The sequence below is a fragment of the Gouania willdenowi genome, chromosome 7 (genome assembly GCF_900634775.1).
Source record: "Gouania willdenowi chromosome 7, fGouWil2.1, whole genome shotgun sequence".
Taxonomy (NCBI): Eukaryota; Metazoa; Chordata; class Actinopteri; order Blenniiformes; family Gobiesocidae; genus Gouania; species Gouania willdenowi.
The window spans coordinates 37,999,268-38,287,625 of NC_041050.1; the positions used below are offsets into that span (position 1 = coordinate 37,999,268).

General features: G+C 36.3%; 7 protein-coding genes and 1 long non-coding RNA gene across 15 annotated transcripts in view; 6 read left to right on the forward strand and 2 right to left on the reverse strand.

Moving 5' to 3' along the window:
- Nucleotides 1-28,652: 28,652 nt before the first annotated feature.
- Nucleotides 28,653-74,108, forward strand: LOC114466586 (helicase ARIP4-like). 2 transcript variants are annotated; one of them, XM_028452127.1, is made up of 22 exons: nucleotides 28,653-28,873; nucleotides 44,895-45,141; nucleotides 47,684-47,799; nucleotides 49,182-49,316; nucleotides 53,284-53,489; nucleotides 54,448-54,630; nucleotides 55,834-55,967; nucleotides 57,934-58,127; nucleotides 59,349-59,552; nucleotides 60,450-60,588; nucleotides 60,663-60,840; nucleotides 62,097-62,315; nucleotides 62,396-62,514; nucleotides 64,257-64,381; nucleotides 66,249-66,348; nucleotides 66,435-66,640; nucleotides 67,443-67,618; nucleotides 69,141-69,337; nucleotides 69,419-69,615; nucleotides 69,691-69,777; nucleotides 70,851-70,943; nucleotides 72,225-74,108. In XM_028452127.1, exons 1-22 carry the CDS (start codon nucleotides 28,840-28,842, stop codon nucleotides 73,169-73,171), a joined length of 4,236 nt encoding a protein of 1,411 aa, XP_028307928.1. In that variant the 5' UTR covers nucleotides 28,653-28,839; the 3' UTR covers nucleotides 73,172-74,108. The 2 variants fall into 2 exon arrangements, with proteins under 2 accessions (XP_028307928.1, XP_028307929.1); XM_028452128.1 differs by lacking the exon at nucleotides 28,653-28,873 and adding an exon at nucleotides 32,654-32,805.
- A 4,495-nt stretch (nucleotides 74,109-78,603) lies between these two features.
- On the forward strand, nucleotides 78,604-91,476 carry tmem115 (transmembrane protein 115). Of its 2 annotated transcripts, none has more exons than XM_028452188.1 (4): nucleotides 78,604-79,099; nucleotides 82,016-82,627; nucleotides 83,158-83,522; nucleotides 88,269-91,476. In XM_028452188.1, the coding sequence occupies exons 2-4, from the start codon at nucleotides 82,136-82,138 to the stop codon at nucleotides 88,558-88,560; spliced, it is 1,149 nt and encodes a 382-aa protein (XP_028307989.1). In that variant the 5' UTR covers nucleotides 78,604-79,099; nucleotides 82,016-82,135; the 3' UTR covers nucleotides 88,561-91,476. The 2 variants fall into 2 exon arrangements, with proteins under 2 accessions (XP_028307989.1, XP_028307990.1); XM_028452189.1 differs by having other exon boundaries at nucleotides 78,604-78,903.
- Nucleotides 85,199-97,941, reverse strand: LOC114466622 (uncharacterized). The gene is made up of 3 exons (XM_028452210.1): nucleotides 97,752-97,941; nucleotides 97,104-97,605; nucleotides 85,199-86,361 (listed from the first exon to the last, which is right to left on the reverse strand). Exons 1-3 carry the CDS (start codon nucleotides 97,841-97,843, stop codon nucleotides 86,254-86,256), a joined length of 702 nt encoding a protein of 233 aa, XP_028308011.1. The 5' UTR covers nucleotides 97,844-97,941; the 3' UTR covers nucleotides 85,199-86,253.
- On the forward strand, nucleotides 96,704-115,647 carry rhoab (ras homolog gene family, member Ab). Its single transcript, XM_028452212.1, has 5 exons — nucleotides 96,704-96,839; nucleotides 106,007-106,162; nucleotides 108,446-108,566; nucleotides 110,634-110,764; nucleotides 112,796-115,647. The coding sequence occupies exons 2-5, from the start codon at nucleotides 106,007-106,009 to the stop codon at nucleotides 112,967-112,969; spliced, it is 582 nt and encodes a 193-aa protein (XP_028308013.1). The 5' UTR covers nucleotides 96,704-96,839; the 3' UTR covers nucleotides 112,970-115,647.
- Nucleotides 115,648-128,681: 13,034 nt separating this feature from the next.
- sema3h (sema domain, immunoglobulin domain (Ig), short basic domain, secreted, (semaphorin) 3H) lies at nucleotides 128,682-212,199 on the forward strand. Of its 4 annotated transcripts, none has more exons than XM_028452154.1 (18): nucleotides 128,682-129,099; nucleotides 161,407-161,561; nucleotides 170,193-170,255; nucleotides 171,487-171,606; nucleotides 174,311-174,404; nucleotides 175,331-175,450; nucleotides 176,469-176,614; nucleotides 177,816-177,930; nucleotides 198,416-198,485; nucleotides 202,919-203,063; nucleotides 203,951-204,040; nucleotides 204,257-204,386; nucleotides 205,846-205,934; nucleotides 207,834-207,881; nucleotides 208,285-208,442; nucleotides 209,306-209,367; nucleotides 209,575-209,717; nucleotides 211,176-212,199. In XM_028452154.1, the coding sequence occupies exons 1-18, from the start codon at nucleotides 128,976-128,978 to the stop codon at nucleotides 211,638-211,640; spliced, it is 2,337 nt and encodes a 778-aa protein (XP_028307955.1). In that variant the 5' UTR covers nucleotides 128,682-128,975; the 3' UTR covers nucleotides 211,641-212,199. The 4 variants fall into 4 exon arrangements, with proteins under 4 accessions (XP_028307955.1, XP_028307956.1, XP_028307957.1 ...); XM_028452155.1 differs by having other exon boundaries at nucleotides 208,288-208,442; XM_028452156.1 differs by having other exon boundaries at nucleotides 207,834-207,875; nucleotides 211,176-211,640.
- A 15,670-nt stretch (nucleotides 212,200-227,869) lies between these two features.
- On the forward strand, nucleotides 227,870-245,456 carry borcs6 (BLOC-1 related complex subunit 6). 3 transcript variants are annotated; one of them, XM_028452184.1, is made up of 7 exons: nucleotides 227,870-227,929; nucleotides 229,816-230,345; nucleotides 234,686-234,875; nucleotides 234,928-235,137; nucleotides 240,666-240,829; nucleotides 241,914-241,997; nucleotides 242,718-245,456. In XM_028452184.1, exons 2-7 carry the CDS (start codon nucleotides 229,824-229,826, stop codon nucleotides 242,841-242,843), a joined length of 1,296 nt encoding a protein of 431 aa, XP_028307985.1. In that variant the 5' UTR covers nucleotides 227,870-227,929; nucleotides 229,816-229,823; the 3' UTR covers nucleotides 242,844-245,456. The 3 variants fall into 3 exon arrangements, with proteins under 3 accessions (XP_028307985.1, XP_028307984.1, XP_028307987.1); XM_028452183.1 differs by having other exon boundaries at nucleotides 227,884-227,929; nucleotides 229,813-230,345; XM_028452186.1 differs by having other exon boundaries at nucleotides 227,884-227,929; nucleotides 229,813-230,345; nucleotides 234,955-235,137.
- Nucleotides 245,457-250,751: 5,295 nt separating this feature from the next.
- On the reverse strand, nucleotides 250,752-260,290 carry LOC114466944 (hyaluronidase-1). Its single transcript, XM_028452819.1, has 6 exons — nucleotides 259,736-260,290; nucleotides 256,626-256,874; nucleotides 255,646-255,792; nucleotides 255,470-255,556; nucleotides 253,782-253,964; nucleotides 250,752-251,117 (listed from the first exon to the last, which is right to left on the reverse strand). The coding sequence occupies exons 1-6, from the start codon at nucleotides 260,288-260,290 to the stop codon at nucleotides 250,752-250,754; spliced, it is 1,587 nt and encodes a 528-aa protein (XP_028308620.1).
- Nucleotides 260,291-279,304: 19,014 nt separating this feature from the next.
- Nucleotides 279,305-288,358, forward strand: part of LOC114466628 (uncharacterized) — a 12,273-nt gene continuing 3,219 nt past the window's right edge. The window contains exons 1-2 of the long non-coding RNA XR_003674456.1: nucleotides 279,305-279,476; nucleotides 281,982-281,990. This is a non-coding gene — a long non-coding RNA (uncharacterized LOC114466628). The remainder of the gene's footprint in view (nucleotides 279,477-281,981; nucleotides 281,991-288,358) is intronic.

A 288,358-nucleotide genomic window follows, 5' to 3' on the forward strand; every position in this document is an offset into this window, starting at 1 on the left:
CTTAATGTTTATGATGTGCTAACTTGTAGCACGACACATGACGTTTCATTTCTTTTGTATTTTCTGTTATTTGGTGATTGACTAAAGTACAGATCGATATGAAACGTAGCCCTTGGGACAATAGTCTCAAACACAGAGGAATGTAAATGTCTACGTCTGCATCTGTTCTAGTCTGTTAAAAACAAACACTAAATGACTTTATAAAGACACTGTTATATATCAATGTTATGATCTGCCACAATAATGTCATTTAAATGAAAATAGCTCAAGGTGAGGGCGTTTCTCAGCATATTTTTAGGTGTGATTTTAAAAAAGAGATGAATCAGTAACAGAGCATGATTAAATACTCGCACAATTTTTTAAATCTCTTGACAGCACTAATGGTAACCACTTAATCTGTTGGGTTATCAAATCATTTTACTATAAAAATCTGATGATCCTGTAAAAAACTGTTGGATTTTCCTTTTTCTTTTTATTGTAGTAATTTAAGTTTTATACTTGACTTGAGTTTTATTTTTTTTTAAATCATAACTTTAATTTCTACTCTACTACATTTAAAAGTAAAAAAAAAAACATACTTTTACTCCTTCACTTTTATTTTTGCCACCTTGTTACTCGCTACAAATTACAAATATGTTAATTTAAAAGAGCGTAATTCTGCTAATGTTTGCTTAATCTGAGAAATTCCACCAGTTTCTGAAAGCTAACGAGTTTCTATTTATAGCCAATATCAATCAATATCTGAGGCAGACACTTGATTTATTAACATGATAATTGTGTTTGTTATATTATACCACATATTTTTTTATTTACCCTAAAGTGAAATAAAGAGAACAAAGGGAGAACATTTATGGCTGTTTTGCTTTTTTTATACGTACTTTACTTTTGATACTTACAGTAAGTACATTAAATGTGAGCTTTTATAAGACTTATACTAAAGTCATTTTCTAATGAGGAACTTTGACTTTTATCAAAGTTATTTTGAGTTATTGTATTTGTACTTTTACTTAATTTTGGTAACACTTTATTTGAAGTTTATACATAAGCTGACATTACGATGTCATTATCTGTCATTAGCATTAATAAGGTGTCATGAAGGCCGCCATCAAGTGTCGTTCACTAAATTATGACACCTTTGGAGCTATGTTGGCATTTTTTGGGTTAGGTGGATGAATCTAGTGGGGTTAGATGGGGTTAGGGTAACGAAGCACAGCGTAATGTCACCCTTATTTATAAAACTTCAAGAAAAATGTTGCCGTTAGTTATTTTTTTCAGGTCATTTATACACCTATGTTGGAAACTAATGCTTGGTACAAGAAAACGTCACTAAAATAACAAGAAAACCAGCACTTTAGTTTTTTATTCATCAAAAGCTGCATTTCCACTACCCTCGGAAATGCACTAAATCTAAATAGCACGATAAAAACTGGTAATGGAATTTTTAAAAAGGACTCATGAGAAGGAATTTCAGACGTTTCGATATTGAAATGTGTCGCAAAAGCGCGATGGAAACACTTTTTCCGCAAACACACGTCACAGATGGTGACGTAGCTGGTCACATGACCACTGCTCTGAGAAAACATGACGCGGTACGTGTGGACAGAAGAGGAGACCCAGACATTTCTTAGACTTAAAAAATGTATTAAATTAAAGGAATGCAGAGTGTTCTAAGGAGGTTCTGAGCGTCCGTCTTCTTGCAGCGAAGGCTCGCGTGATGAGATTTAACAGGAGTTGCGAGACTCCAAAACAACCGTCAATGGAAACATGTTCAAAGCGCAATTATACTTAGTCGACATTTAGAAATATCGCTTTTATTTTGCCAAAATCTGTAATGAAACACAGCTAATTACAGACTAAAAATTGGAAAGCAAGGGCTGTGATATTTTTTTTACGGTCTCCAAAAAAACAAACAACTGTGGTCCTCCTCCTCCTCCTCCTCCTCCTCCTCCTCTTCTTCTTCTTCTTCTTCCTCCTCCTCCTCTTCTTCATCCTCCTCCTCCTCCTCCTCCTCTTCTTCTTCTTCTTCTTCTTCCTCCTCCTCCTCTTCTTCATCCTCCTCCTCCTCTTCCTCCTCCTCCTCCTCCTCCTCCTCCTCTTCTTCTTCTTCTTCCTCCTCCTCCTCTTCTTCATCCTCCTCCTCCTCCTCCTCCTCCTCCTCCTCCTCCTCCTCTTCTTCTTCCTCTTCCTCCTCCTCCTCCTCCTCCTCCTCCTCCTCTTCTTCTTCTTCTTCCTCCTCCTCCTCTTCTTCTTCCTCTTCCTCCTCCTCCTCCTCCTCCTCCTCTTCTTCTTCTTCATCCTCCTCCTCCTCTTCCTCCTCCTCCTCTTCTTCCTCCTCCTCCTCCTCCTCCTCCTCCTCCTCTTCCTCTTCCTCTTCCTCTTCCTCCTCCTCCTCCTCCTCTTCTTCTTCTTCTTCCTCCTCCTCCTCTTCTACATCCTCCTCCTCCTCCTCGGTTATTCCTCCTCTCATCACTTAAAGCTCCCACAGCTTTTATAATAAGGCCGTGCTGGTACACAGTGTTCAACGTTGCTGGCGTAAGAATCAGAAGTAGCAGAGCATTGTGTCAGCGTGTGGAACACTCAAGTAGAGATCATTAGCCTTGGCTTCATCTCTTGTGTGTGTTCTTCAGGAAGTGTGTAGAGCTCAGCTTAGGTCTAGATTAAGATGAGAGACATTATATCAGCAGCTCAAGTGTTTTGCAAATGGATCTTCATCATAAAATGTGATTTTTCACGATGTTGGAAGAAGTGGAGGAAGCAGAACTGAGCCAATGGTTATTATACATTATGTACACACGGTGTCCTTATATCTCTGCATACGTCTTGTATAACTTTTATTTCGCGGAACAGTTGCAATATTAGCCAGACATTATATAAGGCCACTTATGCAAGCTGCTGTCTTTATTATTCTCTCTCTCTGTCGAGGAGGCATTCAGAGGTAATTACATGGTTTCGTTGGGTTTATGTGTGATGTGTGAAAGAGCTCTCCATTTTCTCCTAAAGCCCCAGTGTAGATGGAATATGTAAGAATCAGGGATGCACCCAAATGAAAAGTATTGTCCGAAACCAGATATCAAGAAATGTAAAAGAAAATACAAAGAAAATATCTTTACGTTGTATGATTTTATTACCAGCAGCAATGGATGGAAAACAGGATGCGGAAAATTTATTATTTGTTACTGTAATGTAGGAAAAGGGGCGGGACTAATACCTTTATACTTCCACCCACTCCCTTTCGAACACAAACGTGCAGGAATGTATGTACTGGTAATTGTTTTGTTGTTTTTTTCCTGGAGGAAAGCCATCTGCGTCAAATCTTTGGTTTATTGGAATATTGTTTTTTGTATTATTGCATATGTTAGAAATAAAACGATATATCAATATAAAACCGAAAATGAGAAAACCTAAATAAATTATTGTGCAAAATATTTGTCCCATTTCATTTATTTATTTATTTATTTATTTGTTTGCACTTAAAAACACATTTATAATGTAACTGAGCTGGAGTCTTATAATGCAATTTACATACAGTATATAAAGCAACAGATGAATACAAAAATGTAACTTTTACAATAATGAACAACATCTGCAAATGTTTTTTAAAGGAGGTCAAAGTGGATGTAGGTTTCAGTCTGAGGTAAACGCTTCCAAAGCGATGGGCTTTCTCTATATTTCATTATTTTGGTTAATTAAAGTTCTGCAAATATGGCAGATGAAAATCTCTGCAATGCCTTGTTGAAATTGAAATTGTGAAAATCGGAAGAATATTTAAAGAAATTACAGAATACATTGGGTATCTCAGTGGTCAAGTGCACATAGTTATACATGAATAAACAATTTCTGTAAATGTTAGCATTGAAAATGGACAAAATTTAGTATTTTCTCACCAGGTGAAGACAATTTATCTGAGGAATCCAACATTCTTACAAATGTCTTTTTTATTAGCAAAACATTGTTTAAATAAGTTTGACATGCATTGCCCCAAGCCATATTACAATAGATAGGATATGGGAAAATTATTATATAGTCATTATCATACAAGAAGGATTCACAAACTCAGAATACTCAGGTACTCAGAATACCTATTGATTAATTATTATCCTACAAACATGCTCACAGTGAGGTTTACAAGTGAGTTTTTGGTCAACAATGACCCCTAAACATTTAGTTTTATCTCCTAGGTTCATTTTGACTCCATCAATTAGCAAATTAACATCATTTTGACTGAGGCTAATGTTTTTTGTGCTTAAAATCATGACATTGTGTCTATTATGGCTCTGAATGTGTACTAACCACTAAAAATGAAACATTGCACTTGTATAAATTAATATTAATCAAAGAATAAATATGAAAATATTTATTTAGCACTGAAATTCCAACAATGCACAGTATAAAATAAATACAAAAAAGTTTAACTTGATCCCACTCATACATTAAATAATATTTGACAGACATATAACTGACTGAGCTGCTGGAAGAGAGTGAAATTAAATATGTTCTGTCATTAAAACACAAAAAGTGCATTTAAGTCACAGAGACGCACACGCTCTGCGTGTTTTGATTGCGCCGTGCTTCATTTTTAAAGTGTTTTACGCCGAAAGTGCATTTTTTGGACAAAAACTGTCGGTGGCCAGAATGTCAGTGCGTCACGAGTAAAAATGTATAACATGGAGAGGATTAAAGCTTATCTATGTTTATCATTTAGGAATGAAAAAAACAAATACAAAATGACAAATTAAATGTCAGACATAAACATCTTTCCTGGGTTTTTGATGTTTGGAAGTAAAAACTTGGAAAAGAAGTCAATGTTAGAAGATCTTTGGCACTGACCAGTGAATAAGAGAAGTTTGAGATGCTGTCATTTAAAGATGGATGTACGGATGGATGGATGGATGGATTCTGCATTTCCTCAAACCAGTGCCAGTCGTGACTTCGGCTGTTTAAATGTAATGGTCCGTGATCTGTATTTAAAATACATTAGAACAATATTTGTACACCTCGGATTATATATGACAATTATTGATGAAGTCTGGAGCTGAATTCAATGATAATTTATCAATTTTCCTCATTTTATATTTATTTTCCATTATGAGGATTTCTTAAGACTCCTCCACATGTTCCTTTTGCTTCGTGTCTGTGTTTTATACTTTAGTCATTTTTTCTTCATATTTCAGTGTTAACTCATCCTTTTAATGACTCATTGCCATCGTTGCCGACTCATCAAGTTCTCATGGTATTTTCTTTCCTAAACCACTGCCTTTATCTCTCGTCTAACAGTGAGAAGTCAATTATGCAGCGCTTTATTGTACCACTGTATTTAAACTGCTAATACACCCTTTTTGATGAGTCAATTCGTCATTTTGGAACTTCTTCTGTGGTAACGTCTTGTTAGTTCAGGGCAGGCTTTGTGTTGGCCTCCTTTTACTCAAGGACCCCCTCCCCCATGTGGTCCTGGAGTGTTTTAAAGGACATAAGACAGACAGGCAGTTGTCCTCCCCTCCCCCCCACCCTCACCTCTCCAAACCAGCCTTTGTCCATTTCCCTCTTCATTATTCATCTTCTTTCCTATTGATGGACTGCCCCCATATCCGCCTGTTTTTTCACCCATACTCACTAAATGGACAGTTTTTTCTACACTTCCTGCCCTCTGCATGACAAAACGCTTGCTGTACAACACTGAGCAGTATTGGCTAGTTCAACGTAAGGTGAGGCTGAACAGGAAGAGATGAGTGATAAATGCGTAAGTGTAAAAACTTCACAAAATGTAGATGTCATTTTGTTTTCCAGTTCAGCTTTCAGTGAGTGACTGAGTATTCAAGAAGACTTTTTATTATTTAAGTTCCCTTTTCAGACCTTGGTTAGGAGATAGTTTCATATTCAGTCATTTAGTAATATTGATGCTTTAAAATATGTAAACTGCAGCATTATGCTCGATGAAATGACCACAATCAGTGTGTTTAACCCGTTTTCTATGGAAGCCCAAAAGAGTCATAGTTAAATAAATAAAAACAACATTTTGAAATAGATACCATTTAAAGAAAATAACGGACAAACATATAATATGGCATTTAAATTGTTAAATAAGGTATTATTATTATGAAATACGTTTTATTATTCTTAAATATCTAAAGAGATGTTTTCATTAGTCAGGTGATTTATTTAAATGCTTTGAAGTGTCGTGGCACTTTTTTGTAATAGTTTATTAATTGTGTAAAAGCTCCATTCCTTCCTGACACGACAATGCAATATTCAGTTACTATTTCATATCCTTGTATTCAACTTGTGCTGCATCAAGTCGGGCCCCTGACTTACATTCTGCAGATGTTTTTGAAGTTTCAAATTTCTATGAAATGCAACAGAGAACCCACTTTAGGTGGAGACAAATAAATTACTCTGTGCTCCGTTTTAAAGAAAACAGTTTTTAACAGTTTATGACTGTTATCCAGAATGTCGATGCATCTTCTGGAGCGTTTTTGATTTAAAAAGTGTGAAATAATCTCACCATCCTGTTAAAAGGAAAGGAAAAGGTTGAGGTTAAATGCCATATTGTGAATAGCTCGTAGATAGCGTGTTGTGTTTGCGCTAGTGTTTTCTCCTTCAGTTTGCTAAATGGAGGTCACGTCAGGTGAAGAAGAAAACAGAGTCAAACCCACACAAAGCAGCTAAAGGGGAAACATATACTTATGTAAGGGTGATTTTACAACCCAAAGCCCTTCACGAGCTCAACAGTTTGATTCAATGTCTCCTGGTATATGAAGTTACATAAAGATCGATGGCGGAGATTCAAGTGTCGTTGTTTTTGGCTGAGTTTGATTTCCAGCTCCTATTGGGTCATAACAAGCTGTACAGTTCAGTGGGACCTACTTTAAGAAAGAGCAAGTCAACTAAGGTTAAATTCATAGAGTCAAACTTGACATATTTTTCTTCTTCTTCTTCTTCTTCTTCTTCTTCTTCTTCTTCTTCTTCTTCTTCTTCTTTTTCTTCTTCTTCTTCTTCTTCTTCTTCTTCTTCTTCTTCTTCCTCTTCTTCTTCTTCTTCTTCTTCTTCTTCTTCTTCCTCTTCTTCCTCTTCTTCCTCTTCCTCTTCCTCTTCCTCTTCCTCTTCCTCTTCCTGCTCTTCCTTCTTCTTCCTCTTCCTTCCTCTTCCTCTTCACTACTTCTCTGTTATTCATGAACGGATCAGGCTGACATGTGGTAGCGATAATCTATGGATGTGTAGCTCAGCCCAATTTTATATTTGGGGCCCCAAAAGAAAAGAAAAAAACGAAAGTCGATCTCTCATTTATTTGCGAGTCAAATATTACGACGGTTGGTGGTACTGAATCATTGGCACATACCAATATATAAATGGGGCCCATTACCCTGTGCATGTCACGGGGGCGCCAGGGGCCCCAGTTTTCAAATGACTATTGATCCTTAGTTCTCATTAGATGGGAATGCAGTTTGGTATGAATGAATATGATGAGACGCCCTGAGCTCTTTTTTTGAAATCGGGCCCGGGGGCCCACCCCTCATTTCTGGTAATTTCGTGTGATATATCATTTCAAAGGTATTTCAACCTAGATTATGATTATGATTATGTCTCACACAATTTGATTAGGGGCCCGAGGGGCCCAAAGGCTTTACAGACCTTATGTTGACAGTGTTAACTCACTCAGTGCCATTGTCGAGAAAACTCGTCAATTGTGTTTTATCACAAAGATTACTAGAATACACCCTGGCGGAGGTTCCCTCATCAATATTTATGATGTAATGTGATGTAGTAACCTACTGGTGCCCTGAAGGTGGCAGCAGTGCACCTTTAGATGTGAGATTAGCCACTGATGCTACCATTAGCTAAATTGGAAGAAGCAGGGACGAGGGGGATTATGGCGCTATGAAGTGATATTGTGACGTATCCAGCAGTTCACAGCACCACATACTCACACAGAACATGTGTGGATCTGAGTGGATTATTGATTATGGTGGCGATCGTGAGATAAACCATCAACTAACCGAGCCAAAACGGTCATCGCTGCGTGTCGGGAGGAAGAGAAAGTTACGTCTTTGTGATCAGTCAGCAAAACATTCAGCTGCGAGCCAGATAGCAAAATAATAGGTGACATGTAGGTGGCAGCATCGTACCTTTGAATGAGAGATCACCAGTGATGGGCAGAGCTCAGAGGGAGAGGAAAGGAGTTTATGAGACAGAAAATGGCATTATGAGAGTTGATGTTAAAGTTCTCACCAGCTCACAGCAGCTCACACTCGACCAGAGCATATGTGGAACTAAGTGGACTATTGAGAGTGTCGTGATGGTGAGAGAAAACGATCAAAAAACAGTGCAAGCGATGAGACTAGGCATGTCCGGGAGGAAGAAGTAGTTGCGTGTCTGGAGAATGACGGGGGGGAGACTTGGAGGAACGCTAAAATACAGTATTAAAACCATTCAACTCTGACCCAGATAGCAAAATAATAATAATTGAGTGTTGTTTTTGTAGTTTTATAGAAGGAAACTAATGTTGAGGTGTCACTAAAGTAAAAAAAAAATTGCTTCAAAGTCACTCATAGATTTTTTTCAGAAAAAGCCGTTTTTCAGTCTTTCAGAATCTGGTGTCAGAATTCAGATTGTCATAGTACAAAATGTTCTGTGGGTCTTTAAAAATCAGTTAAAAAGCTCAAAAACGGCTGACACTGAGGGGGGTAGAAAATCTGACAATGGCTGGCGCTGAATGAGTTAATAGTCAAAGTTCCTTATTTTTATTCATTGTTTGATTCTGTTTGCTTTAATAATGACTGAATTCAAAGGTTAATACAGCAGTAGTCATGGTTACTAAACAATTCTGACTCTTGCTGTCATCTTATCTGTGATCTAGAAAGAGAACATAGAAGATTGTAGAAAAAACATAGATTTTTCCACTGTAAATAATTGTGGTTTATAGCGCTAAGCTAAACAAAGAAAGGTTTAATATAAAATAAGTGTTCTTAAGGAAACATACTCTATGAATGTAAATAAACATCAATGAAATGAAATGTAAATTCACTAATATGGTTTGTTTTTGATAAATGATTGTATGACTGTAAGAATTTGAGTTTCTGCTTTTCCGATCAGCTTTATGTCACTGTGAGAATGTTGCTGTGTTTTAATGCAGTTACATGTAATGTAACATTTTAGATTAGGTCAGATTTAGTTTTTTAGTCACTCTTTAGGTACGGTGACCATATTTTCATACTTGGGTCCACCTCTTCATACTCATAGTACTCAACGTTTTCTTGAATCTACCTTGTAACGGCAAAATACAACATAGTTGATAAATAAGTTGTTATTGTTCATAAGGTATAAAAACGTAAACTCATTTTAGTTCAGAGCCCTAATATGGAGCAGTTTGATCTCAAGTGGGCCATAGATTTTAAACGGGAAAACGATTCATTTCAACATTAATGTGCCCTAGTTTCCACTTCTAAATTTACATAAGATACAAAATATGTAAGAAACAGACAGTATTTAAGCAGTAAGTGAAAGATATATTTCCCAACAGGATCTCCTCTTTAAATTTCCTAAATTCTGTGATTAAGAGTAATATTGTCATAATTTGTCCCTGCAAATATTGTTGAGTTTCATTTACTCAATGATTCACATTTTCTCTGTCATTTTCACTTTCTCCTGAGGGCCGAATTGGATGCTCCAAAGGGCCAGATTTAGCCCCCCGGGCCATGAGTTTGACAAAGGGATTTCTTAGATTCAGAGTCAAACAGGTTTAAGAACCACTGATATAGATAATTACAGTTAAATTATTCACGTGTATGAAGTTCTATTTATGAAAATGGGGGCGAAGGCCTTTAGAATAGGGGTCAAAGCAGATGTGAGTGTTTTAACCTCATGTTGTAACCGTACGTTTCCTTTTTGTTCCAGGTGTGTGTATTACAGCCATGCTGAGGTAGCAGCAGCCAATGACAGGTCAGGATGTCTGAGGACTGGGAACAGCTGGATGGAAGGAAGAGGGAGCCCTGCTACAGTAGTGACGAAGACAACGATGAGGATGACGAGGATGAGGGGATTTTTGGCGAGTCAACGTGCTCAGGCCATGGTCACAGTGACCCTATGCTACGATCAGGTCCCTGAACACAACACATCACAATGATTACAGATAAAACAACGGTGTTTTCAGTATCGACTTTCAGCTTTATTTACATCTATTGTCTGAGTTTAACTGTGTCTGTGGACCTAGTATCTATTGTTTCCATTAGTTTTTGGTTCACAAAATTTAACAAAACCATCAAAAATAATTGATGGTTTTGTTTATATTGCACTCTTTACTGTGGATTCCTTTAAAAAATGCAGCATTCTGAAGTTATAGGGTTAGGGTTCGAATTGACAAATTAAATCATTAAAAATATGGGGTTTTATAATGTGTCATTAAAAATGATATTCGTACAAAATTTTACCAGCAACTCACAAAAACGACAACAAAATTACACCAAAAACACACAAGATCACCTCGAAATACACACAAAAAAAACCCCAGAGAAACAAATAAAACAACATAAGAAACAACCAAAAGACACCATAAACACAAACTGAGACAATAAGTTAAATAATACAAACAACACGCAACAACGACAAAAAAAAAAAAAAACACAAAATAAGAGGAAAATATACTGAATAATAATAATAATAATAATAATTAAAAAAAACACAGACACAACCACAAAATACACAAAATTACACCAAAAACACACAAGATCACCTCGAAATACACACAAAAAAAACCCCAGAGAAACAAATAAAACAACATAAGAAACAACCAAAAGACACCATAAACACAAACTGAAACAATAAGTTAAATAATACAAACAACACGCAACAACGACAAAAAAAAAAAACACAAAATAAGAGGAAAATATACTGAATAATAATAATAATAATAATAATTAAAAAAAACACAGACACAACCACAAAATACACAAAATTACACCAAAAACACACAAGATCACCTCGAAATACACACAAAAAAAACCCAGAGAAACAAATAAAACAACATAAGAAACAACCAAAAGACACCATAAACACAAACTGAGACAATAATTTAAATAATACAAACAACACGCAACAACGACAAAAAAAAAAAACACAAAATAAGAGGAAAATATACTGAATAATAATAATAATAATAATAATAATAATAATAATAATAATAATAATAATAATAATAATAAAAACACACAGACACAACCACAAAATACACAAAATGACACCAAAAACACACAAAATGATGCTGGAAATGATCTTGTTCTAATCTGTCAAAAATGATACTTGATTCAGAAAAAAGGGTACTTGAGCCAAAAAAGTTTGAGAACCACTGGTTTAGATGCAAAAACCATTTATGAAGTATTTTGTATTGACCATCTATGGTAAATGTGTGCAAACCTTAGGGTGGGCAGGGGTTCTATAAAGAGAAAAAAATCATGCTTGCAGGTGTGCGTACACATTGTTTTATAAATCTGAATATTTTCGGTAATGGATTCTACATATTGTTTTATTATATATGCTGCAAACTGGAATAAAAGCTCAGGTGTAACCTTGGATTCAGGATTCCACAGCAAAAACAACTGGATTGTTCCAGAAAATTGAGATGAGATCCCATTTCTCAGTTGTTACCACATCTTTCCAATGAATAAGTGTTTTGTATGGGTACTGTTCTGCCAAATTATTTAATAATCTGTCGATGGAAACGTCAGCATGTTAAGAAAGAGTTTTATAACCTTATAATGTCGAGGCAGCGAATACAGACATATCTAGGTCATACATGTCCTAATAACAGCAGTAATTTCAGTGCAATGTGCCTGTGTGTGTGTGTGTGTGTGTGTGTGTGTGTGTGTGTGTGTGTGTGTGTGTGTGTGTGTGTGTGTGTGTGTGTGTGTGTGTGTGTGTGTGTGTGTGTGTGTGTGTGTGTGTGTGTGTGTGTGTGTGTGTGTGTGTGTGTGTGTGTGTGTAGTACTGAGTCGTTTACACACTTGTTTTCGGGAATGACAATTTCATGAAAATGCGCAATTTTCCTGCTTTTGGATGTAATTTTCAGGCAAAGAGAAATAAAGGGAGCGATGTAAGTCTACGTGAGACAGAAATATGGGAATTGTTGACGTGAACAACTCCCTCTGGACCCACAGCATTGATGCGTTTATCTGACCTGAGCTGGTTATGAACTAAAGTCTGATGCTGTGCCTACACGTTTTTGATCTCATGTTGACGTGTGTCCAGTCTCATCCTGCGCTCTCACGTCTCTATTGGGAACGTTTTACAGCTGATAAGGTTCTGCACCGTAGCGTTAAATGAATGGGGGCTGAGGCTGATGTCACCACCCAGGTAGCGTTGTGATGCAAACTACTGCAAGTGAAAATAGTTTTTGCAATTTTATACAAACTAAGATTTGTTAAGTGATTTTCACATGGTTTTTATTTCGATGGTACAAATATTGACAATATAGGACATAAATGTCTTATTAGCCGGAGTTCCTAAACAAACAGACAAAATTGACCATTGCTTTAGTTCAGGCAGGCACGGAATTTAATATAGCCCCACAGTAGGTGTTAACAACTGACAGCATCCATCCCGTAATTCAGTTAATCATCCAGCTGATCATGTTCTATGCTTCCCATTGGTTAGAGTTAGTCTCAGTGCTGCATTGAAACCCTCTACTACCGCTATCTAATTAAACAGTAACTCCTGTTGCCGTTTAAACATCTGTGCTTCTGTTCTAGGGGGTCCTACTGACCGCTCTCTCTGCTTATGCCTCTCTATGGAGCTCATGGAAGAGTGGGTGGAGCTCCCTTCACATTGGGCTTTCCACGTAGCTGCGTGGAAGGGCAGAGAGGTTCCAGAACACAGCCTTATCGCCATAATCTAAACTGCATTCTAATTTAAACAATTTGACTAAAGTGATTCTGACTTTTTTGTTTAACAGAAAGTCATTTAACAATTCAAATTTTGGTCTTAAATACAGAAATGATCCAACAAAGTGAAGCAGATAGAAAAACAAAAAGATATCGGTACATCCACTCTTTGTTATATTTCCCTGCCAACATCCCTTAGATAAATAAAATAAAATAAAACAAAACCAAAAACCTGAATTAACACAAAGTAAAGAACCTAAATACTTAATAACCAATATCAAACTTTCCTCACCCAAAATCCCAAACTTTGGTTTCTTGAGAACGTACCCTAAGCTTTGCCGTCCAGGACACGTTTACCAGACCAATAGTCACAGTTGTATGGTGTTTATCATCCTGACTTTGCGAGTCTATTTTGCTCTTGTGACGTCATCACCCCCTGCCGACTGCTGCGTCTGTCCCCTGGTTGCTATGGTTACTGTCACCAAGGCACCAGCCCCCTCAGAGATGACAGTTTCCTCCTCTTCGTGCACCCTGTCGTCTAATTTTTATGTTATTTGTGTCTGTTTTATGTTTATGTAATCATGCCGCCTCCTTTTTATTATCCACATACTGTACATCCACTGTTCTTTTTCTAGGGCAGCCTTTCTCAAAGAGCGGTCCGCGGACCACTGGTGGTCCTCGAGCGACCCAGAGTGGTCCATAGTGGTTAATTTAATTACAATTTAATTAAAATTGTTTCTCAGTTTGTTTGCAATCCACTCCAAAGCTATGTACAGTAAATAGTGATTGTTTTACTTTCTAGCTGTTTTGCCACACTGCCTCATAGCTACGCAGGTGTGCGTTTTAGCCGCAGTGTCTAGAGATTCACTGCGCGCAGAGTTCCAAAAGAGCCGTGGCATTATGAATAATACAACACAAGGGCAAAAGTGAAAAAAAATACCGTAGTAACTACATTATATTGTCCATAACAGTCCCAATATTACTGCAGGTCCCACGTAATACCTCATTTAAATTTGATAAGCGCGTCTTGGAATCAGTCTTTTGAAAAAAAAATATATTTCTAGTTTATACTGTGTCTGTGAGTATTTATTAGTGAAGGATCTTTACCAAGTCTCTTTCTAACTACAGTCATCATCACTTTCACCAGCATATAACTTTTGGTTTTAAAATAAGGCTGGAACAAAGATTAAAACACAAAAAAAACTTTACAAAATTTGACCATCAAAAAGTTATAAATTTCAAAATTAGCTTGCGATCCCCCTACGCTGTGAAGAATTCCTGGTGAGAACCGTGTATAATTCTAAATTTGTATAAATAATAATGTTATTAGTTTGTATTATATTTTAGTAGGCAGTACATAAGTAGTTCTTGGTCTGAAAAAGTTTGATTGTTTAGCTCAGTCACTTTTATCCATAAATACATTTAGTTTCTTCTTATTAAGTTTTTCTATTACGTAACATCAAAGTAATTCATATGATGTGTTTTATTAATTTATGTTTTATTTGACACTGTTGCCCAGTGCTTCATTTGTAAATCAAAAATTGTCACGGAATGCATTTTTAAAGCTCCTTTTACTAACTAAATGAACCAATTATATCATGTGAACACAAACAACCAAATAAAGTAAATGTTTAATAAAATATTGATGAATCAGCGCCTGTTACGGAGCATCCATCGCTCACTCTGAGTGACAGCTGTCACATCTGCGAGCTTAGACTTATTTACCTCAGGCTTAGCTTCACTTATCAGCTTAAAAAAACTCTTTTTTAGCCATTTTCTACCAAGATGACAGAAACATTTTTTGCACAGTCACCCTTTAGACATGACGTGGGGCGTGGCCTATTTTTTCCCTTTCTTCCTCACTCGCACAAAGTGTTTACATTCAATTTTGTGTTTACAGGGAAATTTCCAGTGATTTCAACAAAATAAAAGACAAAGCTGTCCAAATATAATACTTCAAAATTTAATTAAAACACTAACTAAACCCAAAAAAGGTGTTGGAATTATTGTTATTTTTTCTGTCCTGAATTAAATCAAATAAGTGCCGGTCAAAATCTGGGAGGTGTCGGATCTTACGCTGGCCCACATTAAGCTCTGGTGTTGCCTTTTTATTTGTCCGTCTTCGCTCAGGGTGATCAGCTGTTCTATATGTTGTTTATTGAGACGGGTTACCGAACTTTAAACGTTGTGTACACTAGTTAAAATCACTACTCCTCTGTTATTCATTAACGGATCTGGCTAAATTGTGGTAGCTATAATCTATGGATGTGTACGCATTGACGCTCGGAGCCCAATTTTAGATTTGGGGCCCCACAAAAAACTAAACGGAAGTCGATTTTGTATTTATTTTGCGAGTCAAATATTACGACGGTTGGTGGTACCGACTCATTGGCACATACCATTTTTCACTACTCCTCTGTTAGCTCTCATGAGATCGGAATGCAGTTTGGTATGAATACTCTATGAATGAATATGATGAGACGCTTGGAGCCCACCCCCAAAATGTATGAGAACATAGTCGTGTGATATATCATTTCAAAGGTAATTCGGCGTAGATTACGATTATGCCTCGCACAATTTGACTAGGGGCCCGCTTTCCATTAAAGTTGTTTTCTCATTTATTTGTGAGTCAAATATTGCGACAGTTGGTGGTAATGAATCATTGACACATATCAATATATGAATGGGGTCCCCATTTTTCCAATGACTACTCCCCCATTAATGCTACTTGATTCGGGCTGTAATTTGACATGGATATTCTATGAGCAGATGTCTAGAGCCTCTCTGAGACCTTTTTTTACTCAGGTGAACCGAGTCATTTGACTGAATTCTTGGGAACGTGGTACGTGCTGTTCAGGGTGGAGACGATCCGCGGCCATAGTTCATCAGATCTTGTTTTGATTAAGTGTTCCAATGTGGTTGGTGGGAAAACTGTGTGACTGTCAGGGCAAAGGCAACATAAAGTCTATGTGTTTAGTCTTTTTGGAGGCGTCAGTGTTTGTGGCGCTGCAGACTCTCAGTCGGCGGAGCTTTTTGTGTTTTGTTTTTTTCCTCCAGCAGAAGGTCAGAGAAGTGTCTAAGTTAAGCACTTTCTCTGCTTTCGAGATATATTTTGAGTTGTCATGGTGATCCCTGGCAACACATCCATACCTATATTTACTAGCACTCATTTCCTGTCATTTACCTACAGGGAAGAGGCATTATGTAAGTATTTCTAACTATTTGGGCTTTGTGAATCACCTGTGTTTTTATGTCACTATGTTTATTTCCTCCCTGATTTATGGGGGATATTGCACACAAAAGATCATTTCTGAGAAGTGTGGTTAGTCACACAATTTTAATGAGCTTTTAATGTACAGTTATTCTGGTACAAAGTTGCATTTTTGTTCTGTCGTTCTACTTCTTTTCCAGTCAATGTCAAGTGTAAAAGTAAATATTAGTTAAACTGGGTCACTCTGTGGTGTGCTGGTGAATATTGCTGCCTCTCATCGTGGGGATCATGGGTTCAAATCCCAATCTTTCTCTGTCAAGTTCTGCTGTAGAGTTAAAAATAAACTCAAAATTAAAATACAATGAAATATACTTAAATTAAAAAGGATAAGGTTGAAAAAAATAAATGAACTGCCCAAGTGTAGTAGTGTTAGCCTGTTAGCTAACACTACAAACAGCATCAGTTAATGTTTATGCACACGTTGAGTTTACAGCTTATTATTATTTTTCTGCAGTTATTCATAAGTGTTTTCAATAGGAATCAAATGCATAACAACATTAATAATCTATAATGACCTTTTATATTTCTTTTTTCAAATAAAAAGTACCATAAACAATAGGCAATAATTCTTATCAAAGTGTCTTGAATACAAATCAAACAAATTATTTTTTTTTTTATATATATATGTATATTATTTTTATATAATGATAATATTTGAATGTATTATTATTGTTAATATGTTGGGGAGGGGCTCACAGCAGCATATTTACAGACAATAATTAATTATTTTAAAAACTACATTTTTTTAGAGCAATTAGGTGAAATTAAATAAGTTAATGTACTGTATACACAAGGAAAGCCCTTAAGGAATAAACACTAAGGATCATGTAGGGATTGTGTAAAATGCACCTTTATGTAGCAGTGGTGGTGGTAATTTATCAAAAAGTGACAGTGAGGAATAAACCTGTGTGGTCCTGTGGGAACCAATGTTCTAAATAAAGCTCCTGCCTTCAGTGCTTGTAGCTGTTCTGGGTCGTGTGTCTATCTGCTCAGGTTCCTGTGTGTGGTGTTGTCATACGCAGACAAAAATACAATTTTTAATATACTGTACATAATATACACATAGTTTAAGTGCCATAAAACACAGTGACTGTACAAAATATTTATGAATAAATCAGGGTGGAGCTGCTTTTGTCTTGTAAATAGGACAATTTTACTGTGTTTTCGACTAAATTATGGTATTTGTTGGATTTTTTAATGTCTGAGAAAGATTTTGAGACCACTTTTGATGAAATATATGGATTCAGTCACACATGGTATCACTTTAAATGTGCTTTAAATGTGCTTTAAATGAGTGCTGGCTTTGTTTATTTTTTCCACCAAATTTGACAAAATAATTGTGTGTGTTTTCTGTGATGCTTGTGTCTTAGAATAGTTTATATGGTTCAAAATGTAAGATTCTAAGCTTTCAAACGGTATATGATACTAGTGATATGCTGCTGTATTTGAGAAGCATTTAATCCCTTAACCCTCGGGTTAACTTTTAGGGATTAAACGTGAATCTTCTGCTTATTCACTTTTTTTTAAATTTCTCAATATCTCATTCAGTTTAAAAACTAATTGTGTGATTCTTTCAATATCATGTTCATAATTCCATGATCACTTTTTTTGCAAGAAGACGTATAGAACAGTTGATATAAAATTTACCGGCACTCTTTGTGTTTGGGATGATTTGGTCCCATTAACTCCCATTATAACCACATATTTTGGATATACTCTTATCCTGACATATAACAGTGTTTTTTGCATAAAAACCTCATAAATCTAAGCCTTTACCTTCAAAATACAAAATGCACCTTATTTTTGTAAAGCAAAATGTATCATTTCCATTTTTGCCTTTGGAAAAATTTGTGTTTTTATAACAAAAAAAGTATAAAAACATTATGAAAAACTTTATATTTATGGTTAGGTCTGAAGTTGTTGAAAAGATCTGATGTGAAAAAATATCAATTATTGACCTAGTCAATGCTGTAATAACTTCATACCAAATATTCCACTTTGCACCTTGTCTTTGTAAAAAAAATAAATGCATATTTAGTATTTTTTTGTGTTTTTCTTATTTAAAGAAAATTGTTTTTATGATAGAAAGGTTGTACAATCAGTTAGGTCTGAAGTTGTTGAAAAAACAGGGGATAACAATAATATACGACAGTTTTTTGAAGGGTACCGTTTTGGTACTTAAGCTCAAAAAGTGTAATTTTTGAATGAGTGAGAACATGCGTTTTGACGGTGAACGTTACGACGCGTCGACACAAATTTTTGTCGTCAGCATTATCAATTATGTTATGAATAATTTTTGTATTATTGTATTTGTGAGACACATGGTGGTTGGCGCAAATCTGGCAAGAATCTCAAACTCCGCTTATGGCTGACTTTTGTATTCAGTAATTGTGTGTAAATGTGAGCACATTGAGCCGCGTGTACTGTATGTTACTGTCTCTGTAGAGTTCAGAACAAGAGTTTAGTCACATCTTTCATAATAGCAGTCACCCTGGCACCCAGCCTTCAGAGAGCAGGCAGGGTAATAGTCTGCTAATTAGCCTGTTGCTCCCAGGCCTGTGTGTAGGCGTCGGTACGCAGAGTCACTCACACTGTCACTCGCTTGAAGTGAAGAAAAACAAGAAGACGCGTCCTTCCACAAATGTTGCAAACACCCGGTGCTTAATTCGGAATCAAATTCATTAACGGAACTAAACTAAACACCAGTTCCGCTCAGAAGAATAGTTGGTTTGTGCTGTATTTTTCCCAGAAATGACAAAAAAAAAAGCTTGGAACAAAGTCTAGAGCCTGTGCTGACAGTGAGGAATAAAAACGTGAAAATTCACCCAGTTAATAGTCTTTCATTTGTCTCTTTGCACATTTTATTTGATGACATTAAAGTGATCCTCCATTGTTTTTACAAATGTGACCTAAAACCTTTGAAATGTCCTTATTAGTAGATCTATTACAAACAAAACACATTATTATGCACCATATTTGTTTTATTGACTTTTAAAAATGGGACTACTTTAGAGTTTTAAAACCTGTGTTCCTCCATCTTGAAATCACATGATTGATGTGAGTTGTACAAGTTGTACGTTAGTATGAATAGTACGTTAGTATGAGTAGTACGTTAGTATGAGTAGTACGTTAGTATGAATAGTACGTTAGTATGAGTTGTACAAGTTGTACGTTAGTATGAATAGTACGTTAGTATGAATAGTACGTTAGTATGAATAGTACGTTAGTATGAGTAGTACGTTAGTATGAATAGTACGTTAGTATGAATAGTACGTTAGTATGAGTTGTACAAGTTGTACGTTAGTATGAATAGTACGTTAGTATGAATAGTACGTTAGTATGAGTAGTACGTTAGTATGAATAGTACGTTAGTGTGAGTTGTACAAGTTGTACGTTAGTATGAATAGTACGTTAGTATGAGTAGTACGTTAGTATGAATAGTACGTTAGTGTGAGTTGTACAAGTTGTACGTTAGTATGAATAGTACGTTAGTATGAGTAGTACGTTAGTATGAATAGTACGTTAGTATGAATAGTACGTTAGTATGAGTTGTACAAGTTGTACGTTAGTATGAATAGTACGTTAGTATGAGTAGTACGTTAGTATGAATAGTACGTTAGTATGAATAGTACGTTAGTGTGAGTTGTACAAGTTGTACATTAGTATGAATAGTACGTTAGTATGAGTAGTACGTTAGTATGAGTTGTACGTTAGTATGAATAGTACGTTAGTATGAGTTGTACAAGTTGTACGTTAGTATGAATAGTACGTTAGTATGAGTAGTACGTTAGTATGAATAGTACGTTAGTATGAGTTGTACAAGTTGTACGTTAGTATGAATAGTACGTTAGTATGAATAGTACGTTAGTATGAATAGTACGTTAGTATGAGTTGTACAAGTTGTACGTTAGTATGAATAGTACGTTAGTATGAGTAGTACGTTAGTATGAATAGTACGTTAGTGTGAGTTGTACAAGTTGTACGTTAGTATGAATAGTACGTTAGTATGAGTAGTACGTTAGTATGAATAGTACGTTAGTGTGAGTTGTACAAGTTGTACGTTAGTATGAATAGTACGTTAGTATGAGTAGTACGTTAGTATGAATAGTACGTTAGTATGAATAGTACGTTAGTATGAGTTGTACAAGTTGTACGTTAGTATGAATAGTACGTTAGTATGAGTAGTACGTTAGTATGAATAGTACGTTAGTATGAGTAGTACGTTAGTATGAATAGTACGTTAGTGTGAGTTGTACAAGTTGTACATTAGTATGAATAGTACGTTAGTATGAGTAGTACGATAGTATGAGTTGTACGTTAGTATGAATAGTACGTTAGTATGAGTTGTACAAGTTGTACGTTAGTATGAATAGTACGTTAGTATGAGTAGTACGTTAGTATGAATAGTACGTTAGTATGAGTTGTACAAGTTGTACGTTAGTATGAATAGTACGTTAGTATGAGTAGTACGTTAGTATGAATAGTACGTTAGTGTGAGTTGTACAAGTTGTACGTTAGTATGAATAGTACGTTAGTATGAATAGTACGTTAGTATGAATAGTACGTTAGTATGAATAGTACGTTAGTGTGAGTTGTACAAGTTGTACGTTATAGTATGAATAGTACGTTAGTATGAGTAGTATGTTGTTATGCAATTTTGTCCACAGTCTTAGTGTTACATTGCTTGATATCAGTATTTATTGTATTATTCTGAGTATTGTACAAAGTAAATTTATTATAAACCTTGGTAACAACGCATTTTTGTGTTGTTCAAATAACTTTTAAAAACCCAAATGTCTTTTGCGTGTATGATACGTGTGAAAGTGTACATGTATGTGTGGGAGTGACCTGGTTAAAGTGTGCACAGAGGGAAGTGTAGGAGGTGTTACATTAACACCAGCTGCTCTACATACTGACACACCAGACTGTGTGTGTGTGTGTGTGTGTGTGTGGGTTTTATAGAGAGGAACATACGTGTGTGTGAGCACATTTAGTCCCAGGACCAGGATGTAAAACTAATCACAAGTTACAAAAGTTTCAAGTAATTCAACTTAAAATCAGTGTTTTTTTGCATGTTGATTCAGATTTTGTAAATGCTAGAATAATTATGCTCTTTCTACTTTTTTTGTGGTTTGTTTGTGTATTTCTCTTAATTATTAATTTACACTAAAATCACAACATTTAACCAATCCCTATCCCATTGCAGCATATTGTGGAAGCACCAAGAACTCTCACAATTATTTACATCAAAAAAGACTTGATCACCTCTAATTGTCACCCAAAAAATGAATAAAAATTTACATGGATGAGAAAATATTGACTGCCCGTTAGGGTGCATCAAACCCCACAGTGTTTTAAAATCATTGTGTTCTTAGTGTAATTATGTTCCAATGACCAAACTAATAAACATTAATATATTTGTTAAATCAATTTATATTTAGTGGGTCCATCACAAGGTTGACATTTTTACATACTGTATGCCCCATTATGAGTTATTTAATATAGCATTTGGGGGTTTTTTTGCTGGTATAAATGATATATTTTGCTCTGGATAATAAATCCTAATCAGGAACAATTTACACATTTACACAATTAACATGATAAATGATCTTTCAGGAAAACAACAAAATAATGCATATTTTCTGTTATTATTGGTGTTTGTTTTCTTTTTTTCACTGGCTTGGTGGACACGATAAACAACGATAGAATTGGCTCATATTTAGCCTGGTTATCTTAATTTGGTACTGGAACAAATTTAGATTGGGGACAGAAATATATTTAAAATTATATTATATTATTATATTTTTACACATTTCAAGGATGTGAGCTCCACAAATAGAAAGTTAGATAATATTAATGGAAGACCCTCAAATTTCATGCCAAAGCTTAATTTCATATTTTACCTTGCCGTGTCACAAAGTAGTTTTTTAATTGTGTCTACAGTTTTTGGCACGGAAAATAAAGTTATACACTAAATATTAATTTAACGTATAAATATCATATCAACCACGGGCCGGATGTGATGTAGAATGTCGCCGTAACTATGGCACTCCAGCTTTAATCTAATCCTGACTTAGTTCACACCTACTTTACTTTTTAATTTTCTATCTGATTTCATTCCTTTTGTGTGAATAGTTTTAGCATTTAAAGAATCATTTAAACTTAATATTACAATTGTTTTTGTTTTACTTCTGATGTGTGTTGCTACAGTGTGAGACAGTTTTCCTGTGCTACTTAAAATAAGTCATTTTTCCTTCATGATCTACACGCTGTCCTAAATGTTTCCAAAGACTTTTTTTATAATGCATGTGAAAAACAAAAATGCTCAAATTGTTTTGTATTTTTATCTGATTTAATTCCTCTTGCATCATCTGTGTAAATATTTTCAGCAGTTAAGCGTCATTTAAACTTCATATATGAGGCAATTGCAAACATTTACAATTGTTTTATTTCTAATGTGTGGTGCTACAGTGTGAGGAGACACTTTGGTCATTTTTCCTTCATGAAATCCACGCTGTCCTAAAGCGATCCACTCTTTTCTAATCATCACAATCATAAGTACTCAGAGGGAAATTGCTTTGTCAGATGAACACTAACAAAGAAAGAAATAAAACGTACATAATGCATGTAGAAGAAAAATGCTTTTTATTTTTTACATAATCTTCAAACTACTGTAATTGTAAGTGCCTGTAGTGGAACCCAATGCACATATTTTAAATGGTCAGAACATTAACACTAGGGATGGGCGATATTGACAAAAAAAAAAAAAAAACCCGATAATTTCTGGTATTTATCATGACAACGATAAAAATCACAATAATTAAAAACTATAAATATAAAATAATAATAAAAAAATCACAACTTGGTGTAAACAGGTTCTTTACACACACAAATAAGTGTGAATACATCAACATTAGACACATTTAAAAAGACTACAATAACTCAAAGAGTTCATGAGCTGATAGTTTATGGAATATATTTGTGCATGTGAGTCACTCTATTAGTGTTACAGTAAATAATTCATTCATTTCCTCATTTGAAATAAAATTATTTTCTAAAAAAAAAGCACATGAAAAGCACAAATAACTCCATCAGTGTTTTTACTGTGTTTTATCTGATAATGAGTTACATAAAGTTATGGTTAATAAATAACTATAATTAAACCAGATCAAGCTTTATTCACTCAGTATATTTAGGTGTAATAATCTCAATAGTTACATTAGTCTAATGGGACCAGCTTTGTCTGTGAAATATAATTAAAAAACATTGCGTTTCACAAATTTGGACGGATATGAATAGTGAGATTATTATTTATGTTAATATTTAATTTACACAACATGTGACATGTTTAGCTTTCATCCTTCCATGCAAGGGTTAAATCTGACCATAAATGAATTCATGGCTAATTTATCGTTTATATCGTTAATGATAAATTCTTACTGGTGAGCATGTTTTTGACGTTAAATCAACAATAAAATATGGCACATTCCTAATTATCACAAACCGTATACCTTTGGCAGTCATATAATCACTTTCCTAATCCTGTTTAAGGACAAAAAGCTGTCCCTTTATTATAGTTTATACACTAATATCTAATGTTGGTAAAAGATTTCCAAAGTTTCAGGAAGTTTTTCCATTTCGTTGCTTCAGTCGAGACAAAATACAGATCAAAGCAAAACATTGAAAATGACCTCAAACATTTTTTTCTTTGCCAAAAGTGTTTCTGTCATGGATCGGTGAGTAGATACTGACCTCAAACACCTGTAGTGACTTCATCACGTTGCATTAGTGAAAATCTGAGAAATCAGGTGGTAGCCAGTGAATGTAAACACTACACCTGAATCAGCGACTGAACATGGCGGCTTCCAGTGGTTTGTATCTTAAAGGGATCCTCCACTGTTTTTACAAACGTGGCCTAAAACCTTTGAAATGTCCTTATTAGGAGATATATGCCTAATAAAATAATAATCATGCCAGAAAATACCACAGACCTAGTGTTTGTGGTGGAGTTATTGCACCGACAACTCTTTTTCCTGTGCTACAAGAGTCAACGAAGATCTACTTGTTCTTCACTGCAATGTCAAAGTCTCTGTGACTTTGGACCATTTCAGGGACATCGTACCAGGTGTTGGTCACTGGGTCGTAAGCCTCAGCAGACCTCAGCTGTTCGTAGCCATCGACCCCAGGTCCATACCGAGGTGTTCCCATGGGAGCGATCAGTGTCCACTGGTTGGTGTCTGGGTTGTAATACTCAGCAGTGTTCAGGTCTCCATAGTTACTCCATCCTCCACATATGTAAATCATGTTGTTCAGTGTGGTGCAGCTGGTGTTGCTCCTCTCTTCATTCATTCATGCAATGAACGTCCACTGGTTGATGTAGCGTTCAGCACTTCTGAGTGAGGTGTCATCGTCCCTACAGCCTCCCTTTAGCACGCTAACACTTGTGAAGGTCCATGACTCATGCCATGGTGACATCTCCTGCCAAGTGTGTGTGACTAGGTGAAACCTCCACACTCTGCTAGAGGTGACCAACCATCTTAAAGCACCACCCACAAGGTAGACGTATCCACCAATGAAGACAGTGCTGTGGAAGCCTGAGTGAGTCATGGGATCCTCCAGACCAGGGGTGGCCAATCCTGGTCCTTAAGGGCCCCTATCCAACATGTTTTAGATGTTTCCTTCTTCCAACACACCTGATTCAAATGATGAACTCATCATCAAGCGCTGCAGAAGCCTGATAACGATCCTGGCCATTTCAATCAGGTGTGTTGGAAGAGGGAAACATCTAAAACATGCTGGATGGTGGCCCTTGAGGGCCACCCCTGCTCCAGACTGTGATCCAGCTGTTAGTGCTGTAGTCAAAGGCCTCTATAGTCTTAGAACATCCAACCATCAGCAAGATGGTGTTGATGATCCCAGGCTCATTGCAGAGTAACAAAGGTCTAGACATGACTTGAAGGGTATGAAGGACCAAGAGGTGGGACTCAGGGTTTGTTTTTACCACATGATGTCACTTTTTTCCATCAGTCCCAGTCGTACCTTTGGTAACAGAGTAGCAATGGCTCCCTGTCGCTCTTCTGGCATGTGGTTTATCCACAGTAAGGTCATCCTGACCCAGAATATCATCCATCTCCTGCATCGCAAGCTGTAGAAGTTCTTCACGCAGTGAAACCTCCTCAAAGTTCTCACTGATAAAGGCCTCGTTCTGCTGTTTGAGAATAATGGGAAAAGTCCAGGATTTTGTAAACTGTCACAACCTGATGCAGTTTTTTGGTCAGAGACGATTCATTAGGACTTCAAAGCGTATTTGCATTGAATTCTCCCGTCATTAGAAAAACTGTATTGTTGTTGTCAGAGTGACAGAAATAGAGTAAAGTCAGCAGATTACGTGTGCTCATCATATTTAACGTTATATACACGTTCCCTACAGGTACACTATACAGTTAAACCAGCTATAATACACATCTTGACCTGTTACCTAAAGCAGCTTCCACAGAGGAGGCGTGGCTTCATGACATCACACTCCTGTGTCAGTTGACTGGTAGAGAGAAAAAGAGAGAGAGAGAGAGAGAGCGAGGGGAGGAGATAGAGTGTGTGGGGGGAGGTTGCAGAAATATGCAGCGCTGATGGGGGTGTGGGGGGGGGGGGGTTCCTACGTAAGACAGACAGAGGCTTCTTTCAACGACTCATTGTTTTGTAATTGTCCTGACGGCCTCTGCTGTTCCTGGGTTAGTAAAGCTGTGAGATGAGGGTGGAAGTGAAGTGCCTCACACACACACACACACACACACACACACACACGGTAACTAACACTGAAGGAGTTATATGTTCACATCCATAATGGGACATGATCATGGGTGAGTATTTAACATTTATTTTACTATTAACTCTCTTTCTACACATTCTCTGAATACGTCACTTATTTGCTTTTAATCAGTCGTTTAATATTCTAATATCTCTCTTTTGGCTTTTATAAAATAATGTGTACTTGTGGGTGGTGCAGTGGGGGATTTGATCATACTGACCTACATGTGGTGCAGTGCAGTGTCTTTAGTCTCAGCTCACAGGTTTCATAAGCTGTTATGAAATAGACACTGAAGTTGTCCTTGTTCAAAAAACCATCCTTGGAGTTTTAATCAAATCTGATGAATTTCTGAGCTTTCTCTCATTTTCATTCTGGTATTTGCCAAAAACTGATAGAAATACCAAGTATTCATATTAGCATCAGACTTTATGATTTTAGCACCATGAACTCTTGAGTAATAAGGATGAAAGTTATATAAATAAGTAAAAAGCAAATGAACATGACAGTGTTTATGTTCTTTTGAGTGATTTCAGATGGGACAATAGTTTGAGTGATTTGTAATGTTTAGGTCAAGGATGAGCAACTCTATCACAGCAGGGGCCACAAAAATGCGATTGGATTTAATCACATGATCAATATTTATTTAGAGTAAAGACCAATCAGAGCGTTAACATATGGAGGGGAAAAGGTTTTAAGTTTTTAGTCATTTTGTGTGTTTTTGTTGTAATTTTGTTTGTTTTTCTGTCATTTTCTACATTTTAGTTGTCGATTTGTGCAATTTTGGTTTCCCTTTCTGTATTTTTGTTGTTGTTTTCTGTATTTTCCTGTCAATTAGTTCCATTTTGTTGACAGTTTGTATGTTTTTAGAGTTATTCTGTAATGTGTTGTTGTTTTGTGTGTTTTTGTAGTCATTTTGTTTTTTTAAGTGGTGTCTGTTGTGTCTGTCCTTGTCTTGTTACAGTATGTTTTATGAGTCATTTTGTGCATTTATGTTATCAATTTTTGCATACTTGGTCTGACGTTCTGTATTTTTGTTTTTTTGTATTTTCCTGTCATTTAGTTACATTTTGTTGACAGTTTGTATGTTTTTAGAGCTATTTTGTGTGTTTTTTTACTCATTTAGTTAAAGTGGTTTTTTTGTCTGTCTGTCATGTTAGGTTTTATCAGTCATTTTGCGTATTTTTTAAATGTATTGTGTACTTTGTGCATTTCGCTGATATTTTGTGTATTATGTTGGGCTTTATGTTCCTTTCAACATCTTGAAATACTATTTTTCAGGATTTGCTTTGAGGGGCCTTGAAAAACTAGACTGAGGGCCACATGTGGCCCCCGGGCCGTCAGTTGCCCATGTCTTGTGTAGATGGTTCATGTAGAATGAATTGTATTCATATGGGGATTTGGATAAGGATTTGTGTGGCTGTGTGTTGCTACTATTATGATTTTTAACAGATGTTTCCTGTTTGTCAATCATAATAAGTGTAAAACTTCAGTATTCACTAAACAGTCATACCTCATGTGTTGTAGGTCATGTGAGGCTTTTTAAATTCATATGTAGGTCACGGTCTCTGAGACCTTTGACACAGATCTGGTCATCCTCACAGTACTCAACGTTTTCTTCAATTCACCTTGTAACGACAAAATAGTAGATACATAAGTTGTTATTGTCCAGAGGGTTTAAAAATTCATTTTGCTCTTTGTGACAAAGAGAAGTCAATCGCCTTTTTACGCATTATAACAATCTGTCCTCGAAAAATTTCATGTAAATCTTAAAATCTCTCAATCATTGAAACAATGAGAAACATCTCCTAAAAATTAAAAGAAATTGAAAAAGATCATCCCACTACACCATGTAGAAGCTGTTATGAAGTCAGTGATGCTCAACATTTAGTCTTAATTTTAATTATTATTCCCCCAGAAACTTTTTAACCCCTTTTTACCTTTTTCCTTTTTGCCAATTTTTAAAACGTTTTTCAGACTTTAACTACCGTTTGCCAATAAATATCCCCTATTCCTTATTTTTTGTCCATTTTTGCAAGTTCTTTTTGACAATTTTAACCAATTTTTGCCCTTCCTTTAGTTTTTTGTTCCACTTTTCATTCCAATAAGCGTCCTTTTGCCCAATAAATACAACTTGTTTTCTTTGTTACTTACATTTTGTCTCTTTTTCTTCCACATTTTTTCCCTGTTTCACTATTGTTTGCCACATTTTACCCATTTAAGCTACCCTTTGCCATTACATACCACTCAATTCCTCTTTATTTGTCATTTTTTGGCCACTCTTGACTGCTTTTGGCCCATTTTAGTCACTTTTCACTCTTTTTTTGCAACTTTTGGACCATTTTTGACCACCTGTTACCATGTCTGCCTCCACATGGTCATTTAAAGAGGACATGTCTGGGTAAATTCAGATGTATGGTCACCCTATTATAAAAGCATCTTTTTCAGACAAACCCTTTTACCCTGTCGTGGGGTTGTACCTTCGATTAATTTGTGCCTTATTGTTAAACTGTTTCTTTTCTTTTTTCCACAATAAATGTCTAAATTGACCAAAAAACCACATGAGTGTGTGGATCTCTGTGTATCAGGGAGTACGTAATAGAGGAGTGGTTTTGGTGGAGGGCCATGCGTATGTAGGAGACCCCCCTCAGCAGGGCCCCAGCTCCAGTGTAAAGGGTTATGTAAGTTTTCAGCTGCCTCTGCTTCACATTCACAGTGTTATTGAGCAGAGACACATTCAGTCACTGAGGCAGGAGAATAAACCCAGTGTTAGACAGGAGGAAAAGATCCATCTCTTCTCTACTTCTTTTTTTTGTTTTACCTTAAAGAGGAAGTGCTTGTGAGAGGCGAACAGGAAGCAGAGGAGACCAGATCTTCTCTTTGACTCTATAACCATAACCATGCTGCTCTTGGATGAATCTGAGTCATTTACAGGTATGTGTGTGTGTGGATCCATCTCCTCCACCAGTGGATTATGGGGGCGAGTCTGAAAACCTTTGAAAAGTAACGGTTTTGTCAGGAAATGGGAAATAAATCCACTGCATGGTTTGTTCAGATCAGCTGTTCAGAAATTAGGCTGAATTTGGAAATTGTGGAAATCTTTTCCGATGCTTTTTTGTGATGTTTGTATGAGATAATGGATGATGCAAAAGGAAAAAAATGAAGATTTAAAGCTAAAACCCATTTGCATGCATTAGTCTTTCATTTCAAACATCCCCATTATGTCCATCTAGTGTTTGCCGCACTTGTAAAGTTACTTAACGCTGTTGTGTAACACTGGATCTATATTGTTTATCTTTATAAACATGCAAAAACCAAATCCTGTTTTTTTTTTTTAATTTTTTTTTTTACTTTGCACACACATGCATTTAGCTTATATTATTTATATATTTTACTGTGTTAGTGTAGCTTTGCTTCATTTTCCCATCTATCCTCTGTCCCATAGCCGGTGTGTCTAACGCTCTGTAGCCTCCCATTGGCTGTTTCTACGGTTACCTAAAGCAATGCCTGCACTGGATTGGTGGAGCCAGGTTGGATGAGGCCATGCTTGAAAACATATGGTTCAGCAGAACAGTGGGTTAGGGGGGTAGTAATGTGCTGGCGCCGCCACCGCAGTCTGAGGCCTGTCTGGATAAAAGAATAATGAATAATGAACAAGGGGAAAAAGCATTTTCACCTTAAAATCAGCTTTTGATGAGAAAAATCCAACAACAAATCATTTTTTAACACTTAAAACCCTCAATACATTTGGTTGTTTAAGTATTTTGTTTTATGTTCCTTTGAAAATATCTGATTCAAGGCTAAAATGAACATTGAAGTTATTCATCAGAGCTCAGCCCCTCCTACCAAACGTAGAGGAAACTAATGGCATAAAAAAAATGATGTTAGTTTGTGTATTTTAGCCTTTTTTCAGTGCATGTTTTAACCCTACATATACTGAAGATTAGATTAGATAGACTTTAAGGGCTTGGGAAGGAAGGCTCTGTCAGGTAAAAGAAAAACAGCAAACCAATACAAAATATAGAGAAGATACAAAAAAAAGCAGAATGTACAGTAATAAATGATAAATAAACAGGTTGGTGCTACAGTTACAGTATGTACATATATACTGTATTACCCTTATTATACTTTACTTTGTTTTTAATCTTTGTGGTATCCAGTGTTGGCAGCGAAGTAAGAATTTAATTGTCCAGGGAAACAGTTAGTTTTTGTACTGTACACATGATGATAAACACTTCAATCTTTTTAGTTTAGGTCATTATTTCTATATTTTTGCCTTTTTTTTTTTAATTTTTAGATGCAGTTTTTTTTATATTTTTGTACAGCAAACATCAAATATGTTACGCGACACCATCATAGTAGATAATGGGTGTTACGGTTTTAGTTACACATGGTTACAAAAGCACAGACAGCTATTGTTGATCAGTTCGTCAGATTTGTGCTATTATTGTGTCTTTCTCTGCTGTTCATTTCATCTAAAGGTTACCTGGGGTTTTCCATGATGTGAAAACGAGACACTTTGTTGAGTTTAGTAATGAAGACTGAAAGAACACACTGTTCCTCCTCAAATCTTTTGTGTGTGTGTGTGTGTGTGTGTGTGTGTGTGTGTGCACACACTCCCCCTGGTAGTACAGGCTGTCCAATGTTAAAACCACATATTGGTAAAATAAAAAGCAATGAATCCACAGCGTTACAGTAAAACAGGAAGGAGCTTGTCTCTAATAACTATCCCATCGAGTTATAACGTTTTTTTTTTCCTGTATGCTGAGCGGCACACGCTGTTCCGTTGTAATTGGTGCGGCACGTCAGGCAGGAACAACCTGTCCTTTTCAGGCCAGCCGGATCGGGCCAAACCCCGGGAGCGTGCGTGTGTGCGTCTGCGTGTGCGTGTGTGTGTCGTCTGGATGCTTTTGTAACTTTTCAGGATTTGGGCTTTGCTGGATCAACCACATGGCTCTCATTCCCATTTCCATGATCATTTTCTTTGTTTGGATTTGAAGGTCTTTGATCTTTCTTTCTTTCTTTCTTTCTTTCTTTCTTTCTTTCTTTCTTTCTTTCTTTCTTTCTTGAGCTCGCGGAGTGGCTTTGTTTTCTTTCTTTCTTTACTCTTAACCACTGAGTGACTCCTTAAAGTGCAGATTTTAGCCCCAAACATAACTTTCTTCCTCCTTCCTGTCAGGTTCACCTCGTTTAACCCCATCCCTCGCTGCTTTCCACTGTCATTAAATAGCTGCAGTGCTGTATAGCATTACATTACAGAGAGGGTGGTGTTTAAATACTGAACATTATGTGAGGAGAGCGTGTGCCGAGCAGAGAGCAGTCGTTTTATATCGTGTTGCAACACGGCGTTCCTAGAAAACATGGTGTTACATTGTTTCTTTGTATCAGATTCTCCTGTGATCTTAGTTTTGTGGCCAGTATTACTTCTGAATGATAAGATCAGTGCTGGCCTATTTATAATGCTTTTTTTCCACTAAGTTGTACCACCATGACTTTCCTTGACTCTCCCAGGGTTTTTAAAGCACTTGATTGGCTGTCGTTTCATTCAAGGCCAAGAAATATGTCTGGATTTACTCCAACATGTCCTCTTTTCACCGTCCAGCCAGATTTTACAAAATATCCAGGTTTCCCAGGGACCCTGAACGCATCTGGGGGAACACATTAATTTAAATGACTGTAACTCTGCTAATATTTGCTCTATTGGAGGAATTCTAGAAGTTTCTAAAAGCTAATGAGTTCCTCTTTACAGCCAGTATTCATACATGATAGACTCATTTAAGATGTCACACACGAGGAAAAGAGACTAAAGTGGATTACTGCTGGATTTAATGACTACATATCATGATGAAGATCTTTCTGGATGATCAAACCTCCATGGAGGTTCAGAGAAGGATTAGAAAACCAAGTTACCACTGGGAGAAACTTAGAATATAGGAAGTTAAGTTTCTATCATCTGGTCTAGACTCTCATCACCTCCCGTCTCCATGGCAACAGACAGAATAAAGTCAGCATGGGACCATGAGATGGAAACGTTCAGTTATTTATTGAAGTGTATATTTAATGATTATTTAATGTTGTCTAAGCTTTGATTGAGATATTTTAAGAAGGTTTACATAAGGTTTTTCAAAGACAGAATGTAATAATGCATAATAAAGGTGATTGACATCAGTCATTTTTTCAAGTCTTTGTTATAAAAAGATAAATTAATGTTTAAACCTTATTGACAATAACAACTTATTTATCTACTATATCGTATTCTGCCGTTACAAGGTAGATTCAAGACAACTTTGAGTATGAAGAGGTCAGCACGTGTGTCCTCTTTACTGGAAATCAAAATATGGTCACGGTATGTTAGAGTTGTTGAACTCATGAAATGATGATGCAGATGAATCCGTCTGTGTTAGTCTCATAAGACGTGTCATGAAGGTTGTTCTATCAAAGGAACACGCTGTCCTAAATGCTGCCAAGGAGGGTTTATGTAATAGGGTAATGTGACCGGTACACAGCGATAATGGGTAGCAACATCAAGTGTGTGTGTGTGTGTGTGTGTGTGTGTGTGTCTATCTATCCTCCTCCTCCTCAGCAGTGACACACTGGCCTACAAACAGCCTGTTCTACCTTACCTCCCCCCCCCCCCCATCACTGCTTCTCCTTCTTTCTACCAATCTGACTGACAAATTCTCTCCAGTGTCATGTTGCTCTGCACCGCCTCTCTGACACACGCACACACACACACACACACACACACACACACACACACACACACACACACGTACGCTGCCAGCAGGTTTCATAACTCACCTGCCCTGCTCTAATAAAGCAGCCTTAATAACTCATTCAGCGAATTCAGGGTCTGACTTTATTATGTAAGTAGTGTGTGTGTGTGTGTGTGTGTGTGTGTGTGTGTGTGTGTGTGTGTGTGTGTGTGTGTGTGTGTGTGTGTGTGTGTGTGTGTGTGCGTGCGTGCGTGCGTGCGTGCGTGCGTGCGTGCGTGCGTGCGTGCGTGCGTGCGTGCGTGCGTGCGTGCGTGCGTGCGTGCGTGCGTGCGTGCGTGCGTGCGTGCGTGCGTGCGTGTGTGTGTTGTGAGCTTTCAAAATGTACAATGGATTGGTTTTACATAATTTTTTTTCTCTGTCAAGGCCAATTGCATAACTTTAATAATAAACTGCGTTGAGTTTTTTCGACGCTTTGCACTTTTAGAAAATAAAACTTGACGTCAAACTGGAAAGTTTTGCATCGTTCTCACTAAAATGACAGTTTTATCAAAGATTCCTGTGAACTAAAGACAGTGGCTGTGTTTGAAATCACTTACTACTAATACTACTCATACTACTCATACTACTAATACTACTCATACTACTCATACTACTAATACTACTCATACTACTAATACTACTCATACTACTAATACTACTCATACTACTAATACTACTCATACTACTAATACTACTCATACTACTAATACTACTCATACTACTAATACTACTCATACTACCAATACTACTCATACTACCAATACTACTCATACTACTAATACTACTCATACTACTAATACTACTCATACTACCAATACTACTCATACTACCAATACTACTCATACTACTAATACTACTCATACTACTAATACTACTCATACTACTAATACTACTAATACTACTAATACTACTCATACTACTAATACTACTCATACTACTAATACTACTAATACTACTCATACTACTAATACTACTCATACTACTAATACTACTCATACTACTAATACTACTCATACTACTCATACTACTAATACTACTCATACTACTAATACTACTCATACTACTAATACTACTAATACTACTCATACTACTAATACTACTCATACTACTCATACTACTCATACTAATTCTGTACTGTAGTGCGTTCACATTAGATAGTATGGAAAGATTGAGTATGTGAGAAATACCAGGATGTATACTATATGGGGACATTGTTTAATGTCCCCATATAGTATGACTAATTATTGTAAATTTTCTTCAAATTATTCCACAAAATTTCCCCAAATTCCCAAAATCAGGTAAATTTAAGTGAAGCTCCTGTAGGGACTAATGTACTCACATACTTTATCATTTGTATATCATTTATTTGTGGAAGTTCAAACCAGGACACATTAATGTTGAATTTCTTTCTCTTTTTCTTGCCTAAAATCTGTGGCTCACTTAATCTCAAACTGGTTCATATTTGGCCCGTGAAACTAAAATGAGTTTGACACCCCTGTAGTAGACGTTATATACTCATTAAGTGTGTAGAGTAATGTTATATTATGGTATGACGTCATCTCTGCCTTCCAAGAACGCTGTGAACATGAAGTGTTTTTTTTATTCCATTCGTCAGGTGTTGTTTATGAGACACGTATAAATGTTCTGACCAAGCTATTGGTCGATATGTTTTAGTCACAGATACAGTAACACTGGCTTTGTACATACTATAAATAGAGTATTGTACATGATGAAACCATCATTTGACAAATGTCCGAGTAAACAATTATTATTGTTCAGTTCAAGTTGACAGATTATGAGCTTTTAACTTCTTGTTTTATGAATGTGGTCAAACTGAACAAACAATGGTTCAGTTATGAATTTGCCAGATGACGAAAAAGTCATTTCCTTGAATAAATTGTTGTTCTTTTGTTCCCCAAAAAATGTATCTACTCATGTTGCAGTCGCTCTCTCCTCCTGTGTCAGTCTTTTAGTTCCACCCACTCAGGAGTTTTTGGAGGCTTTTCTCTGTTGTGGAAATTTAAGTAGCATTTATGAAAAGTTAAATAATCACATGAATCTGTTTAAACACAGACGCTCTCATCACTCTGTGTGTGTGTGTGTGTGTGTGCGTGTGACCTCTCTTGTTCACTTTACAGTGTACTGTATTTGTGTTTCAGTTCTGGGTTTTTGTGACGTGATGCATCTTTGTGTGCGTGTGCGCGTGTGTGTGCGTGTGCGCGTGCGCGTACAGGACGTGGGGTTCTTGTGAACATGCTGGTTGTGTAAGAGCCAGAGGCAGCAGTTACATAAGCCGACCAGCCTCAGCCGTCTGATAGGTGACCACTTAATGCTTGAAATGCGACTCAGTGTGTGTGTGTGTGTGTGTGTGTGTGTGTGCGTCATCGAAGAAGTTAATAGCGTTGTTATGTGTAGCAACTTGTTGCCACTGTTTACCACTTTTTTTGTCACTTCTGACACTTCTTAATCACATTTCAATACACATTTCTTCCACTTTAAAGACATTTTGGGCACTTATAAACCCTTTCCACCACTTTCTCACCTATTGTTTACCCATTATTGTCACTTTTAACCTCTTTTCATGCTTTTTTAGCCAATTCAACCACATTCATGATTTGTCATGAATGTGGTTTGGACGATAAACGAGGTGAACCAATATTAACACTTGAAACCCTTTTTGCCACTTTTTCTGTCTGTTTTTTCTGTGGTTTTAAAATCCTATTTCACCACTCTTTCCACAATTTTAACACTTTTAACCCATTTTATTTGTGATTAAACCAAAGATTTCCATCTTTAAGATGACTATATACTGTACTATGGACCAAATATTAGTAAAGTTCCTGGATATTATTCAGATGAATAAATAAATGTGGTTATCACAGATTCATAGAACAATAGACCATCATTTTACTGACTTTATGGATGGATCCCAAAAATCTCTCCCCTTTATTCCCCCTTATAGATGGCCCTGTCTCCACATGACTGTTCTTCAATGTTCATGTCTGTGTTCAACCACCTTCAGCTATAGTGGGGGTCCCCGCTCTCTGGAACCTTTATTTTGAAGGGTTGCGAGGCTGAAAAGGTTGAGAACCATTCCCGTATTGACCCACATAAAGAAAAATGCCTTGAATTTAAGTCTTAATTTCGTCTCATTTAGTTTTTAATCTTCTTTTTCTGAACAGTTAAAACTCAATGACCAAAACAGACCAAGGGACAAGTTTGGTTACCATGACCTTTGACTGCAAATTTTCACACATGCTTAAGTTGAAATGCCAATTTCTTCTATGACAGACGTTACTAACATTTCTACTGAGCGCTCATAATCATTTATCCCTTCCTTGGTTTGAGGCCAAAACACAAATGTGATTCATTGACGTGGCAAAGCCTCTTTAACTCGTTACTAAAGAACGTAATGTCCTTTTTAAGTTGTCATAAGTGTCAGCTGTCATCCTTTAATCCGATGCAACTGTGACACTGTGATAAGTCCAATAAGAATGAAAGATACAATGATAAATGAAAGTACCAGTTAAGGGTAGTTAGGTAACCAACTACTTGGCTAAAGGTACACGTGGCAGAGATACAGACAGTCCTTAATTCACTATAAGGTCAGGGAAGGTAAATAAAGACACAAGAGATGTTGTTACAGACAAGAAAGGAAGAGAGAGAGAATGAAATATCATACAAAATGTTTTCCTCAACATTTTCTTTGTCTAATACAGTGGTTCCCAAACTTTTCACAGTCCTGTACCCCTTCAGATATTTAACCTGAACCCATGTACCCCCTACTCCTGTATACTTAAAAAGCATAATAATGTAATCTTGTACAATGTAGGCCTACAGTAAAAATGTTTCTGAATTTGTTGAGGAATAATATATACCTAGAATATTTGCATTTCCTGAAGGAAATACAAGTGAGGATGTAGGTGCTGTCCTGCGTCATTGAACACGGCATTAGCATTAGCCTAGCATTACCGTTAGCCTTAGCTAGCATTAGCCTATCATTAACATTAGTTAGCATTAACATTAGCCTAACATTGACATTAGTATGTGCTAGCATTAGCATTAGCTAGCATTAACATTTGCATTAGCCTAACATTAACATAACATTAACTTAGCATTAGCTAGCATTATTTAAGATTAGCATTAGCATTAACATAGCATTAGCATCAACATAGCATTAGATTAGCCTAGCATTACATCAACATAGCATTAGCCTAGCATTAACATAACATTAGTCTAGCATTAGCATCAACATAGCATTAGCCTAGCATTAACATTAACATAACATTAGCCTAGCATTAGCATCAACATAGCATTAGCCTAACCTTTGGCCTAGCAATAGCATCAACATAGCATTAGCCTAGCATTACCATCAACATAGCATTAGCCTAGCATTAGCATCAACAAAGCATTAGCCTAGCATTAATATTAGCTAGCATTAGTCTAGCATTAGCATCAACATAGCCTAGCATTAGCATCAACATAGCATTAGCCTAGCATTACATCAATATAGCATTAGCCTAGCATTAACATTAGCTTAGCATTAGCCTAGCATTACATCAACATAGCATTAGCCTAGCATCAACATAGCATTAGCTTAGCATTAACATTAGCTTACCATTAGCCTAGCATTACATCAACATAGCATTAGCCTAGCATCAACATAGCATTAGCTTAGCATTAACATTAGCTTAGCATTAGCCTAGCATTAATACTAGTACCCCCTATGACAATCTGTTTTTAAACAATAATCATGTGTTGAGTGTAGGGTGGGCGATATGGAACAAAACTCATCTCTCAATATTTTTTCTAGAACAGCTGCACAATACGTTCCACTTTTGGCTTTTTCTCCTCTAAGGGACAGCACGTGTGAGTGAGTTGTGTAGTGTGGCTTGTTAAGTGGTCGATCTGGGTTAGAACGCACTCAGAAATCATCGAACTTTGCTTCTCATGCTATTCTGAGAAATAGCAAAAGCAGCAACTCCTAAAACGAGTATTTAAATACAAAATAAGCCATATTAAAAAAACTCAATAAAGGTGATATTGTCATTTTCTGTATCGCCAAAACACAAAACTCGATATATCTTGAATCTCGATATATTGCCCAGCCCTAGTTGAGTATTTCTTATTTGCTATTAATTCATGTGAATTATTTCTTCCTTTCTTTTGTCTCACTTCCGTATTTTTATAACCAGACTTCCTCTTTACCAAAGAGTTAAAGAACCAACATTTATGAGTGGAAACAGGAGCAGATTTCTAGATTTTTTTTAAAAGAAACATCTGCAATAGGTGACATTGTCCTGATAATATTGATTACATTTCAAACCGTGTTGAATAACTAACTCAATTGTTGAATAAGTATTAAAGAGTATTTACAGTTCTTAGACAAGAGGGAAAAAACATTGATTTGTTCTGTTCTGACGCCTTTAGGGAGGAATCGTTGTTAATGGTTTACTGGTAAAAATCTGTTACAGTAATGTGTATTCTTCCATTTCCTGGAATTCCCTGTCTTGTGTTGTATAATCAGTCTGTGTCCTTTGGGTCGTGTTGAATCATGTGACGTAGCAGCAGATCTTTGTCATAAAGTGTAATATGTCTACGTAAAGAGCAGACAGGGTGAAAGGGTGCGACACAGAGAGACTGTCCACATAACGTCAACTTCTGACATTAATAAAAAGGTATAATTATGCGTAATGTAAAAACATCCACTTTAACCTTCAGTTTTTATTTTATAGCCTTTATTACTTTGTCTAACATTTGTGTTCATCCACAATTAACAGTTCACAAACACACATTTACTCCTTCATATAGAAAACTTGGCTTGATAAACATCTCGACTATAACTATAGAGAAAGTGTAACAGCTTAATGGTTACTCTTAGTAAATGTAACAGTTCTTCCGTTCATGTCCCCCCATGTTATACTGTATGTGACAAATGGTGTCTAACCTTTGTGGTTTCTTATCAAAAGTTGCTCCAATTTGCATAAGACTCCATATTTTGATAAATCCATATTGTGTCGTCAGACAAATACCGCCATTACTAACATCCGGGCATTTTTCAGTCGACAAATCCATCCAATGAGCACACAGCTCTGATTGGCCAGGGCTAAAGCCCACTCCCATAGTGTTGTATGTAATTGATTTGTATCAAGCATTCTGATTATCATCAAATATAAGACTAATAATGATTTGAATCAGTTTGACTGACATATTACAGTTACACACTTGTTCCCAAACTTGTGGACAAATTTGGCACAGTTGTGGCAAAATGTGCCTCTTTTTTTTTTTTTTTTTACAAAAATGTGTATCTATGGCCTATTGTTTATTATTATCACCAAAATTGCTTCAGTTAATATCCATACATTAGTTCAAATATTTCTGCTTTTATAGCCTTCAATAATGAGAATTGGCTTTATATTTGATGTAAATCTCTACTTTTTTTTAGGTGCACTACAGATTTCTGTATTTGAAATATGATTAATGTCACTCAGTATCATATATTTCCAAAATTTCACATCAACTGTAACCATGCAGGTCATGTAGAAGCTTTGAAAAATGTTATTTGTTATGGATATGTGATTTTTGGATAAAAATTGGCTGGGGGTTGACAGGTTTTATGACTGATAATTTCCACTTTTAAAAAGAGTGTTTTTTTTCTAATGTTCTGACTTTTCAGTATGTAAAGTTATCTCACTACCAGTTCATCAGGTTGTGCTTGTGTGAAGCGGCAAGTTGCAAATTGAAAGACTTTGAGTTATTGAATCTTTTTGAGAGAAGATATACAGTATATTCCATGTTGGGGAAAATTGCTGCTTTTTTGATTGAAACTCATTTAGGTTTAGGAAGGTTTGTTGACATTCTTTCTTTGTTAACAAGGCAGTATAAAAAAAACACAGCTTTTCTCCACTCAATCTGCTGGTCTTTGAGATTAGGTAGAAGACACTCACCCATCTGCTGCACTGACAATTTAATTGTTCGTACTCACAAGGAGCTGCAGAAACGTTGTTCTTATCGTTATTACGGCTTGTCAGGTTTTTGCAGAGCCAAGAATATAAAAATGCCAAAATATGGATTTGTATTCATACAGTGACTCAAAGGTTTTTCCTGCCTCTTAGAAACACAAACACAAGTGATAAAGACACATCCTGAGGTCTGTTTTCACACATGGCTCATCTTTAATCACAGGTTCTTAATGGCACTGATACATGTACATAGAGGACGTGTGTAAACATTCAACATACAGTAAATGTAGATACAGTTTCACAGTAGAAGGTGTTCTCTCTATGGCTTGTGCTTTTGGATGTACTGGGAGTGTCACACCAAACAGATTATCGGCTTAAGGAAAATGGTTTGTTCTGTGGCGATGACTCCTGATGATGCAGCGCATGACGTACAAACACCTTATTACACACTTTCTCAGTGTCAATTTATTAGTTGAGAACAAGTTCTCACCTGTAGTAACACCTTTACTCATGACGTGGAAAGACACAGATGTCTATGGTTCAAAGTCAGTATTTGACAAAACCACAATAGCTGACAATAATTACACATTTAAGGCAGGTTTATTGTTGTAGTAGTGGTTTAGAGTGTGCCACATTTTTCACATAAAAGTTGAACAAAAATAACGACAGTTGAAACCTGAAGTATACTTCCAAGTTTCCTAAGATGCATTTTAAACCTACAGCGTTAAAAACCTGAGGCTAAATATCTCTGTTGATTCTCCACCTTTACTTTGAAAGTTCTTAAAACATTTGAAGTGAGAAAGTGACCAAGTAGAATATCAACATGTGCTCATTTGATCCATAAAACTCACATAGACGCATTTTATGCCGACATTTTGGAAATTTTCGGAGACCCTCCATTGTGCTACAGAATAAACTTCCTGTTAACTTCAAAACAAGAGCCCTATTTCCAAGTGTAAGAAAAAAAGACTAGAAGAGATGCTTTTATTTTGAATGGGGGATGTTTGATTTTTAGCTGATAAATCTGATAAGTGCCAGTGTTGTGTTGTGATGTGTTGCGTTGTGTTGTGTTGCGTTGTGATGTGTTGCGTTGTGTTGTGTTGTGTTGTGTTGTGTTGTGTTGTGTTGTGTTGTGTTGCGTTGCGTTGTGTTGTGTTGTGTTGTGTTGCGTTGTGTTGCGTTGCGTTGCGTTGCGTTGCGTTGTGTTGTGTTGTGTTGTGTTGCGTTGTGTTGCGTTGCGTTGCGTTGTGTTGTGTTGCGTTGCGTTGCGTTGTGTTGTGAGGTCTGCCGTCATGATAGATGAACGTAGGGAATGTAAACCTTTTGCCAGCAGCTTCTTCTGTAGGTGATGAATGACACGTGGAGGTTTTTAATGATGCTTCTTAAACCATTGCCATCCGTCTGACAAACTGTTTAAATTGGATTTCTGCCCATTTCATGTTATTTGATCTATATTAGCCCAGCATTGAGACGTGTGAGCTTGTATTTGTTCAGTGAGATTTAAGAGATTGTTTTTTCTTTCTTTCAGTTTCACAATTCGTTATATAACTTATTTTGTTTAAGTGTGTTGTGTAATCTGATGGGTCATAAGGCAGTTAGCTTGTGTATTTTATTACATATTAGGGCGGTGGTTCCAAACTTTTTTTAGGTCATGACCCCATTTTTATATCACACATTTCTGGTGACCCCAGAAATCATATTTGTTATCCTGTGTGTATCAAATACAGAGTTAAGCCAGTATCAGTGGACAAAGTAACATGATTCACCTGAAGGTGAAAGTAAAAGTATAGAATACAGTTGTTTGAGATTGTGTGTGGTGTTTTCATTTGGGGGGAAAGCATCTATTTCTGTGATAGTTTGTTGTTTTTTTAATTGTGCAAAATAAATAAATGAATACGGTGAAATAAAATTAAAAATATATTTTTAATCAGTAATTATTACTGAATATTTCAGGTGACTCCTAGGTTAAAAAAACATGCATTGCTGGTTAGATTTATTTCAAATTGTATACATTAAGATGCAGAAGGGTCTTTTTATTAAACAGTGTGCGCTGTACAATGAAAATATGTCAAGCTTTACATTTTCTTTCATTTTACCCCATACACATTAAACAAAACAACAACAAACAATAAATAAATAAATAAAAATAAATAAATAAAATGGGGGGGGCTACTCAGATGCTGTAGTTGTAGGTCTCTCAAAGTAATCCAGAAAAGGGAGTCATAATTTATAACATTTGTTTTCAGATCCGCGAACTGTGTATCTCATTTTTTCCAAATCCATACAGGACATTACATCTTTTAATGTTTAATGTCTTGCAAGTTTTTAATTTGTAATTTTTCTTCCTACAAACCACAGATTATACAATCTATGTAACATTTTCTATATATATATATATTTATTTATTTATTTTCAAGCATATACACTTTGTTAGGAAAGAACCAAAAACAACAACTGTGACTATAATAAATGTCCTGATTTTTTTTCTTAATTAATCTTAAATCCAACTCATGTGAGTATCAATATTTTTACTCATGCATGACAACAAGAATTCCAGCGTTAGTGTTCTAAATGTATTTCTTTGTGTGCGTGTGTGTGTGCGTACTTCTCAGTGCTTGTATTGACCCTTTTCTCACGCTGATGTTGATCTTGTTTTCTGTGAATCATGACCTCTCTTTCATTTCTCTCTCCCTTCTCTTCCTTCTCTTGGCCATCGTTCATTCCCAGAGTGGTGTTGTTGTGTGTGTGTGTGTGTGTGTGTGTGTGTGTGTGTGTGTGTGTGTGTGTGTGTGTGTGTTGTTGTGTGTATATCTTGTGGGAATATTGAAGCTCTGTGTATTTTAGGAACTGTTATATAACGTTTTAGTATGGGATGAGAAAGAAAAGTGGTAAACATCTATAGATCTGTGTAGATTTGTGCCTCTAATATTCAGTCAAAAAGAATTTTTTTTTTTTTACGTCAATCAGAAACAAATATTTTCAATCGAAGAAAAAAAAGTGTTAAAATGCATTTGAACACTTTTTTTTCTTTGATTGAAAATGTATTTTTTGATTGAAGTCATCTTTGTTGTATTTGGTCCATATTATGGTTCGTACATTTTTGTCTTTATGATTCATTCATAAAAATAAAACATGAGCCTCAAGAAATTGCACTTGAAAACTTTTTTTCTTTGATTTAATCATTTTGACACAAACGTTCCACGGTGGGCGGAGCTTCCCCATCGGTCAATAATGTTTGAGTGACCAGCCTCTTCACTAATGGCAGTTTACATCGACAACAAGCAAGTTGGCACAATGTTCCTCTCTGCTGGTTGGAACGCAGCGTAGCGGGAAACATCACAGCAACAGGGGATCAAAATCGTAGCGGGGGAGGGGGTGGGGGCTACGCTCAACAGCGTAGGTGTTGGAATTAATTTGACAGGTCATGGTTTTATTTGAAGAAATTAGATAAAGTTTTTAATAGATGTGCCCCGATCTGATATTGATATTGGATATCGGTCAGAAAACAAATATTGGATTTTATCGGACTGCATCTAAAATCACTGATATAAGCTCTTTGATAAAATGTTCCAGCACTTCTATCCATAGGTGACTGTGGTTCACACTCCAATAAAGTGACTACTGTCGCTGACTATTGTTCTCTGTTTGAGTGACATCACTTATTAAGTCTTTTCTAACATTCCACACTATAAAATAAGTCATAAAAGTATGTATGATTCGTGCTGATATCGTATCGGATCGGTATCGGCCAGTACACAAGGCTGCAATATCGGTATCATATCGGAAGTGAAAAAGTTGTATTGGGACATCCCTAGTTTTTAATGAGCTCACTTACTGCCGTGGTGCAGATTTCTAAGCCATATTTGTTTCAGTTTTAGCAACAATAATAATATCAAAAGTTATGATAAAAACCTGCTGTCATGTTTGGATCTCGTCCCCCGTGTTTCTCGCGGTGTTTTAAATGAGGTCCCTGTGTGTGTGCGTGCGTGCGTGCGTGCGTGCGTGCGTGTCAGTATTTGAGTTCTGCCGTGCGTTTCATGAGACGTCCATATTTCTGACCTTATCACTTACATAAGCCTCAGATCTGGTTGAGTGTGTTTCACAGGAGGAAGAGGAGGAGGATGAAATGGTGAAAGAGAAAAAGAGACAGATTGAAGTTAGAAGAAAAAAAACACTAAAAATAAAGATTGACAAATGAAATCAAGCAAACCATGTGGCAGCTTTGTCTGTGTTGTAAATAAATCTGTATTAGGAATGTTTTCTCTTTAAAGGATCCTCCACTGTTTTTACAAATATGGCCTAAAACCTTTTAAATGTCCTTATTAGTAGATCTGTGTCTAACTAAACACATTATTTTGCTCCATATTTGTTTTATTAACTATTAAAAAGGGACTACTTTACAGTTTTAAAATCTGTGTTCCGCCATTTTGGAAATCACATGATTGATGATGTCACACGGCCCACTGTCTGTAAAAACCCCATTGATTTCTATTGGAGTGAAACATTCAGCCTGATTTTTAGATCATTTAGCAGTTTTTATTAGTGAAAATTACCATTTTTGTTGCTTTTGGTTGTTCTAAATCTGACATAGGCAACTGGTGGTCCGGGGGCCACATGTGGCCCTTGGTCTAATTTTTATGCAGCCCCCAAAGCAAATTGTATTTCAAGAAGTTGGAAGGAATATAAAACATAATACACAATACAACTGCCAAAACACACAAATTGACAGCAAAATGCACAATGTACACAAAAACACAGAAAATTCCAAGAATACCCAAAATGACAACAAAGATAAACACAACAACCACTTAAACAGACAAAATGACAGGTGAATAGAGAAAACGACAACAAAAATACAGAAAGTGACCCCAAAAACGCACAAAACGACAACATAAATGCAGATAATGACAGACAAATACACACAATTACAACAATAACACAAAAAATAACACAGATACACATAATGACTCAAAATGACGCTGAAAACACACAAAATTATTACAAAAACTGACAAAAAAAACAAAACCTCAGATGAAGACAAAATAAGACTCCTTTTCCTAGTCAGTCTAAATGTTTTCCTCGTTAGTCAAAATTAGTTTTTGTCTTGTAGTTTTACTGACCTTTGCTGTGCATTTTCTTCTAATTTATTTTCCATTAAACAGACTTTCTCCACACAAACACCTATACAGTACATACACAATATAATAATCCATGCTTGTCGTTGTGTTCCCTCTGCAGACCAGTCCCACAGCGCCCCCTTCAGCTCTGAGAATGAGGCTCAGGGTGGGGACCCGGCTGTGTGGCAGTGCACCCCTCCCCCGTCCTCCTCTTCTTCAGCAGAGACGCCGTCCCACCTTCCTTCATCACAGCCGGCGTCTTCAACCCAGCTGAGACCAGCGAGCCAAACCCCCTCCCCCTCCTCCACCACCATGGCAGAAACCAAGAAGAGAAGCTCCAAACCTGCACACATGAGGCGCAACATCCGGTACCTCCATCACTCCACTAACTAACCTTAACATCCAACCAGGGGGTGGACTGGCCATCCGTCATACCCGGCATCATCCCGGTCCACCACCTTTTTTTTTTTTTTTTGATGAAAGTGTGGAAGCAGACATGGTGACAAAAGAGTGAAAAGTGACTAAAATGGGCCAAAAGCAGTCAAGAGTGGCTAAAAAATGGGCAAATAAAGAGGAACCAGGTGGTATGTAATGGAAAAGGATAGCTAGATAGTAATAATGAAAAAGGGCAAAAATGTTGAACAAAATGTAGGGTAAAAAGGAAACGGGGGGTATTTATCAGGAAAAAGTTAATGAAAGAAATGAAAGAAAGGACAAAAATTTGATTAGTGTCAAAAAGAACTTGCAAAAATGGACAAGAAATATGGAAAAAAATTGATATTTATTGGCAAAAGGTAGTTAAAGTCTGAACTTTTTGAAAAGGGGCATAAATGGGACGAAGTTGCCAAAGGAAAATAGGTAAAAATGGGTTCAAAAGTTTCCCCTTTTAAGGTTTTGGGGGAACAATAATTAAAATTAAGACGTAAAGAGCCACATGTTGAGAATCACTGATTTAATAACAGCGTCTACATGGTGTCGCTGATCATGTAGTGAGCTGGTATAGATAGAAAATGAATTTTGTCCCAGTTCACCACTGCATCCAACCATTGGGTTTCTCCTGAGAATTTACTTTATACACTTTAGAATACCAAGATATACTGTATGACAAACCTGCTTTAACTACGTCATAATTACACGTCTGGTTCTTCACTTGTTGAGCATAAACCAATCTTGAGATTAAGGGATTACAGCACAATTACTAGATTATGTTGCTCTTTAAAGTACAATAACTTGCCTATTGTGACAAATGCCATCAAAAGTTTATCAGTTAATCCTATTATCTGACTTCTGTTGAAGTAGTTTTTTCCAAATGTATTAAATCCAAATTTGCTCTTTCCCTTACATTACATACTGTACCATGTGTTGAAATATCATAAACCAAATATCTGGATAACAGGGTGTAACAATTCATTTTAGCAATGATTCGAGTCGAATCAGGATTCGTTGTTTCGTTGTTGCCGATTCGATTCAAAGACGATATTGGTTAATTTAGAACAATTTCATCTGGAATGATTATTTTTTAGTCAAAATAATTATTCAACCAGAGTGAGTGAAATAAATACCTGAATACTGGACAGTACAGGTGAGCTTTTATAGATTCCTGATGTTTCTAGAAAGAGAATCATCTAGTAATTAATTATGGACTTAAACAAGTAAACAACATTTAATGTCAAATATATTCACATTTTATTTGAATAAAGTCCAACTTCAGTTTAAATTAACAGAATGTTAACTTTTCTGCTTTCATTTTCAATACTCAATCAGTTGTTATATCTAAATAAATACATAATTTAGTGAATACATCAATCGATAGATCAAATAAAGAGATAGAACGTTTTAAAAGTTGTAATGTATGATAGAAAGAATAAAATCAAAGTTAAAACCACAGCAATAAATAAAAAGGTCTTGCCACACTAGAATTGTAAAAAAGAAATGCCATATTTGTATAGCGTATTTCATACACGATGCAAATCAATGCGCTTTACATCATTAAAAAGCACAAAAGAAAACATTTAACAATTTTTAAAATCAATAAGAGCATTAAATTCAGCTGTAAAAACTTTAAATTAACAATATTATGAAATATTATCAGAAAGAAGGTACAGATACAGATACAGTACGTCCATTCGTCATACATTTTCCGACTCGCTTTCTCCATGAGCTAAAATAGTAGAATAACGATACAGATGACTTCTAAAACTAAACACAATTAAATATTTTTTAATTTGGAGGTAAAATTTTAAAAAAAATGGTTAGGTTTTTAAAAAAATTTGTTCCAAAAAATTTAATTTTTTGCACCTACAGTATATATTTTTGCTTCATTGTGTCTCCATAAACCAGTGTTTCTTAAACAGGGGTACGCAATGGCACTACTTGAGACAGAGAGAGAGAGAGTGGAAAATGAACAAATGAAAGCATTAAAAATGTGGGGTTCTGAATTGTTTATTTTTAGTTAAAAATTATAATTAAAATGACCTTTAATAGAACATGGTGGGAAATGATAAAAAACTATAGAAATACATTTGTAATGGAAGCACTAAATACTGATTTACAAAGGTAAATTCTTTAAAATGTGTTATGAGTCATTCATTCCATCATTGTGCTCTATAGATGTATTTTTATAGTATTCTGTGCAAAATGTAGTTCGTGGTTACTTGGATTCAGAAATAAGAGAAAGGGGGGTACATGAGCCTCTGTCCAAGTTGTTGGTATCTTTGTTATCATTAAAAAATAGTTTGAAACTTATTCGGGTTTTAATTCATGGCTTTTACATTCTACAAATAGGCCTTAAAAGGCTAACATTTCATTTATTCCAGATTCCCAATTGGTGAGGTGGGATTTTATTGCTTATTTGTGGCCACTGTGCTAGTAAACAAAGCATAAACTCATCCTGTGTGTGTGTCATCATAGGAAGTTACTGAGGGAGCATCAGTTGGAGGCAGTGACCAAAGCTGCTCAGCAGGAAGAGCTGGAAAGAAGGCGACGCCTGGATTTCCCTGTACCACTGCTGCCTGAATATACAAATGGTGAGAGTGTAAACCTACATTAATATGACCATCCATGAAGTGGAGAGATTACACTCCCAAATAAACCAAACTACTGGCCTAAATATGTACACTCACAGGGTTCTCACCAGGGGCCGACATCACAGTGTAGGGGCCGACATCACAGCGTAAGCGTAGGGGCCGACGTCATAGTGTAGGGGCCGACGTCACAGCATAGGGGCCGACATCACAGGGTAAGGGTCGACTTCAGCGTAGGGGCCGACATTACATCGTAAGGGGCCGACATTACAGTGTAGGGGCCGACATCACAGCGTAAGCGTAGGGGCCGACGTCACAGCGTAGGGGCCGACATCACAGGGTAAGGGTCGACGTCACAGCGTACGGGCCGACATTACATCGTAAGGGGCCAACATCACAGGGTAAGGGCCGACATCACAGCGTACGGGCCGACATTACAGTGTAGGGGCCGATGTCACAGCGTAGGGGCCGACGTCACAGCGTAGGGGCCGACATCACAGGGTAAGGGCCGACATCACAGCGTAGGGGCTGACATCATAGCGTAGGGGCCGACGTCACAGCATAGGAGCCAACGTCACAGCATAGGGGCTGACGTAGGGGCGAACGTCACAGCGTAGGGGCCGACGTCACAGCGTAGGGGCCGACGTCACAGCGTAGGGGCTGACGTCATAGCGTTGGGGCCGACGTCACAGCGTAGGGGCCATCATCACAGGGTAAGGGCCGACATCACAGCGTACGGGCCGACATTACATTGTAGGGGCGGACGTCACAGCGTAGGGGCTGACGTAGGGGCCGACGTCACAGCGTAGGGGCTGACGTAGGGGCCGACGTCACAGCGTAGGGGCTGACGTAGGGGCCGACTTCACAGCGTAATTACTAAAAACTGACAAAAACAAACCCCACCCCCGTATTAATGCTCAGATCAATTATTATTCTAATGCTGGCAAATGTTGATATGTTATAGTTTTATGGCTAACGACACATACTGTACGTAGTTAATGATTATTAAAATACGTTTCATATCAAGTTTACCCACTACCATTCAGACAAGATACATTTAAATCGAGAACTAAACTGAAAAAATGCTCCGACGCCTACACCAATAATATTAAAAACAATATTTTTATTGATTAGGAAGTCTAACAATGTAACCAAGAGATGAGAAACAAATTAGATAATAGACAATATTTTTTACTGTATTTTACAGCTGATTTAAGACACGGGTCAAAACTGAACTGTTTAATGGGGTCATTTATTAAAGGCTCAGTAATTGTGATTATTTATAATTGATTTTCAGAGGGAAAGTCATAATTGTATATTTAATTGTAATTTGAAAAATCACTTGTGACACTTTTTTTTATTCAATCTTTCCATCTTGTTTGCAGAGAACGTAGCAAAACAAGTGTCATCATCATCATCATCATCACAGCCTGAACCTATCTGTGTGGACTACAGCAGCTCAGCCACCTGTGAGGAAGACAGGAAGGCCAACGTGCACTCAGAGCGCACACACGAAACAGGTCAGAAACACACACACACACACACACTATTTGTTGTTCCTTTCTGGACACAGTTACTGGAATTGTGAGGCTGATAAACTACTTATTATCCAACTCTTTAAATAGACCAAATGTTTCATACTTAAGATCTTAGAACAGCTCAGTGTGAAGAATACATGGTTTTTATTTCACTTTTACAGGCCTTTTTTCAGAGTAATACGAGTGTTGTTGGCATAAATTATGAATTTTCACACGTTTGGTTTCATTTCCAGGTTTCAGATTAGAAGCACAATGAATAGAGCTGCACTGCTAAAGTGTGATATTTAGCATCTGCTACTGATAAGGTGTCACCTTAAGCTGTGTGTGAGGGGTTTCTAAGGGGTTTTGAGATATGAAATAATCCAATGTTTTTGTTCTTATGAACACAGACAGATGGGGATCTTTCTCACACACTCGCTGTGGCTACTGTTAGAAGTTAATGCCAATCCCCACTTTGAGAAAGAGTATGCTAAATGTAAAGTATGTGAGCTGGTCTAATACTCAACCAGGTCAAACATTGACTATCTGCACCTCTAGTACAGAACTAGGACATGTGGTGTTGAATGTAAAACTCATTCACTGTTTCATAGCCGACATATTTTAAATATTTAGCTAATTTTTATTTTATTTGAGACAAATTAATGTAAAACAACATGTTCCATATCATTTAAAAAAAATGTGTACACATGAAATATAAATGTAAATATTAAATTTAAATGTTAAATCAGCTGCCAATTGTAAAGCTAAATGTTTAGAAATTATACAAAGTGGGCAGGCCTGCGCCTGTCGATCACGAGGCCCAACATTTAGACATTTAGATTTTGATATAAATTTAACATTTAGAATTAACATTTAGATTTAATATTTAGATTTAGATTTAATATTTTCATTTAGATATACATTGAACATTTAGATTTTGATATACAAATTTAACATTTAGATTTAGATATTAATTTAACATTTAGATTTAGATATTAATTTAACATTTAGATTTAATATTTAGATTTTGATATAATTTAACATTTAGATTTAGATATAAATTTAACATTTAGATTTAATATTTAGATTTATTATTTAGATTTAGATTTAATATTTAGATTTATATATACATTTAACATTTAGATTTAATATTTAGATTTATTATTTAGATTTAATATTTAGATTTATATATACATTTAACATTTAGATTTAGATTTAACATTTAACATTTAGATTTATTTTTCATGTGTACACATTTTTAACAGTGATATAGAACATGCTGTTTTACATGAAATTCTGTTGCAAATGAAATAAAAATGAGCTAAATGTTCAAAATATGTCGAGTATAACTTGTGATTTATTTCTCTTCACACACTTTCCCTATTATTAAAAGAAAAGATCATTTCCAAAGCAATTTCTAAGAAAAGGTGGATTTTTTTAAACTATACTCACTGGAAAGTAATGGTGCTGCAGTTTTTTATAACACTACTAATGTCAGTGTGACCCTGGAGTAAGTCTTTATCATGTCAGCTCCTCCTTTCTGTCTTCAAAAGCCTGAAACCTTTAAAATGTCTTTATTAGAAGATCTAAGCTGAACAAACCACATTTGTTTTCACCATATTGGTTTTATTAACTTTTAAAAATGGGACTTTACAGTTTTAGAACCTGGAGTGAAGCATTCAGCCTTATTTTTAGATCATTTAGCAGCTTTTTCAGAAAAAAAATCAACTTGTGCTGCTTTTGGTTGATCTAAAGAATCAGGAAAAGTTAAACATGTCAATTTAAACCTCTTTTGTTTACCTAATAAGAACAAAAACTGAAAATAATCTGTGACCACAGGGGGCGACAGTTCCAACTCTGTGGTTTGGTAGTAGACAATGAAACAGAGAAGAAGAGCTCTCCTAAAGGACCCTTACTCTCACTTAAACAGTATTAAGTTTCTCCCATGTTCCAACCAACAGTTTGTTTTTGTTTTTTTAATATTTAATGGGGTCACACAAAACATATGTAATTTAATGTTAATTCATTCCTCAGGATGACTTTTAGCTGTAGCCTCGTTTTAGAGGAATTAAACTCACACAGAAATGTACACAGTTTCTTTTGGTTAATGGCAATAAAAACACATTATTTTTAGCATTAGCATTAGCATGCTCATGCGCACCCTTTCACATTGTGCTATTTTTCCTCTGAAAACAGTGTTTTTCTAGTTTTTGTGAGGTGGAAAAAGAGCAAAACAGTTTTCTAACAATAGTAAGAATAGATGTCAGTTTAACAGATGTGTTCCTACTTCCTGTGTGTGCGTGTGTGTATGTGTGTGTGTTAGATTAACTGCCATGTGAATCAGAATATATTCTAAACCACACAGGGTACAGCTTGTACTGTTCCTTTACTGGCCAAGTGTGCCAACCACACACACACACACACACACACACACACACACACACACACACACACACACGCACACGCACACACACACACAGGATGACTCTGTTATCAAATCAAAAGAATAGACAGAAACGTACTTGTTTGTGAGTTATGTATTAACATTTTGGTTTTTTAAAATTCCAAAAAAGAGCACACACACACACACACACACACTACACACCTGTAGCACAAATGAATAAAGGGATGAATGGGAGAACACACACAGTCAGGTAAATTAGATGAATAAATTCTCAGTGGAAAGAACAAAAAAGAGCTTTAAAATGAATGTAAATAAAAAGATAGAGTCTGTGGAGCAGAGTCTGTGGAGCAGTAAAACTCACTAATCCCTGGTTATTAGACAGAACACACACACACACACATATATACACATACATACTGTATACATGTAATGAAGACTCAAACCACACTTACACAGTGACATTTCTAGTTGGGGTTGCATAACTCCACTCTAATCCTACTTGTATAACCAGCCATTCACTGCTGTTATATAAGCTCTCTCTCTCTTTTTCCCTCACACAGTAACATACTGACATGGACACACACACACACTCATAAACTCACTCACACACACACATCAATCACCTCTTCCTGTTGTGCCCTCCCTGTTTGTCGGCTTGTGTAACTTTCACGATTTGATACTTTGTCGTTTACACAACCACACACATCTTTTTTTTTTACTCAACACTGGATTATTAGTTTAGTTAATCATTATGTTAAAATGTAGAGCTCGTACAACTTTTTTTATAATTAAATCATATTCGAGAATTAAGTTGTAATTTTATGAGAATAAAGTTGTAAATTTATGAGATTGAAATTGTAATATTTCATAGATAAAGTCATAAAAGTTATTAAAATACGACTGTATTCTTTTAAATTTGCAACTGTATTCTCAAAATATTACGACTTCAATCTCAAAATATTACAACTTTTTTCTTGAAATATTGTTACTTTATTCTCTAAATATTGAAACTTTAATTTTGAAATATTAAGACTTTAATTTTGAAGTATAATGACTTTAATCTCGAAATATTCCGACTTTAATCTAAAAATATTCCGACTTTAAACTAGAAATATTTAAGACTTTAATCTTGAAATATTATTAATTTATTCTCTAAATATTACAACTTTAATTTTGAAATATTACGACTTTAATCTAGAAATATTATGACTTTAATATTGAAATATTATGACTTTAATCTAGAAATATTATGACTTTAATCTAGAAATATTATGACTTTAATCTAGAAATATTATGACTTTAATCTTGAAATATTATGACTTGAATCTTGAAATATTACGACTTTATTCTAGAAATATTACGACTTTAATCTAGAAATATTATGACTTCAATCTAGAAATATTACGATTATAATCTCGTAGTGGCCAGTTTTTTTTTAATCATCCAAATAGGCAAAAATAATGATATTTAGCATTATTATAAAGTCAGCATTCTTTTGATTTTTTTTTTTATTTATTTAAAATTGATGCTAGTATTTAGTCTTAATTTCTTCTGTCGTTTATTCAGATATCATTAATATTAGCTCAGGTGAAGATGACGCTATCAGCGAATCCACCACTGAAGTAGAAAGTGAGCCGAGGGGCACGCACGTGGACGACGCCCTCAACCATCCAGACCAACAGGGCCGAGTGTTGGTCAACGTTAACCATCCAACGGTGGAGGACGACATTTTCCTCTCACCTCAACTGGCACGAGCAGTGAAACCTCATCAGGTAAAAAACAACAAAAATGCCTTAGTTTAAATGTTTGTCTTTAATAAAGTGTCATTCATGGATTCATCCTGACAAAATAACAGATAACAGGTAACATCATATTTCATAATAAATCAAAAATCAAAAACTAAATTAAACTTAATACCTGCATAAAAACAAAGTGGTGCAGAAAACAAAAAAATGAAATTGAGTTTAAGATGGTCATTATGTTTCATAATGCAAGTAACATTTCATAATAAAACAAAAACTAAGCTAAACTAATTATCTGTAGAAAAAACAAAACCCTTTAATTATATTAGTTAACTCACTTAATTGACTTGAGCTTAAAAACCATTTCATGATTAATAGATTTTTGTTTTACAAAGACAACTCATAATTTATTTAATTTTTTAACTAATGTAAAAGTACAGTAGTGAAAAATACAGGAAATAATGAAACATTGTTTGCAATCTTTCACCTTACATTTTGTTTCTGATCACATATCTAATGCATTATAATAATTTAATGTTTTTTTTTATGCTACACTTTAGGGCTTTCTTTGTGTGTAGGTGATTTTTAGTTATTTTTTTATTTTTTTATATAGTGTTAATGTTTTTTATTGTCAATTAGGAAACGTTTTTCAAAAGATTGGCATGAAATTGAAAAAGTCCTCCTGTCATATATATATATATATATATATATATATATATATATATATATACTGTATATATATATATATATATATATATATATATATAAAGGTCAAGTACAAACAAATTCGAAAATAAGTACAATTGCAATGTTAGCATGAACAGACTCCTTCAACAATACACACATATTATACAACATAAAACATGGAAATGAAAATAAAACACATTTAAATAACACTAAGGGAAAAAAAATCACCTGGATTAAATCACTCACATTTTCCTGTATTTTACAGTTTATTTCCTACACTATGTTGTGTTTTTTTTCTCAGATTGGTGGAATCCGTTTCCTGTATGATAACCTGGTGGAGACAGTGGAGCGCTTTAGCAGCAGCAGTGGCTTTGGATGTATCCTGGCTCACAGTATGGGTCTGGGTAAAACCCTACAGGTCATCTCCTTCATCGACGTCCTCTTCAGACACACCAAGGCTCACACTGTGCTCGCCATCGTACCGGTATGACGCCTTAGCCGCAGAAAAAACACACTTTAAAGCCAATAAATGCACATGTTATGGCTCTGTTTGTCTCAAAATGATCAATAGTAATAATAATATTATTATTTAAGAGCACTTTTCAAGAAATCCAAAGACATTTTACGGGTTTAAACAACAACAGCAAATACAGTGATGAAAACAAAGAAATATAAATCAGAAAAATAAAAAATAAATAAATAAATAAATAAATAAATACCCCTGTTGTTAAAGCAAAGAACAGATGAAAGATCATTTATCATGTGTTTTGCTTTGTTTCTAAAAGAAATGATCAAATATTGCTAATAGGGTTGTGGTCAATTATAATTGTAGATAATTGATAATTAATTACAAATATGGTGTATTTATAATTGTGATTTCAAAAATCTGCTGCTGTCATAATCGTGATTAAATTGTAATTGAGTTTAGATAATTGACTTTGAAAATTCAATAGAAATTGTCAATTGTAATTTAACACAAAACTCTGCACTTTGTACAGTTCTACACATACTGTATGTAGTTAACAATTATTAAAATATGTATATTATAAAGCTTTCCCACATTTTGTCCTTTCAAAATATTGAAATCGACACAAAAAAAAAAAGGCTCAGACGCCCACACCAAAAATATTAAAACCTATATTTTCATTGATTAGGAAGCCTAGCAAGGTAATCAATAGATTGGAAATAAAATGAGATGATAGATATTTGTTTTTAGTGTATTTTACAGCTGATTTAGGACCCGTTAGCATTAGAGATGCTAACAGGAAGCTAACACAAGAGAAAGGTGAAGTTTTATTAGGGCTCAGTAATTGTGATTAATTGTAATTGAACTTTAGGATTGACTTTCTGAGGATAAAAAAAATAATTGGAATTTAATTGTAATTGGAAAAAATGCTGGCTATTGTAATCATAGTGAAATTATAATTCAATAGAATTTTATATTTTAATAAGCGCTTTGAGATGACCATTATTGTAATTTACGCTATATAGATAAAGTTGAATTGAATTAATTGAACATGAATAATTGAAGACGTGATTGTAATTGAAAAATGTAATTGACTCCTACCCTGATCGCTAACAGTAGCTATTTTACCAAAACACCATTTTTTCACTTTTAAATTTTACTTAAAAAAAATCAAAAAGAAGCAAAATAAGTGTTTTTAATGTTATTATTTTGTATCATCAGGTCAATACGTTGCAGAACTGGTTGTCGGAGTTCAACATGTGGGTACCGTCCCCTGAGGCAGTACCTGCAGATAGTGACCCGGGGCTGGTGACACCTCGCTCATTTAAAGTCCACATCCTCAACGATGAACACAAGTGAGTGATGGAATATATTTTTCACCTGTTTATCTCACAGTGAAATAAAATACACAGAAAAAATGGTTCTATGCCTTTTCCTCTGGAATGTAATGTTTAAACTCCATGTTTAATTCTATATTATATTTGGCATAGCTTTAACATTCTGTTAGACTGCATTTGTAAAGCTGCTTTAGTTTATTCTGATCTCTTAGTTTGTTTTTTTATTTGATTTCTTATGTAATTCATCTACACATTGTTACGGCAAGATTTGCGGTTGACCTCATTTGGAGACATGATTTATTGCTCTGGTTGAATGATGGAGTCCAGTCGGAGCATTGATGATTTTATAAAAAAGTTTATTCTAAAACTAAGTAAAAAAAAGGACAACGATGGAACAAAGCTAGTGACCGTCCCGGCGGACGTCCGAAGGCAGTGTGACACACAGTTCTATTCCAACACGTATATTCCCCTCAGTCCCCCTCCCTCCTCCCCCCAGGAGATAGAGATAGAGGGAGAGGGAGGAGGTGAGGACAGAGGGTGAAAAAGAAAGACAGTTTCTTCTTTGAGTCAAAACAGTCTGTTCCCCCGGTATCTGATTGTCATGGAGACGGAGGTGTGTGCGTTTTATGTGTTCGTGTGTGTGAATGGATGTGTATGGGGTGTGCATGTGACTATGTGAGTGTGTGTAGCCATGTGAGTGCGTACACATAGAGTGCTTACGCATCTGTCCTTGGGGTTGTTTTGGGAACTTTGGACAAGGCGTTCTGACCCGGCAAAGTTGAAGACATGAAAAATCACACAATGGAAAGTTACACCCCAAGGCTTAAGGATTAAAATATATGAGTAAATATATTATTAAGCATAACTAATAATTTCGCCCCAACAACATGCTTTCACATTGAGCACTGTTTTGGATTTAAGAGTAATCTAAATTGTCCGATCACTACGTAAGTGTGTGAGAGGCTCCATAGATAAGCCAAGATGTAAACACACATATTCAGTAAAAAACATTCTATTTTTACCCTTTTATTGAAATATAGTTACTGTAGTTACCATTTACTTGTTCTCGTAAGTTTAAAAAACATGAAATAAATTGTATTTCATACAATTTTGTACTTGTAAAGCTGAAATGTATAATTATTGATATCACAATATATTGTGATGTATATTGTATTGTTTAGTATTGGGATTTATTGGAATATATCTTATCGTGACGTGCATATCGTGAATCGTATGGCAATGCACACCCCTACCTATGGGTACTTGTTAGAGATGTAACGATTAATCGTAAGGCGGTTCACATCGATATTCTGAAAATTGAATCGCAGTACTTTTTTTAAACAGCAGGGTTAGGGTTAGGGCTATATATTTATCCTTCTCATCCAAAAGTGTAGGCGGCGGGCGGAATCTGCTACTACTCTCTATCTGGCCGCCTTCTACTCTTAAACATGTTCATAAATGATTCCTTACCCCTTTAGCACCGAAAGAATATCAGTAATATTACGTGAATATCTGTAAAAGTCACATTTTTCTATTAGCTCTGTCTGCTAGCATAGCATCTCTTCTTCACTGCTAGAATATCTGCATGCCAACCGACCACTGGGTTACCAGCGCCCTCTGCTGGTCCGACAAATATTTGACGTAAACAGTGCATTTTCTTTTAAAAAGAAAAATAACTATTATGTAGTTTTGCATTGTTTACTATAGAACCAGAATTTAAATTAATAGGCTTCTTCTTCATTTGTATTATTCCTTTATTTATTTCATTCAAGATTTGTTTTTAGTTAAGTTGAATTGTTTTGAATAGTTTATCAAGGGATTCTTTTGACAATGAAAAATAAAATAAAAATAGTACAGTATTTTCTAGTTCTTTTCCCCAAAAAAATAAAGAAATATTTTTCAGTCATCATTTATGTACAGTCCCATCTTGTAAAATAAATTGTGAGAGAATCGTATTGTGAACGTATGTGTGTGTGTGTCACAGGAACACAGCTAGCAGAGCCAGAGTGGTGGAGGACTGGGCCCGGGTTGGTGGTGTTCTGCTCATGGGTTATGAGATGTATCGACTGCTGTCGCTGAAGAAGAGCTTTGTAGCAGGAAGAAAAAAGAAGAACAAGAAAACAGGACCAGTCGTTATTGACCTGGATGAAGAGGACCGACAGCAGGAGCTGCTCAAAGGTGACACTGAGTTTAAACTAGAGGTAACTGGACTCCACTGGGGAGTAGGGTTGGTTCTCGTCATTAGGGAGGGGTACCAAATAGGGATGGGTACCAAATAGGGATGGGTACCGAATAGGGATGGGTACCAAATAGGGATGTGTACCAAATAGGGATGGGTACCAAATAGGGATGGGTACCAAATAGGGATGGGTACCAAATAGGGATGGGTACCAAATAGGGATGGGTACCGAATAGGGATGGGTACCGAATAGGGATGGGTACCGAATTCACTACTTTTTTAGCTACCGACAGAATTCCTTCAGCACTACGTGCTACTGATTCATGTATCATGTTTCGGTTCCTAAACTCATTCTTGTGACTGTGAGGGAGTAGAAAATGATGCAATATCACGTGTAGTCCTTGAACACAACATTGCACAGACATGAAGGCAGTACCTAAAGTATGAAAAATTAAGGAAAAAAACACAAAAATAACCCAAAAATATATAAAATGTAAACAGAAATACACAAAACTAACCAAGACGACTAGAAATACAGAAGAATAACAAAGAAATGTATGAATTGACAACAAAAAAATACTGAATGATGTAAAGAAACATACTAAATTAAGGAAAAAAAACACAAAAGATAAGAAAAATAATGCAAAAATATATAAAATGTGGCAATGACATTAATTACCAAGCTAAAATCTTACTATTTTTCATTATCTTATAAGAACAAAAAACAAGCTACCACAGGCATTCTCATCATTCTAGAAATTTAACTCTTAATTGAAGGTTCTCCTGTGTTCCAACCAACACTTTATTTTATTTGTGAAATACTGTCAATATAGAGCCTTGTTACATAGAGCTGCTTTTTAATTAGTGCAGTGTAGGTACAGTAGGTAGTTGTAGTTCAGGATGAAGACATTTGTGAAACAAATTTTGCTAAAATACAAACAGTTAAATGTTGGTTTGAAATATTTGTTAGTTGTTATTATTATTATTATTATTATTATTATTATTATTATTATTATTATTATTATTATGCAAAATAAATATGTATTAAAATAAATAATTTGAGATTTTATTATTTACCATTTATCACCACAGAAAAGTACAGAAAACTGGTACGGTTGAGTACAGATACCGATTCACAGGTACCGAGTATCGGTTCAAATGTGAATTGAATCCATCCTTAATCGTGACGCCATTCATTCTAAATGTATTATTATTTGTAGGTATTGAGAAAGCCTTGGCCACGCCCGGTCCAGATGTGGTGATCTGTGATGAAGGTCATCGCATTAAGAACTGCCACGCTAGCACATCCCAGGCTCTGAAGAACATCAGAACCCAACGCCGTGTGGTCCTCACGGGTTACCCTCTGCAGAACAACCTGATAGAATACTGGTGCATGGTGGACTTCGTCAGACCAGACTTCCTTGGTACGCAGCGTTTCACTCAATCACTGGCCACGGTTACAGGATGTTTTTGAACTTATTCAGAATTAAAGTGTTCTGCTTTGTGTTTACATGGAAATAGTAATTCTGGATTGAGGTTTAAATGGAAAACAAGTTTATTCTGCTTTATTTAATTCCACTTTAGGTCAGTGGGTTAATGAAGCGGCTGCTCTACCACCATCTACAGCACGAGTTAAACGTAAGGCCCGGGGGCCAAATCTAGCTCTTTAGAACCTTACATTCGTCCCGCTCGACAACTTAAAAATGATAGAAAAAACATGAAACATTTTGTAAATTACCAACCAATTTAGTTGTTGATATTTCAGCCCCTTTACATACAAAAATGCTCAGTTTTCCAGTCATTTTTAATTTGAAATTGTTGAAAGAACTCGAGCAAATTGTTTTTTAATTATTCTATGAAATTTTCCCAAAATCAGGGAAATTAAAGTGAAGATCCTTCAAAGAATGATATACTTTATGATTTATACAGAGAAGTGCAAACCAGGGCACATTAATGTAGAATTTGCTCTTTTTTTTTGTTTTTTTTTTTTTAAATCTGTGGCTCACTTAAACTCAAACTGCGACAGGTCGAGCAGAATTAATTTAAGCAAAATGAAATGTTTACAAAATTGAGGAATTATTACATTTGGAACTAAAATCAGAATAAACCAGCCACTTCATTTAGATTTAAGTTTAATTCAGAATTAAATGTTTACATGGTCAGTTTAAGTAGGATTTAATTTTTATTCTGAATTAACGGAGAATTAAAGCTCTCATGTAAACGTGGCCATTGATGATTTTTGTAACTCAATGTTATCGGGTATTTTTAATACGTTCTTTGTTATTTTTTTTAACAGATTGTTAATCTGCTGTGTTTTCCAGGTACACGTCAGGAGTTCAGTAACATGTTTGAACGACCCATTCTGAACGGGCAGTGTGTGGACAGCACTCCTCAGGATATCCAGTTGATGAGGTACAGGAGCCACGTGTTGCACAGTCTGCTGGAGGGCTTCGTCCAGAGGTGAGACTATAGATCCACTTATTTTATCTCTCACAGTCGTAGCGAACATTGATTGTAACTTGTGTGTCTTAAAGACGAGGCCACGACGTCCTGAAGCACCAGCTGCCGTCCAAGGAGGAGCATGTGATTCTAGTGCGTCAGTCTCCCCTGCAGAGGGCGCTCTACACCGAGTTCATGAATCGCTTCAGGGAGGCAGGAAACACTGGTTGGCTCAGCCTCAACCCACTCAAGGCTTTTTGTGTCTGTTGCAAGGTGAGGACGACGAGTAGTGTTTTACCTGAAAAGTTAGAAAGAAATGGCTTTAATAAGAATCCTCCACTATTTATACAAATGAATCCTAAAACCTTTGAAATGTCCTTATTAGTAGATTTGTGTCTTACAAAACACATTATTTTGCACCATATTTGTTTTATTAACTTAAGTTTTTAAACCTGTGTTCCGCCATCTTGAAATCACATGATTGATGATGTCACACGGCCCCACTGCCTGTAAACATCTCATTGTTTTCTATTGGAGTGAAACATTCAGCCTGATTTTTCGATCGTTTAGAAGATTATTTAATTTAGCAGCTTTTTCAGTCAAATTAACAACTTGTGCTGCTTTTGGTTGATCTCAATAATCGGGAAAAGTTATAGATGTTGATGTAAACCCCTTTTGTTCTCCGAAAGAGGATAAAAACAGTTCCAACTCTGCAGTTCGGTTTGGTAGTAGACAATGAAGCAGAGAAGAAGAGCTCTCCTAAGGGACCTTTACTCTTCCTTAAACAGTGCACTGACACGCTCTGGTATCTAAAGTTAGAGAGTAAATCATAGACTATTGAAGGACTCACAAACTCTGAGGACAGAAGTCCTTTAAGGTAAACAAAAGAGGGTTACATTGACATCTTTAACTTTTCCTGATTATTTAGAGAAGTGTTTCTCAAATGGGGGTACGTGTACCCCTCGGGGTACGCGATGGCACTACAGGGGAGACTTGAGAGAGAGGAAAATTAACCAATAAAGTGTCAGTCTTGGTCCCACCCCAGGCGTGATATGACCGGAAATGATGAAAACTATAGAAATAAATCTATTCGGGAGCCACTAAATCAGTGATTTTCAACCTTGGGGTTGGGACCCCATGTGGGGTCGACTGGAATTTAATTAAAATATATTTTTAGAAATGTGAATTTTTTAATCATTATTCTTTTGTTTTTTAATCAAAACAACACAATTTGTATTTTTATACTTTCACTTTGTGAAATATAAATCTAGTTTAACTAAAATGGAGTAAAAAAGAAAAAAAAAAATCTGTGCTCAAACAAAAAAAAGTTAATAAAACAAATATGGTGCAAAATAATGCGTTTTGTTAGGCATAAATCTACTAATACGGACAGAAAGTTTTAGGCCACATTTGTAAAAAAAAATTAAATAAAAAAATAAAACTGCATGATTCGTTTAAAGCTGCATGAGGTAAAGTATAAGCTTCAATTTAAGAGAAGAAACAAATCCTACATGGTTGTTTTTTTTCAGATCTGGAACCATCCTGATGTTCTTTACGAGGCTTTGCAAAAAGAAAACCTGGCCAGTGAACAAGACTTTGACCTCGACGACATCAGCTCCGCAGGACAAACCAGATGTCACACGGCACCCAATCAAAAGTCTAAGACCGTGGACAATCCAAACCCAATCGGAGGCCTGAGCCTTAACCAGCTGCAGGAGAAAGCCAATCAGGTCATCACCTATGAATGGGTGCGTGTTTTCTCCTGTTTTATTTGCTCGACAGATGTTCATATCTTTATTTAGACAGTTTGATTTTCTCACTCAACCAGGCCAAGGACATCATGTGCGACTACAAACCTGGTGTCCTGGAGAACTCTGCAAAGATGGTTCTGCTGTTCCACCTGATAGAGGAGAGTGTGAAGAAAGGAGACAAAATCCTGGTCTTTAGGTAAATGATTAAAAAAAAATCACCACATGTAAAGTCCCAATGTCTCCATTTTTCATGGCAATGCAAAATGCAACAACAAACCCTAAAGCAGTGTTTTTCAACCTTGGGATTGTGGAATTAAAATGGGGTTGCCTGAAATGTTGAGTAATTGATAAAAAGAATTACTGATTAAAATTAGATTTTAGTTTTTTTTTACATAATTTTTTTAATCAATTTCCTGACCTGCTTGCTTATTGTTAAATATTTTTTTTACATTATTATTCTGGTATTCTTTTTTATTATTATTATTCATTATTAGTATTAACAAATTATTATTATTGTTATTTAAATATTTTATTTGTATCCATTTTCTGACCCACTTTCTCCGTTTTTCAGGGTCATGGGGTATAGGGATGTAACGATTAATCGTAAGGCAGTTAAAAATCGATTCATAGGTACCACGGTTCACATCGATGCTCTGAAAATTGAATCGCAGTACTTTTTTTTAACCAGCAGAGGGCGCTATATATTAATCCTTCCAGAAGCGGACGTGACGGGCGGAATCTGCTACTATTTTCTTTCTGGTCGCCATTTACTGTTAAACATGCTCATAAATGATTCTTTACTTCTTTAGCACTGAAAGAATATCTGTAATATTACGTGAATATCTGTAAAAGTCAGGTTTTCCTATTAACTCTGTCTGCTAGCATAGCGTCTCTTCTTCACTGGTGGAATAACTGCATGCCAACCGACCACTGGGTTACCAGCGCCCTCTGCTGGTCTAAACAAATATCTGACGTAAATACAGTAAAATGACTGTTTTTTTTTTTTAAAAGTCCAATTGTTAAGGCACAAAATACATTTTCAGTTGCACTTTTAAAAAGAATAAGAACTATTACTCAGTTTTGAATTGTTTATTATAGAACAGAATTTAAATTAATAGGTTTCTTCATTTGTATCATTCCTTTATTTATTTCATTCAAGATTTATTTTTAGTTAAATTGCATCATTTTGAATAGTTTATCAAGGGATTCTTTTGACAATGAAAAATAAAAGGAAAATAGTATAGTATTTTCCCCAAAAAAATAAAGGAATATTTTTCAGTCATTTGTCAACATTCCCATTTTGTAAAATAAATCGTGAGAAAATCGTATCGTGAACCCAGTATCGTGAATCGAATCGTATCGGGAGTTGAGTGAATCGTTACATCCCTAGGTATTATTATTATTATTATTATTATTATTATTATTATTATTGTTATTATTATTATTATTATTATTATTATTATTATTGTTATTGTTATTGTTATTGTTATTATTATTATTGTTATTGTTATTATTATTATTATTATTGTTGTTATTATTATTAACAACATTATTATTATTATTGTTATTGTTGTTGTTGTTGTTGTTATTATTATTATTTACCACACACAATCTCAAACAAAAGTATTATATACTTTCTCAAACTTAACTAATCATGTGCACTAATCCTAGCTACTCTCTATTTGTAAAACATTATAACAAACATGATCTAAAACTAATGCTAGAGGAACAAATATCTTTGGGGTCACTAGAAATTTGTGATATAAAAATGGGGTCACGACCTGAAAAAGGTTGGGAACCTCTGCCCTAAAGAGTGCTTCTTTAAAACATTTTAAATGATGTCTTTTAACGTAACATTTCACATTTTAACATCGCTGCTCTGCTGTCTGATAATCTAATGTCTGAAGTTGTTTAAATAAATAATATTTGTGTGTGCAGTCAGAGTTTGTCCACACTGACCATCATCGAGAACTTCCTGGCGAAGCGACCAATGCCACCATCACCCAACGCACCCAACAAAGACAGACCCAACCAGAGCTGGGTGCGAAATCGCAACTACTTCAGTGAGTTTCATCATTTATCCTCATTATTCATAATTCATCTACAAATAAAAGATGTGGAGAAAATCCACTGTAAAGATAAATATTACTGTATATACAAAGCAAATTTGTCAAAATAATCTAAAGGGCTTTTAGTATGAAAATGTCTTATTAAATACTAAAATGTTCTGGTTTCACTTTAATTAGAGGCTAAGATTAGACTAGCAGTAACTCTAATAAAGTAGGAAATGTAATATTTAACACTTTATTTCTCCTGCATTGCTTTCAAATGAATTACCTTTAATAAAAAATAATCATATTCCTATTTTACTAGCCAACAAACGAACTAATTAACCTCTTTTAACTAATCGGAAAACATGTTACATTTGTGCAATTTAAATATTTTAGGAAAATACACTTTGCCTTTATTAAAAAAAAAAACAAAAAAAAAACAACAACAACATATCTTATCAAAACACATACAGCAAAACTGCAATAACATATTTGTCACAATGTTTCAGTAAAAATAAATGTTTAAAAATGGTTCATTTAAAACAAAAAAATTTTGTTTTTTTTATTTACATTTTTAACATATTATTCAAAAAGAAGACAAAAAGAACTTGATGGAATTATTATGCTGAAGTCAAGGACACATGAAAACGATCAGCAGACTACTCTGAGGAAGACTGGCAGTTGAAAGTGGAAACATCTCATGAGATCAAAGTAAATTTCCTGAAAAAAAGTTGTCTGAATAAATGAAACTTTAACATATTATTTGAAAAAAACAAGACACAAACAACTTGCTGGAATTATTTCCACATCAAAGCGATCAGCAGACTCCTCTGAGGAATACTGGCAGTTGAAAGTCCAAACATCTCATAAGATCAAAGCAAATTTTCCAAAAAAAATTGTCTGCATAAATGAAACTTTAACATATTATTCAGAAAGAAGACAAAATAAACCTGCTGGAATTACTATGCTGAAGTCAAGAACAGGTCAAAGCCATCAGCAGACGTCTCTGAAGAAGACTGGCAGTTGAAAGTCGAATTATCTCATGAGATCAAAGTAAATTTCCTGAAAAAAGTTGTCTGAATAAATGAAATTTTAACATATTATTTAAAAAAAAAGAAGACAAAAACTACTTTGCTCGAATTTTTTCCATGTCAAAGCGATAAGCAGATGCCTCTGAAGAAGACTGGCAGTTGAAAGTCAAAACATGTCAAACTTGTCTTAATTAATGAAACCTTAACATAATATTCAAAAAGAAGACAAAAACAACCCACTGGAATTATTACCCTGAAGTCAAAGGAACATCAAAACAATCTGCAGACACCTCTGAGGAAGACTGGCAGTTGAAAGTCAAACCATCTCATGAGATCAAAGCTAATTTCCCGAAAAAAAATTGTCTAAATAAATGAAACTTTAATATATTATTCAGAAAGTAGACAAAATAAACTTGCTGGAATTACTACGCTGAAGTCAAGAACAGGTAAAAGTGATCAGCAGATGCCTCTGAAGAAGACAGGCAGTTGACAGTCGAAACATGTCAGGAGATCAAAGTAAATGTCTTAACAAATGAAACCTTAACATATTATTAGAGAAAAAAGAAGACAAAAAAACTTGCTGAAATTAAAAGGAGTGTTGCCACCTGCTGGTGGGTTTGTGAATTGAGATTCAGGCCAAATTTTATTTAAAAAAAATGTTTCTTTATGCAGCAAAACTATTGTAATTTTCACTTTATGGAAAAAGCAAAAGCCTGTTTTAGTTTCTGATCATATGTATGAGCTTAAACAAGTCATGTAAACCATTCAGATATGTGACATTTTGGTAAAAATGTACAAAAGTATGAGTGATTATGAATTTAAATCTGTATTGTTTGTATTTGTCTAAGGATTGGATGGAAGCACTGCAGCGTCAGAGAGAGAGAGACTCATAAACCAGTTCAATGACCCTTCAAACACCTCAGCATGGCTCTTCCTGCTCTCTACCAGGTAACAAATGACTAAACTTATCATTATGTCTTCAATAAAACCAAAAAAGCAGAGTTTGTATGTATGTTCATATCTGGTGTTTTTAGGGCCGGGTGTCTGGGGGTGAATCTGATTGGTGCAAACCGTGTGGTGGTGTTTGACGCGTCCTGGAACCCGTGCCACGACGCTCAGGCCGTTTGTAGAGTTTATCGCTACGGGCAGAAGAAGCCGTGTCACATCTATAGACTAGTGTGTGACCTCACTCTAGAGAGAAAGATCTACGACCGTCAGATCTCCAAACAGGGAATGTCAGGTGAGTTAATGAACGAGTTTGATTTATACTATTAAATTATTATTTATTTAATTCAATGACTTTTAGTGTACACATTAAATACAGAAAATGCCAGTTAATCATAGATCAGTGTATGGAATATTTTCCCTATTCAGAAATTCTAAATGAATCATTAGAAACATTTTACTAGATAAAAACTGAAACACACAGATAAAAAAAATAAGTGCCTCTACTCTAATCCTTCAAAATAAAAGCACATGTATTGGTCTCAATCGTTTTCTCACATAAAGAACCCACTAAAAATAGGTCAAAGACCCACTTTTGCGTCCCCACCCACCAGTTGAGAAGCCCTGGTTTTATGTTAAAAAGAACAATTAAAAACAAACCACATATTCGGACTCAGGGGAATAAAACGCGTCCGCTGGTGCCACATTTTTCATGAAATTAGCTTTTTTTTTTGCACCTTGACTGTGTGTTTCACCTCTAGCGGGCGCAGTTCTGACTCTACCCGAGAGATATACACATATTCAGACGAGGGCGGAGCAGACCTTTCTGCTGACACCTCGTTTGTCCCAATCTGAGCACTTTTGGAAAAGCAATGGGAGAAGCACTATCTCTCCCATTGACACAGTACACGGAGGCGGAGCCCTTCCCGTGCGTGGGCGTGGTCCCAGCGCCTCTAACTGAGCCAACAAATGTGGCTCAGTGGTCAATGACACGTGTTTCTATGGTCTGACAAACTATAACACACATTTATTTCTGCTTTACTCGGACTTTAACCCTTATCATAATGATGTAATGTTTATGCCCTCATTTCCTCCAGACCGTGTGGTAGATGACCTCAACCCCATGCTGACGTTCACCAGGCGGGAGGTGGAGTCTCTTCTTCATTTTGTGGATGAAGAACCAGAGCCTTCACAGATGAAACTACAGCCCCAGGAAGGATTGGAGGGCGTCCTCAGGAAGGCCCTGCACCGCTACTCACACCTCATCACTAAGGTAAACGTGAGAGAGGGAACTTACTCATTTTAAAATCAATATGTGGGATGTAACATGTATTCTTAATAGTAGTGTATATTGGATTTTCTTAATTGATCATATCTGGCCCAAAAATAGATGAATCATCTGTATGTAGGGTGAGGGGTGTAAGTTTTCTTGAATCTACCCTGTAACGACAAAATACAATATAGTAGATACATAAGTGGTTATTGTCCATAAAGTTTAACAATAATTTATCTCATTATAGCAAAGAGAAATAAAAATATTATTTTTTTAAATGGAAAAAAAAACTCATAAATAATGATTAAATATACACTTCAATAAATAACTGTTAAAGTTTCCATCTCATGGACCCATGCTGACTCTGAGCTTTATTCTGTCTGTTGTCATGGAGACGGGAGGTGATGAGGGTCTAGACCAGATGATGGAAACTACATTCTAAGTTTCTAATCCCTCTCTGAACCTCCATGGAGGTTTGATCATCCAGGAGGATCTTCATCATGATATTTATTCATTAAATCCACCAGTATTTGGTTTCTTTTAATCCATGTTGGACTTTAGTCTCTTCTCTTTTCCTCGTGTGTGACGATTTGGTCAAAACAAAGTGGCGTCTTTAATGATTCTGTCATGTATAAGTACATTTACAGTGATAACATACTGATACTGACTGTGAAAAGCAACTTTCAGAAACTGCTAGAATTTCTCTGATAGAGCAAATATTATCAGAATTATGGTCATTTTATTTAACATGTTCCCCGAGATGCGTTCAGGGTCCCTGGGAATCCCGGACATTTTTGATGAGTTTGTAAAATCTTGGCGTGAAAAGAAGACATGTACGTGTAAATCTGGATGTAGTAGTCTGTGATTTACTGGTCGTGACCACATTTTGATATCACAAATATCCGGTAATCCCAGATAAATCTTTGTTTGTTTGTTTTTCTTCTAGAATTAGTTTTTTATCATGTTTATTAAACTGTTACTAGTCAGGATTAGTGCATAAAGTACAGAAGTGGATTAGTATATACTGTATGTATTGTTTTTTTAATTGTTCACAATAGATGTAATAGGATGAAAATAAATAAATACAATTTAGAAAATATGTATTCATTTTATTTAGTAATTTATTTTGTTTTATTATTACTAGACATTTCAGGCGACCCCATTTTATTTCCAAGCGACCCCACATGGGGTCACAACCCCAAGGTTGAAAAGCACTGTTATAGAGGGTTATTTTACTTCATGTGTGTTTTATTTATATTTTTAAATAAGACCAGTGGTTCTCAACTGGTGGTTGGGGATCCAAAGTATAGAGTAGTTATTTGATATTTATTGTGTGTGATGGGTATTTTATAAGTGAAATAGAATTTTAACCCATTTTTACCCACGTGTTTTTTTTTTTTTAACCAATTACTAGACATTTCAGGCGACCCCACATGGTGTCCCGACCCCAAGCTTGAGAAACACTGGTTTAGGCTGACAAAAACAGAATGTTCTCACAGTCCGTCTCCGTTCATGCCTCCAGCATCCATTCCCTCATGAGTCGCTGCTGCTGGACCGCAGAGAGCAGAAACTGAGCAACGCTGAGAAGAAAGAAGCAAAGAAGGGATACGAGGAGGAGAAGAGGGCGTCTGTGCCCTACACCCGCCCCTCCTACGCCCACTACTACCCCGCCAGTGACCAGAGCCTCACCAACATCCCCGCCTTCAGCCAGAGGAACTGGTCAGTACACCCCGCCCCCTTTCCCCACTCATCCCAGTGTGCCTATTATGTATGGAAAGATAACTGTTTAACACCATCCAGGCGTCCCCCCACCTGCACTGAGGAAAAACCCGTAGCCAGTGTCCAACCAGTCCAGTCCACTCCAGTTCCCATGATTCCACGTCCGACTTCTGCTGGATCTGCCTGCGAGGATTCTTCCGCCTCCAGCCTGGGAGGTTTTCCTGTCAACTGTCTGCAGAAAGCTGGTGTTTTTGTGCAGAAAATAGTCACACCTAATGGTGAGTAAAGCCCTCCATATGAGATCTGTTTGTTAAAGAAAACTTTAAAATGAGCTCTGGTTTGTTTTTGTTCAGACATGGTGATCCCAGGAGCAAACAACACAAACGTACAGGCCAGGATCAAAGCAGGAGAGAGCATCCACATCATCAGAGGCACCAAAGGTACAACTCACAGCTGACTGAGCTCACTATTCATTCACACACAAAGTACCAACTCAAAATGTTTTGGATCAGTGTTTTGTCCATTTTTGGAGTAAATTTGTGCATTTTTACTGTAGTTTTATGTATATTTTTCTCATTTAGTGTGTTTTTAGAGTATTTTTTGTGTACTTCTCTGGTAATGTTTTGTGTTTATGATGTAATTTTGCAAATTTTTCTTAAATTTTGTGTTTAATCATTATTTTGTGCATTTTTGAAGTTGTTTTGTAAATATTTCACTAATTTTGTGTTTTTGGAGTCAATTTGTGATTTCTGAGCCATTTAAGTGTATTTTTAGTGTCGTGTTGTATAATTTTCAGTTATTTTGTTTAATATTTTGTAGTAGTCTTGTGTATTTTTGGAGTACATTTTTGTGTTTTTGCTGTAGTTTTGTGTGCATTTTTCTCATTTTGTGTGTTTATGATGTCATTTCGTCATCATTATTTAGTGTGTTTTTTAAGTTTTTTTTATAAATATTTCTTTGTGTTTTGGGAGTCAATTTGTGTTTTTGTGTTGTCATTTTGTGATTTTTGAGCCATTTAGGTGTAATTTTAGTGTCGTTTTGTGTACTTTTCAGTAAATTTGTTAGGTTTTGGTGTAGTTTTGTGGATATCTTTCTCATTTTGTGTGTTTGATGTCATTTTCTAAATATTTCTTAAATTTTGTGTGTTTGTTATTTTGTGTGTCAGTTATATTTGTTCAATATTTTGTAGTGGCCTTGTGTGATTTTTGAGTAAATTTGTGCGTTTTTGCTGTCGTTTTGTACATATTTTTCTCAATTTGTGTTTTTTTGGTTGTCATTTTATGATTGGAGTCATTTATGTGTTTTAATAATTTTCAGTTATTTCATTCAATATTATTCAATAGTCTTGTGTGTTTTTGCTGTAGTTTTATGCATATTTTCCTCATTTTGTGTGTTATAGAGTCATATTTCATGACTACTGAGGTCAAAATAAATCAATCATGACAAATAATACTTTAATTGAACCAATAATGTCCTGAAGCACATAAATGGAAACTATCTTTGTCTCTTTAAGGGACCTACATCAGAACCTCTGATGGGCGGATCTTTGCCATCAGAGCTGCAAACAAGCCCAGAACAATAGATGATACAACAGCGCCCTCCAAAGGTAGGAAGACTGATGTACCCCAACCAACTGTTAACAGATGCAGTATGTTAAAGTTTCATTTATTCAGGAAATTTGATCTCCTGACATGTTTCAGCTGCCAACTGTCAGTCTTCCTCAGAGGCATCTGCTGATTGCTCTGATGTATCGTTACCAGTTATTTTTCTGTGTTCTTATGAGTTCTTTCTGGGCGATGCCACCCTGAGAGTACCCAGTTCAATGATCTGCTTTTTGATCTTGATGGTTTCTTTGGTCGAGAACTTGTGGGGATACATCAAAGCAATCAGTGGATGCCTCTGAGGAAGACTGACAGTTGGCGTATTATTTAAAAAAAGAAGACAAAATGAACTTGCTGGAATTATTAGCAGATACGGTAGCGTTGGCATTGAAAATGTATTTATAGTTTATAGTTAAATGATATTTATACATGGCTCATTTATATGTGTAGATGAATAAACTATTGTTTTATTTATTGATTTTTGTACGAGGGAGTAATTTGCTACTTTTTCTTCCTGGTACAATGTTTACTAGTACCTCCTCTACTCAAGTTCCTAAGCAGTTACTAAAGTACTCAACTGTGACTCCATTGTTAAAGGAATCCACCAATGTTTTTAGAAATGTGGCCAAAAGACCTTAGAAATGTCCTTATTAGTAGATCTATGTCTAACAAAACACATTATTATGCACCATATTTGTTTTATTAACTTTTAAAAATAGGACTACTTTACAGATTTAAAGCCTGTGTTCCTCCATCTTGAATCACATGATTGATGATGTCACACGGCCCCACTGCCTGTAAACATCTCTGATTTTTAGATCATTTAGTAGGTTTTTAGATCATTTAACAGCTTTTTCAGTCAAAATGCCAACTTGTGCTGCATTTAGTTGCTCTAAATAATCAGGAAGGAGGCGACAGTTCCAACTCTGTGGTTTGGTAGTAGACAATATAGCAGAGAAGAAGAGCTCAGCGAGCTGACACGCTCTGGTGGCTGAAGTGAGCGAGTAAATCACAGACTGTTGAAGACACACAAACCCTGAGGATAGACGTCCTTTTGGGTATAAATCTAATATGGTGCAAAATAATGTGTTTTGTTAGAAATACATCTTTTAATAAGTACATTTCAAAGATTTTAGGCCACATTTGTAAAAACAGTGGCGGATCCATTAAAAAGGCAGAACAAAGTCAGATGAAAATATAACAGTTTAAAAACAAAAAACTAATTAAAGTTGGTGAAATCTTTTATCTTCGCCTGACTTTAACTTCCAACCTTTGTTTCTTTGTAGACTCTCAAGCTCCGCCTCCAGAGGTTTCAACCAATGGCAGCGTTGCTAGTCTCTCACCTGAAAGAAAAGAAATGACATCATCAAAAATAGCCCCTCGCCCCATCTCACCCGACGGCCCAGAAATCATCAACGAGCTACAGCGCTACACTGCAGGGGCTGGTGTGCAGCCAGCGGGGGCAGCAGAGACCCCCGCTAACACCAGCAGATGTGGTGGGGGCCACATGTCTGAGGACACCCAGGACAACATGGAGGTCGTGGCTCAGGACCTGAGAACAGGAAGTAAGCGTAGAGCCACCAGCCCGTCCAGAGAGGAGCGACCTAGTAAGAAACAGAGCCCACCCGGTTTCCCCTTCCCTGGGGGGTACGGCCTCCCCCCTATGAGGCTCACCCCTTCTATGCTGGGCGGCTCCCGAAGGCACCCCCTCCTCCTGGGGGCAGGGCCACCATACTTCCAGGGTGAGCCCAGCTACATCTACCCAGATCTGTTTGGTCTGAGTGGAGACGGCTCTACTCCGAGCTCCTCATCCTCAGCCCCCACCATGTCCTCTTCCAGTGAAGCCACCAGTTCCCTCCCAGCAGCCCTGCCCCCCTTCATGCTGAGTCCCAGTATGGCCGGTATGTCCACCATGTTCCCCCCAGGCTTCCCTCTCCCCTACAACCCCTCCCTGTACGCTGGGTCCAGCCTCTACCCTGGGTCCATGCTGCCCAGTGGGTTGCCAGGCCCGGCTGCCACCCCCGGTCCCACTGGAGCCAGTTACCTGTCCCAGTACCCTCTGACCGCTGCCCCCTCCTCATCCTCATCCTCGCCTTCATCCTTCTCCTCCTCGGCCCGGTCAGAAAGCCACCGTGGGGCGGTGCTGGTGAACGGTGGGGGGGTGAGCGGCACCAGCAGTTCAGATGAAAACGATGACGACAATGATGACGTCATCGAGGTGGGGGGGCAGTGACGGGATCATCGGATGCAGGTTACAACGAGTAAACGTTCCAGCCCGTTAGGAAGAGAAGACGATCAGTTTCCTCTGAGACGTTGAAATCCTTCAGGAAATGAAAAGCAGACGAGTGGGCTTCCATGTGTGACGAGGTTTGACTGAAAATGTGAACCACTGGACTGAAACTGCTGAATGTGCGCCTGCAGTGGCCCCTAGGGGACCCTAGTGGACTTTAGAGATTACAGTTCTGCAGCTTTGTTAACGTGGAGGTTATTTAATAAAAAGATGATGTTATTATGATGTAGGGCTGGGCAATATTTCAAGATATGGCGTGTTTTCCATTATGGCGATATACAAAATTACAATATCACCTTTAGTTATGTCTTTTTTTATTTTATAGCCTATTTAGTATTAAAATACTTTAGTTAGATCAGGGGTGTCAAACTCATTTTAGTTCAGGGGCCAAATACGGATCAGGTGGACCTTAAGTGGGCCACAGATTTTAGGAAAAAGAGCAAACTCAACATTAAAGTGCCCTGGTTTGCACTTCCACATATAAAAGTATTATAAATGATACAGTATGTGAGTATATATATCAGTCCCTGCAGGAACTAAACTTAAATTTCCCTGATTTTTGAAATTTGGGGAAATTTTGTGGAATAATTTGAGGAAAAATTTGCCAGATTTTGGAAAATTTTTAAGTTCTTTCAACAATTTGAGATTAAAAATGAGGGGCTAAGAAATCTACAACTGAATTAGTAGGTCATTTACAAATGTTTCATGTTTTAAAATATATATATATTCACGGGCCAGATTTGATGCTTTAGAGTGCTGGATTTGGCCCCCGGGCCTTGAGTTGGACACATGTGATTTAGATGGATTTCTGAGTGCATCCTGACCCAAACCTGCACCTAAACAAGCCACACTACAGAACTCACTCACACGTGCTGTCCCCTGTGGCAGAAAAAGCTAAAAGTGGCACATGTTGTGCAGCTGTTTGTAAATAAATGAGCTTGTCTGACATTTTGCATCAGCAAATTTAACCAAAAAATGTTTTTCTGGTGGAACTTTGTTTGAATTAAAAATATTGAGATTATTATCGTATATCGCCATTTTGAGAAAAAAATATCGAGTTTTGGTCCATATCGCCCAGCTCTAGTACAGTGAACATTTTAGGACATCAGGTATCAGTAAAACCTCTGTCATTTATCAGACCAAACAGACTCATGACTCAGCAAAACTTCCGTCAGATGAAAAGGCTTCAGGTTTTCAAAACACGACATGGCGTTTTATTTTGAAGTCCACATGACAAAGTTAGTTGAAAAGCCGTTCTTTCCTTCTGTTTAAAAAAAAAAGTTCAGATCTATCAAAGTATTGTTTGATAAATAATAAATACATAGTTAAATGAAATGTTGCTATATATTAACCTTTAAAAATAACAGCTTTTAACTTTACTCTCATATCCAAAGCAGCACATATTGATGATGTCGTGTGTTTCCAGTTTCTTCAAAATACAATGTCACATCATAAGGCTGCTTGATTATAGAAAAAATAATAATCACCATTATTTTAGTCATAATTGAAATCATGATTATTTATCAACCAAAAAGTTATTTTTTTTTTTTGTACAAAACAAAGTAAAATATATTCTTTAAACATAAATGAAATCCTTCAAACACTAAAATCAAGTATGTTCACTTGTCCTAAATTGCGGAGCTCTGTTTTATTTAGCAATTAAAACATGTATAGTTGGAATATATATATATATATATATATATATTTTTTTTTTAATAATATTTTTTTCTCAATTGTTATTTTTGTAATTGTTGAGTGTAATAATGGTGATTGTAATCAAAGTTTGATTCATTGCACAGCCTTACATGTCGTGTTTTACGCCCTGAGGCCGTTGAGGCTGATGACCTTTATTTTGAAGCCTGAGGCCGTGATATTTGACAGAAGTTTTGCTGAGTCATGAGTCAGTTTGGCCTGATAAATGACAGAGGTTTTCCTGATACCTAATGTCCTAAATTGTTCACCGCACATTAAAACAAGTTTGTTCTTGGGGTTAAAAAAAAAAAGGTTTTAAAAACATAGACATGGTATTTGTTTTTCTCACAGTGAATATTACTACTGAATATTTGTTTTTGATACAAAAAAAAAGAAAAAAATCAAAGAGAAGCTTTGAAACATTCTGATTGGATTGATTATGAATTCACTGCCAGGTATAGGGAATTTTACTTTGAGTTAAAGAAAAGTATTTCAAGCCTGTTGAGAACGACAGATTGACCTAAACTTTAAAACTACAACGAACGAATGTAAAACCCAATCAAATGCCTTTTTACCAGGGCCTTTACTGGAAAAGACTCCATCACATGTAAGAAGATTAGATTTGTGGTTTTGTCTCTCTGTGTGTACTTTTATATTTGTAACTTACTTTTTAAAGAAAAGCCATTGCCTAAAAGCAGCCAGGTGAAAGAAATAAGAAAAAAACCAGTGAGGTGCCCTCGTAGCAGAGAAACCCAAACAGAAAATGCCTTTTTTCTGCCTCCATCTTTCTGAATGTTACCTGTGAGAAAGAGAGAGAGTCTCACCCACAGTCTTACTGTAGCCTAGTGAAAAACAATGCAAAACACTCACTCAAGCCTATAAATGTGTTCGCAGAGGAGTCGAGCTCGCCTGGAGTCTCGCCGCCGCCGCCGTCGTCGTCATTACTCATGTGTTCGTGTACGCGTGTCGTGTTTTACGAGGGTTACAAAAGGAAAAAATATGTAAAGATAAACCTGTTGGACTTTTGATGCAGATTTCACTTCTGCTCCGCTTTGCTTTTTTGTTTTGGTCTCATTCTTTTAAAAGCTAAGAAACCAGAAACGTCTTTATAAGTTGGAATGATTTAGCTTTGCCGAAAGAAAGAAAGAAAGAAAGAGAATAAAAAAAAGCACATCATAAATGCCTCCCTGACAGAGGGGTTTTTAAGTCTTCAAATGACCAAAACATGATTACCGTACTTAAAGTGGCCAATCTCTACCCTCCCTGTTGTTTGAGAATTACACATCCATCCCCAGTGTGACCAACTATCATTTCCTCGCCCTGAAACTTCCTGTTCATGTAGAGCAGGGGTGTCAGACTCATTTGAGTTCGGGGGGCCAAATACAGACCAGTTGGACCTTAAGTGGGCCACAGATTTTAGGTTGGAAAAAGAGCAAATTCAACATTAATTTGCCCTGGTTTGCACTAAATGATGAAGTATGAGGACATATATATCATTCCCTGCAGGAACTTTGCTTTAATTTCCCTGGTTTTGGGGAAATTTTATGGAATAATTTAAAGAAAATTGGCCAGATTTTGGAAAAATTGAGATAAAAAATGACTGCCGTCTTGTAATATAATAACTGGAAAAAATTGAGCTTTGCAAATATTGAGGAATTTCACTGAATTTTTGTATTTGGAGGGGCTGAGATATTGACAACAAAATTACTTTTTTTTTACAAATGTTTCTTGTTTTTTTTTCTATCATTTTAAGATTGTCGAGCGGGGCTGAAGGGCCGGATTTGGCCCCCGGGCCTTGAGTTTGACACATGTGATGTAGAGCGATCAGTGTGCACAGAGGAACTTCCAAACAGCATTTAACAAGAGCTTTAAAAACAACTCACTGTCCCTTTAAGACGCCATAAAGCTGACCTCAGCTTTTCTTGCCCGTTTCTCTTCCACCTCCATTTCTGAAACTCTTTGTTTACGTGTTTTTCTTTCTTTTTTTTGCTCTACTCTTTTTGCAATGTTTGAATTTTACCAAATGTATTTATTTATGACTGTGCATATTTATTCATTTGTATCTTTATTATTTTTGTACAATGTCTTTTTTTGGGGGGCGGATTTTTCTTTATCTTGTTTCTATCATTTTTATGCTTGTATTTAGCATTGTTGTTACTTCAGATCTGTTTTTTTTTGTTTTTGTTTTTTACTTTTAAAGATGATCAGCCAGTCTGACCCAACACATGTGATCTGAGCACATTAATAATAATGTTCAGGATTAAAAATATGCTATAAAAGGATTAGCTCCTACACAATAACTTTTATTTATGAGCTAAAAAAGGTTCGGTACCAATATTTAACATTTTATCCAAACCATTCGAGCCATTTTTGTGCACATGTAATAATCACAAGTAATGGGTCAGGAACTAAACTGGTTTCATGATATCAAGTGCTTTTCCCCTCTTTGTGTGTGTGTGGGGTTTTTTTTTTAATTTTTATTATTATTTTTAATGTTCTTTTACCATTTCACTAAAATGTACACCAATGAGCAACATTCAGCCTGTGTATTCCCACGGCTCTTTTACTGCTCTCTACTTGAATTTACATATTTATTTATACGTGCGGTGGAAAGAGCCGGAACGAGCGTCTGAAATGTATCTGAAGAGGAGAACAATCTGCTGTCTGAGGATCGGTCACGGTCAAAAGCATCGTGTGTAGATAATTCATGGATAAATGTACCTTGGATTTCTTGTTTTTGAAGTTTGTAAATAAAGAGGATATGCTCTAAATCAGAGTTTATCTTATTTTGCCTTTATTTCCATCACAATAGGAAGTAGTAAAGTCGACCTAAAATGCATTACAGCTTGATAAAGATTACATGTTTGTGTTTAAGCTTCTATTTTTCTTTATTAATAAATGCATTTATTATTATTGAAATTTGAATGCGTTATATATATTTTATATTCATTTTATTATAGTTTTGTCAGCAGTTTAACTTGGTAGTCCAGTCTTAATGGAGTCTTAGATTAATTTAAAAACAATAATTTTTAAAACAAAAGAAAAAAGCTTTAAAATAAAATAAATAAGTGTTCAAAAAATAAACTTTTAATTGTATCTACTTTTTTTAGATTTTTAAAATTGTATTTATTTGTATTTAACTATTTTGCGCAATTAAAAAACAACACAGAAATAGATATACAGTGCAAAAAGAGGCCGAAAGCTTAAATTAATATGGTAATTTTTCAAAAATAAAACACCACACATAATCTCAAACAACTGTATTCTATACTTTCACTTTTTCAAATGTAAATCGAGTTAAATAAATATATATTTTATTAATCCAGAGGAAAATTAAAAGTATTCAGCAGCTACACAGATGCCAAAAGGCAGGTTTAGTAATGCATGCAAATAAAAACAAATAAAATACAGTATGAAAATGTCTGCTCTGGCTGCTCTGTATTTGTGAAACAAACAGGATTAAAAAAAAAAAAGTTAAAAAATATCTGGGTTCGCCTGAAATGTGTCATATAAGTGACAAAAACTGGGGTCACGACCATACAAATGTTGTTAACCACTTGTGTAACAAGCTGTTTGTGTTACATCACATGTGACTGACTGACTGTATGAAGCCTAACCAGGGCGTGTACCGTGTTAATGGTAAAACTCCATCTCCCAGCGTGCTTTGCGGTGGTGATGTACGTTACGTTACGTGACGTTGACGTCTCCACAGATGACGGTGGCAGACGGCGCAGGTCAGGGAACTGCGGTGAAAACATTGTTTTTTTCTGTCTCTCTGCTCTCTAAACTTCACCCAACAATGAGGAGAGGATCCGGACCGGGTCTTCCGTAGAAACTGGACCGTTTACACCGACTGAGGACCGGGTCCAGGCCACTTCTGGTGCTTGTTCTGCGGCCCTGTTGCTAGCTAAGAGGGGAACTCCTCCTCGGGTTAGCTCTATACACCACCGGGAACTGGAGTGACGTCCTCCGCAGAGGAACGGGTTTTTATTCCGTAATTTTAGCTGTACTTTAGCTACTTTATATTCAAGTGACACGGAACTACAGGAGCTGGTTGTGGTTGGTCGCAGAGCCTGGCCCTCCCCGTGTTTACACGGTAAAGCCAGGATGTGAGCACTAGGTCTGGGCACATTACCACCTGGGATCCTTCCGCCTGTCTGAAGCTACTCAACAACTCAGGTTATTATCACATACTTCTGAGGTCATCTGGTGGAGTTTGTCCCTCACTCTGTGTTACTGTAGTTTACTCATGTCAAACTCAAGGCCCGGGGGCCAAATCCGGCCCTTTAGACCAGAGGTCACCAACACTGTGACCGCGGACCCCAGATTGCCCGCCTGGACCATGTAAGGGGCCCAAAGAAAAAACAGATGTAGTTAAATACTGCTGCACCTGAGTTTTAGTATTAAATTAACACCTTTAAATGTTTATTTTCATTGAAACATTGTTAGAAATGTTTTTATGTCCTGCAGATTTGGTGTATGGTCAGTGTTATATATATATATATATATATATATATATATATATATATATATATATTTTCATTTCAAGGTAGGGCTGCACAATTAATCAAATTTTAATCTGTTGCCTCGATTAAATTAACCTGATCCTCGGCAATATTTACATTGAAATACGAGCTCTGCACTCTGTAATAGTGTATTCATTGAGTTAGCCTTGGGTACATTTTAAATTATTCGTTTATTTTTTAATTATAAATATTATTTAAAGTGTAATTTTGCACTGTAATATGTTATAATAGTGATTACAAAATTGATCAAAAACAATCAGGATTATCATTTTAGTCATAATTGTGCAGCCCTAATGCAAGGTGGATTTTTGTAAAATACGACATAATTTTCACATTTTACAAATGTTACATGTTATACGATTGGTTAAAAGTTGTTTGTTAGTATCTATTAAAACAGGAAGATGATCATTTTCAATGAAATGGTTAATGAAAATGATACATTTGCATAAATTCTGAGAAATAAAGTATTTCATGTTGAAACCTCAGCATTTCCTGCCATTGTTAAGTTGCTGCTAGCCTCCCTTATTATCTTAGCCTCTAATTAAAGTGAACCCGTGAACAATTAGAATTTAAAAAGTGCTTTTCAAACTAGTAGCCCTTTGAATTATTCAGTACCTATATGAAGTAGCTCACAGTTTCACAAAGGTGACCATCCAATTTGTCCCATAGGACAAAGTTAATAAAATACAGAGAAAACATGAATCATTGTGTAAATGAAACTCAACAATATTTGCAGGTGTTCACAGTTTTCCTGGTGCTTTTATCGCATGATTGCAGTCATTTATAATGTGAAATTGTTGCAACTTCCTTAAATTTTCCTCTAATTATTACATTATATCTCCCTTAGGGTTAGAGATAAGTATGATATGTCACATGTTGGTATGATATGTCTCTTATTGCTTAGGTGTGGTCAGTTTCTTACATATTTAATATTTTATGTATATGTAGAAGAGCAAACTATGGCACAATAATGTTGAAATTACTTGTTTTTTCAGCATAAAATCTGTGGACCACTTGAAATCAAACTGCTTCATTTTTGGCCCCTGAACTAAAATGAATTTGAAACCACTGCTGTAGTCCAATAGTTGGTTATATCCAGATTAGGGCTGGGCGATATGGACCTAAACTCATAACTCAGTATTTTTTTTTTTTTCAAAATGGTGATATTGATATACGATATAAATCGTGATAATTTTAATTCAATTCCTGATCAGAAAGACAATTCTAGGTAGGGATGTCCTGATAGAACTTTTTCACTTCCGATACGATACCGATATTGCATCTTTGAGTATTGGCCAATATCGGTCCAATACAATATCAGCACGAATTATACATACTTTTATGACTTATTTTGTATTGTGGAATGTTAGTAAAGGTTTGATCAAGTGATGTCACTTAAACAGAACAATAGTCAGCAACATTAGGGATGATACAAACTGACCCATATATTATTAACCAATTGGTTACATACATTTTAACCTTCAACATAATATATACAGTATTTTACAATTGAATAAATATAATGTATATCGGAGATTTTACATGCAGTCCGATAAAATCTGATATTCGTTTTCTGGCTGACATCGGACCGATATCCGATATTCTGGGACTGGGTTATATAAATTTGCTGATGGAAAATGCCACACAGTCTCATTTATTAACAAACAGCTGCACAGTATGTGCAACTTTAGTCTTGTTCTTCTATAATGCAGTGGTTCTTAAACTTTTTTTGGCTCATATACAGTATCCCCTTTCTCTACGTTTTGAATCTAAAGAATCTCACTTTGTAAATAAGTGAATGAAACTGTATTTAGTTTCTCCTGAATGCATTTATTTTTATAGTTTTGATCATTTCTGGTCATCTCCCTCCTGATGTGGGACCGAGGCTCACTCTTATATTTTTAGTCCATGTTCTAATCAAGATTAATTCTATCATCATTTAGTTGTTGTTTGTCTGTTTTTCTTTTTTTTTCTTTTTTTTAAGTATATTTTTCTCGTATTTTTTGTGTTTTTGTTGTTATTTAAATTATTCTCTGTGTGTGTTTGTGGTGTCATTTTGTGTATTCTGTTGTTGTTTGTTTGTTCTTTATATTATGAATTATTACATATCATCTTATATTGTGTGTTTTTGTTGTCTTATCTATTCTATTGTTGTTAGTCTGTTTTTTGTTATTTTTATTATTCACTATTATATTATCCTTTTTTGTTTTTGTGAGTTGCTGGTAATATTTAGTATGATTATAATTTTTAACTAAAAATAAACATTATGAATTCATATTTTTAATGCTTTGTAATGCCATCGTGTACCCCCATTTGAGAAACAATGCTCTAAAGGACAGTACGTGTGAGTGAGTTATGTAGTGTGGCTTCTTTAGGGGAAGGTCTGGGTTAGAACGCACTCAATGATCATCTGACTGGGCTTTTTTTGCTAAAACAAGTGTTTTAAAACTAAATAATTTATGAAAAATGTGTATATTGATAATGTAATTTTCTATATCGCCAAAGTAGAAAACTTAAAAAAATATATTGTAAATCTCAATGAATAATCTGTGACTGTTTTTGTGTTCAGGTTCACAACAGGACTCATGGATCAGGAGGCGTTCTTCACCCTGGCCTAATTAGTCTCTAACATCTGCTCACATCTGCCAACCAATCAGCTGAAGTGTGAGGACCAGGACCCCCCCCCACCATGAATCGCTACCTGCCAGTAGCCCGCCAGCACTTCCTGTCGGCTCTGGCCAGCACCAGTGTGGTGGTGAAAACCATCAGTGTTGTGGTGGTCCTGCTTTACCTGCTGTCCTGGGCCATTAACACTCCGTACGTGCTGGGGGTCACCCCTGGGTACCTGTTTCCACCCAACTTCTGGGTGTGGACCCTGGTGACCCATGGGGTGGTGGAGCAGCACGTGTGGGGCGTGGCGGCCAGTGTGGGGACAGTGATGGCGTGCGGGCGCCTGCTGGAGCCTCTGTGGGGTGCCCTGGAGCTGCTGATATTCTTTACGGTGGTGAATGTGTCTGCGGGGCTGTTTGCAGGCCTGTCCTACCTCTTCACCTACATGGCCACCTTTGACCTGGACTATCTGTTTGCTGTGCAAGTTAACGGAGTGGCCGGGTTCCTGGGAGGGGTGCTGGTGGCCCTGAAGCAGACCATGGGGGACACCACTGTCCTCAGAGTGCCACAGGTTAGTTACACACACTAGAATTAATTATTTATTTATTTTTGCAGTTACTTTAGGAACATCAGCAACCAGGAACATTTAAAAAAAACATATTTTTTTACTTGTGACCAATTTTTTGTAAATAATTCAAACAAAAATGCAGGATTTTGGACAAATTCAGTGTTCTTTTAACAATTTGAGATGAAAAATGGCTTCCCTGTGATAGAAGCCAAAATGTGAGCCCTGCTAATATTGTGGAGTTTCATCGAATCTGTGTAACAGTTTGGAGATATCTAGCTGAGATATTTATAACTGAATTTTATTAGTTTAATTTGAACAAAAACTCGTGGTTTTTCTGACTTTTCTTACTTTCTGCTGCATGCCGAATTGGATTTTCAAAAAGGCCAGATTTGGCCCCCGGGCCTTGAGTTTGACATGTGAGCTTTAAATGTTCACATTTTGGTAGAGTTTATTATTTATCCTTTATTGAAAAGCCAGTGGAGGGATTTTTTTTAAATCACTAAATAAACTATTTCTTCTTTTCTTCTGTCCAGGTGAGACTTAAAGCGGCCCCTGCTCTGGTGCTGCTCCTGCTGGCCCTGCTGCGTCTGTCCGGGCTCCTGGACTCCTCCGCCCCTCTGGCTGCCTACAGCTATGGGGCCCTCTCTGGATGGGTCTATCTACGCTTCTACCAGAGGCACAGCCGGGGCCGCGGGGACATGTCCGACCACTTTGCCTTTGCCAGTTTCTTCCCTGAGGCGCTGCAGCCCGCCGTGGGTCTGCTAGCGGGTCTGATCCACTCCGTCCTGGTGAAGATCAAAGTGTGCAGGAAGATGGTGAAGAGGTACGATGTCGGAGCTCCTTCCTCCATTACCATCAGCCTGCCAGGAACTGACCCCCAGGATGCAGAGAGGAGAAGGTGAGACACTGTTACGACCCTGCTGTTGGCCCAGCTCCTGTGTAACGTTGGAATTTAACCGTGAAAACACAAGCTGTAGTCTAACCAATAGCTGTTCTACAACATTCACATGTCTTACATTAACTGACATATGGTTGTATTTGAAATGTGAGATGAAATGTACACACTGTCAGAGATGTTACACACACATAATGTTCCTTTTGTTTGCTTAGTTTCCATTCCATCTCCGCTTTAAACGGCTTATTTCACACGTGAACAAACATCTGCTGTCAGGCTTTTAGCGCTTGTTCTGCATCTCTTTGTCTGACACCTTCACTTCTTCACTGTCACAAAGGTCCAAATGTTGAACATGTTGGTTGTGTGTCAGATGTTCAGCATGTGAAACAGGTTATTCAGGCCTATTGCAAAGCATTGGTAGGATGGCTTTTTTATTGTTTTATTTATATTTAATTTTCTATTGCCCAATTGATTGTTGTTCAGTGCTTTAAACTTAAGAAATGCTTAGAAATGCCACACATTGGTGGTGTGTAGCTCAGTGGGTTGAGCGCCCGCCCCATGTACAGAGGCTATAGTTCCTCACCTGCAGCGGGTCCAGGTTCGATTCCCGGCCTGGGACCCCTTCCTGCGTGTCATTCCCTGCTCTCTCTAACCCCCCTCCTGTCAACAACTGTCATATAAAGGCCACTAGAGCCCAAAAAATCCTTTTTTAAAAAAAAAAAAAAAAAAAAAAAGAAATGCCACACATTGATTCCAATAGTAATTGGTTTCTGTCAGTTTGATTAGTCACTTTCTCACTGTGCACATCTCAGAAGTATTTTTAATACTTTGGTTTGTAGACAGAGGATATTTTTGGACCCCTAACTGTGTCTCAAACATTGGTTCCTTAAGGCTTAATCTACAAATTCAAAACAATGGCCCTCATTTATCAACCGTTGTGTGAAAACTGGTGCTAATCTGAGTTCACCCTGTGTCATACGACAGGACCAACGTGAGACTTATGAAACATTCATATCTGACTAATCCCAGCATACAAATGATTGCAGCTGAATGCGATCGTCATTAACATGTTACGCCCTTAAATATTCCAGGTTCGGAGGCCCCGCCCACTGAGGTCAAACAAACACTGGCAAAGAAATAAACGTTTCAGCGACGAAAACTTCACTAGGGATGTAACGATTCACTCAACTCCCGATACGATTCGATTCACGATACTGGGTTTGCGATACGATTCTCTCACGATTTATTTTACAAAATGGGACTGTAGACAAATGATGACTGAAAAATATTCCTTTATTTTTTTCGGGAAAAAACTAGAAAATATTATGATATTTTTCTTTTATTTTTCATTGCCAAAAGAATCCCTTGATAAACTATTCAAAGCAATGCAATTTAACTAAAAATAAATCTTGAATGAAATAAATAAAGGAATAATACAAATGAAGAAGAAGCCTATTAATTTGAATTCTGGTTCTATAGTAAACAATGCAAAACTGCATAATAATTCTTTTTCTTTTTAAAAGTGCAACTGAAAATGTATTTTGTGCCTTAACAATTCATTGCACTGTATTTACAGCAGATATTTGTTTTGACCAGCAGAGGGCACTGGTAACTCAGTGGTCAGAAAAACGTGACTTTTACAGATATTCACGTAATATTACAGATATTCTTTTGGTGCTGAAGGGGTAAGGAATCATTTATGAACATGTTTAAGAGTAGAAGGCGGCCAGAAAAATAGTAGGAGATTCCGCCCGGTGCCTATGCTTCTGGACAAGAGAAGGATATATATATATAGCGCCATCTGCTGTTTAAAAAAGGTACTGCAATTTTCAGAGTACCGATATGAACCGTGATACCTGTTAATCAATTTTTTAACTGCCTTACGATTAATTGTTACATCACTAATCCTCACAGCTGAGGTGAAGAAAAACAAAGATGTGAAAACTGGAATTAAAAGAGCTCATTTAAACGCTCTGTGGAAGAGAATAACGGAGGAAGTGAACGGCGTTTCTGTGTTGGAGCGGACTCGGGCTGCGATCTGAATTAAATGATCAGTAAATTACTTAACCAATGCCTGATGATGGTTCAAAGGTATAGTAGTGGCTATCCGTACGGTTGCCATATCAGTATACCAACATTCTATCTGTACGCAGCGCTCCTATTCGGCCAGTTTAGGTCAGTCATTGGTCAGTTTTTGGTCACATGACTAAGACTAAACCTTACCCTAACCCTAAAAATTGTTGCGATATTAGGTTATAACCTAAACCTAAAACGCTAAGTATGTGTACTTCAGTAACCGTACCAGTAGCACCGCGGGTTGTCCGTACGGCAACCGTACAAATAGACACTTTCTAAAGGTATTGTGGTGTTTAACTTCTGGGTGGATCATCAAGACTATTGGTCCTCCTAATTGTCAGTCATGTTTACGTAAGGCCGTCGTACGTGCTCGTGCCCAATACGCACCAGGTCCTTTGAAAATTGATTTTTACTTATTGGTGGTGAATCTGACATAGTGGGAAAAGTGCAAATCTGCTTTTGGTAAGTAAGCTTGTAGAGCCAATGTCCACATCGACATGTACACAGAGCTGTGCACGAGGAAGACTGGGCTCGTGCACGCTCTTCGTACACATAGGCGTGATTCCTTTCTAAACATTGTCCACAATACTTTGAAATGAAATGTTACTCATCCACAGCCTAAATGCGTTAATCCCTGCTTTTTGATCAAGACACTCCTTTACATTTTAGTGAAAAAAAAAGTATATGAGTCAGGGTTGCGAGTCCTCTCTCTCTCCCCCAGTGTGTGCTGCACAGTGATCAAACTGATCATATCAGGGCAGAGAACCTGGAGAGACACAGAAATATGTTGTTTATTGGCCTCAGTCGTCCACACATTGGAAGCAATAAAATACACATTAAAATAAATGAAGGAATTCCTTTAAAAAGACTCAGTGGAGGCTGAGCTGGTTCTGGTTCAGCCTTAGATCCTCACACAGCGCTGTTAATGAGACATCGCTACTTTAAAGTTAGCACTATTTTTAAATTGCTGAAGGTCATGATAAATGTAGTTAGAGATACTCATGCTTGGAAAATGTCCTCTACAAATACCAGTAAATACTCAGACACTGTGTAGACAAAAATATCATTTTATTCCAAACTTTTACTTTTATACAGACTAATTTGAAGACGTGCTTTTCAAATTTAAATGAGGTATTTTGTGGGACCTTCAGTAATATTAGGGCTGTTGTTTTTAATATGCCGGTGTATTTGATTACACAACTTTCGGAATGCTGCGCAGCGTTTCAGACCGGCCTCTTTTCAACGTTGCACTTCTAAATATGAAGGTAAACAGTAGCGCTCTGGTGTTAGTTATGGTGTAAATCATACGTGTAAATGGATCAGAAAGACACAATTAAAAGCTCTGAAACTGCTTGTGAACATGTGTCTGCGTGCGCATGCCTCTGCTACAGGAGAGCAACACTCACGGACACGGAGGCACGGTTAGCTTAGCATGTCGGCAGTAATACACAAAAAAAGAGAGCAAAGGATCACAATTTGTAATTCCTATAACACAGAAATAAGTTGTGGTGGAGCTGCAAACAAAACACTACCTTATTCACCATAAGAAACCACCACACAACTGAGTATGCAACGTTTAAAGGTAGAAATCAAGCTAATGCTAAAGCTAAGCTAGCATTGCAAAGAGCCATTGGGCTGCTGTAGCAAGCTTGTATTACTACTAGTGTGGAATTATTCTACAATAATGATCATCATGACAGTAAAATAGATCATCCTAAGTCAATCTACTGCAGTACTTCCTCTCTCAACCAGTAGAAAATGCTGTGAACACCTGATTATACATGAAAAAAATACCGTCATATACCATGAAATCGTTAAAATTTTGAAAAATATTGTGATATGCATTTTTGGTCATACTGCCATGTTAGAATCACAGCGTAGGACAGTGCTTCCCAACCTTTCTTATCTTGTGTACCCCTTGAGCCTTTTTGTCATACCGTGAGTACCCCCTCCCTCATACGTGTTATTGATTCTCCAAAAGTACAACATAACACAACTGAATATTCAACGCAAGTAATTTTATTTCATCTTCATAACTTTAACAATTCGTATTCAGGCATTATCTTCTTATTTAACTCAAATTAAACATAAAATGATGTTGCCTTCAAGGCAATAAAAATGATAAATATAATAAATATTATAGTAAATGTTTTTATTATTAATATTGTATAATCAATACTAATATATTATGATTATATTGTTATTAAAGAAAAATAATTGTTGAAATTAGAAAAAAATAAGAAGTAATCAAAATAAGTAATATAAATAAATAAACACAAAACAAATAATTAACCCGCCTGTGTTATATATAGTGTTTATGACATTTACTACAAAAGGAGCTTCTTTATAATAATATGTCCCCTTTAAACAGTCATAGCGCACACGTAATATTTTATTGACGGATTTATGAAATGAGAATATTTTTTATTATCTTGGAAATAAATTCTTCATTTTTCCACGTACCCCCTGTAATGTGTTCACGTACCCCTGGTTGGGAAACACTGGCGTAAGGGATCAAAATCACAGCGTGGGGGGTGTTTGCATCTGTACGTGCACCTGGATTATGTACATGTTTGTGTTGGTGCTTCCAGATTAATGTTATTACTAATATCAGTTTATGTTGGGACTATCAGAGCCTTGTTGAGTCGTATTACTTCTCTTTCTCGCTCACAGACAACTGGCCCTGAAGGCTCTCAATGAGCGTCTGAAGAAAGTGGAGGACCAATCAGCTTGGCCCAGCATGGACGATGAGGAAGACGATGATGAGGATGAAGTCAGGACTGACCTGCAGCCGCTCCTCTCAGCTGGTCGGGAGCCCACCTCCTCTACACCTAGAATAGGCGGAGGATCCGTCCCTGCTTCCTCCTCGTCAGCGTCACTAAGTGGTGGAGCTGCGTCATCGGGCCCCGTGCAGCACTCAGAGTCCAGCATCATCAGCTTTGAGGACGCGCCCTCCAGATCATAGCGGACGCTAACGTTTACACACGGTTGGGTGTCACGGGCAAGTATACGGCTGTGACCAGTTTATGAGTATCTTCAGTCATACTTTAAGCAGTACCAGCACACAGCAGGTGAGTTTCCACATGCTTCGTCACGGAGACGCAGAAAATGACTGGACAGATCAGACCTGTTGGTTATTAACGCTCCGTGGATCCTCTTTTATTCTTCTCTTCCCTCCTAGAGACGAACTTCTCTGCTCACAGCTTTTCTTTGTCTGTCTTTCCAAAAAATAAAGAACCTAAATGGATCACAATATTCTTTTAGAGTCTGTGTCAGAGCAGCCTTATTAGCGTACTTCTTTTCTAGGAGCTTGACAGAGTGACTGGGTGACAGGGCGAGTGCACGTGACCGAGTCTGTGATGTAACCAGAGGAGTGATGGAGGGACTTTGCACCAGCAGACGCAGCTTATTTTTGTCGTGCTACGAAACTTTAAGATTAACTACAAGACATAGTTTAGTGTGAGAGGAAAGTGTCTTCACTCTGGTGTCCATGTGGCTGCACTGAGTCCCAATCAGAAAATACATCATCTACAGAAGTTCAACAGTCTCTGTCCATATACCGGTACATAATTTATTAGTGATGCACTGAAATTCCAACCACCAAAAATCCTGGGCTGAAAAAAGCCAAACAAAACAGGATGTTGTAAATACGCAAACAGCGCGCTCGCTTGTCTGGAAACGGGCCGACTTGTGCACAGACTCACGGAGCAGATGTATTGAGCTGAACACTAAAGCGTCTGCTGAGCAGAGTAGACGGAGTACGTAACGGCGGGCATACACTGTACGATTTTTCACTCCTGCGTCTATTTTTGGGATTGAACCGAGTCTCAGCTTAGTCGTGTGTCGTACATCGTGGAGTAGGGCTGCACGATTATTGCCAAAATGTGATAATCATGATCATTCTTTATTAATATTGTAATCACGATTAAAACCACAATTATTAAATCTGAATTACTTTTGCATTACTTTGAGAAAAAAAATAATATATGAACAGTTTATGGTGCAAAATGAAGCTTAAAATAAAAAACGATTCCAAAAAACACAGAAATTGACCCAATAATGTAAAATGTACCAAGGTTTAACTGAATAGATACACTATTACAGAGAAACGTGTGGTGTATGGACGTACGGTGTGAGCAGTCAAGAGTGTCGCTCCGTACAGCGTGAGAACATGAACCGTGAGCTGTGAATATTCTGACTCGCACAATTTGAGCTTGAGTTGAGGACAACGATTGAAAAAATGTCACAGTGTCTGCTCGCCTGAAGTGTGATTATGTTTCTGTGTCACTTAGACTCTGTAGTTACTGTACGTGTAACCAGCCCTCTGTCAACACCGACCACCATATCTTTAATTCATTTATTCTTTGAAGTATTAATATTAATTCAAACAAATGTAATGTTTTCATTTTAATGAGGTTAGTACCAGGGGTGGACTGGGACAAAAATTCAGCCCTGGCAGACACCACGTAGAAGCCATTATTAAGTCATTAATGCTCAACACGAGGCTTTTTGTGTCTTCATTTTTATTTATTTCTTCAGGAAACCCATTTTACAACTTCCTTTGTCCCATTTTTGCCAATAAATATCCCTTTTTCCCCTACATTTTGCCTCTTTTTGTTCCACATTTTTTGCACTTTTTCACTATTGTTTGCCACATTTGACCCATTTAATCTACCCTTTGCCTTTACATACCACTTTTTGCCCTATTTTGGCCACTCTTGACCGCTTTTTGCCAATTCTGATCACTTTTCACTCTTTTCTTGCCAGTTTTGGACCGTTTTTTTTTTTTCCCCCCTTATTCATTTTTTGTCACTACTCATCATGTCTACCTCCACTCGATCATAACAAACGGGACCGGCCCACTTTGCATCGAGGCCAGTCCACCCCTGGTTAGTACACATTCAAAGTCATAAATGCAATGTGAGTAAAAATTACCTAATTTATTTCCGTGTGTGGTTTTCTCATTTTGGGTTTTGGCCAATAATTTTGCTTTCGGTGCATCCCTATAATCTACTGTTAATCTGGAAAGATTTCTTTGAATGTTACCCACATTCAGTGTTCAGAATGAAACTAAAGCTATGATTAAGAAAGTCTCAAAGTTGACCAATCACGTGTTTGATTCTGATTTTACCAGCTATATTTATTGCTTTGAAAATGTAGTATAAAAATTCATCCATCTTGTCAATAATGCTTTACTTTGGGAACGTCTTTATGACAAAAACATAAATTTCATGTTGTAGTCATATTTAAAGCTTAGTGAAAAGGCTGAAGTTGTAATTAAATTATTCATACAAGCCTCATTAAAATGTGTTAAAAACTTACAGAAACATTTTTGACAGATTGTAAAACAGCCCATTATTAAAGGTACATTCACATGGTTGCATCTCATCTGTTGAAAAATCTAAAGTAAAAAGCCATATTATTAGTGATCATCCACTGTGTATTTATTTTTTTTTGATAGACAGGTTTTTATAGTGTACCATCATTCATCTTGGATTAAACATCTGTTCCTAAATGATCATTTTTACCTTTTTCACCGTTTCTATGACTTTCTACTAGCGTTGGTTCAGCATAACTCCTAGTACCTGTACTCCTAGTACCTGTACTCCTAGTACCTGTACTCCTAGTACCTGTACTCCTAGTACCTGAACTCCCAGTACCTGTACTCCTAGTACCTGTACTCCCAGTATCTGTACTACGAAGCTGGATTTCCTCTTATTGCGCTAACTTCCTGGATTTATTCGATGTGTTCTGTACTACGATGCTGGCTAACGTCTTACCTGGGCTAAATCTCCATGGTAACTTAGGCTGAACACTGAACTCCAAAACACACAAAACGGAACAGAAAAATGCACTAAACAACTGCAAAAATACACAAAATGACGACAAAACCTTGCAGAGTTACTCCAAAAACTCATAAGATAACAACAAAAATACAGGAATTGACAGAAAAATATATAAAACCACAACAAAAACAAACTGAATGACTCCAAAAAATGCAATAAAACAACAATAAGAAATCACAACATTAATCCAAAAACAAGTATGCACAAAATGAGAACATAAATAAATTAAAAAAAACACTAAGGGCACTCTGAAACTGGATTTCCTCTTATCTCGCTAACTTCTAGGTTTTATTTGATGTGTGCTGTACTACGACGCTGGCGTCTTAACGGGCTAAATCACCATGGTAACTTAGGCTGAACACCGAGCTCCAAAACACACAAAAACAACAGAAGAATACACAAAACAACTGCAAAAATACACAAAATAACTGCAAAAATACACAAAATAACAACAAAATGACACAAAAATACTTCAAAAACACATGACGACAACAAATCTACACAAATGTATAAAACCACACCAAAAACAAACTGAATGACTCAAAAAAAAATGCAAAAAAAAACCAAACTGACACAAAACAATAAGAAATCACAAAATGAATCGAAAAACTCTAAAACAAATGCACACAAAGTGAGAAAAAAACCTAAACTTTTACACATTAACAGTGTCGTATGCTTCCTGTCTGTGTTCTTTTCTTCCTGCTTTTTCTGTAGAAACAGTTTTGTTTTTCGTCTGAATAATGGATTTTTATTTCTTCATATTTTTAAAGAATTATTTTTCAATTGTGACACAAGTTGCTCTACGCCATATATGTCAAACTCAAGGCCCGGGGACCAAATTTGGCCCTTTAGACCATCTGATTTGGCCCGCAGCAGAAAGTTAAAAAGACAGAAAAACATGAAAATTGTTGTCTAAATTACCAAGTAATGTAGATATTAGATTTTTCATATATATAAATACACAAATTTGATAAAACTACGCATAATTTTAAATCTCAAATTGTTTGAAGAACTGAATTTTCCTGAAATTATTTGTCAATTTCCCAAAATTGAATTGAAAAAAATTGGTAACGAGGCACCTTACTGTACAGACTTTATGTATCATTTTATACATCATGTAAAGTAAAAACTTGGGGACGTTAATGTTGAAATTGCTTATTTTCCAGCCTGAAATCTGCTGCCCACTTAAAATCAAACTACTTTGTATTTGGCCCCTGAAATAAAATGAGTTTGAAACCCCTGTTTTACACAGATTGTCCATGATTGTGATTGGTCGGATGCTGCAAGCTCCGCCCCTGTTACAGAAGCGCGCACTGAAATCACCTATTTATATCCTGCTTCATAGTACAGGGGCTTTCTGACAGAGAATGTTTGGCTAGGTGAAGCTAACGGACATATACAGTACGTATCCAGTTTCATAGTACAGGCCCTTAATGTAGTTTCCTTTGTTTACTCCTGCACTATAAGCATCACACATGTGGAAAACAATGCTAGAGATTAGGCAGGAAAGACAGATCTGGTCATCTGCAGGTGCTGAACACAATTCTGACATCATTTTTGACTTCGTCTTTATGACATTTTCACACAAAGGAAAAACTCTGTCAAATGTCCTTTGATGACAGAAAATTGCTGTAAAACCAAAACCATCAGAATGAAATGCTTTTTTAAGTCTTTTTCTGCATTGATACATTGTTGTTGTTTAATGTTTGACTTATTTATTAGATTCAATGATTAATGAGTCACTCACAAAGCCTTTCGTTCCCTTTGTTTTCTCATAACCTTTCACTGCAGGTGTCACTTTAAGGTCGACTTTGGTGTAAAGATACTTTCCATGCACTCTTTACTTTGATTTATTAACGTTTTTTTTTTTTTTTGCCAAACAAAGAAATAACTTCTAAAGATGTCCATGTTTAGGACGTATTGATGAGCTACTTTGCTCTGTGCCATTATTGATGAACACTGACTACTTTAGGTTCAGCAGATCCTGTTCACTCTGACAGTTTGCTTTCTTTGTTCAGTGGTTTTCAGTTTGTTCCTTTCTGTATGAAATAATAATAATAAAAAAAAGATTTTAAAAAGTCTGGTATTGCATGTTTTTGTAGATCTAAACTCTAGGGTTGGAACACAAACTATAAATACTAAGCTTTGTAAAGAGGAGAAATATTTATATTTTGCTGAGCTGTAGATAAATTAAATCTCTAATCCTTAGAGATGTTAGTTCTAGATATTTTTAATTTTAAATAAAGTCAGACACATTTATTAAACAGCTGCACAATATGTGCCACTTTTGGTTTTTTCTCCTCTAAAGCAGTGTTTCTCAACCTGGGGTACGTGGAAAAATGAAGAATTTATTTCCAAAATATTCTCAGTCATTTCACAAGTCCGTCAATAAAACGTTACATGTGACTTGTTTTTAAAATGTAAAGGAGACGTATTCAAAAAAGCTCCTTTTAAAACTTATTCATAACACAGACAGGTTAATTATTTGTTTTGTATTTATTTATATTACTTATTTTCATTTTTAGTTTCAACTTTATTTTTTTTCTTTCATAACAATATAATCATAATATATTAGTATTAATAATACAAACATTTCCTATAATATTATTTCTTATATTTATAATTTCTATTGCCTTGAAGGCAACATGTTTTTATGTATAATTTGAGTTAAATAAGTCTGAATATTAATTGTTCATTTTAAGAAGATGAAATAAAATGACCTGTGTTGACTATTCAGCTGTGTTATGTTCTACTTTTGGAGAATCATGAACACGTATGAGTGAGGGGGTTCTCATGGTATGACAAAAAGGGGTACACAAGACAAGAAAGGTTGGGAAGCACTGCTCTAAGGGACAGCACGTGTGAGTGAGTTCTGTAGTGTGGCTTGTTTAGATGAAGGTCTGGATTAGAACACTGTTTATGCTGTTCTGAGAAGTAGCAAAAGCTATAGAATGAGTATTTTAATACAAAATAAGGCATAAAATATATATATATATATAAATATAAATAGAAAACCTGATACATCTTGAATCTCGATATATCGCCCAGCCCTATTTCATGTCCAGATATCTAACCTGAATGTTGTATATACACCTTGGTAAAGTCTAATATCGCAGTGTACAGGTGACAAAGTTAAAACTAGAGCCCGTAACTACATGAGATTAAACTGTGGCTACAGATTTACATTGTTTTCAAACTTTTTTTTAGGTGTTTCCCACTTTCAACGTAGGGTAACTTTTAAGCCCCACCTGCATTCATTACCCCCCAAATCATCCTGACAAAAAAACACATTTTCAAATGTATTGAACTGACAGGGAACAAGTAATGTCATATTTCATAATAAGTCAAAAACTAAATTAAATTAATCACATATTGTAAAAGTGCAGCGGTTCCAAAAATACGAGAAATAAAGAAAAATTGTTTGAAATCTGTGACAGAAAAAGCTTCAGAAAAAGCTTTATAAAACACAAAAATACAATACATTTGTTAAGTTAATGTTACATTTTAGTTCCTACAGTTACATTTTACTTCTTCCTACCCCTTTTCAGGCATGCTAATAATCAGATATGAAATATGTATGTTGATAAGTATGTGTAGGTCTAATTAAACATAGGTTACATATTTTTTCATACGATATAATTTATTTTATTTATTAACATCAAATAGTGTATATATTTTTGAATGTATGAAGGTATAGGAATATTTGATAGGTATGTGATTGCACAAAATAAATAATAATAATAATAATAATAATAATAATAATAATAATAATAATAATAAAGAAAGGCATTTAAGAAGATTGGCATAAAATTATAATTTCATCCTGTTTTGTCACTCCCCACCTGTCATACCTTCATTCCCCACCAGGAGGCCGCGCCCCACACTTTGAGAAGTAATGTTGAATTGAAGCGGGACCCTGTGATACTCCTAATGTCCACCAGATGTCGCAGTAAGACCAGACTTTATTATTAACAGAGACCTGCGATGATTTTAAGTTATTACAGAAATATTCAAACAGACTTAAGGGTCCTTTAGTATTTAAATAGTAATTTAATAGTATTTAAATAGTAATTAAATAGTATTTAAATAGTAATTAAATAGTATTTAAATAGTAATTAAATAGTATTTAAATAGTAATTAAATAGTATTTAAATAGTCATTGAATATTATTTAAATAATAATTAAATAGTATTTAAATAGTCATTGAATAGTATTTAAATAGTAATTAAATAGTATTTAAATAGTAATTGAATAGTATTTAAATAGTAATTAAATAGTATTTAAATAGTAATTAAATAGTATTTAAATAGTCATTGAATATTATTTAAATAGTAATTAAATAGTATTTAAATAGTCATTGAATAGTATTTAAATAGTAATTAAATAGTATTTAAATAGTAATTAAATAGTATTTAAATAGTCATTGAATATTATTTAAATAGTAATTAAATAGTATTTAAATAGTCATTGAATAGTATTTAAATAGTAATTGAATAGTATTTAAATAGTAATTAAATAGTATTTAAATAGTCATTGAATAGTATTTAAATAGTAATTGAATAGTATTTAAATAGTAATTAAATAGTATTTAAATAGTCATTGAATAGTATTTAAATAGTAATTGAATAGTATTTAAATAGTAATTAAATAGTATTTAAATAGTAATTGAATAGTATTTAAATAGTAATTAAATAGTATTTAAATAGTCATTGAATAGTATTTAAATAGTAATTGAATAGTATTTAAATAGTAATTAAATAGTATTTAAATAGTCATTGAATAGTATTTAAATAGTAATTGAATAGTATTTAAATAGTAATTAAATAGTATTTAAATAGTAATTAAATAGTATTTAAATAGTCATTGAATATTATTTAAATAGTAATTAAATAGTATTTAAATAGTCATTGAATAGTATTTAAATAGTAATTGAATAGTATTTAAATAGTAATTAAATAGTATTTAAATAGTAATTAAATAGTATTTAAATAGTCATTGAATAGTATTTAAATAGTAATTGAATAGTATTTAAATAGTAATTAAATAGTATTTATATAGTAATTAAATAGTATTTAAAGGGAAACTTATTGTTATTATTTCAGTCACAATGAACAGATAAATCCGTCTGTTAATATGTGTCTGTATATATGAGTTGTCTGTTATTTAACAATGAACACGTTAAGCTGAGTAATGACGCGCACCACGCGCACCGTGCTCGCGCAGGCGTGGCTCTCCGTGCTCGTGCCCGCTCCCCCTCCCCCTCAGAAAGAAGCGCAGGTCCCGGCGATGCGCGCTCCCGTCAACTGATTCATTGTCAGGTTGAAACCAGAGGAAGCGGTGAGCCACTTTAACCGGAGAAAACACCTGAAAAACACCCGTTTGGTGCTTTTAATTCAAGGTAAACTACTTTTCTGTTCTCTTTACGGTCTGGTCGCGCTGCTTTGCTGCTGTTGTACCAGGTTTTCAGACCGAGAGAAGTGTTTTTCTTCCAAAGTTTCGAGGCCGGGCTAGCAGAGTTAGCTTAGTGCTGTCTGTCCTCCGTCTGTCCTGTAGATGTAGAACAGACGGAGAACAGGTAAACCTCCCCAGGGGTCCTGGAAGTGGACTATGTTGGTTAGACCTGTTGGTAAAGTGTGTCAAAGCTAACTCTAGTACATACTACCTGGTCTGGATTGGTGAGCTGGAACCAAACAATGAGGCGATTTTCCTGGACCTGTAGGATCAGGATCAGGTTTGTCTGTAGGATCAGATCTGACTGTAGGATCAGGATCAGGTTTGTCTGTAGGATCAGATCTGACTGTAGGATCAGGATCAGGTTTGTCTGTAGGATCAGATCTGTCTGTAGGATCAGATCTGTCTGTAGGATCAGATCTGACTGTAGGATCAGGATCAGATCTGACTGTAGGATCAGGATCAGGTCTGTCTGTAGGATCAGGATCAGGTCTGTCTGTAGGATCAGGATCAGGTTTGTCTGTAGGATCAGATCTGTCTGTAGGATCAGATCTGACTGTAGGATCAGGATCAGGTCTGTCTGTAGGATCAGGATCAGGTCTGTCTGTAGGATCAGGATCAGGTCTGTCTGTAGGATCAGGATCAGGTCTGTCTGTAGGATCAGGATCAGGTCTGTCTGTAGGATCAGGATCAGGTCTGTCTGTAGGATCAGGTCTGACTGTAGGATCAGGATCAGGTCTGTAGGATCAGGATCAGGTTTGTCTGTAGGATCAGGATCAGATCTGTCTGTAGGATCAGGATCAGGTTTGTCTGTTGGATCAGGTCTGTTTGTAGGATCAGGATCAGATCTGTCTGTAGGATCAGGTCTGTAACACAGCTGTTAGTCAGTCTAACATCAGCTTCAGTATCTTCAGGTTTTATTTCCATATCTTCATCCTGACTCAGCTTCATCACTAACAGGTCTGCTGTGTTGTGGGATTTAATTGTGGATGTGGACCACCCACACCCACCCAGTTCTACACCCACCCAGTTCTCCCACTGCGGACACACTGTCCATCTGTTGTGATGACTCCATGTTCCCACCCAGTGATTTAAAACAACATTGTGAGCCTCACACTGGAGGGGACACACACACACACACACACACACACACACACACACACACACACACACACACACACACACACACACACACACACACACACACACACACACACACACACACACACCAAAACTCATATCTCAATATGTTTTCTCAAAATGGCGATATTTTATTTATTTATATATTTGTCATAAAGAACGATGCACAGACTAGTTTCCATTTCTCGTCCCTGGCAGGTTGATGTTTTTCAAGGCAGAAAGTACATTTAAAAACAACAGAATCTCGATATATCGCCCAGCTCTACTACTCCCTAGTCTATGAAAAAGCTTTTAAAAACAGACGATGATGTAAACAAGCTATTTAATCTCACTGTTTTTAGCATTGTTGTGTGTTTGTTGTTTACTTTCTTACTTATTAGGTGATAAATAACAATATAACATCATTTCAAACAACAGTTTTCTCTTGTATTAAATATATTTATTTAATTTATTGCAAGTTATTTCTAATTTTTAATGTTATTTTTTATCATCTAAAATTTGCTCTACTGTTATCAACCAAATATGTATTTATTCATTTTATTAGTGTGTTTTTTTTTTTTTTTTTTAAATGATGCATCTTCTTATTACATTCTTTCAATTAAATATGTCACAACCTGGAGGATTAGCATATTTTAAATGTATGTAAAAAAGTGAAATTCTTTTCTTCATAATGATTAAACTCCTGCTGTTTATCAGGATAACGTTACGTATTCCTCTGCAGTGACTCCAGGTGTGCGTGCGTGTCCTTTCATTGCAGCCTTTTCATTCTGTCGGCGTTAAAGCGGTTATTAACTACAACCACAAAAATGTGGACGACCATTCTCTGATTTATGTTCAAGTTAAATGAACTGCACTAGTTAACGGGTTTGTTTAGTGAAATGTTCACATATTGGCCACGGTTACATGATGTTTTTTCATTTGGAATGAGTTATTCTGGATTAAATCCTTCTGAATTAAAGTGTACTGCTTCGTGTTTACCTGGAAACTAACTACAAATTAAGATTTACATGGAAATTTTATTTAATTCCGCTTTCAGTGTAGGGGTTGGGAAGGGTTCTGATTGGACAGGAGGAGAACGTGTATCACATCTATCAGGAAAAAAAAAACACATTGATTGATCACTATTAATTTTCAGCTAAAACATAGAAGACCACACATGAGAAGTGTTTTCACCTTTATTTTGAAGCAGCAGCTCGACAATAACGCAGAGTTTCAGTTTGCTCTGAGTAGCAGAAGAGAGATGGGAATGAATCACCAGTAAATAAATCCTGGTAAACCTCCAGAAAACAATAACCAGGAATAAATATTTGCTTTCTGGTAAAGATAGTAGCTCTAACAACAACAGGTACAATGATCAACTTGGTGATATTACAGCCTGTGAATGTAGTAGAAGGTTTTAGTATCACCGTACGATAAAGCCAGATATGTTTACCGATGTCTGTGTGGGTAATAAGTCCGTGTGAATGTCCGCATGTTTATGTTTCAGTTCATCCACTCTTTCCATATATCCATGTCTTTTAAGATAAATAGTTTTGCTTCCAGTTCGGGCGGCCATCTTGGATTGTGTCGTCACCAGCGCGTCATCATGGCAATTCGTACATGCGCAGGATGACTGGAATTATTTTAAAGCAGAATTAAGTGTTTACATGATAAAGGAATTATTCATTTGGAATTGAAATCGGAATAAACCAGCCATCTAATTCTGATTTAAGATGAATTCAGAATTAAATTTGCGTTAGGAATGAAGTGTTTACAAGGTCAGTTTAAAGATAATTTAACTTTTATTCTGAATTAAAGAGGAATTAATGCTCCCAGTGTGTATTACACTGTAATAGAACAAAGACAATGGGTTTAACTTACAATATGGAGAAAAGAACAAGAGTTGCTAGAATTGAGTTATTGGATTCAATGGTTTCAGTTCAGGGGAAATTACCAGCTGTGTGGTGAAATATAATTCAATAATATAATTATTGAATTATATTTCAATAATTGTGAATTGAAATATTTTACTATATCTTCACTAGGGATCTAATGATTCGTTTTTGCAATGACTCGATTCAAATCACGATTTGTTGTTGCTTTTTTGATTCATGGAAGATATTGGTTTATTTAGAACCATTCAGTGACTTTAAAGCCAAAATAAGACAGTACAGATGAGGTTTCATAGATTCCTAATGTATCTTTTAAGGCACAAGTGTCAAACTCAAGACCCGGGGGCCAAATCTGGCCGTTTAGAGTATCAAATTTGGCCCGCTTGCATTTTGTAACTGACCAACTAATTCAGTTGTAGATTCTCAGCCTCTCTAAAAATAAATCAATTAAAATCCACAACATTAGCAGATCTCCGTTTTCCAGTTCTTATATCACATGATGGAAGTCATTTTTAATCTCAAATTGTTGAAGAACTCTTAAGTTTTCCTAAAATCTGGCAAATTTTCCTCAAATTCTTCAACGAAATTTAAGTAAAGTTTCTGCAGGGACTGATATACTCACATACTTTATCATGTATATATCAGTTATATGTGGGAGAGCAATATAAATGCTCTTTTTTCCACCTAAAATCTGTGGCCCACTTAGGGTCAAACTGGTCCTTATTTGGCCCCTGAAGTAAAATAAGTTTGACACCCCTGATAAAAGTTCAACCAACACTTCAGTGTAAATTAACTGGATGTTAACTGTTCTCTCATTTTCAATAAAAACACATTTTTAGGTTTGTTTTTTCAACATTAAAATAATACAATATTAATATCAAAAGATTAAGTGCAACCAACATATTTTAATGTTAAATGAGCAGCGATTAAACCTGATACTTTTCTTTTTAACATGATGGTTATCATGAGCTTCTGTAGAGCTAACGCTAACAAGCTAACGCTGTATGTGCTGCTGCTGCTGCTGCAGTGAACGCTGGTAAAAGTTCTGTAATAACAGTTGTAAAGTCATCTCATTAAAAACAACACGATATTCAAAAGCTTGTTTTTGTAAAAGTTTCCTGTAATTTCAACGTCAACGTAACCACACCTCCTATCAGCTGTTAGTCCAACCAATCAGATAAAACTGAAAGGAATAGTTTTTAACACACCTAAAACGTTTCTATATGCACTTTGGGCATCTTGCTGCTGTATATGGATGTTTTGTTGCAGCTGTTTGAAAGAGGGTATGAAACACATTTTTTGAAGTTCACTTGCAAGACTGAGCAAGAATAATAATAACAGCCCTGGCCCTGCACTGTGTGCACACATGAGAGCAGTGTTTGGATCTGTTATGCTTTAAAATGTTCCATTATTCACAATGTGTGTAAAATGACTTTCCCTGGATAGATTCACATACACAGAGGCACAGAGACCTGATATTACAGTATATATATATATATATATGCTAAGCTTGTTGGTGATGTCTACTTGACTGCAGAGCATGATATAATAATAATAATATTGCAGTATTTAGTGTGCCTAATATTTGAACAACTGTTGAAATGAATACAATAAAAATGACTATATCCAAGTTTTTAATAAAACGCCTTAAGTCTTACCTCTACGTTTACAGCCGTTGTGAGTCTATTTACAGATAGTTACAGTAAATATGTATCTCTCTGTGTGTGTGTAAACATCAGTGTGGAGTTATTAATAATCGGCCTTTATTGTCATATATATGTGCAGGTACATACACAACATTAGTTCTCAAACTGTTTTAAGTCTTTCTCACTTTGAACAAAGGTGAATTTTAAATCCCACCCACTCCCATTGCTCCTCACACATTCCTGACAAATGTTACATTTTCAAATGTAATGAACTAATGGGGAACAAGTAACAACATATTTCATAACCAATCAACATATTTCCAATCTGTGTCAAAAAGCTACAGAAAACAAAAAAGGAAAGTGTTTTTCAGAAAAGTTTTATTGCCAAGTAGAGTTTTTAACAATACAATGAATGTGACTTGGTGGATGAAAAAAAAAAAAAAAAAAACAGAATCAGTAAGAAAATAATAATAATATAGAGAATGGCTATGAATATGAACTGTGCATTGTTATGACTTGCTCAACATCCCACAGTGATGGTCGAGGTTGGATTTGAACTGGCTACCCCTTGATTACAAACCTGCCTCCTTAACCATTAGGCCACACCGCCATATGGTGGCCCAACGGTTATATTAGTGGTAGATTTATAAGACCTTGAGCCGCACGTATAAAGACTTATGTAGAAAATTACAAAAGTGCTTTTTCTGTTTTCGGACGAAAATTTTTGGTGGCCGGAATTTCGTTGCATCTTTAACTTATTCCTCAATTACCATCTCACCCCACACAAAAAAGCCAGTTGGTCGCAATGACCCATCCATGAAGAACTTAGCTAGCCAGCAGCTAATGATGTGTCAGAAAGCAAAATAATTGAGCTAAATTTAATTGGTTTATTAGATAGAGACAATGCAAGTTACCATAGTTCAATTGTTACCATATTTACCATAGTTTCATATTTACCATAGTTTTTTCCTAGTTCTACACGGTGCTCCCCAAAGGGAAGTCAGTGTAGGACCTGCCTTTTTCCCCCTCGCCTTTCCTCCTGTTTTCCCACTTTTCATCTAAACATAATGGCGCCGCAGTTTTGATTCTGATTGTGCCCTAGTTACCTTAGTTACCGTAGTTCCATAGTTACCATAGTTACCATAGTTCAATAGTTTCATAGTTACTAGTTACCGCAGTTCCGTAGTTTTTATAGTTACATAGTTACCATTGTTCTGTGGTTTTCATAGTTATCATAGTTCTGTAGTTTTCATAGTTCTGTAGTTTTCATAGTTCTGTAGTTTTCATAGTTTCGTAGTTACCATAGTTCTGTAGTTTCGTAGCTACCATAGTTCTGTAGTTTCGTAGCTACCATAGTTCTGTAGTTTCGTAGTTACCATAGTTCTGTAGTTTTGTAGTTACCATAGTTCCAGTCCAATCTTCATATTTGCATCTATTTCTCATGCTGCCCTTTGTACATTATATTTTTGTTTTGTCTATTTTTGCCATTGTGACTCTGCGGTTTGCAAATATTTCCTTTATCGCCACCTCTGCTGCGTGTTAAGTAGATTTCATTATTTTGCAGATGGAAACCATTGTGTTATTTGTTTAAAGGAGAACACATGTACCAGTTTTTCCTCAATGGTCAAATAATTCTAGCATTGACCTCCTGACGTCCCAGCTCCAGGCTAGCGCTGACCCCCTTTTTTCCTTTCTTTTTCCTGGTGATAAAAGAATAGTGTCTGGACACTGCTGTCCTACTTTACGTGTTTAAAGGACCCTTGCATTATCTCACATTGCTTTATTCCATTTACAGCAGAACTGAATAAGGAACGACACAAGAAAATAAATAATTTATTGAGAATGAGAGTGAGAAGGCTATTGTTACCCTTTCAGGTGTAAACGCAGCAAGTTGACAGGCAATAATGGAGATATAATGACCAATAGTACAAGGTTTTAAAACCACTTCTAAGCAGACAATCCAAGCATCGTTAATTTAATTCTTAGATTATGCAGATACCCTTTTTTTGAGACATTAAGCTGTTAGCAAGTAGCTTCATTCATTCAGTGGTACATCATCAGGGTTTGGGTCAATTACATTTTTCAGTTACAAATACATCTTCAATTATCCATGTTCAATTACGATTACATTTACCAGCATTTTTTCCAATTACAATTAAAATTCCAATTATTCTTTTCCCCTGAAAGTTGCTTACAATTACTTAAGTTCAATTACTACAACTACTGAGCCTTTATTAAATACACCCATAAAACTTAATTTTCCTCTTGTGTTAACATTTTGTTTCCATTTCTAATGATAATGGGTCAGTTTTGACATGGTATGCCTTGATTTAAATCAGCTGTAAAATACAGTAAATCATATTTTCTATCACATAATTTGTTTCTTGTCCATTGGTTACCTTGTTCGACTTCCTAATCAATGAAAGTAATGTTATTAATATTTTTGGTGTGGGCGTCTGAGCTTTTTTCTCTCTGCATACCCCTAGATTTATATATATATATATATATATATATATATATATATATATATATATATTTAAATAGTAAAATGATCCTCAAGAGAACTAACAGGTAGTCGGTAAACTTCATATGAAACATATTTTAATAATTATTAACTACATATGTGTAACTATCGGATATCGATCTGATATCAGCCAGAAAACGAATATCTGATTTTATTGGACTGCATCTAAAATCTTCGATATAAGCGCTCAGATAAGTTTTTGTTGTTTTTGTCCCCGCCCTTAGTTGTTCCCACCATATACTGACAGTAAAAAATAACTGAAGTAAACTTGAATTGTTGACTATTGTTCTCTGTTTGAGTAACATCACTTGATCAAGCCTTTTCTAACATTCCACACCACAACATAAGTCATAAAAGTATGTATGATTTGTGCCGATATCGTATCGACATCAGTATCGGCCAATACTCGAGGCTGCAATATTGGCATCGTATCGGAAGTGACAAAGTTGTATCGGGACATCCCTCTGAGAAACACATAGAACTGTAACATGGTTCCCCAGTTTTGTGTTTAATTAAATTGTAATCAACATTTTTTATAGAATTTTCAAGCCAATTACAATTTAAAAGTCAATTATCTGAACTCAGTTGAAAATAAATTATGATTACAACAGCAACAGTTTTTTCAGTTACGATTATAAATATAATTATGTCATAATTGACTTATTTTATCATCTTATTGAATGTATGGCATAATTATTTTTTCTTCCATCTGAAATGACTAACACTGCTGCTTAGGTCATGGAGGAAGGAAGTAGAGGTTCATGGTCCTGCTACTGTCCTTGTCTCTAGGCTGTAGGTAGTGGTACAGAGTCAGTGCATGTGGTGTCTCGCACTGAAAGCCCTGGAAAATGGCGTGTGTGTGAGATCTGAGATGAATAACGTATTTGTTCCATATATTCAGTCCACACACCCAACAACTCAAGCTTTCTGAGCACATTTCCTGTTAATGTATGGAAGGAAATTGCTACATTGTGTTTGAACTACAAGGTGGTGGTTGTTGTTGGTAAATGAAGGAAATGCACTTTATTTGGGTTTTTGACGCCATGCCATATTACATAATTATTTAATGTAATTTTCTACAAGTAGAAGTGATTCAAGCAGCTCTATAAATATGGTCCAACAATGCTTCATTCTCATGGAATGGGTACATTTCACATTTGAACCGATACTCGGCACCTGTGAATCGGTATCGGTACTCAACGGTACTAATTTTCGGTACTTTTGTGTGATAATAAATTGTAAATATTAAAATCTCAAAATGTTCCAATTTACCACATTTATTTGTCATATTAATAACAAATAACGTTAACAAATATATCAACCTAACATCTGTTTGTTTTGTAGCAACATTTGTTTCATAAATTTCATTACGAAAGATTTTCTATATCTCTATGAATATTTATCGTATCATATTTAAGGTCAAGACCTCCTCAGAAAAGTGAACAAAGTGAGACCTCAACGTTCTCAGCACGACAAATTTTTTCTCCAACTTTGTCACAAATTGAGATACAGTGCTCAGACTGGTACCATTTTCTTTCATTGTGTGACCTTGACCTTCACTCAAGGTCATATTTAAGGTCAAGGTCAGTCTTCTGTTTTTCAAAGAGTTTCATATCATATTCTTGTGACTGTAACTGCAATTTGTATTGTATTGTATGCACTGTATGTATTGTGAAGCACTTTGTGACTTCTGTCTGTAAAAGGTGCTATATAAATAAATATTACTTACTTACTTACTCTTCTCTGATGGCGACAGGAACTTCCTGTTACAATGTGCACGTGGTGATATCATAGGCAACACTATTTTTTTTTACTGACATATGTATGTTTACCTTTGAGCCAGGATGGTTTTATCTAATAATCTGCCTCTGGGTTTGTAGTTTCTGCCTCTTTATCCATTGTTTTTGTTCTGTCTCCTTGTTTCCCACCAAAGATGGCTGCCCTACGTAAAAAGCTGGTGATTGTGGGAGACGGAGCTTGTGGAAAGACGTGTCTTCTGATCGTCTTCAGTAAGGACCAGTTTCCTGAGGTCTACGTCCCCACCGTGTTTGAGAACTACGTGGCAGACATCGAGGTCGACAGTAAACAGGTGAGACGCTGATTTACTCACATTTCCACATAGTAACGCTGGAGTGACACCCAAACAAAATTTAGAACCAGGGTTGGGGTCAATTACATTTTTCAATGACAATTACATTTTCAATTGTCCATGTTCAATTACAACTCATTTATCAATACAGTGGCCGGCATTTACGACAATTACATTCTCAAATGCTAAAATTCAAATTAAATGAATCACAATTGCTGAGGCTTTAATAAATAAGCCCATAAAACGTATCCTTTCTCTTGTGTTAGCTTTCTGTTTGCATCTCTTATGACGACGGGTGTCTTAAATCAGCCGTAAAATACACTAATAAATATTATCTATCATCTCATGTGTTTTTCATCTCTTGGTTATCTTGTTAGACTTCCTAATCGATGAAAATATTGGTATTAATATTTTTGGTGTGGGTTTTTTTCTGTCACTACATATCATTTTTAAATGGTAAAATGATCCTGAAGAGAATTGTCCGGTAGTGGGAAAAGTTAATTTGAAACATATTCTAATAATTGTTAACTATGTATGTGTCTAAATTTCATATTTTCCTTCACGTCTCAGCACTAGAAGCTTTTTTTTTATCCGTGTGCTGAAAACCTCTCTATGCTCTGCCCTTAATTCTGCCTTAAGGCCCTTGTGAACAAGTGTTGCTAAAACTGTCACTCAGTCTACATACGCTGCCCTTTTTCTCCTGAGCTTTCTCATTTAGAAGTATTACTCAAGGTCAATTGGTTTCAAAGGTCACTTCCATCTGTACAGACTTTATATGGATTCTCATTTCTCTGCTTCTAAAACAACCAGAACATCTGACCTTATTTTAGTTTGAAAGATAGTCTGAGACGTTGAGTCTTCCTTAGCTGGTAAATGTCCATGTTGTATCTAGTGTATCTTGATCAATAGTGACACAAACTGTAAGTGATTCAATTAAAGCAGTGGTTCACACCTTAAACCTGAAACCATGTATCCCCTACCCCTGCACACTTAAAAAACATAATATTGTATTGTCATGTACAATGAAAATGATCTCTGAATTTTACCTATCCTGTTGAGGAATCATATATAACTAAATTATTTACATTTCCTGAAGAAAATGCAAGTGAGGATGCAGGTGCTGGCCTGCATCGTTGAACACTGCATTAGCATTAGCCTAGCATTACCGTTTGTATTAGCCTATCCTTAGCATTAGCTTATCATGAGTATTAGCCTAGCATTGCAGTTAACATTAGCTAGCATTAGCCTAACATTAATGTTAGCATTAGCCTAGCATTAGCCTATCATTAGCATTAGCCTACCATTATCATCATCTGACAAAACACATTATTTTGCACCATATTCATTTTATTAACATTTAAAAACTAGACTACTTTACAGTTTTAGAGCCTGTGTTCCTCCATCTTGAAATCACGTGATTGATGATGTCACACGGCCCCACTGCCTGTAAACATCCCATTGTTTTATATTGTAGTGAAGCATTCAGCCTGATTTATAGATCATTTAACAGCTTTTTCAGAAAATTACAACTTGTGCTTCTTTTAGTTGCTCTAAATAATCAGGAAAAGTTAAAGAGCTCAGTGCGCTGACACGCTGTGGTGGCTGAAGTTAGCAAGTAATCAATGACTGTTGAAGTAGCACAAACCATGATGATAAAAGTCTTTTTGGGTTTGGGTGGGAGTCTTTATTTTCTATTAAAATTATCTTTTTTTCATTAACAATAAAGATTATTAACACTAAACAAAACGCCTACACACAAAGAAAGTAATAACGAGAACCTAAAAATGTAATAGAAATTAAAAAAGCATTAAATATGCAACCGGGAACAAAATTCAAAAATGAAACAGACAAATTTTCAATAGTTGACTGAAAAATTAATACGCTTTTTGTCACGGATTCCTGTATTTTTTACTTCTGGACTTTTACATTTATTTTTTATTTCAGGTAATTAGTTAAATTTAGTTTTTGATTTATTATGAAACATGATGTTACTGGTTCCCTGTTAGTTCAACACATTTGAAAGTGTTATTTGTCAGGGCAGTGGGCTTAGGTGGGGCTTAAAAGTTCACCTTTGTTCAAAGCACCCAGAAAAGTTTGAGAACCACTGTATTATATGATCATATCAATGACAATGATGGTAATAATAAAATCAATATTTATTAAATAAACAGTTGCTTTGCTTCTGATGATCAGCATTCATTCAGTCTGTTGCTGCCCCAGTGTGTATGTGATAATAAATGATAAAGTCTGACTTCCTGACCTCCATGGTTCTGCTTCCTGTAGGTGGAGCTGGCTCTGTGGGACACAGCAGGTCAGGAGGACTACGACAGGCTGAGGCCTCTGTCCTATCCAGACACTGACGTCATCCTCATGTGCTTCTCCATAGACAGCCCTGACAGCCTGGGTAAGACACACACACACACACACACACACACACAGCACCACCTTCTCTTCACACTTACTTTATCTTTCCGTTTGCTTCACCACTTATTTCTGGGTCCTGAAGGTCATGTATGGTTCTGTTTTAATAACTCTAGGAACTGATAACTCTTGTCGTGACCTCATTTCTTAGGCCATGCTACCAGACTCAAAATGCCCTCACCTTCTTCTTCTTCTTTTTCTTCTTCTTCTTTTTGTTGATTTCTTATTTTTTTGCGAGTCAAATATTACGACGGTTGGTGGGACTGAATCATTGACACATACCATTATATAAATGGGGTCTATCACCCTGTACATGGGGGTGCCAGGGACTCCTCTGTTAATGCTTGTTGAATCGGTCTGTAATTTGACATGGCTATTCTATGAGTGGATGTCTAGAGCCTCTCTGAGACCTTTATTTACTCGGTGGAACCAAGTCATTTGACTGAATTGTCGGGAACGTGGTACGTGCTATTCGGCACGGAGACGTTCTGCGGCCCTGGCCGTAGTTCATCAGAACTTGTTATATCACAAACCCAGAGACTTTTTTCTGTTTTGTTTCAAATTAGTTTTTTGATCATGTTTGTTATCGTGTGTTGCAAATTGAGAGTAAACAGTCATAGCACAAAGTAACAATAAGCGCTGCCTCAGATTGTTTTATACTGCATTTTTTATTCCCCGCCACAAAGTGTGGAAGAGGGTTATAGGTTTGAGCTCCATCCATCCGAGTTAAAGGAGACAGCTTTTATCAGAAACTGTTTAACATAGGAGAACCACATTCAGTGTGTGGCTGCACGGTTTCAAAATGAGAAGTGTGCAAGTATTTTTATATTCTAATGTGATAATATTTTCATCTGTATACATCTAAGTTCTTAGATTTATGACATTTAGGAAAAGGTTGTGAGTTATAATGACGACCAATCTGGTGGGGGATGTTGATGACTGTGTTTTTGTTTTACCTAGATTTATATTTGAGAAAGTGAGAGTATATAGTAGAGTAGATTTATTGATGCAATGGGGAAATGTAATAATATTATAGCTCAGATAAAGTGCAAGAACCAAAGACAACAGAAGGAAACACACAGAATACCCCAAAAACACCTGGAAAATAGTGCAATGAAGGAGATCAAATAAACAATACGACAATAGAGGATAAATATATATAAAAATAGTAAAAAATAATATAAAGAATACAGATATATACATATTTACCATATATACAGTTGTTTGAGATTGTGTGTGTTGTTTTCATATGAAAATAATAATAATATTTAAGCTTTTTTAATCTTTTTGCCTCTTCCTGTATGTCTATTTTTGTGATATTAAGTCATTATGATAGTATTGAGTTTTTTTAATTGTGTAAAATATTTAAAAATAAACAAAATAAAATGTAATATGTATTTATTTTTATTTTTATAATGTTTTTTTATTAACTATTATTATTATTGTTATAATTATTACTAGACATTTAAGGTGACCCCACAATTGAAAACCCCTGCACTAAATTAAAAAGTGTCATGCTTGTGCTATAAATATATAATGGTGGTTATGGTTTCCTGGTCGTGTTGAAATGGTTTCTCATAATTTAAAATGATAAAAGTAGCAGAAAATAAAACTATCAGGAGTGAGTTAAATGGGATAAAATAAAAGTCTGAATTGTAATAAAACCAAAGGGTCATTTGGGGATTTTATAAAGACTCCTTTGTGTCGTCGTTATTCACGGTAAAAATCCTTTAGGGAGCGTTGGATTCTACATTATGATAAGAGCAGGTTATTTTTGGAATAATCATCCTAGCTGTTTGTGTTAGTTTGAATAAATATTTACTGAAAAATGTACCCAGAGGCACACATGCAGTGTAGCCGTTTAAAATGAGCTGTAATAATTGTGCAGGTGTGAAGTTGTGCTGGAGGAATATTAATGTTGTGAAGGCTTTCTACAATAATGGGATCAGAATATTAAATCTGATCATAAATAAAGCAGCAGACATGGAGCTAAATCTAAGGATGTGATCACTGAGGGTTTTCTTTTTTCTCTGATCTTTGATTATAACAGAAAATATTCCAGAAAAGTGGACGCCTGAGGTCAAACACTTCTGTCCCAACGTTCCCATCATCCTGGTAGGAAATAAGAAAGATCTGCGTAACGATGAGCACACGCGCCGGGAGCTGGCCAAGATGAAGCAGGTACTGTGAGAGTCATAAATGATTAATAAAGACTTTAATAAATCTGAGATTAATGCTCAGTTTGAACTGCATAAACAAACTAAAGTCTGCTTGTCGTTACTTTTAAAAACTAGATTCATAGAAATGAATGTGAATTAAATCAGTGGTTCCCAAACCTTTCACTGTCCCGTACCCCTTCAGACCTTTAGCCATGTACCCCCCACCCCACCCCACTCCTGCAAACACTATGATGTAATGTCATGTACAATGTAGCCCTACAGTAAAATTATCCCTGAATTTGACCTATCCTGTTGAGTTACTAGAATATTAGCATTACCTGAAGAAAATGCAAGTGTGTTGAACATTGCATTAGCCTAGCATTACCATTAGCATTAGCCTATCTTTAGCATTTGCCTAGTATTACCGTTAACATTGGCCTATCATTAATATTAGCTTAGCATTACCATTAACATTAGCCTAGCATTACCGTTAACATTGGCCTATCATTAATATTAGCTTAGCATTAGCCTATCCTTAGCATTAGTCTAGCATCACCGTTAGCATTAGCCTATCCTTAGCATTAGTCTAGCATTACCGTTAACATTAGCCTATCATTAGTATTAGCCTTGCATTACCATTAGCATTAGCTTATCCTTAGCATTAGCCTAGCATTACCGTTAACATTGGCCTATCATTAATATTACTTAGCATTAGCCTATCCTTAGCATTAGCCTAGCATTACCATTAACATTGGCCTATCATTAATATTAGTTTAGCATTACAGTTAGCATTAGTCTATCCTTAGCATGAGTGTAGCATTACCGTTAACATTAGCCTATCATTAGTATTAGCCGAGCATTACCCTTTAACATTAGCTTGCGTTAGCCTAGCATTGACATTAGCATTTGCCATCATTAGCATTAGCCTAGCATTACCACTAGCATTAGCCTATCTTGAGCATTAACCCAGCATTTCCATTAACATTAGATCGTATTAGCTATCATTAGCATTAGCCTAGCATTAGCATTTGCCATCATTAGCATTGGCCTAGGATTACCATTAGCTAGCATGAGCTTAGCATTACCATTAGCCTAGCATTAATATTAGCATTAGCCAGATCATTAGCATTAATTTAATAATTAGCATTAGTCTAGCATTAAGATTAGTACCCCCTATGACAATTTGCGTACCTCTGGGGGTACTTGTACCCCACTTTTGGAACCTAAGGATTAGACAGAATGTGTGTGAAATATATCTCAGGTTATCAGTTCCAGTCTCAGATGGTTCAGTACGGTGGCCAGTAGGTGTCAGACCGTTCGCTAATGGAAAAGCTACAAAACGAACGGAAGCATCACTACAACGGATGTTAGCTCTTATGTTAGCTCTTATGTTAGCTCTTATGTTAGCTCTTATGTTAGCTCTTATGTTAGCTCTTATGTTAGCTCTTATGTTAGCTGTGTTTCTACAGACAGTTATCTAAATAATTAATAACTAAACTGTTTAGCTAAGACAAATATAGTTTTGTACGGGTCTCAACATGTGATAGAAAATGAACTGGCGTCATATAATCTTATATTTAGCTTTTAGAATCACTTGAGCATTATAACATGTGGCTAATCCTAGCTATTATGGTAAATGGTGACATTATTTAATGCTAATGTTACAATAAAAATATGAAAAGTTTAGATTCTTTGTTTATGAAAATAATGTTGAAACACGGTGAATAAGGCCTTTTAGAATTTAAATTTTAATTTAGTATTTTTGAAACTGAATTTATTTGCTTTCAATTTGAAACTTTAACTCAATTCTAAAATTTGAAGCAAGATTAAATGATGTGCATTTCTCAAAATTCAGATTCACTTCCTCAACTGAACTAAATCAGAATTTAGAGAATAATCATTTTGACCTTAACGGTTAAAGTCTTTAAACATATGTTGTTGTGATGCTTTTGATCGTTTTGTATTCGTGAATGTCAAACACCTGCAGGCCACCGTAGCTCAGGTTTCAAACTGAATCTCTCCTGAATCTTCCATGTTGTTGTGACCCCACCAGGAGCCGGTGAAGGCGGAGGAGGGGCGTGACATGGCGAGTCGTATCACAGCGTTTGGCTACATGGAATGTTCCGCTAAGACCAAGGACGGCGTACGGGAGGTGTTTGAGATGGCCACCAGGGCGGCGCTGCAGGCCCGCCGCGGGAAGAAGAGCAATAAATGTGTGTTGCTGTAAAACGGGCACACACACACACGGACTGTACTCACCGGGGGCGGGGCTACACCCAGGGGTGGGGGGCTCGGGAGGGACGGGGGGGAAGTAAGGACTACCGCTGTAAACTGGCTGTTTGTAGGACTGAATTTATCCCAGGTTTTAATGTGGGACGCTTTGACGACGACAGGGGGGCGGGGCTGACTGGGGGCGGGGCTAGGAGACCCAATCCACACAGACTGATACAAGTCTACAGTGGACACCAGTAAAACAGACGTCCATGTCAATAAGTCACCACAGTGGACAGGTGGGTGGAGCCAATGGACAGGTGGGCGGGGCCAATGGGAAGCACTGGACCATTACGTGTAGGTCCTGGACCTGGATTTAAGGCTGAGGACAAGAACCAGCCCTGAGAGCCGACCAATCACGTGCAAGCTCTTCAAAACGCTGCTTTTTCACCCAATCCTGCCACTGGGAACGTGTTTGGTAATAAAGATGAGGTTAGGGGCCCGTCAGAGGCCACTCCCTCCACCTCTGATCTGCTGCTTAGAGACAAACATCGCTGAGATAATCCAGGACAGTCGCCTGGTTTCATCATGGATGCTAACATGCTAACACGTTAGCGTCACACGCCCTCTAAGCAGCGATCATCATCATCATCATCACATGAATCATTAGTTTGCAGAGAACTGTGGCCCCGCCTCCTGCTGCTTTCTGCTCCATCCAGGTCCAGGAAAGACCAAAGGATTGTGAACACACACACATGCGCGCACACACACACACACACGTGCTATCCTTTCCTTTATTTGGGAATCAATCTTCTGTGTGTTTTTGTTTTGTTTTTTTTTATCCATGGAGCCATTTAATAATCAGAGCTAGGGCTGGACGATGTGAACCAAAACTCACCTCAGTATTTTTTTCTTAAAATGGCGATAAATGATATAAATCTCAATGATATTAATTAAAATAAAGTGTGACCAGAAAGACAATTCACACACACATTTATTAACAAACAGCTGCACAATATGTTCCACTTTAGTCTTTTTCTCCTCTAAGGGACAGCACGTGTGAGTGAGTTCTGTAGTGTGGCGTGTTTAGATGGTCTGGGTTAGAATGTGATCATCTAAGTAGTGAAAACTCCTAAAATTAGTGTTTTTAAACAAAATAAGATGTAACAATAAAGGCCAGGTTGTAATTTTCTACGTCACCAAAATAGAAAACTTGATATATTTTGAATCTCAATATATCGCCCAGCCCTAATCAGAGCTTGTTTGTGAGAGGAGATAAATGGTGTCTGAGATACAGCCAGGGTTGAGATCAATTACAATTATCAGTTACAATTCCATCTTCAATTATTACTCAACCCCCTTCAATGTAATTACAATTAAGTTCTCAATTACTTAAGTTCGTAGATAGCCTATACTGAATGCCAGGGTTGGGGTCAATTATAATTGTAATGGTAATTAATTACAATTGACATAATTATAATTGTTCTCAATTATGATAGTAACCAGCAATTTTTCCCCAATTACAATTATTTTCCCCTAAGTTATCAATTACAATTTAGTTATCAATTACTCAAGAGAAATGACAGGTAGTCAGAAAACGTAATATGAAATATATTTTAATAATTAACTATGTATGTGTAGACAGAGAGCTGTAACATGGTTCTCCATAGTTTTCACTAAATTACATTGTAATTGTAATTGGCGTGGACATTCTATAAAAATTGTCATTTACAAAGTCAATTATCTGAATTCAATTATGATTATGTCACAATTTTAATTCATTGTCAAATTAAATACGACCCCAACCCTGGATACATCCTGTCATCCATCATCCCATCCAACCCGTCATCCATCATCCCATCCAACCCGTCATCCATCATCCCATCCAACCCGTCATCCATCATCCCATCCAACCCGTCATCCATCATCCCATCCAACCCGTCATCCATCATCCCATCCAACCCGTCATCCATCATGCCATCCACGTCTCTGGACCTACTGGTGCAGTCAGGGCCACATTATGGAGAAAAATCAATGTTTAATATTATTTAGCATTCCAAAAACAAGTCCTGTTGTTAAAATAAAGTGGGTTTTTTTTTCTCCCTATTGTGACCGTGTTTGTCCTGGAGCTTCCTGTTCTCTGTCCTGCAGGGGGACCCTGTACCTGATGTTTAAAAACAGGCTCTAAACCTATCGTCTGTCAGTATTTAAAGAAATAAGAGATGAAAACTAGACAATAATGACTTCTGTGTTGCTTCCTTTTCTTCTTCTTTGTGTAACCACAGTTTTTTTTTTTACAATTGGTTGTAACAACCTGTCAATCCTCCCCCAGTCAGGAGAAAGGTGCCCTCACGGCTGCCTGTCCACAAACATGGCTAGGACTTACAAGTCTATTTGTTTTTAGGTTGTTTTTTTTAAACCAAAGCAACTGAAAAGACAAAAAGAAAAAAAATACTTCAGACTACTTTAATGTGCAAATACATTTTATTAGATATATTTTAGTTGTTAATGTTATTTTTAAAATCCTGGTCTTTTTGTGGGGGAGGGGTTGCAAAGGAACAGGACAACCAAGCTGAATGAAAAATGTAAATATGAAATATGGGTTTGTTTGTTCACACACACACACACAGAACTGGAAACTGTATTTGTAAACTAGCTTTGGTTTGTGTAATAAATTACTTTCTATAACAACAATATCTTGTCTGTGTTGTGTTTTCAGATGAACTCTTTCAATAAGTGCGAGGGTGTAAGAAACATACGTCACAATATTTCACCTCGCGATTATCATATCGATCCAAAAAATGTCCAAATTCATTGTTTTATTGTTTTTTTCTGTTTTCTAAAAAACCTTTGAATTGGAAAATGAGTAATTTCAACATTATTGTGCCATAGTTTGCACTTCTACATATACATAAAACACTAAATATGTAACAAACCGACAATGTACAAGCAGTAAGTGACAGATATCAGCCCCAACAGGGTCTTCACTTTTAAATGTCTTAGATTTTATGACCAACTTTTATAAAAGCACCGGGAAAACTGAGCACCTGTAAATATTGTTGAGTTTTATTTTCACAATGATTCATGTTTTCTACGTCATTTTTACTTTGTGCCGCGGGCCGAATTGGATGCTCCAAAGGGTCAGATTTGGCCCCTGGGCCTTGAGTTTGATACGTGGACTAACATATGTTGAAATAATAGAAATAAAAAATAGAAATACTTATAAGTCTTATACAGGGCTATAATATAACTAAAATAGGGCGTAAAATGAATTTGAATTGTAATTGTAATTAAAATAATAAAAACAGCAGTCATAGATAATCACACCACATGACACTTTGAATAACAGGATATGCTTGTATCACACACTCATTTTTAAAGATCAAATTGATAAAACAATAAATCTATTTTTATTTTTCTACTAAATTAAACAACTGTTCATAAAATCAAGGAAATGTAAGTGAATTTAAGTCTAAGGTTACCTAATGCTTTGATATTATCAGTGTTGTATGTACTTTATATGTCATTTATACCTGGAAGTTCAAACTCGGGAACATTAATGTTGAAATTACTCTTTTTCTAACCTAACATCTGTGGCCCATTTGAGGTCAAACTGGTCTGTAATTGGCCCCTGAACTAAAGAGTTTAACACTCCTGTAATACAGTATAATAAACATGATGTAGCAGCAAAATGAAAGTCAGAAACCAAACAGTTTCACACAACAGGAGGACAATGAGAACGATGCTGGAAACCATGGGGGGGGGGGGGACAAACTGGTTCCAGTGAGTTTTTACTGGTGGATGAGAAAAAGGAAGCGTGGGATGATTATTCAATTATAATCAAATTATTCTCAAGGATTTGTTTTACTGTCGTCTACGGAAACCAACTGGAGAAAATATTTTTGGCCAAATCAAGAATAACGTCGAGATTACAGTTGAAGTTTTGAGATTAACATTGAAATGTTGAGATCAAAGTTCAAGTTTCGAGATTAAAGCCAAAATGTTGAGAAGGAAGCCGAAATGTTGAGATTAAAGTTGTAATGTCGAGATTAAAATTTAAATTAGGAGATTAAAGTCAAAATTAAAATTGAAATTTTGAGGATAAAGTTGAAATGTCGAGATTAAAGTTGAAATGTCAAGATCAAAGTAAAAATTTGGAAAATAAACTCAAAACACAACATTGTGATAAAAGTCAAAGGTTTACTTTCCGTCCATTTTCACACCCACTTATTCCCGTTTGTCAGGGTCGCGGGGGTCTGCCGGTGCCTATCTCCGGCTCTGATTGGGCGCTGGGCGGGGGTACACCCTGGACAGGGCACCAGTCCATCACAGGGCAACACAGACACACAACCACTCACTCTCATTCACTCCTATGGGCAACTTTAGAGACTCCATTCAACCTTATGGTCATGTGTTTGGATGGTGGGAGGAAACCCACGCAGCATGTGGAGAACTGGTTTTTCCTTCTCAACACATTACGTTTTAATCAATATCTCTTAAAGAGATTACAACAGCTAAAAAAGAAAGAATATCTTTGTTATTAAGCCCAACTTTGAAATCTAGTTTAACACTTTCATCGATACACGATGTTGTCATACGGTGAATTGGTCCTAGTCAACTTCCATGATGTATTTTCTTGACATTCCGACTTTATTCTTGATATGCCCAAAATGATTTTCTCCATAAAAATTGGCCCTAATCCTCTTCCGTAGTCATCACTGATGCTAAGGACAGAAATTACAGACACAAAACGTACCAGTAATGAATATTTACACTGCACCTGTTGCTCTTTTTTATTTTTTATATCATGGAATGTCTTTTCCTAGAGTCCCTCTGGCAAGTGGCAGCAATACAACTGCATATAGATGTAGATATATAGATATAGATCTATAGATATATACAATTGGTGGAGGATGAATTGGATGATGTTTCCAAAGAGGTGCAGTAGAGTGTGTACAGTATGTGGGAGGAAGAGAAGTGTGTGCTTCAACAGCACAGTTATATTTATATGTATATATATATATATATACTGTATAGACAGAGCTCACTTCCACTGATATATGGTACAACGCTGTGTGTTTCCTGATGTCCATCTTTATGTGCTGATACTGTTCAGGGTCATGGTGTGTGTGAGAAAACCTGACCTGTGTTTCCCATTGATTTAAAGGCCTTTTTCTACTCTCTGACATCACGTACTGTATGTGAGTCTGTGGTCATAGAAATCACTGTCACTGTACCATATGTTTGTCACAACCCACTACTGGGTTTACAGTAGTGGTTCTTGTATATACATTGGTCTACAATGCGCTGGCCTTAGGCTGTGGGATAAAACTCATACTGGGCTTAACTTTAGACACATTGATCCCAAATACCTGTTTTACCTTCCCTCTGTCCACAGCCACACCATTATACCTAAGCTTCACGTTTATCACCAGACTGGCTTGATTACACAGCACAATAACACCCCCACCCCCCCCCCACCTACCAAGATATAACATTGCCCATTTTCCTACCCTGACTCCCTCTTCCCTGTTCCCCTCCCCCTCACTTAGGTGTAACACTGCTCTCCCTTTTTATATCCTCCCTATAATAAAGTGTTTCTTACCCTTCCTTAGGCTGGTGATGGTCACAATTAAGCAATAAAATAAATTCATCTATTTAATTACAATAACACAACATGCGTTGCTGCTGATTGCACTTATTCTACAGCATGTGCAGAAAAAGGGAAAAAAAGTATTTTTAATGGTTTTTTTTGCACATATTTTGTTTAATACATTAAACATGTTTTTATTAATATACATTTCCACTCCAGGTACTTTCGAACGAATTATGCCAAATAGAGGTAAAAAAAAAGAAGTTTATATAACAGTACATGAGGATAAACCCGATCAGAACCAGTTGTAATTATTATTACAACGGCCATATTAACATATTTGTTTTATTAAAACAACAACAGCTTCTTTGTTAGTGAGATCTTAACAAGTGGAAAAGACTGTAGTGAGGAGGTGTTTTTCACAGTAAAACCACAGAACCAACGGAAAGGAAGGAAGTCCGTCATTGGCTGCTCCACCCAGCGGTGTTGGTCAGCAGTTTGTAGCCGTGACGGAGGCTCTGAGTGGAGGACTGGGTGGATGGAGGTTGGCGGTGAGAGTCCGTGCTTTGCTCACCACGTGTCGGCCTCTCTTTCCTCCTCCGAAGACTGACGCACTGCTCTGCTGCACCGACGCGTTTATATACCAGGCTATTTTTAGCTCCGCGCGAGCCCAACTATTTTTAACCAATATGAGCTCATCGCTCACTCAAGCTGTCCAATAGGGTGAGAGGGGCGGGGAGAGAGTGGTCCAATGGGAGGCAGCGGATAGACAAGGAGGCGGGTTCTAAACGGACCACTGCTCTATAGCAGACAGAGCTCTCACTCTGACTGACTTAAAAAACAACTTTATTTTTATTGAATTAACTACGTTTTATTTTGTTTTGTTTTAGTGTTTTATCATTCGAAATATTCTGGAGCGTCTGTAAAAAAAGAAGAAGGAATTTCCCCCTGGGATAAATAAAATATATCTGATTCTGATTTAGACTTTTACGAATCATTACACTTATTTTATTATTTATTGAAAACGGCATTATTTATCAGTTCAATAATCACTCAAGAATTTTCATTGAAATCAACTTTGATTTTGTTCTCTCCTGTAAACATGTGTATATATATCTATATCCTTATATTGGGGTTGGACTATATATCTATATTATTTATACTTTTTATATTATTTTCCTACTTATATTTATATCTATTTATATTTCTGTTCATATATAGCCTCTATTATTGTATTGTCATATTTTATCATTTGTCATGACGATACATTTTCCCACTACTTTACTAAACTTACAAAACCCTCACAGAATGATGTAATTTCAGTCATTAAGCTAAATACAAAAACAGTTTATATTTATTCTATATTATTATTTGTATTTTTTTTTATTTGTATTTATGTTTTTTATTTGTATTTTTATTTTTTTTACCATAATTAATATGAAATCTATGTACCATACAACAACAAAAAACTAGAGTTGGGAGGAAGTATCTCATAATTACGGATGAGAATTAGGGCCAACTTTGATGGAGAAAATAATTTTGGGCGAATCAAGAATAAAGTTGAAATGTCGAGAATAAAGTTTAAATATGATCTTGATATTAAAGACAAAAATAAACTCAAAATACAATATTGTGATAAAAGTAGAAGGCTTAAAGCACACCATCGACTTTTATCACAATCTGGTATTTTTGTGTTTATTTTTTTTAAATTAATGATTAATCTCAACATTTCAACTTTATTCTTGATTTGCCCTAAATCATTTCCTCCTTCTAAACTGTCCCTAATCCTCTTCCGTACATGTGAATCCATCTTTCTCTAAATAGTAGATCTTTGATGGTGACTTTGGAAACTGCAGCACTTACTTTATTCTTGGCTCTATTTTCTATTTTTATTATGACTTTACACAAAGAGAGAGAGAATGATAAGAATCAGCCCGTGATGGTGAATCATCATCAATCCGCCCACATTTGATCTTTTTTCCCTAAACTTTTATTTTTAGAACCTCCTCACTTCCGCCCAGACTTCCTTTGTTTCAGCTGTATATCAATATATAAATGAATAAGTGCATTTTTAATCAAACGAAGCAGTAGTTTGATTAGTAGCTACATGACTAGGCCTTATGTGAGTTTTACTTCCTCAAATGCACTTGTGTCAGCCATGAAGCGCGCCCCCGACATCCGCGCCCGCGCACCAAAGGTTCCAACACGTCAGAGCGGGAGCGCGCATGAGCAGAAACAGCCGCCCCCTCCTCAAACATCAATAAAATAAAATAAAACCAAACAAATCAGTTAGATTAGTTGTTTTTCACATGTGTTTGATGATAATTTTGGTAAATTATTATTTTTTTAATAACCTGATCCTCATTTTTCTTCATGTGTCTGTTTCAAACAGCTAAATTTACACTGTTCAACACTGACCTCTTGTGGTAATAACATGTTATTACAAATAATCGTTAAGAAACCTGGAAATAAGAATTTACATTAACAGAACAACCATAGAAACCCTTTTAAATATGTTTTCTACTGTACCATTGAATTTTCCCCTTTAAAAGCCCTTGTGTGTGTATTATTTAAGCTGTGTTTGTCTTTATTTGTGTGTTGTGTTGTGTTCTTTATTCTGCTCCTCTTTGGAGATTAAACTCGCGATATTGATTTTGATATTTGAAACATACTTCTTATTGTTCTATTGATCATTGTATATGACATTTAAGTTTCTAGATGTTTGTATATACTGTGCACTTTTTCTCAATCATTAAAAAATATATAAAGAAAAAAAAAAGAACGTGTTCCTGATTTTCTAAACACATGTTGGAATTGAAGACGAGTTTGTATTGTTTAGTCACTGTATGGGTGTAATACAGAAGAGGATTAGGGCCACTGGAAAAAAAATCCCTCAAAAAATCAAAGTGACAAACAGATTCAGCAGTGGAAAAAAAAACACAATTGTAGAACATATTTTAAAATCATTTGATTATCTTTTTGGGCTGTTTTTTTTTGTTTGTTTGTTTGATCTTTCTAAAATTTATTCTTAACTTTTTTTTTCTCAGTTCTTTTTTTTCCTCTTGTTTGTCTTTCATTTTTCTTTTTTTTTCTTCTAATTTTTCATTCATCTTTTGCTAAACAAAAACAAAAAACAATCAAGACAAAAAAAGATTGAGACAAAAAAAAAAAAAAAAAATGACAATTATGTTTTACATTTGTGATTTAATTCATCTGTTATTCTTTGGCAAATTTATTTGGATATTATTTTTTTTCTATCATAGAAATAATTATGATATAATTATTATAATAATTCTATTATATATAGATTAGTTGTTATATATATATATATATATATATATATATATATATATATATATATATATATAACAACTAATCTATTTGTGGGAAAAAAGTTCAGCAAAAAAAAATCTAGACAAAAAATAGATTAAGACACAAAAAACCCCAAAACAATCAAGACAAAAAAGATTGAGACTAAAAAAAAAAAAAAAAGATAACCACATAATCTTTTTTTATTTATTGCTGTATCTGTTTTTTTTGTGTTTTTTCCAAGTGGCCCTAATCATTTTCCGTAGCTTTGAACATAATGAGCTGCTTATTTATTTAAGAAAAACGTATTCTCGCGGGATTTGAAAGGGGGGAAACTCCTCCTCCTTGTTCATGTAAATGTTAATGGCGGGAACAAACACAAGATGGCAGCACGTTTCCACACCTGAGTGGAAGCACTCATCAGCTGTTATTTACACATCAGGGAAGGTTTGTTGAAGAGTGATTGTTTTCCATTAGGGTTAAAGTCCTAGTGAAGTTATTTAAAGATTAAAAATCCAACACGTGGTCTAATGTTTAGAGTTTTTGAATTGTTTATCATTTTAAACTCTTTTGCTCCACAGAAACATGATTCATAAAAGCAGCTTCCCTAGTTACATGAAGAAAAGTCTGCATTCAGGTAATTTGGTGCTCTTTGTATTTTCTGCCCTTCCTCCTTTAAAAAAAATAAATTAATTAATTTAAAAAAAAATTGGATCATTCCATGTCGTTTCACAAATATTCGGTCTCAAAAATTCATTTTTTTTTTTACCAATTGTTCTGTGATTATTCAATAGACACACTGTACATTATTAGTGAAAAACTAATAAACAATAAATGATTATAACACAGAGCTAAGCTACTATGGCCTCATGTAAATGATTTTAAATATTCATGAGTGGTGAAATAATCCAAAGTTTGGGTCCAAAATAAAAATGAAGAAGTCACATAAAGAAAAATACTTTTATATCCCAAGAAAGAGAAACATTTATACTATAATTAAATCAGAGATCAGATTTTTTCTACATTCCCACATACAGTTATGGACCAGTGAAAATAGTAAATAAAAAATAAAAATAGTAATTTTTCATATTTCCAGAGCGTGTGAGCCTAGAACCATTCATATCTGTGACTAATCATTAGTGATGTGAACAGTCTATGTTCATAGCTCTAAGCTGATCACATTACAGGGAGCTGAGACATATGCTAAGTAGTTTACTGAAGGACCAAACATGTTCCAGACCCAAACACACACTGACTTTGTGAGTATTTAGAGGAGCTGACATGTCCACCAGATATAATGTATAGCAGATCTATTTCTATATTCTGAGAGTAGGTGGAGCTATATTAATATACCATATCTACCTTTTTATGTGATGGAGTTACGGAGATATTGGAAGATGAAAACGTAAGACAAATAAGGACGAGTGAAAATCAACACATACCCCGACTCCCTCAATTGTCTATATCTCAAAAATTATTCATCCAATCAAACTAAAAATGTACAGTGTAATGTGCTTATTGAATAATTATGTAACAATTGGTTAAAAAATTCCGAATTTCCCTCGACCAAAGTGCGTGGGATGTCCTGAAAACTTGTTAAAATGACATGGAATGACGCTAATAATAATTATTATGACATACTTCCATTTTTGTTGTTGTATGGTACACAGATTTCATATTAATTATGGTAAAAACTATAAATGATTAAAAGTCAAGGTGAAAAATAATGGTAATGTTTGATCAACCTCTAAATTTAAACCAGTACTGTAAAAATATGAAACAGGGCTACTTGAAAAAACACTTAAAGTTATTGGAATCAAAGCTAAATATCGTACTATAAAACATACAAACAAAGAAGCAGCTGAAAAGACGTAAACATTTAATTTGTGTATTCTTCTCTCATTTTACGACTTCTTTATACGAGTGGTAAATCACATTCATTGGGAATATTGAAGCCTTGGTTTTGATTATAAACCTTTATTAACTATTATCACTTCCATTTTTGATTGTTTTACTTTTCTTTTGAGTAAAACGCTGCACATCGTCTTCAACATTGTATAGTATAATACTGATATATATTATATATGATTTAAAGATCCAAAATAGGAGGACTGGCCTGGTTTGTATTACAATTTAAAAATGTAAATAATCAATCTTTGGAAATGTATGAATACATTTATAATCGTCAATAACAATTGATTAACAACTTTTTCACCACCCCTACTGCTTGTATGCTCAATAATAGAAAAATAGCTAAAGAAAAACAATACCCATTCATTTGAACTATGTAATTTATATATATACTGTATGTGTGTGATTAATTCTGTTATTCAAAGTGCAAAATACCATGTGGTGCGACTGTCTGGCCATGACCCCTTCAGAACTTTAGCCATGTACCCCCCTACTCCTGCACATTTAGAAAACACTATGATGTTTTGTCATGTACAATGTAGCCCTACAGTGAGAATTGTCTCTGAATTTTACCTGTCCTGTTGAGGAATCATATATAAATAGAATATTTGCATTTCCTGAAGAAAATGCAAGTGAGGATGCAGGTGCTGGCCCGCATTGTTGAACATTGCTTTAGCATTAGCCTAGCATTACTGTTAGCATTAGCCTATCATTAGTATTAGCCTAGCATTACAGTTAACATTAGCTAGCATTAGCCTAGCATTAAAATTAGCATTTGCCATCATTAACATTAGCCTAGAATTACCATTAACATTAGCCTATCCTTAGCATTAGCCTAGCATTACCGTTAACATTAACCAATCATTAATATTAGCTTAGCATTTCTGTTAACATTAGCTAGCATTGGCCTAGCATTAACATTAGCATTTACCACCAATAGCATTAGCTTATCATTAGCATTAGCCTAGCATTACCATTAACATTAGCATTTGCCTATCCTTAGCATTCGCCTAACATTACCGTTAACATTAGCCTAGCATTACCATTAACATTAGCATTTGCCTATCCTTAGCATTCGCCAAACATTACCGTTAACATTAGCCTAGCATTAATATTAGTCTAGCATTACTGTTAACATTAGCTAGCATTAGCCTAGCACTAGCATTAGCATTTCCAGTCATTAGCATTTCCAATCATTAGCATTTCCAATCATTAGCATTTCCAATCATTAGCATTTCCAATCATTAGCATTAGCCTAGCATTAACACTAGCATTTGCCATCATTAGCATTAGCCTAGCATTACTGTTAACAGTAGTTAGCATTAGCCTAGCATTAACATTAGCATTTCCAATCATTAGCATTTCCAATCATTTGCATTTCCAATCATTAGCATTTCCAATCATTAGCATTAGCCTAGCATTAACACTAGCATTTGCCATCATTAGCATGCGCCTAGCATTACCATTAGCTAGCATTAGCCTAACATTAACATTAGCCTAACATTAATATTAGCATTAGCCTAACATTTACATTAGTCTAGCATTAATATTAGCATTAGCCTAGCATTGGCATTAACATAGCATTAGCCAGATCATTAGCATTCATTCAATATTAGCATTAGCCTAGCATTAGTACTAGCAGCCCATATGACAGTTTACACACCCCACTTTGGAAACCTAGGCTCTAAATCAATTAAAATGTATTATCTGCTATATTTAGTTGTATTATTGTCCTGTATACAATTTCAAAGTATTTCTATTCATATTTGCATCATATTATTCATGCGAACCTTGCCTGATGGTGAACATTTTATGAAATATCCTGCAGTGAAATCCTTCATACGTCATTGACCAAATACAGAGAACAAACTTCATCATGTGCCGCCAAATCCACTGGAACCACGTTTGTGTTGGGTCACGGAATTTGTTGCAACACCTGCTGCTACATGGTCAGATTGGTCAAATATTGTGGTGAGTGAACAGAACGGCAGGGAACGACAGAATGTGTATTAATAAGTGTGATTGTGACATTGTGAGGGTGTGTTAAATATGCCAAACTGTACGCAGCACCAAAGTGACAATCGATGAGCACAGAAATGCAGGATTTTCCACTCATTGATTTAATGTTAAACAGTTTCCTGCTCAAGGTCACTCCTACAGTGACTTTCCCTCCCGTCTCTAATGAGATCATTACCAAGCAGGAGGGGCCACGTTGGCCCTCAGAGAGTCTGAAGCTGCTGGAGGGTCTGCAAACAACATTAAAGACATCTTTAAAGTGACGGATCACTGTTGAATTAGAAAAACTGGCCTAATTATACAAGAACAAATAAGCATGGGAGAGAATGAATCATTTAAAATAAATCCTCAGAGGAAGTGGGTCTGTGCAACCTAAATTCATTATTTATCTTAGAGAATGAATGCTAATGTTTTCTAGCTAGCCTGCGTGTGAACCTGATTCAGTTCAGCACAGCTGCACCAGTGAGACGACGACAGCGTCTGATGATGAAAATCTCCCCCAGAACAGGAAACGAAGCCTTCGTCTCTATGACTTTTGCATTTGGGTTTGAAGTGACAACAGGAATAATAAATAAATAAATAAATAAATAAATAAATAAATAAATAAAAGAGAAGAAGGAGAGACAAGGAGACGGTTCTATCTCAGAGTTAGTTTCAAGATCTGACTTGATTTTGAAAATCCTCTCCTGATTTAAATAATCTCAGTCTGGCGTGGGTTCAGCAGGCTGATTAATGGCCTATCTTAGTCATATTATTTGAATTGTTAAGTATAATAACGTTAAAAGAACATGGGACAGGATTTTTAATGCTAATGGATGATGAAGTGTTTAAAAGCAAACAGAATGAGCTCATAATCATTTCTCCTTATTGCCTTGAACAGACTGTGTGATGCCTTTTGTTCTGCTGTTCTGGGCCTGAATTTCCCGTATAGTTCTACAGACGCGACGTCAAATGGTCTAGCAGTAAACAGTCGGTGGGTAATAAGTCACAGTTGGAGTGCGGATCGGGCCGTATTATTTCGTCCGATCCAAACCCAACAATTAAAAACACCTTTTTTTTCCTCATACAAATGACATATTTATGTTTGTTTTAGTGGTAAACACTGGTTTTTATTAACAAACAACTGTTAACGTCAAACACAAACTAGAGACTCAGTGGATCTATTTACACGATCTATGTATCAAAGCTAAGGATAATCCATGTTCTTGTGCAGAGAAAGGATTGTATTAATGATGGATGCTACGATGCTACATGATCCTGCTCTCACTGCTACAGCTGCTGCTGCAGGAATGGTGTGTTTCCATTGTATTCCAAGTATCTAGAAGTAGAACAGGAGGCAGAGCATTCAGCTACCAAGCTCCTCCCCTTTGGAACCAGCTCCCAGTCTTAATACGGGAGGCTGCTACTCTCTCCACCTTTAAAAGTAAACTAAAAACTTACTTATTTGCTAAATTGTATACTGTATAATAGCGTTAACCTAACCACTAGGAAAAAGCCCTAAACCTAAAAATATGAACTAAGAACTAAGATTATATAGTAGAACATTAACGTTATATTCAAACACGATACACCATTTACACACATAGCTCTAATGGACTGTAATGGGATGATTATCCAGTCAGACATGGTTGTAGACAACCCCCCACTTCTGTTCCTCGTTGCATAACCCATCACACTGCTTCACACCAGTTACACTGATGTCCATCCCATATATACTGTATATATTTAATTTTTTTGTTGCAGTCTGTGCCTTCTCCTCTCTTTTCTGTTCCAGGTGTTTTGATGCTGATGCTGGAGGTTCCTGATCATTGCTCCGTGGCTCAACTAATGTGGAACACTCTGATGGTTTATCCCTTTATCCTATTCTGTTTGCCCTTCTGTCCACTAACCCCAACCAGTCAAAGCAGATGTGATCAATAAAGTTGAATTGAATGATTCTCTGAACCAATCAGTGTCTGTTTTGACAGACTTTTGAAGAAATAAATCTAAAAGGTAAGACTTTAGTGTCTTTTCTCTCATTTTGTTTCTTTTTGATGGATGAATACTGACTTGTTTTGTATGCTTTGTGTTTCAAATTTTGTAGATTTTGGTGTAAAAGGTTTATTCGATCCTAAAACAGGTGACGAGGAAAATAATAAATAATATTTGTGTGGGTAAAATGATCCTCAAGAGAACTTAATATGAAACATATTTTAATTAATGATATAATAATATAATGGCCATAGAACGGTGACATGGTTCTGTGTTTAATTAAACTATAAGTGAAATATTAATGTCAATTATCTGAACTTAATTACAATTCAATTATGATTACAACATCAACAGATTTTTTCATCTATGTCTACACATACAAGTATGTTATATTTGTAATTAATTATGCGATTACAATTGTAATTGACCCTCAAAGATTTTTCCCATTTTGTGACAGATTTTCAAGCTTTGTGGCTGATCAGACTTATTGATCTGAAACGTGTGAGTGTGACAGAAAAGGTAAGACTTTAGTGTCTTTTCTTTCATTCTTTTGTCTTTCCTTCTTTTCGACGAATGAATAGACTTTTGTGTTTTACATTTTCTGGACTTTGGTGTTGAAAGGTTTATTAGGTGGAGGAAGCGATCATAAAAGAGGTCACGGTGGGAAAATAATAAAAGTGAGAACAAAAAAATGAAAAAAAAGCGGGAAAGAGAAAGATGTGAACAATGAATGCTGATTTGTCAGGCTAATTTCCACTTTAACTAGGTTTTCTCAGAGTCCAATGAATAGGAAAGCGTCTGCACTTGTGTGTGTGTGTGTGTGTGTGTGTGTAGATGTGGGATCTCTCTCCCTCCACCTCCCAGAGAGAGAGAGAGAGAAAGCACATGCACACAGAGAGAAGCTGGGACGAAAGACAGAACAGAAGAAAGCTGTCAGGCTGCACGGAGGCAGCAGAGAGAGCACTTTTTCTTTCTCCTGGAATACATTTTCACATTAACGCACACACACACACACACACACACACAGATGCTAACGTGGGCGTGAGGGCTGTGTATTCTTAGGATTTGCTGAACGTGTTTGGATTCTGCATCTTTTGGACTGTCAGGATTCACACTGTTTTTTTTGTTGTTGTTTTTAGCTTTGCATCACTTTTGCAATTTAAGCTCAGATTGTGTTGGAACCAGATCATATAAGTCTGAGTTGGACCTGCAGAGTGTGTGTATGAGGATGATGATGATGAGGAGGATGAATTGGCTGATGATAATAATCCTTTTAGCCCACCTCGGGGTTAACTTAACCCGGGCATGGAAAGCATCTCAACCCAGACTCCAGTTTACACACTCAGGTAAGAAGAAGGATCCTTTTCTTATAATAAAATATGTTATTTTACTTTTTCCTTATGTAACATATAAAAAAACCATATAACTTTCTATCTTTGTCACTCTTCGTATGGTTATTCCCTCCCCATCACAGGAAACACTGGTACTGAATAGATCATCATCACTATGTTCTGTGTTTTAGCCCCATCTTACATTAAAGGTCTAATCAAATCAATTAAATATCTATAACAGGGGTGTCAAACTCATTTTAGTTCAGGGGCCAAACACGGAGCAGTTTGATAACATTATTCTGCCCTAGTTTTCTGAGTGTAAATAAAATACAAAATATGAAAGAAACTGACAATATCCAAGCAATAAATGACAGATATAAGTTCCATCAGTGTTCTCTTTAAAACACTTGATTATGTTCACAACTTTTATTTCCATCCATCCATTTTCAGACCCGCTTTGTCCTATTGCAGGGTCGCAGGGCAACTTTTATTTAATTAAGGGAAATATCATGTCATAATTTCAGGAAAAAATGAAGGATTTTCTAAGAATTTAGTTTTTCTAACAGTAAAAATTGAGTTTCATTTACACAAATATATATATTTCATCAGCTGAAATCATAATTTCTACTGACAAGCGACAAAAAAATCAATAGTCAAGATAAGACAGAAGGATTGAAGAGATGTGACGGATCTTACTGCATCTGAATCAATTTGCTTACTTGCAAAATCAAAAATGACAACTAAAGTAAAGCCTAATAAGACATATATGAATTAATACACACATACAATACATATAATTTAGTATTATACTCGCTGACTTCATCACTGCAGCACAGACACTGTGTTTGTTTAACATTTGCTGAATAAAGACAAAATTGATGATCAAGTGTTTGAAATTCTAGACTCACATTGCTAAATAATCATTTTTTAAAGGTCTGCTACAAATAGATCTGTAGGGAAATCTGAGGTGAAAGAAATCTGCTGACAGACAGAACAAAACCACCTTCATCAAAGGACGAGAAAGCAATTACGAGCCTTCTTTCCTTCTCGTTTTAACACTTTAGCCACATAAAACACAAATTGCTCTCCTGCTGATAAGGAAAACCGCTGCATCTTCCATTCAAATGCTAAAAATGTGTCTGAATTGAGGTTGACTTGTTGAAAGGTTTTACAGCTCTGCCCATGGTTGGTATTTAGTCATAAATGTGTTTGCTGTGGTTTTTGTGGAAGCAGCGTCTTCTGTCAATCTCTGAGAATTTCTACAGGATTCACTTGATGCTGTTGCTTCAAGTAGGAAACGACTAAACACTCTGACCCATGTTCTCATCTGTCGTCTACAGAAGAGGATTAGGGACAAATTTAATGGGGAAAATCATTTTCAATTGTAAATCAAGAATAAAGTCAAAATGTCAAGATTAAAGTTAAAATTCCGAGAATAAAGTTGAAATTCTAAGAATAAAGTTGAAATTTCGAGAATAAAGTTGAAAGAAATTTCGAGAATAAAGTTGAAAGAAATGTCGAGATTAAAGTCGAACTTCCGAGAATGAAGTTGAAAGAAATGTTCAAGATTAGAGTCGAAATGTTGAGATTAAAGTCAAAATTCCAAGAATAAAGTTGAAATTCCACGAATAAAGTTAAGAGAAATGTTGAGATTTAAATTGAAATTTTGAGATTAAAGTCAAAATGTCGAGATTAAAGTCGAAATTCCAAGAATAAAGTTGAAAGAAATGTCGAGATTAATGCTGAAATATCAAGAATATAATGGTATTGTCGAGATCGAAGTTGAAATGTCGGGAATAAAGTTGAAATTTAGAAAATAACCTGAAAATACAAATCGTGATCAAAGTCAACGGTTTGTTAATTAGCTGATGAAGGCCAATCCGATTTTAATCTTGACATTATATTTCAACTTTATTCTCAAAATTTCAACTTTAATCTTGATATTTTGACTTTATTCTTGATTTGCCCAAATGTATTTCCTCCATCAAAAATGTCCCTAATCCTGTAAAGTTCTAAAAGTAGAAATCAGATATCATTCTTTACCATATTTAAAGAGAATTCCTTTCAAATGAATTGGATCTGAGGAGAGTTTCCGTTACAGTAAACATAACTTCCCTCTAATCATGTTCACCACTGTCAGTGTAGGAAAACATCCCAGTGCTCATTCTTACATGTGGTTGAGTAGATGAGGCTGGAATCAACCAATCATGACCTAGAAACGGTGATGGCAAGGAAAAGGAAAACCTTGATGGATTTTCCCAGGTGGGAACTTAGCTACTAATGTAATCTCAAATTAAAAATGTGAAGTAGGAAAAGTCATTAGCGTTGCTGTGCATTAGCTTCAGGTTGTGTGTGTGTGTGTGTTTGAAACACTATGTGAGTTTAAAAATAAAAGCTTTTCCACTTGTGCACTGTAATGTATGCATGCATCTTTCATCTTTCAATGATAAGTATGTAAGTGATTAGGAAGATAACTCAGCTCTCAAACATGCACATGTGCACGTCTTTCTCTCTGTGGGAGTTTGATATTAGGGTCACTTCCCTTCTCATCGCCACACAAGTTTTTTTTTTTTTTTTTGTTGTGAAATTGGTGTAATTAGTAAAAAAATTTCCTGCCACTTAAACGCTGTGAAGCTGATGGTTTACTTGTCCAGTCGTCCACTATTCTTCACTATTATGAAAGAAAAGTGGCTGTTGTTAAGCTCTGCTAAGAACAAAGTGCACAACTGTGTGGATTGGATACCAATAAGTGGTTACCAAACTTTTTCTGTTGTACCACCCCCCCCCTTTTTTTTTTTGGAAAAAAGGAAAATTGTATGGAAGCGGATTAGGGCCAATGTTTTTATCAGAAAATAATTTCTTAAATCAAGAATAAAGTCGAAATACCGAGTTCAAAGTGGAAATGTTGAGATCAAAGTGGAAATGTCGAGATCAAAGTGGAAATGTCGAGATCAAAGTGGAAATGTCGAGATCAAAGTGGAAATTTTGAGAATACATGTTAAATGTAATGTTGAGATTAAAGTCAAAGGTCTGCTAATGAAGACAAATTTACGGAAGCTGACGAGGGCCAATTCACCATATGACAACAAACAGCAGATCGTGGCCGTCTACAAAATGCTGTGTATTTTGTGTGGGATACAAATGTATGTGTATATACGTATATATGCATATGTGTGTATCCATAAAATGAAGAGTCCGTCCTTAAGACTGCTCTACTGTAAAGTGTCTTGAGATACCATTGGTTATGATACAAATAAAAGATTGATTGATTGATTGATATCGATGAATGCGTTAAACTCTACTTCAAAGTTGGGTTTAATAACAAAAAGATTCTTTCTTTTTGATCTTATAAACATGGCGTAAGATGTTCAGAAGGAAAAATCAGTGAAGTTTGGAAGAGGTGGAATATTCATTACATCTGTGGATATTGAGGAGCTACGGAAACAGATTAGGACCAATTTGGATGGAAACTGTTGGAATATATGGTGAATGGCCCTAGTCAGCTTCCGTAGATTTGACTTTTAGCAACCTTCGACTTTTATCACCATATGGTATTTTGAGTTTATTTTCATAATTTTGACTTTATTCTCAAAATTTCAACTTTAATCTTGATTTGCCCAAAATTATTTTCTCCATCAAAATTGGCCCTAATCCACTTACGTAAAAATGATGACTTTCTTCTTAAAAACTCATAGAAACAACATAAAATGTGCAATCACATTTAAGGTCCTTTTACTGTTGGAAAGATTAGTTCTAAACGTTAGACTGAACTTTGTTTATTATGGTTGTTTACTGACTGAGGTAGGTAGATCTAAGATGGGCTACTGAACCATGACCGATAGACGATGGATCAAACTTGTTACTAGAGAATTAAAACGGTGGTGTTTTTATATGGTCTCCACTGTAAACAGGCGCATTGCATTGTGGGATGTGGAGTCCAGTGGACCGATGCATAGAAGTGGTTATACTTCATTCCTACCTCGATTGTCTCCAGCAGCTTTAATATGAGATGTGTCTGGAGAATTGACTTGTCTTTAATCATTTCCAGAGGGGGTTGAGTGTCGTATCCAATGAAGTCAAAATATGTTCACCAGAGAGGAGTGCACAGAAACCTCCTCATGGTGTGCGTGCGTGTAGTTCCTAAAGGTATGTGAGGAATGGGGACACCTATCTGTCATCAAGCAGCCTGAGTGGGCTCTAAGCTTTGGCTTTGATGTCTCCGGATTAAAAACGTGGCCGTACATCTCAAAGGCAGTCTGACTTGGACAGGCTCAGAATCCACATGGAAGGTTCTAATGAAAGGTTCTTGAAGGGTCAAACCATAGGATGAGGAAATCCTTGAATGTCCTACGTTATTATCTCGTGGTCGTATGTTACTCGTGAACTGTTTTTGGCAGCAGCAGCAGCGGTTGGAACACGAGGAATGCTCCATCAGTTGCGATGTCCTGAAAAGACGAGAATGCTTAGACAAAAGCAGGAACAATGAAGGAACAATGGCAGTGTGGAGACGCCCCCTTTGACCTGGAGGTATCACAGCTACTGAAGTCTTTTTTACATCAAACTATTACCAGTGATTAAACCAGTGGTTCTCAAACTTTTTAAACAAAGGTTAATTTACACACATTGCCCCCCTCAAAAAAAAAAAAAAAATTCATGACAAATAATACATTTTAAGATTTATTGAATCAACAGGGAACAAGTAACATCATAATCAATCAAAAATCACAAACTAAATTAAACTAATTACCTGCATGAGAACAAATGTAAAAGTGCAGTAGTCAAAAATACAGGAAATAATGAAACATTATTTGCAACCTGCGCAGAAAAAGTTTTAAAAAAACAGACGCTGTGAATCCAGGAAAAAGATAACCTTCATATTTTCTTTTTGGTTTGATGTGAGGGCGCTGGCACTCACATTTTATGTGGTTCTTGTCACAAACGTTAGTTCCATGTTTTATTCCCAGTCGCATATCTCATGCAGTCTAATGATTTAACGGTCCTTTAATTTCTGCTACATTTTTAGGTTTCTCAGTATTACTTTCTTCGTGTGTAGGCATTTTGTTGAGTAGAAATGATCTTTATTGTCAATGAAGAAAAATTTAGAAAAAGATTGGCATGAAACTTCCTTCTATTTTGAATTGTCAAGAATCCCTTGATAAACTATTCAAAACAATGCAATTTAACTAAAAATAAATCTTGAATGAAATAAATAAAGGAATAACACAAATGAAGAAGAAGCCTATTAATTTAAATTCTGGTTCTATAGTAAACAATGCAAAACTGCAGTTCTTTTTCTTTTTAAAAGTGCAACTGAAAATGTATTTTGTGCCTTAACAATTAGACGTTAAAAAATACCAGTCATTGCACTGTATTTACATCAGATATTTGTTTGGACAAGCAGAGGGCGCTGGTAACCCAGTGGTCGATTGGCATGCAGATATTCTTGCAGTGAAGAAAAGATGCTATGCTAGCAGACAGAGCTAATAGAAAAACGTGACTCTTACAGATATTCATGTAATATTACAGATATTCTTTTGGTGCTAAAGGGGGAATCATTTATGAACATGTTTAAGAGTAGAAGGTGGCCAGAAAGAAAGTAGTAGCAGATATTCCGCCTGCCGCCTACTCTTCTGGACAAGAGAAGGATAAATATATAGCGCCATCTGCTGTTTAAAAAAAGAACTGTGATTCAATTTTCAGAGTATTAATATGAGCCGTGATTCCTATGAATCAATTTTAAACTGCCTTACAATTAATCGTTACATCCCTACTTGTCATACAATGACTTTTGTTGTAAATATGTTATTACAGTTTGCAGTTGTCATATACTCAGTGGAGAGGTCATGTTTGATAGCTTGCCAATGATCAACCCCTTATTTTAATTCATAAACCCAAAAGTACCTATTCAAACTGTAATGCTGTCTAAAACTAATTAGTAAATTATCAAAGTAAAACAATGTACCGGTACTTCAAAAACACCTAAACCATCATATTACCACTAATGGTTAGAGCAGTGTTTCTCAAATGGGGGTACATGTACCCCCTAGGGGTATGCGATAGCACTACAGGGGGTACTTGAGAGAATGAGAGAGAGAGGAAAATTAACAAATGAAAGCATTAAAAAATATGGCATTATGATGTTTACTTTTAGTTAAAAATGATAATCATACTAAACGTTACCAGCAACTCACAAAACAACAAAAACATAGAAAATAAGATGAGAGAAAAATACACAAGATTACTACAAAATACAGACAAATAACAGAGAAACATACAAAAACGACATAAGAAACAAACAAATGACACCAAACACACACTGAGAGATAATAATCGAAATAATACCAACACCACATAAATACGACAACAAAAAAACAAAATACGAGAAAAATCTCCTGAATAATAAAAAGAACAGACGAACAACAAAATACACAAAATGACACAAACACACATAATAATAATAATAATAATTAGAACATGAACTGAAAATATAAGAGTCAGTCTTGGTCTCACATCAGGAGGGAAATGACAGTAAATGATAAAAACTATAAAAATAAATGTATTGAGGAACCACTAAATACTCTTTAATTTCACTTATTTACAAAATGAGATTCTTTAAAATGTACAGTATGTTATTACTAATTAATTTCATCATTATTCTCTATAGTTGTTTTTTCACAGAAATCTGAGCAAAAAGTGGTCGGACAAAGGGGGGACTTGAGCCAACATTGATGTGCAGCATATGATCAAGTGAAGCATGCAGTGGATAACATGACACTGATGAGTTCACAGCAAAAAGCAGCCGTAGAACCTCAGCGTGAAACCGTCTTCTCTCCTTTCATCTATTGTTGTGTCGTTGAGACTATTCTGACTTCAGAACCAGACAGGGTGGCAAGTTGAATGTCAAATACACTCAACGTTAAGACCTTTTAGTCTTGCAGAGCAGGAGGTCTTTTCACCGTTTGAAAGATTTGCTCTGATTGGTGAAGTGTAATTAGTCTGACTGAGTCGACAGCTTCATGTGTCTGTAACAAACAGCTTTAAATGCTCAAATACATGCCTGATTACCTCCCAATCCCCTACAGATCACTTTTAGACACACATGCATGAATGCCAACACACTAACAACATGTCTGTACAGAGTTTGTCATTTGAGTTTAGCTGTTCTATCAGTAATGATAATTAAAAGTTAAAGGTGAGAACGCAAGCGTTACACATTCCGCAATATCTTTAGCTCTGCAACACTTATGAGTCTCTAAATCCTCTGAAATGTCAGTGAGAAGGTTCTGTGTCCAACACCAGCTAAAGCGAAGAGGACGTGTTTCGGATGCACAGTTGGAAGCAGCGATCTTGTCATGCCGAAGTGCTATTAGCATAGCCGTTAGCGTTGAATGAGAGTACACTTCCAGGTCACGTACTTTGGCAAATCGGTAATGGAGAAAACGAATAAAGGTGTTCGTTTTCGGTTTTTTTTCTGTATCGAAGCAAAAGAGCTTGAATTTGAAAAGCAAGGTGTTTTCCGTTTTTTCATTTTGGTTTTGGAAGCAATTTTTTTTCATGTTTTTGTTACATAATGAAAAACAAATGAACGAATGATACACAGATTCTTTGGCTCGTTACTGTACGTGAGAGTCATTAATCCTGGTTAAAAGCTAGCGTTTGAAAGAATCAAGTGCTGGAATATAAACAAGAAGATCAAAAAGCATCTAAGACATAATAAAACATGTAGACTAACTGGCAATATGCACCTATTCAAGTTGGTTGCAACACGCCAATAACTGAGAAAGAAGAAGAAGAATCAAGTGATGTATCCTATGATTTCAAAGTTGGCCGAGAGGTTTCTGTGCATTCCTGACACCGTGGTCCTGGTCCCTGGCTGGCCCTCGCTGGGCGCATTTCCTCTGCAGCAGTGCGTCGCAACCGGCTATGGGTCGCCCTGGGGGGGCCTGGCGTCAAAGGTGGCTCGTGGCTCTCGTGCAGCAAGCTTTACAACGCTGCCACGCTCCCAACTCGTCACTTCTCAGTGCGACTGCCGACCGGAGCGGATTGTCCTCAGTGCGGGACCGACCCACGATAGTTGGCGTAATTTTTATTAGATTCATCGGGATTCAACGTGAGACGATTCGATAATGATTCATAAATTGTTCAAAAATGATTGTATGTCATAATAACTAAATGGTCGCTGCTTGCAGAACAAAAGTTAAAGTTGCGCATGCCGCAAGATGTATCCTATGATTTCAAAGTTGGCCAAGAGGAATCTGTGCATTCCTGACGCCGTGGTCTTGGTCCCTGGCTGGCCCTCCATGGGTGCATTCCCTCTGTAGCGGTGCGTCACAACCTGCTACGAGTCGCCCTGGGAGGGCCCGGCATTGATGGTGGCTTGTGAATCTGGGGCAGCAAGCTTTACAGCGCCGCCCCGCTCCCAACTCGTCACTTCCCGGGCCGCGGACGACAGTAGGTTACCTCGCTCTGTTCTACGGCCGTTACGGAGCCCCCGGTGCGACTGTTGACCTTAGCGGACTGTCCTCAGTGCACCCCGAGGGTGGGGACCCACCCAAGACAGATGGCACAAGGGGTCGGCAGCAATGTTGGCCACCCACCTGACCCATCTTTAAACACAGACACAGCGTAGCACACTTAATTGAGAGCATGTTGACCAGCTCCTTTTCTTACAAAATAACTATAAAGTTTATGGATAGCAAAATGTTTGGTTTCTTGTGGGATTTGTACAGATCATTGAAGATTTTGTTTGGAAGTCTATATTTTTATTAAGTAGCTTTTGTTTGTTTCAGATTGAATTAGCTGAATAAGCTAATATTTTAGTTATATTTATATTTGCTTCTTTAGTCGTATGATTACTGTTGGATTTGGTGATTTGACATAAATAAAGACAATAGAGATACATTTTGTTTGGTCACTTTAAAAAGAAATTTGAAATGGGGGAGAAAAGAATCGTGATAATCGTTGAATAATTGAATCGTTTCATCCTGAATCGTAATGAACCGAATCGTAGGTTCCTTAGAAGGAAACAGTCCTATAATAAACCACAGAACCCTTACCATGACCATGTAATAGAACACTAAAAGCTCAGAGGAACTGTGGCTGGTCTATTAAGTCAGCGAGTGAATCTATTAGTGCACCAAGAGGCTAAATCATGTTTTATTCATAGCACATTTACTTCTTCCAGAATTGGTTTTCAATAGAAAATTTACTGTTAATCAGTCGCCAGAGAAAAGTGGAACTGAATCAAAAGAGCCTGTTTGATATGAATAGAGACGCAGGCTTTGATATTTCACCTTCATGCTGATGATTCCCTTTTATTCTTTTTTTGGACAGATTCCTAAATTGTAAAATAACTGTAATGAATGTCTAGAAGATATTAATATGCAAATTACTTGGTTTGTCATCCACGATACATCCGTTCATCAGTGTCCAGATTCACGCTGCTTTGCGGATGTGAAATGTAGTTTTTGCATCGTGAACCCCTCCTTTTATTGTTTAATACAGTGTGTAAAGTAAATCCCCATGTGTTGCCTGGTTTCTCCCATTGATAAAAATGCAAAACTACAAACAGCTGCTGCCACTCGGAGCTCATTAGAGCTGTGTGTGCTTTTAATGCAGAGGAAGAACTAGGTGCAGCTGTGCAGCATCACACTCATTTAGGACGGTTAGATATTCCTTTAAATATTCCACAAAATGACTGCATTGCCTTTGGTACTGTGTAAATTACATTGAGTTGAATTCATTTTAATCTAATTGACTGTATTGTAGCAGCTCTTGGCTGATGTGATGCTGTTGATTTTAAATAAATGCTGATTGATGGAGAAAAATAGTAGAATTTCCCTAAAATTCCAGGCTCAACATGAGCAATAACGGCTCTGTTTGAAAATATGATATAAAAAATTAAACATTTGCGCTTTTGTTTTGTCCAATCTGTTGCATGTTCCTTGTTTGATTCTGATTTTATGTTAGGAATAACCTGGTTCTGTTGTGTATATTGTTCATTAGGGGTGTACGTTGCCATAAATCTGACGATACGACCCACAATTGGCATGTCACGATACGATGTATCCCGATACTACACAATACAATATACATCGCGATATATCATGATATTAATCCAAATTTCACCTTTACAAGTACAAAATGGTGATTCTGAGACATTCTTAAATTCTTAAATAAAAAGTAACCACATATATCTATAACATTGTCCAGTACAGTATGTTTTATGGAAATGAAGCTAAAATACATTGAGGAGTGAGGTAGTTTAACCAGGTTTTATTTGGTTCACTGACACCTAGTGACTGGGTATTTACGTGCTACGCAGATGTTTACGTTTTTTTTCAAAAAGTTAATCGCTCAGTGAAATATGGCAATATTGGTCGATTTTATTCTTACACCCTCACTGTTCATGTTGGTGAGTGTATACTTTATTTTTCTAGTTCTGAAGTCCAATAAAATGAAATCACAAAAAGCCTTTCAGAACAATATTAAAAGCATGAGATGCTTGATTATTCATTTATTCTTTCAGATCTTTTTCTATGTAGGCCACTACGTTTAGGGCTCTCGGCTCAGGATGTTGTGGATAATTGTGTTTTACTGGGACTGATGTGTGACAAAAAATTACTTGCAGTCTTTTTAAAAAAGGGCTTAATGTGAGCAAAGGTTTTTAAAACTGAAGAAGTTGAACAATTACTCAGAGCGAAGCCTCTTTTGCCCTTTAGACGTGTTTTTCTTCATCCTCTGAAGACAGTCTACACACTACACACACAATGAGTATATACTGTCTATTAAATACTATAAGGATCATTAGTATGGTGAACATTCTCACTGAAGTATACTTCCAAGTTTTACAAGATGCATTTCGTACAAACGACAAAAACCTGAAACACACTGAGGCTAAATGTCTCTCTAAAGTTCTGAAAACATTTTAAGGCATAAAGTGAGCAAGTAGAACAGATACAGGCAACTGGTGGCCCGGGGCCCACATGTGGCCCTCGGTCTAATTTTGTGCAGCCCCAAAACAAATTACAAAATGTTTTATTTCTAGACGTTGGAAGGAATTTATAGCTCAACATAATACACGAAGTCAGTCCCAAAACACACAAATCAACAGTACACAAAAAAATACACAAATTGACAAAAATACAAAAAACAACAACAACACATAATAGCACCAAAGACACACAAACTATGAAGAAAATTGCAAAAATGACAAGAAAACACAGAAATCGACAACAAAAATGTAGAAAATGACAGAAATGTACACATATTTACAACAAAAATAACAAAAACTGAAAAAAACAGCAAAACCAGATAAAGACAAAAAAGACATAACTATTTCCCCCCCTGTGTTAATGCTCTGATTGGTTATTATTATAATGCTGACATAAATAATGATATTGTTGTCCATCCCTGAAGTAGAATATCAACATGTGCTCATTTGATCCATAAAACAACATTTAGGAGATTTTTGGAGACTCTCCATTGTAACTAAACTTCCTGTTAACTTCAAAATAAGAGCCTTATTTACAAAAGGGTTAAAAAAAAAACAAAAAACTAATGGAAGACAAGAAGAGATGCTTTTCTTTTGAAAAGGGGATGTTTGATTTTTTTTGCTTGAAGCCGGTCCTAGGAACATTTTACGTTCCGCTTGCAATGCATCATGGGACGGTTGAGTATGACTAGTGTACTCGTACAGTTTAATCATTGTTGCTCTTTATTATGACTTTGTTTTTAACGTACGTAGTATGAGTAGTACGTTAGTATGAGTAGTACGTTAGTATGAGTAGTACGTTAGCATGAGTAGTACGTTAGCATGATTTGTACGTTAGTATGAGTAGTACGTTAGCATGAGTAGTACGTTAGCATGAGTAGTACGTTAGCATGATTTGTACGTTAGTATGAGTAGTACGTTAGTATGATTTGTACGTTAGTATTAGTACGTTAGTATGAGTAGTACGTTAGTATGAGTAGTACGTTAGTATGAGTAGTACGTTAGTATTATTTGTACGTTAGTATTATTTGTACGTTAGTATGAGTAGTACGTTAGTATGACGTTTTAAACACAATCCTTGACTTTGAGGCTAAATCAGATTTCTTACTGACACATTTAAACTCAGATTAGCAGCTCTTTGCTCAATGGTTTTCTGATTTCTCTGGACGTTGGCCAATAGAAAAGACTAATTACTGCCTTGTTTTGGCAACAACAATCCCTAACATCCTCAGATATAATATCCCCTCCCCCTGAGAGAGATTTAGTGTTAAAATAAGGCACTGGTATTGGTTTTTTTTGGAGAAAAAATAATCTATTTTATGTATGAATGAAAGTTTGATATAAAACAAGAACAAGGTCATAATAAAGAGCAACAATGACTAAACTGGTCTGGATTGTAATGCGTGTAATGTGATTTCTTTCTACTTGGCATAGAGCTATAATAGAGCTATTTCTCACAGCATTCCTTTCACTTTAACAGCATTAGGGAATTTAATCCACAAAGGCACACTTGACTTGAAGGCCAGCTGCAAAGTCAGCAGCAGGTGGCTTGAACGCGGCTAAAAAACTCCCTTTGACCATTAGTTTAGCTCATTAGCTGTAGATTAGAGCAAGCTGGAGACACAGGATGTGTAATGTAGGAAACATAGGAGGGTTGTGATGGCATTCTGGGTTTGTGTTTGTGTTGAGGGAAAGATTTCACATTTATTGATGCGGTTTTATTGTTTAAGCTTGGAAATATGACAGAGGTCAGTTACAAAAAGTCCATTAAATGTGTAGTTTTTAAATTATTTTATCACATATTAACAACAAAACGAAAAACTACGACAAATCTAGCTCCCCCACCCACCTAAATCTATTTACCTGAAAGGAAAGAGTCAATAGCTGTTTCCATTATGCCTGGAAATGCGAAAAATATTAATCGCGCAATAAAAACTGGTAATGGGAATGCCTGAATTTAAAAAAAAAAAATCAAATCGCTAAGATGTTTTAATGGTTTCATGATGAGGAATTTCAGACGTTTCGATATTGGAATGTCGCAAAAGCGCAACAGAAACACTTTTCCCACAAATGCACGTCGCAGAACATGGCGTACCTGGTCACATGACCACTTCTCGTTGAGTAAACATGGCGCGGTACGTGTAGACAGAAGAGGAGACCGGGACATTTCTTAGCATTATTCTTTATTTTATTATTACTGCCACATTAGACGTGAAACAACAAAGGAATACAGTGTGTTCTAAGGAGGTTCTGAGCGTTCGTCTTCCTGCTGCGAAGTCTCGCGGGATGAGATTTCACGGGAGTTACGAGGCTCCACAACAATCTTCAATGTAAACGCGTTCAAAGTGCAATTATGCTTTGTCGACATTTAGAAATGTTGCTTTTATTTTGTGAAAATCTGTAATGGAAACACAGCTAATTACTCAACAAATCAGCAAACAATCGAGTTACGTCCAACCGTAAATCAGAAAAAAGTCAAATGAACATTTTAGATAAAGTAATTCACACGCGTCCATATATGCATACATATACAGGAACATGATCACACACATATATGTAAACACTATGGCTTTTTTGAACAGGTTGTGATTTAAAACAATGTCTTCTAAACTGTGAATTGTTGTTTAATTGTTCCATGGAGATATTCTTTTGAATAGCATGATGTAGTTTCAGGGTTGCCATGTTCTGAGGGTAAATTATAAAAAAGTTTGTCAGGAAGTATGCGACGTAGCTTGGGGATTCCTTTGTGTTTCCATTTGCTCCAGTTGATGATCTTTTTTTATTTACGGTTGTTGAGGTTTTTATGTTTGAAAACAGTCAGTTTCCAGTTTCTATTGGAACAATTTAATCCAGTGTAAAACAACTGTTTCTGTTTGGATTAACGTTACATAAACTACAAGATTAAACCTCTACATTTGTATTTAACAGTGTGAAACTCTGGAGACTGTGAACACAGGACAAAACCACAAGAATTTGAGTTTTTTTTTTTTTTTAGGTTTTGTCACTGATGGAAAGATCAGACTTGCACCACAAAATCGTGGAAGTCAGACTTCCTTTTCCTGTTTAGAAAACCTTTACAGATAGTGAGCTATGGCTATCAGACTGGAGACGCTCCAAAATATGACCTTCCACATTACTGTAGATCTCCATCAAACTCACAGCTGTCCCCAACCATCAGAACACATGTCATGTGTAAGACGTAGAGAATTTAATCAAAGCAAGAATGGACAGTAGTAGGAAGAAGAAGAAGAAGAAGAAGAAGAAGAAGGACATTTATCTCTTGGGCTTTGAAGCCGAGCCACAAAGTAGAAATGGTTTCAAGATGGTTCAACACATGCTTGAGAAATCTAGTGGGTTAACGCACGTAATGGGGTGCACTGATTGCAATTTTCTGGCCGATCACCGATCTGACATCATACAACTTGGACGTTCCAATCTTATTTTATTGGAAAACATTGAACAATACCTGTGAAACAATACAAACGTTTTGTTTTAACTCCACATGAGGTAGTTATCTCATTCATAAATGAAAAGTTTAGAGCATTGTCCGAAATACTAAATTATATATATATATATATCAGTTTCTTTAGTCTTTCATTTTTTACATTTTAAAACCAAAATAAATTTGTGCAACAAGTTTTACTGCAGACCTGTTTGGAGCTATTTGACAAAAAAAATAAAGCGCACAGCAGTATTTTGGTTTGACAAATAAAGAAAATCACTAGGTCTGAGGTAGACGATAAAATGATAATCTACAGGACAAACTAACAAAACACCTTAAACCACCAATAAAGTGTCCTGGGTTTTAAGTTTCCTAGTATTGCAAAAATAAAATGAAATGTCCGAACGCAGCAGCGTTGTGAATATTTAAATGTAAAAAAATCAATCTAAAAACTAGGCAAGACCTGTATTCGCAAGGTGAATATGTATTTGGCAATTTGAAAAAATTGGCAAAAATGACAACCTGTATCTGGATTTGTTGACAACTTTGTTCTTTTTACCTCTTAAATTGAAAGTAATAATGCAGGAAAAACAAAAGACTGACCTTGACCTGAAATATGACCTTGACCATTGAAAGGAAATGTTGTTCAATGGTACCAGTCTGAGCACTGTATCTCAATTTGTGGCCAAGTTATAGAGAAAAAAAGCATTTTTTTGTTTTTTTTGTGATGTCATGAACTTTGACCCCTACCAATCTTTTTAATGGTAGGTCATACAGCTTTGGTCCAAGTAAATAAAATACTCCACTTGAGATGAGCTTTTCATAAATGTAAGCATCAGATTTGTACAATATATATTTGTAGAGATATGGAAAATTTTGGATTTTCAAACTTGACTCGACCTTGACTTTGACCTTAACATTTTGGCTTCAAAAAGGTTGAATGCACATCCTTAACATTGCCCCTATGAGATGACATACGTGTTATTAGTGCTGCATTAATAGCCTAGGAGGAGTTCCACGACAAATGAGTTGCAGAGGAAGAATAATAACTCCTACGAGAACACTGTATTTGGCAATTGAAAATATATTGCAACAAATTACAGGATAAAAGCAAAACATTCTATGAAAAAGGTGTGTAATATTTTCAAAAGTCAACGGGTAATTCAATGGTTGTTCTCAGACTTATTGCTGTATTTTACTCTTTGCTCCCGCTAGCTTTAGCTTTAGCATTAGCTTGATTGCTAACTTCAAATGCTGCATACTCAGCAGTGTGGTGGTTTCTTAAAAGGTGAATAAGGTAATGTTTTGTTTGCAGCCCCACCAAGACTTATTTCCACGTTACAGGAATTACAAATTGCGATCCTTTGCTTTCTTTTTTTGTGTAATACTACCAAACTGTCAACATGCTAGGCTAAAGGCTAACCGTGCTCCGGGTGACTGTTGTTGTTAACCCATGTAGCAGACGCATGCGCACGTATGTTGTAAAAACAGAAATTTTCTGAGAAAATGGCGATTACGTTTTTTTTTTGGTGCAAAACGTGCCTGTTGAATTGGTAAAGAAAGCGCTCCTTGCTTCAAATAACAGTATCGGATGTTTTTAAAATGGTCACATTTGTGTTTATTTTAGTTTTGTTTTAATGCAGAGCAGCTTCCGTGTTTCAGAGGTGGGAAAATCCACAGCTCATTAACATAGCGGCTAACACACACATGCCTTTGTTATTGGTTTGGGCCAAGAAACTGAACGTTGAAGTAAAACACATGGCTACTTATGCATCTGTTCTGATGAGGAGTCGGACAAACTCTGTTTCAGGAAGTGTGCGTTTTGTCGTCTCCATATAAGACACACTTTAAATGATCAGTTATAAGATCTGTGCTGGGATTCTATCATTTACATTCTGTTTAAAATAAAGTGGATTGAGTCCATATGGAATGTCGGGGTTTCCCAGGGTCCCTGAACGCATCTAGGGGAACACGTTAATTTAAATGACCGTAACGCCGCTAATATTTGCTCTATCAGATACATTTCAGCAGTATCTGAAAGCTAAATGTTTGCTCTTTACAGTTACTATCATGTTATTATTACAGTAATTTTACTCACAAGTGGCAGAATCATTTAAGATGCTGCTTTGTTTTGATGAGAGACTAAAGTCCAAGATGGGCTGAAAAAGACCAAATACTGGTGGAATTCAGTGATAAATATCATCATGAAGATCCTTCTGGATGATCAAACCTCATGGAGGTTCAGAGAGGGATTAAAAAACCAAAGAACCACTGGGACAAACTTAGAATATAGAAAGTTAATGTAATCAGACAGAATAAAGCTAATTATTCACTTAAGTGTATATGTAATGAATATTGACTCTTATGTAAGCATTGAGTTGCTTTCATTTCTTAAATTTATTTTAATTTCTAGGAGGAGATATTTGTAATTGTTTCAATATTTGAGATTTTTCAAGGACAGATTGTTATAATGCATAATAAAGGTGGTTGACTTAATCCTTATGGACAATAACCGGTACAAGGTGGATTCAAGAAAACATCGAGTACTTTGAGTGAGAAGATGCCCAAATGTCCTTTTTTTGGAAATCAAAATATAGTCACCCTACATAAAGTTCGGTCTGGGTTTTGAACACATTTACACTGTGAAATTTATCATGTTTAACTATTGGTGTCTTTTAAAGGCAATCAGAGACGGAGAGGAAGTGTTTGTGTGAGAATAAAAAGTGTTCCTAGGAACACTGTCGTAAAAAGAATAGATTCAGCGTGTGTGTGCGTGTGTGTGTGTCAGCATAGATGATGATGAATAATCATTTGTGTGAAGGTCAGAGGTCAAGCTGTCCACGTGGGTCTGGCCCGCCGGTGACACAGTCCAGACGTCGTCTGTGTGTATGGTTATAATTCTGCTCTGGTATGCTTGAGTGTGTGTGTGTGTGCGTGTGTGTGTGTGTGTGTGTGTGTGTGTGTGTGTGCGCGTGTGCGTGTGTGTGTGTGTGTGTGTGTGTGTGTGTGTGTGTGTGTGTGTGTGTGTGTGTGTGCGTGTGCGTGTGTGTGCGTGTGCGTGAAGATTTAAGGCACAGAATGATTTCCAGTGTTTAATGCAGGTTAACAGAGATTTAAGAGACTATTAAAATTATACCACAGTAAATATGTCAAGCTAGCAGTTTAGACAGAAGGACCATTTATTTACATTTTTAAAGCAACAGAAAGAGATGTTTTTTTTCTTTCCATAACTCAATTTTAAAACTGGATTTAACCTCGAGAAAAGTTTCTTTTTTGTATATTTATAATTATTAGATGTAGAGAAAAAAATCGATGAATGGAAGAATGTATTAAAATGAAACAGTCGCAGAGAAGAGACACGATGAGTGATTTTTATGACAGGAACGCATCTTGAAAGCTTTTAACAGAACAAAAACCTTTAGATTCTTAAAGAAAAGAATGGCATCAATGCTTCTCCCTTTATTTTGTTATTGAACATGTTGTTAAGAACATGGACTTTGGTTATCTTTGTTTTGCAGAATAATTTCAACAGCAGGAATCTCGACTTAATATTAACGAAAATAATAGAAAATTAACGGCAGAATAATTATTTGAACTCACCTAATTTTGAAATAGTATAATATAATTTTCCACAGAAAACATGTGAAGGGTCATAAGAATATATACCGTATTTGTCGGACTACAAGGCGAATTTAAAATCCTTTCATTTTCTCAAAAATGATTTGTACCGGTACTGTGCTTCAACATACTGAACTGAAAAAGTCAGTGTAACGTTCTATATTTGTGTGTTAAACCTGAACAATGTTGAGATTTATTGTGAATGAGTTGAATAAAGTTTGACTTATCTGACTATTTTGTTTTGCTTAATGAGCCTTAATAATAATAACAAACCGGTGCGCCTTATGTATGAACATAGACCCGGTCAGACCCATTCATTGATAGTGAGCCTTATAATCCGGTGCGCCTTATGGTCCGAAAAATACGGTATATATATATATATTTTTTTTTTTTTTTAACGATCTAATAATGAGTCTCTAGCTGTGTTTCCATTACAGATTTTTGCAACGTATTTCCAGTGAAGATTGTTTTGGAGCTTCGTAACTCACGTAAAATCTCATTCCATGAGACTTCGCTGCAGGACGACGGACTCGCAGAACCTCCTTAGAACTCTCCACATTCCTGAGTTGTTTCACGTCTAATGTGGCAGGTATCATTTTTAAATGTCCCGGTCTCCTCTTCTGTTCACATGTACAGCGCCGTGTTTTCCCGGAGAGAAGTGGTCACGTGACCAGATACCTCACATCATGTGACCAGGTACACCACGTTCTGTGACGTGTATTTGCGGAAAAAGTGTTTCCATGGCGTTTTTGCGACACATTTCAATATCGAAACGTCACAAATGATGAGAAAAAATGTATAGACTGATATTTACACATAAAGTTACAGCTGCAAACTTCTAATCCAACATTTATTCACGTTTTTTAATTACTTGCGTAAATGATGGTTTACAACCACAACTCTCCAGTTACAACTTTTCCAATCTACCGCTACAGATGCACAAACTGCTTTTCTCATGTGAATCTGTTTGAGTTTTGCAACACATTTTGCGAGACGTCTGTAGCAAAACTGATTAGTGCTCGTAGAAATGGCCCCTCCCCTCCCTGCTCCCCATGTGTGGGATTGACCAATCAGAAGCGAGGATTTGGAGATAGAGCGCTGTGTCTTTTTCGCGCAGCAGCCGGTGATATGAATGAAACAAAGTCATTTTTCTTCACTGTAAAGGCAGGATACTGAAATTTGCCTCCACAGATTGTTAGAAAAAGGTTGTTTGAGTCATTTATGAACAAAAATAGTCATGGAGAGTGATTCTCCTTGTTTATATTTAAGTTAACGCTATGTGGAGATGAGGATCTAGAGCTGACAGCTGATGCAGTGGTCAAGTGGTTAATGTATTTTACAAAATCTACAATCTGTATGATGTGACAAAGCAATAAAACAATGAACATGCATGTGAACTGTCTCATAAAAATAAAGATTCTACAAGCTCTCACATTTTTCAACATATTTTCCTTCATACAAACCCATTCACAGATTTATAAACCAGCAGCAGAACTTTAAAGTTTATTCTGAGGCTGACTGGGAGCCAAGTGAAGACTTTAAAAGTGGACTAATGACCTCTGACCTCTTTGTTCTGAACCAGCTGTAGATGTTTGATGAAGAACATTACAATAGTCCAGTCTACTGGAGATAAAAGCATGGACCAGCTCCTCCTGATCTTCTGTTCTTTAGGTGATAGAAGATGTTTCTGACTTGGTCTTTAGCTTTTAAAGATGGAGGCCTAAGGTCCAATCACCTCCATCTGATCATGATTTAGTTCAGTGATTCTCAAACTTGTTTGGCTCCAGTCCCCCCTTTGCCCGACTACAACTTTTTGCTTAGAATTCTATAAAAAAACAACTATAGAGCACAAGGATAATTTATAAAAACGTAGCACTGTGATAACACACATTTTAAAGAATCTCACTTTGTAAATAAGTAGAATTAAACAGTATTTAGTGCCTCCTGAATAGATTTATTTCTATAGTTTTTATCATTTCACATCTCCCGCCTGGTGAGGGAGCAAGACGGACCCTTGTATTTTCAGTTCATGTTCTAATCAAAATCATTTTAAACATCATTATTATTATAATTATTTTTAACTGAAAATAAAAATGATAAAACCCATATTTTTAATGTTTTCATTTCTTAATTTTCCTCTTTATTTCTCTCTCTTTCTCTAGCTGCGTTTCCATGACCCATAGAAATGTGCAAATACTAAATAGCGCAATAAAAACTGTTAATGGAAACACCTGAATTTTGAAAAAAAAAAAGCACTCAAATATCGCTAAAAAGTTTTTACGCTTTCATGAGAAGGAATTTCAGACGTTTTGATATTGAAATGTGTCGCAAAAGCGCCATGGAAACACTTTTTCCGCAAATACACATCACAGAACGTGACGTACCTGGTCACATGACCACGTCTCTTCGAGAAATCATGGCGCGGTACGTGTGAACAGAAGAGGAGACCCAGACATTTCTTAGCATTAGACTTGAAAATAATGAGTGTTATAAGGAGGTTTGGCGTGTCCGCCTTCCTGCAGCAAAGTCTCGCGGGATGAGATTTCACGGGAGTTACGATCCTCCAAAACAACCTTGGATGGAAACGCGTTCAAAGCGCAATTATACTTTGTCGACATTTAGAAAGATTGCTTTCTCTCTCTCTCAAGCACCCCCTTAGAGCCATCCCGTACCCCTCGGGGTACATGTACCGCAAATTGAGAAACACTGATTTAGTTGAAGGAAGTTTTCACTGATCCATTAATTTACCTTTTCTAAGCAGTCACACAACACCTCTATGGGACCATAGTTATCTAGGTTCACTGATAGATATAGTTGTGTATCATCTGCGTAGCTGATAATAAACCTTACAGTTCTGTAGAATTTATCCTAAAAGAAAGACACTAATAAGTCAGCGATATCATTGGACTATCAAACACATGCATACATGTATTTCCTTTAAGGATTTTGCCATGTGCTTGTACCCGAGCGCGTCCTCATTAGTGCCCATCTGTGTGCCTATAGGCTTTGTTCTCAGGCTTGTGCAGGCCGCCCACTGTAATTGCACCAGTAATTGTTGAAGTGATAACCCCATTTCCACAGGAAATGTGCCCTGGTTTCCTCACCCTCCCCATCATCACCTCCGTCTGCCTCTTGTGCAGCAGCCAACAAAGTCTTCCCCCGGGGAACGTATAGCAGCAGACGGCTAAAGTTCCCAGAGGTTTGGCACAAAATTCAACGACACACGAGTGTAGCTGAGTAGAACATTCACGTGGAAAGGTCTTATTGCTCTTGGATAATACTAAGGTTAGTGGAAGTGTGGAAGAAAATGGCAAGAGTTAGATTTGTCGGGTGAGATAACAGATTTTTGCTACTTATGACTTATCGTCTCCTGGTTTTAGACGTCACTCGTACTTCGCTGCTGTGCCAACACTCTCATCAAGCTGTTTCTCTACCATGACTCAGAAATGATTACCTGTCAGTTTAAATGAGATCCAATCCCTGTCTGTCAATAAAATCTGCTCATATCTTTCCTGAAAATGCCAGTTCATCTTAAAAAGCCAATATCCTCTAAATTTGACCTTTTCGCCATCGTTCAACATCTTGTTTTTTCCTCCTCGTGTATCTTGGCTTCCAGAAAAAGAAATTCTAGCAGGCAAAGCTGAGTGAGTGTATGTATCTACAAGATGTTCTGGAATGAAATGTATCTATGTATTTATTTATTAGCTAATGGAGAACTTTGCTTTCTCTCTACTTTGCACATCCATACTCTAATAATAACACATCTGAACATTGCTGGGGATTTTATTCTGAAACACTGTAGATGCTGTAAATATTTCTAATAACGATATTTAACGTTTTCTGCCTTCCATGCACTGCTTAGACTGTTGTGTTACTGTATAAAGGAACAAATTACTTACTGATTCTCATTTAAAATGTACGACTGCGTATTAGGGCCACATTAAAATAAAAAAAGAAAATCTGGGCACTACGAGATTACAGTTGTATTATTTTAAGAAAAATGTTGTAAATTTATAAGTATAAACTCAGGCAAAACAATCTGAGTGATTCTAGATCTAGATCAGGGAGATTGGTGGCAAATGTATAATTTATAAAAACGTAGCACTGTACTCCGTGTGTGTGTGTGTGTGTGTGTGTGTGTGTGTGTGTGTGTGTGTGTGTGTGTGTGTGTGTGTGTGTGTGTGTGTGTGTGTGTGTGTGTGTGTGTGTGTGTGTGTGTGTGTGTGTGTGTGTGTGTGTGTGTGTGTGTGTGTGTGTGTGAGAGAGCATTAAACAGGAATGTCCTTAGCTGTATCACACCACACACATTTGGTCTAATTACATAGAGATCCATCAGAGTTCCCATGACCAGCTGCCTTTAATTTAATGTTCATGGTGAATAAAAATATCTCACAGCTGACACACACACACACACACACACACACACACACACACACACACACACACACACACACACACACACACACACACACACACAAATAAATAGTATACAATCAAAACCTCTCACACAGTTCAATAGGAACAGACACACACTTGTACGACGTATAAAGAAAGCATTCATGCGCAGCGTGTGAATGTGTGTGTGTGCATATGTTGACCTGTAGGATTATGTCTTAGCGTGTGTGTTCTTTTACATCTTAAACTTTCCTGTCTTTGATTTCTAGTGACAGGGGCCAGGGGCCAATTGGTGCTGATCAGAGGTCACGGCACTCATTGACCTTCCTGTCAGGTTGACAGCATTGGAACGGCTGTAGTCAGTGTGTGCAACCATGTGTGTGTGTCTGCGTTGGTCTTTGCCAGTGTGTGTACGTGTGTAGTAACATAGCTGGGTTTTTTCTTTCTACTTTTTGGTTTCCTCACCAGTCTGACTTGGATTAACCATGAAAAGAACTCATAAAGAGTCTCATAACAAAGAATGCTTCATTAAACTAGGCAAGACCTGTATTCATAAGGCAAATAGAATTATTCATGTAAAAGACTTATTATTGTGTGTATTTTGTTGTTGAGTAATGTCCCTTTATTTTGTTGTTTTTACGAATTAAAATGAAAGTAATAATGCAGGAAAAACAGAAGACTGACCTTGACTTGAAATATGATCTTAAGCGAAGGTCAATGTTGAAATGTTGTTCAATGGTACCAGTCTGAGCTCTGTATCTCAATTTGTTTTTTTAACGTCATGAACTTTGACCCCTACCAATCTTTTTATTGGTAGGTGGTACAGCCTCAGTCCAATGGAATAAAATACTCCACTTGAGATAAGTTTTTCATAAATGTAAGCATCAAATTTGTAGAATACAATATTCATAGAAAGTGTATAAATGTATACATTTTGGTTTATTTGATACGACTGCACATCCTTAACATTGGCCCTATGAGATGACATGAGTGCTGCATTAATAGTCTAGGAGGAGTTCCACGACAAAGGAGTTGCGGAAGAAAAATAACAAGATTTCCTACGAGAACAATGTATTTTGCAATTGAAAATTGCAAAATAAATACAACAAATACAAGATATGCCTTTAAACCTCACAATACTTAGGAAGTAGAAATCACATTATTCACTTCACTGGACAATTATATGAGCAACTTTTATCCATCAGCTGCAGAATCTCTTTTGACGTTCTGCGACCTAAATTATACGAGTATGATGGCAGAAATGTTGGCTTTGCATCAGACGATTCACTGAGTTCACATTGAAAACATAATCAAGAAATAAGACTCATAGTGACACGTACATTTTGTATTTTACATATTTCCAACACCCTTTTCAATTTTAATAGACCTACATTGTTCATTGTTCACACATCGCAACATTTTAAACAAATTTAGATATTACATTTCACATCTACCTATAAAAGCAAGAAAGTTCTGTATGCGTGTGTGTGTGTGTGTTTGTGGAGCGAATATCTCCCTGTTTGACCTGAAGCTTTGTCAACGGCTTCCAAAAACCGAGTTTATGCGTACGTTATTTTGGAGTAATTTGGCGTTGCAAAGCTTTAATTTTAAGATTACGGCTCCCTTTTGATATTGAGCACGGTATTGAGCACGGAGCTTCTTCTGGTTCCGGGTCCCCGGTTCATGACATCACTGTGTCGCAGTTTGTTTGGGTTTAAAAAAGGTCAATATTAAAAAAACGTTTTTGGGTTTAAAACAACAAAAATATGAAAATGACTAAAAATACACAAAACTAAATATTTATATGGCGCCCCTGTGACACGGCTGTTGACATCCACTCATAGAATACCATGTCAAATTACAGCCTGATTCAACGAGCAATAACGGAGGAGTAGTCATTTGAAAAATGGGGTCCCTGCCGCAAATATGGAGTAATGGGCCCCATTCATATATTGGTGTGTGCCAATGATTTGTTACCACCAACTGTCGTAATATTTGACTTGCAAATAAATGAGAAATCTTTTCTGTTGGGGCCCCAAATCGAAAATTGTGTTGATGCGTCCACATCCATAGATTATAGTTACCAAATTTCAGCCCGATCCGTTGATGAATAACAGAGGAGTGATCTTAACTCGTGTACACAAAGTGAGGGCGTTCTGAGTCTGGTAGTCCAGCCTGATAAAGCCATTTCGGTATTTTTCCGATACTTTACATTTGAAGGTCCTGCTTCTCTATATTTTTTTAATTTCCTCCAGCCTTGAGTGCACCTTGATGGACGACTGTTGGCAGCTAAAAGGTGTGAAGGAAAATCAATTTTAATCCAGAGTTTGTTAAATGGCTGCAGAATGTGAGAGTGGATTATCTCTGGGTCGATCGAAATCATCACAAACTGCCAACGACAGAAACTCACTTTCATTCCTGTTTTCTAAGCATTCCATTCAGATTCAGGCTTTTTCTCTGCAGACCATGAGGTGGATGAGTTCAGCTTCCATCAGAGCTCTTAGAGGTTCTCAATTCAGTGAAGGACGTGCGTTGGTTTGTGCTCGTCTACTTTTCAATCTGTGTCGGAGGCTAAAACGGCTGTGGGCTGGAGTAGGGTGGGTGGGTGGGTGGGGTTTGTGTAAAATATTAGTAAATATGGAAGTTGTGTGTGTGTGTGTGTGTGTGTGTGTGTCGTTAATAAGAGGTTTCAGCTCAGTCAGATGTGTGGTCCAGGTAACACACACGTGCGTGCGTGTGTGTGTGTGTGTGTGTGTGTGTGTGTGTGTGTGTGTGTGTGTGCGTGTGTGTGTGTGTGTGTGTGTGTGTGTGTGTGTGTGTGTGTGTGTGTGTGTGTGTGTGTGTGTGTGTGTGTGTGTGTGTGTGTGTGTGTGTGTGTGTGTAAAATAAGAAACACACATACACACACACCCTCAAATTACGTTGGCATGGTTTCTGTTACCAAGGCAACTGTCCCAAGAGTTAGGGTGGGGTGGGTGCAGCTGGTGTTTCACGAGTGAGTTAAGGGTGTGTGTGTGTGTGTGTGTGTGTGTGTGTGTGTGTGTGTGTGTGTGTGTGTGTGCGTGTGTGTGTGTGTGTGTGTGTGTGTGTGTGTGTGTGTGTGTGTGTGTGTGTGTGTGTGTGTGTGTGTGTGTGTGTGTGTGTGTGTGTGTGTGTGTGTGCTGAAGAAAAGAATGTGTTTTTTCTCCTCGCTGAATAAGAGCCATTCATCTTTGTGTGGTCAAGATGGAAGATGTTTGGCTGGGTCAAAGTTTTCCAAAATGTCTAAGTGTGTGTTATACATGTGTGTGTGCCAGGGCTGGTGCCAGATCAGAAGTTTATCCATGAATTAAAACCAGGCTTATGTACATGCAAATGTTCTGTCAGTGGTTCTCAAACTTTTTTTGGATGAAGTTTTCCCTTCCTTTTATTTCTGAATCCATGTACCCCCCATGTCCGACAACATTATGACAGAAAACTGTTTAAAAATCACTATAGAGAATATGTCGTTTTAAAGAAACAGTATTTAGTGCAGTAGTTTCCAACCTTTTTTGGATCGTGACCCTATTTTTAGATCAAAAATTTCTGGCAACCCCAAATAATTTTTCTTTTCTAGAATTAGTTTTTTTTTTGTATCACGTTTGAGCTCAGATTTTTATTTTATTTTATATTTTTTTTTACTGCATGTTAGTGAAACTCAAATGTAAATTTCACAAAATGAAAGTGTAGAAATACAGTTGTTTTAGGTTGGTTTGTTTTCATTTTAAAGAAAAATAATTATTATTAAAAAAAAAAAAACAAAAAAAAAAAACATTAATTTTAGGTGACCCCACGTGAGATCCCAACCCCGAGGTTGAAAACCCCTGATTTAGTGGCTTCTTAATAGATTTGTATTTTTATTTAGATTTATTTCTATGCTTTTAAATATTTTCCTCTCTTTGTGTGTGTGTGTGTGTGTGTGTTTGGTGTCATTTTGTGTATTCTGTTATATGTCTATCTTTTTTATTACTCATTATTATATATATATCATATTTTGTGTGTTTTTGTTGTCATTTTGTGAGTTAGTATGATTATCATTTTTAACTAAAAATAAATATTATAAATCTAAATTTTTAATGCTTTCACTTGTTACATTTTCTCTCTCAAGTACCCCCCGCAGTGCCATTGTGTACCCCAAGGGGTACACATACCCCTATTTGAGAAACACTGCTCTATGTTGTATCATATACCACTTTCAGTACAATTACATTTTTATTTTTTTTCTGTTTGTTTACATTCATTAGCACTCGTGTGCTGATGAAGACACTCTCAGTTCTATGATTTCATCATCCTCACAATAATCCTGATTTAATAAATTCTAAAGTGAGTCTTTGAGCTGTATTTTAGTTTCCATAATGAGGTTTTATATACCTGTAATAATGCTTAACCTTACTACAAAGTGCTTATAATAACAAATATGGTAATTAGGCCTTAGATTGAGCTTCATTAAACCTGGTCATGCAGGATTTGCTGTATATAGTGTAGATAATCTGTTATTATTGTTTGAGGGACTTGAAGAGCAAGCCTGAAAATACATGATGGTAACTCTTCAAAGCAGTGGTTTCCAAATCCTCTTTTGGTAAACGAGGTTTACATCGACATCTTTAACTTTTCCTGATTATTTAGAATCAACCAAAAGCAGCACAAGTTGACATTCTGATCTAAAAATCCACGAAATGATCTAAAAATCAGGCTGAATGTTTCACTTCAATAGAAAACAATGGGATGTTTACAGGCAGTGGGGCCGTGTGACATCATCAATCATGTGATGTCAAGATGGAGGAACACTGGCTCTAAAACTGTGAAGTAGTCCCATTTTTTTTTTTTTAAAGTTAATACAATTAGTATGGGACACAATAATGTGTTTTATTAGACATAGATCTTCTAATAAGAAGATTTTAAAGGTTTTTGGCCACATTGTGTAAAAACGGTGGAGGATCCCTATAAAAAGCTAATAATGGAGTATGGAGGTGTTTTTCCAGAGTAGTTGAAGGCGACAAAGTCTGATTCTAATCTTAAGCCACATAATAATGTCATTTTCCCTGTTGTTTGCATCGCTCACACATCCCAACACAAGGGTCCAAATCCGTAGAATCCACTGTGATGCCGACGCCCTATCTGGGATTAATGGAACCGAGATCAGCGTGAAGTAAAACATTATACGAGTCAGACCATTTTATGATTATTACCAAAGCCCCCAGCGAGCTTCTGTTGGTGTGGGAGTCCATCCCTCCCCTGCTGTCACAGATTATCTCTATTTCCATGGAGTCATGTCTGTTTTTCTGCTCCTCACTATCTGCTCACTGTGGTTCCTTTAATGTTTCATCATCATTTATTTTCCATATCTTCTTCCCTTTGTCTCCTTCATCATTCACCCATTCAATCATCATCTCTCACCGTGTCATCCCACATTGTTTTCATTTCTCTAGTTTACTCGTTTTCATTCACCTATCAAATCTATCTTCTTCCTCCACTCTTTTGGTATGCATTAGGATGTTCCATCATTCATCTCTCCTTCTCTGATCTAATCGATCTTTCCTATCTCGTACTCATCCTCATGTGTCTCTGTTTATTGATTTCTCACATCACTATTTCCTCCTCGTTCTGTCTTTTCCTCTCCCTGCTCATCTCATCTGTCTGTCATTCTCTCGTGTTTTGACGTTTCTTTCTCATCTCCTGTTTGTCGTCACCCATCAACACGTTGTCGTCCTCCTCTTGTCATTTTTTATTTCACTCAACTTGTTTCCACTTTTGATATTTCTAAACTTTTATCCTTTGAATGTTTTGAGTTGACATTGAACACATAGAGCGGCACTGGTTTTATTGAACAAAGTCAAAGAATGAAATTCCTTTTCATCATTGCTTAAATTCAAGTTTGTTTTTCTTTCTTTTGATATTCAGCTAATGATTCCTTTTCTTTTTAGGGCTGAATACAAAGAGAAATAAAAAACAAAACAATGTGCAACAGATTTAGACGTAAACCATAACTATAAAGATGGGTTGTTTCCAGTGAACCATATTACACTGAGGCCATGATTTAAGGATAAAATCTATGTAATTGTATTTTGGTATAGTGTAATCCCCAGTTTCCCAAAATGGGGTACGGGTACCCCCTGGGGTACGCACATTGTCATAGGGGGTACGTGAATGAAAATTAAAAACACTGATAACATTGGAAATTAGAAAATCAATAGATCAGCTGATTCTTTTGCAAGGCTAATGTTAGGTTAAAGTTAATGCTAAGTGAATGTTAATGCTAATGCTAGGCTAATGATAATGATAAGCTAATGATAATTCTAGGCTAATGCGAGGTTAATGCTATTGTTAGACTAATGCTACGTCAATGCTAATGCTTGGCCAATACTAGGTTATTACTATTTCTAGGCTAATGCTAGGTTAATGTTATTGCTAGGCTAATGGTAATGGTAATGGTAATGCTAAGTTAAAGCTATGCTAAGTTAATGTTAATGCTAGGCTAATGTCATTGCTAGGCTAATGCCATTGCTAGGTTAATGTTAATGTTAGTTAATGATAATGCTAGGTTAATGCTAGGTTAATGCTAATTCTAGGTTAATGCTATTGCCTTGCTAATACTATATCAATGCTAATGCTAGATTAATACTAGGTTATTACTATTTCTTGGCTATTGCTAGGTTAATGCTAATGCTAGGTTAATACTAGGTTATTACTATTGCTAGGTTAATGCTATGTCAATGCTAATACTAGGTTATTACTATTGCTAGACTAATGCTAGGTTAATGTTATTGTTCGGCTAACGGTAATGGTAATGCTAAGTTAAAGCTAATGCTAGGTCAATGTTAATGCTAGGCTAATGCCAAGCTAAGGCAGGACGATGCGAGCCAGCACATACATTTTCACTTGCATTTCCTTCAGGATATACAAATATTCTAGTTATTATTATTATATATTATTCCTCAACAGGATAGATACAATTCAGGGACATATGTCACTGTAGTTCTACATTGTATATGACATTATGTTTATTAAGTGTGCAGGAGTAAGGGGTACATGGTTTCAGGTTGAAGGTGTGAATTGGTACGGGAAAGTGAAAAGTTTGGGAACCACTGATGTAATTTATGTAGCACCTTAAATTGTTGAGTTGTTTTTTGCATTAATTGAACATTTATGAACTTGTTCCAGACTCTGGTCCTAGATATCCTCTGGTATGTGTACGCCCTGTTCTAAAATTCTAGTTAGTTTTTCATTGAATAACTGACAGATTACCATATATAACAGGTAGTTTAACGTCGACATACGAGAGAAACTTGACAAAATAAATTCTACCTGGTTTTCGTCTTCCATCAACATTAATAAGCACTTCAGATCTAGATTTTGTTCATTTATATATGTTAAAGAAATCAATTTTTATCACGTAATAGTTGTTTTGTCACCATAAATATTGATGAGTTACATTTGGATTGAGTCTAAATGATCAAATTAAGTCCCGTCATTTTTTTAAAACAGTAAAACGAAAGATGGTATCTGCCTCCTACACTAGTAAAACCTCTGTAGGGTGTACCCAGGGGTGAAGATGCTGGAAAGCTTCTAGTTAAACAATTTAATGAGAAAATGTTCCATTTTAAATGACATTTTGGCCCATTTTGGTTTTTTTTTAAAAGCCATCCCAATAAAAAGTAGGGCAGTGACCATATATGATGTTGTTGGCACACATGGACATTATTTTTTTCTTCTCGTGATGAGATATTTGCACGTATCATTTGTCTCAAGTGCACTGGTAATCAAAAACAGATCTTAAATTTTATTTAGTTAAACAAATGAATCACAGCTTGTCTTAAATAGCTTCAACAAAACGTTGGCTCTGGCCGTTCTCTGATGTTCTCTGTGTTACACATTGGAAAGAAAAAGCACCTGAAGTCAGGGATGTATTTGGTCCCTATTTAATATTAAACATTGGTTCACATATCAACACTACTCAGGGCTGCAAAGGTGGAATTGATTTATTGGCTTGTGCATTTAGATTAAATGTGCAATTCTGGTTCAGGCTTAAATCAAATCTAAATTTAATTAGTTTAGCACTTTTCATACAGATGAGGGTAGTGCAAAGTGTTTTAACGTTTCAAAACATATTAGACAACATCACTGCGCCTCATGTTTTTATTAATGTTCACAAGATAAAACGGTGCAATCTATATGTGTTTTTTTAATCATCACGGTTTTATTTAAACCACTTGCATTGTTTTATTTTGGTTCATATTTCTCTCCGATTTGGTCTTAATCATTATGAACTAAGGAATTAAGTAAAGAATATGTGGAATCTTTTTATCTTTTATCTTTTATCTAATTATTTGACTGGACTGTGATTGATCTTAATGTTCTGTTATTATTATTATGTGGAGCTCAGTGAAGGAGATCAAGTCTGTTTAAGAGAGAATAAAACACCATTTATGCATTTAACCTAGAGGAGATCTGAGTCCACATCTCTGAGAAACTATTAATTAAACACCTTTATTTAAATCATTTCATCTGTAAAACTATAACATCAATTGTAACTTGGAAAGACCTGTATTTGCAAGGCGAATACGTATTTGCCAATTTGAAAAAATTGTCAAAAATAACAACCTGTATTTGGATTTGTTGACAAGTTTATTCTTTTTACTAATTAAAATTGAAAGTAATAATGCAGGAAAAACAGAAGACTGACTTTGACCTTAAATATGCCCTTGAGCAAAGGTCAAGGTCACACATTGAAAGGAAATGTTGTTCAATGGTACCAGTCTGAGCTCTGGATCTCAATTTGTGGCCAAGTTTTTTTTTTTTTTTTTTTTTTGGTGACGTCATGAACTTTGACCTCTACCGATCTTTTTACTGGTAGGTGGTACAGCTTTGGCCTAATTAAATAAAATACTCCACTTGAGATGAACTTTTCATAAATGTAAGCATCAAACTTGTAGATAAATATTTGTAGAAATCTGGACAATTTTGGTTTTTGACACTTGACCTTGACATTTTGGCTCCAAAAACTGTCGACTGCACATTCTTGACATTGTTTCTATGAGATGAAATATGTGTCATTAGCGCTGCATTAATATCCTAGGAGGAGTTTCACGTCAAATGAGTTGCGGAAGAAAAATAATAAGAACTTCAACGAGAACAATTCACTGGTAGCGACTGCGCGTCTTCCTTCTGCTCGTTTCAAGACTATATATTAGGGCTGGGACTTTAATGCATTAATTGTGATGAATTAATTACAGAAAAATAACACCTTTTTTACGCAGTTAATGGCTTTTTTCTCATTACACAACTTCCCGTTATAACCATAATACTGATGCACCGGCTACAACGATAGAACCTGAGGGGAAGTCGTTGTTATGCTTTGTTTGTGTTAATTTTTGTTTAAAATAACAAAAACAATTTTCAGATTTCAGACTAAATTCATCAGCTTTATCAGGCATTGTGTTTACTACATGACAGATATTTTTTGCACTGTTCAGTTTCCACTTCTCTGGAATGTTCTGTACTGTACTGTTCTTTTATTTTAATACAAAAACAAGTTTGTTTTAGAAAGTTTACAAAAAATCCAGAAAACCATAAATGTAGCTTAGTTAAATTTAAGTTAGTGCTTTGTGAACAATGCAATCATAATATTCTTTATTCATATTACACATTATGTTAGCACTCAGCGATGAAAATAAGCTCATTTATTGTTTTCTTTGGTTCAGTCACGTAAAAAAATCCATTTAAATTGGATAAACGTTGCTTTTCGTGTCAAATATTGTTATGAGATTATTGTTTAATGGAGTCCCATTTGTACTATTTATACATTTTATTTATATTCAACTCTTAAACGTGTCATTTCATTCCCTCGTTTCCTCAGAGCTGATCCAGAACGGCCGTCTGCTGACGTTGCCGCTGACGGCCGGAGACATCCACTCTCTGCTGCCCGATGAAGACCGGAAGCGTCTGTACGTGGCCATGAAAGATAACCTTCTGTCCACCAGCTTTGACGACATAACACAGAACCCACGAAAGGTTGGACAGCGACGACACGCACACACACACACACACACACACACACACACACACACACACACACACACACACACACACACACACACACACACACACACATTCAAACATTAAAACATATACATGTGAGGAAAATAGTTCCAAAAAATAATCTATGACTGCGGGGGGGGACAGTTCCAATTTTGCTGTCTGGTACTAGACAATGAAGCAGAGAAGAAGAGCACAGTGTGCTGACACGCTCTGGTGGCTGAAGTTAGCGTATAAACCACAGACTGTTGAAGGAGCAACCAAAAAGCAGCACAAATTGGCATTTTGACTGCTAAATGATCTAAAAAGCTGCTGAATGACATTAGAACATTGGTCCTCCCTCTACAGTGATGATGTCATATATGAAAACACAAGTTATCACTCTACACGTTTCACAACAAACCTAAATATCCCTGACGTCCCCCCAACACAACCTCATTTTCATATCCATGAAAAAGTTTAGCCAATCGCACGGCAACAAATAATGGTCGTCATCAGCATGCGCCGCAGAGATGCTGCTACAACAACAACAACGCTCCGCTTTGCTGTCTTTACCGTCCAAAAATGCTCAAAGCGCCTCTCACTGTTGCTCTTTCAAAAAGGAAATTCTGGATTTTTCTAAAATGAGTTTATAACAGTTTCCACACGTTCATCCTCCTGCGTCGACATCTTTCTATTTTGATTCAAAGCTATGCTAATAGCGGTAGCCCAGCTTGTGCCTCTCCCCGCAACTACGCATGCACCAGTTTTGCTTTGGCGCGTCTGCCTTTGTCACACCAGGATATCCCGCCCTAAACCACAACACTGCCTCATGATTGGTTCGAACCGGCTTGGTTCGGGTTCAAAAGGCAAAGGCGGGAACAGCAAAAAAATGAATTCTGGTGTTTGTGAACACCAGGAGAATCCATCTTGCAGGCATGGTTAGCGCTAATGTTCTAAAACGGTAAAGTCGTCCCATTTTTAAAAGTTAATAAAATGAATATGGTGCAAAATAATGCGTTTTGTTAGGCATAGATCTGCATTTTAAAGATTTGAGGCCACATTTGTAAAAACAGTGGAGGATCCCTTTAACAGTCATTTATGTACATGTTATGTTGGCAATCAGAGGGCGATGCTTTGCCACAGTGCCATTCAGTGGAAAGGAGGGAGACTATATCTGGATACACATGGTTGGACACAGTATCATGTTATATTACACAGCTTTAACTCAGAAAGCAGACATGCAACCAGCTGTGTAATTATCCAGTCAGTCAGGAGGTTGGGTACAGGTTCAAAGCAAGGACAAAGATGTTTCTGCATTCTAATGCCTCTACTGTCAAATCAATACCATCATCAGTCTGTAAAGATACAAGTAATCATCAGAGACACAAACCCTAGAGCAGGTGGACTCTGGGAGGGGGTCGCCGGATGCATTCCAGATTATACACATTTGTCCTGAACAGTTGGAGCCATTTTTACTTATTTTTACTCTTTTTCTGCAACTACACAAAACTTTCCATATTTTAACCTATTTTCATCACTTTTTCTCAACATATTTTTGCTTCTTTTAATGCATTTTTGCTACATTACTCCCATTGCAATGCCTTTTCTGCACATTTTTTACACTTTCAAGACATTTTTGGCATTTATGAACCCTCTTTCCCACCTAACGTTGCATTTGTTTGTCCCATTATTGTCACTTCTAACGTCTTCTCACCATTTTTCATGCATATTTTTGCCAATTTATCCACATCATGTGATTTGTCATGTTTCGATAGAATAGAATAGAATCATTTTGTTGTCATTGCACAAAGTGCAACAAAATTGCACATGTCCCTCCCAACAACATTCAAGTACACTTCAAAGATTCAAAGCCAAACACAGTTATGAAAACAACATAAGGTACGGTAAGACTGAAAAAACACGATACTTTACCCCAACCCCCCCATTCTCCCCTATTATTGCCACTTTTAAGCCAATATTGACATTTTTAACCGTTTCTTTCTGTCTGTTTTTGGACACTTTATTTTGCAACTTTTATCCTATTTTTGTGGTTTTCAAAATCCACCAGTTTTTGGTTACTTTTAACCCATTTTAACATCTTTAAGATGACTATTTATTCTATGAAGCAAATAATAATAAACGTTCCTGGATAACAGTGGATATTATCCAGATGAATTCATAAATGTGGTTATCACAGATGCATAGAACAATGGACCATCTCTCTCCTTTATTACCCCTGTCTCCACATGACTGTTCTTCAATGTTCATGTCTGTGTTCAACCACCTTGAGCTACAGTGGGGGTCCCCGCTCTCTGGGACCTTTATTGTGGGATTGTGAGGCTGAAAAGGTTGAGAACCACTGCTTTAGAGGTTTCTATTGGGGGTTTATCACAAAAATCTACCATTAAATATGGAGTTTTAAAATAAATAATCATACTAAATATTACCAGCAACTCACAAAAGGACAAGAAAAACACAAAATAAGACAAAAATATACTGAATAATGAAAATAACAGAGAAACAACAACAAAACAACACCAAATAAAACACACACATAAGAGAGAAAAACACTTGCTATTACCAGGAACACACAAAACGACTACAAAGACACACTAAATAAGAGACAAATACACAAAATCACTACAAAATATGCAAAAATCACAGAGAAACATACAAAATGACACCAAAAACAACGACAACAAGAACACACAAAATAAGAGAAAAATATACTGAGTAATAAAAAAGAACAGACAGTTAACAACAAAATATGCAAAATAATGATAATAATGTTCTGATGTTCTAGTCGGACAAAGGGGGTACTTGAATTCAGAAATAAGAGAGGGGGTACAGAACCACTGACTTAAAGGATAAACTCTGTCACGTCTTCCTTTTATATTTATCTTGTGTTCATCTTCATTTTATTTATTGCCGTCTGCCACATCAAAGTGCTGAAATTCAACTATGGACTTTCTCTTCCATGTGTCATGTATTTAAAGAGATGCTCTCCTCTCTGTAAACGCACTGATCTGATTGGATAACCAGCATGATTCTCACATTGCTTCACCTGATGAAGCTGCTTTAGCGGTGGTCCACGGGCATGTCAGTGTGTGGTATGTGGAGATAAGGGGGAATGTGGTTTTCTAATCTAATCTGATTGTCTCGGGCTCTGCTCTGGGCCCTGTGGGAACCACTGCATCAGGGAACCATTACTGGACATTCACTAAAATTGTTTCCTCAGTTCATCATTAATCACTTTTCTTGATTAGTTGTCTCTATTTTTCTACAGTGAAAATAATTATTGACTTATTGGCAGAGGTAAATGTAACAGATTACAAGTACTCACGTTACTGTAATAAATGAGTTACTTTTAATGGGTACTTGTACTTGTTTGAGTATCTACCTATAAAAGCAAGGGAGGTCTGTGTGGATGGATGTGTGTGTGTGTGTGTGGAGCAAATATCTCCCTGACGCGGTGCGAGTTTGACCTGAAACTCGGTCGACATGTTCCAAATACCCCGAGTGTGTGTATCTGTTATTTTGGAGTAATGTGGTCATTTCAAAATGTTTATTTGAATTTTATTTCACTTCTGGCCCCGAAATGAAACCTATTCAACTTTTGACCTCAGGGTGTGAGGGGGCGCTAGAGCACCATCTATATCTATTTCACTGCACAGCTCACTTCCGGTGCGTGCATGAGCTCCTGTTGACTTCTCTTTTCTCTTTTGAGGAAAAATACTTTTTTTTACTGTTTTTTATTTGGTGATGACGTTTATTTTCATGTTAGTTTGACCGTTCGCTATTTAGACCGGACAGACCTCACCCGGAAGTTATTGACGGCAATGACTGCTGTGTTGAAAGCTGCACATTTCTCAGCAGCGTGTGTGAGAGAACCAACGGAGGAGATTTGTGTCCAAGGTTGAGAGTCTCACACACACACACACACACACACACACACACACGCACACACACACACACACACACACACACACACACGCACACACACACTCACACACACTCCGATCAGGTGCGCTTCATTATCGATCACCGTCTACGTGTGTGTAACAGACCACCATTTAGTCCGGTTACAGTCTGTGTCACGACACCCGTCCATTGGGTGGTAGTTACTGTAGTGTTGAGTCAGATCAGTAAACAGTGCTACATAGTGAAGGTCGCCTGATGATTACTGCAGCTTCACTCACTATACACCTGTTACTACACCGAACTACTGAAAATAGATAAGTTTAGTGAAAGTTAGACAGGCACACACACACACTAAACGCCAACAAAAAATATGAAAATGACTCAAAATACACAAAACTAAATATTTTTACAAAAATTACACAAAAGACAACAGAAAAATACACCAAACCACAGCAAAAACATGAAAATGACTCAAAATACACTAAACTAAATACTTATAATCCCACATGAATGCATACTTCCGACGGGCACTGTACATTACAGAAAAAACACCAAATGAAAAATATATAAAATGAGTTAAAAAAACAACACATTTTTCATGCGCATGTCTCATAGAATTAAACCAGGGAAATTGCACACGCTATTTTACTTTGCACCTGCAAATATACCCCTTTATAATGCTACAGAGTATGTTGTTATTATTATGCCCATAGTTGACAACTCTTCTTAAGCTCCCACTATATGAATACATACTAACGACGAGCACTGTACTCGACTTCAAAAAAACATACATTTACAGAAAAATACAACAAAAATATGAAAATGGCTCAAAATACACAAAACTAAATATTTATACAAAAAATACACAAAATTACTCCTGAGTCACACTACAATAGCAACAAAAACAATAATTATACAAAAATACACGTGACTCCAAAAAAAAACATATATTACAAAAAAATAAAAATAAAAAACAGCAAACATTTATGCACAAAAAGACAACAGAAAGATACACAAATACACATGAGTCCAAAAAACATAGGTTACAGAAAATACACCATACAAAAAAATATAAAATTGATGAAGTCATGCACATGTCCCATAGAATTAAACCAGGAAAATTGCACCCACGTTTTGCACCTGCAAATATACCCCTTATGCTCCCACATGAATACATACTTCCGACGGGCTGTACTAATATTTATAAATCAGTAATTTTACTTATACTTAAGCATGTTTTAAAAGACGTAAAGTGATTAATTACATTTCTACAATTAACCGTTATTGAGTAAATTATTATTTTTTTGTTTTAAAATAAATCAACAGACATTGTGAAACAAAAAGAAAATAACCAGACAACAACCAAATGCATTACATCATAGCCAACCAATCAGATTAAACATAATGCACAGCACCAAAAAACAGCATTGAATGAAAGTTATTTTTCTTAGTTTTAGAGCCTGAGGATTTTTTCTTATTTTGAATTGAATTAATTGGTGTTATTTTATTTTTTAAAAAAGAATTGTACATTTTGACAAACGTTTTATTTTATACAGATTAAAAAATTAACTTCCAATTATGCAAAATGTGGTTTCGTCCTTTTTAAGTTTATACATGAGATGTTTACTGTATGCAGTATATTGGATAGATTTATTACCAACAATAAACATGGGGGTGAAAGTAACTAGTAACTTTTACTTATACTATTTAATAGAGCTACTTTTTACTTGTACTTGAGTATTTAATGTATGACTTACTTGTACTTGTACTTGACTACAACTTAAATCAAGTAACAGTACTTCTACTTCAGTAAAATAGATCAGTCATGGTAGGGGTCAGTTATAATTGTAATTTCATAATTGATAATTAATTTCAATTTATTGTAATTTTAAAAATATGCTGCTGGTGTAATTGTAATTAAATTGTAATTAATTGTAATTTCCATGAAAATTCTATAAAAATTGTCAATTATAATTTAAGGCAAAACTGGGGAACCATGTTACAGTTCTATGTACAGTTCTACACATATCATAGTTAACAATTGTTAAAATATGTTTCAGATCAAGCTTTTCCACATTTTATCATAAAAAAAAAAATCTAGGGGTTTAGTGACACAAAAAAGACCAAAAATATTAATACCTATATTTTAATTGATTAGGAAGCTTAACAAGGTAACCAATAGATAGAAAATAAATAATATGATAGATGTTTTTTTTTAGTGTATTTTACAGCTGATTTAGGACCTGTTATCAATAGAGATGCTAACAGAAAGCTAACACAAGAGGAAGGTTAGCTTTTATTAGATCTTTAGTAATTGAGGGTGTAATTGTAATTGACTTTCTGAGGATATATATAATAATTTAATTGTGATTGGAAAAAATGCTGGTCACTGTAATCATAAATGAATTGTAATTGAACATGGATAATTGAAAACGTAATTGTAACCAATCAGTTCTCTTTACACCTCTGCTGATTCAGAAATAAAGTGTAACACCATCGACATACAGTCATTAACATCCTGTGGGTATCCCTAGAGTGATAACTTTATTAAACAAATGACAAACAGGAAATGATGATTATCCTCTGAGCACTAAACTGACTACGTACTGTAGTACGCAGCGCTAAATGAGCATTATCGCTGCACTGGTCTCTGAGGGAAATGTGACTCAGGGATATATTTAGATTAGTCATGCTGCTGCTATTTAACTCTCTTGATTTCACCTCCGTCTCAGATGCTCATTGAAATTCTTAACGTTTCATTATAGCCTCCGAATGTTTACCAGCACGCGAAACAAGTCACGCTAATGTGATCAGCGCAGCATAAGCCAGATTCATGTTTCTATGATTGCATTAGTTCTATTGTTGGGCAATGATCCATTCTTTTCATTAGAAATCAGCTCCCCATGAGACTCTCTGTTACCTACATTTAATGTGAGCTCCTAATGTGAAGTATTATATTATAATCATCGTCATTCATCTAGTCAAATATCACAGCTCCGCCCACCATCTCTGAGAGAACTGATGTAATACAGTGACTATTAGTTCTATTGAGCATTGAGTGAAAGACAAAGAGCAAACTGTTCACGGTTAAACATTTGTGGATGTTGCTCTAAAAAAAAAAAACTTTTACCAAAAAACTAGAAGATCTAATGAAGCTTGTGTGGTTGTCTTAAAGGGACTGTTTTTACAAATGTGGTCTAAAACTTTTAAAATGTCCTTATTAGTAGATCTACGCCTAAAGAAACACATTATTTAGCACCATATTTGTTTTATTAACTTTTAAATATGGGACTACTTTACAGTTTTAGAGCCTGTGTTCCTCCATCTTGAAATCACATGATTGATGATGTCACACGGCCCCACTGCCTGTAAACATCCCATTGTTTTCTATTAGAGTGAAGCATTCAGCAGATTTTTAGATCATTTAACAGCTTTTTTGGTCAAAATGCTAACTTGTGCTACTTTCGGTTGCTCTAAATAATCAGGAAAAGCTAAAGGTGTCGATGTAAAACTCTTTTGTTTACAGAAAGAGGATAAAAACAGTTGTGACTCAAAAAAAACAAAGACCACAGAGGGCAAAACAGTTGTTACGTGAAAAAAAGCTGTGACCGCGGGGGGGCATCAGTTCCACCACTGTGGTTTGGTAGTAGACAATGAAGCAGAGGAGAAGAGCTCTCCTGAGGGACCTTTACTCTCCCTTAAAGAGTGTGCTTCCACCCAAAAGGACTTCTATCCTCAGGGTTTGTTGGTCTTCAACAGTCCGGTATTTACTCACTAAATTCAGAGAGGGTAATTTTATTAAAGGTCCAGTATTATGATGTATTTCACCTATTTCCATTTGTTCTAAGAACCCCAACAACATAGTATTTGAGATTTATTTTCCCAAACTCTAGGGTAGGAGGAGCCGGGATTGTCAGGAGGAGGAGTTTCCGCGGTATGACGTCACAACACGAGGAAAATCCAACTCGCCTGTTTGGAGCTGACTTTTTTCAAAATGTGGAATAACAAAGGAGGGAGGAAACTTTAGCTTCAACTTTGACCCTCTGACAGAGGCTAAAGGAATGTTTATCACTGTAGAAAAACCATTAGAAAGTGATTTTTTTCATAATACTGCCCGTTTAAGCTTGGCCGCAGAAAAAGCTTTTGATTGTGTCCAGTGGAAATTCTTGAACCTATTTCTGGAGCAATTTGGCTTTAATGCGACTCAGTCCAAACACTATATCAAACACCAAAAGCAAGAATAAAAATTAACAGAAAGTTCACTATCTGGTTCAATTCAGGGGTGCTGTTTGTCACCCACTCTATTTGCAATTAAAATATAAGGAACAATGCAGTAACTTGTACTATTTTAAATTATGAGCGATTGAAAAAAGCTGCAGTAAGTGTTTGCCAAAAGGTCCAAAACCCCTGACGCTGAAAATAGGACAGGGTGCTTCGTTTTCAGCGTTTTGAAAATAAGCCTGAAACTGCAGCACGGTTGTAGATGAATAAATAGTCATGTGGACACCACCCCTGCTGCTTTGGCCAATGATCAGTATTCTAGCGCGGCTGCTGCCAGCTTTAATTCCTCCCTGAAGCTCTTTGTCTGATCGTCTCTGCTCTCCCACTCTTTATAAAACACCTGCCGATGATGTAAATAATAAATGCCTAATGAGAACCTCCTCCTCCTGTGTTTTTCTCACTTTCTCCTTCTGCATTCTACAGCTGTACTGGCCAGCCAGTCCAGATCGAGTTCAAGATTGCCTCATGGCTGGGAAGGATCCAGAGGTAATTGGACATGCTCTCACCGACACACGCAAGCAATGGTTGCGTTAGGTCAGAATCATATAACAGGAGTGATGAGGATGGGAGGTGATCAGCCTGAAGAACATCAAACATTGACTCAGATATGAATCAGTAGCTTAAAGGTGCAGTTATGTAAACGTTTCCCATCCTTTCTTAACTCTACTCAACCACATGACAATCAGCAGCAATAATAGAAGACACTAGTTACATGTCAGATTATGAAACTAAAGCTGAATGATTACAACTCTGATACATGAGCAATATAAAATACATATTTATAATAAAAATGTCATAAATAAACAAACAAACCTGAGCTCAAAACTCCATTTTTTAATTTTTTTTTTCAACAATTCTTGTCGTTCAGGCCAAGCTTCTTGTGAATTTGACTTCTTACGATGGCTGAGAAGTGCAAAACACTTTTACAAATGTTGAAACAGATTTACAATAATGCATTGTAAGTGTAAAAGTGTTTCCATATTCGTTAATTTCTAATGTTTGTAAATAAGGTATCGTGTTAGCACAGCTTCATAGTACAGTACTTTATGATACAGACCGATGACACTTACAGTAGATACATGGAGGACTAATACAAGATCAAAGAAAAAAACACCAAAGACTGGATAGAAATAACCAGATAGTGTAATGGAGAAACACCTGACATAATGTTGGTTTAATGTACATGTCAAACTCATGGCCCGTGGGCCAAATCTGGCCCTTTGGAGCATTCAATTTGGCCCGCAGGAGAAAACATGAATCATTGTGTAAATGAAACTCAATAATATTTGCAGGGACTCACAGTTTTCCCAGTGCTTATATGATTACAGTCATTTTTAATGTTAAACTCTTGCTAAATTCTTACAAAATCCTTAAATTTTCTTCAAATTATTACATATTTCCCTCAATTAAATAGAAATCAGCACAAAATCTAGGAAATTTTCAGTGAAAATCTTGTTGAGACTTATTTCCATCACTTATTGCTTGAATATTGTCGTTTTCTTACGTGTTTTTGTATTTTATATCTACGTTAAAGTGCAAAGTAGGACACATTAAAGTTGAAATTACTCATTTTCCAGCATAAAATCTGTGGTTCATTTGAGATCAAACTGCTCCGTGTTTGGCCCCTGAACTAGAATTTTATTTAATGTCTCCTGCATGTTTTAATGTTAGTTTTCATTTGTGTTCACGTTGTGTTTATGTCTCTCTCTGTGCTCAGTTTGAGTGTGCAAACTTCCTTCGGGTTCTCCAGCCTTTCAACCAGACCCACCTGTACGTGTGTGGCACTGGAGCGTTTAACCCCCGCTGTGCCCTCATCCCAACCAGTATCTTCCATCAGGTAAGAGGAACACACACACACACACACACAGGCGAGCCGAGACACCAAACATGTGGTTTGCTGCTCGTTTTTACTATCGTACACAACTCTAACCATCTGTCACGGTTGGATTCCAAGTCTGCAAGAATTAGTGGTAAAACGAACCAGACCATCAAGAAAGCAGGAACTACACAGATACACTATTAGAATGTACACGTTCCACTCACCTAATGTGACAGTAGAACTACTGAGGTCATCCATCCATCCATCCATCCATCCCAGCATCCATCCATCCATCCCAGCCATCCGTCATACCCAGAAAACCACATATGGACCATGTTAATCTCACATTATTATTAGATACTTTTAATTCACCTAATGTGAAAAACATGTTTCCACCCCGTGTGTGTGTGTGTGTGTGTGTGTGTGTGTGTGTGTGTGTGTGTGTGCGCGCGCTCAGACTCCCAGGCTGAGCCCCTATGTGTGCAGGCCTGGGAGCAGCTAAAGTACGTGCTGTGGTGTCTGCCCCTATTGTTCATCTGTCAAAGCAGTGTTCATCACTGCCTTCTATCAACTATATATATATATATATATATATATATATATATATATATATATATATATATATATATATATATATATATATATATATATATATATATATATAGTATACACAACTTTACATTTGTCAAAAGGCCCTAGTGTGAGTTTTCTCACAGGAACAGTGAAAGTGATGTAGTATAAGAGGGGTTTTCTAATTTAATCTTGTAATCTAATATAATCGATTCTACTTTAATCTGATCTAATCTAATCGTTATTTAGACGTGTGTAGGTTAACTATGTGTGTTAGTGCATATATACTGTATGGTGGACATTTTAGGACATCTTCGGGTGTCAGAGTGAGGTATCGGGAAAAACCTCTGTTATTTATCAGACCAAACAGAGTCATGACTCAGCAAAACATCCGTCAAAATGAAAAAGTGTCACTTATCAAACCAAATGCCGTCAAATTACACGGCCTCAGGCTTCAAAATAAAAGTCCTCAGACTCAACTGGCTTAGGCCGTAAAACACAACATGACGTTTTAGTTTGAAGAAACATGAAATAATGATGAAAATTAGGGCTGTCAAAATTAATGTGTAATTAACAAGTTATTGCAAATTCCCTTTAACGCCACTATTTTTTTTAGTTGGTTAGTTTAGTTTATTGCAAGTTGGTCAACTGCAGGAGATTGATTGAGCTTGGAGCTGTTCCCCACACTCCGTGTCAATAGAGGGCGATAAAGCCCCAAATGGGAGGCCGACCACCGATAAAGACCACGGAGAAGAAGAACGCATGGGCGGCCCCTGCAATTCCCGTAGCAACGTGTTTGTGGATAAAGGTAGAGCAACATGGAGCTATGGACGCGGAAAAAGGGCTTTTGGATGGAAAGTTCAGCTTCAAAGTCCTGCCAGATGTTTCACACGACAAAACAAGTCATATGCATATCTTTGCATAATGTTAGCGTTTGGTCCACTCCTATGTTTATACGAATATTATAAAGCTGAAAAAAATCCTTTTAATCTACAATCAGAACAAATACAAAATATGCGATTATTTAGCGATTAATCATGAGTTAATTATGGAAGTCGTGCGATTAATCGCAATTAAAAAAATAAATAATCCCCTAATAATAATACATTTTGGATCTCAGGTGCCTTTCAAAACCTCTCATGGTCACAATAAGATATGAATGAATGCAGTGAAAACATACATGGCTGTAAACAATCAAGAGAGAATAAAATGGATCATATTATGAAGGGAAGCCATGTTTAAAAAGGTGAGTTTTAAGATTAGGTTTGAACATTGAGAGCAATGTAAGGAAGTGAAGTTCCCAGGGGCAGAACGTTCCAGAGACGAGGAGCAGTAGTCATGTGGTGAATAGGCGAGCACATGACGTCATCAATATGTGCTGCTTTGGATATCAGAGTTATTTTCTATTTATTTTAAAAGGTAAAGATGTACCAATGTTTCATTTAATTACTTATTTATTAATCAAACAATACGTTGATGGATCTTAATTTTTTTAAAATGAAAGGAAAAGAACGGCTTTGAATATGTCGTCATGTGTACTTCCGGTTTCTTCAAAATAAAATGCCATTGTGTTTTTTGGCCTGAGGCTGTTAAGTCCGATTACTTTTATTTTGAAGCCTGAGGCTGTTTCATTTGACATTGTTTGGTTTGATGAGTGATGGCGTTTTATCTGACGGAGGTTTTGCTGAGTCATGAGTCTGTTTGGTCTGATAAATGAGGTTTTGCTGATACCAGATACCTCCCTCTGAGACCTGAGGATGTCCTAAAATGTTACCGTACATACTGTATGTGTGTGGGTCCAAACTTCAGCCACCTTTATGATTCATAACTAGTATCTGCAGTCCTTTCTACAGTATGTGATGACCTGTTTAGGTTTAAAACAACAACAGAAAGAACTGATTGATAGTTACCTTTGTATCTGTGTGTGTGTGTGTCTGTGTGTGTTTGTGTGTGTGTGTCAGATAAACCCATCAAAGGACATTTGAGATGTCAGCTTCAATTGGTAAATCTTTAGTGATGACTGGTTTAAGACTTTCCTTTATAACCCACTTTAAAATCTAATCACGTGGTCAATTTAACCTCAGTTTCACAACAAATGCTACCTTTAGATGTCTGAATGGGTTCTTTACTGTTTGATTTCTTCTGCTTCCAGTCAGAGTACCAGGTCCTGGACTACAGTCAAACTGAGTGTGGGAAGGGGAAGTGCCCCTACGATCCCCTCCAGAAAACTGCCTCTGCTGTTGTTGGTGAGCTGACTTCAGGATTGAAATACAATTGTTTCATTTAATAGAACAGAAATAATCCTATAACCATCGTTGTTGTTATTTAAATGAACTTCCAGATAGAACATGAATGTATTGTATCTTTTTTATAACTTGTCTTCCAAACCAAGAAAAACACAATGCATTAACTATCATGTAATCCACACTGTAGCACCAACGATATAACTTTAGGTGCATTAGTGCAGACATAGGCAACTGGCGGCCCGGGGGCCACATTCGGTCTAATATAATGAGGCCTCCAAAGTAAATGTACAAAATTACAGAAAAATACGCAAAACAAGAGAAAGAATACATTAAATAAACACAAAGAATTACAGCATTGCAGGAAAATATAGTAAAAGACAAGAGAAAAACACAGAAAATACTTCAAAAACACACAACACTACTACAAAAATGAACAAAACGACAACAGTACTACATAACACTTACTCAGAGAAACACAAAATTACAGAAAACGACAACGAAAGTACACAAAAAGACAAGAAAAACATGAAAAATAACTCACAGCACTAACAAAAAAGCAAAAACGACTACAGAAATACACAAAAATGACTCCAAAGAAATGCAAAATGACAACACAAATACACAATATGACTCCAAAAAACATATATTTTAAAAACACAAAAGGACAACAGAAATGCACAAAAAGCCTCACAACGAGCAAGACAACAACAAACATACACAGGATAAGAGAAAAACACACAAAAATACTATAAAAACTCTTTGTTCTTTCCTGTATTAATGCTCAGATCACTCATTATTCTAAACGCTGACATGAATGTTGATCATGTGACCCTGTGTGTGTGTGTGTGTGTGTGTGTGTGTGTGTGTGTGTGTGTGTGTGTGTGTGTGTGTGTGTGTGTGTGTGTGTGTGTGTGTGTTCTCTGTAGATGGAGAGCTGTACGCTGGCATCACCTCAGACTTCATGAGTCGTGACTCTGCCTTCTTTCGTAGTCTTGGCAGTCGTCACGTCATCCGCACAGAGCAGTATGATTCCACCTGGCTGCAAGGTGAGAAAACAATGGAAAAAAAAAAACATTTTTCTAATTTTCTGAGATAGTTGTCAGTTATAATCATCAACATTAAAAAAAAATAAACACTTGAAATATGTCAGTCTGTGTGAAATCAATGTATACATTATACATGTTTCACTTTTTGAATGGAATAAATCAACTTTTTCATGATATTCTAATTATATGACCAGCACCTGTGTAGTATGCAGCATATACTCATTGAGTTTGTAGTGTATAGTAATTTAGTATGAGATTGCAAATACAACCTAAATGTTGAGGTCTGTATTTTTTAACCTTGGGGTCGTCACCCCATGTGGGGTCGTCTGAAACGTCTAGTAATATAATAGAATGAATCCCTGATTAAAATTATATATATATATATATATATATATATAAAATTGCATTTATTTAATTTTTAACTATTGTGCACAATAAAATAAAATAAAAAAATACATAAATACCACAGAAATAGATATACAGTGCAGGAAGGGGCAGAAAGCTCAAAGCTTAAATAATCATTATTCTTTTTCAAATTAAAACACTACACACAATCTCAATCCACTGTATTCTATACTAAATATAAATTTAGTTCAAACAAAATGCAGTATAAAAATATCTGAGCTGGTGCTTATTGTTACTTTGTGCACAAATCTTTATTAATCTGTATTTGTAACACACTGTAACAAATATGATCAGAAAATAAAAATGGGGTCACGACCCGTAAAAGGTTTATATGGTTGACAGCAGAATGTCCTGTTTTCACTCTTACTTTTATTCAGAGGTCGACTCAGTATCTGTAACATCATCTCCTGCTCGTCCGGCTGATGTTTTATCTTGTGGCTACATCTGCTTCTGATAACAACTGGATACATGTTGACTTTCTCTGCTCTGTGTAAACCCAACCATCATCATACCAATGTCTATTATCTACTCTAAATACATCTATGCTATAAACTCAACTTTTGTAGTGTGTGTGTGTGTGTGTGTGTGTGTGTGTGTGTGTGTGTGTGTCCAGATGCCCAGTTTGTGCGGGTAGCGCCACTGTCTGAGACTGATAACCCAGAAGACGATAAGGTTTATGTGTTCTTCAACGAACGGGCTCAGGAGGCAGAGGGGGCTGCTGGGAAGGTGCTCTACTCCCGCGTGGCACGAGTGTGCAAGGTACGTGTGTGTGTGTGTGTGTGTGTGTGTGTGTTCCTGTGTTTGTGTAATGAACAGACACTATCTGCATAGAGTTTACAAAAGCATGTGTTTGCCTGCACCATGTGGTACGTGCGTATCTGCAGTCAGGAGGAAGCTGTTTATTTTCATTCTCTAACATGTTTGTGTGAGTTTATTGCCGTAGATTTGTGTTGCACAAGACTTTTGGAATTTTTTTATTTATTTTTTGCTGCCTCAGGGTAAAACCTGGTCTGTCTGTGCTGAGTTTGCATGTTCTCCCTGAGCGACTCTGGGTGTGCACACTAGGGGTGTGCATTGCTGTGAATCTGACGATACGATATGATTGGCATGTCACGATACAATATATCCTTGTATTAAATACAGTATATGATATACAACGCAATATCACTAATTAGAAATTTTGGTAACGATTTTATTTAAATTTTAAACATAAAACTGACGTTACGCTGTCATTATCTGCTATTAGCATGAATAAGGCGTCATGAAGGCTGTCTTTAAGTGTCGTTTGCTAAATTACGACTTCTTTGGAGCTATGTTGGCATTTTTAGGTTAGACGTAGGGATCTAGTGGGGTTAGGCTAACAATTGTCACTTAATGATATATTTGTGGTTTTATATAAACAAATATAAATATATTATTATAATTTGTCTTTCCCTGTATTTGTGATTCATACTTTTTTGTAAAAAAGACATTGCTTCCATTTCACTGTAAATAGCTACAGTATATATAACTGTGATGTTTGATTCTCATCTGTGTATAAGTTTTTGAAATACAATACATAGTTAAGATTTGATATAAACAAATCAATAAAAATGATTCGTTTAAATTTTTTTGTGACTTTTATAGTAAAAAAAACCAACTTTTTCCAGCTCGATTTTGAGTTTTTATCGTGGTTTTAGATCCACTGTTATTACACGATGTAATTTTAAAGAAAATACTTCAGAGTCACATTTGTGAGGTTCTCTTATATAAAATCTAAAGGTAAAATCAAACGCAGTGAAAAAACATGAATGAATGAATGTTATTGTTGGTTTCCTTATAGATGAATGATTACATAAGCAGCTCTAATGTCTCACTAGGTGGTCAGACAGAATACCTACTGTTAAAACATTTTGGTTTTCCATTTGACGTTGAGCTCATGAACCTCACATGACATTTGTTTCTTTTATTCTTTGTCCAGAACGACATCGGAGGCCAGAGGAGTTTAGTCAACAAGTGGAGCACTTTTCAGAAGGCTCGTATGGTGTGCTCAGTTCCAGGCCCGGGCGGCCTCCAGACACACTTTGACCAGCTGCGTGAGTACACACACACACACACACACACACAACACCAAAAATAGTCACATGATCAGACATGGACATCGACCAGAAGACGTTTGATGTGTTTTGCGTTGATGAGTGTGAAGGAAAAAAGCCGTTCAAACTATAGCCTCGGTTTATGTCTGCGTTTGTCGGCCCACTGTTACCACGGTGACCACAAGACTGGTTGGATACCTTTGGTTGTCTTTGTGCCTTCGCCTTGGTTTCCATGGCAACTGAGCTTAACGTCCAGTGGCTTCAGAGTTCATTCGTTATTAAAGGATTCATGCCATTGTGTTTTTAGTTGACTTTTGATTTTATGTGGAAAGAAAGAAACTGACACATTCCTGAAGTGTTTGGATTTTAATGTGATGTTTAGATGTTTGACCTGATGTAGTTCATGTTTATACCTGAGCGTTGTGTTATTCAGACACATGCTCACTGTACTGCTCACATGTGGATTATTTTACATCTTTGTGTGAAAGAAAAGAAAGACTTTATTGGATAATCTATTTAATCAAACCATATAGATACTGTATATCTACTTCTGTTACTGAAATTATACTCAAGTACGTAAGTCAGACATAAGATCAGGGTTGGGGTCAATTACATTTTCCAGTTATAATTAAGTATTCAATTACCCGTGTTCAATTACAATTCAGTTACGATTACCGCAGTTTTTCCAATAACAGTTAAATTTCAATTATTTTTTATCCTCAGAAAGTCAATTACAATTACGTTCTCAATTACTAAAGTTCAATTTACAATTAATCACAATTACCGAGCCTGAAATAAATAACCTAATAAAAGTTACCCTTTCTCTTGTGTTAGCTTCCTGTTAGCATCTCTAATGCTAACGGCTCCTAAATCAGCTGTAAAATAAAAACTAAAAACGAATATCTATCATCTAATTTATTTCCTATCTATTGATTACCTGGTTAGGCTTCATAATCAATGAAAATATAGGTTTTAAAATATTTGTTGTGGGTATCTGAGCCTTTTTTGGTATCAGTATACCCCAAGATTTCAATTTATTTTAAATGGTAAAATGTGGGAAAGCTTGATATTTTAATAATTGTTAACTACATACGTGTAGAACTGTACATAGAACTGTAACACGGTTCCCCAGTTTTGTGTTAAATTATAATTGACAATTTTTATCGAATTTTTATGGCAATTACAATTACAAAGTCAATTATCAGAACTCAATTACAATTCAATTATGATTTCAACAGCAACAGATTTTTTAAATTACAATTATAAGTATGCTATAATTGTAATTGATGATTAATTACGCGATTACGATTATAATTGATGCCGACCCTGCATTAAGAAAATTACAATATCACCTATATCGATATTTATATTATTTATAGCTTATTTTGTATTATAAATCGCTGCTTTCACTACATCTCAGAACAGAATAAAAAGCACAGTTAAATGAGTGTGTTCTAACCCAGACCTTCATCTAAACATCCACACTACAGAACTCACTCACACGTGCTGTCTCCCTTACAGGAGAAAAAGATAAAAGTGACACATATTGTACAGTTGTTTGCATCAGCAAATTTAACCCTGACTTGTCTTTCTGGTCAGAATTCATTTGACTTAAAACTGAGTTTTATATCATATATTGACATTTTAGGAACATATTGCCCAGCCCTAATCAGTGTCCAGATTAACCATTGTTTCTAACAAACCACAGTTTATTTGACTTGTTCAACACAAAGTTTTCATTAGTATTTATTTACATCTACTCACATGGAAACAGACGATCTGAGGACATGAACTCACATCTTTTTAAAGTGCAGCAAATGTTGGCTTGTGTGAGTTTATTAAATTACAAAAAAATGATCAAGTATCTGAGTAGATGAAATAGGTGAGAGTAATCAGATTATTCATCATCTTCAGGAACTTCAGCTGACTCAGATAATAAAAAAAAGAAAAGCAGAGTATACTCTAGGCACCACGCCAGTGTCCATTATAAATTAAACCAATCCTAGACACACTCTCTCCATCCTATACTTAGTTTAATGAAATTATAAACTTAGCACATGGTTTGAACCTGGATAAGATTTATCTTAAGACGAATACACACTAAAAATAAATATATTTAAAATCATCAGGAACACATTTTAACCTCTCTGACTATTCAAAGTCTGTCATATTAACGTAGTACTCATACTAACGTACTACTCATACTAACGTACTACTCATACTAACGTACTACTCATACTCACGTACTACTCATACTAACGCACTACTCATACTAACGTACTACTCATACTCACGTACTACTCATACTCACGTACTACTCATACTCACGTACTACTCATACTAACATACTACTCATACTAACGTACTACTCATACTAACGCACTACTCATACTAACATACTACTCATACTAACGTACTACTCATACTAACGTACTACTCATACTAACGCACTACTCATACTAACGTACTACTCATACTCACGTACTACTCATACTCACGTACTACTCATACTCACGTACTACTCATACTAACGTACTACTCATACTAACGTACTACTCATACTCACGTACTACTCATACTCACGTACTACTCATACTAACCTACTACTCATACTCACGTACTACTCATACTAACGTACTACTCATATTAACGTACTACTCATATTAACGTACTACTCATATTAACGTACTACTCACACTAACGTACTACTCATACTAACCTACTACTCATACTCACGTACTACTCATACTAACGTATTACTCATACTAACGTACTACTCATACTAACGTACTACTCATACTAACGTATTACTCATACTAACGTACTACTCATACTAACGTACTACTCATACTCACGTACTACTCATACTCACGTACTACTCATACTCACGTACTACTCATACTAACGTACTACTCATACTAACGTACTACTCATACTCACGTACTACTCATACTCACGTACTACTCATACTAACCTACTACTCATACTCACGTACTACTCATACTAACGTACTACTCATATTAACGTACTACTCATATTAACGTACTACTCATATTAACGTACTACTCACACTAACGTACTACTCATACTAACCTACTACTCATACTCACGTACTACTCATACTAACGTATTACTCATACTAACGTACTACTCATACTAACGTACTACTCATACTAACGTATTACTCATACTAACGTACTACTCATACTAACGTACTACTCATACTGAGTCTGATGTAGTGCATTCACATTAGATCGTATGGAAAGATTGAGTATGTGAGAAATACCTGAATCTATACTACATTGTATTATATAACTGCTGACATTGCATACAAACAACTCTGAATGCATTTGCTTGTTTGCTCGAATCACGTGCACACACACACACACACACACGCACACACCAGCACAGTTTATGTGAACGTCAATTCATAACAAACACACAGTGTGTTATTCTCACACACACACACACACACACACACACCACTCTCCGTTACACAATGACGTTTTGTTGTTGTCGTCACACATTCTCCATCCTCAGCCTGCTTGCGTACACACAACAGTTGAGACTTGTCAGAAGCATAAATATTTTTTCCCAGCATGCCCGTGGCCATGCTCTACACGTCTGATAAGGGGTGCGCACACATTTGTTTGTGAAAACGGTCAAGCGTCACATACACACATTAAAACTACGGCTCATAGAGGAGATGAACACATGGTGATGGTGTTTATAACATGCTCTGCTACAGAAACACTACAGATGTCATGAACCATTACACAGCCCCACATGGGACTAAAGCAGTAGCTGCTAAATGACACACACATATATATATATATATATATATATATATATATATATATATATACATATATATATATGAACGATGCTGGAAACATAGATTTATTCATTTACAGTTACACATCACTGCATTAACTCAATTTTAGTTTCAACATTTTATTTTGAAGCAAAGTTTATGAAGTTTGTAGCAAAATTATAAAAGGTAAAGTTACTTTTTAGTTACAAAATCAGAATTTTATGCTTATGATACCTGATTAGCTTTAAAAAGGCTGTATTATTTGAACTCATAAGGAAATTGTGAAGAGGAATCATAACATTGAGCTTTTCATGTGAAAAAAAACTATATAAAAATCTTTAAAAAAAATGTGTAAAATGAATGATTTTTTTGTTTTTGTTTTTTCAGCAATACCTCGTAGGGCTGCACGATTATGGCCAAAAATGATTTGGATCAATATTTGAAATCCAGATTATTAATCACTATTATTTATCCTTTTAGGGAAAACATCTGTATTTTTATTACTCTACTTTTTTTTTAAAAAAAGGACAATATGTGAACATTTTAGAGCAGACATAGGCAACTGGTGGTCCGGGGGCCACATGCGGCCCTTGGTCTAATTCTCCAAGACAAATCCACTGTAATTCAAGAAATTGGAAGTAATATGAAGGCCAACATAAAACAAAAAAAAAGTTTAAAAAAAACACACAAAAAGACTCCAGACACACAAAACAACAATTACACAAAATGACAGAACAAAAACCACAAAAATACTGAAAAAAAAAAATCAAAAATGGCAGCCTGACAATAAACAAAATGCAAATATAACACATAAGAAATAACAAAAACACATATAATGACTCATAAAACACACAAAATGAAAAAAACTACACAACAAACAACTGCAAAAACCCATTTGTTCTTTCGTGTGTTAATGAGATTTAATGAGACTAAGGTTGGTCGTTATTCTTAATACTGGCATAAATGTTGATAATGTGGCCCTCGAATCAGTCAATCACATTTTTTTGGCCCTGCTGTGATAATAGTTGCTGATCCCTGCTTTAGAGAAGAAAAGCTTTAAACAAGAATATTGATAGATACATTTACATTTAATATAGGCTAACTATATATAAATACACTGTTACAGAACGCAACTCCTTAAAAACATATACAGCGTATAAAGCAAAGTGAAACACATAAGGGGGTTGAGAAGGTGACTGATATGAACAGGTTAATTAATCGTGGAGGATACGATATATCCCGATACTAAACAATGCAATATATCGCATTATCAATAATTACAAATTTCGAAAACTTGCAAAAACAGGTAAAACGTAACTTAATTGTAATTCAAGTCCAAATATAAAAAAACAAGTGGTATGTTTATCAAACATTTTTCTTTATAAAAAAAAAACAAGATTTAAAAAAATTGATTTGGAATTTTTTTAGATCGATATGATAATACACGCTGAATCAATTTTGTAATAAAATCAGAAAAACTGCAACATTAAAACAATAAACATATATTTCATCAGTTTAGACTTAAAGGTCCTGTACTATGAAGCTGGATTTTCTGTAATCGCACTAACTTCCTGGATTTATTCAGTGTGTGCTGTACTATGACACTGGCTAACGTCTTACAGGGACCACAGCGTTCAGCTAAATCTGGTGTATTCACAACTTTGACTGAACGTTAATACACACTGTCCAACTCAAATAAACTGACACTGCAATCTCCACCTCTGTCACAGGCCAGGCTGAAATCACCTGTTTATGTCCTGCTTCATAGTACAGGGGCTCTCTGACAGAGAATGTTTGGTTAGGTGAAGCTAACGGAGAGATATCAGGATATACAGCTTTTGTTTTTCCGTCTGTTTTAACTAGGGCTAGGCGATATGGACCAAAACGCAAATCTCCATATTCCTTATCAAAATGGCGATATACAATATTAATCTTGATATTTTTAACTCAATAAAGTCTGACTTAAAAGACAATTCTGGATTAAAGTTGCTGATGAAAAATGCCACACAGACACATTTATTAACAATCAGTGGCACACTTTTGGCTTTTTCTCCTCTAAGGGACAGCACATGTGAGTGAGTTCTGTAGTGTGGCTTGTTTAGATGAAGATCTGGATTAGAACGCACTCAGTCATCCGTATAACTGAGCTTCTTATGCTGTTCTGAGACGTAGCGAAAGCAGCGACTCCTAAAACGAGTATTTTAATACAAAATAAGCTATAAAATATGGAAAATTTGTAAAGATGGTTTGATTGTACTAATTATATGAAATACTCGTATGATATGATTTTTTACTGTGAGTGTATAAATCACAAGTTTAAAATATATCTTGATTTAGACGATATTGTCATTTTCTATATCGCCAAAATGGAAAAACTCGATATATCATGAATCACGATATATTGCCCAACACTAGTTACAGTTGTACTGCAACAAGCTGCTACAGCTATATTTTTCACTTGTGTATTGCTTTTTTTAATATATATATATATATTTGTAGTTAAACATATTGTCAGTTTGGCTGTAATTCTACCAGATGTTGATCCACAATAGCTGCAGAGAGTGACTCACACATTCTGAATGTTGTGATTCTAAATGTGGTTGTTTTGTTGGTGTTAAAAAACTCAAGCTTCATTTCAACAAAATAATTTAAGGCTCCTCTAATTTGCTGTAACTATGAAAAGTCTTTATTCTAGTGTTTGTTGGTCCATTAAATAGAAATGTTTCTGTGCCGTGAACTATTGTTGTGGTACAGAGTTATTTTATGAGCTTTTATAGATTCTGACTATGGACTCGACTGGAATAGGAACATTTTTATCCTCTAACTGTGTCCGTGTGTGTTGGATTTGTTCTTTCACACAAAGGATTACACACGTCTCATGTTCATAAACAGGAATGTATAAAATGTAATGACACCAAGACAATGATACTCCTGAAATCTTCAAAAGATGTTGGTTACTAAGGGAAACGTTAATACTGTAAACAAAGGTTATGAGGACATTGGCTTTTAAAAGGAGAAATAATATGTTATGGTTTCATTTATTCAGACAACTTCTTTTTTTTCAGGAAATTAGATCTACTGACATGTTTTGACTGTTTACTGACTGAAACATCAGGAGATGTCATTTCCTGAAAAATAATGTCTGAATAAATTAAATCGTAACTTACGCAGAAGTTCATTTTATGACATGACAACAAAAAAATTAATTTTTGTTGTCATGTGCATTATTTTTTTGTCATTTTTTGTTTTTGTCTGGTGTATTTTTGTTATTTGTTTGTTTTTGGAGTCTTTTTGTGTATTTTTATACAAAGGAAAAAAAATGGAAGTTTATTTCTCATTTATTTGAGAGTCAAATATTACGAAGATTAGTGGTATCGAATCATTGGCACATACCAACATATAAATGGGGCCCGTTACCCCGTACATGTCACGGGGGCCCTATTTATCCAATGACTACTCCTTTGTTAATGCTAGTTGAATCGGGCTCTCGGGGGAACGGTAAATTCTAAATTCATTGGAACATAGTCGTATGATATATCGTTTCAAAGGCAATTCAACATAGATTACGATTTTACATCGTACAATTTCATTTGTTTTACTTGGTGGAACCGAGTCATTTGACTTAATTCTGGGGAACGTGGTACGTGCTATTCAGCATGGAGACGTTTCGCGGGCCCGGCCGGAGTTCATCCAAATTTTGTGTATTTTTCTGTAAATTTGTGGCCCCTGTGCCACCAGTTGCCCACATCTGGTGTAGGGGATCAAAATCACTGCATCGGGGTTTTATTTAAGTTTTTTTGCACCTCTGATCCTTTGGAAACTGCGACTTTTATGTTTTTATTTTGCTATTTTTAAAGGAAGCGTATTATTATATTACTTCTACTGATGATGGATGGACTCTGAATTCCACTTACAGCAGGTGTGACATTTATAAAGGATATAAACAAATAAACTCTTTTTTTTTTTTTTGTTTATATCAAGAGCGAACTATTGAACTTTATTTTTAAAACTTTAAAACCACATTGCTTTGTTTTACTTTTTTATTTGCCCTTTCAGATAATTGGAAAGAGATATAAAAAAAGGTCATGAGTGAGGACAGCAGGCGATATATACTGTATCTCACTTTCCAGATAAGGGCAGTTCATCACTGAACCACAGGAAACCCCCAACGCTGTCAGATTAGCGTGATGAATGCTGAGCCACTGGTTATTGCCCACTTACATGACCGATACACATGCTTTGTTCAAACACGGGACAAAAACATGTTTTTCTGATAAAGGGGGGGAATTAATTATGGTCTGACTCTTTCACTGGCTCTCACTCATCCATCATTGCTGTGTGGAAGGGGTTCAGGAGAAAGATGGTCGAGGGGTGGGGGGGAATGGGGGGGTGTTAGCCAGTGGAGGAAGAGGAGAAATATGATGTCGACCAATGGGGTTGCAGGATTTTAACATGAGGCAATGATAGAACATGAGAAGGACAGAGAAGAAGTGGGTGGAGGACAAAAGAACATTGGAATCTGTTATTGAGGTTTTACAGCAGGGTTTTTCAACCTTTGGGTCGTGACCCCATGTGGGGTCGTCCAGAATTCAAATGGGGTCGCCTGAAATGTCTAGAAATTGATTTACAAACAAAAAAAGAATTACTGATTAAAATTATATATATTATGTAATTTTTTTTGATTATTATTCTTTTATATAATTATTACAGTATAAAAATGAAATGGTTAATTAGATAATAATAATAATAATAATTATAATTATAATAATACCAATATTTGTTTTTTTGAAATTTTTCAAAATTATTGCTTTTCCAAATTAAAACACCACACACCATCTCAAGCAACTGTATTATATACTTAAACGTTCTCAAATATGAATCTAGTTAAAAAAAACAAAAAAAAACCTACAACATAAAAATTAAATAGTTGATTCAATTATGATCGAAATAAACATTTTATTTTGTAATTAAAAAAAATATTATCATTAAAACATCACACAAAATCTCAAATAACTGTATTCTATACTTTAACTTCCTCAAATATAAATATAGTTTTAAAATATTACAGTATACAATTAAATAGGTTAATTAAATAATTAAACAATAATGCAGTTTTTTATTTGTTATTCTTTTAAAAATTAAAAACACCATCACACAATCTCAAATAACTGTGTTATATACTTTTACTTCCTCAAATATAAATCGAGTTTAAAAAAACAAAAACAATTATAAATAATTAAATTATTAAACGGTAGTAAAAAAGTACATTTGTAAATTTTTTTCATTATTATTCTTTTTCAAATTAAAACATCACACACAATCTCAAATAACTGTATTCCATTCTTTCACTTCCTCCAATATAATAATAATCATTAATTAAATAAACAATAATAAAAATGTAGTCTTTTTTTGTAATTTCTTTAAATTATCATTTTGTTTTCTTTTAAATTAAAACACCCCACACATTTACCTCCTCAAATATAAATCTAGTTAAAGAAAAAAATATATACAGTATATACAGGATAAAAATATATGAGCTGTTGCATTTCTAACACTATATCACAAACATAATGAAAAAATTATTATTATTTTTTTTATTTTTTTTGTGATGGGGTCACAACCCAAAAAGGTTTGGAACTACTGTGTTACAGTTTTAATATTGTAAAATTTAAATAAAATTGGACTTGTAGAATCTGTGTAAGAAACAGAAGATAGATTATGTAGATAAAGAGGAAGATAAAACTCTACAGCTGTGGTGGTTTAGAACAAAGTTCCTCTCGGTACACGGTTTTTTTTACCAAACGTTCTCTGAAACAAACACAAAGAATGTCACATTTTTCAGAAATGCCACCAAAAAAAGCAAATGTTTTTATTTAGAAGAGAGCTTTGACATTCTCAACACTCTAACACTGTAGATGATATTAGATAATAAGATATTTATGAACAGAACGATAACAAGAGACATTTCCCCTGTGGGGACGTGGAGTGGAAGTTAATGTAAAATGATGTTAGCGATGACTGAAAGGATACGGTAGCAACATAAAAAGAAGGTTACATAGTGAAGAGAAAACTTTACTGATGAAAGCAGATTATGGTTCTATAAGAAGATACAACTCAAACTTTAAATGTAACTTATTTATTTCTTAATTTGTTGAATTATTCTTATTAATGAATTTTAAAAAAATCAGATTTGTAATTTACAAGCTATACTTGTCCTAGTACTTTACTTGTATTTATTCCCCCGCCACGAAGTGTGAAGGTGGAGATATATATCGTGTTAAAGTAGACAGCTTTTATTAGAAACTGTTTAAGATAGGATAACCAAATTTGAGTTTGAAAATGAGAAATGCACAAATATTTTTTCCGGAGTTTTTCCCCTTGTCGTTTATTATTTTTACTGTGTTGGAGGTATCTTCAAAGGGGACAGCTTTTCTTAGAAACCATTTAAGATAGTAATTGTATATTCTGATGTCATCATATTTTCTTATGTATACATCTAAGTTCTTATATTTATGAGATTTAGGAAAAAGTTGTGAGTTATAATGAGAACCAATCTGACGGGAGATGTTGATGACTGTTTGTCGATATTATATTTGTACATTTTTATTATATTTTCCTGGAGATGTGCACATGTATTTGATCCCTATATAATTAACAGTTGTTTTTTTTTTATTACTTTATTTATTTTTGATTTAATTAGATCTTCTATGTCTGGTTACCCTTACATCAACCAGGCCTGCATGAACAGAACATATTCCACCCTTTATTTATGAGGTGAAAATATAAAGAAAGCTGATGTATTTTGTTTTACCTTATTATTTTTTTTTTGTATTGAATTATGTACATTTTTCTTTCTTTTTTCTTTCTATGTTTTATTGTTTCTTTATTCTTCTTTTATCTGTAAAAGATAAATAAAGTATATTAGTGATGTTATAGATGTGTTAAGGGCATCATTGATCATTTACAATATGCTGGAAAATGTGTCAAACATGGACAAAAATGTGGAATAGTGCCTGGAGCTAAGAGGGTGAAAGCTGGGAAATGATTGACGTGTTATTCCAGGATGTCAAGGAGAACCGGTGCAGGGACAGTGAGAGTGAAAAAGGTGATAAGGAGGACAAGGGCAGGGTAGGTGGTGGATGTATTCTGGGTGGGTAAATAGAAGGAAGGAGGGCAGGGAAATGAGGAGAATAGGGGACGGGGTGTTGCCTGGAGGGGGGGGGGGGGGGGGCTCAGACCAGACCAGACAGGCCGAAGAGGAGGAGGAGGAGTAGGAAGACATAGGGAGCTGCAGGTCTGCGGGCTAGACAAGAGTATCACCCTCAGGGTGTGTGTGGGGGGGGGGACCCAGATGATGTTGTTTGGAGAAGTAGAACAAGAACCAACTGCTGCAGAATCTAGGGCAGACAGACAGATGTAGAGACACAGAGGGAGGAGGGAAACAAAGGATTTAAAGATGCCCAGTGGGACGTCTACGGTCTAGGTACACTATACTGTATATATACACAACCAGGGATGGGCTACTTTTAGACAATAGAACAATGTAGTAGATTCACTAATAATAAATAAACATTAGATTAAGTTATTCCATTTAGGGTTGAATAATGGCCTCTCAAATTGAGATTGAACATGGAATGATACATTTAAGTGGTACCTGTAGTGAAAATACTGTATGTGTTTAATGTATTACCAATAAACAAATTATTTTAACCTTAAAAGGACTTTTTGTCATTTTGGTTAGGTTATGACACACTTTTGTTGTCACTTTAAAGAAATGGTGCATTGTGGGAGGTAGAGGCGTCACAGGTCTGTTTACATTGTGGGAAATATAGTTTATCTGTTGGCTCTGGGTGTGAAGCAGCCGTGTGTGTTCACCTCTCCCTCAGTGATAAAAGTGCCGCATCCAGGTTGTATGTTAGACAAATAAATATTACCTTTCTCACCAACTACCTGTTGGACAGAGCTGTTGTTAGCAGTAGAAACGAGCCATGGCTGAGTAGTTAGCTGTTGGAAGTGTAATGAAAGCTGTGTGAAAGGATATCTGTTCATTGGCCCTAATGAACAGGTAAGTTCTCCTGACAGAGTATATCATTTAGCCACAAGGAAATAAGAGGGAAAAATGTGGTGGAGGGGCGGTTAGTGCCATGACACCCCCCCCCCCCCCCCCCCCATAGTATCCCCTGTAAGCAGAAACGTAGTAGTGCTCTGAACAAGTACGTTTACAAGCTGCATTCAAGGACTTTCTGTGAAGGAATTCTGTCGCGACCGCGTCTGGTTTCCGACGTAACTTTGGCTTCGTACCCATTAGCTTAGCTCACTAACTTAGCCCATTAGCTTAGCCCTCAGATCCCTCTCATAGCAGCTCAGCTTGAAGCGGCCCTCGCTTACCACAGAATTTTGTCCGAACGTAAATATTTTAAGTGTGTATCCCGTACCGATATTCTGGAGCCAACGTCTGGATAACTCTGACTTGGTGTCGTTATTTGTCTTGAGTTTTTCTCTTGTTGTTATAGCAACCATTAGCTTTACACTACACCTTTGTTCAGAAAGTGTAGACCAACGGAGCACTGTAGCCTAGCTAGGTATAAAATTATTCTAAATAGTCATTTTAATGTGTGTAATTGGTGCACATATTTTGTTTATTGGTAATACATTAAATATTTTTTTTGTTATATACATTTTCACTACATTTACTCTTTAATAAAAGATTCTTTTCCACTCTTCCATCAAATAATGACTCTCTACCATCAAACTAAGAAAACGTACCCCACATTTCATGCACTGTTTATTAACGACTATAAACATTGGTTTTTCTGTGTTCCCTCCCTTGTTAAAGATTAATTACATCAGAATCCCTCCAGTCTAATAATTTATACACATTAGAGCTGAGGCAGAGAAATAAATCTGTCATGATTTCAACTTAAATGACAGCGTTAAGACTAGGCTTTTGCCAAACTAAGCTGTAAATAATAGGAATGTCCTTGTGGTCAGTACAAGCTTCTTTTCCAACCTTGACTATGTTCTCATGCAGTACTTATTACGCAGTAATGCACTGCAGACAGTAAAAAGCTTTCCAACAAGCTGTACCACTTTTCTATTAGTTCATGGAATACTTAGTCTACTATTGTAATTAATCTTCTAGTATATGTACACAGTGTGTGGCTTTCTTTTCACACGAATCAAAGAACACCTGCTATATTGAACATTTTCCAATGAGTCAGTTTAATTTATTAGCAGCACCAGTTCCAACATAGCTAGAAGAGCTCAGTGCGCTGACACGCTCTGGTGGCTGAAGTTAGCGAGTAAATCACACTGTTGAAAGACTCCCACCTCAAAAGGACTTCTATCCTCAGGGTTAGTGTGTCTTTAACAGTCCGTAAATTGCTTCAGCCACCAGAGCATGTCAGCGCACTGAAGAGAGCTCTTCTTCTCTGCTTCATTGTCTACTACCAAATCTGCTGAGTTGGAACTGTCGCCCCCGGCGGTCATAGATTATTTTTCTAATCACAACTGTTTTTATTCTCATTCTGTAAACAAGAGGTTTACATCGACATCGTTAACTTTTCCTGATTATTTAGAGCAGGGGTGTCAAACTCATTTTAGTTCAGGGGCCAAATACAGAATAGTTTGATCTCAAGTGGGCCACAGACCTTATGTTGGAAAACAATTAATTTCAACATTATTGTGCCCTAGTTTGCACATCTACACATACATAAAATACAAAATATGTAAGAAACCGACAATATCCAAGCAATAAATGACAGTCCCAACCGCATCTACACTTCAAATTTCCTAGATTTGTGACCAGTTTCTATATAAATATTGTCTAATAATTTGAGGAAGATTTAAAGATTTTGTAAGAATTTTTTTTGTTTTTTTTCAACAGTTTAACATTAAAAATGACTGCAATCATAAGATATAAAACTATGAGCCCCTGCAAATATTGTTGAGTTTCATTTACACAATGATTCATGTTTTTTTTTTTTTTCTCCTGGGGGCCAAATTGGATGCTCCAAAGGGCCAGATTTTGCACCCGGGCCTTGAGTTTGACACACGTGATTTATAGCAACCAAAAGCAGCACAAATTGGCATTTTGACTGAAAAAGCTGCTTAATGATCTAAAAATCAGGCTGAATGCTTCACTCCTATAGAAAACAATGGCAGTGGCGGCCGTGTGACATCATCAATCAGGTTTGTAAACTGTAAAGTAGTTTCATTTCTAAAAGTTAATAAAAAGAAATAAAATAATACATTTTGTTAGGTATAGATCTTCTAATAAGTACATTTCTAAGGTTTTAAGTCACGTTTGTAAAAAAAACATGGAGAATCCCTTTAATGCCCATCTGTAGAAATGATTTCTCTTTGAAACCAATGTTGGTTTAATCTTATCTCCTGTTGTATATATTTTAGGTTGAAGGGAGTTTCATCTTGAATCAGCTTTGATTTCTGCAGAAGGAAACCTGTGCTGAAATACAATGAAATTCTGCAGGTTTAGATATAAATCCCCTGATACCGTTTGTATTACCCTCTCATCCTTTCCTTGAAAACAACTTAAGGTAAAGCATTAAGTGCACATTCTATCCAGACCTGTCATGGGAAACACACTTCAAAAGCAGAGACGGAAGGGAAAAGAGACACAAAGACATAAAGTTTTTGATTAATGACAGGAGTAAGAGTTAGGGCATTCTTTGGAAGACATTAGAAGGATGAAAAGTTGCCAGAAATGATTAAAACTTGGGGAGGAATTGGGACGAGAGAAGAAATGATGTACAGACTGAGTAAAACAAAGTGAGGATTAGTGAGAGACAGAAGTGGCCACAAATGAGATATATCTGTATCATGATTTAAAAGCAATAAAGGAGAAAGAATGTAAAACCTAGGCTGTGTTCAAAATCACATACGTATACTACTCACTCAATGAGTGTGTGCGGTCTACTATATACTATTAGTATGGTTAGTATGATGAGTGTCCCCACTGAAGTATACTTCCAGGTTTCCCAAGATGCATTTGGAACCTAACCTGGCAAGAGCCAGATTGATGTGTAGCCTGAACACCAGGAGAATCCATCTCACAGAACCTACAGCGTTAAAAACCTTGTTCACACTGAGGCTAAACATCTCTGTTGATTCTCCACCTTTACTTTGAAAGTTCTGAAAACATGTGAAATGAGAAAGTGACCAAGTAGAATATCAACATGTTGAAAAAGTTTTATTCACCAAGTACAGTTTAAAAACATACAAAGATTGTGACTTGGTGGATGGTGCGAAGAACAAAAGTCAAACCAGAAACATTATTATATTAATAAGAATTATATTATTATTAATAATAATAATACATATAAAGGATGGATATATACATATATACAACTACTGTAGGTAAAAACATTTCAACATTCCTTAGTATGAGTAGTACGTTAGTATTTGTTTATTGGATCCCCATTAGCTTCCACGCGGTGGTTGCTAATCGTTCTGGGGTTCATAAAAAAATCAATGTACATGTAAAAACAGAAAAAAGTAAATTAAAGACAGTTAAAAATATACAGAAACATTATTTAAAAAAAATACATCGAGACACATTTAATTTAAAAATATGTGATATATACATTAAGATTGGTCAAATATTTATTTTAAAGCATGTTTTTCAGATTTCTGGGCAATTTGTTATTTCAGTCTTTTTGTGTGATCTTCTTGGTGGTTTTTTAGTTTTTAGACATTTTGTGTTTTTTAATTAATTTAGTGGATTTTCTTTTCTATATGGCATTTTAGTGTTGTCTTCTTGTGTGTTTTTAAATCGTTATGTTTGTTTTTGTTACATTTTCTGTTATTGTTGTCATTTTGCAAGTCCTTTTGTATATGTTGTTGTTTCTGTAATCATTTTGTGTGTTTAAGTGCTTGTTTAGTGTGTCTTTGTTGTCATTTTTTTTTGTTTTATGAATAATTTTTTGCAAAAAAAAATATTTTTGTGCTTTTGTTGTCATTTTGTGTACTTTCATTGAGTATTTTGTGGTTCTTCAGTTTTGTGAGTTTGTTGGGCTTTGTGTAACTTCCAACTTCATGAATTACAATTTTGTTTTGGGGGGCCGCATGTGGCCCCCGGTCTAATCTTGCTAATGTTTGGCCTATATTATTTATTTATTTATTCATTTTTAACTTATATTATTTATGATTAGGGTCTGCAGCTTTCATTTAGCCCCAGTTTTGAATATGTAAGTGGATGTTTACATGCTTTTAGTATGACTTATGTCGTGTACACTCCTTATTCTGTCAGTGTGAGGTAGTTATAAGTATATAAATGATCCATCCTGGGGGCTGTGGTGCCATGGAGCCCACCTGAAGCAGCAGGATATGGGGAGGAATGTGAATCATGTGACACAACATCTTCATCTCACCGCGGGAGACGAGACAGGAGAGAGAAAATTGGTGTCACTAAAAAAACACCTCTTTGAAAAATCGATGCGTCCTATATTACTGTGACCTGAGTAATAGTGTTTCTTTATAGCGAAAACACTTTCATAAAGTTTTAGGGCTTTTAAAGCTGTTTGTGAGCAAAAGCCATGCAGTATGTATTTATAGATCACCACAAGGCTGCTGCTCTGAAAATAAAACCTTTGTTTCTAACCGCTGCGATGACATGAAACACCAGCAGCTCTCGTTTGAGACAAAACATAAAACCTTTGATTTACTGTGACTTAAATAAACTGGGGGCAACAGTATAGACTCAGCTGTGGGAGGAAGCAGCAGGAGTGACACAAAAAGAAAACAAACTGGAAAATGTGTCATGATACGTTTGTTCTTCCATATTTTATATCCTAAGTAGGGTTGCAGTAGAACACAGGTGCTGTTTTCTGATTGGTCTGACCATGGATGCACTTCACAAGCTTCTTTACCTTAGTGATTATATGTAAAACGGATGTTGTGTTTACATTTTTATTTGATTGATTTACTAAAGTTTTTTTTTATTTAAAGCTGCTTGGATAAAATCATATTATCAGTATATGTCTCATGGAATAAACAATCAACATAATTCGCCTCAAAGAAAATGATAGAAATTGTTGCTTGAAAGTTTGTTTTCGTCTCCACCTTGAACTCTCTGTTTGTTGACACTTTCACGCATTGTGGGAAGGAAAAAAGAAGGAAAAACACTTTTATGCACACATCTTTGCAACTCCGCAACCCAAAACCCACCAACAATTACGAAAACGTCAACAAAGTGTTTACTGTGGAAATTAAATCAAACTTTCAAGCTGCACTTTTGACCTTTTTCCCTTTAAAAAAAAAAAAAAATAGTAAATGATGTTTGATTCATTGATGTATAAGGTATACACTACGATTTTATCAAATCACAAAATATCAGGGGTAGCAGGGTTTACCCTCCTATTATCCTAGGGGTCAATTTTACCACATTCAATGTTATACTTGACTCTTTTTTTTTGGCTACATAATTCATGACTTTTCCTAATTTGATATATAGATTTGATCAAACATAAAATTATCATCATGATGTTTTTTTTACACACTGAACACATATTGCACGAATTGGCGTTCCCCTGGGGAATTTGACCTCACGTGTCTGTTTGCCCACTCTCTGTCTCTCTTGACAATGTCCAATGAGGTTTTGGAACAGCTCTTTCACAGTAAAAGTGAAGTAGAGGAAAATGTGTCTGAAACTTTATAGTGAATAACCCCAAATATGTTGCAAAAAGGAGATAAAAATAAATATGTTTTTGAGAGGAAGGGGCTTGGGGGAGGGGGGGGGGGGGGGTTCACCAACATTTCATTGTGTTAGAGTTAGAAAAGATTTGGATGAAAGGTTTTTAGGATAAACTAACTCTAAACTAAAACTGAAAGTGTGTCCAATGGTAGCGCTAGAGATTTATTTATGTATTCAATAAATAAAGTGTCTGACACGAAAACCTGGTCAACAATTTTCTGAAAATCATTTTCTGGAGGCAAATACAAGGTTTGCCTTATATATAATATGTTAGGATAATAAAGATAATAGGAGAGTTAAAAAACACATTGTGAAATAATCCTGGGGTTATACTACTGTATCTGAAAGCTCTTCAGACCTCTGGAGATGACGCACTTTGCTGTGTTAAACACATATTTGTACGTTCTGTATATACCGAGGGGTTTGTGTGACGTGTTAAAACCAGCACAGACACGCCCTCATTCACTCCTGCAGTAACAGGATCACAGATGCTGAACTCCAGTCATGCACGGCTGGTCTTCTACAGATGTTCCACTTCTCTCTGCTCCAGTAATACTGATTGCACTGAGTGGCTCATTTAGCATAGCACCTGCAGAGTAGCATGATGACAGTTTTATTAGTTTAGGGTGTGCTGGTGTGTTGCACCAGTCAGTCCACCGGGATCTTTCTTTACTTTGTTGTTGTTCAATGAAAGCTGTTTAAGCTGTTAGAATTGCACAGCAAACATTTATTCAAGACTTTTGTTTAGTGTTGTTCTCGTACCCCTTTTTTTGTTGTCTCGATGCAGATACTACCCAGTTGCATAGTATCGCCCAATACCGATGCATGCATTTTACACTAATGGCAGATTACTCCTTTATCCAGCTCTGATTGGCCAGGGCTAAAGCCCACTCCCTTAGTGTTTTATATCACCAATTTCTACAGGTTATGAGCTTTACAACGCTGTGTCAAGCATTCTGATTGGTCAAAGCATTGCCGAATAACACCCATGCGTAACAGCAATAAAGAATGGATCGAGAAATAGCATTACGCATGGCACAGCACAAACTTTGATAAGAATGGATAATATGTGTTTATTTTTAGCCAAATTGCACCATCTATCGGTAAAAAAACACTAAAAATGATTGGAATCAATTTGATGGACATTGTACAGTTACACACTTGTTCCCAAACTTGCGGAAAACTTTGGCAACATTGTGGCATAGTGAGCTTTCGCCTGAACTTTTTTTTTTTTTTTTCAAAAACGTGTATCTTTGGCCTATTGTTTATTATTAATATTATCACCAAACTTGCTTCAGTTGATGTCTATACCATAGTTCAATTAGTTCTGTCTTTGTAGCCTTCCCTATTGAGAATTGGCTTTATATATGATGTAAATCTCTGGGTTTTTTGTGTGCAGACTACAGATTTCTGTATTTAAAACATGATTTATTGTCACTCAGTATCATGTGATTCCAAAATTTCACATCAACTGTAACGACTAAGGGTTTAACTTCAATCTGAAAAAAAAATTTGCTGAGTAGGTTATTTGTTATGGGTTTGTGATTTTAGGAGAAGAGGCTGGGAAAAACAAAAGGTTTGAAGAAGAGTTTGATGCTGTAAATGGTAGCGTGTTAATAGTAGAGTTCAGCCGGATACTCAGCTGAAACAAGTAGCCAGTCCGGATAAAGCACTTTTGCCACGTACGAGTATTATACGAGTAATATGAGTCAATATTTGTGCTCGGATTGAATGAAAATCCTCATTGGGTAGCTGACTGTGTCTGCGTTCTGATAGGCTAGTCACACCGCCCCTCCCCTACACACACACACACGCTCTGCTCACTCACACACAGAGCAGCTCTCTCTGTCTCTCTGTCTTTTCCGTTAACGTTGAGGGTTTCTTCAGCTTCAGGTTTGTTTTTACTCCGGTTTGTACTTACTTATTAACCAGTAGAGTTCTGGTAAACGTACTTGGTAGAATGCGACTTGCGTTGTCTCTGTTTGTTTTTTTCTTCTAAAGGTAATAGTGGTATAAATATTACAAATTAATTAAACTACACACACACACACACACACACGCGCTTTCTCTCCCGTCCTGTAAATAGTTTTCTAATCAGCAATAATTATAACAATATCTGACCAACCCACATCAGTTGCATGCTTAAAATAAAGGAACCGGTTAATGCCCCACCCATTTCAAGACAACCCAACCTGCTTCTGGGTTAAATCCCACCCACTTTTGGGTTAGGCCCCGCCCACTCCGAGTACAGCTACTGATCATGTTGTACTCGCTCATCCCTAGTTAATAAGTTCTTGCCGATATACAGATGCTAGCCTTTTAATGCCGTATCGGGGCCCCTGCAGATACTAGTATCGGTATCGGCACAACATTATTCAGATGTTGGTCATTGCCTTTTAAATTTGAAGGTGTGAAGAGTTTTCAGGTAAAGAAAAATACAAGTAGAAAGATTTAATCTGAATTCAGCTTGTACGTGCGTGTGCGCGTGTGTGTGTGTGTGTGACAGCAGGAGTTGTGTTACTCTGGTAAACTCGGCTCTCCCACTGCATCCACTTAATAATGTCTACAGATTCATTACTAGCATCCAGTCAGCCATGCTGCCAGTGTGTACGATACTGCTGCTATTAGTCAAACAACATCACTGATGGATACACGAACACACACACACACACACACACACACACACACACACACACACACACACACACACACACACACACACACACACACACACACACAATGAATACAAAGTGCTAGAGTAAAACACACACACTGACAGGTTGACGTGCTCCCAGCATTACTCACATTACTCACAGCTACATAGACTAAAGTCATGGACAAAGCAGTTCATCACTAATGGAATTCATCCCTGGTGATTTTTGACTGTAGTTACTTTTCATGTCTTACCTTTCTGTCTCTTTTTTATTCTCATCCTTTTTCCATGGATGTTCTTCATCCAGAGGACATCTTTATCCTCCATGGGAAAGACAAGAAGAACCCTCTCATCTACGGCCTGTTTACCACTTCAAGGTAGGTGTCAGTGTGAAACTAAAGTCAATGGAGGGCAAGAACTTCACGTCCTACTTTAGAAGTTCTCCATTGCCTATTGGTTGTGGTGATGATATGACCTTTGACCTTTCCTCCAGCGCCACCATCAGGTCCAACTTTGGGTTTTAGAGTCTAATTTGGGGTCCACATTCATGACTCTAACATAATTTGTATTGGTGACCCCCTTTTTCCTATAATAAACATTTATTGACCTTTTTTAATCTGCTTTTTGTCAACATATTTGGGGTTATTTACTATAGAGTTTCAGACACATTCTCCTCTACGTCACCTTCACTGTGAAAGAGCTGTTCCAAAACCTCAGTGATAGCAAACCTTTTCCTAGAGGACATTTTCAAGAGAGAGACAAAGTGTGCAGATTGCAACACACAGAGCCTTACACAGCTAAAACAGCTCAGGGTCAAATTGACCCCAGAGAAACACCAATGTGTGCAGCACATTGAAAAAATATCATCATGATCATTTTATGCTAATCAATTGTACCCATCAAATTAGGAAAATTCATGAAATATGGTGCAAAAGAAGAAAAAAAACTATTTTTTTTAATGATAAACATTGAATTGGGTCAAATTGACTCCAAGAATTACAAGAGGGATAACCTGTAAACTCATTTTTGATGCACAACAGTTACGTTTGAAAAGTTTATGGTTCCATGTACATCAGGAGGTGAATTCTAGGAATGGACGGATGGACGGACGGATGGACACCAAAAAACAGGAAATGCTGTAAACAGTTTTTACATGATGTTGATACAAAGCTTCAACAATGATAATGACAGGTTTTGAAAATACATGAGAAGCTATAGGCAAGACCTGTATTTGCAGGGTGAATACGTATTTGGCAAAATTAACAACCTGAATCTGGATTTGTTGACAAGTTTGTTCTTTTTACTAATTAAACTGAAAGTAATAATGCAGGAAAAACACAAGACTGACCTTGACCTTAAATAAGACCTTGAGAAAAGGTCAAGGTCACACATTGAAAAGAAATGTTGTTCAATGGTACCAGTCTGAGCACTGGATCTCAATTTGTGGTCAAATTATAGGAGGAGTTTCAGGAAAAAGGAGTTGAGGAAGAAAAATAATAAGAACTCCAACTAGAACAATGTTCAGGGCATTCTGGTGGAGTCCATGTTTTTTTAGTTTTAGTTTTTTTTTTTCTCTGGTCTTTTTCCAACCCTAAGGCTTGAAAGATGGAAAAAGGCAGACCTTTAAAAAGTTAACAGCTCTGTCATTTGAAAAGAAAATCACACTCTGTCTAAAAAAATGAAATGAAATTGGAACAAAGTGAGAAAAAATAAACAAAATTGCGTGTGCGTGTGTGTGTGTGTGTGTGTGTGTGTGTGTGTGTGTGTGTGTGTGCAACCAAGTGAAATGCCAGCGCGTTCCCACTTTCTCTGACTTGCTGAAGGCGTCACATATTCTGTGAACGACCTCGGTTTCAGAGCTGGACGTCAGAGCTTCACAACATCCCAGCGACTACATGACAGTAGTTTGGCATCACAGAGAGGAGGAGGAGGAGGAGGAGGAGGAGGAGGAGGAGGAGGAGGAGGGAGGTGGTTTCCTTCAGGGCTTTGAAAAGTGTGAGGAATTTCAGTGGAAAATGACAAAGATCCAAATCCAAAGCATCACTTAGGGTGGGTTCTCCCACAAACACAACCACAGGGCATGGAAAGCCTCTCAATAGTTCTCTAGGACAACACATACTGTATACTATATACCAGAGATGTGACTGTATCTGATCCGAGGGCCAAGTCATGAGTCAGCACTTAGAACCATAACCACAATCTCAACATTATACAAGAAAAAAACAAAGAGTTTATGTGTTTTTGTGGTCGTTTTGTATAGTTTTTTTTGTCATTTTTGTAATTATCTCCTGTGTTTTTGGAGTCATTTTGTGTATTTGTTGTTTTCCGTGTTTTTCTGTTATTTTTGTTACATTGTGTGTTTTTGTTGTCATTTTGTATTTCTTTGTGTTTTTGTTGTGTGTGGTTTTGGGAGTCAACTTGTGTATTTTGTTGTGGTTTTGTACAGTTTTCTGTCATTTTGTGTACTTTTGTTGTTGCTTTGTATGCTTTCCTCTCATTTTGTACATTTGTGCTGTAGAGTCATCTTTTGTGCATTTTTGATTTTTCTATACTTTTTCAGTTATTTTCTGTATTTTTGTGGTCGTCCTCTGTGTTTTTGGTGTAAATATTTGTTTTTTTTTTGTTTTACGTGTTTTTTGTTGTTGTGTTGGCTACAGTTTAAAAGTCAATTTGTGTATTTCTGTTGTCATTTGTGTTTTAGGACTTATTTAATGTACTTTGTTGTGGGTTTTGTATAGTCATTGTGTGTATTGTTATCATTTTTCAATTATTTTGTGTGGTTTTGGAGTCAATTTGTGTTGTAGGAGTCATTTTTGTGTGTTTTTCTATACTTTTTCAGTTATTTTTCTGTATTTCTGAGTTTTTGTTGTATGTGTTTTTCTGTTATTTATGTTATCTTGTGTGTTTTTGCACTCTTTTTGTGTGGTTTTGGAGTATATTTGTGTTTTTGTTGTGTTGTGTGCAGTTTTGGGAGTCAACTTGTATATTTATGTTGTTATTTGTGTTTTAGGAGTCATTTTATGTATTTTGTTGTGGGTTTTACATAGTTTTCTCTCATTCTGTGCACTTTTCTTGTCACTTTTCTCTCATTCTCTGTTGTTTCGGAGTCAACTTGTGTTGTGGGAGTAATTTTTTATGTACTTTTGATGTTTTCTATACTTTTTTCATTTATTTTGCTGTATTTTTCTGGTTGTCCTCTTAGTTTTGGCTGTAAATATTGGGTATTTTTCATTATATTGTCATTTTGTGTGTGTTCTCAAGTCATTCTATGCATTTACTTTTGGGGGCCACACAAAATTAGATCGAGGGCCACATGTGGCCCATGTCTGCTGTATACTCTCGGGTGTTTACACCCATCATATGTTATACATAATAATACATATCTGTATGGTATACGCACAGACTAATGTGTAACATATATTTCCATTGTTGAACAACTCAATTGAAACCTTTTAAATGGCCGCAGACGTAAATCTTTCGTTGTGTTATCCCTGCAGTGGATCTGGACCCTGTCTACTCTGGGACGGGGAACAGAACCCTAAAGTGGATAGCATGTGTATGGAAGATCAAGGGATGTCAAACGGCCTGATAATGGCCTGTTCCACCCGCCAAAATAAAGCTCTCAGTCATGTTGAATCAGGAAAAGAAGCTCATGTTAAAAACCAGAAGCTAATTTATACAGGAATAGAATTTATAGAAGAATTCTTTGAATAAATGTGTGTGTGCGTGTGTGTGTGTGTGTGTGTGACCCCATTCTATGTTTATCAATCAAAAATTAATAATTGACTCTTTTTTTTCTGCTTCATATTTCATGACTTTTCCTTTTATAATGGGTACATTATATTATTTATATGTATATAATATTTTTTTTCAATGTGCATAAATGATAAAATAAAACAAAGCAGCAACATAAACCAGTTTAAAAAGCTTTTTAAATCATCTGTCGTTCGTAAGTATTAGAAAGAATGTATATAATGGTATAAAATATATTAAGACTTATTAACACTTACATATTAAAAGTTATATATTGGGATAAAGCATATTATGAATTGAGTATTGCCACACTTTATTTTGTATTTAAAATATAATTGATCAAATGAATGCAGTAAATAATAAATAGTGAAATATTAATATCATGTACATGCATTTGTATGTATGTATATGTATATATATATGTATGTGTGTATATACTGTATGTCTATATGTTTGATGTGCATGTATAAACTGTATATATATAATATACATATAAAATAATTGAATGTGTTTTTTAGCTTTTGCTTCAACCTACACCTTCTAGACTCATTAATTACACTATTCAGTGTTGTTTGTTGTGTTTTTATGTTTTCCTGAAGACTAATAAATAGAATTGTTATGTCAAATTGAAACAATAAGGCACCCAAGCATTCACATGCACGGTACACACTCATCCAGAGGATATCAGAATGTGAACACACGCTGCACGTCACACCCAATCCAATGGATTAGGGTGTGACACGCGTCCCTAAAACGCTTCCAGGACGTCTAATGTGTCTCTGCTGTAGCTGTGCTGTAGCTGTGCTGTAGCTGTGCTGTGCTGTAGCTGTGCTGTAGCTGTGCTGTAGCACTGTCATCTGATTCTGTGTTGGATGGTTTTCAGTTGGCAGATGTTGTAGATGAGAAGCCACACTGAGTCATGGCTCCTAATGCAGCACAGCCTTTACTCAGTCCATCCTCTGTAAATAGCTGTGCACATACCAACGCTGTCTGAGGGAAGGAATCGTGGATGGAATTTCTATCTGACGTGCTTTGCTTTTGTGTTGTTGATCATCAGCGACATCCTGAACGGTTCAGCTGTGTGTGTTTACCGAATGGAGGACATCGTGCGAGTTTTCAAAGGAAACTTCTTGCATAAGGAGGGGCCTGAATATAAATGGGCAGAGTTCACGGGCAAGGTTCCCTATCCACGACCAGGGACTGTAAGTTAGAACACAATGATGTTGTTTCCCTTTAGAAACATATTGGGTTTCTGTTTATAAAGAGATAAGTTAAACAGTACCTGTAGTGAAAATATATATCACAAAATATCTGTTTATTGTATTACCAATAAACAAAATATGTGCACACTTTTTTATATTAAAAACCACATTAAAAGGACTTTTTAGAACGATTTTATAAATTTTTTTCCCATAAATAATGGAGGGCTGCCATTTTGGACAGGATATGACACGCTTTCATTGGTTCCTGTTAGCTGTTGCTAGGCAACAGTGTTCCGTTGATTTGAGTGTAAAGCCAATGGTTGCTATAACAAGAGAAAAACCCCACAGAAACATTTCGTTAACACTTTACTTGAAGTTTTAAACATTACAATGTCATTGTTATGACATGACACCTGAAATTAGCATGAATAAGGTGTCATTAATGATGTCATTAGGTGTCGTTAATTACCCTAACCCTACCTAACCCCACTATATTCCTCCACCTAACACAAAAAATGCCAACATAGCTCCAAAAGTGTCATAATTTAGCAAACAACACTTATTAACAGCCTTATTGACACCTTATTAATGCTCATGACATAATGACAGCGTAATATCAGCCTTGTGTATAAAACTTCAAGTAAAGTCTTACCAATCATTCTAAAAAGTCATTTTAATGAGTTTTTTCATAAATATTGTGTTTATCGGTAATGCATTAAACACATTGTTTGTTAAATACTGAACATTTTCACCACAGGAACCCTTTAACAAATGTTTAAATCATTCATAAATCACAAAATATAGAAATGACAGGTAAATGTCAAATATGTCTTCCTGCTTCAAGGTGAGAATGAAAACTTAATAATGTCTTCATGTTTGTGTCCCAGTGTCCCAGCAGCACATATGGAAGATACAGCTCCACCAGGGAATATCCTGACAGTGTGATTTTCTTCAGCAGAACTCACCCGCTGCTGCAGGTTCAGCTTTTCTTTCTTTTTTCCACTTTATTGAATTAGACCAAGATAATTTAGTTAGACGCTGGCCTGCTGCATAGCGGGCAAAGTCATTTTCCTCTCCACTTTTTTGTAAAGTGACTCCAGGTCCAAATATAATAAAACCTCCAGACGATGATGCACTGCAGAGTGAAACACTCATTGTGGTGCATTTTCTAACGATGAATCCTGCTCTTTTAGGAACATGTGCTTCCCATTGGAGAGCGCCCACTGTTGGTCAGAGTTGGGGTTCACTATAAGTTTAGTAAACTAGTGGTGGACAGAGTGGAGGCTGTAGACGGCACGTATGACATGCTCTTCATCGGAACAGGTAACATTATTTCTGCTGAACTGTGACTAGAAGTTTCAGGGTTGGGGTTAATTACATCTTCAATTATCCATGTTCAATAATTACAACTCAATTACAATTTTGTTGACCAGCGGTTTTTTTCCAATTATGATAAACATTAAAATTCTTGTTTTCCTTCTTTTTACTAAAATTAAATTACATTTAATCACAATTATTGAACCTTTAATAAATAAGTCCATAAAACTTAGCCTTTCTGTTAGCATCTCTTATGATAACAGGTCAGTTTGACACGTCTTTAATCATCTGTAAAATACACAAAAAAATCTCTTCTTAGTTACACTTCCTTAAAATTTGTGATATTTGCTTTTCTCGTAAATATATGTCCATGTTAAATCTAAATGTGAAATATTAAATCTAAATGTTACATTTAAATATAAATGTTACATGTAAATATAAATGTTCAATCTAAATAGGAATTTAAAATGTAATGTTAAATGTAAATATTCAATGTTAAATGTTGAATGTAAATATTAAATATAAATGTTAAACATTAAACATTAAATATTAAATTTAAATCTTAAATGTAAATCTTAAATGTTAAATCTTAATGTGAAATGTTAAATCTTAATGTGAAATGTTAAATCTAAATGTTACATATAAATGTTACATTTAAATATAAATGTTTAATCTAAATTTAAATGCTAAATGTTCAATCTAAATATGAAATTTAAATGTTAAATGTACATTTTAAATGCTCAATGTTAAATCTAAATGTTAAATATTAAATCTAAATGTAACATTTAAATATACATGTTCAATCTAAATGCTAAATGTTAAATGTAAATCTTTAATGTTAAATGTTAAATGTAAATCTTAAATGTTAAACATGAAATCTAAATATCACATTTAAATATAAATGTTGAATCTAAATATCAAATGTAAAATCTAAATGTCACGGGTGAAACTAAATATTTATCGAATATGCAAATTCACCAGAAGTACCAAAATAAAAGCTCATTGACGCGAACGATCGCTATCCGCGGAGTGGTTTGTTTCTAAATGTTGTGAAATGTTGATGTTTATTTCAACATGTGTAACTTGTGCCCCATGAAAATATTGGTATTAATATTTTTGGTGTCTGAGTCATTAACACCATAGATTGAATCTTTATTTAAATGGTAAAATGATCCTTAAGGTAAACTTGATATGAAACATATTTTAATAATTGTTAACTATGTGTGTGTAAAACATAGATCTGTAACATTGTTCACCAGTTTTTGTGTTTCATTAAATTGTAAATGTGTTATGTTAATACAAAATAACAAAGTCAATTATCTGAACTCTATTACAATTCAATTACAATTACAACAGCAACAGTTTTATGATTAAAATTATAATTACGTCATAATTGTAGTTAATTACCAATTGCACGATTACATTTATAATTGATTGTAAGTTTAGCCATTGTCTTGTTTTCCAGATTCAGGTCTAGTCCTGAAGGTCACTCATCTGCCCCGAGAACACGGTCAGAATCAGGAGGTTCCTCTGGAGCAGATGCAGGTCTTTCAGGTACAGCTGATCATTTAGTCAAATGTGTTTATTATTAGAACCAAACGTTCCTCAGATACTTGATAATACTTTTCTTTTTGTCACAATTATTTAAAAAAAAGTCCAAAAAGGATCCAGCTGGTACATTTTAATGAAAGGATAATGTAACACAGATTTTTCATGTCAGACGGAACGTCAACAAATAAATGCAGACCTGATGTAGTGGATGCTGTCCCCCCCCCTGTCACACAAAAACATAATGGGTGGAAACCACCATCTCATGCAATCCTGTCATTCAAAAACATCGCCAAAAGCGTTTACGTACTTTGATAAAACGCAGACAAATGCAACGTAGAATCAGTCCCTACAGTTTCAAATGTTCACATTCTTGCAGTAGTTCTGCTTGAAAAGCTAAGAATGTGTTTGTTGTTTGATTTCAAACATGAAATAGCATAAATAAATAACCTCTTTCAGAACTGTATGAAAACATTTTAGCAACTGTATGCTTATCAATCAATCAATCAATCTTTATTTGTTATTGCACATGTTACAGAGCAACAGAATTATGTTTCAGTTTCATGAAACATGAAAAGACAATCACATATAACATGGGAGGACACGGGCGGGAGAACTGTGGGGCGGGAGAACGTCTGAGATGAGAAGTGGAAAACAGGATATAAGAATGGGGGGGGGGGGGATGGTGGGCAGGTTCCAAACTATGCCCATTTAGTGAGGGGGGGGGCACAGTTTGGAATTAGGAAAAAAACTGTGTATGTCAGTGTATGTTTTGGACATTGAATTTTCCGTTCAGAAAAGGAAATCGAAAAACAAAAAACGATTGGTTATTTGATTTTCAGGTCAGATAATGGAGCACAGAGTTCATAGATCTATGGAAACAGGTCAGATAATGGAGCCCAGAGTTCATAGATCTATGGACACAGGTCAGATAATGGAGCCCAGAGTTCATAGATCTATGGAAACAGGTCAGATAATGGAGCACAGAGTTCATAGATCTATGGACACAGGTCAGATAATGGAGCCCAGAGTTCATAGATCTATGGACACAGGTCAGATAATGGAGCCCAGAGTTCATAGATCTATGGACACAGGTCAGATAATGGAGCCCAGAGTTCACAGATCTATGGACACAGGTCAGATAATGGAGCCCAGAGTTCACAGATCTATGGACACAGGTCAGATAATGGAGCCCAGAGTTCATAGATCTATGGACACAGGTCAGATAATGGAGCCCAGAGTTCATAGATCTATGGACACAGGTCAGATAATGGAGCCCAGAGTTCACAGATCTATGGACACAGGTCAGATAATGGAGCCCAGAGTTCACAGATCTATGGACACAGGTCAGATAATGGAGCCCAGCAAACATGCTGCTTTTAGTTGTTATGCTGCAAAGAAGTGGAACAAACTGCAGTCAGCATCACATGGAACATTTTTAAATCCAAGTTAAATGCTTTTTTTCTACTCTGTATGGCTGAGAGGGATTCTTAATCATGTTATTGTTAATTTAATGTTTTTACTGCTGAATTTAAGTGTTTTTATAGATTTTTAAGCTGTTGAATGTTTTGTGTTGCACTTTTTGATCATGTAAAGCACATTAAATGGCCTTGTGTATGAAATGCACTATACAAATACATTTGCCTTGCCTACTCGAGGTCGTGTTGTTGTTGTTCTAAATGAACAAATATTGTCCTTGAATCAAATCGGCAACAAAGAATCGTGATTGAGATCAAATCGTTTCTAAAACAAATCATTACACCTCTAGTTATGATACAGAAATAAGAACAATTGACATGATTTACTAGAATTACAGGAACTTTAACACCTGAACCTATGATATCCATCCCCCTCTCTCTCTGCTTTGTAATCTACTCATCATGTTCTCTCCTCTTCCTCTAACAGCACAGTTCTCCAGTGACAGCCATGACTCTCTCAAAGAAAAAGGTAAAGGTAAAGAATTCCAAACTTCCGACCTATACCCGTGTCTCATCCGCTAACGCTAACAGGCACAACATCGCACTCATCACACACCTCCCTACCCAGCGTCTCCAAGGACAACTTCATCACCAGTTGCCATGGTTACCTCGCCTCAAGTCAGAGCCATAATGAAGAGAAATCGTCAAAACACACACACACACATTCATGAATGCCTCTTTGCAGCGTGTGATAAATGGAAAGTGTAAGGGTGAAAACAGACTTAGTGCATACCTACACATCACTGCATGGATGGAAACCACTCACTGAATCATTCTAAAGATGTTTCTCAGCAGCTAACTTCACTCATCTCCAACTTGTTGTTTTCTGCCCTTCCTCATCCACCCTTCCTCTTCCTCTTCCTCCTCTTCCTCTCCAGCAGTGGTTGTTTGTGGGCTCCAGGGAGGGCGTGTCCCAGCTGGCTCTGTACCAGTGTGAGCTGTACGGTCAGGCATGTGCCGAGTGCTGCCTGGCCAGAGATCCATACTGTACGTGGGACGGACACGCGTGTAGCCCGTACATGCCCACAGTGCGCAGGTAGTGATGAAAAAAACAAACTAGATGTAAGAATGTTTCAAATGACTTGGTTATTACTAACCAGACTATTCTGAAAATATAATTATCAATAGAGTTTGTTACTTACGGAAGAGGATTAGGGACAATTTTGATGGAGAAAATAATGTTGGGCAAATGAAGAATAACATCAAAATGTTGAGATTAAAGTCAAAATTTCTCAAATAAATTAAAAATACAATATTCTGATAAGACTTTTTTTGTATTTTGGGCAAATCAAGAATAAAGTTGAAGCGTTGAGTATAACGTCATCATTTCTTAAATAAATTAAAAATACATTTATATGATATAAGACTTTTTTTGGATTTTGGGCAAATCAAAAATAGTTTAAATGTCGAAGATAAAGTTGGTAAATTTGAAATACGATATTGTAAGTCTTTTTCGTCAAATCAAGAATAAAGTTGAAATTTCGAGATAAAAGCTGAAATTTTGAGATGAAAGTTGAAATTTTGAGAATAAAGTTAAAATGTAATGTCTAGATGAGATTTGAAATTTTAAAATAAATTCCGAATTCAATATTGTGGTAATTCTTTTTGGGCAAATCAAGAATAAAATTGAAATTAAATGAACTCAAATTGGCCCTCTTCAGCTTCCGTAGATTTCACTTCAATAGCAAACTTTCGACTTTTATCACAATATTGATTTGCCCAAAATAATTTTCTCCATCATATTTGACCCTAATCCTCTTCTGTAGTTTATTGACTTTATTATATTCTCTGACCTTTTCTCTGGCCAAAAACTAAACAAAGCTAAACTAAATCCTTCAGCTGGAATGAATATTTTGTTGTTTTAATTATTTGTTTAGTGTAACTGTTGTTTATCTGCAGGAGGAACGCACGTCATTTAGGGGAGGATGAAGATCCTCTGACTCAGTGTGTGAGACAAGGAGGTGAGAAGCTGACGCACACGTCATTTTGTACATCATATAAACATTTTATTAACACAATTCTTTTTGTATTCAAGCCCTTAGTCTAGTTGCCCAGAAATGTATTTAAAAAACTAATGGTAATGATGATACTCAATATTAGAAGAAAAAAAACAGGATCAACATTAAATGTAAAAGGCATTTAGATCTGATGATGACATTATGTTTTAGCTGGGCTACAGGTGGAGGCGGAGCAAAGGGTGATGATGGTTGCAGAAGGTAACAGCACCTACCTGGAGTGTCTACCTCGATCTAGACATGCATCGGTTACCTGGTACAAACAGGCTGGAGAGAACAGTCCAGAACTGAACCAGGTACGTTCACTCAGCTCAGAGCACCATCAGGTGTGATTAATAATCACAATAATAATGATCCTCTCCGCCTGCTACACATTCACACAACTATTAAACTGTTCCCATCACTAGCATTGGTGAACTCATCATTTCTGTTTGAAATATTTCATTCATATTCCCTCACACACACAAAGAAGCATTAACTGTTCACTTATGATGGCCTGTCACTATTAGTCCCATTAATCTGAATTTTCTGAGTTTGCTGTTTCGAAAACATAATGATGATGAAACCACATTTATTGGCCCTCATTTACCAACCGTTCGTACGTTCAGATCTGAGCCTGATTCCACTTTTTCGGTTTTCCTTTCGCGGAATACCGTATAACCCCGAGCAGGAGTGCATACGTTCACCCACTTTTAAATGTAAATACTTCCTTAAACTTTTACAAATGCGCTGCAGTAATCAGTAATGTGATTAATTAAAGATGACATTTGCTGAAGGCATAATAAACACAGACAAGGGACAACATTTAGTCATTTTAATGCTTTTTTTTAAAGCGTTTTGATCATTAATTTCTTTTAATGTGATATTTATTGGCTGAAGCGTGCAGACTGAGGCTGATATAAATCCGTGTGTGTTTCCAGGATCTCTGTTGTGAAGTTGTTCTTAAGGCTCAAACATACTCGGGCAGACCCCGCACTCCGCTCTCCTCAGAGCTTACATACTTAGGCGCACCGCCGCGTAGTAGTTTCCATTAAAATCCTACATGTCCCATGGTTCTTAGCGCTTTTCTGTAGTCCTTGTTTTCTTGGGACGTGTTTTAAAGGTGTTGCTCTGCCATTGCTCGTCTGTCGGTCTCTCCTCTACGCGTGTGTTCATCTCTCCTGTGGGTTTTGTGTGACACCATCAGTAAAATCTGAGCTTTGCAGATAACTGGTCTGGCGCACTATAGCAAAGTTTGCGCAGACTCTGCTCCGCTGCTATACGCCCGAGTATGTTTGAGCCTTCAGTGCACACAGGGGGGCAGATGTCTCATGCTCAGTAGCTGATCCTCTTCCACAGAACGTTAAAATGAGCTCCTTTAAGTCCATTTTTCACACGTTCAAAAAGCACATCTTTGTTTTGCTCCACTTCAGATGTGAGGATGATGATTTTCATGTTGGAAAAGTTTCTTTTCATGTTTGACCTCAGTGGGCGGGGCCTCCAAAACAGGAGGGCATTGCCTCTTAATCAACACCTGATCATTTGTACGCTGGGATTGGTCAGATACCAATGTTTGATAAGTCACACGTTGGTCCTGTCGACACAACGTAAACTCACATTTACACTCGTTTTCACCCAAGGTTGATAAATGAGGGTCAGTGTGTGATTGGTGTTTAATATTCTGTACAAAATGAGTCTGCTGACTGATGTTATCACAGTCTAACGTTGCTCTCAGATATAAACACATCCATGATTGATCCAATCCTTCTCAACAGGTGGTCACAGGTGAGCAGCTGGTGGTAATTGAACGTGGCGTCCTGATTCGTCGAGCTGAGCTGTTCCACGGGGGCATCTACCACTGCCAGGTGGAGGAACACGGCTACCACTGGACGGCCGTCACCATCCGCCTGGCCGTGTGGAGCACGTTGGCCAATCGCCTTTTCACCTCCTGGACCGGCTCGTCCTATCAGAGCGCTGCGTCGGTGCAGCCCTGGTACAACGACGTCATGGCCCTGATTCACCCAGCAAACCTGGGCCAACACTGCCACGCCCTGGGGTTCCGCCCACCACGCAACCAGCGCCGTCACAGTGACTTCATGGCAACGTTAAACAAAGAGAAACAAAGAGGAGACAGACACAAGCACGCTGGAGGACGAGGACGAGGAGGAGGAGGAGGAGGAAGAGCAGCGGGGAGGAAGAGCAGGAGCAAGCCTCAGACGAGGGCCCCAAGGAGCGCCTGAAGGGCCCGTTTAAAGGGACTTTAACACACATACACGCACACATACATACAGACACACTGAGACACACGCATGTATGTACAGAGACTTGATGTGCATGCACTTATTTACAGAAAAAGAGGAACGGAGGCTGACGTTGAGCTACACTGAAGTATGTACAGGATGATTTAGGACAGAAGCGACTGTTTCATCACGACGATGTGAAGAGAAGAAACAAGACGTGAGTGAAGGACAATCGGCTGCACACACAGCTCAGTTTGAGCCCCGGAAAAGTTCGGAAAAAAAGAGTTGAACGATTAGAAAGGAAGAGAAAAGAAGAAGCAGCAGCACAGAAACAGGCTGAGAACATTATTCTAGCTCTTGATTGGTTGTTTTATTCTTTACGTGGGGTGAAACTGGCTTTTTATCTTTGATGGCTGCACTTTTAACCAGGGTCGGAGTCAATTATAATTGTAATTGCGTAATTGATCATTACTTACGGTACAATTATGTCATAAATATGATTATAATTCAAAAAATCTGTTGCTGTTGTAATCATAATTACCTTTTTTGTGTCACTATAGCCCTCCATTTAATGTTTTTTTAAATGCTAAAATGATCCTCAAGAGAACTAACAGATAAACTTGATATGAAACATATTTTAATAGTTGTTAATAACTACGTATTTGTACAGTATTTCGTACAGTATTTGTAAGCCATAGAACTGTAACATGGTTTACCAGTTTTGTGTTTATTTAATTGAAAATGACAGTTTTTATGGAATGTTCTTGCCATTTACAATTACAAAGTCAATCATCCAGGGTTGGGGTCAATTATAATTGTAATCGTGTAACTTAGAATTAATTACATTTATGTCATATCATAATTGATGTAATTGTCATTTTTTTCTTAAATCTGTTGCTGTCGTAATCATAATTAAACTGTAATTGAGTTTAGATAATTGACTTTGTAATGGTAAAAATTCTATAAAAATCGATTTTATAATATAAATAAATAACAAAAATTATAATTTAATAACACACAACTTGGGAACCATTTTACAGTTCTACACATATGTAGTTAACAGTTATTAAAATATGTTTTATATCAAGCTTTCCCGCATTTTACCATTTAAAAAAAATTAATCTAGGGGTGTTCTGACATAAAAAAAAAGGCATAGACGCCCACGCCAAAAATATTTAAACCTATATTTTCATTGATTATGAAGCCTAACAAGGTAACCAATAGATAGGAAATAAATTAGATGATATTTATTTTTAGTGTATTTTACAGCTGATTTATGACCCGTTAGCATTAGAGATGCTAACAGAAAGCTAAGGTTAAGTTTTATAAGGTTATTTATTAAAGGCTCAGTAACTGTGATTGTAAAAGTGTAATTGTAATTGACTAATTGTAATTCTAATTGACCCCAACCCAGAGTTATTTGTAGTTTTCAATCTTTCCAAAGACTTTCACCAAATAGCTGTTCAGCATCTTTAGCTTAAAACGTCCAAACTTTATAGAACACGTGTGTAAGAGTTCTTCACTAAACCTTTAACATGTGTTTGATGAAGGACGTTTTTGGGTCTTTGGAAACTATTTTAAAGACTCAAACATTCAAAACAGACCAAACGTTGTACAGACTTTAAGGAAGTAATCATTGGATTGTGAGGACTGTAATTTAGCGCATTTAGCTAGCGTTTTCCTTCTCATGTGGCTAGCTGAGATAGAAGCAGAACCCTGTGCTGTGCTGCTGCTGTACAGATAGATGAGGTCTGACCACATGATGACTGCCTGGTAACCACAAAGATGAAGGACGGCGAGAAAAAAAGAAGCTGTTTGAGGCTTTGATGAGGTTATGGATCAACCTCGCAGTGCAGCCATGCTAACACACGCTAACACACGCTGCAGGGGACATTTCCATTATTATGTTCTCCTCTGTTCCTGTTGCTACAGCTGAGAGCGTTCACGTGCACAGTTTGCTGCTGGTTGATTTAAACAAAGAATATTTCATGTCCACGGTTACATGGGAGCTTTAATTCCTCTTTAAAGCAGAATAAAAGTGAATTCATCTTCAAACTGACCTTGTAAACACTTAATTCCTAATGCTAATTTAATTCTGATTTAACTTAAATCAGAATTAGGTGGCTGGTTTATTCAGATTTTAATTCCAAATTAAATAATTCTTCTATCTTGTAAACACTTAATTCCGGTCATTCTGCGCATGTTCAACTTGCGGCGATGACGTACTGGTGACGACATAATCCAAGATGGCCTCCCGGATTAGAGCCGATACTATTTACAAGATAGAGGAATTATTTAATTTGGAATTAAAATCGGAGTAAACCTGCCACCTGATGTGGATTTAAGTTTGATGGAGGCTGTTAGCCCTGTTTATGACAGTTAGAGGTAGGGCTGGGCAATATATCGAGATTCACGATATATCAGTTTTTCTATTTTGGTGATTTAGAAAATTACAATATCGCCTTTATTGATGTACATTTATTTTTGTATAGCTTGTTATGTTTTAAAACACTTGTTTAAGAAGTTGCTGCTTTCGTTACTGCTCAGAACAGCATGAAAACCACAGTTAGCTGGATTATTGAGTTCATCTCAACAAGCCACACTATAGAACTCACTCACACGTGCTGTCCCTTAGAGGAGAAAAAGCCAAAAGTGGCACATTTAATGCAACGGTTTGTTAATAAATGTGCCTGTGTGGCATTTGGCATCAGCAAACTTACCCCTTAAAGGTAGGGTAGGTAATTTTCTCCAGATACACTTTTGAAGTTTTTGGTTGAAATTTTGTTAATGTCCTGATAGGAATTAAGATCTGATGTGCTCTGAAAAAGGAATGAAGAAAATCTGTCGTCTGTAGCAGCTGTAAACCTGTAATTACTTCGACCAATGAAAAAACGGTTGGTTTTTTATTAACCAATCACGTCTCCCTGTCTCCCTGCTCGTTCTCAACCCCCCACGTGCACGAGCTTACACTCAAAGCGCGTCACCGCTGACAGAGTTAAAACAGACTTTTAGTCACGTTTTTTAACATATATAATAATAAAGTTTAGTGTTTACTTACCGCTGAAGGAGACGACGTAGTTTCTACACAATTAAAAGTGATAAGGTCTGCTATTGGAGCACCGGCGCTCGTGCATGTGAGTGAGGGGCGTGGCTTTAGAGGGAGCACTGAGGGGAGGGGGCGGGTAAGGGCGTATGCTACTTTTAAAATCATGCTAGCTTGAAATGTAATTTCGTTGCTCTGTAACATGTGCAATGAAAAATAAACTCAACTCAACTCAACTTTCAAAAATGACCTACCCTGCGTTTAATTGTTTTTCTGATCAGACTTTATTTGAATTAAAATGATCAAGATTTAAATTATATACATATCACCATTTTGAGAAAATAATATCAAAGATACTGTATCTCCCAGCTCTACAGTAGTTAGTTGGTCATTTCAAGAACAATGTAACATTTTATCCAAATGAAGTAGGTTCGTCTTTATTTTGCTATTTTTGAACACACATGAATGTAATGAGCAGCTTGTTAGCAGCAGAGGGAACGATGACTCATCATTATGTTCAGGTGTTCTGGAGCAGACAGACCTTTAGAACAACAGAAGAACTCTCAGTGCTGGAACACTGGACTTTAAGGAGCTCATTTTTAACACTCTGTGGTAGAACTGAACGGACTCAGGTTTGGATTCGATTCTCAATTACGAACTGAACCAATAGCTAATGATGGTTTAAATGACATTTCACTGATCCACAGCCTAAAACGTAAAATCCCTGCTATTCGATCATGACATTCTTTACATTTTGGTCAAGAAAACGTAGATGAGTCATGGCTGCGTGATAGCAGGGTTTGCTAGTATCAGTTAAAACGTGGGCTTTTTTAAATTCATTTTATTTTGGTTTTAATAATTAGTTTTGATCTGTTCTGAATGTGTGTGTTTGTGCTCCAATAACAGCTGAGGCCTGTTTAATACTTTACTTACAGACTCACTCGGATTATCGTACATGAGCTCAGACCTGACGTGAGATCTGATCGTAGCGTACGATCACGTCACATTTGATAAATACCGAAGCTTGTGAGAATTTGGTCAAACGCACGTCGTACGCTCAGATCTGAACGTACCAATGGTTGTTAAAGGAGGGCCATCGTGTGTGTTTTATTATAATTTATTAATAGATTGATCTGTGGTTCGCAGCTTCCTGTTTGCTTAGTGGGCGGGGCTTAAGTGGGTCTTCTAATGTTGCTAAAGGTTGTCAAACCACACTGAAGCATTCAGATCAGATGTGAACAAATCAATGGGGCATATTTTAGAATTTTGTGGGTAAAAATCATCTCAGATCTACTTTGTAGGTCGATTATTCTGAGAACCACAAAGTCTGAAAGTCATTAAGTTAATAGACAATAATCCAGCTGCTCGTGGTGATTCTGTGATCTAAGGCCAGTGAATGAGGAGCTGATCTCATCTCATGAAGAACAACGTTTTGGTTTTCACCAATGTATAATTCCACTGGAACTCTGGATAATGACCTCCTTGTCGTACACACCATGGGAACCCAAAGGCAAAGCTATCTTCATTTGTTGACTAAATTGTCTTTGTGTGTAAATGAGGCTCGTCCATAGAAAATGTGTTGAAAATACTTAATTGCAGTTGCACAGTTTTTTTTGTTTTTTTAATCAAGAATAAAATACGGTTTGACCAAATTTATGTTAAACTTTGCAAACAAACGACTAAAAGGCCCTTTTTAAACAGCGAGTCAGCTTCAAACCATGAGACTCTATGAAAAATACGCATGTTTCTCAAAGATTCTGACTATGAGTAGGTACTACAGTATTAAAGCAGCCTGGGTATAAAAAGAAACCACTATTAAACTATAGTTTGGAGCTGGAGAAAATACTAATACATTTACGTTTTTGTTGGAAATTATTACGAAAGCCTTTTTCCTGGTTTTTAAATTTGTAAAGATAGCTTATACTGTTATTCATTTTGTTGTTAAAAAAAAAGAATAATCTGACGTGTCTGTGGTAGTGAACACCAAGCATCAGTCCATCATGACATGGCATTAAAGGGATCCTCCACTGTTTTTTACAAATGTGGCCAAATACCTTTGATTTGTACTTATTAGTAGATCTGTCTAATAAAACATTATTTTACACCATATTTGTTTTATTAACTTTTAAAAATGGGACTTCTTTACCATTGTAAAACCTCTGTTCTGTCATCTTGAACTGTGGTTTGGTAGTAGACAATGAAGCAGAGAAGAAGAGCTCTTCTAATGGACCTTTGTTCTATCTGACACGCTCTGGTGGCTGAAGTTAGCGAGTAAATCACAGATTGGTGAAGACGCACAAACCCTAAGGATAGAGAGTAAAGGTCCTTTAGGAGAGCTCTTCTTCCCTGCTTTGTCTACTATCAAACTGCAAAGTTATAACTGTTGCCCCCTGTGGTCATAGATTATTTTTTTTGAATCACAAATGTTTTTATCCTCTTTCTGTAAACAAAAGAGGTTTACATCAACATCTTTAACTTTTCCTGATTATTTAGAGCAACTAAAAAAGGCATAAATCAGCATCTTGACTGAAAAAGTTACTAAAATCAGGCTGAATGTTTCACTCCAATAGAAAACAATGGGATGTTTACAGGCAGTGGGGCCTTGTGACATCATCAATCACGTGATTTCAAGATGGAGGAACACAGGTTTAAAACTGTAAATTAATCCCTTTTTTAAAAGTTAATAAAACAAATATGGTGCAAAATAATGAGTTTTGTTTGTAATAAATCTTCTAATGAGGACATTTCAAAGATTTTAGGCCACATCCCTTTAAAAGTGTAACTTTAATTTGTGCGTACAAACTAAAAGCCCTGACATGAGATCATTGGCTGGTTTTACTGCATAAGAAATCTGCTCCATGTTTAAAAACTACGTAGCCAAAGCCAAGCAGAAATAACTGAATTTATTTTAATTCAGTGTCGTCTTCTGAAAGAAACTCCAGTGTTTATGTCAACTTAACGTTAACGTTATACAGTATTCCTATTGATTCATCCTAGTAGCAGAGACGTACTGTTTCTCTACTGGTTTCTTTATTCTCTCTGTGTGTGTGTGTGTGTGTGTGTTTCTGTGATTTAAGTGTGAGGGTTGCTCTGCTCAGACAAAGTACAGAGGCTAAGTAAATCTTCCAGATGGGGGACACGTTGCATGCTTTAAGGAAAATAAACCAGAGCCTTTCAAAGCAAAACGCGAGTGCACAGAAAATTAATTTGGGCCGGATTTGGCTTTTTGGCTTCTTGGCTTTTTGGCCTTGGCCACATGAAAAACAACTGAACTCCGTCTGAACATGTGTCAGAACGAGCATCGAGTATGTTTTAAACAAGCTGTGTTTCAGTGCCACACATCAATCCCATAGAGACGCTGTGTGCTAATTTACTCTTTTTTTTTAAATGTCAACTCAACTTTGTACCTCGAGCTGACAGAAAACAGGTTTGTTTCTTGTTTGCAATGATTTATTTTTTTCACTGGTACTGCAGTGTAACTATGGGGCTGAATATAAAAACTCATAGCCAACATATTGTAAACATTTAACTCATTTTTCTTTCATTTCAGACAAAAAATCATTTAAAATAGCATTATCTATATCAATGGTAAAAATGTGTAAACATGAAAAATAAATCTAAATGTTAAATCTAAATGCTATATGTAAACCTAAATGTAAATCTAAATGCCATATGTAAATGTTAAATCTTGATCTAAATATTAAATCTCATTGTAAAATGTAAATCTAAACGTAAAATTTGGTCACCAAGTGTAAAGTTAAATGTTTCGAAATTATATAAAGTGGGCTAGTCGGCACCTGTCAATCAAGAGGCCCCGCCCACACACCCCACCCTCCAAAGCTGACCTACCCACTTTGCATAATTTCTAAACATTTAGCTTTACACTTTGTGACTGATTTAGCTTTAGATTCAACATTTAGATTTAGATATAACTTTTACATTTAGATTTACATTTAACATTTATATATAACCAAACATTTAGATTTATATATGACTTTTACATTTAACATTTACATATAAATTTGTAATTGAGATTTATTTTTCATGCGTGCACATGTAGATTAAACATTTACATCTAGATTTATTTTTCATGCATGCACATGTAGATAGAACATGCTGTTTTACATGAATGTGTCTCAAATGAAAGAAAAATGAGCTAAATGTGAGGAAAGTGAGTTAAATGTCTTTTCCCACCTATTCCTAAAACATCCCAGTTTAAAATGGAATAATTGAGTCATTTATCATCTAAATGCGGTTCAAGCTGAGTGACATAAAAATTCTCAAAGCATTTCTAAATAAACGGATTTCAGACGACACGGTGCAACTGCAGTTCTGCCAGAAAACACAAATCCTCAGAAAAACAGAAGTTCATTTAATTCAGCCAATTTTTCATGCTGGAAAAAAAAGCTATGTGTGCTTCTTCAAAGTGCTGTGCTAAGTTTACTAAGTATACATCACATCTAACAGCCAGAGAGTACGAGTATACACTGACCTTGGCTTGTTAATATTGTGTATATGTGTGTGTGTGTGTTACCGTGTGTATATTTGAGTGTGCACACGAGTGGGAGGCACGACTCCTACGAGACGTTTTTATGGCAAAACATTTGAAACATCGACTGTTTTGCTCTGACAGACGTGATGCAGAGCTGCTCGTCATCGGTTCTATCTGTCACTGTGTTCTGGTGTTTTTACCTGTCGGTGCCAACATTCTTCTCTTGTGATTTACCAGCATGATTTACTTCACACATGAAATGAAATGGCATCTCTGCTAATGTATGAAAAATGTTCGTTTTTTTTCTTTTCTTTTTGTAAATATGTATAAAGGTCTGCTTTGAAGTCTTGATGTTTTGTGGTTTTTGTGTCTATACTCTCGTCTCCACGCACCAATCAATGAGGTGCGTTTCAAAGGAACATTCATTTTATATCTCCTGTGTGATTCATAACATGTTAGCAACGTAATTCCAACTAGAATATTTGTATTTACTGAAGAAAATGCAGGTGCTGGCCCACGTTGCACTGCATTAGCTTATCTTAACATTGGCATAGCATTAGCATCACCAGTAGATAGCATTTACTTATTTATTTGTTCCTTTCATGAAAATGCAAACCAACATATATCATTACATCAATAATGTCACAGTCCAATCATTTCCACGATTGGAAAGGAGCAGCAAGAAGAAAAAAATACCTAGCATTAACATTAGCGAGCATTACTATTACCAATAGATAGCATTAGCATTGGCCTAGCATAAACAATAGCAAACATTAGCTAGCATTACCTACCATTAACCTAACATTATCTAGCATTAACATTATTGTTAGCTAGAATTAGCATTAGCTAGCATTAACAGTGGCATTAGCTAACATTAGTATTGACTAGCATTAGCTACCATTACCCTAACATTAACATTATCAAGCAATAACATTATTGTTTGCGAGAATTAACATTAGGTAGCATTAATCTTAGTATTGGCTAGCTTTAGCTACGATTAACCTAACATTAACATTATCTAGCGTTAACAATAAGCAGCATTAACATTAGCTAGCATTAACATTATCAATAGCTACAATTTGCATTTGCATTAGCATTAGTTAACATTAGCTAGCATTGATATTAGCCAACATTAACATTAGCATTAACTAGAATTAGCATTAGCCAACATTAACATTAGCTAGCATTAATATTAGCTGACATAAACATTTGCATTAGCATTGGCAAACATTAACATTAGCTAGCATTATCATAAGTTAACATTATCATTAGCTGGCATTAACATTATCATTAGCTACAATTTGCATTAACAGTTAATATTAACAAGCATTGATATTAGCTAGCATTAACATTAGCATTAACTAGAATTAGCATTAGCCAACATTAACATTAGCTAGCATTAATATTAGCTGACATAAACATTTGCATTATCATTAGCTGGCATTAACATTAGCTAGCATTATCATAAGTTAACATTATCATTAGCTGGCATTAACATTAGCTAGCATTAGCTGATATTGAACTGGAAGTAATGTCATTTTGTTAGCAAAGATTGAACATAAAAACTGGAGCAAAAAAATGGGATCAGAACTGAAAGTGGTTAGGGTTAAAAAGTAAAAGCTATTATCTGTTTTTTTCTAACAAATTAAAAGCATCTTGAAACCAATAATACATTTTGACAGGCTTAATTCAAAACATTGTATATTTCAGATTTGATTTCTGTCGTCTATTTCTCTCTTAAACCCTTGACATTCTGTTCAAAGCCAAACCACATACATAACTTTATTATTGAATATTATTCAGCTGTTTCAATCATTGATCTGACTCCGTTCCAATCACGAGAAAAACCCAATGGTTGAAAAGCATTGAGCCGTCCAGCATTGTTCTTTTCATTGTTTATGTTAAAACATGCAAGCTTTCATTATTACTGTACAACTAGTCAAACATACAGTATTCATCTTTGGTACCAACAAACTTATTCCTACTGGCTTTCTCACTGAAACCTTGTTGGCTTGTGTGTTTTTGGGTTTTTTTACAAAAATAAATAAATTCTTGAGGAAACATTAGGATGAAGCTTTATTAAGTCATCCACAGCCTGATTTTCTAACACCACTCACGTCTCTAGTGTTGAGATACTGACCAGCCGTGTGATTTCTGTTGCATTATCTTTACTAATATCTGTGGAAAGAAGTTCTGATGAACTACGGTTGAGCCCGCGGAATGTCTCAGCAGCAAATAGCACATATCACCTCCCCGGGAATTCAGTCAAGTGACTTTGTTCCACCGAGTAAAACAAATGAAATTGTGCGACGTAAAATCGTAATGTATGTTGAATTACCTTTGAAAGGATATATCACACGACTATGTTCCGATAATGACTGGAAAAGAGCGCGCTGAAATGACGTGGAATGACCCAGTTACGTTTCTTTAGTCACCTTAAAATGAAATGTTTGCTTTTTTACAATCAATTTACATTTTAAGTTTACGGCTGCACGTTTACAGCACTTTATCATAGACAGCCTGTACTTACGGTTTAAAGGATGAGTTCACTTAAAATATACTTATATTTTATAACAATGGTAGGCTACATGTAAAGGGATGTGTTATTGATGTACAAAGTTCCTGCAAAATACACCAAATAAAATCTGAACAAAAATACAGATAGGGCTGTATCCTCATTTTCACTTTAACTTCTGGAGTTATTAAAGGACGAGTTCACTCAAAATACAGTAGAATTAGAATTTAGTATGTAACTTTCATTTCTAACACCAGTTAGTTTGTCGACACTTCTACACAAAGTACAACTCATATTCTACCTAAGATTCTAAAGGTTTAATTCACCCAAATAGTACTTATTAATATTTTATCATACCTTGTATTGTGTAATTATCAGATAAAATAATAATGGAATTGTATGTAATGGACTTTGTGGTTTATTTCAAACGTGACAGTTTGAAATACAGAAAAGAGGCAAAAGAGACAAAGACAACTCTGGAGGCAGGTACAGTATATATTTATTTATACAATAATAATAATTATTCACGTTTCACTTTTAAAGTGAGCACCACCAACCCACTGAAACGTTTCCCTTCTTTCCACATCCACAGCTCTTTTTCTATTCCATCACAAATGTCCTGCACTTCACTGTAATATTCGAAAACATCACTGCATGGTTGATAGAAATACTGCTAACACGTGAAAAGGGAGCATTCACTAACACTGGTACTCCTATATTATCCTAGATATTGTATTTGTATATTGTTAAAATAACAATCACATTTTTTTTTTAAAAAATACATGAAATAAGTGCCATTTCCCTATATATCTGTTCAATAGGTGGCGCTGTCTGTGATAAGTGCTGTAAACGTGCGGCCGTAGAAGAAGCTGGACCCCCTGGCTCTGCACACACACACACACACACACACACACACACACACACGCACACACGCACGCACGCACGCACGCACGCACACACACGCACGCACACACACACACACACACACACACACACACCTTCACTAAAGCAGAAATCTTAAAGTTACATCAACAACTTCTGAAAAGACAGTTTCAGGGTTTGTTCAGTGAAATCCTGCCATGTATGTTTAAAGATGTCAGAATAATATCTACAAATGATGCTCTTGATTAGTGACCACCCACTCTGAGTAAATACCAACAAGACGACGATGTGCAAAAGCAAAACAAGCTGTTTTTTTTACAGACCTTGTAAATACTGGCAATAAAACAAACATCTTTAATGGGAAATGCATCAAAGACGTTCTTAGGACTGAGGAGCACTTATGTTGGTGACATGAGCACTCAGGGCTAAATGTTTTTGGCACTGGTGGCAGTGACTAATGTCTCCCTTTGACTTCCTCTGACACTGGTTCAATGGGCAGAAAGACTTCTTTTCACTATATTCTGCTTATGAAAGAACCTTTTAGAGGCACTAAGTGGCTTTAACAAATCACTACAGTCTCCTGCTGTGGGATTTTTCAAGCTAAACTTAAGTAAACAGACAAATATATTGTGACACTTTAATAATTTCTGATGAAAGCTTAAAATGACAAAAATAAAGACAATTTCACAGATGTCCACTTGTTCAAATATATATTTATAAAACCAGATCATCCCATCATGTAAATATTCATGCTTTTCTGGATTTTTTGGTGAACTTTCTAAAAACAAATGTGTATTTGTATTAACATAAAAACATCACTTAGTCCAGAACATTCTAGAGAAATATAAACTGAACAGTGTAAAATATTTATCTGTGGATATCATGAAATAAACAGAACAACTGATGAATCTGATGAGTTTAGTTTGAAATAGTTTTTCTACATAACAGTTGATAAGTTGGGTCAGACGATGCTATCTGTAGCAACGCATCTAGCCCCGCCCACATCCTCTACCACTACAATCATTTATCACTGACTTTGTTCATTTGTCACTCATGGATTTATTATTGGTTCTGAACCCTGTCTGAGTGTCAGTGTGGATTGGAGACACTGTCTGCTCCTCTAGGACCATTGGCCCTGCTAGCTGCTACATGTTAGCATTAATGTGCTAGCAACTACATGTTAGCATTGAGATGCTAGCTGCTACATGTTAGCAATGAGGTACTAGCTGCTACATGTTAGCATTGAGGTACTAGCTGCTACATGTTAGCATTGAGGTACTAGCTGCTACATGTTAGCATTGAGATGCTAGCTGCTACATGTTAGCGTTGAGGTGCTAGCTGCTACATGTTAGCATTGAGGTACTAGCTGCTACATGTTAGCATTGAGGTACTAGCTGCTACATGTTAGCATTGAGGTACTAGCTGCTACATGTTTAGAATTGAGGTGCTAGCTGCTACATGGTAGCATTGAAGTGCTAGCTGCTACATGTTTAGCATTGATGTGCTAGCTGCTACTTGTTTAGCATTGAGGTGGTAGCTGCTGCTGCATGTTTAGCATTTAGGTGCTAGCTGCTACATGTTTAGCATTGAGTTGCTAATGGAACCTAGAAGAGCTCCAGTGATAATGAAACTATTCCTTGCACAATTTACACAAAACTGGGTTTTTGTTTTGCAACAATTGTTTTTTTTTTTTTTTAAAACATACTGTAAATTAACGCCCACAAAGTACGGAAACGACTTCTCCTCAGGTTCTCCTGTTTTTTGTGTTGTGGTCTGTACGTCAGTATTATGGGTTATACCAGGAACTCGCTGTTTGGAGTGCAAAAAAAAAGTGATTATCTGCGTTATTTTTCTATAATTAATTAATCGCGATTATTGTGTTACAGTCCCAGCACTAGTTGTTTTACATTATATGCACGTTTTTGTTTGTGTGAATATAAAAGGCTGTATCTCACCAGAGTTTAAAAGGACTGGATTGTTTTTAATGAAGGTGTCAATAGTCACTTTTTGAGTAACTCTTTAACATGTATTTATCACATTTATTTTATTAGGCTGAATAACATCAGCTTCATGCCACATGTTCTCAGTTTGCCTTGTTTTCCTTTTTTTTAACCTGGCTCGTGTGATAAAATATGTTTCGTGTGACAGAAATCTACTGGCAAACAAAAGCAGGCTATAGTTTTTATGGTTACTCTAACGTTCTAGCGATGTATTGGTCACATTAGGTCATTATCTAAGGCTTTGATGTTGTCACTTTGAGGGTGTGGGGGGGGGGGGGAGGCTTCAGGAAAGCAAGGACACAGCTGGTTTGAATAAATGGATTAGAAAGGAAATTTCTCTGGTCTTTAGATGTGCTGACAGTGTGGTTTAGACGCTCCTAATATTGTCTCTGCAGCAGCAACGAGCCAAAAAAAGGATTCTCTATATTTCAACCTCAAGGGTCGAGAAAAGCAGCAGCACAAACACAGAAACCTAAACCCATGTTTTAGAAATGCCTCCATGGTCCTAAAAACTGGAGCTGTGTGATCACATATTCATTAGATGTAGACGTGGATGAGGTGTTGAATGTAAAAACTCTGTCCCTGCTTCATAACCGACATTTTAGGAATATTTTTCTCATTTTGTTCTCATTTTTCTTTCATTTGGGACAGAAATTCATGTAAAACAGCATTTTCTATATCATCGTTAAAAATGTGTAAACATCAAAAATAAATCTAAATGTAAATGTCAAATCTAAATGTAAAAGTTAAACATAAATGTTGAATCTAAATCTAAATGTAAATGTCAGATCTGAATGTAAAAGTTAATTATAAATGTTAAATCCAAATCTAAATGTTACATGTAAATCTAAATATAATTGTTAAATGTAAATCTTAATGTTAAATCTAAAGCTAAATTGTGAATCTAAATCTAAATGTTAAATATAAATCTAATTATTAAATGTAAATCTAAATGTTAAATCTAATGTTAAATTTAAATTTAACTGTTAAATCTAAATCTCATTGTTAAGTGTAAATCTAAATGTTAAATGTAAATGTTAAATCTGTATTTGTATTTGGATTAAAAAAAAAATCAACATTTATATTTAGATACACATTTAACATTTATATCTAAATACACATTTAACATTTACATTTAGACAGAAATTTAACAACATTTGAGATTTTGATTTACCATTTAAATTTATGTTTAACATTTAGATTTAGATTTATTTTTATGTGTCCACACATTCCCTCTGCACTTTGCATAATTTCTAAATATTAAGCCTTACATTTTGCGACTGATTTGACATTTAAATTTACATATAAATATAACATTTATATTTAGACAATGACATACATTTAACATTAAGATTTACATTTAACATTTATATTTAGATTTATTTTTCATGTACACACATATTAACAATGATATAGAACATGCTGTTTTACATGAATTTATGTCTTAAATGAAGTAAAACTGAGCTAAATGGGAGGAAAGTGAGCTAAATGTTCCAAAAATGTTGGCTAATCCCAACACTAAAGCTGTTCTAGGTACTGCAGCACTCGGTGGTGTTTGTCTCCCTCTGTTGGTGTAAAGTTATGATAAAAAAGTATAGACAGTTTACATTAGCTCCTCTAGAGTCAACCAATTTGGATAAACTTTGCCCTATGAGGCTAGTTTAAAAGTACACAGCTGAGTTGGTCCTAGCCAACCTCCTCCAGCCTTTTTCTAATATAGGGCTTTCTGTAAAAGTAAGTGCATGAGATGGCAGGAAGTACAAGTTCAACAATGATTGGACCACTTACTGTATGACTGCTTTGCTTTCTTTTTGCTGATGTTTTTGAGGATATAATCAGAAATGTAATAATTGGTGTTTTTAGGTACAGGACCTGCTTGATATTACACACAAAATAATCCAGAAACAAATCCCTAAATAACATAATGAACGATACGTTTAATGTTTGCATTCTAATGACAAATACACCAGAGACCTCTACAGTTAATCATATAATAAACCATTATTTGTCAAGTATAAAGCCTGTTTGAGATCATAAAACTACAGCTACAAGAAATAAACGCACCATAATACCAATGACTTGCAGACATAAAACAAACAAAAAAAAATCAAAACAGTTAATTCCTAAAACAAACCACTAACATATTTAAAATGGGCAAAGTATGTGAAACCAGAAAAGACACATTTTAAGTCAGCCAACACACTTAAAGCTGATATCTGGAGTTTCTATGTTTATGGATGATTCTTTTGAAATGTGAATAAATCCCTAACTAGTCCTTTACTATGGTCTACTGCTGGTGGTCATTCATATACATTAATGTATATAAGTCCCTCCTTCGTCCTATAGACCTTTATACAAATAGAAACGACCGCTGAGTGCGCCCAGCCAATAGGCTTCCACTTCCTGTTTTTGATTCTGTCAATCAAAGTTAATGTGGAACTGTGCACATAAAACGAGCAAACAGGTAAATATAATTTTGGCTCTTACCTGACCTATAGACCTATATCAATGTGACCCAATGCGACCTTGTTATGTTACGCATTGCGCATGCAGAAAAGTAGAGGCGTGGCTTCTGGTAGATTGGGAGAGGCAGAGGGAGGAAGTGGAGCTGATGAGGGCGGTTTCTCAGAAATTCCGGATAGCAGCTTTAACCATTTAACTTTCTGGTCAGACTTAATTTAGTTTGTATCGTATGTCGACATTATGAGAAAAAAATATTGAGATATGAGTTTTGGTTCATATCGCCCAGCCCTAGTACTCAGTTATTTATTTTAAAATAGATTAATATTTGAGGAAGTGAAAATATAGCATGCAGTTGTTTTAGATTGTGTGTGTGTGTGTGTGTGTTTTTTTAAAGTATAATAATCAAAACATGTTTTTTTTATTATTAAATAACTGGAGATTTCAGGCGACCCACTTGGGGTCATGACCCAAAGGTTGAAAAGCACTGCTTTACTGGTTTGTTTCACGCAGAGGATGTAGCAGATTTTAAAGCCTTCAACTAACAATTAAACCTATATTTTTGACTGGTGCAGTTTAAGGAGAACATGCAAACTCAACAGAACGAGACCAGAGCCAGGACTAATTGGGCTTGGCACTATTATTATGATGATTAGAAAAATAAACACCAATTAAAATCAAGCAAAAATAAATTGATTTCGTTATTTGTGAATAAATAAAATATGTTTTTTATTTCAGTATATTGAATAAATCGTCTAAATATGTTTTAACTTTTTTTCTAGTCTATTTCTATGCTTTTGTTGCGTGAAGCGGAACTGTTATTGTTGTGTTCCCAGGGATGGGTTTTCTAGTCGGACTCGGTTGTTGCGTACATCCATCAGTAGCAGGACGGCTGTGGTGAGTGTTTACACTGTTTAAACACGTTTTATTTCATGAATGTTAGGACTTGTGCTGGGCTGCAATGGAATGACACTGTAGTAAAAATCTTTCCGAGGCTAATTTTAAAGTTTAATGTGTTTTTATCGCAGCAGAAACACAGTTTAGAGGCCTGTGAGGCTAACGTTAGCTCGCTATGCTAACACAGTGACGCTACCAGCTAATGACAGCAGCTGACTGACGGGCTACTTCCTTGTTTCTGTTTGACAACCCTGTGCTTCAGTCTGTCTGCGTTTATTTCACTTTAAATACTGAGGAAATCACTGTTTTAAACCGCTGTTTCACCAGGAAGTTTGCTAATGTGACAATTCACAATCAATGGATGCTCTACATTACAATCTACATCAGACTGGGGCAAACTGGCGGCCCCCAAAGTAAATGACGAACAGAATGACGGAAATATTACACAAAAAAAAGCAAGAATACGATTTTTTTTAAAAATGCAAAGAATTACAACATTGCAGGAAAATACAGTAAAAGACAAGGAAAACACAGAAAATACTCCAAAAACACAAAACTACTACAAGAATGAACAAAGTTATTTACAAAATGACAGAAAATTACAACAAAAGTACACAAAAAGACAAGAAAAACATAGTTTAAAAAAAAAGAAAAAGGCCGTTGCTGTCAATACGTAATATGTATTTATATACTGCATTCTATCCATACGCAAAGCCCCTCATTGGACAGTTTAGGTCACGTGATAGGTGCACGTGACCTAAACTGGCCAATGAGACGCTACGCACTTGTACTTCCATTTGTATTAGTACATCAACTATGTTATGGACAAACCCTAACCCTAAACTATGTTACGGACTAACTAACCCTATTCGCACGGAATGGTCATGTGACTTCCGGTAACGTCAACTTTCGTACGGATAGAATGCTGGTATATGGATACGTATTACATACCAGGAGACGCTTCCTAAGAAAACCAATTCCACTAACCCACAGTACTAACAAACAAGCAAAACGACATCAGAAATACACAAAAATTACTACAAAAAAACACAAAATGACAACACAAATACACAATATGACTCCAAAAAACATACATTTTACAGAAAAAATACACAAAATTCATATTGTGAATTCATATATTATTTCAACCCCGTGTGCTGCTTTTCTTTTCTTTCTGTAATGCTACTGGAATTGTAATTTCCCTGATGGAGCCTTCCCAAGGGATTAATAAAGTCTATTTAATCTGATCTAATCTATTCTAAAAGGACAGCGGAGATGCACAAAATACAATCATAACAAGCAAGACATCAACAAACATACACAGAATGACAGAAAAACTCACTAAATTACTTTAAAAACAAGTTGTTCTTTCCTGTGTTAATGCTTAGAATGGTCATTATTCTACACACTGACATGAATTTTGATATTGTGGCCCTTGGATCAAACAAACACATGTTTGTGGCCCTGCTGTGATAGTAGTTGCCCATCTCTGATCTATATGCTTCCCAGCAGCTGCTCTCAATGTAAAGTAGCTCCGTAAAATAACTAAATGATGAGTATTCACCTTTTATTCAAATTAGTACATATATATAAGATAACAGCTGCATACATTATGTAACCATTGGCCAGTTCAGTGTCTATGCACATGTAAATAAATGCCCGCTACAGTTCACCTGGATAAACAATAAAGATAAAGTAAAGGTTGTGTTTAAGACACAGCCACATTTTTATCCTTTTTTTTCTTTGATTATTCTAAACCTTTTGTCCCAGGATAAACATTTTGTGGAGTTTTTGCTTTAAAGAGGTTCAGTTTACAAGATTTTAAGAGAAAATTTTATTTCAGAAGTTGATTTTTATTGAGCAGTCTTTTCTTTTTTTCCCAGCAGGTGGAGGGATGAGTCTCTCCCCTGTGATTGGCACACAGGTGCCAGAAACAGCCAATGGGGTGGCCCCTCCTGTGGCTGTGGAGAATGGCCCCCATGTCTCAGTGAACTTTGGGCAGAGCAGACTTCCTGATCCTGGAGATGAGTCAGTGGACCTGGAACACACGGGAAACCATGTGGAGAACAGCGTTACTGCAGAAGAAGAACCCACAGATATTAGTGAGAGAACTTCCTGTTTCTCTCTACACACTCCACACCGGACAGACCCCTTCCCTCGTGTTGATGACCCTGAGTCTGAACTAGATTCTAAAGCAGACTGTGTTCAGAAAGAACTGGTGTGTGATTCAGCACATGATGGACGGTCGTCTCTAGGAGGAGAATCTGTTGTTGTTGACAGACGGACAGAAGAGAAAGAGGAGGAGGAGGATGAGGAGGAGGATGAGGAAGAGAAAGAGAAACAAGATGAGGAAGAAGATGAGAAAAACGAAAGCACATGGACGAGTCAAGCTGCAGGAAAGAGACCAGAGGTGGAGGTGAGCATTAGAGGGTCATGTTAGAAGTAACATTTACTGTTGTCAAACTAGGGCTGGGCGATATGGCCCAATACTCATATCTTGATATTTTTTAGGCCGGACTACCAGACGCAAAACGTCCTCACTTTGTTCTTGTTGTTGTTGTTGTTGTGTACACTAGTTAAAATCACTACTCCTCTGTTACTCGTGAACAGATTGGGCTGAAATGTGGAGCACCAAAATAAAACGAAAGTCGATTTCTCAATTATTTGCAAGTCAAATATTACGACGGTTGGTGGTACTGAATCATTGGCACATAATAATATATAAATGGGGCCCATTACCCCGTACGTGTCACGGGGGCACCAGGGGGCCTGAATTCTGACTCAATTCTCAGGAATGTGGTACGTGCTATTCAGCGTGGAGATGTTTCGAAGGCCCGTTGGTAGTTCAACAGAACTTGTTTCACAAAATGGCGATATGCGATATTAATCTTGATATTTTTAACTCAATAAAGTAAGACCACCAGAAAGATAATTCAGGGTTAAATTTACTGACGAAAAATGTCACACAGGCTCATTTATTAAAGGTCCCATATCATGCTATTTTTCACCATCTCCATTTGTTCTAAGAAACCCAAAAACATAATATTTGAGGTTTATTTTCTCAAACTCGTCTGTTTTCCCGAGAGAAAAGTCACTTTCTGAGTAACTCTACACAAACAGGCTGATTTGTGGCCTACTTATGCATATTCATGAGTGGGCGTGTCTATAGACAGGACACTGACTTCCTCCTCCCCGCACGGTGACGTAGGGCCAGAGGACGGCCCGCCCTCCTCCCACCCACTCCGTAGCCGAGCTCATGCTGCTTTATAAACATGAGACAGAGCGTGGGGGCGGAGCGTTCACCGGTACATACATAGACTGTAGAAAATACATACATAGCACGGCAGAGAGCTTCCTGGAGGCGTGGCTTCTCCAGCTCAGTGTCGTGTCAAATTCATCATCAAAGTGGCAACGTGTCATCAAATTGTAGCGAGGTGTTTGTGCTCACCCTGCAGTAAGAAAGGAGGAAATCACCCTCTAACTAACGATTGAGGGAATCAATGAAAAAAACACTTTAGACAAGTGTATGAAGCCCTTATAGCACTTTATCAGAATCAGAATCAACTTTATTGGCCATGTAATGTATGTTATACACACGAGGAATTTGACTTGGTGAACTGTGCTCTCTCTAATAGTGTAAACATTAAATAATAACAATCAACTAGAAAAAAACAAATATAAACAGTAGTTAGACTAATATGTGTAAAACTAAATAAAATAACAAGATAACAATAACAAGATAAGATGATGATGATGATGATGATAATAAGATAATAGTGCAGTAGTGCATTGATGAGTAGTGCAGGTGAACATTTAAATTAAATAGTATGTACATGAACATTCTCAGTGACAGATTGATCCAGGGTTGTTATGTTTAGTTCCAGGGTTATTTCACAGAAACAGGTCTGACACTCTGACTGTTTAGTGTTGATCAGAGTGACAGCCTGGGGGAACAAACTGTTTTTATGGCGGGTTGTTTTGGCGTACAGTGATCTGTAGCGTCTGCCGGAGGGGAGGAGTTTAAACAGATTGTGCGCAGGGTGGGAGGGGTCTGCAGTGATGTTACCTGACCCTGGACAGGTATAAGTCTTAGATAGAGGGCAGATCAACACCAATGATCTTTATCCTTTGTAGTCTGTGTTTGTCTAGTTTGGTTGTAGATCCAAACCAGACAGTGATGGAGGTGCACAGAACAGACTGAATGATGGAGGTGTAGAACATGATCAGCAGCTCCTGGGGCAGGTTGAACTTCCTCAGCTGATGCAGGAAGAACATTCGCTGCTGTGCCTTTTTCCTGGTTGTGTCTATGTGGGAGGTCCACTTCAGGTCCTCTGAGATTGTGGATCCCAGGAACCTGAAAGAGTCCACGGTAGCCACTTTGCTATTCAGAATGGTAAGGGCGGGAGTGGGGGGGGGGATTTCTCCTGAAGTCCACTGTCATCTCCACAGTCTTGAGCGAGTTCAGTTCCAGAGGGTTCTGACTGCACCAGAGAGCCAGCTGTTCCACCTCCGTCTGAAGGCAGACTCGTCCCCGTCCCTGATGAGACCAATGACGGTGGTGTCGTCTGCAAACTTCAGGAGTTTCACAGAGGGGTCCCCTGAGGTGCAGTCATTGGCGTAGAGGGAGAATAGAAGTGGGGAGACAACACACCCCTGGGGGGCGGCAGTGCTGAGTGACCGGGTGCTGGATGTGACTTGCTGCTTCCTGTCAGACAGGAAGTTGGTGATCCACTGACAGGTGGAGGCCGGCACTGTGAGCTGGGTGAGTTTCTGGTGAAGGATGTCCGGGATGATGGTGTTGAACGCAGAGCTGAAAACCACAAACAGGATCCTAGCGTAGGTCCCTGGGGAGTCGAGGTGATGCAGGATGTAGTTCAGTCCCATGTTGACTGCATCCTCGGCCGACCTGTTTGCCCGATAGGCAAACTGCAGGGGGTCCAGCAGGGGTCCTGTGATGTCCTTCAGGTGGCTCAGTACCAGCCTGTCAAAGGACTTCATGACTACAGACGTCAGAGCAATCTGACGTCATCATGTTTAAAGTACAGAAAAGTTAATTTAGTTTAACATGGGCTTTAACAAACAGCTGCACAATATGTTCCACTTTTGTCTTTCATCCCCTCTAAGGGACAGCACTTGTGAGTGAGTTCTGTAGATGTGCACTCAACAAAAAAAAAAACAATATAATATACTTAAATTTAAAAAGATGAAATAATAATATTGTCGAATACATACATTTTTACTGAGGGGTATTTATAATAACTAGGGATGCCCCCAAATCACAATTTTTGGCCAAAACCGAGAAAACCGAAACACAGAAAAAAATGATTATTCCATTTATTAGTACCGTTATATTTATGGCTTCATTCTATGTGCCTGTGTGTGTGGGTTTGTGTGATGTTGTTGGGATTTCTTGTGGATTGTTTGCGTGGGGTAATGTTTTTAATTGTATGTAAGGTTTTCAATGATGTAAAGCATTTAGAATTATATTTTATATATGAAAAGCACTCCATAAATAAAGTTTGATTTGATAAATGTTACAAACCTCACTAAAATTAGAGCATTGCAATTGCCTAAATTAATATTAATGCTTCAAAACTAAATCAATAAAAAATATATACTGTATATTAGGGATGTAATGATTCACTCAACTCCCGATACGCTTCTCTCACGATTTATTTTACAAAATGGGACCGTAGACAAATGATGACTGAAAAACATTCCTTTATTTTTTTGGGGGAAAAACTATAAAATACTGTACTATTTTCCTTTTATTTTTCATTGTCTAAAGAATCTCTTGATAAACTATTCAAAACAATGCAATTTAACTAAAAATAAATCTTGAATTAAATAAATAAAGGAATAATACAAATGAAGAAGAAGCCTATTAATTTAAATTCTGGTTCTATAATAAACAATGCAAAATTGCACAAGAGTTTTTTTTCTTGTTAAAGGTGCAACTGAAAATGTATTTTGTGCCTTAACAATTGGGCTTTAAAAAACAGTCATTGCAATGTATTTACATCAGATATTTGTTTGGACCAGCAGAGGGCGCTGGTAACCCAGTGGTTGGTGGGCATGCAGATATTCTTGCAGTGAAGAAGAGATGCTATGTGCTAGCAGACAGAGCTAATAGAAAAACGTGACTTTTACAGATATTCACGTAATATTACAGATATTCTTTCGGTGCTAAAGGGGCAAGGAACCATTTATGAATATGTTTAAGAGTAGAAGGCAATTCCGCCTGCTGCCTACGCTTCTGGACAAAAGAAGGATAAATAGATAGCTCCCCCTGCTGTTTAAAAAAAGTACTGCGATTTAGTTTTCAGAGTATCGATATGAACCGTGATACCTATGAATCGATTTTAACTGCCTTACGATTAATCGTTACATCCCTACTGTATATATATTTATTTAGCAGTGACATTTCAACAATGCACAATATAATATAAAATAATGTATAAAATATGTTCCTCTTGACCCATTAATGTATACATTAAATGTACAGGCTGATAACTGACTGAAAGAGTCAAATTAAATCAGTCGTGATAAAGTGCAGAGAATCTGTTTAGTTTACTCATGTTTTCAATAAAAAAACATGTTTTAAAACTTCTATTTAACATTTGCTGTTATTTTTGCAGTTTGATAGAAGTCACAGTAACACATTAAGCTCTTCTGACCAGATTAAAGTAGAAATGCACAGTTTACAGACACTTATTGAACTGTATCATTTCTCCTCTCCTGTATCTTCATCTGTAGTCGTCTTCACGGCACTACTCCTCCTCGGCGCCAGGGTCCAGCACCACTTCTTCTTCTTCTCCCCCACCATCGCTCCTTCCATCAGACGACATTCAATGTCCTCCTCACATCATGGCCCAGGTTTGGGTTCGGAATGTCCGTGGAATGCAGGACAGTAAGAGTCTGGATGAGATCAGCCAAGCATGTGGAGGTAGAAACACAGGACGATTACATTGTGTTGTATTCACATAAAAAACTATCAGGGTTTTTCCCTCCCATGTTTCACACAGGTGGTTCAGGGTCCCGGGGAGGGGGCAGGAGTGGCCAGTCCGAGGGCCGACGGGCCACAATCTCCTCGGCCCTGGAGCTGGAGGGGACAGTCAGCCATGAGGGAGACATTACGAACTTCATCACCAAAAACCTGGAACAGAAGATCAAAATGAGCTCCAAACCCAGTCTGGACTGCAGCGACTGTGAGTGTAAAATACAAGCAAATAATGTTCTTTGAAACTATTAATAATGGTGGTTTAGTGGCTGGATATTCAGGTTTTTAAAAAATAAAAAAAATAAAAATAATAATTAATTAATTAATTAATTAATTAATTAAAACAAGAATTTTTCACAAACTAAATTCTAGCGATAAACCGAAATTTCTGTATAGCTTCGGCATCCCACAAAAATGGAAGGTTTGCGTATCTATTGCGGAGGGTTCCGGCATGACGGAGCAGTTACGCATGCGGTGGAAATTGGGATTTAGACTAATTCGTTTTCCTCTGTTAAATGGTTGGGAAAACAAGTTCGGATGAACTACGGCCGGGCCCGCGTTATGATTCCACGCTGAATAGCGCGTACATTGCTTTCGAGAATTCAGTCAAATGACTCGGTTCCACCGAGTAAAAAAATGGGGGCCCTGGCTCATACGGAGTAATGGGCTCCATCATATATTAATATGTGTCAATGATTCGATACCACCAACTGTCACAATATTTGACTCACAAATAAATGAGAAAACGACTTTAATGGAAATTGTTGAAAAAAGGGGGTCCAGGCCCCTAATCATTGTAATCTACGTTGAATTATGACTATGTTCCCATAAATTTGGAAATTATCGAGTTATCAAGGAGAACTAATGGAGGAGTAGTCATTTGAAAAATGGGGCCCCCTGGTGCCCCCGTGACACGTACGGGGTAATGGGCGCCAATTATATATTGGTATGTGCCAATGAGTCGGTACCACCAACTGTCGTCATATTTGACTCGCAAATAAATGACAACTCACCTTTTTTTTTTATTACGGGTCCCATGGGCCCCCCGGACCCCAAATCGAAAATCGGGCTCCGAGCATCAATGTTTACACATCGATAGATTATCCCTATCACATTTCAGCCTGATCACTACATGAATAACAGAGGAGTAGTGATTTTAACTAGTGTACACAACAACAAGAAGAACAAAGTGAGGGCGTTTTGAGTCTGGTAGCTCAGCCTAATGATAAGCTCTGTAGGTTCAGAGCTGAGTGAAAACCAAACACAGTCCACTCACCTCTCTGGTTAAATAAACAAGGACAGCACCGATGCTTAAGGCACCTTTTTTGGGAATTACTTTCACACAGAAACAACGACACGCCCAAAACAAACAAAACCATCATCATCTACATCACCAGTCACATGTTAGCATCTTATTTCCATTATTAAGTCCAACATGTTTATCTAGGGTGACCATACGTCCTCTTTTCACGGCCATATTTTACAACCTCATCAAATTGTTCAAATTTCCCAGGGACCCTGAACACATCTAGGGAAACACGTTAATTTAAATGACCGTAACTCTGCTAATATTTGCTCTGTCGGAGAAAGTCCACCAGTTTCTGAAAGCTAATGAGTTGCTCTTTACAGCCAGTATCGTGTCATTATGGTAATTTTACTCACACATGACAGAATCATTAAAGATGATGCTTTGTTTTGACAAAATTGTTACACACGAGGAAAAGAGAAGAGAGACTAAAGTCCAAGATAGATTGAAAAAGACCAAATACTGGTGGATTTAATTAATAAATATCATCATGAAGATCCTTCTGGATGATAAAACCTCCATATTTTCACAGTTATTTATTGAAGTGCGTATTTAATTCATGTTTACTGTTCTGTAAGCCTTGAGTTTTTTATTTCTAGGAGGAGATGTTTCTCATTGTTTCAAAGATTGAGAGATTTTAAAAAGGTTTATGTTCAATTTTTCAAGGACAGATAATCGTAATGCATAATTAAAGCTGAAAGCAGCAATGAACGGGCCCTCACAACCACACACATGTCGGGTAGGGGCGCACGTGTAGGTGTGTTTCATGTCGGGGTGTGGCAGAAATGTTAAAGTGTTGAGACGTAGCTGATGATTTTCAGGGATTATATCACAAACTTTTGTGCAATGTTCTGTGCAAATATAATGTCTATGATTTCCTTTTACCAATAGGTGGCGCTATGATTATGAATGACGGTTGGGTTAAACCATAACTGGAGGCGCTTGATTTGTTTTTGAGTGGGTATAAAACAGATGTAAATCATTAGTCAGTAGGGTCACATGGTGTAATCTGTGTTTGTGGTAGTTTAGCAGAAAGAAATAACAGTACGATCCCAGATCAGGGATACTTCAGTGTACTGAAGTAATAGTTATTCAGTACACTGTAGATTTCTTACATCATCACTGTAGAGAGTGATGATGTCATCAGCCCAAGCTCGCAGTTAATACAATTTTCAAGGGGGCGCCATTGAATCATTTTGCCATTCACATGTGCAATTCCCCCAAAATATCACCTTTTTTGCCAGTTCTAATATGCATACAAATCTTTATGAGTTTCTGAATGTGTTTAGGCATCATTTTGCCGTAAATAAAATAATAATAAAAATGAGGTGCATTACAATAGGGTCCTAAGCATCATTGTGCTTGGTCCCTAATAAATGTGATTGACTTCAGTCATTTTTTTAAAGTTATAAAGAAAGAAATACATTTTTAAACATGTTTAAAGTGTTTTCTTTTTTGGAAATCAAAATATGGTCACCTTAGTTTAATCATATGTTACTGCTTGTTATTAACTGGTAAAGTGTTAGAGTTTAGCAAATATAGACTTTGGTGAAAAAGAATCTTTTAACTTTAAAAGTTAAAATAGGAATAGTTAAAAGATAAGGAGAGTTATTCCTCTCTCCACATCCTCCGTCTTTGTCGTGTCCAATTAAAGAAGCCTCGGCCTGTGTTGGAAGACGTATGGGAGAATGGTGCACAGCAGCAGAAACGGATGTTCTCTCTGAAAGGTCACGCAGACACACTCTCTGACAAATGAAATCATCTGTGGAAGTCCTGCACGTCCACTCAGTGGGACTCTCCATTAGCAGCCAGGGGCGGCGTTTGGTTCTCCTCACTCAGGCCTCACCTCTGGTTTAACAGGCCACTCAATTTAAAGACGACGACACAGTCAATACGGCCTCAGTGGCAGCTCGCCCCCTCCTTACCCGCTGATTCAATTAAGATGGATGACTCACACACTGTGTTTACACTGCAGGGATTTATTACTGAGCTCCAGTCACACATCCAAACATGTTGCATCTAAACTTCAGGCCCACCTGTGTTTTATGTATTTTAAGATTATTGATCCAGAGCTCCAGAGTTGTTTGTTTAAAGTATCGGCAGACGTTCAGTTTGTTTATTTGATGTTTTTTTGTTGCTTATGTTTAAAGAGACGTAGAGCTTAGATGTTAGCTGTCAATAGTCGTCCTGCTGATATCTGCTGGATCTGAGCTTGTGTTGTGGGTCCAAACAAATCAACTGACATCACTCATCAATGTTAACTAGGGGTGTACATTGACAATAATCTGACGATACGTTGCGATTTGCATGTCACGATTAGACCTGGGTAATATATCAGGAGTCAAGATAAATCAAGTTTTCTATTTTGGCAATATAGAAAAATACATTATTGCCTATATTGATATATATATTCTGTTGTATTAAAATTTGAGTTGTCAAACTAAGATTTTTTTTTAATCGAAAGAGCCAGTTTTAAGAAAACGTTTTCTATTTTTATTCTGAAAGTGCCAGGCAGACATTATGGACAATTCTGCAATATTGCACAAAAATAGTTCTGTAGTGCTATTTAAGTACACTGAGATCATGGATTTAAGATTATCTTCCTACAACCAGTTACTTAGACTGTGACCTTTTCTCAACCTGCTCCGCCTTTCAGGTAACCCTCCGCGCTAAATATACGGAATGGCATTGTCATGCTAGCCTGGCGAAGCCACACCCACTTCCTTACTTTTTGTAAGAAAGTGGGTGTGGTGATGCGGCCGTCTCTGCTCACTTCCTCGCCCCAGAGTTGGTCGAGCCAATGAGAGCCGAACAGGAAAAAACGTCATATCCTGGCGTGCGCAAAGCAGCATCAAAACAAACAATGGCGGCTGACACGGATAATACCATCGCAGCTCCGCTCTGCTCTGTTTTAAATAAATTGTTGAAACCACAACAAGAAGAGGCTTTAAAACAATAAGTCTGTACTGTACTACACACTGTTTTCATCTGCTGGCTCCGTTTAAGGAAAAAGAACTACGCTTGTTGTTAGATCTACTCATTGTTTGATTGGTTATTCTGTGCGTGTTTGTCCCGCCCCCACTCGGCCACCAGAACTTAAATGCTATGAGCACTTCCAGACTAACCACCTGTATGAATAATACAAGGAGATTAGGATGGATTCCAGGCTATCGTCATACATACAGACAATGCAGTTAATCTGCATTAAAATATAGCAAATGCGTTAATTTAGAACAATTAATTGCATGTGTTAACGCGTTCAATTTGACAGCCATAAATAAAATACTTTTTTTGCTACTAGAACAGCATAAAAAGCTCAGTTAGATGATTTCTGTTTTGACACTACAGAACTCACTCACACGTGCTGTCCCTTAGAAGAGAAAAAGCCAAAAGTGGCACATATTTTTCAGCTGTTTGTTAATAAATGTGCCTGTATGGCATTTTATATCAGCAATTCTAACCCAGAATTGTCTTTCTGGTCAAAATATTTGAATTAAAAATATCGAGATTTATATCGTATATCGCCATTTTCAGAAAAAATTTAGAGATAAGAGATTTGGTTCATATCGCCCAGCTCTATTAATGATACAATCTATCCCAATATATTGATTTGATTTATTTATTCTTGAACATGTAAAAACAAAAACAATACATATCAAATAAAAAGAATATCACAAAACACAACGTAAGAAGATTTCAAACTGTTTAAAAAAGTAGGAAGAAGTCTGACTTATTTAATCCAATCCCTCTTATAAACAGTATTAACAATTTATCTAGGAGCTTCTTATATACACACACATATATGCATCCATATACTGTGTGTATATATATATACATATATACAACTGTACACATATATCCCGATGCTAGACAATTCAATATATATTGCGATATCAATAACTACAAATTTCACCTTTACAAGTACAAAATGGTCTGAAATACAATTTATTTCCTCAATTTTTTAACTTGTGAGATAAAGTAAATGGTACGGTAATTATTTTTTTTATGCTGTTTTGTTGGTTTTTTTCATTATTTAATTTTTGTTAATTTTATTTTTTTCTAATTTATGTCAGTCCCAAAGTCGTGACTGGGCTTTTTACGTGCTATGCATATGTTAGCGCAATTGAATTTTTTTTTTGTTAAAAAAACATGATAAAAAAAATATCGATTTGGACATTTTTTGGATCGATACAATAATTGCGCAGTGAAATATTAAGATATATTGCCGAATCTGTTTTTTTCTTACACCCTTAGTGGTGACGGCCAGTTATCAATACTAGGTGATAACATGTTTTGCCCAGAAATGAAATAAAAAAAAAGTGTCTGTAGTTAGTTTCTCTTCTTTTAAAATTTGTTTTATCGCTATTTGATAAATCACCTTTTTTTTGTTTTGCTTACATTCAACTCAATAATGTTTTTTTTTTTACCAGCGGACTGTTCAGGTCCCATCTACCGCAGCCGAGGGTTGTCACGGAGACCGGCAGATATCCCGCCCATTGATCCTTCCGTCCTTTCGGACCTTCAGAGACACACTCAGGAAGTGGCCCACAGTGTGGAGATGATGATGCGGAGCCTCAACGGAACCATCCAGAACGTTAGTTTAAAATGTTCCTGGGTTCTCAGATCCATGTTTATATTGACATTCAAAAGAGCCGTAAGCTGAGGGAGTGGCCTAATAATTAAAGTGATTCTCCACTGGTAAAAGAAATGTTGATGTATGTCTAATAAAACACAATATTTTGCACCATATACTTTTTATTAACTTTTAAAAATGGGACTACATCATAGTTTAAAACCTGTGTTCCTCCATCTTGATTTAATCATTGACTGTTGAAGACGCAAAAACCCTGAGGATAGAAGTCTTTTTGGGTGTGAGTCCTTCAACAGTCCATGATTCACTTTCTAACTTCAGCCACCAGAGCGTGTCAGCGCACTGTTTAAGGGAGAGTAAAGGTCCCTTAGGAGAGCTCTTCTTCTCTGCTTCATACAGATTATTTTTAAGTCATAACTGTTTTTATTGTCTTTTCGTAAATAAAAGGTTTGCATCGACATCTGTAACTTTTCCTGATTATTTAGATCAACCAAAAGCAGCACAAGTTGGCATTTTAACAGATAAAACTGATAAATAATCTAAAAACCAGGCTGAACGTTTCAATCTAATACAAAACAATAGGATGTTTACAGGCAGTGGGGCCGTGTGACATCATCAATCATGTGATTTCAAGATGGCCGAACACAGGTTTTAAAACTGTAAAGTAGTCCCATTTTTAAAAGTTAATAAAACGAATATAGTGCAAAATAATGCATTTTGTTTGGCATATATTTTCTAATAAATAGGTTTTAGTCCACATTTGTAAAAACCCTTTAAGGAAGCAGACCTACCCCTAACTGCTCCTCAGGTGCTCCACTGTGGCTGCCCACTGTTTCTCAGGGATGGGTTAAAAGCAGAGAAACAATTACTGTATGTATGAAAATAAACAGTGAATTATCTTTGAGAAAATTCATATTTCACGTACTGTGTATGCCGACTGTAGGGGGCAGCTTAGCTCTGTGGTTTGAACTTAATGCGTCTGTTTAAAGTGTTGTGTTCTTGTGCTCTTCTGTTCTCTCAGTCGTTTTGTTGTCTCTGTAGATTCTTTATTTTCATTGGTTGGTAAACTATCTACTATGTCCATTAGATGACAGCTCTGAGTGTGGGCTACATCCAGACCTACAGGGACTCAGTCGACAGTCTGGGGGAGTCGGTGGACATGAGTATAAAGGTAAGCTTTAGTTAGTTAGTCATTAGTTAGTTATGTACCGTATTTTCCAGGCTGTATTGGCTGCATTCCAATAAATTTTCCAAGAAAAATCCAGGGAAAGCCCGCACCATCACATAAGCTGCACTCTGGGGTGGATTCACTAAAGGTTTAGGGCTATTAAAACGTGTGCAAATGTCACTCCACTCGCTAATAACAAGTACAAACCCCAGGTAATCAGGAGTGTGCGGCTGCTGCACATCAAAATGTGCCCTCAGTTCATTTAGTGCGTTTCCCTCTAATGAATATGTATAGTAGGCGGAGCTCACAAAGGGAGCAAAAAATGGGAGGAGGACATGCAAATAAATGAATGCATCAAACCTGGAACTGTTTGCGGTGATTGTTTTATTACCAAAAAATAGTACGACTGAAAAGCAGGTGCAAACACTTTTGCACCGAGCCTGCGTGCACATGCACCTAATTTAGTATGCGTAAGTCACATGAAATGGGTCTATACCACCAAATACTACTGTGCGTTTGTTTCTTTGTTGATTAAATTGTTTTTTTTTTTTTTGTTTTTGATTAATTTGTAATTCTTCTTGGTGGCTTTGGGTTGATATTTCTGTCCATCACACTCGTATCTAAGCCTCTCTCAGCGTTCTACACCTTTACAGGTTGTCTGCTCCTCTCAGGGATAAACAAAGAAACAATCACACACATGTTGACTTCCCTCTACCCTCTCAGGGCATGTACACGCTAATGGCTCGCTGTGAGGAGTTGGATCGCTCCATGCAGCCCATTCACACCCTGGCTGCACAGATACGAGACATCAAACGCACCCTGGATGCCCTGGAAGCCGTCTGCAAGTAACGCCACCTACACTCACTCCCTGCTACACAAACCCAATACACACGCACGTCCCATTGAGGATGACTGCCAGCAGCTGTGCTTCCTTTCCCTGTAGGGAGCACCTGCAACCTGCACACTGTGCAGCAAGGCGTGTCTCTGGAGTACTGAGTTCTGCTTAGATGATTGGCTCCTGTATATCCAGATTTTTTGTTGCTCAAAGACGACGATATTAAAGTTTAGAAATGTGAGATGATTCAGGCTTAATTCTCTCCTCGAGCTAAAAATGTCTTTTTTTATTCTGAGCAGCTTTTTTTCTGTAATCAGGTTCTTAAAAGACTGAATCAAAGAGAGTTAGAAACAGAGCGCTGTGGATGTTGGAGTAGATATCGCTGTTATTTTTCCCCGTTTAACGTCTGAACAGTGAGTTTCACTGCGTCCACCGTGCTTTGTTCACATTGCACTAACCTCTCTGTTCCACATGGGGGCGATGTTTCTTTTACAGTCTCGTTGGAGGCAAAACGAACTCCTGAGAAGAGATGGTGACTTTTGCACAGGAACACAAAGTCTATTTTTGAACCTTATGCAACCACGATCAGATCTATTGACACGATGCAGGTTTTTTGGAGAGCGGAGCCGCGTCTCTGTCCGTGTTTTATTTATTTTCTGTCCTCAGCATGAATTAAAACTCTCTGCCACCAGGAAAACAAGTGCTACATTTACCTAGTGTGGGCTTTTCTTTCCTCCTGTTGTCTGTGAACTTCAAAAATAATAATAATGGAAACATGACTGGGAAAAGAGCTTTATTAGTTTTAATTGTTTACACCTGTAAAAACCTGGAGATATCTGGATCATTTTCATTTCTAATAATTCACTCGTCATGTTCTGCTACGTCACTGCTGACCTCATTTTTTGCACTTGTCTTGTTTATTGTGAAAAACTTTTCTCAGTTTAAGTTTCATGAAAAGGACGTTGGGACGGTTTAGCTGAGTTTAATTGTGCTCTACGGTGTACATTTTAGGTATCAGGAAAACCTTCGTCATTTATCAGACCAAACTGACACATGACTCAGCAAAACCTCCGTCAAATGAAACGATGTCTCTTATCAAACCAACGTCTGTCGAATGAAACGTCCTCAGGCTTCAAAATAAAAGTTATCACACTTAATGGTCTCAGGCCGTAAAACACAACGTGGCGTTTTATTTTGAAGGAACCGGAAGTACACATGAAGAAAAGATTAAGTTAAGATATACCAACACATTGTTTGATTAATAAATAAAAAGTGAAATGAAACATTAATATGTAATATAAAATAAATAGAAAATAACAGCTTTCAACTTTACTCTCGTATCCAATGCAGCAGATATTGATGACATCATCTGACGGAGGTTTTGCTGAGTCATGAGTCCATTTCGTCTGATACATGACAGAGGCTTTCCTGATACCTCACTGAGACCTGAGGATGTCCTAAAATGTTCACCGTACCGCTGCCAACATGAGTCTTATTTTACACGCTTTGGTTTCATAAGCGCTAAGGATCATGGGTATTTTAAGCCACGGTGACAACGAATTATTGCATTTTTTTCTCTTTGCACAGTTTGTGGCCTCAAGACATCAATTGGAGATCCAAAAACTCCTTTTTTACCGACAGAAATGCCCACTTTGGACCTGGGAATCATTAAATATTGGACTTTTAGTGACTTACACAATAAAACTACTGAAACAACCCAACAATTTACAAAAGAAAGGTGATAGGTGTATTCATATTCAAGATTTTTTAACAAACCATAAACCATCTGGCTGTGTTATTGAATGAATTTCAGGTTTTGCTTGAGTTTCACTTTAACAATAAAATGTCCCTAAAACAAAGGGTCAAAGTTGGTCACACAAAGGCGTCTTTATAGCATCTTATAAGTGATGTAATCTACTCATTTAATATTTACCAGGTCACACGTCTGTTTAAAGGCTCTGATTAAACATTATGCCTGTGGTACTTCTGTCTTTACACTGGTTTTTATTCCTGTTCTAAATCATTGCACTTGTATCAGACATTTAAAACTGTACCTGTAGCTTTTACAGAGAAAGGCCAACGTGTACTCTGAAATGAGTTGTACTGTCTTTGGTTCTTGTTAAGTCTGACCCTCATCTTCTCATTTATTGTTTTTAATGATCCTGAACTTTCTACTGTTGAGCAATACTGCAGCTTGGTATGTCACATTTTGGATGGTGTATTTAAAGATAAAAGGTCTATTTATATGTTTTTTTTTTTGCTTCTGCAGGTTAAAATAATGGTTTCACCACAATTGGTTTCATCTGGTCTTATTTTAATGCCTCCGTCATGAGAATTCAGTGAGAAAAACATAACATAAAGGGACATAATTAAAATATAACTACTCATAATATGAAGTTTCTCTGAAAAGACTGTAAAATGCACTCCAGACATGTCTGCAGCTGAAAGGAAGTGTTCTAGTGAGGGGATTACATATAAAGTATAATTCATCACTGTTCTGTTGTACAATCTGAGGTGTTTGTGTACATATGATCTTTGTTTAACTGAAATGATTTCGATACCCTGTCTTGAGTGAATATTTTAATGAAAAATGACAAATAAATTTACAAGAGCTGAAAACGAAACAACCACAGATGTGGAAGTATTTGTGTTCATTGGTCTATTTATCAATAATTTGAAGTCAAAATCACATTTTAATCACATTCTTCTCCGTCTTTAAGACGGCTACGTGTTATCGTTCACTTGCTAAAAGTCATTTGATGCTTTGGAAAAATGTTCTCTTGGGGGACCATGTGTCCACTCAGCTCTATTACATTAACATGAAGCCCTTTTAAGCCTGTTGATGATGAATATGTATGAATGATAACAGCTCCCTCTGGGCGGCTGTATTATTCAGCTGGATATTGTATTATTCTGCCACAAAGTAGAATGTTTTCAGGAATTGTTTAATGAAGACGCGCACACACACACACACATGCACACACACACAGTTTGCTGTCTAGTTTTCAGACGATGTTCTGCAACATCTCCAGTTGTTTAGTGGAGTCCATTCTCCAATGGTCAGGACTGCTGTGTCTCAGTTTTCCTATAGTGCAGTGGTTCCCAAACTGGGGTACGTGTGTCCCTAGAGGTACTTTAACACCTCTCAGGAGGTACACAGTAACATTTGTCACTTTATTTGTTAACATTATAGATGTTTATTTTTTTTTTTACATGCAAACAGACTTTTTTTTCTCATCCTCTCATCTTTAAAAATACCAAAAGGTGAAGTTCAAATTCTGAAATGAGCCAAACATCAGAAATAAATGAAAAGAAAAAAAGGCGTAAGATCAAGGATAAAGTTGGACGAGACACAGGAAAGAGTTTAGACGAGTATGCAGACACGTACAAATAATGTATTACATGAGCTTTCCTCATGTACCCTTTAGAAGGGAAGGCTAAGGGGTACATGGGGCAGTTAAGTTTGGGAAACAGTGTGTGATGATTGGTGGTGTTAGTGTCGTTGTGTTTAGGCTGTTTACAGCAGTGCCATGTGAATATTTTAAGATGCAGTTTAACCAAAAGGTCATTGGTTCACTACCTTCCTTGTTTGGTGTATTCCATGATCTCATGAGCACTTCTGACTTTTTGTTTCTTGTAATGTTAGAATGCGTCAACAGGCTGTGAACCTTCTGCTGTGCCTGGTGAGCAGTAACTATATGGATTTACACCAGGTTTTAAACATTTTCTAGGCTTTGGTTTTCTCTGTCTTCAAAGGGGCAGAAAAATTACCTCATTGAAAACATTCTCATAAAAACTACAATTAGTCAACATAGCCCTGGTAATGTGCTCATCGTACCTCTAGCTGTACACGTACCCCCGGTTGGGAATGGCGTTTTCAGCGGATCGGGTTTGAATGATGTAATTAGAAATGGTGCAGATTCTATTTTCATCCAACCATCATTATTGACCATTTTAACATAAGCAAAGATCAATAAAAGTGATTTTAAAGAAGTGCTCGGGCCAATTTACATCTGATTAGGTCTTTGGAAATGTATGGAAACACACTTCTTCCTACACTCAATTTGTAAACTAAAAGAATCTGACAAACATGTTCTTGATCTGTGAAAGAAAACATAATTGCCCCCAAAAGAATCAAATGCATCCTTGGCACAGAGAGGTCGAGGTGGGACCACAATGATGTCTCCCTGTATTTATGTTGAGTTAATTGGATTCTTAGACTGTTTACCAGCAGATTTATGTCTGAGACAGTATTACTCTATTGTGTTGAGCTCATTAAGATGATCAAATGTATAGCTCAGCCTCTGTATGCCCACACTTCTCCCAATGGAATTTACTGAGTTGAATGTTTGTTTATTGCTTCTTTGCACAGATCAACTGAAAATCAAGGCACAGTTTAAATGTTTTGACGTTTTTAATGTTTTTTTAATACAGATTCAGAAAAAGAGCTTAAATGACTGGTTTTGAGGATTCAAAGAATTGAAGCTCATTCATTTGTTCTTTTTCAGTATCTATGGCCTTGATGAGGTAGAAGTTCTAACCACTACACTAAAACATTACGGTGGTACATGGATTTTTATAGCGCTTTATCTGTATATTTCTATAAACAACTGCATAACTCACGGAGTCCCTCAAGGCTCGGTGCTTGGTCCCCTCCTCTTTAGATCATACCCCTTGGAAACATCATTCGCCGCCTTGGACTCAATTTTCACTGTTATGCCGATGACACGTAACTATACCTATCTACAAAAGCAATCCCCCTGGCACAACACCACAACCGACATGTTTGCTCTACTTGACACAGAGCTGGTTTTGTTTATTCAGCCAATGCAGCAGCGATGTGAAGGAGAGTTTGATTAAAGAGCGACATATAGGGGAGTGGTGGCCCAGAAAGTCCCTTAACCCCAATTCAACCCCTCGGGTGCCTGCAGTTGGCAGCCCACTGCTGCGCCTCTGGGAAATGGTTAAAATGCAGAGAATAATTTCACTATGATGATTAATAAAGTATACATTATTATTATTGCGTTTTCTCGTTAATACCAGACTTTTCTGTCTGTTTCAGCGGGTTGGTGGACATACGTGCACGTGCGTATGTGTGTGTTTGTGCGTCTCACCTCCGCTATGTTCCTGTGAATAGGGAATTATCCATATTCACGTCCCTCACAGTCACAAGGATGCGTCTATAGGTACCAAAACATGGTACCGTTTGATTTTACGTAAATTGGTAGAAGGTAGTAAAAAAAAAGAACCAAATTTGGTACTGATTCCTCCTCATATGATTGGATTGGTGACGGGTTTTTTTTAAAACTCAATGATCGTTGATCGCGGGAAACCTAATAATCACCAACCTTGGCAATAAGTCAGAAATCATCATCATTGGTCCTGAATCCCCCCTCCCCTCAGCTCAGGATTTCACACTATTCATTGGTCACACACGGTCACCCCCTCCCCACAGATCAGAAATCTTAGCACCAGCCTTCGTCCAAACCTGCCACAGAAACTCTTAACCCATGCCTTCCGTTCGTCCAGACTCCATTACTGCAACATCCTCCTCTATGGTCCTCTACGGTCTTCTCTCCACCCACCTACAAAAACTCCAACATGTACAAAACTTAGCAGCCAGCCTACTCACCCAGACCTCCTCCAGAGACTCCACCACATCACCCCTGCACTCACACCACTACACTGGCTCCCCATAAAACAGCTAGCGTATCCACTTCAAGATCCTGCTCACCACCTACAAATCCCTTAATAACCTGGCCCCTCCCCCTCCATACCTCTCTGACCTCCTACAACACTGCCAGCCCTCTTGTCGTCTCCGATGCTCTGACTCCAACCTCCTCACTCACATCATCAGATCCAAGCGTCGTACCTTAAGGCGGTGATTCTCAAACTTTCTTGGCTCAGTTCCTCTCGTTCTCTTTTTCTGAATTTGTCTAGTTCCAACATTTGGCTCAGAACACTATAAAAAAAAGTCCTAATGGTGGAATCAATAAGTGTTTAGTTTAGTTCAGTGCCTCCTTAATAGATTTATTTCTAGTCTTTTTATGCTCCTCCAGCAGAAAAACTGTTAGGAAACAATATTACGAGTAATCCAGTAATTTCATGAGGATAAACCCTAATTTAATGAATCTACTAACCTACGTATATTGAGTTATGTAACAGTTTTATATATTTTAGGGTTAATTAACCCTTGTATTTTCAGTTCTTGTTCATGATTATCATTTTTAAGCACAAATGTCAAAATTCTTGTATTTTTCAATGCCTTTTATTCATCAATTTTCCACTTTCTCTCAAGTACCCCCTGTAGTGCCATCACGTACCCCCATTAGAGAAACTGCAACTCCCGCCCCCTAAACATCCACCTCTGACTCACTATAATCTTTCAACAGACGTCATAAATCATCTCCTCCACTCTTGTTGTTTCCTGTAAAGTGTTTTTGAGTTATTTATTTTAAAAAAGCGCTTTTATAAAACCGACATGATTATTATTATTTATCCCCACTGAGGTAGTCTCAAAGGCGCTAGTCAACAATGGGGAGCAACTTAGGGTTCAGTGTCTTGCCCAATGACACTTCGGCACATAGATGGGTATAGATCTGGGATAAATCCCCCAACCTATCGATCAGAAGACGACCCCTCTGTAATACCCCAGTTACTGTACACATTTTAGTTATTAGCAATAATGTTTTTATTTAAATGATTTCACAGTTTATTATGTGACATCTACACAGAAAGAGGCCCCAGAATAATGAGTTCCATAACCTGCACCCAAAGGAGAGGTGAATGACAAACAGCTGATTAACATGTGATGTCAGAACAACATCTGGTCGTGTATCGTTGTTTAAATAAATCATAATAAATGATGTTGTACAGAGGAGTGGACGTAATGTGCTCCTTTGACATGACCAGGGCCTGGTTTTTCATAATCAGATTAGATTCTGGATCACGGATTGGATCAAATCTTGAAAATGGGTTTAAAAAAGAAAAAACAGATTATGTAATCAGATTAGATCATGTAATCCAATTTTAGTTTTGATCAGGATTAAACTTTTAGTTTGGGTTTTTCAGAACTTTTTAGTAGGATTTGGATCACTTTGATTCAGAGTTGATTTCAGACCCAAAATGTATGAAATAATATAATATTTAGATCATATACTATAGCCTAAAATATATCCAATTTATTCATCATGTTTTAATTTGATTTGTTCATCCATCAGCCTACAGTGATTAGACTGTAACAGTATAGACTTAATAATCCACAAACAGCTCAATATTGACCACAAATAATATATTTAATTCTGTCACTAATTGATGCATATTCATCACAATCAAAATATTGTTTTGTTTTGTTTTTAGATAATTTTTTAGTGATGCATGCACTGATAAAACCATCAGTGGTTTTTAAAATCCAAATCAGAAATAGTTGCGTTCCTGTTTGATGAGCTGTGGTTATCCAGATGTGCTGATCCTGAAAAGTTTTAATTACTTAATCATGGATAGCGAGAAAAATAAAAAGTATTATGAAATCCGGATCAATTTAACCTGGAATAAACCTTTAGAAAAACCGGGCCCTGATGTCTAAGACAAAGTGCAATGAGCCCTTCTTTGTCATATTGTTCTGAGAAGTGTCTCTATCGGAGTTCCTGACTGAGAAATAAAACATGAAAATGAATAATAGTCTCTATTAAAGTGCTTGAAACTTCCAGCAGAGACGGAGGAGAAAGTGACGAGTGGTGCCACTGTCCCTCATGGCACATCCTGCAACAGGCTTTGAATTCCAGCTCTGAACGTGGTCGTGGTTGACGGTGTAAGTACAGTATGTGTTTAGTTATTCCATCTATCAGGGATTCATTATCTTTCTCAAGGTCACTTCAGAAGGACTCAGGCAGGCTTAGCTTAGCTTAGCTTAGCTCACGTCTTTAAGAAACCAGGCAAAGGCTTCCAGCCACCAGCAACAGCAGAACAGAGAAGTCCAGGACATTCTGAGCTTTAGTCCCGCCTCCTCCTACAGGGATGTCCAATGAAGGCATTGGACTTCCTGTATCTGATGGAGTACTTCCTCTACTCCAGCTCACAGAGGCACGTTTAGTCGTAGAGGTTACTGTAGTCTCCAGAACATTTCCTGGACTTTCCTCCACTGACCCCCGAGCAGGTGCTCCATCTCTGGGGGGGAGTTGATCAGACACGTCCCCGTCTGTGGGTTTATACCACTGACACTGGAAGTCTCTCTTCCAGATCTCTGCTGGGTCCAGTTCACCTGTTTTAGTTTCCAGCTGATCTGTTCCCTGTAACACAAACAATAGAGAATCATTTCAGCACTTACGTCATGTGTCCAACTTAAGGCGCGGGGGCCAAATCTGGCCCTTAAAACAGTGATCCTTAAACTTTATTAGCTCTAGTCCCTTTCTCCTATTTCTGAACCTTAGTCTGACGTTTTGCTTAGAAAACTATTTAAAAATAACAATAGATCATATGATGGAATGAATGAGTAATGACACATTTTAAAGAGTCTCATTTAATAAATAAAGGGAAATAAACAGTATTTACTGCAGTGGTTCACAAACTTTTTTTTTTTAATACCATTTTCATATCAAGAATTTCTGGCGACCCTCAAGACATGAATTTTTTTCTAGACTTATTTTTGATCATGTTTGAGCTCCGATCCAGTATTTATATTCACAAAGTGAAAATATAGAAATACAGTTGTTTAAGATTGTGTTTTATTTTTTCAAAAAAAGAATAATAATTACAAATTATTTCAAAAATCTTTTTTAATTTTTCCTAAATTTTAGGCAACCCAATTCAGACTCCAGGCGACACCACATGGGGTCCTGACCATAAGGTTGAAAAACACTGATTTAGTGGCTCCTAAATACTTTTATTTCTATAGTTTCCAGTTTTCTCACACTTCATTTGTTCATTTTCCACTCGCTCTCTCTCAAGTACCCCCTGTAGTTCCATCGCGTACCCCTAGGGGTTCACATACTGCTTTAAAACATCCAAATTGGCCCACAGAGGAAAGTAAATGTGGCTGAGAAATAGGGTATTTATTGCTTATTTTGTTTCTGCCTTCGTTACTCACTCACACGTGCTGTCCATTTTGTGCAGCTGTTTGTTAATAACTGTGCGTGTGTAGCATTTTGCATCAGTAAATAAAACTCTGAATGTTTCTGGTCTGACTTCATTTGAACTAAGACTAAGTTTTGGTCCATATCGCTCAGCAGTGTAAATGACCAAATACTTTAATATCAAAGTACGGTTGCAAAAGTAGGGAAAATATCTGGCAAATTTCTACGGGAACTTAAGCTCAGGAATTTTAGCAATATTAAAAAAAAAAAAAAAGAAACTTTTCAGGAAATTATTTATTCAACTTAAGCAGAAATTGAGAGTATTGTTAAATCACTATCATATATAAATATTGGCATCCATGCAAAATAATATCCAGTTTTATTTGGAAGTAGAACTTTACAATTATTGAAGTGGAGTTTTATTGAATTTGTTAATGAAACTTTACAATATTTGTTTGTTTGTTTGTAGAAAACCACTGAAGTCATTTTTACTCCCAAATTGTTGAAAGAAAACAAAATTTTCCTCCAAAATTCTGCTCAATCCTCGTTATTTGACAAGTTTTCCCCAAATTAAATAAATATAGTCATGACCTGTCACCTATTGCTTAGATATTGTTGGTGTGATATACTTTTATATAGTTTATGAATGGAAATGTTAAATAGCACTAATGATTAAATCCACTTCAGATCAAACGTATCCGTATTTGTCTCCTGAACTAAAATAAGTTGAACACTCTTGACTTAGAGTCACTTGTTTTTCAATGACGCACAAAGTCCTGCTTTTATTTCTGTAGCTTTTTTGACAAAATCCCCGTTTAGAGATTTTAAACGTGCTTAAGTGCACAGCGAGAATCAAATGGACTTCTGTTTTCCTCGCTGGTGTTCCAGTACTTTCTCTTTTTGCCTCAACACAGAAGATCCTCAGGCAACTGGACTCCCTGCTGTCATTCTTCCTGTTTCTGGAGAAAAACGCATGGCTGTCCTGCATGTTTTTATCATTCTTGGCTCTAAATTATACTTCATTTTTCTTCTTGCTGCTTTTCCAACACAAAGGATGCAAAGTGTGATGGTATATTTTACGTGTGGATACAGAATGAGCTCAAAGGAGAATTTAAAGGCTTGTTTTAAAGCCTCTTTTTTTTTTCTTGCGGGGGTAAAATTTGAGTTTTTATGTTGAGCTGCTGCAGGTTCAGGTGGATGATTCTGTTTTCAGTAAAGGATCCATGAATCCATTTCTATTCCTACATCGATCTGTGCTCGGACAGTTGTCCTTCCTGACGACATTAATGGATCTAAAATGGAGCAGCTTTATTTACTGCTCATTCAACCTGAACAGATCGTGGTTGCACTTCATTTGTTGATATTAATACTGTATTATTTTGATGTATTTTGAAGTCAAACCTAATATGGATTTTTATTGAAAATGAGAAAATCTAGGGTTGTACTGACAGAAAAAAGGCTCAGACACCCACACCAAAATATTAAAACCTATCATTTTCATTGATTAGGAAGTCAAACAAGGTAATTAATCGATAGGAAAGAAATTAGATGATAGATATTTGTATTTAGTGTATTTTACAGCTGATTTAGGACCGGTTAGCATTAGAGATGCTAACAGAAAGCTAATACAAGAGACAGAATACATTTTATTAGGTGATTTATTTCAGGCTCAGCAATTGTGATTAATGTAATTAAACTGTAGTAAGTGAGAACATAATTGTAATTTACTCTGAGGATGAAAAATAATTGTAACTTAATTATAATTGGAAAAAATGCTGGTCACTGTAATTGTATTTGAATGGATAATTAGAAATGTAATGGTAAATTGTACCCTGCATCTGGTTGTGTACATCTTCAGTGTTTCACACGTCTCATTCTTACCTTCTCTGGTGAGGTGGGTGGAGGTGGGAGGTGGAGATAGGCAGAGCGTTCTGCGTTTTGACGGACACATCGTCCTCTTCCCTGACACAGGGAGGCTGAGCAGAGCCTGGTTGCCGTGGTTACGTTGAGAGAATACGGTCCCAAGACCTTAGTGACAAACTCTGTCAAGTCCTGGCACTCTCTCTGTGAACATTGGGACGGAGCAGAGATACACGTGGATCCAGACGGAAAGAGTTTAGTGATGAAAACAGCATGTGAAGTTCAAACATTAACTATGATCATCTAAACCCCAGTACAGTGTGTGTTCGAGGACATCCTCAGGTCTCAGAGTGAGGTTTGAGGAAAAGCTCTGTCACATTACACAACCTTATTAGTCCAACCAAACGCTGCCAAATGAAACGTCCTCAGGCTTCAAAATAAAAGTCCACAGACTCAATGGCCTCTGGCTTTTTATTTTGAGGGAAGCGGAAGTACACATGATATAGTAAATAGTATAAAGCCGTTCTTTCCTTTTATTTCTTAAAAGTGAAGATATATCAACGTGTTGTTTTATTAATAGATACTTAGTTAAATGAAACATATCTTAACCATTAAAAATAAATAGAAAATAACAGCTATCAATTTTACTCTTGTATCAGAAGCAGCACATATTGATGACATCATGTGAATTCCCAGTTTCTTCAAAATACAACGTCATGTTGAGTTTTACGTTCAGAGCCGTTGAGTTTGACTACTTTTATTTTGAAGCCTGAGGCCGTTTCATCTGATGCCGTTTGGTTTGTGGTTTGGTAGTAGATAATGAAGCAGAGAAGAAAAGCTTTCCTAAAGGATCATTACTCTCCCTTAAACAGTGCGCTGACACGCTCTGGTGGCTGAAGTTAGCGAGTAAATCACAGACTGTTGAAGATGCACAAACGCTGAGGATAGACGTCCTTTTGGGTGTCAGCGCACTGTTTAAGGGAAAGTAAAGGCATCTTAGGAGAGCTCTTCTTCTCTGCTTCATTGTCTACTACCAAACCACAAAGTAGGAACTGTCACCCCCTGCAGTCATAGATTATTTTTTCGGGTCACAACTGATTTTTTCCTCTTTCTGTAAAACAAAGAGGTTTATATTGACATCTTTAACTTTTCCTGATTATTTAGAGCAACTAAAAGCAGCACAAGTTGTTATTTTGACTGAAAAAGTTACTAAATGATGTAAAAAGCTGCTAAATGATCTAAAAATCAGGCTGAATGTTTCACTCCATTAGAAAACAATGGGATGTTTACAGGCAGTGGGGCCGTGTGACATCATCAATCATGTGATTTCAAGAAAGTAGTCCTATTTTTAAAAGTTAATAAAACGAATATGGTGAAAAGTAATGCGTTTTGCTAGACATACAGTAGATCTTAATAAGAAAGATACATTTCCAAATTATTGGCCAAATTTGTAAAAACAGTGGAGGATCCCTTTAAGTGTGTGTTTGAGAGAGATACATTATTATATTATTTATTTTAGTATTGATCAGTAAATTACTGGTATAATTATAATTTTCTTAATAATTTAGTATCCATTACCTAAAGCATTATTGGTGATAAATCCTCTTCATAGATCAATTATCCAACAACACTTGCATAAATCTCTGAGCACATACTGTATTTAGCTTAAGTACAAGTTATTCAAGGAGGAATTAAGTTTAATTTCATACCTGAGACTTGGGTTCACTTTTTTCCCAGATAACGACTCCAGCTGTTCCCATGGCAGCACTTTCTCCCAACGTGCTGACCAGGTCGTCCTGTGAATGAGCCCATAATGATCAGAAATCAAACTTTCTCTCCTCTGGAGAAATGGATGTTTGCGGGTTTTTCATTGGTCGTTGCTCACCTGAGATAGAAAAGAACTTGTTGAGATGTAGATACTTTTGACCAAAGGTAACACGGGAAGATCAAACTCTGTCCCAGTCAGAGAAGATACTCGCAGGGCTTCTTTAATCTGACCGTTTACATATTGTTTAACTCCTGAGGTGCCACCCTGTCAAAATAAAACACAGTCATTCACAAACGGTCCACGCACTTTGGTCTCAAAAGATTCTGTTGAATTTAGCGATGATTCCATTGGCTCACTGTACATTTTTAATGTGATTTAATGTGACTTCTTGAGAAATGGTGATTTTTGCTCGTCCTTATTTTTCTTCTAATTTTTGTTTTCCAACATCTCAGGAAATACATCACATAGGAAACTTTTTGTAAACTAATGAATTATTTTCTACAATAATCTGGCACTCTTGACGTTTAATATAGAACAAAAATACATTATATGTATGTATTATATATTATTAATATTGTAATAATAATAATACATTTATACAAATAATCTAAAAAACATAATATTAAAAACTACATTACATAAAACATTTTTAACAGAATAAAGTTCAATTGTAGTTCTAATTATAGTTAATGTTTTATTCCCTCCACAATGTGTGTCAAGTATGCAAAAACGATTAAATTAATTGCTAAATTAATTGCACTTTTTATCTACAAAAGAAATGTGAAAAATCATAAAATATTTTTTGTGGTTGTTCATTTGATTCCAATTAAAAACACTAATAAAAATGACTACAGATTGTTAATCGCACTTTTTATTAGAAGAAATATGAACACTTTGATACGAATGACTGTATATTGTTAATATAGGCTTTTATTATCTATTTTACTATTACTGATATCGTCCTGATGGCTACATTTAGATTAAAAATCAATATTTTAGTCAAAAGACAATGGCTGAGGTTAAATAGTAATGTGATGTCATAATGAACACTGCTTAATTAATCTAGTTTCACCAGTAATTAATGATAAAACGCTGACCTGCATCTTCTCCATAGACAGCAGAGGATAAACAGCAGAGCTTCGTTTCCAAAGCCACAGAAGTTCATCATTCAGAGCCATTTCTGACGCTGGGCACATGCCAGTGTAATTAGCCAGGCTAGTTTGTGTAGCGTCTCCGTTGTAGCAGCTCGGGTAAGGAGAGATGCCCCACAATGCTTTGGGCCTTAACCATCTCACCTCCCGCAGCGTCTCTGTAATTACAGACTGAGCTGCTGCTTCAAAATCCATCTGCAGCAAAATAAGATTAAAATGGTTTTTCACTTTCATTTACACACTTTATTTCATCACAGAAATAATCTGTTAAAGTACATCAGTACTGGTCAACATGAACACAATAACAGTCATGGTTTATTAATTTCCTAGTGTTATGACTGTTAATCATTTTTCATCCATAGCAAATAAGCTGATGCACATATTGTGACTTTAATAGAAAGAGACCAAGTTTAACTTTTCTACTGAGGATAAAAACTAATCTATAAGAACAGAGACTGTTGTATGAATACACAGATGTATTGTTTTATTACTGTGTCATTACCTTCTGAATCCAATACCCTCTTTGTCTGACGACATCATTTTATGAAAAGACAACTGTAGGGCGTAGTGAATGATAACAATGTATAATATAGTGATAACACACATTATAAAGTCTCACATTGTAGATAAAAATGTATCGCTCCAGTGACGTGACGCTCGGGGAATAGTATGAATACTGTAGTATGAATAGTATGAATACTGTAGTATGAATAATAAGAATACTGTAGTATGAATAGTATGAATAATATGAATAGTATAAATACTGTAGTATGAATAGTATGAATACTGTAGTATGAATAGTATGAATACTGTAGTATGAATAATAAGAATACTGTAGTTTGAATAGTATGAATACTGTAGTATGAATAGTATGAATATTGTAGTATGAATAGTATGAATACTGTAGTATGAATAATAAGAATACTGTAGTATGAATAGTATGAATATTGTAGTATGAATAGTATGAATACTGTAGTATGAATAGTATGAATTGCGTGTGTCCTATGAACAGGAGGAAGCACTCAGAGGGCTGTACGCATCATCTCCTGTCGTATGTTTACATCTCTTATCGTCGACGGCTACACTTGTACTTACGGTTTAAATGATCAACTTACTGAATTACTAAAGGATGAGTTCAGTCATATTATATTTAGAATTTAAAGCTTATTCCACTTTCATTTAGGCCTCAGGATGTAGAGGAAGTGTACAGCCCTCAGTGCAAGGAAATAATGCATTGGATTTAAGCGCATCAGACTTTATATGGATGTGTTTTTTAGTATTAAGGATGCGTTATGAACCACTCTTAGTCCAGATGTGTGGAAACACTTTAAAGGAGTCGCTCGCTGTGTCCTCTGTCCACCACTCGACCCTTCAGCAGCAGCACGTTAGCGTTAGCTTGTTAGCATGAGCTCTGCTTAGGCCTCAGGCTTCACTATCATGCTCATTTAACCTGAACAGATCTTTTTGCACTTCATTTTTGATGTTAATATTGTATTATTTTTACATTGAAAAACAAGCAGAAGAGTCAGGTAAACCTAATATGTATTTATTTAAAATGTATTCAGCGTTGAAAGTAAGCACTTTGTTAATTCAAACTTAAGTGTTAATCTATAGATGATTCCCTATAAAATCCTCATGTGTACTGTCCAGTTTTCAGGTATTTATTTAACACTTGTATTATTATTTTGGCTAAAAAGTTACTAAATCGTTTGGGATCAAATCGTTCTAAATAAACCAATATCATCCTAGAATCAGCAACAACAAATTGTTTCACCCCATGGACACTATTCACAGTACAGATAAGTTGACGTAAGTTTAAGATAAAGTCACAAACATGGATTTAGAATCATGACCATTCATTTCTAGCTAAGTTCAGACGTTCTGACAGGATTTAACAGCAGTTTGGTGGAGGTGTGTTAAGTGTGCACATGGGTTGCAACCCAGCGACCAAGTGTAAAGGTGACACATGATTGTATGGTGACACGCTGTGTTTACCCAAAGGAAAGTGGCAGTGGTGAAGAAGCACCGCTCAATGTTTCTCTCCTGGGAAGCCTTTCACACATTGATCTGCTGATTGTATCCAACCTTTTACTTTAGTGTTTCTGTAAATGGGACAATCTGATCGATCACGAGCTAAAACATTCAATCTTAGTAACAATGTGCCAACAGTATACTGTTGGCTTTTAAGGAAAGATTCATAGTTTACTAGATGTTATACTCAGGAAATGTAACTATTGACTAGGGTGACCAAATTACTTGTAACGACAAAATACAATATAGCAGATAAATTAAAAAAAATTATTAAATTATGGAAACAATGAGAAAAACTCCTTCTAAATGTAAAGATGTTTTTTTTTTATTATTATATTATTATTATTTTTTTTTTTTTTTTAAAACAAACTTGAGGCTTACAGAACATTAAATAATCATTAAATATATACTTTATTCTTTCTGTTATCTGTGGAAGTGATGAAGTCTAGACCAGATGATGGAAACTTGACCTGAACCAACAGGGAACTCGCAGACATTTTGATGAGTTTGTCAAATCCACCCGAACGGTCCAGACAACACGTGAAAAGAGGACGTGTGTGGGTAAATCCGGACGTATGGTCACCCTATAATAACCCTATAATAACTATCTATTTTCTACAAAACCTAAATAAGTTGAATCTGACAAACTAAACATTGCAGTAATTGTAGAAACCCTTGTAAACTCATGCTGAGTCATCATATTCAGTGCTTCTCCACCATCTTTCCACATAATTAGATCTTCTTTGAAGGTTCTTCTAATGTAAAATCATTGCAGGAAAATGTTGATGCTTTGCAGTAATGAGTTAAAGGAGACGAAAACCACGTTTCTGTTGCATCTCACATCAAATGATTTCTTGTGAGAGTTTCTTGGCACCCTGTAGTTTTATTCCATCTGCTATCTACTTTTAATGTTCTGTCACCCAAAAATAACCTTTTTCCTTCCTCACTATTTAGTTTTTGCACCTCCTACTTTCCACTACTTTTCTAAAATGTTGTTGATACTTTTACTCAATTACTTTCCTCACCTGTGACCACTTCTCCACCTCCTCTGGAGTCCAGCCTGGAAAAAAAGTCTTCATCAGATTCCTTGAAGCCTCCCGATACATTTCTTGCCTCTCCCTGTTCCTGGACCATTGGGGGACCCACTCACTCCATCTCAGAACCCCCAACCCCAAGAACCTTGGAGTGGGTAGTGCTGCGTCTAAGTCCTGCTGTATCTTCTGAAGGTGGTTGTTGAGACGTGTGTGCTGTGGAAGCCCCCCGTTGACCGGTGTGTCTTTATCTACAAAATACGGGTAGTTTCCTAACGTGTCTTCGTAAAAGACGGCTACGCGGCTCCCCCGTTCCATCCCGAAGGTTCTGGGATCTAGTCGGTCAGAACAGGAGGAATCTGGGACGCCCCAGAAGATGATAAAAGGCTGTCCAGATAGGAGGGGGGGGCGAGCTAGCTTAGGCGGGCCGGCTGCGGAGAGCCTAGCAAAGGCAGCCAATAGGAGGAGGAGGAGAAGGACGGTGGAGGACTGAGTCCGTTTGGTTCCAGGATGTGGTTCTGGACGTGGACGCGGCTCCTTCCACTCCATTGAAAGTCCTTCAGTCTTTCAGGTTCTCACCTCTTCAGCTCCTCAACGCTGATCATGTTTCTATAAAACACAGACGAAGCGGTTACACCTGGGTTCTAAAGCTGTGGCTACTTCATTGGTACTGTATGGTCCAAAGGGCTGCCAGTTAGAAAAGCACTTCTTAAATACTAAATGTTCACGTTCTCACTAATCAAGGCTAGTGTTAACTTAAAAAGGTCGGAAATGTTTAAAGGGAACATATAATACGAATTTTTCACCTTTTAAAACAGTTCCCTGTGGTCTAAATGACATACAGTATCTGTGCAGGGGTTTGGTCAAAACATAACATGAATCAAGCAAAAGGGGAGGTTTATGACCCTGTAAAAACCTCCGTTTTGGGGGTGTGTCTTTTTGTGCCGTGGACACTTAACTTACCTCATGTGTTCAAAGACACTGCAAAAGTGGATTTTTCATATTATGTCCCCTTTAAGTTTCAACATGCAACACTTTATTTCACCTAATTTATGCAATTGTTTCATTTTCATTACATTTCATAGAAAATGATCATGTTTCTATTTTACTAGCTTCTAACAAACAACTTTTAACTGATTGTATTACATGTAACATTTGTAAAAGGTAACAATTGTCTTTGTTTTTTACAAAAATCCACCTTTCAAAAAATACATTTTATATACAGTATATCATATTATAATATAACATAGCACTAACCATACACCAAATCTGCAGCACTGCTGACAATTTGTGAAAAGAAACATTGAAAGATGGTAATTTAATACTAAAACTTTATGAGGTGCAGCAGTACTACTCAGTACTCTACTCTAGTACTCAAATATTTTGTAACTGTGCAATATATTGTTGTTCTCACTGTCTGTTTATGTGTTTATTTATCGTCTTAGTGGCTCCTCTTGTAAATACACTTATCTATCTGATTTTTGATTTTCTCCGTACTTTCTCTTAATTTGGTTGTACCTTGTGTAAAAAGACAATAAAAACATTCTATTCTATTTTACTACCTACATCTGTCATATGTATTTATCTTTGTGAGTTTGAATCGTGGAAAGTAAATCAGATTTTAGATGGAGCTTATTTTTTGACTAGCGCTAAGGGCCTCTCACATGGTCCAGACGCACTACCTGGGGTCCACGGCACCGTGTTGATGACCCTTGGGTTACACTTTTATCAGACTCCACTGTAAAGTTAGCATCAATGACAGAGGTACGGTGTACCTTTTAGGACATCCTCAGGTCTCAGAGTGAAGTATCAGGTTTTAGGAAAACCTCTGTCATACACAACATGGCGTTTTATTTTGAAGGAACCAGAAGTATACGTGACGAAGTAAGTTGAAAAACCGTTCTTTCCTTTTATTTTTTAAAAGTTAAGATATATCAACGTAATGTTACAATAATATTAACGATAAATACATAGTTAAATGAAACGTTGATATATCCTAACCTTTAAAAATAAATACAACATTTCAGGCAGCACATATTGATGATGTCATGTGTACTTCCTGTTATGTCTCCACCCCTTTCATGTGGGGGGCTGATTACCTACACCTGGACTAATTGGAGCCATTTGTCTCTCAGAGACTATGAGCAGTTACAGCACTAGGAACAAACGCCCTCAGCTCTGCTTCAGGCACGACTTTTGGATTTTGGAGTTTGTTTTCTACTTTCAGAAGGTAAGCGTGTTTTCTGCTAACCACGTGTTGGGTTATAATTCCCACGTTGTGGTTTGTTAAATTCTTTCTCTAGCCATCTTATTAGTTTATTTGATAATATATTATTTTCGTGCTTTGTTTGGAATGGATCTTTGATTGTTTTTGCTTTATCCATGTACGTCCCCATAAACTTCAGGCAGTGGCTGTCAATACGTATTCACGTCCCAACATTCTATTCGTACACAACGCCCCTCATTGGCCAGTGTAGGTATCGTGATAGGTGCACCACGTGACCTAAACTGGCCAATGAGACGCTAGACACTTGTACTTCCGTTTGTATTAATATGTCAACTATGTTATGGACGAACTAACCGTAACCGTAAACTATGTTACGGACTAACTAACCCTAACCGCACAGAATGGTGACATGACTTCCGGTAACGTAATCTTTCGTACGAATAGAAATCCGGTATATTGATACGTATTACGTACTAGGAGACACTTCCTAAACTTTAATGGGCTTTCAAGCGACTTGGTGTTTAGGATGTTAGTATGTTTACGACTTCAGGCAACCAAATACGTTACGTTGACTGAATAATTGTTACGTTTGGTTTACTTTTATTACTAAATGTTTCAAAGTCTTGAAAACAATGTTTGAGCCCCATTCTGCAATCATTGCATAGCACATGGTGACTATTTTAATATCACACATACTGTATCTTCTAGAATTAGTTTTTAATCGTATTTGTTGTACTGTGATACAGAGTAGCCAGAATTAGTCATTTAAAAATGTACAAATATATTATTTTATTTACTTTATATATATATGTATATTATTATATTTAAATGTTATTGTTTTATTATATTCAAAATGTATATATGAGGAAGTGAAAATACAGTTGTAAAGATTGTTTTAATTTTTAAAAGATTCATTTAAAAATAAAATCAATCAGTAATATTTCCAGTGACCCCAAGGATGAATAACACTGGGGTAGCCTTATTGTACTACCATGAGCACCTTCATTTTTTTTTAATTAAAGGGAGCCCCACCTCACTTTTCCATGAGCTACATGGAGAGGCATAAGCAGAGAGAGCGGTCAGCAGGACCCCCTAGAACAGAGGCACAGACGTTAGATAAAGACAACAAAAGACACTTTAATTATACAGAAGAGGAGGAGCTGGGGTGGGGCGTTGCGAGGCATATACGGACGAAGCGTGCGGAAGTAGGCGTGTTTGCAGTGGTTTGCATATAGCACCGTGACTAACTCTAACTAATGGGAAGCATAGAAAATGATGGTAAGTTAATTACGGAATGGCTACTGTCAGCTAACTGCCTGAACTAACGCGATGCTCAATTAAGACTGATAATACAGTTGCTGTTTCAGTCTGATTATCCATCGGAGAAATCAGAAATTTTCCAACATCTGGTAACATTTCTTGGACTTCCTTGGCCGAGTTAGGAAATACGGTAATGTACGAGAGATGCAAAGTAGTAGCCCTCTTTTTTTTTCTTCTTTTTGTCAGTGGTTCCCACACTTTTCACAGTCCCTTAAACCATGTCCCTCTACTCCTGCCCACTAATTATTGTAATATAGTGAAATGTGGCCCTGCATTTTACTTTCCTTGATGAGGAATAATAACTAATATATAAAAAAGAATTATAATAATCTGTAAACACACCAGAAAACTACTGGCATTTTCAGTGCGAAACAAATGGCAGTAATACAACATTAATCACCCTCGTTCCAACTTTAATGTGAAGGGTGAGGTTTAGAGGTTACACAGAACTCTGTAATGTTTTTTTTAACTTGATTGTTTCTCTGCCTGAGGCTATATTAAGAGGCTCTGCATGTGTCATACGTGACAATGCACGGAGGCTCCTGACTGCTGATCCATTTGAATCTAGTTTCCAATGTTGTAGCACTGTTTTTAATTAGAGAGAAACTTTCATCAAAAAAACATCAGACTCCCATTGAAATGAATGGGGTTACCATGGTAACCAGGTCACCGACAGCCCTGAAGAGGTTCTTTTTGAGTCGTTTCAACCATTCAACTCTTCATCATCACTCCTCCTCTTCATCAATTCTCCTCTTGTGTGGAGTTTGCGTGTTCTCTTCCATTTCTCTCATTTTACACCTTCAACTTAGATCTTCAGCTGCTCGGCCATTTTTAAACCGATTTCAACCATTCAAACTTTAACACTCCTCTTCCTCCTCTTCCTCATTTCTCCTGGGATTTTACCACATACTACTGTGTAAATTTGAATTAACTAGTTTTACTGAGCTAATGCTAATGGTAGGTTAATGCTATGCTAACACAAGAGTAATGCTAACGTTACATTAATGCTAATTCTAGCTAATGCTAACGTTAGGTTAATGCTAACCCTATGCTAATGCAATTGCTAGGCTAAGGCTTCAGCGTCCGGCTACTGCCCCGAGCCCCTCCCACGATTTCCCCGGAAATTGTCCAATTTTTATTCACGTACCCGACCAGGCATCGTTCAGGTTGTTCAGACACCAGCGCCTCTCTGTGTATCATACAATGTGTCCACTCAATGCACATTAGCTGGCAGTCTTCCTCTTTGGCCTATGCACAGCCTCCACACAATCCTATCATTTCACATCTGCCTCTTTAAAATTAGTCATTTATTTTGATCAGTTTGTCTACAGTATCTACTCATTACTCGTTTACACAAAAGCAAATCCGCCCTCCAATCATCAGCATCAGTAAATTTGACGTATAGTCTTTGTTACTGTCCTCATCTATCTGCAGAGCACAACCGCAGCCTCGTAATGACTCATTAAGCTTCTAATCTATGTTCTAATCTATGGCATGTCGTTAATGTGCTTGTGTTGTCTAACAGAGGAAAAGCATTTAGCTTTTTGTCAAATTAAAATGTTACGTTAACCTTGGAGCTTCCATTCTGTTCATTTGGAGAGGTTATTTTTATTTAACACTGAGTGAAATGTTTTATGCTGCAAAATGTGTTACAACTACGTTACAAATATTGATTATTTATATCGGTTTCCAACCTTTTTATGGTCACGACCCCATTTTTATATCACAAATGTCTGAAGACCCCAAATAATGTTTTATATAATTAGTTTTTGTTCAACTTTGTCACAAATTCAGAATAGCCAGGGTTGGTGCACAAAGTGACAAAACTTTTAAACTGTATATTTTTGTCTTTTCTATATACTGCTTTTTATTAGAACTAGATTTATATTTAACAGTGATTCTCAACTGGTGGGTCAGGACCCGTAGAGGGTGCGTCGTGGACAGCTGGCCTCATGTTGGATTTGTATTTTATTTTGAAAGAAACTGATGTGAAATGCATGTTGCACAGCAGGAAAATATTTAGATTTGTGTTTTAGAAAATATTGTGTTTTCAACAGCTATGTTTGAGAAACTACATTTGTTTGGTTGAATTCCCCCCCCCAAAAAAATAAGCGTGTTGTGATCTAATGGCTGTGACCAGCTGAGACCCCCTGGTTTAAACTACAGTTGTTTAACTTTGTGTTGTTTTAATTTGAAAAACAATATTCTAAAACATTTTAGTAAATATTTTCAGTCTGTAATTAGTTTTTAACACATCCCAGGCGACTCATTTAAATTTCAGGCGACCCCACATGGGGTCACAACCCCAAGGTTGAAAAACACTGATTTATATATTGACTATATTGCATTTTTGGGAAAAAATTCAGATTGTTAAATCAAGGAATTTCCACGTGGAATAGTTTAGTGTCAGATTTCAGCCGAAAGTGGATAGATTTTTCAAAGTAAAATGTGACATGTTGTACACGGACATAGAGATGACACAACGTGTCACTAAATAAACCGACTACTACTTTTGTCTCCGCCTCTTTTGATTCTACGTCGAAAAAATGTGTGAATTAATCTGAGTGAAAAGTAAAGATTCTGTCGCACTTTGGCTTCAAGTCACTGATGCTACTTCATATTTCTGCTTTTGTTCTATAGTCGACGTTAAAGTCATTTTGACACAAAAACAGATGCTGTAAGTATTTTTATATTTAGTTGAGGATTTATGACTAACTCAAGAAAGTTATGAAAAGTTGGTCATTCCACCTACTGTAATTGTTTCTTTATCTTGAAAAATATTGATATTTTTTTATACCTATAACACAAACGTCCTAATTTAACCATTCACCAGCTTTAACTTTTGTGTACTATGACATTATATTGTAGAGGAACTTCATTTATTGTTTAAAATACAAAGCACACTCAAATTATTTCAGAAAAAGTTGTTGATTCACTATTGATCAGAGGTGAAAGTAATGGATTACAAGTGTTTACGTTACTGTAACTGAGTGGATTTTAGGGTACTCGTATTTATCAATCAGTAATTAATTACATTTGTACACCTAACATTACAAAGTAAATTATTTATGTTTTAAAATGATTAACAGACATTGTGAAACTAGAAAATACTAAATAACCAGACAACAATCAAATGCATCACATCATAGCCGACCAATCAGATTAAACGTAACGTACGGCACCAAAACACATTGAATGGAGGTTATTTTCTCAGTTGTAGAGTTTATAAATGTATCTATACTTAAAGCCTGAGATTTGTTTTATTTTTAATTGAATTCATAAGTGTTTTTATTTTAAAAATAATTGTTCATTTTATTTTCTACAGATACCTTTGTGGAAAATAGATTAAGTTCCAATTGTGCAAGATTGTCTTTTCTTTTTTAAGTTTCTACATGAGATGTTTACTGTATGCAAGGGAACCGTACCAATATTTATTACCAAAAATAGTAACTGTTACTTTAAGTACTATTTAATTGAGCTACTTTTTTAATTGTAACTTAGTATTCTATGTATGACTTACTTGTACTTGAGTTTTGTAATGGAGCAGCAGTACTTCTACTGAATCAGGATATATCAGTTTACTGCTACTTATTCTACCAAACAGGAAGTTGTGCCCATACTCATATTCACTCTAGTGGCTTCAGGAATGACGTGGAAACACAATAATAGTTTACGGTTTTAAGGAGTTATTCTAGTTGTTGTTCTCGTATATTGTGTAGGGATGTAACGATTAATCGTAAGGCAGTTAAAAATCGATTCATAGGTATCGCGGTTCACATCGATACTCTGAAAATTGAATCGCAGTACTTTTTCTTATATTAATCCTTCTCTTGTCCAGAAGCGTAGGCGGCAGGCGGAATCTGCTACTACTTTCTTTCTGGCTGCCTTCTACTCTTAAACATGTTCATAAATGATTCCTTACCCCTTTAGCACCGAAAGAATATCTGTAATATTACGTGAATATCTTAGTCACATTTTTCTATTAGCTCTGTCTGCTAGCATAGCATCTCTTCTTCACTGCAAGAATATCTGCATGCCAACCGACCACTGGGTTTCCAGCGCCCTCTGCTGGTCCAAACAAATATCTGACTTAAATACAGTGCCATGACATTTTTTTTTTAAAAGTCCAATTGTTAAGGCACAAAATACATTTTCAGTTACACTTTTCAAAAGAAAAAGAACTATTATGCAGTTTTGCATTGTTTACTATAGAACAGAATTTAAATTAATAGGCTTCTTCTTTTGTATTATTCCTTTATTTATTTCATTCAAGATTTATTTTTAGTTAAATTGCATCGTTTTGAATAGTTTATCAAGGGATTCTTTTGACAATGAAAAATAAAAGGAATATAATACAGTATTTTCTAGTTTTTTACCCAAAAAAAAATAAAGGAATATTTTTCAGTCATTTGTCTACAGTCCCATTTTGTAAAATAAATTGAGAGAATCGTATCGGGTGTTGAGTGAATCGTTACATCCCTAACATTGTGTATTATAAATTCTGTTTTTAATACATGTTAAATGCTGATGTTCAGTTATATAAAGCTCATGCTTAGTGTGCTGACTGAATGCTCGTCACAAAGTTCAGTTTTTGCCAACTTTCCCTGAAGCTTCTTCTTGTTCGAGATGAAAATACGAGTGTCTCCAGAGCAGCAGGCTGATGTGTAACAGGAAGGTCGTTATGTCATCAATGGTCCTGATGGAAACGAGGCTCCAGCTGGAAAATGGAGACAAACTGTGGGTTCCCAGTCAGTCTGGACCAATGAGCTGCTGTTGAGTTGGCAGCTCACCATGGGAGTTCCTGGCAGCAGATACCAGCTCAAATTATTTATATATATAGATATAATATAGCAATGCTTGGATGTGATGTCTTCCCCACTTTGACTACTAGTACTCAGAAAGTCTAGAGTACATACTTTAGAATTTTATATCTAAATTTACTCTGAGTAACAATTTTACCTCCAGCCAGAGTCAGAAACACATTTTCAGCATCTATTTTCCTGGACGATTCATACAAAATGGGTTTTATGTCTAGTTTTTAATAGTTGCAGTTATGAGAGCAGCGGTCTGAACATAATGTGTCTCAGAATAGATAATGGTTCAAATCCTGTGTCAATTGGTACGGAAGAGGATTAGGGACAATTTGGATGGAGAAAATATTTTTGGGCAAATCAATAATTAAGTCGAAATTTTGAGAATAAAATGGAAATATAATGTGATTGAAGTTGAAAAGATGAGATTAAAGTCAAATTTTGTAAATAAACTCAAAATACAATATTGTGATAAAAGTCGGAGGTTTGGTGAATTGACCCTCGTCAGCTTCCGTATATTTGACTTCAATAGCAAACCTTTGACTTTTATTATTATATTCAGAATCAGAATCAGAATCAGAAATGTTTTATTTGCCATGTACAGTTTTAAGGACAGTACAAGGAATTTGACTTGGTGGTTGGTGCACAAAACAAACAACAAAAAGAAATAAAAGAAATAAAAACAAAACAACAAAGAACAACCCAGCAACAATAATAATAATAATAATGATAAATATAAAGGATGAGGGATAAATAAAGGATAGATAGAGAATAAAGGATAAATAGGATAAATATAAATATATATATACAGTGCAGCATATTGAGTTTAGTTTCAAAGTTTTGACTTTATTCTTGTCTTTTCTACTTTCTACTTCCACAAATTTCAACTTTAATCTCGACATTTTGTCTTTTTTCTCCATCAAAATTGACCCTAATCTTCCGTACTTTGGCGTTATTTTCTGTAACTGTTATTTTCCACAACAACATTCAGACAATCGTGTTATTTTATGTCATTATAAACGTCTCCTGCTGCTCCACAGAGCCGCTAATCTCATTTTTGCTTTTGCCTTTCCTCTTTTTAAACTCTTAGGGCAGTAATCCACCGGTACTGTAGCTAATCCCTGATTTGCCGTTAGTAGTGAGTGGTAAACGTGATACGTGGTTAATCCCACCAGGTTAAGCCTCTAGTCTGTATTTACTCTTGTGTCTGCGTGCAGACGGACTCTGAGATTCCACAGCTTTAAGGTCTGAACTTCACCTTTTGCTAAACATCATCGCTGAATTGTAATGCAATAATTCACAATATTACTTTACTCATTTTAGTTCAGGAGCCAATTACGGAGCAGTTTGATCTCAAGTGGCAACGGATTTTAAGTAATTTCAACATTATTGTGCCACAGTTTGCACTTCTACATATACATAAAATACAAAATATGTAAGAAACTGAACATTTCCAAACAATAAATCAGTCCCAACAGGATCGTCACTTTAAATTCCTAAATTTTGAGCAATTTACATTTAATTAAGGTAAATATTATGTCATAATTTGAGAAAAACTGAAGGATTTTTTCAGAATTTTTTAGTTTTGTTCAACTGTTTAACAATAAAAATGACTGTAATCATGTGATATAAACACCGGAAAAACTGTGAACACCTGCAAATGTTAAGTTACACATTAATTACATTATATGTAAGAAACCGACAATATCCAAACAAAAAGTGACAGATAACCATCACAACAGGATCTTCAATTTCTTTTTAATTAATGAAATTGTCATAATTTAAGGAAAAATTAAAAGATTTTGTAACAATCGAGTTTTTTTTTTTTCACGTGTTTAACATTAAAAATGACAGCAATCATGTGATACAAGCACTGGGAAAACTTTTCATTGTTACTGTCATTTTTACTTTTTCCTGCGGGCCGAATAGGATGCTCCAAAGGGCCTGATTTGGCCCCTGGGCCATGAGTTTGACACATTTGTCTTAAGGAAGCTTGTTTTTTGCTCTCATGCGTCATTTTGCTGAGAGTCTTGTAATCACTATTTGCATTGGTATTCTAACTAATATATCAATAATTATTATCTATTCATTTGGATAATCCATTCCAATGTTTTAAACTTAACATATTTATACTACATATTGTAATTCCTCAGGGTTTTCATTGAAATTCAACAACACAAGCCTGCTTGAAGTGTTAAATGTATCCTTCCTGGTCCCATTTACAAACCTGACGATAGGAACCCACAGGCTGTTTGCAGCTGTTTGCAGCTGTCTGTGTTTGAGGCTAAATTAACTCACTGCATTCTAGCCACAGCAGGTTTTCCTCTTTGTTTATTTTCATTTCATCTGGCACTTTGCTGCGACTCTGTTTGCACATTTTTCACTAGAAAAATAAGAAGAAATGAAAAATATCCGTTGGTAATTGTTGATGATGTCCACCTCTTTATGTGCTGTTTTAAAATCAGAAAGACAAATATTTCATTCCCAAAGTTCTGTTAACAGACTGAAATGTTACAGGAATGTTGTTTGGAATTCAACCCCCACAAGTCTCCATATAGTTTCAACTCTTTTTTTTTATTTTTTTATTTTTTTATTTAAGCACAAAACAAACAGTATATGTGATCAAAAAGTTAAAGATACAATTTGATAAAGTGCACATTGTTTGTATGGTTTTTAAATTGTTTTAATGTCATCCACATTTTCATTTCCTAGTTTATTCATTAATTTATTTTCTAGAGCTGAAGGGATGATTATATGTAATTCCCTCTTAAAATATATCTTCTATGTTCCCTCCATAAACATGAACATTTTTAGATGTTGCTTGGTAATAATGTATTCCATGTTTTACACAAAATCTGGTCTGTTTTAAATTGAAATTTGTCCCAGAATTTTAAAAGACCTGATTTTAAGAAGAAAGGATTTGTATGAGTAAGGCATGATGAACTAACCTTATGGTTCTCTTTTGGAAAGTATTTTTGTATGTTTCCCCGAGGGCTGTCACTTTAACGCGTTCATTTTTTCTGTATTTAATTAATCGCAATTAACGTCCAAAAAAAATAACAGTTAATCACTTTTTAAGCACCTCAAACAGTGCGGAACTTTTCTTATTTCAAGAGTTCCTGGTGTACCCATAATACTGATGCACAGACGACAAAAACAAGACGGGAGAATGCTGAGCTGCTCAACTTTGTTTGTTCATTTTGTCTAAAAACACCGGATAGAAAACTAAAGCATGTGCAAATTGTGCAAGAAGGAGTGTGCTTTATCACTGGAGCTTTGTAGCACCCACTATTACCTCAATGCTAACCATGTAGCAGCTAGCATGGACACTCGGACAGTGCTAACTGCTCCATGCCGTAACTGACAAATGAACAAACTCGCTGGATAAATATTATCATCTGAATTAGAGAGAAAGCAATAAGTTGTGTCAGAAAAGTGTTCTTAATGTTTATGATGTGCTAACTTGTAGCACGACATATGACGTTTCATTTCTTTTGTATTTTCTGTTATTTGGTGATTGACTAAAGTACAGATCGATATGAAACGTAGCCCTTGGGACAATAGTCTCAAACACAGAGGAATGTAAATGTCTACGTCTGCATCTGTTCTCGTCTGTTAAAAACAAACAGTAAATGACTTATAAAGACACTGTTATATATCAAGAAAGAACATGAACATACATTTGGATGTATGAATCTACAACAACAAAAAAGTAATAATAATGGCATGTGCATGGGAGAGGTAGAAGCCAATAGGCTTACAAATAAAAAGCAGATATAATAGGATATAATATAATAATGCCTGATCAAATATCCTTATCCTATTATATCCTTAATAGCGTAAGGAAATAATAGGATAAGGATATTTGATCAGGCACCCATGTGGGAAGCTGCAGCTACCACTTGACTGACGGAAGGACCCTGCATTTATATCATGACTTTTAATTGCTTTTTATAATCAATGTGCTTTAAAAAAAAATAGTATATCGGCCATCGGCTGAATTTTAAAAAAAACAAATGGGTATCTGCATCGGCCTTTGAAATTCCCATATTGGTCGACGTCTTTCCATCACTTTTGGAAACTTTGGGAGGAATAATACAAAAGAAGAAGCCTATTAATTAAAATTCTGGTTCTATAGTAAACAATGCAAAACTGCATAATAGTTCTTTTTCTTTTGAAAAGTGTAACTGAAAATGTATTTTGTGCCTAAACAATTGGTGAGAGAATCGTATCGTGAATCGTATCGGGAGTTAAGCGAATTGTTAACATCCCTAATATTGTGTATTATGTCTAGTGTGAATAAATTCTGTTTTGACACTTTCCATTTAGACTTTCTTTGTCATTCAAACTTAAGCTTTACAGTACAGATAAGAATGGAATTTTGTTGCATTGGCAAAAGACAAGTAGTATTTAAAAAATAAATAAATAAGGTGCAGAAATAATTAGATTTACAGTATGAATAGGATAAATAGTTTGGTTCCCAAGATTGACTCTTGTGGAACACCGCAGGTAATGTTTGAGCACATTTTATCTATATTTGTTTACTTTCTATGCTTGTTTATTTTTTTAGATTATTTTTTCCTCACCAGCAGGTTTAAGTAATGGCCAACTGCAGATAATCATTTACCTGTTCATAACATTTAAGTTATTTTTTTTTAATGTCAAACCTGTCTTATTGTAGTCTGATAACAGGGGCGTGTTTAAAAGTGACAGACTGTAAACATCCACATCATACAACACTTATTTATTGATTCACTGTAATCCATAAATGTGAGAACACCCACTATCACTTTGCACTAATCATTTTATAACGACTTTGATCAATGATTTGATTTACTAATATCCGAAAAAGAGCATTAAATTGGATGTGCATGCAAATACATTGGACAGGCAATTTTGAAGTCAATCTGTGAGAAAGTCAACGCTGTTTCTAAGAATAACAAATGCAAAATAGTTAAATGAGAAGGAATGTTAAACAGTAAATAAACCCGAGCTCTAGGCTAGTATAGTCTATAACAGTGATTCTCAACTGGTGGGTCTGGACCCGAAAGTGGGTTGCGGACAGCTGGTCAAAATAAATAAATACTTAATGTCTCTCATGTTGGGATGGACTTGTCTTTTATTTTGACAGGCCTGTTGTGAAATGCTTGTTGCACAGGCAAATATATATATTTACGTTTAAAAAAAGATTATATGGATTAATAAGATTAAATTTAATTGGTTGAATTCTTAAAAAAAAAAAAAAGTGGGTCGCGGTTTAATGACGGTGGCAAAATTTGGTTGCAGGGTGAGACCAGTTGAGAACCACTGGTCTATAACATAAAATATCCAAAGAACAATCTATGCTATGCTAACTACCTGCTAAATACTCACTATAGCTCTCAATTCACAATTTTTCAATCCAACCCATTTGCCATAGATTATAGTCAACAGATGCTAGTTTTTAAGAAGCGACTAAAACGTCACAAGCCAATATTCTCAGCCAATAAACAAATTAAATTGTAATAGCCGATTAAAAAAAAAATACGCCAAAAATGTCAAGAGTTGGATAAGAATGAATCATCAACACGACTTTATACCAAATACATTTGCTTTCAGCAGAAAAACATGTGGTTTTAGAGTTTAGTTTCACTTTAACAAGATGTCTGATTCATTAATTCCATAAATGTCTTGTTACCTTTCCCTTAGCTCGCCTCTCGTCCTCGCAACCTTAAATATGTATGTATGCAAGAAAATCCCTGCAACTCAGATCTATGATTGACTCCATTCTGTGGTGCGCCCCGATAGATGATTTAATTCAGGGGTGCCCAACCCTGGTCCTCAAAGGCTCCTATCAGCATGTTTTAGATGTTTCCCTTTTCCAACACACCTGATTGCAGAATCCTGATAACGATCCTGGTCATTTCAGAGCTTGATGATGAGTTAATCATTTGAATCCGGTGTGTTGGAAGAGGGAAACGTCTAAAACATGAGGATTGGGGACCCCTCATTTAACTGTAACATGGGTTTGCTAGTGCAGGTTTGTGCACATTTTTACACATGCAACCCTTTGGAAAAGTTCTCCCCTTAGTGTAGTTTCACAAACTATCCTCTGAAAACAGATTGAACATATCAGTAAATGGTTACTTTTTTTGTGGAAAAATGTATTTGTCTTGTGTTCACTTATTAAGGGTTTCTCTTAATCAAACCTTTTCCTTAAAATGAATTAAAATCATTCAAACTTGTGCTAAATATAAAGTTTTGCAAGGTACAAAACGGTATAAATTTATAAATATTCTACACAAACCCTCTTCATGTGAAGCATCGTTTTCAAAAGGGTTAGAGTTACAGTAAGACATTATGAGTTTAATACCACAGCATCCATCCTTCCTCTCTGAGTGCTTATGTATTTGAAATGATGATGAAACATGAAAAGTAGTTTAAAGAAAGAGCAAAGCACCATTATATTAAAGACTCTTTTGAGGTAAAGGACGGTTTGATTTATTGACATTCAAACATCGGAAGTTGATAAATGTAATTTGTAGTTATTTCTTCTCAAGATTGGACATAGTAAATATTTCTACTTAAATATACTTGGGTTTTACATCAACGGCTACTGTAGCCTTTTAAAGTATCAATGCACAGAGCTGACTTTGACTGTATAAAAAGTTATTATTAATATTACTATCATCTCCATTTGTTCTAAGAACCCAAAAACATAATATTTGAGGTTTATTTTCCCAAACTCGTCTGTTTTCCAGAGTTTTAATCTCTGAAAAGTCACTTTCTGATCAACTCTACACAAACAGGCTGATTTACATCCTACTTATGCATATTCATGAGTGGGCGTGTCAATAGACATGACACTGACTTCCTCCTCCCCGCACGGTGACGTAGGGTTAGAAGACGCCCCGCCCTCCTCCCGTCCACTCCGTAGCCGAGCTCATGCTGCTTTATAAACATGAGACAGAGCGTGGGGGCGGGGCTTTCACCGGTACATACATAGACTGTAGAAAATACATACATAGCACTGAGCGAAAGACGCTGACATGCTCACCTTTGTGGGCGTGTCTGTTTACATGTCAATCACGGCAGAGAGCTTCTTGGAGGCGTGGCTTCTCCAGCTCAGTGCCTCGTCAAATTGATCATCAAAGTGGGAACGTGTCATCAAATTGTAGCGATGTGTTTGTGCTCACCCTGTAGTAAGAAAGGAGCAAATCACCCTTTAACTAACAATTGAGGGAATCAATGAAAAAACACTTTGTGCATGTGTTTGAAGCCCTAATAGCACTTTATCATGTTTAAAGTACAGAAAAGTCCTTTTAGCTCAACATGGGCCCTTTAAAGGTCTTTTATGGTGAGTTTCTGTTAAAAATGACCACCCTTCCAAATAGACACAGGGACGTTACATCATTGTTATATTAGAGTTATAGCCTAGGATATATGACAAAATGATTGAATCACTTAATGGTGTGTTTACAGCTGACTCATGTTTTATATGTAGTTAAAAACATTAAAATCAAACTTGTCTTAGTTCTAGTGTGTTCTGAATTATCAGTGACGCTGGTGGTGTCTGCGTTCCATCTGTTCTGAGCAAAACCAGGTAAAATGATCAAACTGGAACGTGACCTCTCAACCAAGTTACTGTACGTGCTCTAACATTATCATTATTATTTCATTCCTCATGTTTTCACTGGTATTTGTCAGTTTGTCTGTTATTGTGGATGTTTGTTAGCAGGTTGTGAACGTATTTAAATGACATTTGGTGAGCTGACTGACGACCAATGTCAAAACAAAGAATGCGTTTCATTTTGGAGATGATTGTGAAAGTACTGTAGAAAAGAAGAATATTTCAAAAGGTTATGAATGGATTTAAATGAAATTTGGTAATATTATCAAAACTTGGTGGAGGTTTATGTTCCCTGAGTTTGCTCAGGTTGTGTATTTTGTGTTCCACGGCAACGATAAGTATGCCCAGCACAGGGCCCAATGATTATGGGGATACATATTGTATGTATATATTAATAAACACACACACATTGTCGAATAAAATTTGAAAACCAGTTGAAAAATGTACGTTTTGCACTGTTGGATCTTAAGAAGGTTCTAAGTAGAGCTTCAAAATGCAAAAAGTAAAATGGGAGTGAGACAATAAAAAATATTGAGTAAATTGTACAAACAGTAAAACTGAAACAGGTTGTTCATCAGTGTTACATTTGTTTTTTTTTGCAATTTTTTAACTAGTCTTTACATTTCTATCAAAAGTATATATATTAAAAATATAATACATAATATTAGCATGTCTACATTTTATGGCAGAAATTGAGAGTTTGGGCATAAACTACATCACCTACATTGATAAATCGTCTGACCTTTAACAGTATATATTTTGTTCTTTGCTTTGTTGTTTCCTGTATTTATACGACCTTGAGCTACTGTAACACCTGCATTTCTCCTTTGGGGATAAATATACATTAGCTTGTCTTGTTTATTTTGTGAAATTAATTGTTTAACAAATTCTTTGTGAAGAAGAAAATTACAGTTTTAAAGCAGGCCTGCCTTATTTATATTATTTATATACAAATATTATTGCAGTATTTCTATATTCCATTAAATATATATTTAGAAAACGTTTTTGTTTTTTAACAAAATGTAACCAAGAGATGAAAAACAAATGAAAGGATAGATAATGTTTTTAATGTATTTTACAGCTGATTTAAAGACATGGGTTAAAACTGACCCGTTATCATAGGAGATGCTAACAGAAAGCTAACACAAGAGGAAGGTTAACATTTTGGGAATTACTTATTTCAGGCTCGGTAATTGTGATTAATTGTAATTGAGAACGTATTTATAATTGAGTTTAAAGGGAAAAATAATTGTAATTTTAGTTGTAATTGGAGCAAAATGTCGGCCACTGTAATAATGAGTTGTAATTAACCATGGATAATATAGGATTTAATTGTAATTGACCCCAAATTTGATTTATACTATCTTTAGCTGCTGTAATACCTACATTTCTCCTTTGGGGATAAATATGGATTAGCTTCTCTTATCTATTATGTAAAAATAATAGTTAAACTGATTATTTGTGAAGAGAAAACTATCTTATTTAAATTGTATTTACTAATGTTATTTCAGTCTTTCTATATTCCATTAAATATATATCTGAAAACCGTTTAGTTCTAGTCATAGACATATGAGGGCAGTTGGACTTACCCAGGCCAATGATGTTCCTTTGTCCTTTATTCACACTCTGCACAGAGTGTGAGTTTCTTCTGTTCAAACAAAGATCTTTTTTCTCTGAGTCCTCCACTGTATTTGTTTTTCTCTCAGATAAAAAAAAAAAGAAAAGCTGAGAATCATGCTGGATTTGCACGGGCATGGATAAGCCGTGCATGTGTAACGTACGGCCAAAAGGAGCCTGACATCCGGAAGAAAGAGATAGAGATAGAGAAGGAGTGGGAGGGAGCGAGGGAGGGAGATAAATAGTCAAAAATAGCAATAATTAAAAAAGAGGAACAAGAAGGTGTCGGGAGAGGAAGAGGGTATGAGGAAACGATGGAGGGAACGAAAAAGAAAGACAGAGCAAGCGTTGAAGTTGTGTCCAGGAGAATGAAGTGTGTGTGTGTGTGTGTTCACGGCCATCCTAAGCTTCCTTACTGAGAGGAAGGCAACCAGGGTCACTGCCGACTCACATGACCAGCGACACTGATCGTAATCCCATAATCCCCTGCTCTACCACGGCTGCTCCTGGCTAAACATACACCCAAACTGTGAAGGATCACACCTGCCCAACACCTCTTCATCTTCTTGTTCTTCATCTCTTCATATCCCCCCCTTCACTAACCTTCCACCTTTTTTATTCCTCCTTTAATGTCACCTTTTATACATTTTTTGACTTCCTTCCTGTTTCCCTTTTGCACCTTAACTTCGGACCAAATCCCTCTCTCCCTAATCTTGTTTCTTCCACACCTGACTCTCTGTTGTTACACGTTGACCTTTACTTAAAGACTTAAAAAACACACCTACACTTCCATCGAGGCTGGCATGAAGCTGCACAGATTTACGCCTTTCAAATTCACCTTTTTTTCATCTCTAACTATTAAATATTCTTTTTAAAGCATCCAACCATAGGCAGAGTTAGAGATGCTTGTCGGAGTATTTATACAACAATGTCTTACTGAATCCATATTTTCCGTCAAGTGTCCTCAGAATCTTCCTCAAACATTTAAAAATCCAATGAATCCCAACATTTAGTCCAAAACTGCTGTAAAAATATATTTACAAGAAAAAAGCCCTTTTTTTCAACTCTGAGGCTGAATTTTTACATTATTGTTGTAAATTCATGATAAAATCAGGCCAACGGACACTTTCTGCTTCTTTGCTGCAGTACCATACATGAACTGCTGGGTGCAGTGTTGATTCACCATTTACATTGTGAAGAAGAATTGCGCAACAGAAGAAAAACCAACCTAAAGTCTTAAACGTTGTGGACTATTTCACTGAAAATGTATACTACACACCTGAGGTAGAACTAACATCTGTGATTTTTTTTCAGTTTTTTATTGAAATTAAAATTGTGTAAGTCTAATGAATAGTTTAAAATGGTACAAAGGTACGTAAAGGACAGCGAGAGCTTAAAAAAAGGTTTGGTTATCCAAAACTGAAAAATAATGTACATTTCAGAATTATACAAATAGGTCTTTTTCAGGAAACACAAAGTGGGTTAAAAATTAAAACTGTTCTTCAACAATGAAGGTTGAATCAGCCTTGAAAGCTGGTGCTGCTCATTCTTACAGGTGTTCCAACTTTTGTTGGTTACTTCCAACTAGGAATGTCCAATATTTTATCGTTTATGAGTTATCGTCAAAAGATATTCTCACCGGTAAGAATATGTCATCCCACGATATAAACGATTAATTCCCATGTCGGAAATTGGGGAGGACCACGGGCCATTTGTCCCACAATTTAGCCAAGAATGACCATAAAATCCTTGTTCCAAAACTGTTGTCAACTTATTATTCTCAAGAGCTCCACAGCGAAACCTCCGTGGCCACGGTGTGCACCACGCCTCCCGCCCCCAGCTCTCACAACCACAGACGGCGGTGCTTGTCACGGTACCTGAAGCTGCCGTGCTGCGATACGTCATGAACCACTACTTGGTTAAAACCAAACAACCATCCTACAAAGTGAACCAATCCAAGTTCCTCCATCAGATCCACCCAAAGTTCCACAAACACGGGGACAGAGATGAACCCGTAGCAACGATTATGAACTGGAAACTCAACTAAAGCTAACTATGCTAAGCTAACCCACCGACACACAGACTGGGCTAAGAGCTGATGCTAACCTCTCCATATAAGGAACAGACCAAGTAAAAAGAACACGTCTTACTGTCATAAAACCACAGAGAACCATCGATTTGTTTGTGGTCAGATTTAACACTTTACTATGGAAGGATAAAAGCTAAACATGTCACATGTGTGAAATAAATGTTAGCATAATGTCAATGTCACTAAGCATTCGTCCAAACTTGTGAAACACTATTTTTTAACTGTATTTCACGTGTTCACAGACAAAGCTGGTCCCATTAGACTAATGTAACTATTGAGATTATTACACCGAAATATACTGAATGATTAAATCATCAGCTTGATCTGGTTTAATTATCAATCATAACTTTATGTAACTCATAAGATAAATGAAACAAGATTCAGCAGCAGTAAAAACACTGGAGTTATTTGTGCTTTTTTTTTTTTTTTTAGAAATAATTTCATTTTAAGTGAGGAAATAAATTAAATTTGTACAATAACACTAAGAGTGATCTGCATGCACTAATATATTCCATAAAATATCAGCTCATGAGTGTGTTGATGTATTCAAATGTATTTGTTTGTAAGGAACATGTTTACACTTTAAGTTGGGAATTGTTTTATTTATTTATAGTTTTTTATTAATTGTGATGTTTATCGTTATCGTGATAAATACCCGAAATTATCGGGATAATTTTTTTAGTCCAAATCGCCCATCCCTACTTCCAACCCCCTTTGTCTGTATAAAAGCCGTGTTGCAACTCTTTACTTTGATGAGTGAAAAGTTTAGAATACATTTTGGTCTATAAATTGATTCCATTATATTAACATTTCAACATGGTTTCACTGCAGGAAAACTGTAATGAAACTAAAATTGTCACGAGTCGCTACTGAGAAAAATGTCATTAACAGCTCCACAGTTTTGAGGATGCCAGTAAGGGACGATCGGTTTAGAAATGGGAAGGGGAGGGGGGAACGTGGTTGATTCCATACAAGTCTCACCATTCTACATACTGCAGCTTTAATGTGTTCATCAAAAATAACACAAATGTGGTTTTAAAGAGGCTAAAAAATCTCATTTTCAACATTAATCACAGGTCCTCTAAATGCAATCATTCAGAAATAAAATCATTCATATTATAGATATTGTTGATAATAAAAATCCTTTAATAAGTTAATCGTGTGTTTCAGACCAGCATCATTGCAGCTGTAGGGAATAAAGGTGTTTTACAAAAAATGTGAATTAATCCCACCTATTTCCATACGTATAGGTGGGTAATAAATGTAAATGTATTGGCTCACTAATATGTAGTGCCAAATTATTGTGTATCTAAAAGATGGTTTATATATTTTTTAAATTAACTTTGCCTCATTGCTGCTCACACTCAGGTGAGCAGGACATGGAGTTTTAAGAGATCTCAGCGAGTTAATGTCAGAGTTAAAGCATCCATGACGAGCTACTAAAGTGCAAATTTATGTCCTGCTCTTTTCAACATTGGTAAACAAAAAAAATGTTATGTGCTTCGGAGGATGGAGCTGGTCTCAGTTTGTGTTTTTTCTCCACTGCATCATAAAGATAAATGGAGCAGTGAGTGCTGGTGTATAAATATTTAGACTGTGTCCCACAAATGCAGTTTTATACTGAATGTGTTTACTGTGTAGCGCACAGGGTCGTCTTCATGAAGAAGCTGTGCAGAGACAAATATCATGACTTGTGTTTGGTCCTCAAATGTTTTTCCTGATTTATTGTTTATTAGCAGGATTTATGAAATGTAACCTCGAACCAAGTCTTTCCAGGCAATTTAAGTTCATGTCTTGTACCAAACAAAAACCTAAAACCACTTTGATGAATGCAGTGGCCACCGGCAGTTGTCAAACTTCCTATAATGCCGTGACTATAGTAAAAAAAAAATAGCAAAAAACTAAAGGCACACAGGCATGAAATGAGACAGAATTCCTTCACAATGCAGCTTCTAAACATACCCAAAAACCCTCAAGGGGCTTGAAGAAGATGGCTCCCGATACAACATTTAGACTTTAACTAAAGAGAAAAAACTAAGGATGCACCCAATATTTGGTAACCGGATATCTTCGGCCGAATATTGCAAAAAAAGCCACATTCAGCCTTCGGTGGAGTGAGTTAAAAGCACGGCCGAATAGGCAAACAAACAACGTGCAGTGACACGGTGTCCGACGCACAGATTTCTTAAGCATTTCACAGTATTTGGGGCTTAACATACAGGCACATCCACATTAACGGAATCGCGAAGGTAATCACGGAATTGACCAATGAAAATGGTTAAAAACGGAAATGGACAGAATCGGCATGAAGCGCGGTCACCGTGGGGCAAAGGACATTTTTAATGGGGAAATGTTTCCGGGGACCGTTTATTAGGTGCACCGCCCTGTCCTGGCTGCATTAAACAACACAAATCATCACTGACTCCTAAATACAGAGCCTCCCTCCTGTGCCCGTTTAACTTTGCTGTGTCTGTAAAGCTTCGTCCGTTTTTCGTGGAGTGTAGCGGTGCTCCGTGAGAACATCTTCACCTGCTCAGTGTTCGAACTGTTATGTCTGGCTAACGAAGAGTAACTCAGTCCGTTTTGTCCTTTAGTTCTTTTTATTCCAGCCTTTTGTTCGTGTCTCGTAGGTACGCGTTCACAGTCAGCTAGCTACCTCAAGTACAACCGTTTCAGTGGGAACTTCCGGTTTACAAAAAAATGCCAGTTGGAGCAACTTTATTAGTGTTACATTCTAACAACATCTCATCAGAACTACAGAAGGTCCATGGGAAACGTTGTTGTTGATGAGACCATTAATACCAGGGATTGTACAGTAGTTTATTGATTAACTTCTGATACTGTCAAATATTCTGACCCTTAGTGGTGAAATAACTGATGCTTCCTTGTGTCTATTTAGTTTTGTTTAATCATTACGGTCTGGAATGATGTCATCAGGATCATTTAAATTAGGTTAATTTAAACTAACTTGACAAAACATAATCATTAAACCTGATCAGATTCAGTAAATCATTGATCCCTGAGAGGAAATCAGGTGCATTAATGCTGTTCTTATCCATCTTTATATGACATAACACTACACTACAACTTAAATCTACTTTTTAATTGTATGTTGATTTTTGACATTTTTGTTTAATTATGTTAAGTATTTTGTTTCCTCACAGTAATTAAAAACTAATATATATGTTTTTTAAATTAAATATTTCTTAAAGAAAAACGTAATTTAAAAAATGAAAGTGGTAAACTAGATAAAATAGAAATTAATTTGGAAAAAAATGAAACTGATTTTATGAGGCCCTAGGTTTACACTATTTGCTTGTCTACTGTGGCTAAGCAGACTTGTGCCAAAAGAACAATTTACTGTATTTATCCACTTTAATGCACTTCAGTTTTTTTTTTAATGCATGTTTTGTTTTATTTGAAGGCCTAATATAAATGAAAAACTTTGTTGTGCTTTTTGTGAAAAACAAAGGCTTCTGGAATATTTAAAAATAGTGAGAAACATAACAACCGTATTTGGTATTTGGCCAAGTGATTATATTTTATTCGGCTTTGGCCACAAATTTTCATTTCTTTACAACCCTAGAAAAAAATAAATAATAAAATAAAGACAAGACGGGGAAGATAACAGGAACAAGAAAAACATTGACATCAAAATCAAAAGTCAAGCAAAAAGAGCCAGTTTCTAACCATATTGGTTCATTTCCACCCCGTAACTACTCAGCCATGGGCTAATTCTGATGCTGAGTGGGTGCAGGGAGGAGTAAGGTGATATTTAATCCACTGCTGCTGAAAAACTACACTTCCCACAATGTAAACAGACCTTTTGTTCACGGCCTCTTGGTGAAGGCGGTCGCATTCTTCTCTGCTCCCACTCTCCTTCCTATTCGTGTGGCTCTACAGGAGAATTTATCCAAAAACCAAAATCATGGAATTGATCAAATTCTCTCTTAATGCTATCGACCACATTTTTCCAACAAGAACACTGGGCCGAGGTGAGCCCGCGTGTCCAGACGGAACGTTTGTGGCCAGATACATGATGGACCCCTGGAACAAGTGGAAGGTCATGTGTCTGTCCATGCTTTCCGTTGAAGACGTGGAAGACATCTACATAATTTGATTTATGATAGTAGACATGCTGTTGATTGGAGCTGGCAGTTTTCTGATCTACCGCAAAGTCTGTTTTGTTGGCAGCTGTTTTGGGAAGGCTGTCAGTCATTTCTGAAGGATGTGGCAGAATACTCAACACTCAGACTCATACGATGAACGAACTCAAAAGTGAGCAGGAGGCTACTTTAAGGGAAGCTGAACGCTTGGCTGACGGTTTAACGTTAACATTATTTGATTTACTGCTGAGACCAAAGATTTCAAGGTTACTGAAACAGTCATAGACTAAAACAAAAATAACTTGTCTTATCACCACTGGCCACCCTCACGCCAGCTCAAGGTTATGACTGTATTTTCACCATGGATAATGTGCAGATCTGATGCTCTTTCCCCCGTCCTCTCCCCCTCCACTCCCCCATCGCCTCCTGGACTTCTGTCATATCCTGACCAAAATGGCGGTTCTCTATAGTTTATGCCCCAAAGTATTAAATCGTTAAGTCTTTTTTTTCTTATACAAAAATGCACTTATTGTTTCTTGGTAATACATTCAATACATTTTTTGTGATATACATTTCCATTACAGGTAACCTTTAATATCACCTGTTCATATGTAAACAGGCAGGTGTTTCACTTAGTTTAAATGGTTCATTTACAAGTGTCAGTGTATATATATATATATATATATATGATGAGCAGACAGAACATACGTACCTTCCATATAGAGAAAAATAACGCCATTTTCACCACTTTAACATTCTCCACTTTTCTCTTTTTATTTTTGCTCCTGTTCTCATATCATTTCTCTCTTCATTGTTTTTCTCTATTTTCATTACATTGCCATCCTGGTCCTTTATTTTTGGCCCCATACCTTTCACTTTCCATCTCTCTCTCTTAAGTTCCCCATCATTTTTTTCCATTAGAGCTGTCAGTGCACACAATAGCTAATAACCTGGTCAACAAAAAACAGCTGTGCTCTCTCTCCTGCTTTTTTCTATAAATGTTCCTTTTTCCCTCCATCTCATCATAGCTGCTTTTCCTTTTTAGATTTCATCCTCTTTAAAACAGCTATGTTCAAGCTCTATATATACATATGTTCATCAAAACAAATATTTATTATTCCAATAATCACATAGATGCTAACTTTGCCTGATTTATCTTCAGACTTGTTTTCCCGTGCCTATGCTAAGTTGTTTATTTGCTACCTTCATCTACTTTATTATGAATACACAATTCTGCATAGTTCAGTACGTTGCCCTCAGTATCTAATACATAACCACTCTTACATTTTACAACCACTTATTTTCTCCACGATTCCACAGAGGTTCCTGCACTCAACATACTAACATCTTCCCACAGGGATTTCAAGACTGAAGGGTTCACCACATGCTACACCTGAAGTATATTTTTATGCCAGTATATCTACATGATGTCATGGATTTGTGCGTTTTCCAATTCCCCAGTTGATGCATATGTGCTTTCTCCTCTGCATGCATCTGTGGTTAGACGCATGCATTTTAATGCACTGTCCTATCTATTGCATGAATATCTTTGTGCCTCTTGGCTCCTTTTTTAATATATATATATACTGTGTATATATATATATATATATATATATATATATGTATATATATATGTATAAATGTTTGACCAATCTATCAGGCATTTGACATCTGCAAAATCACAAAGGCATTTATATACTGTACAACTTTACCTCTGAATGATGATCTATCTACACTGTTGATTTTAATGATTTTAAATATTTGTGATTTCTTCATCTTCACCTGTTCCATGTCTTTTTTCTACTTTTCCATTGTATTTGATCTTTTTTTATGAACTATAAAGCACCTTGCTGTTTTGTAACTGTGAAAGGTACTAGGGACTCTATTCTCCCATGTGCGTAAGTCCAAAAAGCCATGCAGTGGCGCTGTTTTTGGCTGTGTGCTATTCTCCCCCTGTACTTAAGTCAGTCGCTGCACGCCTTCATCCCAGTTATGCACTGTAGGTGGAGCAGCCCTGAAATGTGGGTGTTCCCATTCAATATGGCTTTACGCGCATTCTCCGGTGTGCGTAAGTCCTTTTCCTCTTACGTTCTTCTAACCCTGGAATAAGTGCAGCGCCCCCATAAGGTGAAACATTATATTGCACTAGAAATATGGACTTAGTTACATTTGAAGCCACACGGACTCGTACGTCACGCAGCAGCAGCTGTGATCACTCAGCTGCTGCTGCACGATGAATTCAAACTCTGACAGACACAGACTTCTGTCCACGTTGGTCACAGTGATTCAACTATTTTCACACTATGTCTGACGTGAAGTCACTGTTTGATCCACTACAGTGTGAAACAAGCTGTCATATGCAGATGAGGATGGATCGTAAACTGTTCCCACACATATTTTAATGAGGCACAGCTCATCAATGATCTGATCAAATCAATGAGTTAGAATACTAAATCAAACTGAAATGCATACTTGAAAAAGTGCTACAAAATAGACAGAAGAAAAGCCACAATTACACTAATATAATGCACCAAAAGCCACCATATAGCATCATTTTTGCAAAATTTTCTAGGGTCGGGTGGGGCGGCCTTAGGTGTCACATGTAACTACCAGTTTTAACCTTGTTTTTGTTTTTTTTTTGTTTTTTAAGCCTACTACTTTGTTTTACGGACATCTCTGCTCATTTTTTTAAATAACTGGGGGGTCATAGAAAAAACTAGTTACAGCGTGGATACTTTTATAGATTAAGATGCACAGAAGCTTCTACCAAACCAAATACATGAAAAGCACACGCTTTTGAAGACAGATGTGTTTATGTAGCTCTTAACAACCTTTACATCCTGTATTACACTTTCAAGCACAAATTAACCTGAATGCATCATCACTAGAATCTGATTCAGTAATGACATATACACATTAAGTAAGTCTACAATAGCTGCTGACACATAGAGCACTATATTGATAATTTATGGAACATGTTTGTGCATGTGAGTCATTCCATTAGTGTTATTGTATATAATTCATTTATTTCCTCATTTATAATGAAATTCTTTTCTAAAAAAAATTAAAAGCATATGAAAAGCAAAAATAACTCCAATAGTGTTTTTACTGCTTCTGAATAGTTTGTTTTATATCTGATAATTAAATGATAATAAAAAATTATATATATAATTATATATTATCTGTAATTTCCTATAATTAAAGCAGATTTGACTTGATTTAATCATTCATTACTGAGAGCAGTACTAACAGGATATTTTGGAGTAATAATCACAATAGTTACATTACTGTCTAATGGGACCAGCTTTGTCTGTGAACACGTGAAATATAATTATTACCGTGACGTTAGTTTTTAGGTCGGACTGAAAACGCCCTCACTTTGACACATACCAATATATAAAAGGGGGCCCAGTACCCTATACGTGTCATGGGGGCCCCCGGAGGCCCTATTTTTCAAATGACCATTCCATTCGTTCTTGTTAGATCAGAATACAGTTTGGTATGAATACTCTATGAATGAATATGATGAGACACTCAGAGACCTTTTTTTAAATGTTTCCTGTTGGCCCACCCCCCTTTTCTGGTAATTTCCAATTTCCATTAAGTTTTCTCATTTATTTAAGAGTCAAATATTGCAACAGTTGGTGGTTCTGAATCATTGACACATATCAATATATGAACGGGACCTATTACTCCATCTGTGCCACTGTTAATGCTCGTTGAATCAGGCTGTAATTTGACATGATATTCTATGAGCAGATGTTAAGACCTTTTTTACTGACCGTGTCATTTGACTGAATTCTCGGAAACATGGGACGTGCTATTTGGCACGGAGACGTTCCGCGGGCCCGGCCATAGTTCATCCAAACTTGTTACTTTGCTCGTTAGCGTTAACATTTATTCCAGTCTCATGTGTCTGTGGGTTAGCTTAGCATGCTTTAGTCCAATGTTCAGTTCATAATCATTGCTACATCTCTGTCACGGTGTTTGTGGGAACTTGGACTGGTTTCATTTGTTTGGTGTCTGGTCTTCACCAAGTAACAATCCATGATGTATGGCAGCACGGCAGCTTCAGATAGACTGACGTGAGCAGTGCTGTGTGTGTGAGGGGGCGGAGCTCACCCTGGAGCAACCTTTTGCTGAGCGGAGAATAAAAAGTGGTTGACAAAAAATTTTGACCCAAGGAACAAGGTTGTGGGTTGTATTCTTGGCTAAATTGAGGCCAAATGGCCCATGACCCTCACTAATTTCCAACACAGATATTATTTTTTCACGTGTACACCAAATGCTCTAAACTCAGAGTGCAGCCCTTTTTCTTTGTTTGTTCAATCCTCCTTTTTGCATTGTTTTGCACTAGTTTGAGTTTATGGGGTCTTTAAATTCCTGTAAATTGTGCATCATGTGGTTTCCACTTTTGTTGCGTGTGCAGACGCTTTTTTTTTTTCACTCTTGAGGACAATTTGCATGTACGGTACCTCCGTCATGTTAGCGTGATGAGGTCTTCTGTCCTCTTTAATGTGGAGCAGACGGAGCACGGCTTATACGAGGGTCGCCATCAATACCCTCAGGTTAAGCACACACACACACACACACACACACACACACACAGCTTATATGTATTGAATACCCTCAGGTCAAGCAATTGGCTCAGAGGCTGTTTCCCTAGAAACAGATCGGTGAGGGGATGAAGATGATGATGGTGATCTGAAAAGCTGGAGTATTTGGACAGAAATAGGACACAGTGGGAGCAGATAAGGAAACACAATCAGATAACGGGGATGGAGGCCGATTAGAAGCTACAGCTGCAAGAGGTGGAGGATTTAAAAGACTATTAAATC

Excerpts from the sequence above, each read along its gene's own strand:
- LOC114466586 (XM_028452127.1), top strand. The coding sequence starts at position 28,840 with ATGCTGCTCTTGGATGAATCTGAGTCATTTACAG. Across the intron at positions 47,800-49,181 it reads GCTGCCTGAATATACAAATG|AGAACGTAGCAAAACAAGTG; the intron begins GTGAGAGTGTAA and ends TCTTGTTTGCAG. Across the intron at positions 64,382-66,248 it reads GCGAAATCGCAACTACTTCA|GATTGGATGGAAGCACTGCA; the intron begins GTGAGTTTCATC and ends TATTTGTCTAAG.
- tmem115 (XM_028452188.1), top strand. The coding sequence starts at position 82,136 with ATGAATCGCTACCTGCCAGTAGCCCGCCAGCACTTCCTGTCGGCTCTG. Across the intron at positions 82,628-83,157 it reads CTGTCCTCAGAGTGCCACAG|GTGAGACTTAAAGCGGCCCC; the intron begins GTTAGTTACACA and ends TCTTCTGTCCAG. Across the intron at positions 83,523-88,268 it reads CAGGATGCAGAGAGGAGAAG|ACAACTGGCCCTGAAGGCTC; the intron begins GTGAGACACTGT and ends TCTCGCTCACAG.
- LOC114466622 (XM_028452210.1), bottom strand. The coding sequence starts at position 97,843 with ATGAAGCTGAGTCAGGATGAAGATATGGAAATAAAACCTGAAGATACT. Across the intron at positions 97,606-97,751 it reads AGCTGTGTTACAGACCTGAT|CCTGATCCTACAGACAGACC; the intron begins CCTACAGACAGA and ends CCTACAGTCAGA. Across the intron at positions 86,362-97,103 it reads AGCTCACCAATCCAGACCAG|GTTCTCTGCCCTGATATGAT; the intron begins GTAGTATGTACT and ends GTGTCTCTCCAG.
- rhoab (XM_028452212.1), top strand. The coding sequence starts at position 106,007 with ATGGCTGCCCTACGTAAAAAGCTGGTGATTGTGGGAGACGGAGCTTGT. Across the intron at positions 106,163-108,445 it reads TCGAGGTCGACAGTAAACAG|GTGGAGCTGGCTCTGTGGGA; the intron begins GTGAGACGCTGA and ends TGCTTCCTGTAG. Across the intron at positions 110,765-112,795 it reads AGCTGGCCAAGATGAAGCAG|GAGCCGGTGAAGGCGGAGGA; the intron begins GTACTGTGAGAG and ends TGACCCCACCAG.
- sema3h (XM_028452154.1), top strand. The coding sequence starts at position 128,976 with ATGAGGATGATGATGATGAGGAGGATGAATTGGCTGATGATAATAATC. Across the intron at positions 129,100-161,406 it reads ACTCCAGTTTACACACTCAG|AGCTGATCCAGAACGGCCGT; the intron begins GTAAGAAGAAGG and ends TCGTTTCCTCAG. Across the intron at positions 207,882-208,284 it reads TCTCAAAGAAAAAGGTAAAG|CAGTGGTTGTTTGTGGGCTC; the intron begins GTAAAGAATTCC and ends CTTCCTCTCCAG.
- borcs6 (XM_028452184.1), top strand. The coding sequence starts at position 229,824 with ATGAGTCTCTCCCCTGTGATTGGCACACAGGTGCCAGAAACAGCCAAT. Across the intron at positions 234,876-234,927 it reads GATCAGCCAAGCATGTGGAG|GGTTTTTCCCTCCCATGTTT; the intron begins GTAGAAACACAG and ends AAAAACTATCAG. Across the intron at positions 241,998-242,717 it reads CGGTGGACATGAGTATAAAG|GGCATGTACACGCTAATGGC; the intron begins GTAAGCTTTAGT and ends CTACCCTCTCAG.
- LOC114466944 (XM_028452819.1), bottom strand. The coding sequence starts at position 260,290 with ATGGAGTGGAAGGAGCCGCGTCCACGTCCAGAACCACATCCTGGAACC. Across the intron at positions 256,875-259,735 it reads AGGTGGAGAAGTGGTCACAG|ATGGATTTTGAAGCAGCAGC; the intron begins GTGAGGAAAGTA and ends ATTTTGCTGCAG. Across the intron at positions 255,793-256,625 it reads TGTCTATGGAGAAGATGCAG|GGTGGCACCTCAGGAGTTAA; the intron begins GTCAGCGTTTTA and ends TTATTTTGACAG.